This window comes from Rhinoraja longicauda, chromosome 2 (assembly GCF_053455715.1).
Source record: "Rhinoraja longicauda isolate Sanriku21f chromosome 2, sRhiLon1.1, whole genome shotgun sequence".
Taxonomy (NCBI): Eukaryota; Metazoa; Chordata; class Chondrichthyes; order Rajiformes; family Arhynchobatidae; genus Rhinoraja; species Rhinoraja longicauda.
This window is the reverse complement of record NC_135954.1, coordinates 75,089,545-75,313,577: the sequence shown is the minus strand read 5'-3', so window position 1 is coordinate 75,313,577 and position 224,033 is coordinate 75,089,545. Positions and strand designations below refer to the sequence as shown.

At 41.5% G+C, this 224,033-nt stretch overlaps 4 protein-coding genes across 8 annotated transcripts; 2 read left to right on the top strand and 2 right to left on the bottom strand.

The window, feature by feature from the left end:
• Positions 1-13,198: 13,198 nt before the first annotated feature.
• tra2a (transformer 2 alpha homolog) lies at positions 13,199-34,249 on the bottom strand. 5 transcript variants are annotated; one of them, XM_078421544.1, is made up of 10 exons: positions 34,013-34,249; positions 24,490-24,815; positions 24,057-24,190; positions 23,032-23,200; positions 22,221-22,370; positions 20,622-20,810; positions 20,177-20,292; positions 19,960-20,088; positions 16,013-16,086; positions 13,199-13,939 (listed from the first exon to the last, which is right to left on the bottom strand). In XM_078421544.1, the coding sequence occupies exons 2-10, from the start codon at positions 24,508-24,510 to the stop codon at positions 13,929-13,931; spliced, it is 993 nt and encodes a 330-aa protein (XP_078277670.1). In that variant the 5' UTR covers positions 24,511-24,815; positions 34,013-34,249; the 3' UTR covers positions 13,199-13,928. The 5 variants fall into 5 exon arrangements, with proteins under 5 accessions (XP_078277670.1, XP_078277643.1, XP_078277635.1 ...); XM_078421517.1 differs by lacking the exon at positions 24,490-24,815 and having other exon boundaries at positions 16,013-16,083; positions 34,013-34,248; XM_078421509.1 differs by lacking the exon at positions 24,490-24,815 and having other exon boundaries at positions 34,013-34,247.
• Positions 34,250-47,153: 12,904 nt separating this feature from the next.
• On the bottom strand, positions 47,154-132,997 carry LOC144605867 (alpha-1,6-mannosylglycoprotein 6-beta-N-acetylglucosaminyltransferase A-like). Its single transcript, XM_078421497.1, has 19 exons — positions 132,887-132,997; positions 111,831-111,914; positions 110,592-110,960; positions 102,037-102,204; positions 96,979-96,992; positions 95,378-95,440; positions 91,530-91,619; positions 87,353-87,424; positions 82,784-82,945; positions 78,462-78,631; positions 72,912-73,046; positions 70,797-70,930; positions 69,617-69,750; positions 64,178-64,327; positions 61,067-61,213; positions 57,519-57,635; positions 52,792-52,866; positions 50,229-50,386; positions 47,154-47,510 (listed from the first exon to the last, which is right to left on the bottom strand). Exons 3-19 carry the CDS (start codon positions 110,833-110,835, stop codon positions 47,294-47,296), a joined length of 2,250 nt encoding a protein of 749 aa, XP_078277623.1. The 5' UTR covers positions 110,836-110,960; positions 111,831-111,914; positions 132,887-132,997; the 3' UTR covers positions 47,154-47,293.
• Positions 132,998-136,104: 3,107 nt separating this feature from the next.
• Positions 136,105-152,632, top strand: fam221a (family with sequence similarity 221 member A). The gene is made up of 7 exons (XM_078428655.1): positions 136,105-136,223; positions 137,770-137,943; positions 140,259-140,449; positions 142,055-142,261; positions 147,724-147,834; positions 150,505-150,590; positions 152,440-152,632. Exons 1-7 carry the CDS (start codon positions 136,159-136,161, stop codon positions 152,548-152,550), a joined length of 945 nt encoding a protein of 314 aa, XP_078284781.1. The 5' UTR covers positions 136,105-136,158; the 3' UTR covers positions 152,551-152,632.
• A 570-nt stretch (positions 152,633-153,202) lies between these two features.
• On the top strand, positions 153,203-221,970 carry stk31 (serine/threonine kinase 31). The gene is made up of 24 exons (XM_078423048.1): positions 153,203-153,337; positions 158,743-158,794; positions 160,911-160,972; positions 164,095-164,193; positions 165,734-165,808; positions 168,885-169,043; positions 176,205-176,590; positions 177,408-177,585; positions 178,865-178,989; positions 179,760-179,919; positions 188,097-188,219; positions 192,029-192,208; positions 195,622-195,759; positions 197,320-197,439; positions 198,651-198,782; positions 199,772-199,873; positions 202,185-202,265; positions 205,721-205,846; positions 206,004-206,129; positions 210,010-210,096; positions 213,721-213,870; positions 215,834-215,959; positions 218,916-218,984; positions 220,941-221,970. The coding sequence occupies exons 1-24, from the start codon at positions 153,203-153,205 to the stop codon at positions 221,151-221,153; spliced, it is 3,204 nt and encodes a 1,067-aa protein (XP_078279174.1). The 3' UTR covers positions 221,154-221,970.
• Positions 221,971-224,033: the final 2,063 nt, after the last annotated feature.

Below are 224,033 nucleotides of genomic sequence, written 5' to 3'. Positions count from 1 at the left end.
TGTCCAAGTGCTTCAGCAGGGATTTGGTATGCTCCAAAGCTTCAATCACTTCTCAGGCTGGAGTAACACTGAGATTGTGGTGGACAGCGTGTTGTTGGAAGTGGTCGAGGGTAGTTGCATCAAGCACAGTGTCTCGGTTGGGAGATCGTCAAAGTGCTCCAAACCAATACTGACTGCCTGTCAGTCCTTGATAAACTTTGCGGCATTCGTTTATTATTGTCGTATCTACTGGGAGTTTAGAAGGAAGAGGGGGACCTCATTGAAACTTACCAAATAGTGAAAGGCCTGGATAGAGTGAATGTGGAGAAGATGTTTCCACTAGTGGGAGAATCTTGGACCAGAGGCGACAGCCTCAAAATAAAAAGACCAACCTTTAGAAAGGAAATGTGGAGGAATTTCTTTAGCCAAAAGGTGGTGAATCTGTGGAATTCATTGCCACGGAAGCTGTGGAAGCCAAGTCAATTGATATTTTTAAGGTGGAGATTGCCAGATTCTTGATTAATGCAGGTGTCAAGGGTTGTGAGGAGAAGGCAGGAGAATGGGAATGAGAGGGAAAGATAGATCAGCCTCGATTGAATGGTGGAGTAGACGATGGGTTGAATGGCCTAATTCTGCTTCTATAATTTATGAATTTATACAGTGAGAAACTTTGTTTTTACGTGCGACACAGGCAGGTCATACCCTACATGAGTGCAACAGGTAGGGCAAAAGAGAAAATAAAGAGTGCAGAATACAGTGTTACTGCTAAAGAGAAAATGCAGATTAATAAAAATGTTGCAATGAGGTAGATTAATAGATTGGGAATTCATCCTCAGCATATGAAAGGCATGTTCAACGATATGATAACAGCAGGGAAGAAGTTGGTGTAGAATTTGGTGATACATGCTTTCAAGTTATTGTACCTTCTGCTCGATGGTAGAAGAGAGAATAACCAAGGTGGTGGTTGATAATGTTGCTGTTTTCCTGACAGAGCGTGAAGTATAGATGGAGTCAATGGGGAGGGGGTGGGGACGTGGAGGGGGCGGGAGGTTAGTTTGCATGATGGACTGGTCTGCATCCACTTCAGTTTCTTGCAGTCTTGAGCAGAACAATCCCCCCCACCCCACCCCCCCCCCACCACTCTTCTTCCCCCCCTCCTCTTGGACCCCCCTGGTTGGCCAACTACCCTCACTAGAACTTTTCATCTCCAACTGCCGGCGTGACATTAACCGCCTCAAATTCTCCACTCCCCTGACTAACTCTAACCTCTCCCCTCCTGAATGTGCAGCCCTCCACTCACTCTGCAACAACCCATACTTAGTATTAAACAAATATAACAACGGGCCCCTGTTTTGTTCAGTAATTTGAGTTTACACTTCTACCATAATAAAGCAACTGACAAAGGGGAAAATTTTTAAATAATGTTTTTAACATTATTATTTTAAGTTCAAATAACAATAATGGTAGGCGAAATTGACCCCCTCCTCTGGGGGTAAATTTACCCCAGGTTGGGAACCCTTGCTCTAGACAGTGGCATCAATCCAAAGCATCTGATTTCCCAGGTCACGGTATTCAATTCTGTGACAATGCGATTGTCCACAATGCTCATGATTTTTTCGCTCTCACATTTCACTCCAAGAATTCAAAGTTGCCAGTGTGTGATTTATTTTTTCAAGGCGTGGATATTGAATACATGATATCAGCATAAATATTATTCTCCTATTTTATTGTTTAGTTTAGTTCAGTTTGGTTTAGAGATATAGTATTTTTTACTAACATCTCTTAATCATAGCAATCACATGCAACACCCTTTCCATTTATTGTTTGACTCATAGAACTATTCTATGTCACTCCATTGAATCTATCTTCAGTAAGTGGTAAAGTGTCATGCATCAATCAACCCCTAATTTTAGCTGCTAGGTCAGTGTGGACTTAAATAACAAAATGTTTTTGTTTAGTTTAGTGATATAGCGTGGAAACAGGCCCTTCTGCCCACTTAGTCCACGCCGACCAGTGATCACCCATACTCTAGTTCTACACTACACACTAGAGACAGTTTAAGAAAGCCAGTTAACCTACAAATCTGAACGCCTGTGGAATGTAGGATGAAACTGGAGCACCCAGAGAAAACCCACACAGTCACAGAGAGAACAGTCTCTGGTGCTGCAAGGCAGCAGCTAGTGCTGAGCCACTGTGCTGTCCACTAGTGCTTCTGATTTCTCTACTCCTCATGGGAAGTTAAGTCAGTTTACAATAACTGCTATAAACTGAGACTTCTAAGAATACTATAATAAAGTTAATGGCTAGCATCCAAAGATCTGGCCATTGAACTGAATAAACAAGTTCAAATCCCATTATACCAGATGGGCTATGTTAATTCAAATTTTAAAAAATCAATAAATTCAAAAAAACAATCTCATTAATGGTAGCCATGAAACTACTGGATTGTAACAAAAAAATCATCTGATGCCCTCTGTCTGGCCTAGCTCCACAAACATAAAGTGAGGTGAGAGTCGACTCAATTGAAGTGGTGCCTTGAGCCCTAGTATTGACTGGTGCAACCGGATCTTGCAAATTAATAAATAGTTAAGTTTTTATTTTTATTAAAAAATCATTTTTGATCTTTATTTTTTGTTTTACCATTAATTTTAAGGATAGCCATAATTTCCTGGAAGCATCAACTCTACTATATTGTATATACTGGAATTTAGAAGGATGGGCTTGTATACACTGGAATTTAGAAGGATGAGAGGAGATCTTATCGAAACGTATAAGATTATTAAGGGGTTGGACACGTTAGAGGCAGGAAACATGTTCCCAATGTTGGGGGAGTCCAGAACAATAGACAATAGACAATAGGTGCAATAGGACAACAAGGGGCCACAGTTTAAGAATAAGGGGTAGGCCATTTAGAACTGAGATGAGGAAAAACTTTTTCAGTCAGAGAGTTGTGAATCTGTGGAATTCTCTGCCTCAGAAGGCAGTGGAGGCCAATTCTCTGAATATTCAAGAGAGAGCTGGATAGAGCTCTTAAGGATAGCGGAGTCAGGGGGTATGGGGAGAAGGCAGGAACAGGGTACTGATTGAGAATGATCAGCCATGATCACATTGAATGGCGGTGCTGGCTCAAAGGGCCGAATGGCCTCATCCTGCACCTATTGTCTATTAGCAATTTCTGGATAGCACAGATGTGTAGCATTGCTTTAGATCAGAGTGTCAGGTTAAGAACATAGTAAAGGGAAGCAGGAGCTAACCTGTTCCACCCCTTAATACAATAATGGCTAATCCCACTGTGGCCTCAACACCAAGGCTGGATCAGCCATTCCAGAAACCCCGAAACCCTTCCTTGTTCAAATATCTATCTCGGCTTGAAAGTAATCAAAGACTCCACATCCCCAGCTCTCAGAAACAGAGAATTCATGATCCATATGAAATATCATGCTCCTCTCGTCTGAAATGGGCAAACTCTTATAAAACCATATACCTTAGTTTTAGGTGCCCAGATGGAGTAAATATACACTCAGCATTCACCCTGTCAATCCCCCCAGTATTTTGTATATTTCAGTAAGATCGCATTTCTGCCTTTTTCAGGTCCAACCTGCCCTATTCATACATCAGAACCGTTGTCCCCGGAATCAACCCGGTGAACCTTCTCTGCACAAGGCCAAGTGCAAGTCTCTCCTTCCTTAAGTATGGAGACAGAAATTGAGGCACTGAGCTATAGGGAGAGGTTGAGAAGGCTAGGACCTTATTCCTTGGAGCGCAAGAGGGTGAAGAATGATCTTGTAGAGATGTAAAAGATCATGAGGGGAATATATAGGATAAGTGTACAGAGTCTTTTACTCAGAATAGGGGAGTCAAAAACCCGGGGACATAGGTTTAAGATGAGAGGGGAAAATTTTAATAGGAACCTGAGGGGCAGCTTTGTCACACAGAGGGTGGTGGGTATATGAAACTAGCTGCCAGAGGAGGTAGTTGTGGCTGGGACTATGGCAACATTTAAAAGAGATTTGTACAGGTTTATGATTAGGAAAGGTTTAGAGGGATATGGGCCAAATGTGGGGAGGTGAGACTACAGTTGATGAGGCATCTTGGTCAGCATAGGCATCCAAAGGATTTGTATCTGTGTTGTATGGCTCTATGACTCCAGATGCAGTTTCACCAATGTCCTGGAATGCTGCATCAAATCCTTCCTATTTTTATACTTCGTACCTAATTTCAATAAAAGAAATTCCATTATTCTTCCTAATTACTTGTTGCACCTCCATGCCAGTCCCTTGTTTCTTATGCATTGGAACCCCAGAACATTTAGTACAGCAATACTTGAAAATTTCATTCTATTTAAATAATTTTCATTATTCTAGAATGGATAACCTCAGAATTATTCAGATTACCCTCCATCTTCCAAACTCTTGGCCATTCACATAATCTGTGTCCTTTGCAGGTTCTTTGTCCATCTTGTCCAACTTGCTAAACCAACTATTTTTGTAGCACCATCAAATTTGACCTGTTCGTTCATTTAAGTCATGATTTAGGATCATGAATAATTGAGGTCCCAGCACTGATCCCAGTGGCACCCCACTAGTAACTAATCTCTAATCCAAAAATAACCCATTCATCCAGATTTTGTGTTTTACGTTAGTGGGTGGTACAGAGGCGGAGCGGTAGAATTGTTGCCTTTTAGCACCAGAGACCCTGGTTCGATCCCGTCTGTAGGAAGTTTGTACATTCTCCCTATGATGGCATGGGTTTTCTCCAGTTGCTTCGGTTTCCTCCAACTCTGGTTCTAAGTAGTTATGAAATTATATTTGATGAAGCCATACTTGGAGTATTGTGCATAGTTTTGGTCTCCTTACTCACAAAAGGATATAATAACATTTGAGGCAGACCAAAGAGGATTGATCAAGCTAATTCCTGGGTTGAGAAAATTGTCCTGTCAACAGCAGCTGAACAGATTGGATCACTAATCTTTTGAGTTTAGACGAAAGAGTATAATCATTGAAATGTACAAGAGCGTAAGGATTCACTCCTCTGAGAATCTTGAACAAGGGGAGATATATTCAAGATAAGGGGCCAGTCATTTAAAACCAAGGTACGTAGAAACGTCTTATTGCGTAGAATGGTAAATCTCTCGAATTCTCTGCCACGGAGAGTTGTGAAGAAAAGATCATTAGAATTATTTAAAGTTGAGGTAGATACAGTTTTGAAATGTGTAGAAAGGAACTGCAGATGCTTGTTTATATTGGAGATAGACACAAATGTTGAGAAATGAGGTCCATGTGAATCTAGCACAGAGAATGAGTTAGGCTTAATCACATGGGTCCCATTCCCCTTCTCAATTACCCTGTACCCTGTACTTCTGCAACTTATTCTCTTCAGTTTAGTTTAGATACAGCGTGTAAACAGGCCCTTCGGCCCACCGAGTTTGCACACCAGGGACAATTTATAACCAAAGCTAATTAATCTACAAACCTGTACGTCTTTGGATTGTAGGAATGGAAAGGAATACTTTATTGTCACATGTGACAAAGCATAGTGAAATTCTTTGCTTGCATACTAAAGGTATGCAACTAGTGGCCACCTACGGTGCTGACAAAGTTTCAAAGTACGCCGGCTCCTCCTTTGTTCGTCCCCTCCCCCTCACGGCGGTCACCCCAAGCTCTAATCAACCGCCGATAGAGCCGCGAGGCTTCGCTGCCGCGAAGCTCTGCCATCGCTGCCAAGGCCTCACCATCGCCGAGGTCTCACCGTCGCCACCGCTTCACCGCCACCGAAGCCCTACTGCTGCCGAGGCTTCACCGCTGCCCCTGCTGCTTCCCAGGAAACCAGAGCACCTGGAGAATACCCATGGTGGTCATGGGGAGAACTCATATAGACAGCACCTGTAGCCAGGTTCAAACCCAGGTGTCTGGCGTGGTAAGGCAGCAACTCCACCACGGCGCCACCATGATACCACGGTGTTGCATAAAGCTGCTTATTGGCTTAATGGTGATAGAATCTAAAATAGTAGTTAGAGTTAATGTACAGCAGAAATGTAATAAGACCTCCCACTTTATCATGGCCATGTGGAGAACACGTACCCTGCACAAACAGGACTCAAGAGTGGGGACCAAAGATAATAGAGCAGAGCAAGATAAACCACTCGACCCTAAAAACTGTAGTATGTCATGGCGCCATTTTAGTAGGCAGAAACTTGCAGAAACATTTTAACAAAAATCTGCGAATTGATAGATGAGATATATTCTGCATTTTTATGGTATCATCACACATACTGTTCCCCAAAACACTGATTACACTGTGTGAGGCATAGCAAAGGGCGGGTTTTGCTTACTAAAATGGCGGATGTTACGGTCCTTTGCATACTACACTTCAGTATAGGCGATTTCAACGGAGTGGTTCATCTTGCTCCTTTAGTATCTTTGGTGGGAACTAACCTAAGTCTGGACCTGCATGCTTACAGTACTAACTGCCGTGCCACATTGGTGCCTGATATGAACCTGAAAATAGAATGCATAGCACCCCAGTAAGGCAGAAGCTTTGAAGAGAAGATTGCTTTTGTCTGAAATTATATTTGGTTTGTATTTTAGGCTTCTGTTTGGGTATTCACCTTCAAATCATTTATTCCCATTATTGTGGTGGACATTCTTCAAAATGTTTGTTCCACATGCACAACTATTGCAGATAAATGAAATTCCAGCATGTCCTCAGTGTGCATTTCTCTCTAAAGTGCTAAATCTCCAGGCTACATTTTTAGTGGTATCAGAGTGTTCTTATATTTAAAAAAAAACTATACCAAAGAGAAACAAAGCACGTCAAACTTATTAAATGATCTGGAGACACGAGATTTTATAAGTGTTGTGTTTGATAAATCACTGGATTCAGATAACATAGTTTGATTCACTCAGCAATTTATTACACTACTAAATAAGGCACATACACTCACGTATCCCTGAACGCACTCGCAAACCCAGAGTACGTAGCAGAGTACGCCGCAGGAGTTCTACTCACTCATGTATCCACACTCATGATAACCTCAGAATTGTTCAGATTACCCTCCATCTTCCAACCTCTTGGCCATTCACATAATCTGTGTCCTTTGCAGGTTCTTTGTCCACCTCTCAACTTGCTAAACCAACTATTTTTGTAGCAAACTCAGCGAGTTTGTAGCAAACTCGCAAACTCAGCAGAGCACGCTGCAGGATGTTCCTGTTCTTGATCACCTGGCACCGTTCGCGACAGTCCAAGGCTGAGGTTCTCCACCGCAAGGGCACCCAACACCATCCTTTATGGCATTTCTTATCAGAGCAGACCACACCACTGCCCCCTCCTTGAGCCAATCATAAGCCCCCCGTCTGCAACGTTTCTGCGCTACTAGCGGCAGGGGGCATGGGTAGTCTACCCACCTATTGCTGTGGTGCTTTGTTCACCAATGCTCCGCTTTCCCATAGAATGGCCATGGAAAGGCTTTGTTCCCAGACAATGTGAGTCCCCACACATGAACAGGTGCAAGGTCAATTCTCGGAGATAATGCTTCTGAATCTAGTTTTCAAGAGGCTATGGAATGTATGGCTGATAATTTAGCTGATAACTCCATTCCACATTTTAGCTGAAATTGTCTGCTTAACCCTTACACTATAGTAAGGGAAAAGGGTAACCAGAGAGGAAAGAAAAATGGTAACTGGAGAATGGAACTTCTCAGGACTCAGTGGTCGCCTCTGTGTGGAGCCACAGGAGATGAATATTTCTCTACTGTTTTTACCGTGGAGAAAGACAGGACCAGGGAACTTGGGGCAGTCAATGGAAGTGTCGAGGGCAGAAGTATTACAGTCAAGGAGGTGCTCAAGGACCCAACATCCTGGGCCAGATCAGATACATCCGGGAACACTGTAGGAAGCTAGAGAAGAAATTGCAGGTGTCCTGGCTGAGATTTATAATTAAATATGGGTGAGGTGCCGGAAGACTCAAGGGTGCCAAATGTTGTGCCTCTATTTAAGAAAGGCTGCAGGGAAAAGCTGGGAACTACAGGGCAGTGAGTCCAACATCTGTGGTCGGAAAATGACTAGAGTATTCTGAGGGATAAGATATACATGCATTCAGATGGACAGGGCTTATTAGGGATTGTCAGCACAGTTTTGTACGTGAGAAATTGGTTCTCACAAATCTGATAGTTTTTTGAAGATGTGACCAAGAAGGTTGATGAGGGCAGAGCTGTCGACGCGTATAAGGATTTCAGCAATGCAGTTGGAGGTTCCTCATGGTAGGCTTCACTGGAAGGAAAGATCGCATGGGATCCAAGAAGATAGCCAACTATATAGAAAATTGGCTTCATGGAAGGATGCAGAGGTTGAAGGTGGATAATTGTTCTTAAAACTGGACGTCTGTGACCAGTGGTATGCCTCAGGGTTCAGTGCTGTCACAGATCTTCCTTAAGAGAAAGGTGGAAGTCACCAGGATAGAGTTCTGACTGCAGCAGATGGGGTAGAATTTGGGAGGAAAGAAAAGGAGTTGCCAATATGAAGAAATTGAAAGGCAAGGAAAATGTGAGAGAGGGTGCAAACAATGGGTGGGGTGGGAAGATATATTATTGGCATTTATGGTTTCAGTCAGATCCACTGGCTGCAAATTACTCCAACGTTATCAAGCACCTTCAACGCCCTATAACTTAGTCCCTTGGGTGACCAAAACAGAACACAATACTCCATGGCTACACCATCAGCTTCTACAACGGCAACATATTTATTAAATAGTCAGGTTATTTATCTTTGGGTTAAATATTTTTCATTCTTCAATTGAATTGTTTATTGACATATTAGAGGCATGATCCATAAAACCAAATCACAATGGGAAGGGAGTTGTTTGCTTATTAAGCAGTGACAGTGTAAACACATAATTTTAGAAAAAAATGCCCTGCCCAGAACAATCACCCACCAAAATGCCCCCTGAACACCCATTGATCAGCACAAATAGCTATAGGTTACGTACACCTAGAGTACTCTCTCGTGGCCACCATCAATTCTTCAAGAAAGGAAGGTGAGAATACATTAAACACTTAGCAAGTCAGGCAGCAGCTGTGAAAATTGAAGCAGAGATAACAGTTCTGGTTGAAGACCCTCATTCTTTATTTCAGATTTCCAGGTTTTTAACTTTCCAGAAAAGGAGAGTGGTGAAGAATACCACATGGGTACACATGTTCCAAAATTTATGTTGAAGATTGAATTTATTTTTTTAGTTTATGGAGAACACAACATAAATTAGGTATTGTTTTCAAAAAGGTGAAACTTAAATATACAAATGTATCTGTCAGGATTAGTGACTTTGGTAAAGACATTATGTAGTATAAGAAAATAACTGCAGATGCTGGTACAAATCGAAGGTATTTATTCACAAAACGCTGGAGTAACTCAGCAGGTCAGGCAGCATCTCGGGAGAGAAGGAATGGGTGACGTTTCAGGTCGAGACCTTTCTTCAGACTAATGTCAGGGGGGCGGGACAAAGGAAGGATATAGGTGGAGACAGGAAGATAGAGGGAGATCTGGGAAGGAACCTGATCTCTCAGGTGGCTTAGCACTTCAACTCCCCCTCCCATTGTCCTGGGCCTCCTCCATTGTCAGAGTGAGGCCCAGCACAAATTGGAGGAACAGCACCTCATTGCATAAGTGTCTACATTGCATAAAATATCACTGTGATGGTTGTTTGTGTTAAATTGTAATTGTGTGTCTTGTGTTCTTTATTGTTTACTGCCGGACCCTGACGTGAGAGGACGCTGGCGCTGTTTGTTCGCCGTTTCTCCGTCAGGACAAATCTTTTGTTTGTTTGTTTTTATGTCTTGTTTGCTCTGTAAAGATGCTTTGCTCTGTAAAGCATCTTGGAGTATCCTGAAAAGCGCTATATAAAATAAATATATAACATAAATGTATTATTATTATTCCTTCTCTCCTGAGATGCTGCCTGACCCGTTGAGTTACTCCAGCATTTTTGTGTCTACATTGCATAAAATAATTCATTATAAACATGAATCAGAAGAAAGAGCACATGTTGTGACACAACATTTCTCATGGCCATTATTTAAAAAGGAAGAGTCCTATATTGTTACCATGGGACTTTTTAATCATTTGTTCATCAAGTTGAACAGCCAAGTAGAAAGGAAACCCAAACGGTCAATTATTTTTATTTATTCTTGGAGTAGTTTCCAGCAACTGGGCATTTCCCAACTTCCCATCCGACTTCTATTTGGAGTTTGCCAAATGTTAAATCTGCCACAAACCAGTGCAACTAGGCAGTGCCTTAAAATGTAGCTATTAATAAGTATTTAAAGTATTCCATGATTTATTTAAGGGATATTAGATCTAAAATTGAAGGTATCACAAAATGCTGGAATAACTCAGGTCAGGCAGCATCTAGGAGAGAGGGAATGGGTGACATTTCGGGTCGAGACCCTTCTTCAGACTGATGTCAGGGGGGCGGGACAAATAAATGATATAGTAGGGATATGGACAGATTTGCCATAAATTGCATCATATCCCAAAAGTGAGTATAATTTAAACTTTTCAGAATTTAAAAAATTTGAATCTCCTAACCAAATCAAACTAGCATTTAACAGGTTTGTGTAGGGAGGAACTACAAATGCTGGTTTAAACCAAAGGCAGACACAAAAAGCTGGAGTAATTCTGTGGGTCAGGCAGTATCTCTGGAGAAAAGGAATAGGTGATGTTTTGGGTTGAGACCCTTCTTCAGACAGATGAAGTTTTGTTGCTTTTGCTTGAGAAGTCATTAAGAGCTGGAAACCAGTCTGAAATTATAGGTGTTCAAGTTCCATTTTAGGCAGAAATGAAAGTGAGTGAAATACTGGGCATAATTTCAAAGTTTATAGTTAGGACAGAATTCAGAAATGAGGTAAACCGTTAGGATAAGACATCCACATGCCAGATAAAATTTAACTCTGAGAAATAGTTGTTGAAAAAACAAGAAAAGCCTATATCAGTTTTAAAAGAGCAGGAACCAAGAATCCTGGAGGCATGTAGACTGATGTTTTGAATCCTGGAGGCATGTAGACTGATGTTTAAAGGCAGCAGGACAAATTGAGGATGCTTTTTGAAAAAAGATTAGGATTCTTGGCTGTATAACCAAAACTTGAGCACTGCGGCCAATTTCAGCACACGACTTGAGAGAGGGTGTCAAATACTTACGAATGATACTAAAAGGATACCTGGAGATACAATTGGATACCTGGAAAGAATATAAAAGTTGTTTTCCTCTTTAAGCAAGTAGGTTAAAGGAAGATTTAATGGAGATCATTTTTTGGAGTGAACAGATAAAAGCTGTTTTCAGTGGCAGAAACATCAGGATCTACAGATTAAACTATCAAAACAGCTAGTGAACCTGCCAATGCTAATTATTTAGCACATGCTAATGGGCATATATGGCAAATAGCTGGCACCACTGAAGAGAGAGTAACAATTGAACTCGTACTGTAACTATTAAAGGGCAGGTGTTCATTGTCAGCAATGCCTGGTGGAAGTCATTGCACAGGTTGGGAAGGCTGCTGAAAGGATAAGTAAGGTTCTCCTTTCACCAGCAAAATCATCCAAGTCTGGTTTCTGGGTCAGTCAGCATCTATGGAAAGAGGATGTCTACATTTTCCCCTCCTACCGTCCTCCTCCTTCACCTCCTGGTTAAGCTGCTGCCTTACAACGGCAGAGATCAGGGTGCGATCCTGACCTTGGGTGTTGCCTTTGTTGAGTTTCACGTTGTCCCTACGATTGAGTAGGCTTCCTCAGGGCGCACCGACCGGTTTCTTCACACATCCCAAAGACATGTAGGTTAATTGGCCTCTCTAAATTGCCCCTAGTGCAGGGAGTGAATGCAAAAGTGGGATATGATAGAACACGGGTGAATGGGTCAGCGATGGCCAGCATGGACTTGGTGGGTCATTACGGATGTTTTCATGCTGTATCTTTTGATCAATCAAGATAATGTGAAACAGAGCAAGGAAGATCTGGCCTATTTAATATGGTTTTGGAGACACAGGCTCAATGATTTACTTTGGCTGACCTGCAACAGTTCCAATTGCATCTTTTCATTTGTTCTTTGTGATTTTTCCTTCACTCTTTTTCTCTGACCTTTAGCTTTGCCAATGGAACCCGATGAACCAAGCTCTCGTTTTCTACTATTTCAAGTGACACATGGCTTCTCTTTTCAAATTCCTCAGAGTTGCAATTGAATCCCACTAGTCCGTCTCTTGGCAGGGTGGCAATTATAGCACGAATGTCAACCACCCCAATGACCAAAGTATTCTGTGCTGCAATCAGCAGATATAATGAGTAACTTCTCAAACTACACTCACCAATGAACTTATTTCTTTACAAGAACACAAAACAGTGGCACAGACAACTTCAAGGAACACAAGGTTGAAATCTAGAATGCAAATCTGGAGGCAGTTTGCTTTGTTGCCTACACCATAAAGCTATTCAATTTTTGAAGAAAATGCTCGATGTAGAAAGGGTGGAAATGGGGAGACGCTTGGTATCCTGACTACATAAACATGGCAAATGACCTAATTTTGTGCTATAAGGATTTTATATTTCTAACCCTTCACTGGATATTTCTCAGTGGACTTCAATTATGTTGAAAGACTGGAGCGGCTAGGCTTGTATACACTTGAATTTAGAAGGATGAGAGTGGGATCTTATCGAAACATAAGATTATTAAGGGGTTGGACACGTTAGAGGCAGGAAACATGTTCCCAATGTTGGAGGAGTCCAGAACCAGGGGCCACAGTTTAAGAATAAGGGGTAGGCCATTTAGAACAGAGATGAAGAAAAACGTTTTCAGTCAGAGTTGTAAATCTGTGGAATTCACTGCCTCAGAAGGCAGTGGAGGCCAATTCTCTGAATGCATTCAAGAGAGAGCTAGATAGAGCTCTTAGGGATAGCGGAGTCAGGGGGTATGGGGAGAAAGCAGGAACAGGGTACTGATTGAGAATGATCAGCCATGATCACATTGAATGGTGGTGCTGGCTCGAAGGGCCAAATGGCCTACTCCAGTACCTATTGTCTATTACGATTTCTCTTGAAAGGATGATAACACAAGCACTTAACACAAGTCAGTCTTGATTTGTGACAAGTACCTGGGGATAAACCATCATTTCCAGAAAGTTCTGATAAAAGATTTAAAATCAGACCATCAAACAGTAACAATAAACCATCCTTCGCACCGCCAATTCAGGAGGCATCTTTAATATTCAGTAAACTTTTGTACATTATAGCAGTTGGTCAATATGCAGGGACTATATTGCAGGCCAAAATATAGAAATACACCATTAACTAAAAAAAAATTTAATTCTAATAATCCTTTACAACTGTGAAGACACTTTGTTACAGAGTTCTGTCGCATCACATTTTCAACCTAGAGCAGAAATTCAGCACTCGACTATTACCCATACGGATCAGTAAATTCCAAGACTTGAATCTGTTTTTTTGAAGTATCTTCCTAAAATGACATTCCAACAACCCACCATTTTGTACATTTTCAATAGTTATTTTGTAAAATGTATATACTGATCTTTTAAAGGATTACATTGGTTTTATTTCAATAAAAAATAACCGAACTCTAGGAGAGCTTCAAACAGCAAATACAATCCCATGACAAAGTCAAACACCATGACAAAACTAATGAATATTGGCATTTGCATGTTCAAAAACAACCTGCATTGGTAATTAAAAGATTACCATTAAATTCGAGCCCTGTCGTGTCCTTACATCAAGTTATGAACTACATAAATCAGTTCAAGCAAGTAGCTTTTAGAATGGCTTTCCAAAGCAGTTATATAGCCACAGAAACTATCATGCACAACTACCAAAATCTTAACCCACCCCACCCTCAAAAAAAATTTGCCGTAACACATTGATTAAAAATCTTGAGACAGTTGTCCAGCAAGCAGTAGAGTCTGGTCAATAACGACCTGCAAAACAAAGACATACAATGAACCTAACAATAACACATCACGGTTGTCAGCTCAGTATTTACCTTAATGATTAAGTAGAATGCGGGCCTGTTTTTTTTAAACCAAGTTCTATTGGGTAGCAATGTGAAATGTATTAATTCTTATGATTTATGAGACAAGTTTGTTCAGTGCATCAGGTCTACCTCAGCTCTCAGAAGAGGTGCAGCAGTACCATCCCAGAATTGCACCCTTGCAACCTTTGGGGTGTGGGAGGAAACTAGAGGACCTAGCGGAAACCTAAATGGCCACAGGGAGAATGTGCAAAATCCATCCTGTACAAAATTCAGGATCAAACAAGGGTCACTGGATCTGGGGCAGCAGCAATGGTTGCAGTGCCATCCGTAAGGGGCCAATACCTTTGGCTTAAAGAAAGTGAGAGGAATTCAAAATAAGAGATTGAGGTCAAGGACAAGTTATGCCAAACAGAGGGTAGAGGAACAGACTGGGTATCTTTTTAAGGAAGAACCAGAGTGCCCACCCTCCCCTCCCAGACCTTCCTGGTAGGGAATGGAGGTGTAAAGGGACTGGACGTTCCTTGGAAAGATGAGACAATGCCTAGGAATTGAAAGTTGAGTCTTGGGTTAGGTCAGAGACGACAGGACAATGGGGGGTGGGGGAAAGATGGGGAAACAGAAACAAAATAGAGCCAAGGTATTTGGTGATGCCTTGCCCAATGGAAAAATATAAGATAGCGATTTTTAGAATGTATGCAGCATTCACAACAGGTGAACTGCTCTAATAGAAATTGGTATAATCTTATAACTATATCAAAGGCATGTTTGCAAGGTGACCAAGGTTACAAAATGAATACACCAGCATTTTTGAGATTTAAGAATAGGCAGATAGAGTAGCTCTTAAAAGATGAGATCCAAACACCAATAAATATGTCTCAGACGATCTTGCAAATAGTGTTTGGGTTGAGATAAGAAATAACAAGGTAGTTAATAATGGAAGTGGTCAACGCATCTTAACACTTGAGTACAAAGTGTAAATCAAGCAGCATCAGTGGCTTGTAGAAACACTCTGCAATAATTATAAGAAACTTTAATCTTCAGATTTAATCAAATCAAATTTACAAAAAGTAACCACAACAAGCTCAGTGTATTTTGGACTGTTTCTGAAATCATAATGTGGAACTAATCAACGAATAGTTTATTTTCAGATCAGTCCACTTGTAATGAGACAAGATGAATGATCTTACGGAAAGAATCTTCCAGGTAAGAGTGACTATGTATTGTAACTTAAATTACAACATATGAAGTCAGAATTGATTACACAGAACAGGGAAAATAAAATTTGATAAGAGGAAGGGGGGGAAGTTGGGGGAAATATTTTCTAATCTCTTACCTCGATTGAGACTCGATTTTTTCCCGTATCGTATCTCCGTCCGCATTGCGGCCTAACATCGAGGAGTTGGTGGCCTTTGCTGGAGGACCGATCTAGAGAGCTCCACCACAGGAGCCTGCAAACTTAACATCACTGAGGTTGCGATCCCTGTCGGGGATCGACTTTGGGGCTCCAACCAGGGGTGCCCGTGGACTTTAACAGCACGGAGCTCGCGGTCTCAGGTTAGAGATCAGTTTCGGGAACTCAAAGCCGCGGGAACTTCGATCGCCCCAACTGCGGATGGTTCGACTGCCCCGACCGCGAGAGAATAAAAGAGGAAGATTGGACTTTATTGCCTTCCATCACAGCGAGGAACATGGGGAATGCGCTGTGGTGGATGTCTATGTAAACTTTTATGTAGTTGCGTGTCTTGTTGCTTTTTTGTTTAGTATGGCTGTATGGTAATTCGAATCTCACTGTACCTTAATTGGTACATGTGACAATAAACTGACTATGAAACCTTGAAAGCAAATTTAGAGGAAGGTTTTTTGGGGAACACGACATGGCCATAGGTGAGAATCGTTGTGATCTGAATGAAGAACAGATCAAAGCTTGAGACATCATATAATTCACTCAAACGTTTCATGTTGAGTTTCAATTAAATTTACTTTGACACTTACAACACAATTCAATTATAGTACTTACGCGGTGAATAGGAACGAGACCGGGAGCGCGATCTATATCCTCTGCTGTAGTAAGGTGATGGAGATCGTCGTCTACTGTAATAAAATAAGGTTCATTTCATTTTGGCAGCCACCCACTGTAGATTGCATACAGAATTCTTAAACTCAAACCACCGGGTGGCGCCAGCAACAGCTGCTTCGCCAACAGTCTGTCCTTTCCTTCTTTGTTTAAATAGCATGTGTTAAATGTATGTTTTTGACGTTCTTTAACTTGTTTTATGTGGGGGATTGGGGGAAAACTTTTTCTAATCTCGTACCTCAACGGAGATGTGATTTTTTTCCTGTATCGTATCTCCGTCCGCACTGCGGCCTAACATCGAGGTGTGGGCGGCCTTTGCTGGAGACTGATTTCGAGGGTGCCCATGGGACTTTAACATCGCGAACCCCGCGATCCCTTTGCCAGTGATCGACCTCTGAGCTCCAACCGCGCGGGTGCTTGCGGATGTAACATCACGGAGCCCATGGTCTCTGGTCAGAGACCGACATCGGGAACTCCAAGCCACGGGAGTTCCGATTGCCCCGACCCAGGAGCTTCGACCGCCGGCTGCACGAGCTTTGATCACCCCAATGGATGGTTCGACTGCCCTGACCGCAGGAGAATTAAAGAGGAAGATTGGACATTTTTGCCTTCCTTCAGTGAGGAATGTGGGAAATCCACTGCGGTGGATGTTTATGTTAACTTATGTATTTGTGTATCTTGTTGCTTTTTCCCCCCCCGTATGGCTGTATGGTAATTCGCATATCACTGTACCTTAATTGCTACATGCAACAATAAAAGACCTTTGAAACCTTTAAATGGTCACATGTCAAAAGGCTCATTGTGGAACTAAAATGAACAATGAGTGTACACATCCTTGTGCAATTTCCTCTCCCAGAAAAATAGTTGATTGCTTTTACTGTCAATGCAGAAAAGGGTAACTTAATTTATCTTCAGGACAGTCACAAGGAACTTGGGGATGGGGGGACTGGTTGAAGAGAGTGGTGGTCAAGGTTTGAAAAAGAGGGGGAAATATGCTCAATTTAGATTTTACTCAAACTCCAACTTTCAATCTCAATGTTTCAATTATAAAATGTAACCTTCCTGGTTTTCCTCCAAGCAACAAAGTGTGCAGTACCATTTGAGAATACTATCATCCACCCTGCTCCGCCTCCCCATTTACAAATAACAATAAAAGCTAACAAATGAGTTATCAGTCAAGTTAGTTGGACATCTAGAATTAAAATAAATCATAATGAAACAACATTAGTAAGACTTCAGTAATAATTGATAGTTATCAGTCAAGTTAGTTGGACATCTAGAATTAAAATAAATCATAATGAAACAACATTAGTAAGACTTCAGTAATAATTGATAGTTATAGAACCCAATAAAAAATAATTTGTATTCAGTTGCCAAAAAAAAATCAATGGATGTCCAGTCACTCTACACTTCCATCCCCCACAAGGATGGTCTTGAAGCCCTCCGTTTCTTCCTCGACCGTAGAACCAGCCAATCCCCATCTAACACACTCCTCCGCCTAGCAGGTTCTTACCCTTAACAACTTCTCCTTTGACTCCTCCCACTTCCTCCAAACCAGAGGCGTAGCTATGGGCACTCGCATGGGCCCTAGCTATGCCTGCCTCTTTGTCGGGTACATTGAACAATCCCTGTTCCGGAAGTACACTGGCCCCATCCCCGAACTCTACATCCGCTACATAGACGACTGCATTGGTGCTACCTCTTGTACCCATGCAGAACTCACTGACTTCATACACTTCACTTCCAATTTCCATCCTGCCCTTAAATATACTTGGACTATCTCTGACATCTCTCTCCCATTTCTGGACCTCACCATCTCCATCACAGGAGACAGACTAGTGACTGACATCTACTATAAACCCACTGACTCGCACAGCTATCTGGACTACACTTCTTCCCACCCTGTCTCCTGGAAAAAGTCTATCCCCTACTCCCAATTCCTCCGTCTACGCTGCATCTGTGCCCGCCCGGATGCGGTGTTTCTCACACACTAGGGCATCAGAGGTGCCCTCATTCTTCAGGAAACTGGGCTTCCCCTCTTCCATTATAGATGAGGCACTCACTAGGGCCTCTTCTACATCCCGCAGCTCTACTCTTGCTCCCCCTCCCCCCATTCGTAACAAGGACAGAATCCCCCTCGTTCTCACCTTCCACCCCAACAGCCAGCGTATCCAACAAATCATCCTCCAACATTTCCGTCACCTACAACGGGACCCCACTACTGGCCACATCTTCCCATCCGCTCCCCTTTCTGCATCCTCCGTAACTCCCTGGTCCACTCGTCCCTTCCTACCCAAACCACACCATCCCCGGGCACTTTCCCCTGCAACCGCAGGAGATGCAACACCTGTCCCTTTACCCCCCCCCCCCCTCAACTCCATCCAAGGACCCACAGTCTTTCCAGGTGAGACAGATGTTCACCTGCACCTCCTCCAACCTCATCTATTGTATCTGTTGCTCTAGATGTCAACTTCTTTACATTGGCGAATCGGCCATCGTTTCATTCAACACCTTCGCTCAGTCCGCCTTAACCAACCTGATCTCCCGGTGGCTGAGCACTTCAACTCCCCCTCCCAGTCTGACCTTTCTGTCATGGGCCTCCTCCAGTGCCATAGTGAGGCCCACCAGAAATTGGAGGAACAGCACCTCATATTTCTCTTGGGCAGTTTGCAGCCCAGTGGTATGAACATTGACTTCTCCAACTTTAAATAGTTCCTCTGTCCCTCTCTTCCCAGCTCTCCCTCTATCTTCCTGTCTCCACCTATAACCTTCCTTTGTCCAGCCCCCCTGACATCAGTCTGAAGAAGGGTCTCGACCCGAAAAGTCACTCACTCCTTCTCTCCTGAGATGCTGCCTGACCTGCTGTGTTACTCCAGCATTTTGTGAAAAAAAGTCACGGTCGTTATATGCCAGAGGCAAGCCACTAAATTTTCAGACAAAGATTGGTCAGGAGCAAACAGGAAGAGACAATTCAGGAGGGAATAGAACGAAATCAGTGACGGGGTGCCAATACCTCAAATTTGCCAGAAAAGGGTGGAATTAGTGGTAAGAGAATGAAACACAAAACAGGAAAAATGGGGCTCACCTAGTTTAAAAACAGGGGTTATTAGCATCTCGAGACAGTTTTTGTGCTTGTAAATCCAACTTTTTGTTTTCAGTGCCATTTCCAAATTCAAGCTTATAAATCATACTTCTAAGGCCCGTTTACTTTCCACAATTGTCATGTGGAAACTTGGTGTGCAGCCACATTGCTGACTTGGATTGCTAACAGGATCTCTGGGTTGCTAACCACTTTAACCCCACCTACAATTCTCTCCTGGGCCGCCTCCGTTGCTAGGCGAGGCCATATGCAAACTGGAGGAACAGCACCGCATTACAACCAAATGGTACAAATATTGAATTCTCCAATTTTAGGTAATTACATAACCTGCCCCCTTCCCTTACATTCCTTCCTCTAGCTTCATAATTCTCAACTCTTTAAGCCGTTTGTCTCACATTTTGCCTTTTCCTTTCTGGGCTTTGTCCATCATCTGCCAATCATAAATTTCCCCACCTGTGTCAATCCATTACCTGCCAGGCTTTGTCCCACCCCTCCCCCAACTTTACAATCTGTCTGAAGGGTCCCAACCCAAACGTTCACCTATCCATGTTTTCCAGAGATGCTGCTTGACCAGCACCATCAATTCCTTGCATCAATAGATATTACAAGGTTGGAAGATTTAGTCTGATAGTTTCCAAAAGTAGTAGTACCTTCCTTTTCCAAGAATGCAATTGGGAAACACAGCTGTTTCTAACAGTATTATGACATTGAAGTTAACAACTCAATGAAATCGTGGCAACATTATTTAGACGGAAAGGATCTTAATTGCACAATTACAGAAAAAGTTTACCTGTACCGATAATCGTAGTCTCGATCATCATATCGATCATATTTATCATAGCCTCGATCGTAATATGAATCTCGGCGACGACCTCCACCACCGCCACCACCGCCACCACCACCACCACCTCCACTGCTGCTATTAACAGGAATGAGAAGAGGCGTTTAAAAACAATAAACCTACAACCGAACCAAGGATATTTAGAATTAAGAGTTATTTTCCTTACTGGGTTGGTCTTCCCATGTAGATGCCAGGAGTAGGAGTATGGGGCCTCTTTGTAATAGAATAATCAACACGAATTCGCCGACCATCTAGTTCCATCCCATTAGCACGTTCCATTGCCTGGAAAAAAGATAAAATTAAACTTGCATACAAAGTGCATACAGAATTATATTACATTTGTTCATACAAGGATTGGGGGCTGTTAACAGGGCCAGTGCTTAATGTCCACATCCAACAAGTTTGGTGCTTGTTCCAGTTTTCAGAATCAATGACCATTAAAGCATTTAAGTCATGCTCTACAGTAAAACAATCAATTCATAGATGTAATCATATAGAATTCAATGCACTTTTATCACCATACTGATTAAAATTTAAAGAGCAACAATACAAAAATAAAACTAGGACTTATCTACAACATAATATAATGGCCATTAGATCAATCAGATTACCTCCTTAGCATCCTCTAATCTTTCAAAGTAAACAAAGGCAAATCCTCTTGAACGTCCAGTCCGCTGATCATAGACGACATTGACACCCGCCAATGGTCCATAACGAGAAAACACTTCACGAAGATCCCGCTCAGTTGTGTACAAACTAAGACCAAAAACACCGAGGCAGGTGTTTGGATCTGGATTTGCCTGGAAAATCAATGTTAAAAACATGTAAAAAGCACCACAGGAACCGTTTTTGAAGTCAACAATTTTATACGGATGAAAAGTATTCAGTACATGCCGAGTACATGTGATGTCATCTGTTTAGGTCACAACCATGGCAGTAATGATTGGTTATAGACTAATAGACGTCAACTATTTTTAAATGGCTTGTAAGGACATAGCACTCAACACCTCAAACTCATTCTTGAACCCTGGTTCATATATAAATAGACAATAGGTGCAGGAGGAGGCCATTCGGCCCTTCAGTGTGATCATGGCTGATCATTCTCAATCAGTACTCCGTTCCTGCCTTCTCCCCATACCCCCTGACTCCACTATCCTTAAGAGCTCTATCTAGCTCTCTCTTGAATGCATTCAGAGAATTGGCCTCCACTGCCTTCTGAGGCAGAGAATTCCACAGATTCACAACTCTGACTGAAAAGGTTTCTCCTCATCTCAGTTCTAAATGGCCTACCCCTTATTCTTAAACTGTGGCCCCATGTTCTGGACTCCCCCAACATTGGGAACATGTTTCCTGCCTCTAACGTGTCCAACCCCTTAATAATCTTATACGTTTCGATAAGATCTCCTCTCATCCTTCTAAATTCCAGTGTATACAAGCCTAGTCGCTCCAGTCTTTCAACATATGATAGTCCCGCCATTCCAGGAATGAACCTAGTAAACCTACGCTGCACGCCCTCAATAGCAAGAATGTCCTTCCTCAAATTTGGAGACCAAAACTGCACACAGTACTCCAGGTGCGGTCTCACTAGGGCCCTGTACAACTGCAGAAGGACCTCTGTGCACCTATACTCAACTCCTCTTGTTATGAAGGCCAACATTCCATTGGCTTTCTTCACTGCCTGCTGTACCTGCATGCTTCCTTTCAGTGACTGATGCACTAGGACATCCAGATCTCGTTGTACATCCCCTGTTCCTAACCTGACACCATTCAGATAATACTCTGCCTTCCTATTCTTACCACCAAAGTGAATAACCTCACACTTATCCACATTAAACTGCATCTGCCATGCATCTGCCCATTCACACAACCTGTCCAAGTCACCCTGCAACCTCATAGCATCTTCCTCACAGTTCACACTGCCACCCAGCTTTGTATCATCTGCAAATTTGCTAATGGTACTTTTAATACCTTCATCCAAGTCATATCCAAGCCAAAAGATTCTCCCATGATTTACAATCTGCAAGGGCGACAGCGAAACAAGGTCACAGAGCAGACAGATTGTGACCGTACATCTGTTTGTGTGTGAAATTTGTTGTTAAAATAGCAAGAGGTCCACCATTTTAATCAAACATGTTGCTATAAAGAGATTGAATGCACAACACTTCCATTAGATATCAATCAATTAGTTTGAAAGTAAGTGTTTAATTTACGTTTTGAGAACCGAGTTTGCCTTCTTTCTTCCCATATGCTGCTCGCCTCCAGGAATCATCCTTCATCTGGGATGACGGGGCAGTCCTGGCAGCTGACTTCTCCACATCTACTATCAATGCTCCTCCGTGTTTTGCCGACACATGGCCCGTCTGTAGGACAAAATGGAAGGGATGAGTTTTCCCCCTCCCATAACGGTGGAGTACTCCACCATCAGGTGGCATACTGCCCATCAACTCCGACAAGACTGACAAAACTCTTCATAACTGTGGCTGGAGGATCACAGTCAGGACTGCAAAACAGCTCACAAAATAAAAATCTAAAACCAGTGGGCTGTGAAGACAGCGTCAGTAACAAAGCCAGCAATCTAAAAATATCCCAAAAAAACCCAGTGCAAAAAAGGCACAAGTAAAAACTCGCTAGTCAATACTAATTTTCACAGCATTAATGCTGAAGGGGCCAAACTTTATACTCACTGACAAAATTATCTAAATTTACATTCTACAGATGCAGTTGTCTTGCTCAAATGACCACTCACATGTGTGAATCATCACTGTGGCCTCAAGAGCTAGCATAGAGCTGAAACCACTGGTCAAGAAAAAAAGAAAAGAACACTTCAATGCTGCTGGTCACACAAGCATTTTACAGTTTTCCCCCCATAAAAACATCTCACCAGGCGACAGTCAATGCCAGGCATTCTTTTACTCTGTAAAAAGAAACGTCAACAACATAAAACCAATACATTGTTGGAGGAAACGCACTATTCATCCCTTAGCAATGAGATTACACTTGCACTTCAGTACAGTAACCTACTCTACTTCCTGCATGGCGCCTTCGGCTAGACATTGGTGAATGACTACGGCTCCTTCTCCGCGATCGATACTCGGGCGTATAAGATCTGCTGCGGGATCGTCTTCGGTGTGAATGGGAACGTGATCTGGACCGTGAATAGCGCCGATGAGAGTGTCTCCGTGAGTGAGATCTGGTAAAAATTACAACATTCCAGATATTATGTTCACATTTAAGTTAATTTTAAACAAACATTTAAACCACTCAACCATCCAAGTCTTAATAAAAATGTGTGTGCTAACTTTGATTAATAAATTGCGCCAATGCCAAATTCCAGTAATTGAACGTTGTACTGAATCTGCAGTCCACAACTGGATTGGTAACGGTATTGAAGTAACTGGCCACATTCTATATATATCTATTCTATTAAGATAGAATTTTAAATGTTAGTGCAGGAGGTGAAGCTGCAGTTCAATAATGCACATTTTTCAAAAGCAGAAATGTAATGGTTTACAAATTATTTGGGTACAGGAACCCACAGTACACATTTTGTAATGCCTTCACATAACTGAAAAGAATTAAAGCTCGCAATTTTTTCTGGCAATGCATATTGAACATTTGCCCAATTCATGTGCTGATCTGCCGAAAACTATCGGACAATGCTTTAGCAATACAATCCCTGCCAACACGCACTTAACAGAGCAGGCTTACAGTGGCCTAGCCATCCACTTTGCTCACAGGAAAATAATCATCAAGAAACCAAATGATTGGAAAACAAACCACTCAAAAACAAACTGGAACACTGTAGAACTAATGCACACACCATCCAGGAATAGCTTGATAAAATGATGTCAGTCGTCACGATGTCGGCACAGATAGGAGTAGGAGGCAGAGATGAAAATGCTTCAATTGGTAGAAATAGTAAGCAAAAAGCTATACTGGTCATTAGTATCTATGACGAACAACAACACAATACTTGTATTCACCCTTTTAAGCTTTTATAAGCACCTTGGTCCTTGAAGGACAGCTTATGCTAACTAAATATTTACCTAGACTTGGACCTTGATCGTGAGCGGGATTCTGAGCGCTTTGAGGCTCTAGATGGACTGCGAGATCCAGAGCGACTTTCTGATTTTGCACGGCCAGCGCTTCCACTTGGAGATTTTGATGGCGAACGGGACTCCTAGTATGACGGAACAAAGTTATTTATTGTACAACACCCATTATAAAACTGTTAAGCCATACAGTAATTCAGATATTGTTGCAGGTAGTAGCAGAGGGACAACATGGTATCCTTGACTAATGTCATTTTGTCCCCTCAAAGCACAGAAGACTTCAACCCATAGTAAGAACTGCACATTCCTAAAGAATACATATTCCCTACATATATACCTCATCACCAACATTCTACGAAACTTGCTTAAATAATCATGCATTTTATGCTAAAACTTGAGCATACAGACACATGAACATAAACCATACTTTACTTAACCTAGGACACATTCAATCTTCCAGATTCTTTTAATTTTCCAGATTCTTTTAATTTTAGTTCACTCTTGCTTTCTATTTTCTTCATTTCTTCATTTCCAGAGTTTTCATACTCCGTGTATTCTTCCCAATTCAAACAATTCATTAATGCCTTATAAAAGCAAGCTCTTCTATCTGACCAATCTTCTGTTCATTTCCCATTCAAATTTTTTCTGATTTCTCAAATTTTTCTGATCTGCAATACTTGTGATTAGCGTTCTGTTATCTTGATTATTCTTCCACATTCTTGGAAAATACTCTTCCATTTCTTCAATATTAACCTTAATGGAAAAAGAACATTCAGTAGGATGAAGCATGGGATTACAATCTGCTGGATTTGTACTATAGCCTATCATCTTTCTAACTAAACACCAGCAGGTGTAATAATTCCATCACTTAATTTTAAAACTCCTTTCAAATAATTCCTTCCATAAATATGCACTCCCTTGATTTTTGTGTTAAACTTTTAAAATATATTTTACAATAAGAGTGCTTGATTAAATCAAGAAACTGCCCTGAGTCTGTGTTTCTTTCCCTCTTCCCTATTCCATCAAGCAAAGATTGGTGTTAAAAAATCTGAACTACATAACAGTAAATGCATCTTGGCCAGACAAATGAAGGCACAGCTAAATAAATGCATGTTCTGGTCATCAATGAATACTGGTGAACACTACGAATATTTCTGTTCAGAAATGCAAGACGTCAAAAATTTAAATTGTTCAAATACATGGTAACAAATGCCAGACCATCATTGGTACTGACATCCCCAAAGGATCGAAGGTAGACACAAAATGCTGGAGTAACTCAGCATGTCCGGCAGCATCTCAGGAGAGAAGGAATGGGTGACGCTTTGGGTCAAGACCCTTCTTCAGACTGATGTCAGGGGATAGGACGGGACAAAGATAGAATGTTGTCGGAGTCAGGAAGACTAGTGGGAGAACTGGGAAGGGGGAGGGGATAGAGAGGGAAAGTTAGAGAAGTCAATGTTCATACCGCTGGGGTGTAAACTATCCAAACCAAATATGAGCTGCTGGGCCTCACTCTGACAATGGAAGAGGCCAAGGACAGAAAGGTCCGATTGGGAACGGGAGGGGGAGAGTTGAAGTGCTGAGCCACCAGGAGAACAGGTAGATTAAGACAGACTGAACGGAGGTGTTCAGCGAAACGATCGCCGAGCCTGCGCTTGGTCTCGCCGATGTAGAGAAGTTGTCACCTGGAACAGCGGATATAGTTGATGAGGTTGGAGGAGGTGCAGGTGAACCTCTGCCTCACCTGGAAAGACAGTTTGGGTCCTTGGATGGAGTTGAGGAGGGTAAAGGGACAGGTGTTGCAGGGGAAAGTACCTGGGGAGGTGGTGGTTTGGGTGGGAAGGGACGAGTGGACCAGGGAGTTTGAGGGAACGGTCTGTGGAAGGCAAAGGGGCGGAGTTGGGAAGATGTGGCCAGTGGTGGGATCCCATTGGAGGTGGTGAAAATGTTGGAGGATAATATGTTGTATGCGATGGCTGATGGGGTGGAAGGTAAGGACAAGGGGGACTCAGTCCATGATCCACAGCAAGTGTTGCCTCAAATATACAGCTAACATAATCAGGACCCACACCACCTGGCCACACTCTCTTTTCACTGCTAAAGAAGAGTTATCTCCAAGTTCTAAACAGCTTCTTCCTATCAACCATATGGTTCTTGAACTACCCTGCACAACACTACCTCAACTCTACTGAACCATTATGGACTTTGCACTACTATACCTACTCTACGTACATTGCTTTTGGTGTTAGAATAACTGATAATATATCACATATTTATTGTCACTGTTAATGTGTCTAATGTGCCTGTAAAGCTGCAGCAAAACAAAATTTCATTGTTACTTTACATCTCGTACGCACATATGACAATAATACACCCCCACTATCCTTTCTTCACCCTTAATTAGCAAGCAATTCTATTTCTCGTGTCAAAAGGTTATTATGGCCGTTTAAACAATTATACTACTTCAATCCAAACTACAATTCGTGCTAAATGGCAATACATTTTCATCTCTTGGTTGCATGTACAGTTCGAAAATTCAATCTAGCTTTTGCAACTTTAAAGATGAAGCAGTTTTGCCATCCCCAAATCCTCAAAACAAAATTTACAATAACATGCAAGATCAGATATGTCTCAATACTTTTATCTAAATTTGTTGAAAATTATTAACAGCATTAGGTACAGTGGTAAAATGTAAGGCTTCACTACCCTATTTGTGATGTCACAAGTAACAACCGCTTATTTATGGCTTCAAATATAATCAGTGCACAGATGAGATCAGTCAAATGTACTTTGACTTGACCATTGTTTAAAAAACATTTACAAAGGACGTAAATGTGATTTTTAAAAGGAAGGATATTAATTTCTGAGCAGGACAGGATTCCCACAACAGTCAAAACCACAAAATCTTAACTAAGAAATAAAAGTTAGCAGTCTCCAATAACAGTAATGGTAATTCTGGCTTTGAAGATGACAAGGATGAAAAAAGGTTTCAATATTTGAATTAAACCCAAAATACAAATCTCAGCTAAACAAAGTGACCAAATACACTGATATTCAGCCATTTCGAATTGTCAATGCAAGAACCCAGAGCTACTCAAAATCGTCTGACATTGCAGGGCCTTCAGATAGTTGCACTTGAAGACCCAAATCTTCAGTCACTATATTGTTCGTGTTAAATCTAGAAAATATTAAAAACTACACTAGCATAAATTTTCAACCTGCATTATTTGCCTTTCAACTAATCACACTGCCACTTATTATGGCAGTACTTTACGGAAATAAAAATGACCACATAAAAACTACCATGTCACATTTTATGCAAGGAAACCCAAATATAAAATTCTTGGTGTAATCTTTACACTTGGTTAACAATTTATTTACTCCAAATTCCCTTCAGAAAAAAATCTGTTTAAAATTTAGCCAAATTACCGTAAAATGTATTCATTTCGTAAGTAAAATCTGAATCAAAAGTCTGAGCCCATGTCATGTGGCTAATTTAAGAACCAAATCAGATGGATTGGTAGAATATCTTTTAGCCTTCAGTAATTGGTGCTCATTTCTGCAAATGCCTATCATATAACTGACTAACTCCAATCATTTTCCGACCGATTTGCATTAATTACAACTTTATTATCGCCTTCAATTTTTTTTATTCCACAAGAAATTTCCTGATTTTAAAAAGTCCTCCACAACCCAATGGTCCTTGCGTATTGACTCGGTGAAGGAAAAAGCAATGCACCCAAAACAAAATCAACTGGAAAGCAACCTGAAGATTACCACAAATGTGCCAGATTGCAGAAAAACATGTTCCTTAATGTGAGCCCACCAATACTCCGTAAATTCTGGGCCAATGCATTCACGTAAAAACTTTAATCTGTTATCTCACTTAAGTTTGAAATGAAAAAGAACCTCAAAATCCACTGGTTTCCCTGCTCGCATCCAATCCTCTGTTAAGGCAAACAAAACCAATATTGAGGGCAACAGGAAGTCACACCATGGGATCTCATCTCACCAAACAAAAATAGATTAAAGATTTCGGGTTTAGAGACATAAGGAGGTCACTGAAAGGGATTGACATTGCATTATGAAATGAGGGATGTAGACGAGGAGAGCATGAGGGGGATCAGTGGCACCATGGTCCTTTCCTGACATTTTGCAAGATCATGGTTTCTTTCTCAGAGATTCTTAACTACAGATAAAACAAAGATTGAAAACATTGGAAACACTGGTCAGGGCATATCCGAGGGAAGACGGAGTTGAGTTTTCAGGTCAAAGATCCTTCCTCAGAAGTGGTAATGAGCCAAAAGTCTCAACTCCATCGATATCTAAATATACTGTACTGATGTACTGATCGCTTGTTCCTGGTTGTATTTCCACTCTTTTCATGTCAAAAGACCCACCTTTAATCATCACCTTTCTTAATGCCTCTGCCTAGGGTCATTCCAATATCATGCCCATAAATATACATGCTCCAAGCTTTTCTGTAGAGCATTAAAGGCCAATGTGACAATAGGTATATCAGCCAGATCTCTAATCTAATTTGCCGCAATTTCCTAAAATGGCAAATGCTCTATATTAATATTTTTTTTAAATTAATGAATGTCTAGCAATTTCTGAATATGGATCATTAAAAATTGTTGCTGATACGTTTCTAGCCTGTCAGTTAGATAACTGTTTCAGTAGATACTTGGAAGGCCACCGTCATGTGCATATGCCAGTTATTGCTATTTTTGTTTTTTACCTCAACCTCATGTGCATCTAAACAAATGGACATTTCATGATATTGATCAGAATGTGTTCTCCAGAATGTTATTTTGGTCAAATAACCTTACACTATTGCAAAATGATGGCGATAAACAAATGCCAAAATGCCCCAGAAAAATGCCTCAATAGAACTTCAAATCATTTCAGAAAATTGACAACGGTTTCACAACTAATTCAAAAATATCCTTGCAAAACTATCAAGAGACAGGCATGCGCGCCTTTTAATACTAGTTTTCCTTTAGTAACTAATGCAAGACAAATGACAATCTAAAACCAAGTGTGGAATAAAAACAGCGCTACTCACCTTTTGGAAAGTTTTTTTTGCAAAAGTCTTACTCAAAATCTTGGCATACAAAATAGAAAGCAATGTCCTTCCCAGTAATCAAACCCCTTCATAAAATTCAAAATAATGATGAAACAGAATTGGCACATCTATTATGCAATCTAAACTTCTCAAGTACTGACCGCAGCAAAGGTGCTAGATGTCAGTTACCAATAGAATCGAAAGTATTACGTTTATGGAGCAGAAAATTATTGCAGAATACTAGCACTTTTTTTATCATCTAAAGGTGGATCTTAAAATCAGTAACAGGTGTAAAAATGACAAGCTGGTCAAATTTTTTTTAACCGCAGAGGGCTTTAATTTGCAATGGTTGACTTAAAGCAATGGCTTTCCACGTGGAACAAATAAAATTACCAACTACAATCACCATGTGATTTCATGGACAACTCCCTATTTTTACAATTAACATTTTATGGACAATTTCCAGGCTGAATTAATTTCCCCAGACTGTAACTTTCCATTGGAAGGAGGCATTTTGACAGATATTCATCAAATGACTGCTCTGACAGGCTATTTAAGTATTACAATTAAACTCAAACTGATTTATCCCTTGGCCCTCCACTAATTTTCCAGCACTCACACCCAGAAATAATTCGCAATAAACTTCACTTTTACCAAACACGTTGTCAAATATGATAATCGGTGGGTTGAAAATATTCCGTAAAATATCAAGTAAACTAAAATTAACTGACACCCACCCAAGTATCCCAAGCCAACTCTTCTTTGGAGGAACAGCACCTATTTCACTTGGGAAGGTTACAACCCAGCGTGATGAACGCTGATTTCACTAATTTTAAGTGACTTCTGCATTCCACCCTATTCATCCTACTTATCCCACAGCTCTCTTCCTTGTATCCCTCTCGTTTGCACATCTTCACAACCAACAATGGGCCATAATGGACTAAACCGACCCTGAGGTCACCTGTTTAGGAAGGAACTGCAGATGCTGGTTTACACCGGAGATATACACAAAAAGCTGCTGTAACTCAGCGGGACAGGCAGCATCTCTGGAGACAAGGATTGGGTGACATTTAGACAATAGGTGCAGGAGTAGGCCATTCAGCCCTTCGAGCCAGCACCGCCATTCAATGCGATCATGGCTGATCACTCTCAATCAGTACCCCGTTCCTGCCTTCTCCCCATACCCCCTCACTCCGCCATCCTTAAGAGCTCTATCCAGCTCTCTCATGAAAGCATCCAACGAACTGGCCTCCACTGCCTTCTGAGGCAGAGAATTCCACACCTTCACCACTCTCTGACTGAAAAAGTTCTTCCTCATCTCCGTTCTAAATGGCCTACCCCTTATTCTTAAACTGTGGCCCCTTGTTCAAGTCGAGAAGAGCCCCGACACAAAACGTCATCCATTCCTTCCCTCCAGAGACGCTGCCTGTAATGCTGAGTTACTCCAGCTTTTTGTGTCCATCTTCAGTCATCTTGAGTGCTGGTAGATTCCAAAAAGGCTAATTTGCAGATGACAAGAAAAATCTAATGCTAGCATTCATTTCAAGAGGACTAGAATGATTCCAGGGACGATTGGGCCAATGTATGATGAGCCTTTGAGGGCTCTGGACCTACACTCGCTGGAGTTTAGAAGGATGGGGGGGGGTCTCATTGAAACATACTGAATAATGAATGACCTGGATATAGTGGATGTTTCCACTCCTGGGAGAGTCTAAGACCAGAAGGCACAGCCTTAGAATAAAGGGACATAGCCTTTGAAAGGAGATGAGGAATTTCTTTAGTGAGAAGGCGGTGAAACGCCAGAATTCATTGCCATAGACGGTTGTGAGGTCAAGTCATTGAATATTTTTAAAGCAGAGATTGACAGGTTCTTGATTAGTACGGGCGTCAAAGGTTACGGGGAGAGTGCAGGCGAATAGGGTAGGCTCAAGGGAAAGTTAGATCAGCCATAACTGAATGGCAGAGTAGACTCAATTTTCCGAATGGTCTAATTCTACTCCCGTGACTTATGAAGAATAGGGTCTGAAGAAGGGTCTTGGCCCGAAACGTCATCCATTCCTCTCCAGAGATGCTATCTGTCCCGCTGAGTTACTCCAGCATTTTGTGTCTACCTTCGATTTAAACCAGCATCTGCAGTTCTTTCTTACACACTTATAAAGAATAGTTATTTGATTATATTTCAATTGCAGGGATCAAAAATCAAGCACTTCCATATTCATGGCAATCAGATCCTCAACACTCCACTGTCTCAATTGTGGAATTCTTTGTTCAGCATCAAACAGAAGTTTCTTCCATACTATTATTAAGTAAATTTGTACCTTCTCGTCCTACCACAAATCATGTTCACTTACCAAAGCCACCCCTCTTCCTGACATCAGATATGAAAATACAAATCATAAAATATATCAGTTCATATTGTTGGCCTCAGCTTGTACTGCCCAAGGCCTTGTGGATACTGTTAACACCAGACTCAAAAGTCTTAACATTACTGCTTAGTGAAACCACACCAAGATTCAACATCTCAGCTGCCCAGATCTTAAATTAAAACCAGTTTGGTTTAACTATAATCCCTATATATGATATGCTTCAACAGTCCAAGTTAGGTATCATGTCAGATTAAAGAAATCTCATTTCCACTTTTACAAAATGGCATATCCCTCACCTCTTCCAGATCTATACTGAGGAATCTGCACTCATCCAATTCTTACCTTGTGCACATTCCAAATTTATAGCGACTCCACTAATAGTAGCCAAGCATTCAGCTCATTCAAATGACTACGCTGTGAAAATACGGCTCTCCTCACTAGTCTTCCGCTCTCTCTCATTTTATATTTCCTCAAAATTACCTTTGACAAGTTTGTTAATCTGCTCTAAAATCATTTTACAGCTTGGTTAATGTTTAAATAGGTTTAATTAATTTGGTGACAAAAAAAATATTCTGTTGTACCCTACTTTAGATATAATTTAAAAGTGTTGCACTCATTTGAATTAGACATGAAATACTTTCAAAGTTCAACCCCCCCCCCCCCATAACAGATTTGCAAACCCTGGGTAAGACCTGCAGAATTTAATAATGGAGGGCAACAAGCTTGAGCAATGTTCTTTCAGTGGCAAAAGAAAATCTGCATTTTCCAGAAGACTTTACTTCCCTTCTGTGCTAAAAGAGCACAACTTTGGATCCCACCTGCAACATAGTAGTCTATATATTGAAACCCAAATATGAACAAGGTTTTTTTTTGTTGAAAAGCACCTGCATTTTCTTAAATTACTATTATTTATCCTAAATTCAAGTATATCCAGTCCAGAACGGAATGATATTCAGCATTAACACCCACGTGGTGAAATCTATCAAATGTAAAGAGGCTTATAGTATGTTTTTCGCAGGAATGGTGACACAAAATAGTAAACACACTATTCTATCTCCAAATATTAACCTACAATAATCTAACTAAAATACTGGAAACGAGATGCATAGTTAAGATTGATGTGTACTTTTGAGAATTGGACCAACTAAAAATTAACAGTTTATAGTTTCGTTGTTACTTGAGGTATGTTGTCAGGATGCTATCAAAATGGAACAATGCAAGTATCTTCAATTAAATCACTGTGTTAATAAACTTACGATGGATTAAGAATGAATCACAGGGCGATGTATATGCTAGTACTAATTTACTCTGTACTAACTTTCTCATATACTCGAATTCCCAACTCCCAAAGTATTTCACCTTTACTGTTATTAATACATTATCGTTAACAATCATGCTATCATATGTGGAAACTGAATGTGCAAAATGTACAGGCTGTGGCACATTAATTACGGCCCAAAGTAACACCAACACACTCCAGCCAACTGCTTATGCCAGAAAATAGTTCCAAAGGGTACTTTTCCAATTATTTCGCCCATCTCTCCCGAAAACGCCGCCATGTTGACTGGCCCACCGTTGGAGCCCAGAGCAGAGCAAAGGATAACAGCCATCTGGCAACACATGCCAGCCCCGATACGCGGGGGTGGGGGGAGGGGAGCGCGGGAGCGCCCGGCTACTGGCGCGCAGCCAGGCCTACAACATGGAGGGCCGACGACCGGTTGCGAGTTCGGCATCAACTCCTCTCTCTCTCCCGAAAACGCAAAAATGCTAGAGTAACTCAACGGGACCGGCAGATTCTCTGGGGAGAAGGAATGGGTGGCGTTTCGGGTCGAGACCCTACTTTCAGTCTGAAGAACAGCCTGTCCCGCTGAGATGTTGGGTCTATCTTCTCAGTCAACCAACATTTGTCGTTCCCGAAAAAGGGTCTCGAACCGAAACATCACCCATTCCTTCTCTCCAGAGATACTGCCTGTCCCGCTGAGTTACTCCAGCATTTTGTGTCCATCTTCTGTTTAAACAAGCATCTGTAGTTCCTACCGATACAATTATACTTCCTTCCTCCGCGTGTGGGGACGAGGGGGGTGCGAAACAACACGAGGTGGTAGAAACTGACTTCCCGAACCCGCAGACAAATGCCCCGGCGAGAGCCGTGCACGGACAAAAGATGGGAGTTTGGCGCGCCATTAAAGTCTGTGTGTGACCGAGTCCTGGACTCGCTTTCCTTGCGCCGCCGTGGTCGAGGGCCGCGCCGCTGTTGGGCTGCGAGCGGCCGGGGGCTGCGCACTCCCCGCCCCCACCCGACGGCCGAGTGAGCCGCGGACCAAGGCCTCACTCATACCCGCCCGAACGAAGCCAGCGGCCTCATTCAGGAAACGCCATGGCCGGCCTGCGTCCCGCCCGTCTATCTCCATGTCTAGTTTCAGAAACACACGCATACCAAAAAAAAAACCCAAACCCCTCGTTTGCTCACTCGGTTCTTTTTACAAATATATTCTTCCCCGGTTTGCATCACTCACCCTCCCCTCGTAGGCTGCTTCATCGATGTCGCTCATCTTTGCTCGTGGGAAATGTGAGAGTATGTATGTATGTGTGGTGAGTACTGCGATGATATTAGTGTGTCAGGGGAAGGTTTTTGGTTTGTTGGTCCTGGCGCTGCTCGGCTCCGCTGCCGCTTCTCTCGCCCACGATCCCCCTCAATATGGCGGCGGCGGCGACGGCGTCGTCTCCACCGAGCAGTCTTCTGTGACGTCACTGAGCAACCGCCCACCTCCCCGGGAGCCTGCAAACCCACCAGCCCCGCTCTGCTTTTCTTGCCGCTTCACCCTGAATTAACTCATTTGCCGACAACTACAAGCAGATTTCATCGGTCTGCTCACAAAATGAGGCATTTATTTTTTTTTATTGCCCCTCGCTCCGCCTCCCCAGCAGAGGCATGGGCGTGACGTCGTCCCGGGGTTGTCAGGCTGGTTTTTTTTTCAATGGCGCGTCTGCTGCGCGCGTGAGCGGCAGTTGCCCGCGCGGAAAATGGAGAAGGTGGCGGTAACCTACTCCCCTCACATGCGCCGCACGCATTAACTAACTCTGAGGGTGCAATTTCACCAGATCGCATCAACCCCAGCCGGGAAAATGAGCGGGAGAAAGATACATAACGGCACCGAGATCCATCTACGAGGATAGCCACTTATGAGGTGTTTGCGCAGTAATCAACCAGAACCAGATACATAGGATACGTAGTGTTCGTGTTCGCCATCTTCGCGGAATAGGGTGGTGCATTCCGAGTGAACCCTACCGCGGACATGTTTAATTGTAGTGTGCTGCTGAAATCAAACTTCATTCCGTCCGTATGAGAAGTAAACTATGGATTCGTATTAAGAATGTTTTGCCCTTTCTTCGAGACTTTGTTTTAGAAGAGTTTTTGTATCCTATTCTTCTCTCTGCTTGGTTCAAATAGTGTAGTTGCAAGTTTTACAATTATCAATTAACCTTGTATTCCCCCCATCATTGGCCGTCCATGCCGCCATTTTTCAAACTATTTTGGAGCTATCCTACTCCATCAAGTGGATTTGAAAGTAGACAATTGCATCATTATCAGCTGTATCGATGTCAATATCGCTTGACATTTTTATTTCAATTAAATAATTGATAAACCTCTCACCTCAAGCAGCAAGCACATCTGAAATGTGTGATTCTTATTCCATTACTGAGCTTCGTCCAAAGTTTGTAATGGTCGTTCAGGGGAGGACACATGTCTCCCACTTCAGCCTCCATTCCTGCTTAAAGTATTTGTTGTTTTTCCAGTCTTAAGAGTCGACCGATTCAGTTTTCAGATCTAATTTCTGAAAGGTGCTTTGCACTGAACATATCACTGTTCCTTTAGAGCCCAATGCAGCTTGTCTTAGAATTTCTTTTAAAGATTTACAACATCTTCTTTACTACAGTTGCGGTAGTAAAGAAGGCAAATGCAAAGCTAGCATTTATTTCAAGAGCACTAGAATACAAAAGGGATGTAATACTGAGGCATTGTCAACCTGAAATGTCACCCATTCCTTCTCTCCAGAGATGCTGCCTGTCCCGCTGAGTTACTCCAGCTTTTTGTGTCTATCTTTGGTTTAAACCAGCATCTGCAGTTCCTTTCTACACACATAAAACTGAGGCTCTGATCAGGCTGTTGTTGTATTATGTTGTTGTATTATGTCAGAGTATTATGTTGGGCCTCGTATCAGGAAGGATGTACTTGCCTGCCGGAGAGGGTCCAGAGGAGATTTGCGAAAATGATCCCAGGAATGAGTGGATTAACATATCTTGAGCGTTTGACAGCACTTGGTCTATACTCGCTGGAGTTTAGAAGGATGTGAGATCTTGTTTAAACTTACCAAATAATGAAAGGCTTAAATAGAGTGGATGTGGAGAGGATGTTTCCATTAGTGGGAGAGTCTTGGACCAGAGATCATAGCCTCAGAATTAAAGAACGTTCCTGTCGGAAGATGAGGAGGAATTTCTTTAGTCAGGGCATGGTGAATCTGTGGAATTCATTGCGTCAGAAGGTTGTGGAGGCCAAGTCAATGGATATTTTGAAGGCAGAGAAAGATAGATTCTTGATCAGTATGGGTGTCAGGGGTTATGGGGAGAAGGCAAGAGAATGGGTTTGGAAGGAGAGATAGATCAGCCATGATTGAATGGCAGAATAGACTTAATGGGCCAAATGGCCTAATACTGCTCCTATCACCGATGAATTTATATTAATAATGTGTGTATAGAACTGCTGAATGGGGTGATGAGGGAAATTTGGTGAAAGATCAGAGATCATGAAACATATAAGATAATTAGGGGATTGGACACATTAGAGGCAGGAAACATGTTCCCAATGTTGGGAGAGTCCAGAACAAGGGGCCACAGTTGAAGAATAAGGGGTAGGCCATTTAGAACGGAGATGAGGAAGAACTTTTTCAGTCAGAGAGTGGTGAAGGTGTGGAATTCTCTGCCTCAGAAGGCAGTGGAGGCCAGTTCGTTGGATGCTTTCAAGAGAGAGCTGGATAGAGCTCTTAAGGATAGCGGAGTGAGGGGGTATGGGGAGAAGGCAGGAACGGGGTACTGATTGAGAGTGATCAGCCATGATCGCAATGAATGGCAGTGCTGGCTCGAAGGGCTGAATGGCCTACTCCTGCACCTATTGTCTATTATTATCTAAGGAATTAAGTGGTAGAAATTCAGGGCACTAATTCCCAAGTTTAATGGTTATTCACATAAAAGCATTAAAATAAAAAATGTAAAGATTAGTAACAATGAACGGATGCAAATTGTTCTTTATCACTGTTTCACACTTCTATGGTTAATGTTACTTCCTCCTTATTAGCCCCTATCTGAAGCAGCGGGGGAGGCCTTCATCCTGCTGGCTCCAACTACTTCAGGTGGACTGGCTCTTCTGGATCCTTCTGCTCCTTCCTTCCAATAGGGGAACAGGGGATCTTAATACTGACACTGCTGCGCCCTGCTGCCCTTCCCCCCTATGTCAACCATGCTACTTCCCCTACACCACTGTAATGTAAGGGTTAAACAGACTATGTCAGCTAAAATTGAATTGTCAGCTAAATTAGCGGCATCACATTTCAAACCCTGCTTAGGAAAACAAGTAGATGTTTTTGAAGAATGCTTACGCTTACTTGAAGAAACCAGTAAATCATGAGGCCACCTGAGGCAACTAGGATAAACTTTGTCATCCTATAGACATCCGAGACTAGCTCTGGAAGACGGCAGGGAAGAGAAAAAGACATTTTTGGCCTTCCATCACAGTGAGGAGGGACTGGAGGAGACTCACTGTGATGGATGTTTCTTTTTGTTTGGTGTTAGTTGTGATTGTATGTGTTATTGCATTTTTATTGATTATTCTTATTGGTCTTATTGTTTAACTGCGGGTAATGTTTCATTTCACTACACATTTATGTGTATGTGACAAATAAACGACTATTGACTATTGATATTGATGGGACACATATCTCACGCCGTCATGGTACCAAAGAGGATAGCTAGTTTGATACATAGTCACCACTTTTCTCTTAGAGTTAAAAGTTATATAAGTGCATGCTTCCACCATTAGAGCAGATCTTCACCAGAGGGGGATAGATTGAAGAGATCCTCACCCAGAGAGGAAGAGCTTGGACCATGGTGTGATGAAGCCAGCCATTGCAGACAGAAGAATCAAAGGGGACATGAGACCTGTTATTTTGTATTGTATTTGAAATCCTTGAATCCTGCAGATATTTTGTTATACCCTCACCATCCTTCACATATTCTCCCCTCTGAGCATAAATCATCCCCTTGCAGCATCTCCCCTGAGCCTCAAAGCCTGGGTGAGACCTCAGCCCTTATCCTTGTTGGGTTTTTACCATTCTCCCTGACCTTGCCCTCTGATGCCAAATGATCAGTCATCGGCAAAAGCCGATGTACTCCTACACCCATACCTCAATGAGTTCTGAGCCTGCCATTATATTGAGCTCTTCTTCCACCACCTCCATGCCATTTTGTCTGGTAAGGTATTCTTGCCTCCCATTGACAACTGCTACTTCTGTCCAACATTCCTCCTCCTCATGCACTCACCCTGCCAACCTTCTATCCTCTCTGGACCTTTCTATTTTCAACTGCTGGCGCACATCAACCATCTTGATTTCAGCACTTCACTTACTCACTCCCGTCTCACCCCCTCTGATCACAGAGCTCCTGACCACTCAGCAATAATCCCAACATTGTTATTACAACTGCCAATAAGGAAAATGCCATTGTAATCTGGCAGGCTGAGTTCTACTGTGCTGAGGCCAGGTACCAGTTCTCGGACACCTCCTCAGACCAAACCCTCGATTATGACCCAAAAGACGAACACCAAGCCATCATCTTAATTCCTCTGGCAATGTCCCCTCCACCAGCTTCGAACTTTATAGTTCCCCTGCCTTGCACTGCCCGCTGCTATCTCTTCCCAAAATCCACAATCATAATCATACTTTATTAGCCAAGTATGTTTTGCAAGATATGAGGAATTTGATTTGCCATACAGTCATACCAATAAATAGCAACAAAACACACAAAATACATTTTAACATAAACATCCACCACAGTGACTCCTTCACATTCCTCACTGAAGGAAGTCGAGAAAAAAGTTCAATCTCTTCCCTTCTTTGTCCTCCCTTCGGGGGCCTCGAGCCTTCCGTTAATGGGACGATCTTGGCCGGTGGTCGGGCCCTCCGCGTCAGGGCGATCAAGCTCCCGCATCGGGGGGATCTCAGGTCCCCTGCGCCGGGCGACGGACCCCGGGTCAGGGCTAGTCAATCCTTTTGCGACTTTGGAGTTTCCCGACATCAGTCTCTATCAGAGACTGCGAGCTGCTCGATGCTGAAATCCGCAGGCCGCGGTTGGAATGTTGATCTCAGGCTCCGATGATGTCCATGGCCCCGCGGTGGAGCTCAACGTCAGTCTTGAGCAAGGCCGCCAGCTCCATGATGTTAGGCCGCAGAGTGACCGGAGATACAATCCGGAAAACAATCGCATCTCTGGCAAGGTAAGAGTTTGAAAAAGGTTTCCTTCGACCCCCCCCCCCCACATAAAACAAACCATAGAACATGAACACATATTTTTTTAACACTCTAAAAATAACAAAGAAGACGAAAAGACAAACAGACCATTGGCGAGGCTGCCATCGCTGATGGCGCCACCCGGCATTGTCCTAGCAGGCCCATTGTTTCTGCCTGCTCCTGCCCCACAGAACTCATCTTCAAATACCATGATTTCATCCTCTTCCCCCCTTGTCCAGTCCCTCCTAACCTACATCCAAGACACCTCAACTGCCCTTCAACTCTTCAGTATCTTTTAATTTCTATGCCTCCATTCCCTCATCTTCATCATGGATGTCCAGTACCTTTAAACCTCCATCCCACACAGGTCTCAAGGCCCTCCAGTTATTCCTTGAACAGAGACCCAATCAGTTTTATTCTACTACCACTCCCTTCCACTATTGGAACTTGTTCTCATCCTCAACAAAGTCTCTTTTAATTCCTCTTACTTCCTTGAAGCTAAAGGTGTAGCCAAGGGCACTCACACAGGTCCCAACTATGCCTGCATTTTTGTTGGGCACGTTGAACAGATCTTGTTCCAAATATGCACTGGCACCATCCCTCCAACTCATTCTCCCAGTTCTTGATCTGTCTGTCTCCACCACAGGGGTCAGACTATCCACTGACATCTACTACAAACTCATTTATCTGCACTACACCTCCTCCCACCTTGCCTCTTGCAAAGACGCTATCACCTCCTCTCAATTTTTCTGTCTCACCCGCATTTGCTCCCAATGTGAGGCTGTCCAGGATCATGATGTCCTCTTTCTTTAGTAAATGTGGCTTCCCCCTGCTGTCATAGATGGATCCCTCACCGTGTCTCCTCTATCCCACAGTTCTGCTCTCACACCCCTCCTCTCAGACGGAACCAGAGTTCCCTGGTCCAGGTTGAACACAGATTTTCTGGTGCCCTCAGTTCCAGAGCCTTTCTGCATTATCCGATTTACCAGACTAACAGAGTTCACGTGATAATGAAACGATAATACATCCCTGGCCCGCAAATGACACCCACCCCGTCTCTAAAGCACCATGGAGCATCTGAAATTTAAATAAATAAAAATGTAAACTGAATTGAATTGGGCGGCACGGTGGCGCAGCGGTAGAGTTGCTGCTTTACAGCGAATGCAGTGCCGGAGACTCAGGTTCGATCCTGACTACGGGTGCTGCACTGTAAGGAGTTTGTACGTTCTCCCCGTGACCTGCGTGGGTTTTCTCCGAGATCTTCGGTTTCCTCCCACACTCCAAAGACGTACAGGTTTGTAGGTTAATTGGCTGGGTAAATGTAAATGTAAAAATTGTCCCTAGTGGGTGTAGGATAGTGTTAATGTACGGGGATCGCTGGGCGGCACGGACTTGGAGGGCCGAAAAGGCCTGTTTCCGGCTGTATATATATGATGATATGATGAATGTGACTGGAATGACCTGGTGGCCCATCCCCAGCTCCCACCGTCTCCCCGGCCATTTCGAGCCCCAGGCAGCTTCTGACGCCACTCTCGACTCAAGATGCACCAGCGAGCCCTTCTTCACCCACATGGGAGTGACGCAGCTGGGTCAGAGGTCAATCTGTGTGTCCGAAATATGCAATAAGGGGGTCATTCCAACGAGGATTTTACTGTATTGTGTTGAAGAAACAGTTAGGAAAGAAGATTGAGAGCATAGTTGAAAAGGGATTTGGGAAGCAACCGTTTAAAGTTGCCCAGTAAATTAGAGAAGCCTTGACAGGAAGTTGAGAATTCCACAGGGCGAGAGGAAACTGAACCGAATGGTGGGAGTAGTAGTTGTGGCATGGGGGTGTGTGTGTGTGGGGGGGGGGGACAGGCAGAGTTAAAACACACAAAAAAACTCAACATTGAGCCAGCAGAGATAGAATTAGACAAGGTAGTAAACGAATAACTCTCAACGGAGGGACACGACCGGAAAGAGCGCTCGCTACTCGCAATGCCATCTGTGGCTGCTCAGAGAATTTCAACTGAGCTCTAATAATTTTGTCCAGATTATAGGGGTGGGCAGACCATCCGCTGCTGGAAAATCGGTGTTTAACCTGTCATCTGTTTTTTAGAAAAAATACCACAGAAGGTTACTAATGCAAACAATAAAACACTCATGGGGTTGTTAGTAATGTAGTAATGGAGGGAGGAATGATTAGCTGACAGAAACAGGTAGGTTTGGGTTTATTGTCACATGTACCGAGGTACAGTGCATGTGATCCAATCAGATCAGATTAATACTATATATAAATATAGTCAGGTCAAACGGAAGTATTATAGGTAGTTCCCAGCATTATAGAGCAACAGTTCCATAGAAGAAGTCCCATATCCACAATGGGGTAGGGGTGAATCGGACAGTACTTCCCCATTACTGAAGGACCATTCAGAAACCTAAAGAGAGAGGGGAATTGTTCTCTAGTTTGAAATTCTTTGGAGTTTAAAAGAATTAGTGATTTCATTTTAACATAATATTCTGAGGTGGCTGAACAAAGTAGAATTTGAGAGGATGTTTTAGCTCCTGGGGTAATCTGGAACATTTTGTTCAATCAAAATATATTTTAAGAATAGTAAAATGTGTACATAATCTGACAACCTCAGAATTTTGGTAGTGCTGCGCTGGCAGGTAACCGGAACTACTGGATGTTTACCACGAGTCTTGTCACATCCCTAATGTAATCTTTGAAATCTGAATAGCAGGCTCCTTTGAGTCAAATATAAATCTTGATGGCGACACAATGTAAGGTTAACCCCACTTCTCCTCTGTAATATGCTTTTTAATTAACTATTTTTTATACAGTTGTATTAAAAAAAATCCAGTGAACCAAGTGAGTTTAAAGGATGAACACGAAACAAAATTATTTTGGGAAATAGCTAACCAACAGTTCGTTGAGTGGTTAAATTATATGGAGCAGGAAGGCTCTGGGTCAATATTGATGGAACAGGGCTTGTTCTGATCAAATACCCAGCTCAGGTTCGTTGTCAAGAATCACAAGTATAATAAATGCCTGCTTGGCAAAGCGAATAGCATTAATAGGACTGTTCAATGACAATTAATTAAAATTCTTAGGAAGTATGGGAATTGGTCAGCAAAATATAATGCAGATAGTTGTAAAGATCACACTAGATTTAAGTGATAAGGTACTGTATTGTTTTTTATAATATTACTTATTTTATTTTTTCTGTAAGGTTGAGTTTTATATACTGGTGAGGTCTTTCTACAGAAAATGAAGCAAACTTTAAAGGACAGCAATTGTGATTAAAATTATAAGAGGGTTCATTGGTGGGAAATATTTCTTATTCTCAGAATGAAGAAACCAATTGTCATGACTTGTGAATTGAGACACTCAGAGACCTAGGCTGGTAAATATAAAAATATTTATTCCGCACAAATGTACATTCTCTTAAAGACCCTCTCAAAAGAATCTCCAAACTTAAAATACATTTGATTTTATCATTAAAAAAACAACGATTAACGATTAATTGCAGTCTGAATGCATTACTTACTTTACCCATATTTAGACAATAGACAATAGGCGCAGGAGGAGGCCTTTCGGCCTTTCGAGCCAGCACCGCCATTCAATGTGATCATGGCTGATCATTCTCAATCAGTACCCCGTTCCTGCCCCCTGACTCCGCTATCCTTAAGAGCTCTATCCAGCTCTCTCTTGAATGCATTCAGATGCCAATTTACCTACTTTAGCATTGAGCGTAGACAGGTGACTTTGCAGAATTACACATTTACAAGGGAAGCATATACCAAATGTCAGAACCCTTTTCCATATCCAAATACCAGTGGCTGCCCTGTGGGGTTCTGAGCACAAAATGACACTCATCTGAAATATACTAACTTTTGTTACAGTGTTGAGGGATGGCTCCCTGAATATACGAACAGCCAGAATATTACATGGCAGAACAGACATCTCCCGAACTGTACATTAAATGCCAGGGATATGCTTTTAACAATGTTACAACAGGAGATGGTCAATTAATGCCTTCCCTAATCTCATAACAAAGATTTAATTAAGGGACGATGACCATGAATGTTGATCTATGCTCTTTCCCTGCATAGTGTAATGGTAAGGAATCAGAATCTCCCCCACCTGATGATAGGTTTCAAATATTAGTAGAAGCTAAACGTGTGAACAGATTTATTTTAAAGATTGGTTCATGTTTTATTTAATACCTCCTATCCACTTATTTCTATAACTCTTGAATATTGTCTAACAACAGTAAAATAAATTTACCAATTGCATTTTGTGTATCCTTTACACGGATAAAGATTGTCTGAACACATAAAGTGCAATAACCAGAGATAATTAAACATACCTATAAAAAAGCAGTAAAATAACACATGCATGCTTTAAATCTTTGTGTCAAGCTCTATAAACTGTTTACATTATTAACCATGTTGCAATATTTTTCATTTAGACCTGCTAGCTGTGAAGAAATAACGTCTGTGCCAGTGATCTGTGCCACGTCTGTGGGAAATTTTCTTAGAGTTCAGCAGCAATTAGCATTAATTGGCAACTGACTGTAAAATCTGCATCATTCTGTTTGTTGCACTGCATTAATTTAGTTCTTTAGATGAAAGGACCAAGTTGGAATGGAATGGTTAACTAACTCATTTGCAGAACAGTCTAATGTATATATCATGCATTTTAAAATATTTTAGTAGATTGTCATCATCACTTTCTGGTAATTAGATAGTTTCTGTAATTATGTAGATGAATTATGCTGCCAGATTACCGCCCATTGAAAGTTGCTTCAATTTAGATTATTGAAAAATCAAATAATATCAAAATGTTTAGTATTTTCTTCCAATGTCTTGACAGCATATCTTATGCTGAGAGCGGAACAAGCTTTGGAATTATTGCAGATGGGTTCTCCTTTTCGCTCTCTCCACCCAGATAATATAATATTATACTGTGTTTATTTGTACCATACTAATTAATAAACTAATATAATACTTTAATTTTTCTTTTGAAGGTAGACACACATCTTTTTCCTCTCTTTCCTCGAGGCACTGAAATTCTTGATGAGATGTATTGTTATTGGCAAATACCTTTAGGCACTTAACCCCAGTATTCATTATTTACATTGAATCCATATGTTGGAAAGCGGGCCTCAATCCTTCTCGCATTTTATATGCACAAAGCTAGTGGATCACTTCAGTCCAATTAGAATTGAAAATTTTGGTATATGCACATTTTTTAACCTAAGGACATTGAGTGTATAGTGGAACCCAATCTGTCTCACATTAGCTAACAATATAGATCAAGGATCAAACTTGGAAACTTTCTGAAATTTAAGATTCAAGTACTCCACAGGATATATTCACAAATCTATTAGAAAACCCTGAGTAAAATAAAATATGTCAAAAACTGTCCAGCAGTCATAGCATGAGAAGAACAAGAATATTTTAAAAACGAGCAGATATACACTAGTAATAGCTCACCAACAGTAACAAATTTCAAAATAAATATAGAAAATATTCAGCATTGTAAATACAAAATCACCATTTCTAATATAATATCAACAAACAAAAACATTTCAGTTTTTTTTAGATAAGTGATAATTTTCCTTGCATATTAAATATTAACAACATAGTGATTTCAAGTAACCAATAGAACACAATCGCTACCAGCTATAATGGGATTTAGTTTAGGATTTACATATACTTATATTTATCTTTCATGCTAAAACACAGTAATGAAGAACAACCATTTGTTTAAAACTTGCAAGGATTAATATGAGAAATTGCTTGGGTGTATATAAAAAATAGATTCAGTACTTTTGCTCACACCTACATATAGTCATATAAAGAAGTGTGGTATTTTATAGTTTCAGCACATGCAAATTTGGTCTGTCAAAATAAGCAAAATATGATAGTACAATTGTTCGTTCAGATTTTTTTTAGGAAACATTCTTATGTACCCATAATGAATAATAACACTATATTGAACATGTATTATGGGTTTTGTGAACATATCATACTGCTAATTTCTAGCTAATTTAAAATAATGTTTAATTGAACTAATTTGGTTAATGTGTCTCTGATTCTTTTGTGAATCAATTTCCTTGCTTTGTATGTGCTATGCCATCACGTCCTCCGGTTGCATAATCAACTTTAGAGGATGAAGATTTGTTATCTTTATTGATAATGAGGCCAAGTGGAGCACGATCAATTGGATTTACAATGATTACTGGTTTCCTAGTTGTGGAATTTTACACCATCTATGCCAGCTGGCTACATACATACCATTGTTGAAGGACTTATGCTCGAAGCTCTTCATAATTTAGGCAGACATGACATTGTTGCTAAGTATTTCTATTTTCTTAATAGCACACAATGAAAAACAGCTTAAATAAAATCCTTATCACTTTGATCTTATTTACATAAAAAAAAAAAAAATGACTCTTAAATGAGCAGATTATAATTTTTTACAAATATAACCAGATCTTGACAAGTTGATCTATATTTTAATTTGTGGGAATTTTATTGGAAAATCCACCCGGCCATAAGTTCCAATAATATTTATTTTTCCTCAACGCCTCTGATAATACAGTACCCCCTACATGTAGAAATTAAATTTCAGTACATATTTTGTGCTTAAATCTGGAATTGGCATGAAACCGTAGTATTTTTAGAACCAAGAACAAAATGGTACAGTGGAGGTGACCTTTCATTTATTTTCAAAATAGCAACAAATCATAGTTGATCATTTCTGCAATATCTGAAATAAAGCAAATCTAAAGTGTATCCCTGCTCACACACAGAGTATTGGTGAAATTTGGCCCAATAATATCTGCCTCGTAAACTCCACCAGAATACCAGATTGCTCTCTTCAATAAGGTAACCTTTATCATTATACAGATGGTCTGCTGCTTCGTTCCCATGTTTAAATTAATGTGCTTTGTGTGTGTCAGTGTCTGAGCTGGTGACTAATTTAACTATTGGCATTGCTTTTCTATTTCATTTGCAGGTTGGTCGTGTTTTGCTTGGCAGTGAAAGTCCATATTCTATGTGGGAGTTGCAGTTATTGTATGCACCATTATGTACTTGCTGAAAAGTACAGAATGGTAGACATTTATTTTAGTGTCTGTCCTATGTTCCCATGAACTAATTATCTTTCTGTGCTATTTTAGAAGACAGTTGGGAGTCCACCACTTTTTATGGGTGTAAAGACACCAATCGACTGACTAGGTAAGGTCCACAAGTTTTCTTCCCTAAAGTAAATTAGTGAACCAGTGAGATTGTATCAATGGTAATCATGAATGATACTAGCTTTGTAATTATAGATTTTTAAACTATTATTTGTACATAAACAAAATTCAAACATGTGTCTTCAGATGATTTGGTTGTTGGAAAGGCCCATCTGGTTATCGGTGATCTTCAAGACACCTTTCCGAAGAAGGGTCTCGACCCGAAACATCACCCATTCCTTCTCTCCAGAGATGCTGTCTATCCTGCTGAGTTACTCCAGCATTTTGTACAAGACATATCTGGTCTATTTCTGACTCGCTACTCACTAAAATCAATTGTACATTTAAAAAAATGCTCAAAATATTGGAAAGATATTACGATAGCATAGAACTCGTGATACATTTGCACTTCAGAACCAAATTTGATTCTTCCAAAATCTGATTTTGCAGTACAATTTCAAAAGTTTGAGCTCTTTAGATGTAATATCACAATTAATGCATGCCTTAGATGTGTTCAGAATGTGAAATTCTTCATGTCACGCCTAAGCTACCTTTATGAGAATTTGCAAAGCTGCGAATAAAAACATAGTTTCCAGAATTGAATGGATGGAGTGAATCTTTTAAAAATAAAAGATATTTTTAAGTTGCATAATGACAGTGAGAGATTCTGGCAAAATAAAAACAGAAAATGCTGGAAATACTCAGCAGGTCAAGCTGCTTCTGTGCGAATTGAAACAGAGTTAAAGTTTCAGTTGGAAGAGTGATCTGCTGAGTATTTCCAGCATTTTTTGAGTTTATTTTAGATTTCCAGTATCTGCAATTTTTTTTGGATTTTCTTAATATTTTGTCAATTTCTAAGTTTCCTGTGTTCTAGCGAGTTCTTGTTCAGTGAGATCTACAAGAACATTGTTCATTATGCATCTGATTACCAATGCATTGTCGCTGTTGGATTCATGCTTGTTAAATTGTTTGAAGGTAGTTGCTTCTTCAGTTTCTGTAAACATGCAGATTAATTGTGCTCTTTTCTTTCTACACATGCCTGGCAGAATGCAACCTGCCCTTTGACATAATCACGGCATGGACAGATTCTATTGTAAAGTTCATGTGATCCTGCACAGCTGAAGAGTAAATAATCTGACTGAAGCAGACACATTTGGTTCTGTGGGTTAAATGCTGGCAGATATAGATCATGCTTCTTTTCTGAGGTATTGCACATTATCCCATATCTAGAAAAAGAAGTACATTATTTTCACAAATGCTATTGACATTTACATGTATAAAATGTCAGGTATTGCTTCCTGCAGACCTATGGAATATTCAGAAACATACACCAATACATTTCATTTTACCCTTTATAATATGTCAAATATTTGGAAGATATTGTTTTCTGAGGTCATGCAAAGGGCAATAAAATGAAATAAACAATTTTTCTGGCATGTTGCATTAGAAATTACAAGTGTAATTTTTTTGTGTTTATCTTTGTTTGAGGTAGACCTAGTATAGCAATCAGAATGAACTTTGTTCATAGAAGAATACAGACATCTGTTATATCATTAGCAGACTTGTTAACCCAAAGTTCTGTTAATTCGTCCCATGAAACCTTTTTGCTTTTGTGTTGTTCCATATCTCATTGATCATTTGCAGAAGTTTGGTTTGCACTGATTATATTCATGCAAGTGTCATCAACTGAACTGGGAAGCTTGCCCCAAAGTGGTAGAATTTAACTGGAGTAAATTTAAATGTACTAAACATATTTTACTTTCTAAAAAGGTGTTGTGAGAAAATAATTTGTTTATAAATCACAAAATGGATTTATTACATTATTTTCATAAATGTTTCTACTGAGTTACTCCTTTACAATGAAAACAATACTTTGGTTACTTAAATTGTATAACACTATTGCTGCTCAGTTAGTCACATGTTTAATAAAATAATAGCTAAATATCTTGATTGATTCATGATTCCCCCCCTCGTTTTGTAAGGACGACTGAAATATTTTTTTGAAAGTTTTCTATGTTTACCGTAGCACATACTTTATGAAAAAAAACCCAGAATTGTTTGCTGATGTCTTTTGTTCATTTATATGGACTAACATTATGACAATCATATCGCTCCTGCCATCGGGAAGAAGGTACAGAAGCCTGAAAACTAACATCCAGGATCAGGAGCAGCCTCTACCTTACAGCCATCATGCTACTAAACACTAGAACCTCAAATAAGTTCTGAACTACAATAGACTATTATTGTTATTATTGCACTACTATTGTTTGTTTTTCATGTGTACATGTGTGTATTATATATATATATATATATATATATATATATATATATATATATATACGTATAAGAAAATAACTGCAGATGCTGGTACAAATCGATTTATTCACAAAATGCTGGAGTAACTCAGCAGGTCAGGCAGCATCTCGGGAGAGAAGGAATGGGTGACGTTTCGGGTCGAGACCCTTCTTCAGACTGATGTCGGGGGTGGGACAAAGGAAGGATATAGGTGGAGACAGGAAGATAGAGGGAGATCTGGGAAGGAGGAGGGGAAGGGAGGGACAGAGGAGCTATCTGAAGTTGGAGAAGTCGACGTTCATACCACCAGGCTGCAAACTGCCCAGGCGAAATATGAGGTGCTGCTCCTCCAATTTCCGGCGGGCCTCACTATGGCACTGGAGGAGGCCCATGACAGAGAGGTCAGACTGGGAATGGGAGGGGGAGTTAAAGTGCTGGGCCACCGGGAGATCAGTTGCGTTAATGCGGACCGAGCGCAGGTGTTCAGCGAAGCGATCGCCGAGCCTGCGCTTGGTTTCGCCGATATAAATAAGTTGACATCTAGAGCAGCGGATGCAATAGATGAGGTTGGAGGAGGTGCAGGTGAACCTCTGTCTCACCTGGAAAGACTGTTTGGGTCCTTTGATGGAGTTGAGGGGGGAGGTAAAGGGACAGGTGTTGCATCTCGTGCGGTTGCAAGGGAAAGTGCCCGGGGTTGGGGTGGTTTGGGTAGGAAGGGACGAGTGGACCAGGGAGTTACAGAGGGAACGGTCTCTGCGGAACGCAGAGAGGGGAGGGGATGGGAAGATATGGCCAGTGGTGGGGTCCCGTTGTAGGTGACGGAAATGTTGGTGGATGATGTGTTGGATCCGCTGGCTGGTCGGGTGGAAGGTGAGAATGAGGGGGATCCTGTCCTTGTTGCGAGTGGGGGGAGGGGGAGCAAGAGCGGAGCTGCGGGATGTAGAAGAGACCCTAGTGAGAGCCTCATCTATAATGGAGGAGGGGAAGCCCCGTTTTCTGAAGAACGAGGACATCTCGGAAGCCCTAGTCTGAAACACCTCATCCCGGGCGCAGATGTGGCGTAGACGGAGGAATTGGGAGTAGCGGATAGACTTTTTGCAGGGGACCGGGTGGGAAGAAGTGTAGTCCAGATAGCTGTGCGAGTCGGTGGGCTTGTAGTAAATGTCCGTCACTAGTCTGTCTCCTGTGATGGAGATGGTGAGGTCCAGCAACATACGTACGTGTGTGTGTGTGTGTGTGTGTGTATATATATATGTGTGTTATTATATATATATATAATACACTTTGAACTTTTTCTCTCATTTATTATATTGTTTACAGTGCACTATATTGACATATTCTGTTGTGCTGCAGCAAGTAAGAATTTCATTGTTTTATCTGGGACATATGACAATAAAACACTCTTGATTCTTGACAATATAAGATATTGCAGATGTTGGGACCTTGAGTGGGTCAGATAACATCTGTTGAGAGAAATAGACAGATGATGTTTTGGGTCAGGCATTTCAATTTGAAAAGAGTCCTTACACAAACATCATTTGGTTATTTCCTTGGACTAAAAATATGTTCTCTAAATAAGGTCTGAAGTAAATATTCATCTCTAATCAAAATATGGTGTTGACTAAAGAAAATCAGAGCAGTACTCTTACCTCTTAAGTTCAGTCACTTTGTTGAGATGGTAGAAGAAAGCAGGCTCACAAATTAGTTGATCCTTTTGACAGACTTCAACACATGACTGAGAGGGTTTGGCCATTTTAACCATAAGTGCATTAATAGGTGGCCATATTTCCCATTGAAGGCAGAAGTCCTGCAATAAAGTTTTGAATATCAGGTTGTGATCACTCTCAGTGAATGCAGTAAAAAGAACATACCAAACCAGAAGTACAAAGGAGAAATATTTTCTAATTCTGCCACAGCTTAGGAGATTTCTTTAGATACAGCAATACAGTCCATTTTAGGAAGTGTAATGTTCAGAAGTTCAGAATCACCCAATATCTAAATATATAATAAGTGAATGTATGTGTACAACAATATGACATATTTATGATCATAACTGCGAATCAGAATGTTAATTAGTTTTTTCTCAATTTCTATGAAAGTGGGCATAAATCTTGTGAAGATTGATAGAGCTACCTTTGACATTGATCATAGACTTAGGGTGGTACAGCACAAAAATGGGCAAGTCAGCACAACTCGTTCATGTCGATTAAGATGCCAATCTAAGCTAACTAAGCTAATCCTATTTGCTTGGACTAAATAGGATTAGGTGTGTATCCTGCTCCTTATTTTAGAATGTGCAGTAATAAGGCTGATAGAGATGAATCAAAAGATATAGAAGTTGAAAGTGATCTGAATAATGTGAGGCACCAACAAAAAAAGTAATACAGCAGTGGTCTATGTAGCCAAAGGTTCACTTCAGGACTGCCCTGATACAGTGGACTGAAATATGCTCAAGACCAGTCTGAAGAAGTGTCCTGATCCAAACTGTTGCCTGTTCATTCCCTCTATAGATTCTTCCAGCACTTTGTGCTTTGTTCAAGACCACTCAATCCAGCCTGAATGAGAATACATCAGTTGTCACTGGTTCAACAAGAAATGCATTGATGATGGTGTTCTAACCAAAACATTTAAGGTCTATCCTAACCATAAATCTTAGATGAATAGGGAGATTCACTCCCTGCTAGAGTCCAGATCCAAGGTTTTCAAGAGGGATGCAGCCAAGTATGGTCTCCGCAAAACCATCAGGTGTATCAAGAGAGACTTTCAAAACAAGCTGGAGGCACAATTTAATCAAATGGATGCCAGGCGACTGTGGCAGACTACAAGATGAATTTGGGGCAATCCCTGGTAATTGCACATCTCTGTTGCATGATATTAATGCTTTAATGCCCGTTTTGAACAGGCAAAGATCTATCTAGGCAGGTCCCCCCATCCCCTGTTGGCTCTATCCCATACATCTTGGTGGCAGGTGGCAGATCTGCTTTCACGAGGATAAACTCTCAGAATGCGGCTGGCCCAGATGGATTCCCTGGGCGGCCTCTAAAATCGTGCGCCTGTCATCTGGCCATATTTTTTACCGGCTTCTTCACCCTTCACTTCAACAGTCTACTGTCCCCATCTGCTTGAAGGAAATTACATCTATCCAGTTCTCAAGAAAAATAAATTGACTTGGCTCAATGATTACTGCCCAGAACCTTTAATATTGACATAACAAATTGCTTTGAGAGGTTGTTAATGGACACATCAACACCAGTTTTCCCGTAAATCTAAATCCTCTTCCATTTGCATAAGGGAAAGATAGGTCTGTGGAGGAGCTCTGGGTTGTGCTCAATGTCCTGTTTACTCCCTGTATACCCATGACTGTGTGACCAAGTACATCACCAACCTGATCTTTAAGTTTGCCAATTGTCATCAGCTAGATCAACAGCAATGATGAAACAAAGTACATGAAAGAGTTCGAGAACCTACAGCCATGGTGTCAAGACAACAACTTTGCCCTTAAAATAGACAAAATACTGGAGTAACTCAGCAGGACAAGCAGCATCTCTGGAAAGGAATGGGTGACGTTTCGGGTTGAGACCCATCTTCAGACCTCTCCAAAGATGCTGCCTGTCCCCTGAGTTACTTCAGCATTTTGTGTTTATCTTCGGTGTAAACTAGCATCTGCTGTTCCTTCCTACACAACCTTGCTCTTAACATGAGCAAGGTGCAAGACCTATTGACCTAAGCAAGCGAGGGGGATGGAGCTGCTGTAGAGATGGTCGATAGAGTCAAGTTCTTGGAGTGACCTGATAAAGGGTTATAAGATTATGAGGAACATAGATAGGATGGATAGTCAGAATCTTTCCCCCCTCGCAGTGTACAGGAGTCTAGAAGGCACAGATTTAAAGTGAAGGGCAAAAAGTGAAGATTTCATAGAAGGTGGTGAATATTTGGAACAAGCTGCCAGGGGTGATGCTGGCAGATCCAATTACAACATTTAAAACGTGTTTGTTCAGCTACTTGATTAGGAATGGGGAAGGGTGATATGGGGCAATTGAGGGCAAGTGTGATTAGTGTTGTTAGACATCACGGGCATGGATGAGTCAGGTCAACAAGCCCATTTCTGTACTTTACATTTCTGTGATCTATGATTGTATATGTGTTGTATTTTTGCAAACTGGATGTGTTTAGATTAATCTTCAAATATTATTTGTTAAATGTTGATCTTACCTGTTTTTCAATGAAAATATTTAATCTTTCCAGCATTCCTTCACACGTGAATTCATATGGTAAATGTGGCTTAACCTGTTTTTAAAATAAATACTATTTTGTAACATTGACAATCTTGATTACCTTATAATAAAGAACGATTTTGCACTCATAAGTTCATAAGTGATAGGAGCCGAATTAGGCAGTTCGGCCTATCAAGTCTACTCCGCCATTCAATCATGGCTGATCTATCTTTCCCTGTCAACCCCATTCTCCTGCCTTCTCCCCATAACTACTGGCACCTTTCATATAAAGGTGTCAGAATCTCATTATGTTCCAAACTACATTATGGCCAAATTGGGTACCTTTTGAAATGTTGCTACTATTGTAATCAAAGGTAGACAGTATTTACACAGCAAGTTTCCACAAACAATATTGATCAAATAATCTGCCTTAGTAATGTTCATCCAGGAGGAAATATTAGACAGAAAGAATTGTGTTGATATTTGAAATGGTATCTAGGAATCTTTTATATTTTCTCAGTAATTGTAGGTAATGACTCAACTGCTGCATTCCTCACTATTGGTCTCTCTAGACCTTATACTGAAGACTTTAAAGTAGGAATCCACAACGTTTAAAATCAAAGACAAGTGTATTGCAAGTAAACCATGGCACCAGAAACAGAACCTATAGCATCCAAAGTTTGGTATTGCCTTACTGTTCTAAAATTGGAAAGGCAAATTGCGTGTGCTAGATGAGGTTGTGCTAGATGAGGTGCCATCATTTGTACAAATCAATGTTCATGAGGCTTTGACTGAAATGTCTATGTCAATTTACACATGGCCTTGATCTAATCACGTGTTGTCTTTCCACTGACTGGTTAGCACGCAACAAAAGGTTTTCACTGTACCTCTCTACACGTGACAATAAACTAAAACTGAACTAATCTTTCTGTGCTTGTCACATTTTGCTGCATACTGTTATCCCTTCTATCATTTAATCATTCCTGTGCACCATCTTTGTCCAGACCTCCCTTTTTCTACTGCCATTGCCCATTCACCTGGCTCTGTGTACCTGCAGAAATCCTTTAACGTTTTCCAGATCTTTTAAAAGGACATTGACATGAAATATCTGTTTCTTTCCCCCTATATGCTGCTTTAACTGCTGAGTGATTTGTGTTAATTCATTGCAAAGAAGATTTACAATGCTTTCCATTACTTCCAACACTTGCTATGGTATAGTCACTAGAGTGACCACTATTCAGACATTGCTTCATAATTTGCAAGAATGGCATTGGGAGTTCTCAATAAAATTATGTGTAAACAGTAAGTTCTTTCCGAAGTGGAGAAATCATTATGAAAAATTCAATGTTACCTTTAGAGGGAGCCAAAGTACAACAATTGGAGTGAATCTTGTTTTGTATCAGCAACAAAACCCACAGTTACTGAAGATTGTAATAGTTATAATAATAATAATAATAGTTAGTTTAATTGTCGTTCCACTCCTTACAGATCATGCAACGAAACGAAAGTCTCTAATGACTTAAACCAAGGACACATTTAAGAATTTAAACATGATTGCTTTAGGAGGGACAGTTACATATTATACTCATTCATACATATACAAGGGTCCTTTATGTTCATGATGATAATGGGGGAACGTCATGCCCCTGCAAATCCATTGATTAAAACTTTGCAAAGGATGAATGTTATTGAAGAATTGGAATAAGTTCAGTGCAATCTAACACAAGTATTGCAAGTGTGATGAATATGACCAGTGGTACATTTTGTAAGAATTTCTTGCCTAGCTTTTAAAAATTGCTAACTATGAATTGGACTAGTACCATTTTTCATATAAAAATAATACAGCACAGAAGGAAGATATTTGCCCATTGTACCTGTACCAGTACTTTGAAAAGTCAATTAGTTCCACTCTGTAAATCTTTTCCCTTTCAAGTCATTATCCAATTCTATTTTGAAAATTATTAAATCTCCTTCTATCACTATTGCACACAATGCTTTCCATATCATAACAACTTGACTGGAAAAAAAATATTCCTTTTTAGCTAATTACCTTAAATCCCTCTGATTACTACTCATTTAGCCACTGGCAATTATTTCTACTGTATTAAAACCTTTCATGATATAGAGCTTCGCTATCAAATCATCTTCACCTGACAACAGATCACCAACCTGATTGCAGCATTATCTGTTTTTGTTTCACATTTACTGCACGCAACCTTTTATCAGTTCATATTCCTCTCTGCTTTAAAGATAATTACCTCAGTTTAATAGCTTTCCCCACGCTACTGAACTCTAAACTTTACCATTCTAGTACGTCTCACAAGCTTTGACATTTTTCCAAAAAAAATCATTTCACAACCTGATTCTTCACTCACTTTAGACAGTATACGTTATCCTCACATTTAATGTACATTTGTCTACATTTCCATTTAAAACTGTACATTTGGTTTTCATGTATCTCATTCTTCCCAAAAAATGCATTAGTCCCTTGTACTTGTGAGTTTCATTGCATCCTGCTTATGCTTGCCTATTGCATCCAACTACTTATGTCCTCTTATTGTTAACCATATAATTCACTACTTTCTCCCCTTTCCCTATGACTGCATGGGTTTCCTCCCACATACTAAAGGTTTGTAGGTTAATTCTGTAAATTCACCCAGGTGTGTAAGGAGTGGATGAGAAATCGGGATAACATTCGGGATAATGTTAAAAATCAGGATAACACTCCAAAGACGTACAGGTATGTAGGTTAATTGGCTGGGTAAATGTAAAAAAAAATTTGTCCCTAGTGGGTATAGGATAGTGTTAATGTACGGGGATCACTGGGCGGCACGGACTTGGAGGGCCGAAAAGGCCTGTTTCCGGCTGTATATATATGATATGATATGATAACATGGAATGCTAGCGGGTGATCAATGGTAAGCATGGACTTGGTGGGTGGAAGGGCCTGTTTCCATGCTGTATCTCTAAACACTCCAGTCCCGGTATCCTTATAAATCTTATTTGCACCATTTCCAACTTAATGACATCCTTCATATAGCTTGGCAATCAGAACTACACACAATACTCCAGGTGTGCTCTCACCAATGTTTTGTACAGTTGTAACATGATGCCGCAACTCTTGTACTCAAAGTCATTAACATGTATGCAAAAAAAACGGTTCCAGTCGAGATATCACTGTATATTTCCTTCCTGTTTGCAAAACAACCATTCACCAAAATTGCCTGTTCTCTGTTCCTTAATCAATATTGTATCCATCCTCTCAGGTGCTCTTCAATTGCACGAGGTTCAATTTTGCTAATGAACCAATTGTTTTTTGAAAAATCATACACAGAATATTGACCATATTACCTGTATCAACTCTGACCATCATTGTTAATCAGTTATAATTTGCCTTTAATTAACATCTGTGGGATGGATGACATTTATTAATGCATAATTTTCCAAGTAAATTAGTTTTGTCTTGAATTATTGTTAAATGTTTTCCCATAGCAAATGGACCTATGGTAGTTTTTATCCCTCTTCCACTTTTAAGCAACTGTAATGTTTGCAGTCTTCTGAATATCTGGCAATGTTCCAGAGCTCGAGGAGGACTGGAAAGCTGGAGCCAAAGTCTCTGCACCTTCAGATAAACCTCATCCAAGCCAGTTCACTTTTTCACTTTAAACATTGCTAATTTTTTTAAGTCTCTCCTGTTTATCTATTTTTATCCTCTCTAATTTCTCTCCAAATATCTCCGATTACTGTGGTGCCAACAATATAATGTTTAGTGAATTGCTCCTTTGATATCTCATGGTGGCACAGGGCACAGCGGTAGAGCTGCTGCCTCACAACGCCAGAGACCCAGGTTCGGTCCTGACCCCAGGTGATGTCTGTGTGGAGTTTGCACATTCTCCCTGTGACCGTATGGGTTCCTCCGGTGGCTCAGGTTTCCTCCCACATTTCAAATACGTGCGGGTTTGTAGGTTAATTGGACCCTGTAAATTGCCCCTAGTGTGTAGTGGAATAACTAGTGTGAACGGGTAATCAGTGGTCAGTGTGGACACGATGGGCCGTAGGGGCTAGTTCCATGCTGTACCTCGAAATTAAAACAAGGCAAAACTAAAAGTGGTGCCTCATGTCTTTATGATGTTTTGGTACTAGTTGGATCCAACCTTCCTTTGGCCACCTTTCTACAAAACCTTTGGTTTTCAATTTTTTTAGTAACTGTTGAACATTTTTCACTCAATCACATTTCTTCAGTACTCCAACGTGGGTTATCCAAAAATAGCTTGATATTGCCCTTTCCATTCTGAAATTAGCAACATTAAATGCATTGATCTTGTTTTCACGGCAAAATACAATTTGCACTGAATGACTTGCATCCAAGTTCTCTGTGGCTGCTCATGTTACCAAGGTAGTGTTACACACATTGGAGCAGATCCCATTGCCACTCCAATACTTGTGAATTTCCTGCATATTGCAATTAGAACAGGATTTTTTTTAGAAAGGGAAAAGATTGCTTTGTCATTCTCTGATTGCCCAACATAATCCAGAAGAGGTTCTTCTATTATCAACTACATGATTGTATTAATGTATGGTATGATTTGACTGAATAGCATGCAGAACAAAGCTTTTCACTGTATCTTGGTACACATACCAATAATAAACTAAACGAAGTTATTAGAACAATTTCAGTTTAATAAAGCAACATTTTGCAACATTATTTAATAGTTCCCAAAATACCTCTTGTTTCATCATTTGTCGCAGTGCTTCTTCTACATCGCTGAGGTTCTCAATGTTAACAGTCCAAACATGCGGCTTCCCAATATACATTTCTGCATAAGGATGCTGAGATGAGAGCTGTTTGCAGAATTGAAGATTGGGTTTTTAAGTACAGAATCTCGATACTCTTCACACTACTATATATGACTGTCATAACATAATAAAATAAATAATTGTCGAGAACAAAACGATTGATTTCACAAGGACAGTTAAAATTGCTGTGCAACTTACATTCCGTAATTGAAAAAGGATTGAAACAATGTTGAATTCCCTAACACCAGTCATTATTTTCTCAAGAAGACCTTCATTTGAAAATGATTTGGCAAGAGGTGTGAAACAAAGCATCTGGATTCATCTAAGACAGCACTTAGTTAATTGTCAGATCAAATTTTAGTACAAGTTGGTCTTAATGGAGACAAAGAGAAACAGTGCATTCCTTGACAGTGTGGAAGCATTTAGCATGGTATACCATCTACTGATACCACCATCTCCCTCTTATCACAAAATGTGAAAACATCCATTGTCCCTGTAGCTATTTCTTTTTCCGTACAACATAGTGTCTGCACATTCATTTCACATTAATTATATTGCTGCCCAATAGGTTGTCCTGTCCACATTTATTATAAACCCACTTACTCCCACATCTAGCTACACTTCTTCCCATCCTGCTTCATGTAAAGACTCTATCCCCTACTCCCAATTCCTCTATCTACGCCGCATCTGCACCCAAAAAGAGGTGTTTCATACCAGTACATCTGAGATGTCCTCATTCTTTAGGGAATGAGGGTTCCCTTCTTCCATCATAGATGAGGCCCTCACTGGGGTCTCCTCGATATCCCACAGATTCGCTCTTGCTCCCCCTTCCCCCAGTCACAACAGGGACAGAGTCCCCCTCGTCGTCACCTTTCACCCCATCAGCAGCACATAATCCTCTGGCATTTACAGCACATAATCCTCTGGCATTTACGCCACCTCCAACGGGATCCCACCACTAGCCACGTCTTCCCATCTCCACCCCATTCTGCTTTCCAGAGACTGTTCCATCTGCAACTCCCTGGTTAACCCATCCCTTCCCACCCAAACCACCCCCTCCCCACCCAAACCACCCCCTCCCCAGGTACTTTCCGATGCAACCTCAGGAGATGTAACACCTGTCCCTATATCTCCCCCTCGATTCCATCCAAGGACCCCAACAGTCTTTTCAGGTGAGGCAATGGTTCACTTGTACCTTCTCCAATCTCATCTATTGTATCCGCTGTTCCAGGTGTGGACTCCAATATATTGGCGAGCAGGCTCGGCGATCGTTTCGCTGAACACCTCCGCTCATCCACCTAAACCTACTGGATCTCCCAATTGCTAAACTGCGACTGCGCTTGGTTGCTAAACACTTGAACTCCCCCTCCCATTCCCACACTGGCCTTTCTGTCCTGGGCCTCCTCCATTGTCAGAATGAGGCCCAGCGCAAATTGGAGGAACAACGCCTCATATTTCCCTCATGTAGCTTACACTCCAGCGGTATGAATATTGACTTCTCTAACTTCAAGTAACCCTTGCTTTCCCTCACTTTCCACCCCCCCCCCTTCCCAGTTCTCCAACCAGTCTGACTGTCCTCATTTACATCTTATATTCACTTGCTTTGTTGTTACCTTCTCTAAGCTAACAATGATCTTTTCCACATTTTCCTTGATCTGCATCTCCTTTGTCTCGTTTTCACACCTGACATTTCCTTATCTCTATCTCTCTCTCCCCTGACTCAGTCTGAAGAAGGGTCTCGACCCGAAACGTCACCCATTCCTTCTATCCAGAGATGCTGCCTGTCCCGCAGAGTTACTCCAGCTTTTTGTGTCTATCTTCTGCTTAATTTCCCTTTTTATTTTAACTTCTTCACTGAATATATTTCCCAGTCACAAACCTTTCTGCCACTGGCTATATTTGGTTGCCCTCAAAAGCTGAACATTTGTAGTTCAGCTTCAAATAGGATTTTCCCACTTCAATATTCCCTGGTCAGTGGATGTTGTTGTTTACCTTGATTTTCAGAAAGGTGCCACACGTGAGGCTGTTAGGGAAAATGAGAGCCGTTGGTATCAAAGGGCAGATACCAACTTGGTTAGCAGGTTGGCTGGATGGCAGAAGGCAAAGAGTGGCAATAGAGGGGACTTTATCTGGTTGGCTGCCAGTGACTAGCGGAGTTCTGCAGGGGTCAGTGCTGGGGCCGCTACTCTTCACGTTGTATATTAATGATTTGAACGAAGGGATTGAAGACTTTGTGGCCAAGTTTGCAGATGATACGAAAATAAGTGGAGGGGGAGGGACTCTGCAGAAGGACTTGGACAGGTTAGGAGAGTGGACAGAGAAGTGGCAGATGGAATATAGTGTAGCAAAGTGTGGAGTCATGCATTTTGGTAGTAGGAATAAAGGTGTTTTGGACTATTTTCTAAATGGGGAGAGAATTCAGAAATCAGAGGTGCAAAGGGACTTGGGAGTGCTGGTGCTGGATTCCCCAAAAGTTAATTTGCAAGTCAAATCAGTAGTAAGGAAAGTAAACGCAATGCTCGCATTTATTTCAAGAGGGCTAGAATACAAAAATGGGGATGTAATGCTGAGGCTCTAAAAGGCGCTGGACAGGCTGCATTTGGAGTATTGAGCAATTTTGGGCATCATATCTGCTGTCTCTGGAGAGGGTCCAGAGGAAGTTTACAAGAATGATCACAGGAATGAGTAGGTTAACATGATGAGCGTTTGTCGGCACTAGGCCTGTACTCACTGGAGTTTAGAAGGATGAGGGGGGACCTCATTGAAACTTACCGAATAGTGAAAGGCTTGGATAAAGTAGATGTGGAGAGGATGTTTCCACTAGTGTGAGATTCTAGGACCAGAGGTCATAGCCTTAGAATTAAAGGACTTTCCTTTAGGAAGGAGATGAGGAAGAATTTCTTTATCGGTGGTGAATCTGTGGAATTCTTTGCCACAGAAGGCTGTGAAGGCCATCAGTCGATATTTGTAAGGGAGAGATGGATAGATTCTTGATTAGTATGTGTGTCAAGGGTTATGGGGAGAAGGCAGGAGAATGGGGTTAAGAGGAAGAGATGAATCAGCCATGATCATATTGAATGGCGGTGCAGGCTCGAAGGGCCGAATGGCCTACTCCTGCACCTATTTTCTATGTTTCTATGATTGAATGTCAGAATAGAATTGAGGGGCTGAATGGCCTAATTCTGCTCCTATCACTTATGACCCCCACATTCCCTTACCCTGCCCTATATTGTCACCATTACCCCGCCTTCAGCCAAGTTTGTTCTATATAATTCAAATTGTATTGACCATTCATGGGCAATGCTTCTGGACATTAGCCAACAATATCCAAAATCAGTGTTTCATAATTTTTATCGAATAGTCATTATGGAAATATTTGAGAGCGCAGTATGATTAATGTCTGATAATTATGCTCAATTTCATTAAATGACGTAGTTTAGCTTAGACATAAATTACGAAAATTTAATTTAGCACACCTCTCTGAATGTTGGTTTTCCCTGAAAGAAAAGAGTATTTTTCCGGCTCTTTGGCGGTTGGAACCTTATATTTAAAAAGATGCAGCCGTTTGCTATTGCTTCGAGGGGTGCAGGACCTTCATAGGGGAAGCCAAGTCCCACAAAAACCTGAAGGATAAAATCAATATTTTACAAATTATTATTACATTCAACAGCTTCATCACATTAACAATTCATACATGCTTGTTCTGGTAAATATGCAGTTTCAATTTCTTCAGTAGTAATGTTTTCTTTTAGTACATGGAATGAGTACAACATAAGTATGGATCCTGTGTGGAGATTGGAAAACAAAACATCCTTCAATCTTGAAATGGTTAATTTTGTACTCGTACCTGTTTACATCCAAATTATTTAATTTCTCTCGGAATGTTTAAATCCTAGATGATGTTTTAACTTAATGCTTGCTTCCCCATTGAAAATAAACACTCCTCTCATTCTTTCTTCAGAACTTCAGGTCCCAGATTCCCAGCATCACCCTATCTTCTGAATCTTCCTTAAGGCATTATTTAATGCCCTTTATAAAGCAGTGTGCACAGATGGCACAACGTGAAGTCAATAAAACATACTGCATTCCTAACAGAAAGCTTTGCAAACAGATTAAGGGACCGATGTTAAATTAAAAGTTGTGTTTTATATAATTTAACATCCTAAAAACCTATTATTTCTAAACAGCTTTCAATGAAGTACTTTTGAAGTGTCGTCATTGTCATAATGCAGGAGGCATAACCGGCAGCTTTGCCTACTGTATACTCCCACAAATCGTGATGTCTCAATGGTCAAATAATCTGTGGATAGATTTATATCTTTTGGCTTGCACACCAGGGATAACTTCCCTGCATTCAAACAAAATAGATTTTTTATGTCCTTCTGTGAGGGGAAATGGAGCATTGGTTTATGCTTCAACTGAGAGTGCAGAATTTACTCATAGTTTACTCATCGTTGTAATGAAATATCAGCCTACACTCATAGTAGGAGGTTTTAAACTCATAACCTTCTCAAGGAGTAGGTGGCAGCATCTGAGTCACAGTTGACACTGTGCATTTCAAGTGTGGTCAAGCCACTGATCTATGTCATTTTGATCTTAAAACAAAATGGTCTGATATATTTTATTTATGCCATTGATTGGGTTAAAATCTGGTGGCAAAATATGTTATTTAAATAAGTAATTTAGAATACAGCAGACTTAATCAGAACTTGCAATTTCAGCACTTTCAAAATGGCTTTCAAAAGTATCTGCTTGTGGGACATCTGCCATTTGAATATTCCCTTGGTAGTACGAGTTTCCATGCATATTTATTCACATTTAATGGGCCAGAATTTGTAGGGAAATGCTAGCAGTTCCATGCTGAATTGTTGGCATTTTTAATTGAAAGTATGTAAATATGTGATTCCCAGGCAAACAAGGAAGTCTCAAGCACATTGGCACTTACACTGTTTTACATTCGTTTGAGTGTATGTTTTAATTTTGAAACAATTTTTAATTACTTAATTGATTTTTAATAATGTTGAATGCTTCTGAGCGGGGTTCATTCATACTTCTTTCAGGGTTTGACAGTGAGCTAAGCATGCAGCTGTTGCTTAGCACCCTGTTAAAATTCAAGCATTCGTTTTGTGGCAGGGCTTATTCTATACTTGCAGCAACTTTCACCACCTGACAGAAATGTCATGGCGTTTAGGATTTTGGAGGCACTTAACAGTAATTTGCATGTTGGAGAACAAATTTATCATGTTATCAGGAGCAAACAAAATCACATGCCAGGAGAAGCAGGTGCATCCTATTCAATACCATATGCCTGCCCTGCCATTCAAAAAGTTTATGGATCATCTTTTATCTCATTATTACTTCATAGCATTAATCTCATTATGGTGGGTGTATGAAATAAGCTGCCAGAGAATGTAGATGAGGCAGGTACTCTAACAGCAGTTAAAATACACTTGGACAGTGCATGGATAGGAAAGGTTTGGAGTGATATGGGGAAAATGCAGGCAAATGGGACTAGCTTAGATGGGACATCTTAGTCAGCATGAACGAGTTGGCCAAAGGGAATGTTTCTGTGCTATATGGCTCAATGACTTTAAATGATTGCTCTGTTTAATCATGCAAAGGCAATACTTTAAATAATTGAAACACCTAATTTTTCAAATTGAGTTTCTTTTCAACATCCAGAATTTTCACTAATTGTTTTGCATAAGTCAACGAAATAATACATTTTCATAAATAATAGCCATTTACTGCAATACATAGTATAATTCATATTTGGTATATGCTTACTATTAATTCCAGACTCTGAATTAATCTTCCCTTTTATAAGTTTGCTCACATTGCCATCTGTTTCTCAGCTTTAAACATTTCTTACTCTTATTGGATTTCACAAATAGTTGGTTTGACTGTTTTTGTTAATGTTTGGTTAGGCTTCATTGATGTTTACAGAGACATAAATATCTGAGACTTTTTGTATTTGAATTTTAAATTTTCTAAAGCTTTTATAGCCATAGAAACATTGAGAGATTCAGCATGGAAACAGGCTCTTCGGCCCACAAAATCCACGCGACCATCAACCATCCACTTGTATTTATCCTACATCAATTTCATTTTTATCCTCCCCACATTCTCATCAACTGGTCACAGATTCTATCATTCACTTCCACACTGGGAGCAATTTACAGTGGCCATTTAATCTACCAATCCATATGTCTTTGGAAGGTTGGAGAAACCGGAACAACTGAAAGAAACCAATGTGGTTACGGGAAGAACGTGCATTGTCAAAGCAGACAGCACCTGTCTGTATGTTTAGCATTTGTATTGCACTATGGCCCCCGGAGGCACTCTGTTTCGTCCCATTCGTTGCATGATCTGTAAGGAGTGGAATGACAAATAAACTAACTATTATTACTATTATTTATGTTTCCAGTCAGTGTGTCTGTCAATATCTCCCAAAATACATTTTTGTTGACATCTCTAATTTCAAAGACTATCTTTTTACCTCTGAATGAATTACAATTTATCTTAATATGTAATTTTTTTTCTATCAGTGTTACAATCAATTACTCTACTAAATACATCTTACAAACCTTAATTTCTCTTAGTAAGAGTTGAAGATTATGACCGCTTAGAATTCCATGGTTAATTATGTAGTTGGGTAAAGGGACATTATGTTCTTCATGAAATGTGCCATGAATCTCAGCATATTTTCCGACAATATCCAGGAAAGGTTTTTTATCCTATAAAAATCAGGAGACAAATTTTTAAAAAAATATTGCGCAATATATGGACATCACTGACAATACTGGGATACATTGTTCATCACTAATTTCTCCTGAATCTAGCTGGCCACTGTGTTGGGTCGGAACAACATATAGACTAAACTAAGTATGTTTGGAATCACACGTTGTCCAGGCAAGGTAGTGAATTGTTGATTTCTTAGGTTCAGGCGAACGTTCTTTATTGTCACATGAAACCAAGGTACAGAGAAAAGATTTGTTTTGCATATTATCTAATCAGAGCATATATATCATACATAAATACAATCAAGTCAAACTCAAATACAATAGATAGAGCAAAGGGGAAGATGCAGAGTGCAGAACATAGTTCTCTGCAATGTAGCACATCAGTCCAATAGACACAATCCAATGTCCACAATGGGGCAGAGGTGAATAGGACAGTATCCTAGCTTATGGAAGGACCGTTCAAAAACCTGATATCAGAGAGAAAGTCTCGAGTCTGCTGGTGTGCACTTTCAAGCATCTGTATCTTCTGCATGATGGGAGCGGAAAGAAGAAGGAATGACTGGGGTGAGGCAAGTCTTTGATTATGTTGGCTACTTTATTGAGGCAGTGTGAAGTGTAGATGGCCCAGTCTGGTCTACCTAATGGACTGGGCTAAATCTACAACTCTCTGCAATTTCATCGTCATACAATGTGGAAACAGGCCCTTCGGCCCAACTTGACCACACCGGCCAACATGGCCCAGATATATTAGCCCCACCTGCCCGCATTTGGTCCATATCCCTCCAAACCTGTCCTATCCATGTACCTGTCTAATTGTTTCTTAAACGATGGGATTGTCCCAGCTTCAACTACCTCCTCTGGCAGCTTGTTTCATACACCCACCACCCTTTGTGTGAAAATCTTATCCCCTTCACCTTAAACCTATGTCCTCTGGCTCTAGATTCACCTACGCCAGGCAAGAGACTCTATGCATCTACCCAATCTATTCCTCTCATGATTTTATACGCCTCTATAAGATCATCCCTCATCCTCCTCTGCTTCAAGGAATCGAGTCCCAGCCTACTCAACCTCTCCCTATGGCTCAGACCCTCTAGCCCTGGTAACATCCTCGTAAATCTTCTCTGCACCCTTTCCAGCTTGACAACATCTTTCCTATAACATGGTGCCCAGAACTGAAGATAATACTCCAAATGCGGCCCCACCAATATCTTATACAACTGCAACATGACTTCCCAACTTCTATTTTCAATACTCTGACTGATGAAAGCCAATGTGCCAAACGCCTTTTTGACCACCCAATCTACCTGCGACTCCACCTTCAAGGAATCATGCACCTGCACTCCTAGATCCTTCTGCTCTACAACACTCCCCAGAGCCTTACCATTCACTGTGTTCATCCTGCCCATGTTAGCAAAAGCAGAACTATGGGGCACAGAGTAGATGCAGGCAAAAATCCATCTACGACATCAGGAGGAAAAAAGAGGACATCTTGGATTTAACAATACTAAATCAAAAAGTTAAAGGCAGGAGAATCAAAACAAAATTTCCATGGAGTGTTCCAGATGTGTTCATTATTGTTTCATGACTCAATGGGTGTCACACTGATGAGCAATCTGGTCACAAAGCAGGGTTTCAAATATAAGCAAGAATTGAATCATATGAAAGTTTTGCAACATTGTTGCTGGAAATATCTACTTATAACTTCTCTTTATCCTTCTCTCCTTATTATATCTCTCTTTATCCTTACAGATGGACTAACGAAGAGAAATTAGATCATAAATGCTGCAATGACTCGTTCGGCTAAATGGCCATTTCTCCACATCCTTTATTTTTCAATCTATTAAATATTTATTCAGCTCCACGTGAAACCATACGTTGAGTCCGCATGAAGCTAAAGGGGCTCCACTGTTCCACTGATGCCTTGATTATTGTACCGGTCAGCTTATTGTAGTCTATTATAGTCATGCAAACCAGCTGAGAGTCTGCACCAACTATTGAGCACCCATCTGTACTATTCCATTTTCCCTCTTGCATCTCCATCAAATCCACACAATCCCCAACCCTGGGGATACCCATCTACTCTAGGGACAATTTAAATAACCAATGGAACTACCAACCCTCATGTCTTTCAGGATGTGAGACGAAACTGGAGCATATGGGGCAAACCCACATGGTTACAGGAGGAAAGTACATATCCCCAATAGACAGCACCCGAGGTCAAGATCGAACCTTGGTTTCTCGAGCTGTGCACACCTGCACCACTATTCATCAGCTTACTTCTATTGATATAACTGGGCATCCCACAACTTATAGCAAACTTTCTTTGCGATCCACTGCAAAGGTACGTGCTGCCATGACCATCAGTGGGCTGAGCCCCTGGCTCACAGTTAGACAATAGACAATAGGTGCCCCGTTCCTGCCTTCTCCCCATACCCCCTGACTCTGCGATCCTTAAGAGTATCTAGCTCTCTCTTGAATGCATTCGGAGAATTGGCCTCCACTGCCTTCTGAGTCAGAGAATTCCACAGATTTACAACTCTCTGACTGAAAATGTTTTTCCTCATCTCCGTTCTAAATGGCCTACCCATTATTCTTAAACTGTGGCCCCTGGTTCTGGACGCCCCCAACATTGGGAACATGTTTCCTGCCTCGAACGTGTCCAACCCCTTAATAATCTTATGTTTCGATAAGATCCCCTCTCATCCTTTTAAATTCCAGTGTATACAAGCCTAGTCGCTCCAGTCTTTCAACATATGACAGTCCCGCCATTCCGGGAATTAACCTAGTAAACCTACGCTGCACGCCCTCAATAGCAAGAATATCCTTCCTCAAATTTGGAGACCAAAAGTGCACACAGTACTCCAGGTGTGGTCTCACTAGGGCCCTGTACAACTGCAGAATGACCTCTTTGCTCCTATACTCAATTCCTCTTGTTATGAAGGCCAACATTCCATTGGCTTTCTTCACTGCCTGCTGTACCTACATGCTTCCTTTCAGTGACTAGGACACCCAGATCTCGTTGTACGTTCCCTTTTCCTAACTTGACACCATTCAGATAATAATCTGCCTTCCTATTCTTACCACCAAAGTGGATAACCTCACACTTATCCACATTAAATTGCATCTGCCATGCATCAGCCCACTCACACAACCTGTCCAAGTCACCCTGCAACCTCATAGCATCTTCCTCACAGTTCACACTACCACCCAGCTTTGTATAATCTGCAAATTTGCTAATGGTACTTTTAATCCCTTCATCCAAGTCATTAATGTATATTGTAAATAGCTGCGGTCCCAGCACCGAGCCTTGCGGTACCCCACTAGTCACTGCCTGCCATTCTGAAAGGGACCCATTTATCCCCACTCTTTGCTTTCTGTCTGTCAACCAATTTTCTATCCATGTCAGTACCCTACCCCCAATACCATGTGCTCTAATTTTGCCCACTAATATCCTATGTGGGACCTTGTTGAAGGCTTTCTGAAAGTCGAGGTACACCACATCCACCGGCTCTCCCCTGTCAATTTTCCTAGTTACATCCTCAAAAAAGTCCAGAAGATTAGTCAAGCATGATTTCCCCTTCGAAAATCCATGCTGACTCGGAACGATCTAGTTACTGCTATCCAAATGCTCCGCAATTTCGTCTTTTATCATTGCCTCCAGCATCTTCCCCACCACTGATGTCAGACTAACTGGTCTATAATTTCCCGTTTTCTCTCTCCCTCCTTTCTTAAAAAGTGGGATAACATTAGCTACCCTCCAATCTACAGGAACTGATCCTGATGTTCCAATGTTCTATAGAACATTGGAAAATGATTACCAATGCATCCACAATTTCTAGAGCCACCTCCTTAGGTACCCTGGAATGCAGACCACCAGGCCCTGGGGATTTATCAGCTTTCAGTCCCATCAGTCTACCCAACACCATTTCCTGCCTAATGTGGATTTCCTTCAGTTCCTCTGTCACCTTAAGATCTCTGGCCACTAGAACATCTGGGAGATTGTTTGTATCTTCCTTAGTGAAGACAGATCCAAAGTACCGGTTCAACTCGTTTGCCATTTCCTTGTTCCCCATAATAAATTCCCCTGCTTCTGTCTTCAAGGGACCCACATTTGCCTTGACTATTTTTTTCCTATCCTCCTTTACATTATTGGCTAACTTACCCTCGTACCTCATCTTTTCTCCCCGTATTGCCTTTTTAGTTATCTTCTGTTGCTCTTGAAAAGAGTCCCAATCCTCTGGCTTCTCACTCTTCTTTGCTATGTTATACTTCTTCTCTTTTATTTTTATGCTGTCCTTGACTTCCCTTGCCAGCCACGGGTGCTTCTTACTCCCCTATGAATCTTTCCTCCTCTTTGGGATAAATTGATCCTGCAACTTCTGCATTATTCCCAGGAATACCTGCCATTGCTGTTCCACCGTCTTCCCTGCTAGGGCCTCCCTCCAGTCAATTCTGGCCAGCTCCTGCCTCATGCCTCTGTAATTCCCTTTGCTATACTATAATGAGTGATCTGGGGTATGATCAGTGCAGTGTTTTGTAGTGGTGATAAGGGTAGCGCTTGTGACGTGGTGGGAGGGTGGGTATTTAGTGGCCAGATGCAACAGACATAAGGCCCACTCTCGGATTTTCCCTCACCACCTTGGCAGCCTCTTCAGCAGCTACTCTGAGGCAACTGTGGACATGCTTATCAAGACTTTGATAGCTTTCCCATGCCTTGTGGCAGTGATGATGCACCAGCTGCAGTCTCTGCAGGCAGCCACCCTCTGCAAATGTTCAGGGAATGATTTTATACACAAATCAAGCCAAAAACACCGTAATTACTTTTTTTTTGAAAAATCTATTTTTTGGTGCCAATTTCCTGATTTTTACAGATCACCTGACTGGGAACTAGGACGCACAATGCACAAAAAGCATGTGATCTCCAACTTCTAGGTATCACTATCTAACTATGCACTCTAGCAGCTCCCATTAGCAAAAAAACTCTCTTTAGCTGTTGCTGGAGAAGTAATTAATGGGGCTGATACCTGCAGTCACTGTCAATCGCATTTCCTTGCTTACTATACATGACCTTTTTTTGGTTACATTTTTCATGTAAAGAAATACAATAGAAATTTGAGTTTGAGGTTAGTTTATTTGAGTTCAGTTTATTGTCGTGTGTACAGTGGTACAGTGAAACGCTTTAGTTGTGTGCTAATCAGTCGAGACTATACATGATTACAATCGAGCCATCCATATGACCAAGCCGAAGAGAATTAAAAAAATACTTCCAGTAAAAGTACATACCTTCCAATAGTCTGCTAGTTTTCCATAAACCAGCACTTTGTTAGTTCTTGAAATTTTATTAAGGAAAGCAGTGTAATTTTCGTTAAAATATTCCTCCACAACAAAACCCAAAAAACTATTATCAGGTGTATGTGCTGTAAATACATAGGAAAATACAATATTAGTTTATGTTTTTCTATGTATCTATTGGTCAATAGCATACTTGCTGCTTAGCAAAGTAGTTACCAGAGGTAGTTCATGTACTACCTTAATTTCCATTGGCCTGGATCATGATCAATGCAACCTGCTGCCATACTTGAGCAAAACACACAGTGCTGGAATAACTTAGTGGGTCAGGCAGCATATGTGGAGGCAATATGAAGTCTGAAGAAGGGTCCCTACCCAAAATGGTGCCAATCTGTTCCCTACACATGCTGCCTGACCCATTGAGTACTCCAGCACTTTATGCCTTGCTCAAGGTTCCAGCATCTGCAGTTCCTTGTGTCTTCCTGTTGCCATACTTGGCTCCCTATTACTCCCATGACCCCACTTACCCACTGTGGCACCAACAAGATCCATTGCACTGGAGACTTCTACTCTGTGGCCATGCTCAAAGGCCAAGTGGGCCAAGAGTGGCAATAACAGAACCTGAAGTCCTCGACCTTTTGAAATGTGTCTAATACATAAGTTTTTCTGTTATGTTTTAGTGACAGAACAAGGCCTTGTATTCTCATTAGAGTACAGCTCAATTTGACTCAGCTGCCTAGAAAATATAGTTCATACATTCTTGTCTTTTTTCCTTGAATGCTGTGTTGTAGTAATTAGGTTTGAGACCACAAAGGTCTCTTGTGAGTTCCATCCATATATGTGTAGGCATTTCACAGAAATATCTTGCCACACTGCTTCTCAACCTGGGATCTGTTTTCCTCTCCAAACTGAAACATTAAAATCTTAATCCTTTGCTTTTGAGATACACCATGGAGCCAAAACGCAGCTGCAGAACATAAGTAAACTTAATATGTTACACCAATTTAAAAATACCTGTTATTATAAATTTATTTTTGCAGCGATAATAAAGAAGGAGTATAACATATGATTTGTAATATTTGCACAGTGCTACAGGAGAAATCAATGAAAAACTGTTCAGCATTTTACTTGAGGTTCACTAAATGCACAGTCAGTTATATGTGCATTTACTTACGGAACATGTTGTAAAACTGCTTAGGAATTAGATTGAGTTTGCCCCAAGGGGATCCATGATTTTTTATTTTGGAATATTCGGCATGGTTAAATTCAGGCTCAGTTCCAAAAGAATCAAGAACCCTCAACAAACATCTAAGAAAGAATTAGAGAAATAATAAAAATAGTCACGTGGAATTAGAAACTACATTCTTAGCCTATGAACAAGATGAATTTGTTCTTCTGGATTCAGATGAACTATTTGTCAGTTTCAAAGTAAACAAAATAATTGTTCTGAACGGAATCAGACAATTTCAATTTTTTTGTAGATTTTTAAAATCAATGATCATGAACACTGCAGTTTAAATGGTTCTAAACAGCTTCCATGGAAAATACAACATTAAAAATTCTATTGCTCCTAGTCTCTTTATTTGTTGTATGACACAACAGTCAATAAATTGCTTCATTTTTAAATTCCTTAATCTATACTGGATGGTCTGATAACACTTTTTTTTTAATTTTCAGAAATGTATTTAATTCTTAAAATGTGCAATTGTGTAATGCAGGACATTGCATGATTTTCCTCACTGCACCATGCAAATCAAGTACTTACAACCAATAGAGCACAGTCATGTATTTTGCAGCTGCTCAGCATCAACCTCAACAAAGACACTGCATTCCTCTCCAGACCTTTGTGGCAATCACAAATTCCAGAAGGAGATGGATAACAATGTACTCTGGCCAATGTGAGGGCAGATTCGGTGGGGATTTAGTCTTCAGCTGTGCATGAAAGATCTAAAAGAAAAGGCAAGCCTCACCACCAGCTAGGAGAGGCTAGTACTTGTTGGAATTTTCAGGTGATGAATCATTTTGCCAAATCCATCGGCATTCTGAAAGAGGCCAGTGTAGAGCTGTGGTATTTGATAATGGATTCTCTCTCTGAACCCCAAGTGGGCGTGTAACATTCTGTCAAAGGCCTTTCCCCAGTTGAAGGTGATTCATCCACCCTAATGTTGTTCTATTATTTAAGAAGAGAATTGGACAAAATCCGAGGAACTTTTGGCTGATGAGCCTCATATCAATGGTAGGGAAACTCTTGGAGAGAATTCTTCGAAATAGAATTTACTCCCATTTGGAAGAGAATGGATCATTTAGAGACAGGATATGGAGGCTTTGGAAATGGAGCAGAGGAGGTTTACCAGAATGATGCCTGGATTAGGAGATATTAGCAACAGGAAGAGGATGGACAGATTGTTTTCTCTGGAATGCCAGTGGTTGTGGGAGACCTGATAGAAGTATATAAAATTATGAGAGGCTAGGATATACAGTCAGAATCAAAACAACCAAATACAAGAGGGCATAGCTTTAAGGTGAGAGGGGCAAAGTTAAAAGGAGATATGCGTGGCAATTTCTTTTTACTTTGAGGTGGTGGTTGAAGCAGGTAAGTTAGTGGCATTTAAAAGACTTTTCGATAGGCATTTGGATACACAGGGAAAGGAGGGGTATGGGTTATGTGCAGGTAGATAAGTGAGGTCTTGGCATCATGTTCAGCACAGACATTGTTTTCCCTGCAGGAGGCACTGTAAGACAATATAGTGATGTATCAGAGAGCAAAAGATGTATCAGGAGCAAAAGTCTCAAGATTTATTTCGGTGGAAACCAATGGTAATAAGCATAGACATATCTTTTGATGATTTGTTTACTCCAACATAATGCAATTTATTTTAGCTGTTTTATTTCGTTTCTCAATTTTTAAGCCCCAAATCTTTGTGAGTTATAATGCTTGTGTCAAATTTATGCTTACTTTTACATCCATGTTCTGATGAAAGGGCATTGACCTAGACTAACTACTGTTTCTTTCTTCACAGATGCAGCCTGGCCTGCTGAGCATTTGCTCCTTTTATTTCAGTTTCACACTATCTGCTTTCACTAAAATTGAACTCCCCTTCTGTCAAACTTCCCAGGAGAAGAAATTGAAGGTAGCGTCAAAAATATGACTCCAAAATCAGATGACGTGCAAACATTTTGCAGATCAGATTAAACCTAGACTGCGTTAAGATTAAAATCTCCAACTGCAGAATATTGATGTTTACTATCACTAAATGAGCAGAAGAATAGAGATGTCATACAGTCTTACCGATAGTGAGTGAAGGATGCTCCCAGTACTGACTTGAGTTGTTTTAACCCAACAATGTCAATGTATATGAGATCCAGTAGCTTGTCCCCTCGGATTGGACATCCACCTTTATTTTTAATCACAATGCTCAAGTACCTGATCCAAATGAAATCAAAGTAATGTGATAAGAATCTGACCAAGATGTTAAACAATGCACAATGTGAATTCATTTCAGCTGCTCTAGGCATTTCCAAGTTTTTGTTATTTAACTTTCATTGGATTCAAATTTTACCATTATGGCGCTGTACGATGACAACCTCGCCAACAGTCTGTCTCATCCTTTTCTTCTTTTGTTGTTTTTAGTCTGATGTTAAATGTATGTTTTAATGTATCTTTAGTTTTGTATTATGTGGGGGGTGGGAAAACCTTTTTAAAATCTCGTTCCTCGACGGAGATGCGGCTTTATCCATATAGTATCTCCGTCTGCACTGCGGCCTAACATCGTGGAGCTGGTGGTCCCTTTGCTGGGGATCGACTTCGGGAACTCCAACCATGGGAGCCTGCAGCCTTAACATCGTGGAGCTCATGGTCCCTTGGATAGGGATCGACTTCGGGAGCTCCAACTGCAAGAGCTTCGACCGTCCCGATCGCGGGAGCTTCGATCACCCCGATGCAGGAGCTTCGATCGCCAGCTGCGGGAGCTTTGATCTCCCCGACTGAGGATGGTTCGACTGCCCCGACCATGGGCGAAAAGGAGGGAAGAAGATAATACGTTATTGCCTTCCATCACAGTGCGCTGTGGATGTTTATGTTAATTTTTATGTAGTTGTATGTCTTGTTGCTTTTTTGGTATGACTATGGCAAATCAAATTCTTTGTATGTTTTTACATACTTGGCTGTTAAATTAATTACAATTACCAGAAGTCTCTTGACATTCCTCATGAACCTGACTGGCCAATTAATCTGGGTGAGTGGAAGACCAGCCAAAGAGATAGATTCCCAGATGTAATTACAGTTATGGATCAACATGAAGGTTACCTTTATTGGAAAGTTTTCACCAATGAATAGCACATCTGTAAATGCCAAGTAGCCTTGGAGAACATTAAACCAAAGCATGTTGTAATTGTAAAATGAATCAATATGACCAATCATTCGCAACCCTCCTCCCTCATGCCACCTACCTAATTCTCTTCTATATCCCTCTTAACAATTTTGCATTCAAACCTTTACGTATTCCCAACAATATTCCTGCCACTACTAAATTGCTCAAGCTCTAACCTACTTCTATTTTGATTCTTTTATCAAACCAATATCTTTACTATAGACACAAAATGCTGAAGTAACTCAGAGGCACAAGCAGCATCTCTGGAGAGAAGGAATGGGTGACTTTTCGGGTCGAGACCCTTCTTCAGATGCACTATCTTTACTATGTCGCAATTCACGTTTCCCCACTCATGACCAAACCATAATCACCTGAAGCTCGAAAGTGCCTTTGCTACAAAAGAGATTTGGCCAGCAACATACACATGTCCAAAACTGATCAAGCAGCAAAAAGCCACACTCTCCCCAGCTACTCCACAAATATCCAAGAGGGCAAAGATTATTCCAAGCCATTTGCACCATTTACCAGAATTGTTACCTTAAGCCACCATCCACCTTCATCTTCAATAACAAGTGCAAGTAGACTTTGATGCTTAATATAGTAACAAATATGGAAATATTTGAGAGAGTATTCCCTGTCATGCCAGTCAGGAGGGCACCTACTGAAGTCTCAAAACGGAGGGCCCAGAATCCTGATGACCCCAGCCAACCCTTAGCACCAAACATCACTATCCATAGATCATTCACTCCTGGGGGGAAGCAGAGGATTCTGTCTGAGCTTTCCTCAGTTACAGTTGCTTGTGGGAATGAAGAATTTTGGCACAAGTTAAAAGAGATGATTGAAATTCCCCAGATGCAGCCCAAAGATACACACGTGTTGGTTAAAGTTAAATACCCAAGGAATATGTGGGACAATATTGGCCAGCGAATGCAGGATGATGCATGGGCAACTACTGGGAGTGCAAGTAATGAGGATAGATATCAAAGGGCAAGGGAGATGTGAGAGTAATTGGGGAATGATAATTTAAGTGGTTCAAAAAGTTGACGAGCCTGTCTTGAATTATGCCAAGCGTAAATATTGTGTATATAAAGAACACTCGGGTGCAGATAATCCTGGTCGGGAAGATCCAGTCTTCCTGAAAGTGCTGAAGGAAGGGCTGAGCATTGCCAACTAGGAGGTTTTAGACCTGGGAATAACTGTGATCGACCTACCCTGCAATAGCATCATGAAATGGGGAGATAGAGCGGAGGAGAGGGAAGAGGTAGCTATAGGTGAATGTAGCTACTGCGAGGGCACAAACTTGCTTTATGAGCCAGAAACTTGGACAGTTAGCGAGGGACTGATGCACTAGACATCAAAAGGTAAAGGATGTCGAGGCAAAGGGGTTAGGAGGGAGAGTTAGATCAGCCACGATTGAATGGTGGAGTCGACTTGATGGGCCGAATGGCCTAATTGTACTCCTATCATTTATGACCTATGACATGATGTGCTGCAGTAATGGCCTCCCTGCCATGGATGAAGGTGGTGTCCTAATAAGAGAGGAAAATGTCACCCACCAAAATAGGCAGAATCGTCAGCCTAGTTCAACCAGATCATCGAACTAGTGAGGACAGCATTCAGATCAGATAAACAGCTGGCACCCATTGCCAGGACTGGTCATCCTCAGATGGACACAAGCTTTATTAAAGCAGCTCTATCAGCTGAGCCATTGTGCCATTTCTAGCTATGCTGAGGGAGGTAGGCGCTGTTATAAACTCAGGAAAAGGGAGATATAACATGGATAGATCAGGGACAGCTAACGCGTACAACCAATAGAATACACAAAATAGTCTGTATATTACAGCAGCTCCACTCATCATGGACTGGGACCAGGGCGATGTGTTTGAAACTTTGTCAGCAGTTCCCAGCAGTGTGGGATTAGGCACCAACAAAAATTGTTGGAGGCAGTGCAGTTGTCTGTAGATGTGATTAAAATAAAGGCAATCCTGAAAGGCGCAAGTAAGGGATGGAAAGTGAATGAGTGGGCAGACATCACAAAAAGAACGCGGACAATAGAATCTGGTGGTGTAGAGAAAGAAGCTACTGAAGCCGATTTAGTAAAATGATATTGAGATGTGGGGCTAGAGGAGAAAGAGAGTGGTGAAAAGAGGGAGCAAAGGAGGAACCCAATGGTAGGTGCATTGGTGGTGGTATGAAAAGCTGTAGCTACCCAGTATATGCAAGACCTTAATTGTAACTATCTTGAAATGTTTAGAGACAGCACAACAGCAGCAGAACATGTGGAATTCTTTGCCACAGAAGGCTGTGGAAGCCAAGTCAATTAAGGCAGCGATTGACAGATTCTTGATTAGTAATGGGTGCCAGGGGTTATGGGGTGAAAGCAGGAGAATGGGATTGAGAGGGAAAGATAGATCCTATAATTTATGGACTTTTAATGAACACAATGTGCTGGAGCAACTCAGCGGGTCAGGCAGCATCCCTGGAGAACATTCGGATCGGGACTCTTCTTCAGACTATCCATGTTCTCCAGAGTTGCTGCTTGACCCACTGAGTTACTCCATCACTTTGTGCTCTTTCGTGTAAACCAACCTCTGCAGTTCTTTGTTTCTGCAGCAGAGGAACATTGCTGATCATACAGAGCCAGAGGGAGAGAAGGTAATCCTGCTGCAGCTGGGTGATCAAGGTCAAGGTCACTGCTCTCAGTAGACAGGCCGCTGGTGGAACTACTGATAAATGACACCGTGTCTGTGTGCAGTCCTGGCACGGCAGCCAGTGGAAATGCTAGACTCACGCTAAACACTGTGACTCACCTTCTTCTCGCTCACACAGGTGACCAAAGGACCAGTCACCCACTAATAATCTCATTTCAGAGAATTTACTGATGAACACCTGCCTCCTACTTCCTCATTCTGACCATGAATGAGAGGAACAAGAATGCAAACACTGAAGACATGGAAAGAGTGCGTCAGCAAACTGCAATGAAAGTGCAGAAGTGTAACAGTATTTGTATTTGTAATGAAGGTTGGTTCTGGGAGGTAAATGTTTCGTGGAATAGATCAGATTAGAAAAGTATTCAGAAAATAGATGAGAAGGTCTCTGAGTAATAGCAGAGGCATCAAATTCCACAATCATGAAGACCAGGCAGACCAAGACGAGGGAGAGGAGGAGACGTTTGGATAGGCAGGGAATGGGGGGAATATAGATCATTTGCAGGCAAGGTGAGATTAGTTATCTTGGCATCATGTTCAGTACAGACATTTTGTTCCTGTGCTGTACAGTTCTAGGTTCTGTGTTCTGCATATCTCTGAGACGATTATTGGGATCACTTTACACTACTGAAAACTGTTTCTGTGGAGGTTGATAAGATGGTTAAATTCCATCCTTTTTTTTATGGATAGAATGGGCTTGAGCAATCTTCTGCATAGTCAGGGAGGACCTATTGTCATAATTGTGCTGTCATAGCTTGGCCTGGAAGTCATTATTTCTGGTCTGTAGATATTCAGAATAGCTGAGCCATTGTCAGCACTTGTTCCTGTGCACTCATCTGTGCAAATAACCCTTTCCATCCACCAAACCACAGTACATACTGTACATTTGGCATTTGAACACAGTCCATTTTCCAATTGATAATTATTGTGTAATTGTTCCATTACTGCACATTACAAACAAGGTAATTTGAATAATTTGTCTAGACTACAGAAGCAATTGAAAGAATAATTAATTCTTCATGTCCATAACTTTTTATTTGAAAATTGAAAATCGAGACTCTTGAAAACAAATGTAAATATTTGTGAATGTCTATCTAGACTCACACTTTGGCCCCATTGTCTGCGTCATTAAGGAGACATTTTGAAATAACTCTTAAACTCCACACGGATGAATGGGTTCCTTTTCTCCGTGAAAGCTTCTGGTAAATTTAGTTGAGTTACAACCAAAGGTTTAAATTAATGGCCGGAAAATAGTATGCAACATCATACAGAACTTTTACTGTCTGGGAAATTTTGCAGGACAGAGTTGAATTACAGGAAAAAAAAGGATTTCCCCCACAGAACACTTCCGAAATAAAATTATTACTCCCACTTTAAAATATAGTGCAAAAGACTACAATCTTGTAAGTTAATTGATTTTCACAGATGCAAAATACACCTTTATTTTCACAGGTCCCTTTCCACTTGCACAGAAAAAAATGTTAGCTTTCCCATAAATAGCAATATAATAAATGGTATCACAAACTATCTCCTACTGAAATGAAGAACAACCAGACAAGAGCGTTTCCCTCTCCCCTGACCCTTGGTCTGAAGAAGGGTTTCGGCCCGAATTGTCACCTACTCTTTTTCTCCAGAGGTGCTGCCTGACCCGCTGAGTTCCTTCAGCATTTTGTGTCTACAACCAGACAAGAGTCTTATTCAGTTCCTGATGTTACTTCTCACTAAATGTACAAGAGCCAAGCAGCATATTTACCGTCTTACCGTTTCAGCTCATCTACTGATGTAGAAAGTGCGATGTTGTGACCAAGCAAGTACACAGAGGCTATCAGGTCACTCCATTGCACTAACTCCCCAAGCGGACCTCCTTTAAATACATTCTCAGCAATCTTAAATCCTGATTCCTTTGTCAAAAGACCTAAATGAAGTAAAATCTAACAGAGCAAATGAGAAAATTGTTATCACTTTTAATGGAATTACTATTTAAAATATATATAAATAATTTTGAAGGAGGCTGTGACAGAGTTTAAATGGCGCAATAAGTTCCCGAGAAGCATTAACTAATTGCATTCACATCTCTTTTACACTTGAATCAATAACAGGCTAAATGAATACACCACTGCACACTCCACTACATGATAATGCCCGATGTAATGAATTACTGCTGAATAAAGGTGCAATAAAGTAATAATAGACAATAGGTGCAGGAGGAGGCCATTCGGCTCTTCGAGCCAGCGAGAGAAGTGATGAAATGGAGCATCTACAGATGTAATATTTGTGATTGAATTAAAAGAATAACAGTACAGGAAATGCCAATCCATCTGAAATTGAACACTCCAATGCAGGGGCCTTCTGACATTGGTGTTGGTTTGCTTGTGTATTTTATTTTACTAGTACTATTTAAATGAGCACCTTAATTGATGTTGAGTAAATGTACTGTCTCATGTTTAGAGACTGTTATCAAAAGGTATAAAGTCATGAAGTGACAGGAATATTTAGCCATAAATTCTGAGTGCATTTCTGCAACAATGATGAAAGAATGGATTTGTTTAACATACAGGGAATTCTCCAGTGCACATTTTCCAGCCCATCCATCATATCCCTTGACTTCCATAAGAATCCAAAAACCTGTCAGCCTCAGTCTCCATCATGCTCAACGATGGAGCATCCAGACAGATTTTATATTTTGTATGATACAGAAAGCCTTTTAACCCGTCAAGTCTATGACAGTTCTCAGACCAATCCTTTCAATTTCATTCCCCCTTTTATTGCCCTGCAATCTATTGTCCTGCCACTCATTTGCACCAGGAGCAATTTACGTAAGCCAGTTAATCCACCAGTATGTCTTTGGGATGTGGGAGGATGCCGGAGTACTTGGAGCAAATTCACACATCCACAGAGAGGATGTGCAAACTCCACACAGACAGTAGCATGATCAGGATCAAATGTAGGCCATTGGAACTTTGTGCCAGCAGCTCTAACTGCTGTGTCTCTGTGTTACCCTTGAGGGTGGAGACTTTCAAGCATTTCCGACTCCCATTTCATTTTTTCACTTCTGTCTTAAGTGGCTGATATCTTCAAAATGAGGTAGCAATCCTCGGTTCAAAATGTACAAGATTTACTGGATTTAAGCAAATATTGGATGAGGTGGACTGCAAAACACAATGAAGGAATAGCTTATGGAAGTAGATGGAATAAACAGTTTTGTAAGCTGTAGACTGTTGCCAATGTCGATGGAGCCCTTAAGAAAGATGATGAAAAATAAATAGGCATGATTTTTTTTCCAGCAGATTCTGTAAGCGACTTTGCCCTTGGGTGTTCAGATTCCAGCTATAACTTTGTTGCTTATTTTAAATGCCCACCTGTACAATTTGAAGGCTGGATCTATGTATTAAAATGCTGGGAGCCTATTGGCCTGGCTAGTTTGTCCTGAACTCGGGATTGTTATCTCAAGAAAGGCCCCAGCTCAGGGGATTTATATTCTTTTAAAACTCCATCCTGCAGGATTACTGATGCTCAGTGACTAATAATTGGGCTTGTGCTCCAGGTTTATCTGTCACTTTATTTCAGTGTGTAGCAGGCTGAAGGGGCAATATGGCTTTTTTTAAATTCCTATAGTCTCACAATCTTACATGTACATCTTTCATGGATTAGATTAACTGACTGGTTACCAGTTGAGGACAGCAGAAACCAAATCTTCACAGGTTTTGGAATCAGAGCAGTGTAATACAATTAGAGTTGCTTTACAGTGGATTTGCATGGTATGCAGGGAGGACTAAACACCTTTATTGGTATGGATGGACAATAGACAATAGACGATAGGTGCAGGAGGAGGCCATTCGGCCCTTCGAGCCAGCACCGCCATTCAATGTGATCATGGCTGATCATTCTCAATCAGTATCCCGTTCCTGCCTTCTCCCCATACCCCCTGACTCCGCTATCCTTAAGAGCTCTATCTAGCTCTCTCTTGAATGCATTCAGAGAATTGGCCTCCACTGCCTTCTGAGGCAGAGAATTCCACAGATTCACAACTCTCTGACTGAAAAAGGTTTTCCCTCATCTCAGTTCTAAATGGCCTACCCCTTATTCTTAAACTGTGGCCCCTTGTTCTGGACTCCCCCAACATTGGGAACATGTTTCCTGCCTCTAACGTGTCCAACCCCTTAATAATCTTATACGTTTCGATAAGATCCACTCTCATCCTTCTAAATTCCAGTGTATACAAGCCTAGTCACTCCAGTCTTTCCACATATGACAGTCCCGCCATTCCGGGAATTAACCTAGTAAACCTACGCTGCATGCCACATCCACAATGTATTATGAACAAATTAGGAAAACAACTGCAAGTACTTAAAATGAGCTATTTTGCATTTAACCATACATCTTATTATTTTGATTATTCAAAGTCTAAGTTATCTTGGTCTAACTTAGACTTTGAATAATCAAAATAATAAGATGTATGGTTAAATGCAAAATAGCACATTTTAAGTACTTGCAGTTGTTTTCCTAATTTGTTCATAATACATTGTGGATGGATAGGAGGAGTTACCAAACTGAACAAAATTCCATCCATACCAATAGAGGTGTTAGAAGTTACGACAAGGTAACTTAATGGTAAATAGACACTTCAAAAAAAGCCACAGCCATGAGACTGATTTTCCTTTGGAATACTCCAAAAGTTTTATGAAGTTTCTACCATACCATAACTGGCAAAATGATTTGTCAGATCAGAGCAATCCACGCAATGCAAAATATAATCAGTACTATTTTTCATTAACTTTTTTAAATATTCAGCTAATTTCTGACAGGTCTGAATCATATATTTCTGAATATTTGATGAATACCCTTCCCCTGCATGATGTATTTACTATAATCCTGAAACCAGATTCATCAAAACTCTCACAAGGGTAAGTACGTCAGCCTCCTGCCAGCCATTTCTCTGGCAACATGATCTGAAAGTTGCAGGACAGACAAGAGTATAAGAAAATAACTGCAGATGCTGGTACAAATCGAAGGTATTTATTCACAAAATGCTGGAGTAACTCAGCAGGTCAGGCAGCATCTCGGGAGAGAAGGAATGGGTGTCGTTTCGGGTCGAGACCCTTCTTCAGACTGATGTCAGGGGGGTGGGACAAAGGAAGGATATAGGTGGAGTAAGGAAGATAGAGGGAGATCTGGGAAGGGGGAGGGGAAGAGAGGGTCAGAGGAACAATCTAAAGTTGGAGAAGTCAATGTTCATACCACTGGGCTGCAAGCTGCCCAGGCGAAATATGAGGTGCTGTTCCTCCATTTTCCAGTGGGCCTCACTATGGCACTGGACGAGGCCCATGACAAATTGGAGGAACAGCACCTCATATTTCGCCTGGGCAGCTTGCAGCCTAGTGGTATGAACATTGACTTCTCCAACTTTAGATAGTTCCTCTGTCCCTCTCTTCCCTTCCCCCTTCCCAGATCTCCCTGTCTCCACCTATATCCTTTCTTTGTCCCGCCCCCCTGACATCAGTCTGAAGAAGGGTCTCGACCTGAAACGTCACCCATTCCTTCTCTCCCGAGATGCTGCCTGACCTGCTGAGTTACTCCAGCATTTTGTGAATAAAGGACAGACAAGAGGTTCATTAAAGAATAACAAAGGAACAAATAATGAATAACACACTATCCTGAAACATTTGTTGCAAGCCATGTTATTTCAATAATTTCCACTAGTGAATTTTGTCATTTTATGCAAATATTAAGCACGATTCTATTTTTGCACGTGCCATGCTATTTTACAGATTTACAACTTTCTAGTAATTTCCAAATTCCAGCAAATTCCACAATAGTTTATTAGCAGAGTGTTTTACTGACAGGGCTGATCGTACCAGATATATTTCTCTCTCTCTTCGGAATTCACTGGAAAATATTGACAATTTAAGAAAATTAGCCAATAGATTTGCCAATTATATACTTTGCATTTACAATTGTTTATTGTTTATGCAGCTAGTGCAATTGTGATTTAGCCATACAAATCTGAACTCAATTGGTTTTTAATTCAGTTTTAACAAATAGTTTTACAAAATTTAAGAAAACATCTTGATAGTTTTTAATACCTTTTTCTGTGGTCGGTTTTCCAAATTGTGTTTTATAGCCAATGCTTTCACAGCGGTTATCCATTTCTCCTTCATCCTCTCTATTCGAAGTTTTATCCATGAAAGTTCTTTGTATTCAGTCAGTACTGCTAGCAAACCATCCAGGCTGGTTAAAATCTTGGCCTGACAACAAAAACAATTTGCATAGTTGTGAACCAACAATGTTAAAAATTGCTACAATGCCAGATGAAAGATTATTAATGAAAATTTAGTGGTTCCTGTTTTGGTTGTCTAGCAACATTGCAAATGTTGACCAAATGTTCCCTGATGCAAATTTCAATTGTGCATTAGATGGAACCAAAGCTGCCTTAAAAGTGTTCAAAAATGCCTTAAATAAAAAGAGCATCTTACATTCATGGGCATTGTTCAATATCCAACAAGACAGGGGTAACCCATCTGTTCAAGAATAGGTTACCAATGTAACCAATAGGAACATCAAAACTGACTGCAAAAGCTTTTATAGATAAAGATTAGTTAAAACAAATGTAGGTCCCTTGCAGTCAGAAACAGGCGAATTGATCATGGGGAACAAGGACATGGCAGACCAATTGAATAACTACTTTGGTTCTGTCTTCACTAAGGAAGACATAAATAATCTGCCGGAAATAGCAGGGGACCGGGGATCAAATGAGATGGAGGAACTGAGTGAAATCCAGGTTAGTAGGGAAGTGGTGTTAGGTAAATTGAATGGATTAAAGGCCGATAAATCCCCAGGGCCAGATAGGCTGCATCCCAGAGTGCTTAAGGAAGTAGCCCCAGAAATAGTGGATGCATTAGTTTGTCTGTTTGTTTTTATGTCTTGACTGTTTTTGTAAAGCGTCTTTGAGCATTTGGAAAAGCGCTATAAAAAATAAATGTTGTTTATTATTATTATTATTATTATTATTATTATTATTATTATTATTATTATTATTATTATTATTATTATTATTATTATTATTATTATTATTATTATTATTATTATTATTATTATTAGTGATAATTTTTCAAAACTCTTTAGATTCTGGAGTAGTTCCTGAGGATTGGAGGGTAGCTAATGTAACCCCACTTTTCAAAAAGGGAGGGAGAGAGAAAACGGGGAATTACAGACCAGTTAACCTAACATCGGTAGTGGGGAAAATGCGAGAGTCTGTTATTAAAGATGGGATAGTAGCACATTTGGAAAGTGGTGAAATCATTGGACAAAGTCAGCATGGATTTATGAAAGGTAAATCATGTCTGACGAATCTTATAGAATTTTTCGAGGATGTAACTAGTAGAGTGGATAAGAGAGAACCGGTGGATGTATTATATCTGGACTTCCAGAAGGCTTTCGACAAGGTCCCACATAAGAGATTAGTATGCAAACTTAAAGCACGCGGTATTGTGGGTTCAGTATTGATGTGGATAGAGAACTGGCTGGCAGACAGGAAGCAAAGAGTAGGAATAAACGGGTCCTTTTCAGAATGGCAGGCAGTGACTAGTGGGGTACCGCAAAGCTCAGTGCTGGGACCCCAGCTATTTACAATATATATTAATGATTTGGACGAGGGAATTGAATGCAACATCTCCAAGTTTGCAAACGACACGAAGCTGGGGGGCAGTGTTAGCTGTGAGGAGGATGCTAGGAGGCTGCAAGGTGTCTTGGATAGGTTAGGTGAGTGGGCAAATGCATGGCAGATGCAGTATAATGTGGATAAATGTGAGGTTATTCACTTTGGTGGCAAGAACAGGAAAGCAGACTATTATCTGAATGGTGGCTGATTAGGAAAGGGGGACATGCAACGAGACCTGGGTGTCGTGGTACACCAGTCATTGAAAGTAGGCATGCAGGTGCAGCAGGCAGTGAAGAAAGCGAATGGTATGTTGGCATTCATAGCGAGGGGATTTGAGTGTGGGAGCAGGGAGGTTCTGCTGCAGTTGTACAGGGCATTGGTGAGACCACACCTGGAGTATTGCGTACAGTTTTGGTCTCATAATCTGAGGAAAGACATTCTTGCCATAGAGGGAGTACAGAGAAGGTTCACCAGATTGATTCCTGGGATGGGAGGACTTTCATATGAAGAAAGACTGGATAGACTCGGCTTGTACTCGCTGGAATTTAGATTGAGGGGGGATCTTATAGAAACTTACAAAATTCTTAAGGAGTTGGACAGGCTAGATGCAGGAAGATTGTTCCCGATGTTGGGGAAGTCCAGAACAAGGGGTCACAGTTTAAGGATAAGGGGGGTCTTTTAGGACCGAGATGAGAAAGTTTTTTTCACACAGAGAGTGGTGAATCTGTGGAATTCTCTGCCACAGAAGGTAGTTGAGGCCAGTTCATTGGCTATATTTAAGAGGAAGTTAGATGTGGCCCTTGTGGCTAAAGGGGTCAGGGGGTATGGAGAGAAGGCAGGTGCAGGATACTGAGTTGGATGATCAGCCATGATCATATTGAATGGCGGTGCAGGCTCGAAGGGCCGAATGGCCTACTCCTGCACCTATTTTCTATGTATGCTGAACTCAGTTCAAAATACATTTCTTCAATATTTCCCAAGAGGGTTTGACATGTTTGATTAAACGAGGATAAATGCAAAGCATTGAACTAAATTATTTACAGATGTCAATGTGTTAAGCAACCTTCAAATTGCCTTATTCAGTTCTCTCTCTCACTCTCCTTGAAAATGAGAATGTAATAAACCATGTACTCTATACCTTTTGTGTTTGGGCTGATTATTTGCTATTATCTTTCTAAGAAACTGTTGACTACAAAATTAAACTATAGCATTTTTGTAGAAACAAGAAAATGCAGATGATGGTTTTCAAAAAAGACAAAATGCTGGAGTAACTCAGCAGGTCAGGAGAACATGGATAAATGACGTTTTGGGTTGGGACTCTCCTCAGACTGATTGTGGTGGTGGGGGGGGGGGGATGGGGAAGAAAGCTGGAAGAGAGAAGGGGCACGACAAAACCTGTCAAGAGATAGGTGATACAGAGATAGAGGTTTTTGATAGTGAGATGGTTGGACAAAGACCAGCATTTATGCATTGAACTCCAGGTTGAATACTGCCAGCACCAAAACTTCAATTTTTTTCCATCTGACATCTGACATCTTCCTTCAACTCCCAGTGCAATGATTTGTTGGCATACCTGTTGATAAAACTAGCCACCACATGTGGGCTTGAAAGAAATGCCCTGCCGTGGTGTTCTGATATGCATAACTCTTCAACAACCTATAGTAAAACATAATTAGGTTCTAAGATGAATTCTGCTCTCTTGGTCCAAATTATTCATAGCAGTCGTATCGCTTAACAGCTTCAAACCATTTTTATTTTGTTGTTACTGTTATCCACCAAACTGCAATGTGGGATTCATCTTTGCTTGTTATCTCCATGGTTCCATTTTCAGGACAACTCAAAATTAATCTAACCAATTTATTATAATAGTTTTTTCAGATATCCTCTGAAAATACAATTAAATAACATCCATTGGTTATCTCTTTCTCCTCACAGGATTCCAGTAAAATTCTCAGGAATCAATGTTGCCACTGTTATGAGGCACATCATGTTGGAAATAAAACATATTTTATTGTCAATCACAATTCTCTTTTCCTTAAATGTCAGAGTAACACTCACTGTTCAGGTACAAATCCATTGGCATTATCCACAGGCAACATTATCCAGGAAAGCAGTTTATCAGGATCATGTATTTAGGCCTCGAGTGTTTGGTGCAAAAACAGAAAATGCAGGAAAGTCTCAGAAAGTCAGGCAGTAGCCGTGGGAAGAGAAACTGTCAATGCTTTGTCCATCTTTGATGAATAGTCGCAAACCCGAACCATTGACCGTTTCTCTTTCCATAGATATTGCTTGACTTGCTGTGTTTTTTCAGCATTTTCTGGTTATTTTTTCAGATTCTCAGCATCTGTAGTTTTTTTTAACCTACATTGTTTGGTGTTTTCTTCTGAAATAATCAATATAGTTAAGCTTTTATTCAATCAGATTTTATAATGTGCTTAAATGAAGAAAAACTGAAATTATTCAGAAACCAAATTCAGTCAGTTGCAATCATCACTGCATGCAACAGCGGCACGGTAGCGCAGTGGTAGAGTTACTGCTTTACAGCGAATGCAGCGCCGGAGACTCAGGTTCGATCCTGACTACGGGTGCTGCACTGTAAGGAGTTTGTACGTTCTCCCCGTGACCTGCGTGGGTTTTCTCCGAGATCTTCGGTTTCCTCCCACACTCCAAAGACGTACAGGTATGTAGGTTAATTGGCTGGGTAAATGTAAAAATTGTCCCTAGTGGGTGTAGGATAGTGTTAATGTACGGGGATCGCTGGGCGGCGCGGACTTGGTGGGCCGAAAAGGCCTGTTTCCGTGCTGTATATATATGATATGATATGATATGAAACAGCAATTTTGATAAACGTCACAGCTAAACATAGACAATATAATACATTTACTTATTTATAAATTAACATGGAAAGTGAATACTTTATATCAAGGATATGCATGAACTGGAATCAACATTTATGATGTTTGTAACATATATGTTAACTTTCAATCTCTCTCACCTTAGGTTTTAGGGAAATAGCAGCAGCAATCCTTTTTATTCTTTCTGGAAGCAAGGGACAAAAACTTTCAACCTGAAAAATGTTAAACATTAAATAATTAGTACAAAGCATAAATAGTACACAATATTTTACAAATCAAAGTTGGCTTGTTTAAGAAAATTAGACTTCATTGAGAATCTGTTCCTATCCCTCATTTTAGAATTACTTGTTGGGAAATATATCAGAATTATCCTAGATGGTCGACTCCGCAAGTTACATGCTCTCTCGCAGTAGGAAGGTCTGTTTTTTTTTATGCAGCACTTCCTTAAACCATAAAGATGAACATAGAGATGAATTTGCTCACTTTTAAATTGTGGGAATTGCACGAGTCTAGGACCTGGATTTAAAACCCTCTTTCAAATTTGGTGTTAGCAAAGTCATTCTCCGTCGATTGCTTATTTTCCATTCTATTCTATTGCAAGGTCCCCAACCTATAGTGTTAATGAATATTGCCAAGGACAGGAAATGCACCATGAATGGTAAGATCGTAGGACATAGTGAGGAAAAGAGAGACCTTGGCATGCAAGTCCAAAGGTCCTTGAAGATCAGTAACCAGGTAGCTAATGTGGCTAGGAAGGCATATGGGATATTGGCCTTCATTAGTTAGGGCATTGAATATAAGAGCAGAGAGATTTATGTTCCAACTTCATAAAACATTGGTCAGACCCCAGCTGAAGTACAGCTTGCAGTTCTAGTCACTGCACTATAGGAAGGATGCAATAGTGCTGAAGAGGATGCAGAGGAGATTCGCCAGGGATGTTGGGGCATTTTATTTATGATTGGTTAGAGAATAGGGCTGAGAGAATAGGTCTGTTCTCCCTGGAGTGGAGGAGGTTAAGAGGGGGACATGACTGAGGTATTAAAAAAATGAAGGCTACAGATAGGATAGATTGCAGGAAACATTTCTCTTTTTCAGCAATGAATGCAACGAGGAATTAGGGTAAGGAGCAAGAGATTTAGAAAGATCTGATGAGTAACTTTTTCACCCAGAGATTGGCGAGTACCTGGACTGCACTGCCAGAGTGATGGAAGCAGAATCACTGACAGTATTGAAAAGGTGTCAAGACGAGCACTTGAAAAGGTTAATTGTTGAAGGCTGTGGGCCAAGTCCTGGAAGATGGGATGAGTGCTCTCTGGGTGGTGTGGACATATGTAGTATTTAGGTTGGACACCCACAAACGTATCATGCAGGGAGCAGGCGACTTGTTTGGGAGGACTGCTGTGCACAACAACTTCACCATAAATCACGCCATCCAGAATAAGCGTGTGCACTGACTCTGTTGCATTGGTAGAATTATTGCAGGTATAGCAGGTGAGAGACGTCACCACATAGCAACCAATGCACCACCAGAGTAGCCTGTAGTTTCATTCAAAAGGCACTAGAGTAACTCAGTGGGGCGGGCACCATCTCTGGAGATTGGCTACTTTGGAATAAAGACAATTCTCTAAAGAAGAGAAAAAAAACTGCTTGAGAAACTCAGGAGACGTGCAGCATCTGTAGGGGAAAATAAACTGTCAACGTTTCAGGTTGAAACTTCGCATCAGGACTGACACTGCTCGACCTGCTGTGTATTATCTGGTTTGATTGGATAGCATGCAAAATAAAGTTTTTCACTGTACCTCTGTACACATGACAATAATAAAACTAACCTCCAGCAGTTCATTTTTTTCCCTCCAGATTTTATCATTTGCTGTCTCGTCTGTCTCCTATTCTCTGCATACCTGGTTTATAATCCCATTAGTTATCTTGATATCTTGATAATTTGGTAAGTGGGTTTTATTATGAAACAATTTGAATATCAAAAATGGTAGCTAACTCTTGCTATGATATTGCGCAGCAGTGAGATTTAGGCTCTGAAGCACGCGAAGATTCAGGTAAATTGGGTGAAGAATGGGAGGTAGGGAAGATAAAGTTTGAGGTGGGGATGGAGTAGTATACACATGAAGTCTTTGGGTTGCACTTAAAGATATGATATTAGATAAGTTACAATAGATGACACCTTGAAGGAAGCTCATGTATATCTCATTATCTCATTCCTATTCCTCAACACAAGGCAGTCTTCATATCATATCATATATCATATATATATCATATATATACAGCCGGAAACAGGCCTTTTCGGCCCACCAAGTCCGTGCCGCCCAGCGATCCCCGCACATTAACACTATCCTACACCCACTAGGGACAATTTTTACATTTACCCAGCCAATTAACCTACATACCTGTACGTCTTTGGAGTGTGGGAGGAAACCGAAGATCTCGGAGAAAACCCACGCAGGTCACGGGGAGAACGTACAAACTCCTTACAGTGCAGCACCTGTAGTCAGGATCGAACCTGAGTCTCCGGCGCTGCATTCGCTGTAAAGCAGCAACTCTACCGCTGCGCTACCGTGCCGCGTAACTTATAACTTTCCAACAAGTTAATATGTACATATCACATAAAAGTTAAGAGAGTAAATTGTCTGAAGAAGGGTTTTGACCCGAAACGTCACCCATTCCTTCTCTCCAGAGATGCTGCCTGTCCCGCTGAGTTACTCCAGCTTTTTGTGTCTATCTTCGAGAGAATTGCAATGATGTGCACATGGGATGTTGATGAATGTGTTGCTGACGCATCTTTCCGGATCTGAGATGGTGGTTAAACCATCTGCAGCATAGAATCCAGGAGAGAGGATCATATTGTGTGCTCATTTCTGTCGCTACCTCCAGCTTTGTAATACGAGCTTTTGTTGCAGTATTCTTTCTTTCATCATCCGATGTTCTGTGACCTTTGCAACTGCCAGCACAACTCTCAGGTGAGCATGAGGCATAGAATATCCATCATCCATTTTCCTTTCTTTCTTTCCAATGGAGGCATCTCCAGAATCCAACAAATACATTAAGTACTCAAGTTGAAATTGATGTGCACTTGGCCTGATTGCTGTGAAACTCTGGGACTGATAGTTTAATGGTTAAAGCCACCTCAATGTGATTAGCTGCCATAAAGATTGGCCACTGGTTGACTGTAAACAAATTATGAATAATTAGAGATCAAACATATTCCAAGTGGAGAACATAAAGAAAGGAAGGAAAGAACAAAAGCAAGATCTTTAGCTGGAGGGATTAAATGACAAAAATGACGACTGCACAAAGCAAAATAGGTCTGGTAATGGAATGAAAGTGATTATCAAAAGCAACAGAAGGGTCTTCGTTGGGGATTTCTTTTCCATGAGTAGTTAGGATCTAGAATGCACTACCAGAGGCACTACTGGAGACTGATTCAATTATAGTGTTCAAAATGGGGCAGCTAACGGTTAAAGGAAACATTGCAGGGCTCTCGTGCAAGATCAGGGGAGGGTGATTAGTTGAATTTCCCTTACAGAACCAGAATGGACAAGACGGGTCAAATGGCCCCCATAAACATCTGTGCTTCTGTGAACTGTCTCACATTACCATTAGATGGCTTCCATATTTCTTGGCCATACCTAGTGCACCCTTTAACTAACAAATTATTTGTTAATAAATAACAAATGCATCCTTTAACAAATTATTTAAATATGTTCAGTGCATAAACAATGCATCCTTTAACAAATTATTTTAATATGTTCACTGTGGAATTTCTTTGAATCATAGTATATGCACACACACACATATATATATGTATATACTATATATATATACACACTCAAAAATATTACACAGTACCAAAGAATCAAGATGATTCCTTATAGTGATAAATTGACTTGAAATAAATAATTAATACTTTACTCAAATTTATAAACATGAATAAAAAATATTGGAACTGAATAAAATCATTTATTAATGTACTTCATCGTAGATCTAAATTTTGCCTCAACCACTAAACTTATAATTAATTTTCTGTACCTTGGCTATAAAGATCAGGAGAGAAATGCAGAAAACTGTGTTACCCAGGCAATAACTGACAAAAATGCTAACAGGAGGTTAAAAGATGGACATTACATGAAGGAAGTATTATCTTCTTGATTATAAAGACACGTAATTAAAGAAATAAAGCAAACTTTGATCCATATGTAACTTGCATCTACAATGAAAAGTTTGTAAAACATACTCTATTTATCAATAGCAGCTTCAGAACCTAACTACATTATAAAAGAAATTGCTGTAGAGAATTGCAAATACCTCACTGAGATATGTAATGAACGAGCATGTGGTTCCATTGATACCATAGCTTGCATAACAAGATTCCGACTTCCACATTTCTTTCAACCACTACAGCAAGAATAAATGGGATGAAGAAAATTACATTGGGTTCTGCTAATATTTAAAGCAATCATGGGTTGCTAATAGCATCAAGTCTATCTTACGCAATACAAGAAAAAAAAGATACATACATTTTAACAGCAAAAGATTTAAAAACATTTTGCAAGATGTTATTTTCTCGGCTATTTAAATCTGCATTTTTCTTGTTTGAATTTGCCTAAACCATCATCAGTGAGGTGGTTAAGCCTACCATCAATATAGTTACCATGTGACATTTTCATTCTTTGTCCTCCTTTGTTTCTCTGTGCCTTGATAGAAGCTTATACAGCACCATCTTCTTTCATACCCCCCAAAGCCTCTCCCCTCCTCCCTCCCGTGGCCCATATGGGTGACATTCCCTTTGGTAGAGTCATAGTCATAGAGTGACACAGTGTGTAAACAGGCTCTTTAGCCCAAGTTGCCCACACTGGCCAACATGTCCCAGCTGCCTGAGTTTGGTCCATATCCCTCCAAACCTGTCCTATCCATGTACCTGTCCAACTGTTTATTAAACATTGGGATAGTCCCAGCCTCTACTACCTCCTCTGGTAGCTTGATCCACACACCCACCACCCTTTGTGTGAAAAAGTTATCCCTGAGATTCCTAATAAACCTTTTCCCCTTCACCATAAACCTATGTCTTCTGGTCCTCTATTCACTTACTCTGGGCAAGAGACGATGCATCTACCCGATCTATTCCTCTCATGATTTTATACACCTCTATAAGATCACCCCTCATTCTCCTGCACTCCAGGGAATAAAGTCCCTGCCTACTCAATCTCTGCCTGTGGCTCAGACCCTCTAGTCCAGGCAACATCCTCGTAAACACTAATCACAACAAAGCCACAGCTTGAATGTCTGTGTCTGTGTCTGTGCATCCATTCTTCCATTATTGGTCCTCTCCTGCTCCTCATCATATGCACATATCAATAGTCTGCAAGCGTTGAGCCAGCTTTCATGTGCATGTCTGCTACACCCAATGCGGTTGACTCATTGCCATCCATGATTTATTCCCTGATATCAAAATGTGGACATATCAGAACTTTCAACTGCTTGTCGTAATTAAATTCAAACTCTTTTTTTGTCACAAACACGGTACCTTAGCTTCTTAATCCCTTCCTCTGTTCTGGATAATTGCTCAACTTGAACCCACAAGCAGAATCTTAACATGCACAGCTGAATTGCAAACCCAACCTGCAATCCATTGCCAGGCTTCATATTTCTCTGGCGTACTGTCTGTGTTTGCCTCTGTCTTAGCTCAGCTCCCACTAAAATGTGCATACATTTTAAATTATTCCTGTTCAATGTAATGATTAATAACACAGTAAGAGAAAAAAAAAGAGGTTACCAAGGGTACAGGCACATTGATATTCTGACCTTGATGGAGAAGCTATGTGTGTGCTGCGGACCATTAATGGAAGAACTTAGCAAAACTTCTGATGATTCTGCAGGCAGGTCCTTAATGAAATTATTTTTTGCAGCGTTTTGCCCAACAACTAGCCAAAGTGACATCCTGGCAGGTGATGCAAGAGAAGGAAAGAAAACAAGTGGCAAAAGCCTACAGTTGAAGACCAGTGGGTTCACCTCCGGGATACAGTAGTGGCTGAGGACAATCGGCTTCTGCCTGGAAGCCGAGAAAATGAGTTAAGACCATTGGGCTGAGATTGAGGCTGGGAAATGTGAAGGCTCCAATGTGAAGCCAGGGGCAATGGGCCACAAAGGATATTTAAAAAAAAAGGGATGACATTCAGTCCCTTTCTTCTGTGAGGGGCACTCCAATAATTTATAAGGTTTCTTTGACAACATATGCACCTCACTAACTTGGGAAGGTATTATCTCTGTCACATTAAAAGTCTTGAAGTCCTTACTTAAAAAAGCATTAGAGTTTCTTTGCCATCGGCTCACCGCCTCTTCTGGCCAACTAGGACTGGAAAATAAACACAAGATGCTGGAGTAACTCAATGAGTCAGAAAGCATCTCTGGAGAAAAATAGGTGGTGTCTCAGATCAGAACGTTTCTTCTGACTGAAAATAGAGGTGATGGTGGTTAGAGGGGGAGAAAAGGCCAGAACAAATCATGGCAGGCAACAGATGGCCTCAGGATGGGTGGAGCCCATAATGACTCATTGTTGGCTGGGGAAGGTGTGATAATAAGAGGGATACAAGGATGCAAGCAATGGAACTGGTAGGATTAGGGTGGGGGAGGGGTGAGAGGGGAGGGGAGGGAGTTACTTGAAATTAGAGAAATCAATCATTGGTCTGACAAATAATACTTACATCCTGTGGGCAACCTCACAGTATAAGCAGTAGTATAAGAAAATAACTGCAGATGCTGGTACAAATCGATTTGCTCACAGTATAAGCAGGTTTGTTTGATCCTGGCCTCCAGTAGCACATTCTTTGTGATCGCATGGGCTTTCTCCAGGTGTTCTGATTTCCTCCCATATTCTAAATATGTGCTGATTAGTAGCAACTCTGCTCCTGTAATTTACTCCAGGTTTGTGGATGAGTGGTCAAATGAGGATGGGGTAGTGGGGCTGAAGGGAACGTGGGTAGTTTTGTTTGCAGAAGTAGTGCATGATTAGGAATAGTCAGAGCCATTCCCATTCCTAAACGCAATGGGGTGAATGGCCTTCTCCTATGTTGCTAAGAAATGTAGTGCCAGTTAGTGAGTGCCAGTTAGCTCTTACCTGCCTTTTGCAGGATCCTCATCAATGGTGTAGCAAAAGAAATGTTAATAGGCTGCAAAAAAAAATTTGCTTGATCTCTACTATTCTAATTGCCTATAAAACTCTCTTGCCCCATGCAATCTATGTTCTAAAACCTATCCTCGATTCAATTCTTAAAAAGCTGATACAAATCCTACCTCTTTAACTGCCCATTTAGCATGACCCAAACTCCTGCTTCAATCAGGGTTCCGAACTGTTAAATACTGTACCATTTGCCACTTCCAAAAACAGTAGTCCAATGTAATGCATATTGGCAAGTGGAGATTTCATTTCACGTTTTTTTTAAGTGTTATGTTATAGCAACGTAATTAGTTGTAGCTTATTCATTCACACAATTGGACTGATGGGCAAAGCTAGAAACCTATGTTTTTTAAGCAACGTGCATCCTTAAAATGTTTAATTTCTTTGTTATTACTCACAAGTTCTTTAAGACCACACATGATTGACATGGAGGCCGGCTTGCTTTGCACATTGTCTTTGGAAGTTCTTTGTGGGCTGACAGGAAGCATGTTAAACTCACAAATAACCAGGCGTCGAAATTCAATTATTAAATTATATTTACTTACAATATATTCTCTTTCTTACATTCCTGGCTAGTGCATGGCTGTCAAGGCACTTGTTGCCTTCCAGTACTTTGCCTAATTGACCATTCTTAATTTAAGCCAAGACAGCGAGCATTGGCAAATTATTCAAAATGAAAGGAATTCATTTTAATTACTGCATACTGCTGCTCAACAGGCGTTCTAACTTCCACTGGATAACAGACTACCCCAACAGAGTAAACTCAGTTTGCATTTCCTAACTACTTGCATAGAAACATAGAAAAATAGGTGCAGGAGTAGGCCATTCGGCCCTTCGAGCCAGCACTGCCATTCAATATGATCATGGCTCCAAAATCAGTACCCCGTTCCTGCTTTTTCTCCATTTCCCTTGATTCCTTTAGCCCAAAGAACAAAAATCTAACTGCGAAGAGGAAAAGATAATTGCTTAATTTTCTCACCTTAATTTTACCTTCACAATTTGGAAAACCATCTATTGATGTTAAACCACACAAATCTGAAAACTCTGCAATAATAATAAGGTTTATTAAGTTAACAGCAAAATTATTCAACAAGAAGTTGCACAGTGAATTACATAAATGGTTTTATTCTTGTGCTGTGATTACTTTATATTTTTTATGCTTCCTTTATGCATTCAGGTACCTGGTAACATCATCTCTATTCCCCGATGATACCTTCCTACACAATAAAAAACATAAAACCTAAAAATCTGTCCCCATTAATGTTTTTCTGTTACATGCCTAAAAATCATAACATGACATCCACCATGCAACACCTATTTGCAATAATGAACTCTGAATAGTGAAGTATACTTTAAATCTAAATATGCTGATCCAGATATTGGGAGCCACATTACATACAGTATAGCCTTGCTACATTGAAACTTAAAAAAATATATTCAAAATGTAACTTGTGTTGACTCAAATGAAATATTTTGCACCCAGCGGGTACTCTCCAGTACCACAGCCTCAAGACTTTCTGAGATTTGTTATTTATTTTAATTACTGAAGAACAAGCCAGAACTCAGAAATTCAGATTTTTATTTTCTTTGACTCAGGAATATAGATTGATTTATAACCTGTACTATTCTCCAGCTAAACTCAAGCAGAAAGGAAATTGACTCTCCAACTGTCTTTGCTGTATAGCTCTGCTGTTCTCAGGAAATATGCACTAAATCACCAGATAATGGACCGTTATTTATCTTGCAACATTAACTACACATTATCATCTACTGTTAATTGCTCCTTACCACTTTCTTAAAATGCTCAAACACTTTGATTACATCATCTTTTGAGGAAAGGGGTTGCAATGACAGTCTTCTGAGAGGAAATAATTATGCCTAATTTCTGTCATAAATGGGCGATTGCTTATTTTTCCTAATAAATAAATACTAGGTCTATATACTCCCATGTCAGGAAAGATCGCCATATACACCAGATTAAGATCCCTCATGATCAAGTCTCTCACCTTTTTAAACTCTAGAAGACTTGAGCTTTGATTGCCCAACCTTTTGTCATACGACAACCCGCCCATTTGAAGTCTTAGTCTAGCAAATCTTGCAACAAATTGACATCCTTCTTTAAATAAGGATATAAATACGGTATACAGTCCTCCATGCAAAGACACACCTATACTTTAATAAGTACAAGCCCCCTACTGCTAAATTCAATTAGCAATCAATGGTAATATTTTTAGCTTTCTTAATTACTTACTTTACTGCAGTCTGGTATTTTGTGAATCATGCACTCAAACTTCTCTGCATCACAGAGCTCTGCAAATTCGAATCATTTAGATAGCAAGCATTTTATGTTTTCTACCAAAATGGACAATTTCACATTTCCCCTTGCTATACTCCATTTGCCATATCATTGTGCACTCAATTAACCTAAGTGTATATTTTTTATAGCCTTCCTGTGTTCTCTTTATAGCTTTCTTTCTTATGTGTTATTGGGAAATTTAACAACCATTCTTTTGGTTTCTTCACTCATTATTTACGTAATTTTTAAAAAAGTTGAGGCCCCAGCATCAGTCTCTACAATGCACCATTTATGATACCTGGGCAATCAGGTATTTATGCTTGGACAGATTCCTATTAGCCAACCAACATTGACCGCTGTGCCAGTGTTACTGCCTCCACTGTGAGCTTGTTATCTGCAGTAAACATGGATACAACACCTGTATCCAAAGGGTGAATTGTCCGGACCCGAAATGTCACCTATCCACATTCTCCAGAGATGCACTCTGGCATGCTGAGTTACTCCAGCACTTTGTGTCCTTTTGTGCAAACCAGCATCTGCAGTTCCATTTCTACTTTATCAAGTTTATTGAAATCTACATCCACCTTTTTATCTCTTTAGGAAAGAAAACTGCAGATGCTGGTTTAAATCGAAGGCAGACACAAAATGCTGGAGTAACTCAGCGGGTCAGGCAGCATCTCTGGAGAGAAGGAATGGGTGACGTTTCCAGTCAAAACCCTTTTTCAGTCTGATGCTTCCTGACCCACTGAGTTACTCCAACATTTTGTGTCTACCTTTTTATCTCTTTAATTCAGCAGATGATATTTCTTCAAATAACTCCTTGCAATGATTTTCCTTACATAAAACCACATTGACTTAGCCTCATTGTCTTGAATTTTTCAAACTGCTTTGTTTTAATGTATTATAATAATGTTATACCTTCTCTAACAAATGTTGATGGTTTCTAATTGGAATTGAGAAGCTTTATGAGTGTAACGTTCTGAAAATGAGACGTTAAAAACTGATTGCACTAGAACAGGGCAAGGAGTCTATGAAAATATTTTATAACACAATGGAACTCCCATATTCATAATTTCACAAACCTGTATTTGGACAATAAACAGCACTTTGGTAATTGACACTATTCAATTAGTTAATCAAATAGTTCATTGTTTGGGTGACTCCTTCAGTACTTTTGTGCTGTAAAGCATGGTGAATGTGTAACCATCACAATGTGATCAGGCCTTGTTTTATTTGTGGGGGAAAAAAAGCAGAGCTCAAGTTCCATTCCGGAACATGAAGTGGAATATTTAACAATATTCCGATGATGTATAGTGCTTATTGACATTTCATTACAATAGTTACTTTCTGTATTTCATTCATGGCTGTTGCTGGCAAGGACTGTTAATACAATGCTGTGGTGAAACAATAGTTATTTGGACCTTATGAAATGTTCTGATGAAAAATCATTGAAACATTAGTTCTGTTTTTTCTCCACAAATGCCTTGCGGACTGCTAAGCTTTTCCAGTATTTTTTCTTATATTGGGCACTTTAACTTTTCCTGTCGCATGCTTTCTATACTGACTAGTAATTGAAATGGACATTGTCAAAATAAAATAACATATATGAAGCAAAATTGCCCATGTTGGGACCTAATGGAGTCATCATTGCAAAAACAAATTGCCCAGATTGATAAAATATAAAGTTATTTCAATGGTACTTTATCACAGATTTGCTGTTATAAACCTATAATTATGCAGCAAAAGTGACATGCTTACCATTGAAAAACTATTTAAAAAAAATAATTCCAGTCTCATCAGAACTGATTTAATGAGCCTTTCTTCTGTTAGATTCTTTAAACTACACTGTGGACCCAGCCCTGTCCTTAGTAGCCTTTAGTGAGAACAATTCAAAATATTTTCAACTTCTGTTTCATAACCCTGTTTCAAATGCTGATCTATGATGTGAGAATAATCCCCTTAAAAGCAGATTATAACCGGGGTATTTGCACTAGATTGTGTAGTCTATGTATTTTTGTTGCAGTCATTCCTCATATCTTCTTTTGAATTGAGCAATGGACATCATACCTCAATTAAATACAGTCAGATGTATTTGAGAAAGCATTTCTGTTGGCACCAGGCATTGTGTAAGCAAAAGGAAATAAGCCAAGAAAAATGCATTAAAAAGCAGAAAAGAATCCCGTCCAAAGTGAAAAAAAGGAACATTGAATGAAAGAACTAGACAAATCTGAAAAGCGAAATATAGTACTGGAAGCCTTTGTAGGTGAACTTTATTAAATTTTGCAAAAACACAAAGCTCGAGAAACAATATCACGTGATAATGGTTAAGCTTTGCAGTGGCACATTACTTTGCTTAACACCTTTTTGAAAATAAACAAGCCGACAAGGCAAATTTTAATTTCTGATATTTTTTCATTCTCCAAAAGGTTTATTATCTCTTGATTTTATTTGTCAAATTGATTTTTACCATTCTAAGAGATGACTGTACTGCTGTGCAAATTGCAAGAAATACTAGTTAACCCAGCAGTGGCACAAATATTTCTAATATGAAGTGAATAGCAAAAAATCAGTGCACGAAGTCAGTAGAGTGTTATCTGATAATTATAAAGAACAGCAGCCAGTAAAAGATGGGAATTACAGCAGCAATAGAAATGTCCATCACAGAGACTGCAGCAGTTCAAGATATCTCATGCATTCTTAGGCAAGGGCAATAAATGTTGACCGTACCAGTAATACTATTATCTCAAGACTGCATGAGAGGAAAGCTACTTCCAAATTAAATCCAATTATTTAATATCCAAATTATTTAATATGCAGAACAGAAAATGGGTGGTTCTTTAGTTGCAATTTCAGTTGTTTGTTATTGAACAGGCTGGAATTTTGGAAATTTGAATGGGCATACCATCCATAGTGTCCTTTAAATTCAATACTTCAGAATAAACGTAGTGTTAAATGACTCATGAAGTCGGGAGAAAAATGGATTAAACACAATTGTCTCCTTGATACAGCATAGTTTTGCATTAACGACAAGATAGATTTAAGATCTATTCTTTATTTTGTTTATATTTCACACAGAGAATGTTTATATTTATTGCAAAATATCACTGGACATAAGAAATTATAATCTAGAATAAGAAAATAGAAGGGATCAAAGTTTCCATTTGGAATGAAGTGCAGTCTATACGATTAATTTCACTTTTCACGTTATCCTAGTCCATGGAATTATATTTTCTAAATTCTGATCATGTTTCAATCTTTTGAGATAATAACACCCTTAAATCATGACAAGCGTAAAAACAGAGAAAATTATGTGAATTCCTTCCCTAGCAAAACCACATATTAAAAGGAACAAAAGATTTAGTTTAGTCAAAGCCTGCAAATCAATCAGAAAATAAAACACGGCAATTATATTAGAAATACTGTGTTTAAGTTTAAAGGAAAGCATTGGTAAGCTTTCATGCTGAAAATAATTTGGAACTGTATTTGAGAATAGAATTTTCACTTTCGCATTGAATGTGAAGCATTTCAATGTGAGATATAGAATAATTCATCCTCTATGCCGCTGTTACATTGGGACAGTTACTCTTTCCCCACAAAGTCTTGATTTCTTTTCCACCCTTTCTTATTCCGTTCCTGAGCAATACTGTCATTTTGAGAGTTTTGTGCCACCAGCTTAGGTTCACCAAAATCTGCATTAAATTTGTTCAAAATTTCTTAATGTAGGGCACTCGCGCTGTTTGAGATAGAAGGCCCAAGAATGGGAGACAAAAGGTTGGTATGACAGCCTCTTGCTGTAACCAGATCGAGAGAAAGGTATTTGATATGTGCTGTAACAATATAAAACTGCATAACACATATAATACTGTGCAATTCATTCTGTATGTTTTTCCACTACTTTGTAAAACAAATTGGCAGCATGAATAAAGGAACACTTACACAAAGCAGCAAGCCACTAAGCATTTGCATACTAAAGCCCCAGAAAGTAAAGTTTATTGCTCAGCGGTATAACAAGTTCGAAAGAACAGAATATTAAGTATATTACCCTTAAATCTGCAGTACTGTATAGGAAACATTTTAAGTTAGTCAACTGTGCAATTTTTTTTGTGCAGCGCACAGCTTCTGACAAATAAATTAAACTAAAATCTATTTACAGATTTCCCCCTGTTCAAAATATGTTTTATTAATGCAAGTGCTCACAAGCTTTCTTTGATCATTACTGTTGGACGTAATGCTCACTGTCCCTCTGATGATAATGATAAAGTCAAAACATGTTTTGCTATTTGTACTGCAGCTTTAATTACACAAGGGACAGAGCACATTGAAGTCTGTTTTCAATAATAATCTTAAGAATCAGAGATACACATGTACAAGGTGAATTTGCATAGCATTTACCGACAAGCAGTGTTACTGTTCTGTTAAAATAGGAACCAAAATTAGATCTAGTAGTCAGAAGGTCTGTGCAGGTGCCAACAGGTACAGAAAGATAATGATTATAATCTAGGTACCCTCATCACCTCTAAAATTGTTGCAGCATTATAAAACTAGTTGTCCAGGATTTCATGAATTAATTTCATCATCGGATATTCCTCTGGGGTTATCTATTTGAAAATATCTGCAATAACCTAAGATTGTACATTACATTCACTATAGGTTACAATATCTTTACAGCTACGAGGTCACCAGTGCAAATATAATTTGGGGGCAGATGGCATAGAAGGTGGAGCTATTTTAATAGTGAAATCATCATCATCCCCCTTTATAACCATATGCCATTCTAAGACTGTGGTATTCTGAAACATCCCATTACTGATCCATTATTTAATATTTAACAGTGATCAAGTTATGTCAACATGCTAGGTTCAGTGCACTAAAAATGGATTTTAAACAGTAACAATATTTTTCTTGAGTAAACAGTGAAGATGTAATAATTGTAAGTACATATTTATAGGAATATTTATAATAATACAAGTGTCTACCTCTACTGCCTAAAGACTTCAATCCTCTTTCATGTATCGGAGTTCCTATTCCTCCTAAGAGCCCTGTTTAAAATCCAGCCAACTAGAATCTGCAATGGCCCGAAGGGGGCAGGGATTTCCATTCACGTGTACCAGTCTCAGTATTACATTACCTTTTTATTGGTTTAAGATGAAACACTGCATTCCAATCCCAACGGTAATCGAGATTATACAGAGCACCAAGTATTTTGGCATTTCAACTGGACAAAAGCTTCAATGAAACCTTCCGAAAAGCTCTAAAGGATATGAAGGTCACTAAACCAGGAGGGGAACTGAAAACAGGATTCCATTTTCTTATCCCTTTGCAGACTTGCTATCTAATACTACCTTGATTATTAATTTGTTTACTGGCACCTGCAGACATGGAATTGGTGTTGGTACTGTTGGTGTTATTTGTCAAGCGGCTTGAAATCATGTCGTCCACTTTGTTTTCCAGCTTCCCCAGGCGCTGCAATATATCATCAAGTAGGACAGCAATTGTCCTTTTCAGATCAGCTTAGGAAACAAAAAAAAAACGTAAACATTTAATATCTTATTCACTCAATTCCCATCCACATATAACATTTACCATTTTCTATGAAAATGGTCAATATATGACAGAACAATACAGGTCTTAAAAATCTACCCCGAAAGTCTTTAAAATATGCTTGGGCTAATTTTGCCAAAGTAAATAAAAAAATTAAAGACATAACTGTCCTGCTCAGATGCACCATCTAGCAAATTGCAACTGCATCAGGTGCTTTAATTCGGTGGCAACCTTCTGAAATAATATTTATAATTACACCACTTTTATACCAAAATCAAATCATCAAATCAGCCAAGTACAGAGTTGTGCTTTCTCCTGATGCAAGAATTGCAAGGTTGGCAAATTTGAGAAGAGCATTTGAGTCATGGGAGATACTGGAGAGCATGAACAGATGTACATCAAAACCCCAAAGATAAGATGGTGTCTTTGAAAAACAGAAGAAATGGAAGACTGTTTGGCCCCTAACCTGCTCCAAAATTGAATAAGGTCATTGCTCATGTGATCTTGGTCTTGGCTCCACCTACCTGTAACTCATAACTCAAGACTCTCACGTGGGACAAAAAACTGACTCCACGCCCCCTAAACCAGTTCCTCAACCACATATTCATCTGGCCTACCCTTCTATTCCTGCATCACTCTCAAGGTTCTGCTTTTGACCCCTTTCCTACCTCCCTGCATTCACTCCAGGGCCGATTAAGCTAGTATGGGGCCCGTAGCATATGTTATAATGGGGCCTTAAATACGGGACAAGGTGACGTCACCGTCTGCCCCACGTGACCTCACCCAGCCAGCCGCCACTTGCTCCCGCGCTACCAATGACGGCCGCCCGGGCCGGGAGGCGGGTTGCATCTTCCATTCGGCAAACACACTCGGCTCTGCTCTCCAAACACACTCGGCCCCGCTCCCCGAACACACTCGGCCCCGCTCCCCGAACTCCGTTAACGATCTCCGTTAGCCTACACTGACCGTGGTCCTAATACGAGACTCTCAGGGGTATCTCTAAACTAAACCCCTGATGGAGGGGTTTAGTTTAGAGATACAGCGCGAAAACAGGCCCTTCGGCCCACCGTCCGTACCGACCAGCGATCCCCGCACACACTAGGGACAATTTTACACATACACCAAGCCAATTAACCTACAAACCTATACGGCTTTGGAGTGTGGGAGGAAACCGAAGATCTCGGGAAAAAAAACCCCATGCGGTCACGGGGAGAACGTACAGACTCCGTGGTTGCGATTGAACCCGGGTCTCTGGTGCTGCAAGCGTTGTAAGCCAGCAGCTCTACCGCTGGAGGAGTGGGAGCCGTGGGTGAAAATGACGGAGGATTCCGAGAAAAGGGCTGGAGGAGTGGGAGCCCTGGGTGCCAGAGGAGTAGAGACAGGGAAGGCCACAGGAATGTGGAAAAGGGAGGGTCAGAGGAGTGAATAGAGGCGGGACTGGAGGTAGAGGGGTGAGAGGGACGGAGTAGGGGTCGGTAGTGCTGGAGCGGTGGATGCTGAGAGGCATGCAAGGTGTGGGTAGACGAGGTGGTAGAAGAGTGGAGGAGGAGACAGGGCCTGGGAAGTGAGGAGAGAAAGCCGGGGGATTGGTGAGAAAGAGGGCCCAGCTTTTGGGATTGGTGGGAGGGAGTCGCAGGATTTTGGGAGTATGGGCCAGAAGAGGAGGGGGAGGGGGAAGGGGGAGATATGGACGGGTAGGGGCTGAGAAAAGGCTGAAAGTGTGAGGGAAAGTGCCTATAGAAATGGAAAGTAAAGGCCGGGGGGGGGGTCGGTCATGGAGGGAGGTGTGGGGGAAAGAGGTTCGGAGGAAACGGGGAGAGCATAATGGAGATGCGCAGGGGAGTGAGTGGGATGGAGAAGAGGAGAGAGGGGGACATACTGGGAATAAAGGGGGGAGGTAGATTGGCAGAAGGAAGGACTGTATAACAGTAGCTATTTGGAGGGACGAAAGTCTGGGAGGTGAGAGGGAAGGGAGAGAGACGCCCAGTGGAGTGGGGAGGAGAGAGCTGGAGGAGTGGGGAGAGAGAGAGAAAACTGCAGGAGTGAAGAGAGAAGGAAAGCCCTAGCAAGGAGAGGGAATCGGAGGGGTAGGGAAAGAACAGGCAGGAGGATTGCAGAAGAGTGAGCAGTGGAGGATTCGGGGGAGCAGGTGCCAGAGCAGAGGAGTGGGGAGAGAGCTCCGGAGGAGTAGGGTGAAGGAGGGCCGGAGGAGTGGAAGAGATGGGGGGGGGGGTTGATGAGGTGGTGAAAGTGGCCCGGGGACTTGAGAGAAAAGAGCCGATGAGCGAGGAGAGGGCCAGGATGTGTGGGGAGACAAGGCCAATATTCGAGCAGAGAGGTCCAGAAGAGTGAGGTGTTTGCGTGAGGCCGAAGGTGTGTGGAGTAAGAGGGCCGGAGACTGGGCGGTTAGGCGGAGACGCGCCGACTGCCCATTGGTCCACGCTGTCCTGCCAACACATTCTAACTGTGGCGGTTGGGGAGCGTCGCGCGCAACACAGTGCCCCTCAGTGGGATGGCGATTTCAAGCAATTAGCTTGCATGCATTTAGTGCGGGGCCCTCGAAAGTGCGGGGCCCGTAGCAAATGCTACTTTTGCTACTATGTTAATCCGGCACTGATTCACTCTGCAGCACCTAAGCCTCTTTTGCAATCCATGTTGTTATTATCGATGGTGTACAGAAGGGATGGGTTGCAACCCTGGAGGGGGACCAATTTCCTGGGAGGAAGATTTGCTGGGATTTCGTGGGAGGGTTTGAAATACATTGGTGGGTAGGAGGGATCCAGAGAAGAAAGGAGGCAGATGAGAAGTTAGGGGTCAAATACGGTAGTCAAAAGGGAACAGGATCGGCAGATAGGACAGGCAAGTGCGCAGTAAAGAAAGAGGGAAGGTTGGTGGTTTAAACTATTTCTTTCAATGCTAGAAGCTTGGGGAATGGAAATATCATAACCAAAACAGAAACATGGCTGAAAGGAGGGCAGGACCAGTAACTCAACATTCCAGGGTGTAGATGCTACAGGCCTGGTGGGGGAGGAGGAGTGTCTTTTAATTGGAGAGGATAGAATTAAAGTGCTCTGAGAGAATAGTTTTGAGGTATTGTCCAGTGGAGCAATATTGGTAGAACGTAGAAGTAGGAAAGGAACAATCATTTTGATGGACTGCATTGTAGGCCTGCCAATAGTTAGCATGAATTAGAGGAGCAGATGTGTGGAGAGATTGCAAATATCTGTTAAAATTCTAAGGTAGTATTAGTGGGAGATGACTTGCCTTATATTGACTGGTTCTCCCACAGTGTAAAGGGCATGGGCGGGGTGGAATTTGTTAATTCTTGTGTCCAAGAAAGCTTTCTTAATCAATGTATAAAAGGCCACATTACAGAGGCCATGTCACTGGGGATCAAGGTAGGGGAAGAGACAGAAGTGAGGGTGGGAGAGCATTTTAGGACCATAGAGTCATAGAGTGATACAGTGTGGAAACAGGCCCTTCAGCCCAACTTGACCACACCAGCCAACATGATCCAGCAACACTAGTCCCATCTGCCTGCATTGGTCCATATCCCTTCAAACTTGTCCTATCCATGTACCTGTTTAATTGTTTCTTAAACATTGGGATAGTCCCAGCCTCAACTTCCTCATCTGGCAGCTTGTTCCATACACCCACCACCCTTTGAGTGAAAAGCTCCTCAGATTCCTATTACAACTTTTCCCCTTCACCTTGAACCTATGTCCTCTGGTCCTCAATTCCCCTACTCTGGGCAAGAGATTCTGTGCATCTATCCGATCTATTCCTCTCATGATCTTTTCCACCTCTATAAGATCACCCCTCATCCTCCTGCCCTCCAAGAAACAGGTGAAGTTCCAGAAGAATGGAGGGCGGCTAATGTTGCACTGTTATTTAAGGAGGCCAGCATGGACAAGCCAGGGAACTACAGGCCGTTGAGCCTGACATCAGTGAATTTACTGGCTGCTTTCCTTTCCAAATTACAACAGACGTAATTGGCTGTAAAGTGCTTTGGGATGTTCTAAAATTGCAATGGCCTTTTAAAAAAAAAAGTAATTCTCGGTTGTGGGCAATGCTGCAGTTTGGTTGATTCTGGTGGTCACAGCATTCTAATGTTTTTTTGGTTAGATGTATTATTGTCACGTGTACTGAAGTACAGTGAAAAGCTTTGTTTTGCGTGCTATCCAATCAGATTAGATAATACTATATATAAATACAAAGTCAAACCCAAGTACAATAGATAAAGGGAAAGATACAGAGTGTAGAATTTAGTTCTCAGCATTGTAAAGCATCAGTTCCAAAGACAAAATTCAACATCCGCAATGGGATATAGGTGAATAGTCCAGTTAAAATCTTGATCAACGGTGACACCTCACCCTCATAATGTATGTTGATGGTGTGGAAATTGGTGATTGGAATGTTACTGAATGTCAGAGATGTGGTAGTTAGGGGGTCTTTTGCTGGAGCAGAACTGATCCTCATCCAGTGCCAATTAAGTAGCACGATAAGGATTACAATCAGATGCCTTATTGCGTTTCCTCATCCTTCTGCACAGAAAATCCCAAATGCAATGCCGATCAAATGTTAATAACTACATGATCGTCAATGTACAGACTCACAAGTGGTGGAAAATCTGTGTTTTCCTCAACTCAAGTGGTTCAGTGAACTTTAAGAGTTAACCCTGCCCGACCAGTGGTGATACATTTCGTCCATCAGCAATCAAAATTCGACTCCAGAATCTACCTATGGTACCCAGAGACTTGGTTAAGAAAGGTTTCTGTCACTATATTTAAAAGGACACAATTGCTCAATCTCTTTGTTTCTAGATTGATTATTGAGATGGCAAATTTGTTGCATGACAAGAGATTAAGGAGGGCAGGCTCGCACATACATCCTTGACTTTATCAGGGGAATTCACTAAATAACACAAAATTCTTACTATGCTTGACTGGTTGGTGTGTCAGGGGTCACAGTCAGCAAAAGGAAGACAGCTATTAGGATATAAGTAGGCCAAAGCCCCCCACAGAGAGGATAGTTAATCTTTGGAATTCATTATTCAAGTGGAGTGTAATCAGAACAAAGATAAATAAGATTTTTAGGGGAAAAATGTGGGATCAATGCAGGAAAGGCCATAGAGGTAAAAGATCAGCCATGATCTTTAGCACAAGGGACTAAATAGCCATGCCCTGCTTATTTTCTTTGGTACTTGTGTTCAAATTACCTCATTCAAACAAAACCTATATTTTAATTTGCCCTTTATCAACAAAAACACTAATTTCAGAGTTATACATCAGGAAAACAGGCCCTTCAGGCCAACTCTTCCATGCTGACCTCAATGCCCCATCTAAGCTGGGCCCATTTGCCTGCATTTGGCCCACATCCTTTTAAACCTTCATGTCCATGTACCTGTCCAAATATCTTTTCAATGCTGTTATAGTATCTGGCTCAACTACCTCCATTGACAGCTCGTTCCATGCACCCACCACCCTCTGAGTGAAACGTCACCTTACTTTACAAATCTGTTAAAACTATAACCCTCCTGAAACTGAAAATTAATCTTCAACTTTTCTGCTACCGTTCAAATTTCCCAAGGTACTCAGACAATCAATTGCATTCAAAATGTTGTATGTGGGTAAATACCTATGCCAATATGCAAAGCTAGATTTCACAAACAACAATGCAACTCTGTTATGATGGGAAAGAGAAGTCAGGACCTTGGGAGAGACATTTGAATATTATTTTACATCTACCTGACTAACAGGCATGAGATCACAAAAACGATGCAACAATGTTTAGTATTCCACAAGACTGAGCAGCCGATGATTTTTTTAGGTTTAGCTGATAAACTCCTGTTCCCATCTGGATGCGTCTAAACTTTTGAGTTGGTAATACATACTTAAGCTCATGGGTAGGAATTAGATGATGCAGATTTCAGAAACTTGAACACAGTATTATTTGGCTGACACGTTGAAAGAGATTAACTAACATTGGGGACCATTTCCCCCTCCAAGACTGCAGCATTTCCTCTTCCCAAAATACAGGGCCACTGCTTCTTATAACAGACATATGGTGCATTCAATATGTGAAAACAGCATATGATGACCACTCCTGCATAGCTCACCCTCCAGTCTCAAAGTCTTTGTCTGTCAGAGGTCACCTGATTTTGGCTTCTCTGCCATTCGGACAATGAGGCCAACCCTTAATACTGGCAGAGATTGGCTAACTTGGCATATAAATGAGGTGGAGAGAGAACAAGAGTCCCCCCCCACTCCCCTCTCCTCCCCACCCCACAATTCTAATTAGTGTTTGTACCACATCCACCCTAATAAAAAAAACTCTTGATGCTTTTAGCATTCTATCTTGTGTTTCACTTTCAAAGAAGTGTATTTTCACTGGTTAGAAAGTGCCATTGAATTCTTGGTAATTTGAGGCCCCGTTCAGCCTTTGGCTTCCTTAACCACAACATTTCCTTAAAACAACTATTCCAAAAATAAAATTGTGCCACTCCAGATAAATAATCCTAACTAATTGTGACTCGGTAGGGAAGGTTGGAGTCGGAAAATAAGGAAGGATTCAAAGAAATCAGGGAAAAAATTTTACTCGGTGAACTTCATGCAAACAAGGAATTTTATTGTGCCCTGGTGTATAGGACATGAATCAGGTAATCCAGCTCACCATCTTTCCTTCCAAAGCAGTTCATCTTAATACAGCAAATTGTCAAAAGGGAGAAAGTAGCTTCCTAAAATACGTACAGGTATGTAGGTTAATTGGCTGGGTAAATGTAAAAATTGTCCCTAGTGGGTGTAGGATAGTGTTAATGTGCGGGGATCACTGGGCGGCACGGACTTGGAGGGCCGAAAAGGCCTGTTTCCGGCTGTATATATATGATATGATATGATATGATAAAACATAATTTCAAATTTGGCTCTGCAGGTTGGACTGCCATTTAAATCAAAAGATTGAGTGTTCAAGCCCATTCTGGGAACAGATTCCAAATTGAACTACAATACCCAAAGGAATCCTGTACTATCAATGTTGTTGTTCAGTGCAAGGTTACAGGATAATAATCCTCCAACCTAGGCCATCTTCTGCTTGACAGGACCAAGTTTTCCCAAAACAAAACATTAGCAAGCCTTGTCAATGCACATCACTCACTTTGAACTGCCGAGAAATGTGATAAGTCAACGTATTAATTGAGATCTTGGGTTTATTTTTAAACACGTAAAGAAAGAAGATGACCATATGGTGTATCCACTTTCTCAGAACTACCAATTAATCCCACTAAACCTGTCCTTCCCCCGTTGGCCTGCATATGTCACTTTGTAATTTTCTACTGCATCTGAGGCAGTTTTCTTTATTTCAAAGTTTAAAACAAATAGTTACTGGTCATTTACACTTTTTTGGATAATTATCGTAAATCTGTGCTTTCCAGTTAGCAGTTCAACTAGCAATAGAAACAGTTCATCTTTACAATTAGAAAAAAAGTGCAAATAGCTACCTTCCTCTTTCAAGATTTGTGAAATCCCAGTTTAACATCAAGGATAAAGCCAACTGTGATAAAGTTGGAACTTGTCTAAAATCGCTTTATTTTAAGTAAAAATATGGATAATGTCTTAAAAAACATGGGAAGTGAATGAGCATTAGCCATAAATGATCTTTTTTTTAAACCATAGGATAATATTATAGGACCAAAGGATGACTCAGATTCAATAGTAATTTTCAAAAAGGAATGCACTTGAAATTGAAACAAACAGGGCTACTGGGAAAACGCAGGTTAATGTACAAAGAGCACGGGACATGCACTGCAGTTACTTCTTTCCGAGCAGCATTATTCTAAGCCATTTGATAAACTCAATAAATTCTAAAATTCCAACAGCTGAACCAAAACTCTCCACACTGAAAAAATCCAAACCACGAGTTAAACCATAACATTTATCCTATAACCTTTAGTTTCTTTGCTCACAGGAGTCAGGAAATTCAAATCAGTTTTGACTACCTTTGGGCTACTTTGTGCATCTTTGAGCTTAAAGCTATGACAGTAAAAGGAAAGATTTGGTGAAACTACAGTTCACTTTTTTTCTGCCTCATAATTCAGGCATCAGCTGTATCGCTGCTTCAATTCATATTGGGGCAAAGCAGAGTAGAATTTTCACTTACTGCTTTCTTGTGATCAACACATTGTCCATCAAAAAAACCCAATTTGTTCAGTAAGTTTATAACAACTTCAGTAAATTTAAACAAATAACTTTTATTCGTTTAAAAGCACACTAAGCACATATTTTTCTTCCCAAAAGGGAACGTGTGAAAAGTAATTTACAATACACCCATATGACAAAAATAAGTGTTTTGCACTTCTTACCATATCCTGCCATTGAAGCACCATGGGGACTATCTATTGCATTTTGATTTTCCTCTGCTAGAGCTCGAACGTATCTTTTACTCAGTTCCAAGATTTGTTCACGCAGTTCTGCACTGTTTTGATGCTTTGGCTGCTGGAAGGTGTAGTGAAGCAGCACCAAACCCCAAATGAACCCGAAAATCAGCAACAGGGCACTTAGTTTCTGGGATGCGTTTCTCCTGAATAGATTTCCAAACATCTTCATCTACCACAGCTTCTTTTTGCAGGCAAACCAGTCACGTTATTAACATCATCTCTTGAATCTTTTATGGAGAACATTTGAGTGGTCAGCTGCTTTAAATCATCTTCAACTTACATCAGCTTTCAGTCCTGTGAAAAGGAGAAATCTATTCTTTAGGGAATGAAATTTGGTTATTGCACAATTAATAATTAACTACAAAACCAATCCAGTAAACACATAACCAGAAACAAAACTGAAATAAAAAAGAAAATATACAATGCAACCAAATTGACTTCTTGGCTAAAAACTGGAATAATCAAGAAACAAAGCTTCTTCACGAAATAGTAATCTTTAAAAAAAAGCATGTTTGTGTTAAAATCTGACCATATTTATTAAACCCACATGGGATGATCTTAAAAATTACCCAGTAAACAGTCAATGGGTCAGACAGCATAGGCAGGCTGGGAGACAACATTCATGGTTCAAGCCAATGACTTTTCAACAGAATTGAGGATAGATCATAAATTTAAAATATTCTTCCTCTCCCCACAGACACTGCTTGACCTGCTGAGTTCTTTGGCACTCCTTCTGCATGAAATGTATCGTGGAGTGATTAATTCCTGTATTAAGAATATCGATTGATGTAATAAACTAAATGATACAATTTTAAATAGGAACAAATATAAAATGTTCAGGAATTTATGCGGAATGTTACCAACACTTTAAGGCATAAAAAGATGGGAGAAACGTGGTTTTCTGATTTTTGAGTAGAGAAGGCGAAGAGGCTATTCAAAATATTAGCATTTTGATTGGATAAATAAAACAAAACTGCTCCACTGGTGGTACAGTTAGTAACTAGAAGAAACCAAACATTTGCCAAAACCACCAAAATGGAAGAAATATTTATTTGCGGTGTTCTTGTTACAAACTGTACAATAATATCTGAAAGTGTGTTCTCTGCCCATGCAGTAACAATTTTCACAATGTGACGAATGCTTGATAAAGAAGCACGTTCTGACCTTGGAGATGCAGCAGGGCAGTGGAACAAATTGGTGAACTTTTTCAAGAACTTCTCCCAGATATGATGTGTCACCTTGCTGTATCTGTGAACAAAATAAACAGTATACTGAAAGATGAACCAATTGTTTAAAGATGTAGTCATACAACATTTCTGCTTTGAACCATTCAGATTAATTGGGCGAAAAGAATCGAATCATAAAAGCAAATTTTATTGGATTCCAGCATACTAATCCATTTGATGAAAACAGATTTCATTGTTCCGTTGCGGGTACATATGATAATGAAACACTCTTTACTTTAAAGAAAGAAATACCCATGGAAATTAATTTAAATTATAAACTAAAATCAATATTGAAGCGCATTTTGTTTTGTGTAAGAAGCTTTAGATTCAAAGATTTGTTTTCCGTACAAAAAACACCATTAATGAGTTCTACACCAATTCAAATTTAATACAGTACATAATTGTAATCACTTCTATTTTGCAAGATTATTTAAACCTTTAATCTGCAATGCCATGTGCTATTCTAGTCCATCGTGATTACAAGTAGTGGGATTTTACAGTATTTTTATTTGCCACAGTGGAATTGCTTCTTGGTAATAGACTCACATGATACAGACCAGTAGAAAAAGCATGGGTTTCTCTCAGTGACTGAAGTAGATGAACAAAAGATTGCTTATGGCTCTGTTAAATGCAAGTCAAACACCACTTGCGCTTGGATGTCCCTGTCAGTGGTGAAGCAACGGTGCATGTTGCTATCCTTGGCACTGCCCCTAATGAGACCTATTAATGCCTATGGCATAGAATTCACCTCACCTGCTATCAGCCATGAGTTCTGAGTGACCTTCAGGATCCAGCAACACGGCACCAACAAATACACTGAGCAGCCACTCAGAATTCACATTGACAGCAAAGAAAGTAAAAGGCACCATTTCTAACCTGTCAAGCATTTCATAATATGCATTGAATGAATACACAGAAGATTAAAGGTATTAGCAGAAAATGTTCAACATGTGGTCATAAAGCTACAGAAGGATTACAGCTGTTTAGATCGGGTCTACGCAGGCTCTATAAGAGTAATGCATTTGTTGAACCCTCCTACTTCTTCTCCAGAGCCTTGCAAAATTATCATGCCAATTTTTTTATTTTTTTTTCGAAGACCACAGTAGAAACCGTTTCTACTACATTTGCAGGTTATGTATTTCAAATTCCAACCACATCTTGCTTACATTTTTTTTCCATATTCGATTTCTCTTTGTTTTACACCCAGGGTCGCCAGTCCTTGCCCCCTCCCACAGCATTTAAAAGGCATTTGAATAGGTGCATGGTTAGGAAAGGGTTAGAGGGTCATGAGCTAAATTGGACTAGCTTAGATGGGGATCTTGGCTAGTAAGGATAGGTTGGGCCAAAGGGCCTGTTTCCATGCTGTATGACTCTATAACTTGTTTATATCTTGTTACAATATACCCTTCACAGTTTACACTCTCACTTAGTTTTGTTTTATCCAGAAAGTTAAAAGTTATGGCTGGCACCCCAGAATCTAGCTCATTAAGAAAGATCAAATGTAGCAAAGGCGTCATTGCCAATCCCTGAGGAATGCCAAAGATAAACACAAAATTCTGAAGTAACTCAGTGGATCAGGCAGCTGCTCTGGATAAAATGCATTGGTGACATTTCGGGTTGGGACCCTTCTTCAGACTGATTGTAAGGGGAGGGGGAAACTGGAAGCAAGAAAAGACCAAGAGAAATCGGGGCTGGCAACAGATGACCTCAGCCAGGGTGGTTCCCTGATAGGCCAATTGTGTTGGCTAGGGATTGTGATGGATACATCGTAGTGAACTGTGGAACTGGTTAAACGACTTTTAGTGGAGACTAGACCAAATGGACCCGTTGGGCCCATTCCTCGTAGAGGGGGGGGCAGGGAAGGGGAGACACCCTCAATTCCCCCCCCCCCGCACTCAATCCCCCTTATGCCCCCTCCTCCCCCCACTGACCCACTCCATCCCCCTAGCCCCCCCAACTTGCCCCTCCCCTGCCCCCACCCCCAGTCCTCCAGCCCTGCCTCCACCCCCATTCCCCCCACCTCACTCCTATTCCCCATCCCCCGACCCCCACCTCCCTCCCCTCCCCCACCTCCACTCTCCCCTCCTCCCTACCCCCTCTCTCCTGCCCCCCCACTGTCCCTCTTCCCCCCACCCCCTCTCTCCTGCCCCCCACTGTCCCTCTTCCCCCACCCCCACTCTCTCCTGCCCCCCACTGTCCCCCTTCCCCTCACCCCATTCATTCTTTCCCCCACCCCCTCCTCCTCCCCTCTCCCTCCCCACTTCCCCTTCCCCATCCCTCTCAACCCCCCTTATCCACCTTCCTCCTCCCTCCTTCCCTCCCCCCCACCTCCCCCCCCCTCCACCTCCCCCCTCCCTAGGAGATATATTTAAACTTTAAAATGTGAATAACTTTAAAAATATAACATCGATATCAATAAAACTACTTGCTTTACCATTAAAGTGATGACGGTGAGTAAGGTGGGCCTAAAATTGTCAAGCTAACATGTACCATTTTGGCTGTAGTTCGATCAAAAATAAACAAACAAACGAGAGTTTTAGTATATAGATAGATAGATGGGGTCAGGTACAAGCGGGAAAGGCGAGTGCACGTAGAAGTTAACTAAAATTAGAGGATTCAACTTTCATATCAAAATACGAGGTGTTGTTGTTCCAATCTGCATCTGGGAATGGTGGAGGACCAGGACAGTGTGAGAATGGAAAAAGGGAGTTACAATCAAAACACCCTGCCTCAGGTCATCTGCTTTGCCCGCACTGATTTTCCTGTTTTTTTCTTGCTTCCAGTTCTCTCTCCCCTCAATCCCCCACAATCAGCCTGAAGAAGGGTTCTGGCCCAAAACATCACCTATCCATCTTCTCCAGAGATGCTGCCTGACTGGCTGAGTTACTCTAACATTTTGTGCCTATCTTTGGTATGAACCAGCATCTCCAGTTCCTTTTTTATTACCTGCGGAATGCCAAAAGTCATCTTCCTTCAGTTTCTATTATAACCATTGGCCGTGATCCTCTCTGTTGCCTCTTACTCGGTCAACTTAGTATTTATGTTTTGAATCTTGGTGCTTCAACTTTGTTGAATAGTCTTTTTTTTCAGTGCAAGGTGGTGAAAAACATCCTTGATGTCCATTTCTAACTATATTCACTATTTCATCACATTTCTAGGAAGCATCCCATTTGGTCCTGGTAACTTATCTATTTTAAATCCAACCAAATTTTCTAATGGATCCATGCTATCAATTTTTAACATAGACACCACCTCAACTATCTGCAATCTGAAGAAGGGTCCTGACCCGAAGCATCACTTATCCATGTTCTCCAGATATGCTGCCTGATTCGCTAATTTACTCCAGCAGTCTGTGTCTTCGTTTGTAAACCAACACCAACAGTTCCTCATTTCCTTTTCTTCTTCAACTACCTGCTCCTTCATTATTACTTCCCCGCTGAATGCAGATGAAGAGCACAACTAAGTACCTTAACACTGCCTCAGCATCCATATTTAAGGTCCTATTTTCTTCCTTGATAGGTCCCACTCCTCCATATACAACACTTCTGTTATTTTAATGCTGATTCCAAAAATATTAACAAACACAGAATTTTGAATTAATATGAAAGAGATTATAATTGAAGAGATGATGCAGCCTTGGAGCCAAAACACCCAATGAGAAGGGGGAGGGAATAGAAGGGACACAACTGAAGAACACTACAGTCTGAAAATTGTGGGAAGGTGCCAAGAGATAAGATGCACGAGGCAGGCAACAGATTAGGCAAGTTCTAACATTTAAGTAAAATATACTTAATGAATATTAAGATGATATTAAGAATTTAAAACCATTGTACAATATTTTGTATTGCAGGTTGGATATAATATGCATGGAAATGTCCAATGTTCATACAGTCATGATGGGCTTAGTCTAAATGTAACCTTATTAATAAATGTGTACAGCAAACACATAGCAAGTATCGTATTTGCTGGCAGGATATTTGCAATATAATAAACAAAAGCAGTAACAGAATCCCCTATGCAAATCATCTATATTGCTTGGCCTTTTGTACCGGTGACTCTTTTGTAGCACAGGACAATTTGTGTTCCAGGACTTATTAACTTTGCTCATGTTGTGATTTAACTTCTTCCATGACATATTAAAAGCCTGGCTTCTGAGCTGAAGGATAAACAGATGGAGTCATGAACTAAAACTTAGTCTTGAAACAGAAATGGTTCAGCATGCCAAGAAGCTATTATTATCACTTCCTGCAACATGTTATATTGAGATCATATGCGCACCCACTGTTTTCAAGTTACTGTAAAAGGTAATCTAATCACTCTGCCAGAACAAGCTAAATGCCAATTGACCTACATAGAAGCATAATTACCCAGAAACAGAAAAATATACAAAGTAGCAAATGCAGACCTCCCAACATTTGATTTTACAAATTCATAATTTTGATGTCCAAAATTTAGAATTTTACATCAAAATTCATAATATGGCGCGTAATGCAACTTTTCAACGATAAAAAGTATGTACGACAAATTCGCATACGCTTGCGCTACATTCATGTGTGAAAAACGACTATTTTTTCCAACAATCTGTAGTTCTTGGACTACATGTACAATGTCAGGCCTATCATGAGTATATTCTGCTATTTATAGAAAGGTTATTGAACAGAGATACGTTTTGCAACACAAAGAAAAAATTGTTTTGTTTTTTCTATTTTGCTTTTTCCTTACAAATCCCAATTCTCTTGGTATTGAATAAAAGAACAATGGTCATAAAATGTATGACTAAGTTATGAAGAAAGAGTTGATCTATGTGACTCGACTTAGCATACGGAAGTACTTGAAGTAAATTCGCACATGAATTGATAATCAGCCCAAAAAGGTGGTAATTGGCTTTTCTGCTACGTCTTAATTAATTAATATAGTTATATAATCTTGCACTTAAATTTAATATTTACTCATTACAGTTCCACCACTGATTTTCTGGCACTCTTAGTTCCAGAGCTTTGCTGGTTTATCCAGCTGGCCAAGGAAGTCGGCTATGGGGATAGATGTGCTGGCTCCAGCTGGGCTGGAGTTCCAGAGCCCCGGCCGCAGGTTGCAAATTCAACCCGCCGATCGGCCGTGGAAGTCCCGATGAGGTCGAGATTGGCTGCCTTGCCCAGCCTAGGTGCCACATTTTCGGGGAGACTTCCAGGGCGGGGAGATTTCTTGCCGAACCCCTAGCGACCAAATTGACAAATTGCAATTACCGACAGTTTTGCGGAAAAATGTGAGGCAAAATCGGAATGGCGGAAATGAAATAAGAAAGTGGAAACTTTCCACCAAATACGGAAGGGTTGGGAGGGTTGCGAATGGAAAAACAATTCACATTAAATGCCAGGTTTTTACCTGATTTTTCTTATATAATCTGCAAGCTATTTGAAGCAAACTGCTGTTTGGAATCAAGTAATCATGTAATTGAGTCAGTTGCTAATTCTGCTCATTGTTGTGTCTAAATGCCAAACTCTAACACTGATTCAAGCAAAAAAAAAACTAAGGGTCTTACTTTAGGTACGATTAATAAAACATAGGAAGTATTTCCACTTAGTTAATAACTCAAACATAAAACAGTCCTCAAATATATAGATCACACCAAAAGCAGTTGTCTGGTGAACATGTAACATTTTTACATTTATTAACCTTTATTTAAATAGCTGATCAAAATTAACAGGACACAGAAGTTTTAACAAAAAACTAATTTAGTTAGTGTCCCCTGCATCATTAACTATTTTAGTTTAGTTTGGTGATACAGCATGGAAACCGGCTCTTCGGCCCACCGAGTCCACGCCGACCAGCGATCACCCCATACATCAACACTATTCTACACTCTAGGGACAATTTAAAATCTTTACCGAAGCCAATTAACCTACAAACCTGCATGTCTATGGAGTGTGGGTGGAAACTGGAGCACACGGGGAAAACCGGAAACTGGAGCACAGGGAAAATGTACAAACTCCGTACAGACAGCACCCGCTGTCAGGATTGAACCAGGGTGTCTAGCGCTGCAAGGAAGCAACTCAACCGCTGCACCACCGTGCCACCCTTTACGTAAATTGATGATTTAAATGCATTTTGTTTAGCACTGGTTCCAACTAATAACATTTCTGAGACATTAAGATAAGTGGTAAAAATAGCTGTGCTGTTATGAAATAGCACCAGAGACCCGGGTTCGATCCTCACCATGGCTGCACGTCTACGGAGTTTGTACGTTCTCCCAGTGACCTCCGTGGGTTTTCTCGGAGGTCTTCAGTTTCCTCCCACACTCCAAAGACATACAGGTTTGTAGGTTAATTGGCTTGGTATAAATGTGAAAATTGTCCCTAGTGCGTGTAGGATAGTGTTAATGTACAGGGATCACTGGTCGGTGCGGACTAGATGTGCCTAATAGGCCTGTTTCCGCGCTGTATCTCTAAAACTAAAAAATATATAAAGCAGAGTAGGCATGAAGGGCCAAATGACCTGGTCTTGCTTCTTAATTCTGCTGTTTGCCATCTGGAATTTCAGTCCAACTGGTTTTTATCATTGGCCCAATTTACATAGGACAAGTAGCAACAACTCTATCAGACCTTATAACTTATGAAGAGTAAATTACATAGCAACCTTTGGTGACCCCTCCCACTCAGCATAACAACTGAGAAAGTTGCACTTCAGATTGCCCTACTTCCAGACAGGAAATATCTGTAAGATTTAGTGTTAAGACAAATGAAAAGGTGTGGACTTTTTCTACAGACTGGCATGGTGATCGAGTGCTGGCAAGATGAACATTTCATACTTATCGCCTTCTTGATTGCAAGAACAACTTAAATAATGAAGTATTTTAAATGCACGTCTGTGGTAAAGTCCTTTTGATGTGCATTAGCTTTTTAATATGATTTGCTATTTCAATGCTATAAAGATTATTAAAGCAAATACAGTATGTATTCATGTGGCATAAGGTCAGGAAGCAAAGTATGATGGCTGGTTAAGTTGGAATGTACTGAAATATAATATTTAAAACATGCAGTTTGTGAAGGTCAGGGCACTAAATTAGATGTGGTATTATGCTGGAAGCAGACAGAACAAGCATGTTAAATCTGCCAGGAACTTTACCACAACATTTTGTAACCCAAAATAAATAGATTATGGGCAGAACACTTAATAAGTTGAAAGGAATGAAAGGAAAAGATGTTGCAATATCCAAAGCAAACAAGTTCTGGGACATAATATTAGACAATAAAGTGGAAACGGTCTACAACCTTTTTGCACTGTATGTGAATCATCTAATAAATATGTTGGGCAATACACCTATAATCTTTGTCATTTTTTTGCATTCTCAAACATGATTTGAGTTACCTTAAATTAAATCTTGAAAGTAGAATAAAATTACAAATGGCAAAACTTATAGTCATGATGACCATCTGAGATGAAATACAAACAGAAGCACAGAATTTCAATCCAGGACAATGAAGGATCAGCAAAAATATTGCCAAGCCAGGTTGATGTGTGACTTGGAGAGGAGCTCGCATGTTCCCATGGAACCATATACCTTTATTTTAAGCATTCCATCGGGACTTTAAGTTCCATTGGGACTTTCCATCGCCCGGTGGGGGCTTCAAAAGTCAGGAGCCTCGATCACCTCGTGGCACCACGGGAGAAGGATGAGGAGGAGATAAGACTTTTCTTTGTCTTCCATCACAGTGAGGGTGTGCCTGGAGCAATCACTGTGATGGCTGTTTGTGTTAAAAATTGTAATTGTGTGTCTTGTGTTTTTATTGTCTACTGCCAGACCCTGACGTGAGAGGACGCTGGCGCTATTTGTTCGCCGCTTCTCCGTCAGGATAGTTCGTCTGTTTGTTTCTATGTCATGACTGTTTTTGTAAAGCGTATTTGAGCATTTGGAAAATCGCTATATAAAATAAATGTTTATTATTATTATTATTATTATATTCAAGAGTTCAAGATTATGGGTTTGGGAAATGGTGCTGAAGAAGCTTTATCAAGCTGCTTCTGTTTAGGTATCATATCGAGGGAATTCAATACAACATCCCTGATGGGGAATGTGAATTTTTTTAAGTGGTTTGCTTTGTCTGAACAGTCTGAAACTTCTGTGGAATCACAGGAATTGCACATCCACCCAAACAACAAATATTCCATAATTCGTTTGACTTGTACTTTGCAATTGCAGAAAAGGTTTCAAGGACTTATGAAGTCCTGTATGTGATCTTGCAGGACTTCAATCTGATATTGAAGGGAATGTCTGTCTGGCTCATCCAGTTAAGTTTCTGACCTTCTAAATATCAAGGGATGGTGGTTATATCTCAGCCTGCTGGACAAGTTAATGTTCTTGACTTGTGTGGCATAAAGGTTATAACCCATACCCGAATATTATTCAGGTCTTGATCCATTCAAGGTCCTCAAGGAACTAGCAACCCAGAGATCTGGACAAGTGATGACATGAATCTGAAGCACACCCTCAAAAAAGTAATGCAAGTAATTTTACAAATTAATACAAACTCATTTTGGTACACCGTATAGTAATAAACCAATACCCAATACAAAACGAGGCTTAAAGACCCTGCATCACCAATGGTAACCATGTTGCTTGCTGCCCTTACTCCTTTGTGGCTCCAGAGCCATCAAAGTGCAACAATCAATTAAAGCAGCAAATGGTTTTTGCTGCAAAATGTTTCAAGTAGAAGTGCGAGAATATCTTAGTGCAGTTATTCAGAGCTGCTTGTAGCATAAACCACACCTGGACAATCAAGTTCACTTTTGGCCTCCTTACCCAAGGAAGGATATCCTTGTCATCGATGGAACATAATAGTTCTCCAGATTGATTAATGGGTATGAGGATAGACTGAGTCCACTAGCATTCACTTGAGTTTAAAAAAAGATCTGACTGAATGTACTAAATTCTGACAAGATTTGCCATGCTCAACGCATGTTTCCCCTGATTGGCGATCCTACAAAATTCTGTATTAAGACTGGAGGGGAAAAGTGAAAAGATATATTTATTTAGGGAGATAGATTTCCAGACATCAATAATGTATCAGGAGAGAGTGGGAATCTGGTACAGCTCCACCACCAATTTTCTGGCACCCTTGGTTCCAGAGCCTTTCTGGATTATCCATTTTGCTGGACCAATAGGGGGGAGGGGGTGTCGCAGAAGTTGGCTATGGGAACGGATCTGCCTGCACCAGCCGGGCTGGAGTTCCAGAGCCCAGCTCTGGAACTTTGACCCACCAATTTGACTCAGCAAATTTGACCCGCCAGAGGTCAGCTTATGGGATTGGATCTACCAACTCCAGCAGAGCTGGAGTTCCAAAGAGCTAGGTGTAGGGGGCAAATTCAATCCGCTGATCAGCACGGAAGTCCTGATGAGGTAAAGATTGGCTACCTCACCCGGACTAGGCATCACATTTTCAGGGGAGTTTCTGGGTGGAATTTTGTCTGAATTAAGGGAGAGGGAAGGGGGGGGGGGGGGGGGGCAGGCGGAGACTCGACCAGCAGTTGCTGGAAAAATAAATTGGTGGTACTGTATATAGACAGAGGAATGGCAAGTAAAATAATGAATGGCACAGAAAGCTTGAAGGGCCATATTGCTTATTCACGCTCCTATTGTTCCATGTTTTTAAATAGGTCATTCCTTAAAATTGTCCTCAAGTAGCCCAGCATGCAATTTAGATTTAGGGAAAGTTGCTGACAGGCAAGAAAATGTTGACCTTTCCTGCATCATCCTCATCCCATGAGTGAATAAAAGGAATTAACAAATGGATGATCCTCACTCACCAAGGTGGCTTTTGCTGCCTTATGGTGACCAATGTTCTAATTCATATTAGTCCTATATTCTAACATGTAGTGTAATGCTACTGCAGACTTCAGTTTAAAATAGACATCCACAGCCATCTTTAATCATATGTTCAGCAACTTTCTCATTCGCCTTAATCATTAAGCCAGGACATGACAAGAAATGGACATGATCATTGGATACAGCAGAGACTATGGGGCTAGTCAAAATCCAATTGTAGTTCTGAAGACCTCTGCTCCAGAACTGACTATATATCTAACCAGTCTGACTATATATCTAACCAGTCTAGTGTTATGTGCAATACCCTTCCTTCACTTGCCTGTTTGAATACAGTTTCAACAATTCTCAAGACGTCCAAAACCACGCAAGACGAGCCTGCTTGATTGGCATCTCATCCAATATTGTGCAGAGCTGCTAGATATATTGCACTTCCTTAAGTTATTTTGACAGCAATTCATCTGTTTCTCTCTCCACAGATGCTGCCTGATCCGTTTCTCTTTAGTTTCAGAGATTATAACATGGCAACAGGCCCTTCGGCTCACTGAGTCCATTCCAACCATTAATCGCACTAGTTCTGTTATTCCACTTTCTCATCCATTCCCTAAAAATTAGGAAAAATTTCTACCCGAGGCCAATTTACCTACAAATCCGCATATTGTCGGGACATGGGATGAAGCCAGAGCGCACAGAGGAAACCCATGCAGTCAGAGAGAGAATGTGCAAACTCCACACAGGCAAACCCTCCCAAGCATTTCAAGAATTTTCTGTTTTTATTACAAAACAAAACAAATTTGGCCAATTATCTCTATCAGTTTATTCTCCATCTTCAGCAATGAGACGGAGTCTGATCAAGCAGCACCCCACTCACCAACAGCAAAAAAGAGAGCAGCCTGAGGAACTCAGCAGGTCAGGCAGCATTTTGGGTGGGAGAACCTGGTCAAAGAGTCAGAGAACAGTGGAAATCACAGAAGGGGAGCAGTGAGAGTGGGTCGCAGAGAACTCACATTAAAGAGTGATAGTAAACATCTTCAAAGTGAGCTTCCGCTGCAGAGACTTTAAACTGGTGCAGTAAAATGAAGGCACAAGAGTGCAAATTGTGGAATCTGTAGGGAAAGAAAAGGTGAGATCGGGAAGAACTCAGCCAATCAGGTACATCTATGTGGGAAACCATTACTTACAAATAATCCACATACTGATCATCAGCCTGGTTACTACCAGGACCACTTAACTCATTACGATCTTGATACAAAATAGATGAGCGTTGAAATCCAGAGATGAGATCAAACTGGATGCATCAAACATCAAAGCAGTATTTGGATCATGAAGACCATCTCTTCGCAGCAAATATCAATAGGAATCAGATGGGGATACGCTCCACTACCTAGAATACCGGAATATGGTTTTTGATTGGATGAAGCCATGATCTCAGCCCTAGGAAAACTCCTCAGGGCAGGGTGGCAGTGGGGCAGTGGTAGATCTGCTGCCTTACAGCACCAGAGACCCAGGTTTGATCCTGACTACAGGTGCTGGCTGTAAAGAGTTTGCATGTTCTACCTATGATCGCATGGATTGTCTCCAGGTGCTCCAGTTTCCTCCCACATTCTAAAGACGTGCAGGTTGCTGTAAATTGTCCCTAGTCTGCAGGGTAGAACTAGTGTAAAGGTGATTGTTAGTCTGCATGCACTTGATATGCCCAAGGGCCCGTTTCCATGCTGTATCACAAAACTAAAATCAGGGTCTTAAGCAAAGTCCTTTTCATCAATGATTTCCCTTGCATCAGGAAGACAGAAGGAGGCATATTTGTTGAAAACAGTGTTCTTCCTAGACAGTCCCACCCACACCAGTTCTTTAGGGCCTGGGACCTGCAGACTCTGCTATCAGGTCAGACAAGTGGGATTTGACAGGGCAGGCAGGTGCTGTGCTGTCAGTGCACAGGCTCTGTGAGCCAGAAAAATTAATTCAAAACATTGTGAGAAATTGCAAAGCTCAGAGGGGCAGATTGATCTAGATGTTCCAGCATGTGACTCACAATGGGCAAGGATGCAAGTACTGTGAGTAATTAGGAAGACTAACAGAGCATTATTGTTCATTGCTGGGGAATTGAATGCAGTGATGAAGCATGTGTACTTCAGATACACGGGGCATTTCTGAAATATTGTATTCAGAAAAGGTTTCTTTATTTAAAGAAATACGTTAATATGTAGGAATTAGTACAACGGCATACTAAGCCAATGCCTGGAAATGGTGGGAGGTCAAATGGAAAGTTTGAGCATGCTCGGCTCATGCCACGAGTTGAAAAGAGCAAGATTTTCTCTTGTGGGTGAATCTAAATCTCGGTTTAAAAATAAAGGCAAGCAGCTATTTTACCCCACAGAGGTCATGAGTACAGGTCCATCACCGATTTTCTGGCATCCTAGGTTCCGCAGCCTTCCTGGATTATCCACTTTACCGAACATACAGAGTTCACGACCTCCGAGAGGTGTCTAGCGGTACTGGAGCCGAGATACCGGCCCCACAAAATTGGCCTTGGAAGTGGGCTACAGGAATGGATCTGCCGGCTCTGGTTCAACCGTTCTGACCGCATGGAAGAAATTCGAACCAACGACCATCCGTGGAAGTCGGCTATGGGAAGGCGTCTGCCGGCTCTGACCAGGCCAGAGTCCCTATCCCCAACTGCAGGGGGCAAATCGACCCGCTAATCGGCGCTGAGGTCCCGATGAGGTCAAGATTGGCCACCGCACACAGCCTAGGTACCACGTTTTTGGGGGGACTTCCGGAGGGGATTTTCAAGTGCACACTTGTAAATATTTCCGGATTAAAGAAAAAATTGGTAGTGGACCTGTACTCGGAACTTTCTTCCTCAAAGGTTGGGTTTTGGAGTCTGAATATTTTAGACAATAGACAATAGGTGCAGGCCCTGGGGATTTATCAGCCTTGAGTCCCATCAGTCTACCCAAAACTTTTTCCTGCCTAATGTGGATTTCCTCCAGTTCCTCTGTCACCCTAGGATCTCTGGCCACTAGAACATCTGGGAGATTGTTTGTATCCTCCTCAGTGAAGACAGATCCAAAGTACCGGTTCAACTCGTCTCCATTTCCTTGTTCCCCATAATAAATTCCCCTGCTTCTGTCTTCAAGGGACCCACATTTGCCTTGACTATTTTTTTCCTTTTCACATACCTAAAAAAGCTTTTACTATCCTCCTTTATGTTATTGGCTAGTTTACCCTCGTACCTCATCTTTTCTCCCCGTATTGCTTTTTTAGTTATCTTCTGTTGCTCTTTAAAAGAGTCCCAATCCTCTGGCTTCCCACTCTTCTTTGCTGTTATACTTCTTCCCTTTTATTTTTATGCTGTCCTTGACTTCCCTTGTCAGCCACGGGTGCCTCTTACTCCCCTTAGAATCTTTCCTCCTCTTTGGGATAAATTGATCCTGCAACTTCTGCATTATTCCCAGGAATACGTTAACCATGGTATTAAAAGACATTCATCGTTTTAATAGGGTGGATGTTTTGAATACAGTGGATGACTTGTAGAAAATTCCTCATTTTCAAAACAAAATACTCAGTCACGTAAATATAGTCATGGAAATACAGCGCCATCAGCCTTCAGCCCGCCGAATCTACATCAACCATTCATTTTTATTCAAAACCTCCATTAATCCCATTTTTTATTTTCCTCAGTCTCTTCAATTCCATACCTGTAACCATTTAGTGTCCTCTTAATCTGTACATCTTTGGGATGTGGGAGGATACTAAAGCACCTTAACATTGCATTTCCATCTATCTTCTGTGACTTTTCATGCTTTTGCCTATCAAGTATCTATTTCTAACAGAAAGCAAAGAGTGGGGATAAATGGGTCCCTTTCAGAATGGCAGGCAGTGACTAGTGGGATACCGCAAGGCTCGGTGCTGGCCTACCCCTTATTCTTAAACTGTGGCCCCTGGTTCTGGACTCCCCCAACATTGGGAACATGTTTCCTGCCTCTAACCTGTCCAACCCCTTAATAATCTTATACGTTTCAATAAGATCCCCTCTCATCCTTCTAAATTCCAGTGTATACAAACTTAGTCGCTCCAGTCTTTCAACATATGACAGTCCCGCCATTCCGGGAATTAACCTAGTAAACCTACGCTGCACGCCCTCAATAGCAAGAATATCCTTCCTCAAATTTGGAGACCAAAACTGCACACAGTACTCCAGGTGCGGTCTCACTAGGGCCCTGTACAACTGCAGAAGGACCTCTTTGCTCCTATACTCAACTCCTCTTGTTATGAAGGCCAACATTCCATTGGCTTTCTTCACTGCCTGCTGTACCTGCATGCTTCCTTTCAGCGACTGATGCACTAAGACACCCAGATCACGTTGTACATCCCCTTTTCCTAACTTGACACCGTTCAAATAATAATCTGCCTTCCTATTCTTACCACCAAAGTGGATAACCTCACACTTATCTACATTAAACTGCATCTGCCATGCATCCGCCCACTCACACAACCTGTCTAAGTCACCCTGCCATCTCATAGCATCTTCCTCACAGTTCACACTGCCACCTAGCTTTGTATCATCGGCAAATTTGCTAATGGTACTTTTAATCCCTTCATCCAAGTCATTGATGTATATTGTAAATAGCTGCGGTCCCAACACCGAGCCTTGCGGTTCCCCACTAGTCACTGCCTGCCATTCTGAAAGGGACCCATTTATCCCCACTCTTTGCTTTCTGTCTGTCAACCAACTTTCTATCCATGTCAGTACCCTACTTCCAATACCATGTGCTCTAATTTTGCCCACCAATCTCCTATGTGGGACCTTGTCGAAGGCTTTCTGAAAGTCGAGGTACACCACATCCACCGGCTCTCCCCTGTCAATTTTCCTAGTTACATCCTCAAAAAATTCCAGTAGGTTAGTTAAGCACGATTTCCCCTTCGTAAATCCATGCTGACTCGGAACGATCCTGTTACTGCTATCCAAATGCTGCGCAATTTCGTCTTTTATAATTGACTCCAGCATCTTCCCCACCACTGATGTCAGACTAACTGGTCTATAATTTCCCGTTTTCTCTCTCCCTCCTTTCTTGAAAAGTGGGATAGCATTAGCTACCCTCCAATCCACAGGAACTGACCCGGAATCTATAGAACATTGGAAAATAATCACTAATGCGTCCACAATTTCTAGAGCCACCTCCTTAAGCACCCTGGGATGCATTTCAGGTCAACAGTGAGATTGGAAATATTGTAAATGTGTTTGCTTGGCTACTGAAGTGGTCAAAATATACAAAACAGTTGGACTGAATGAGTAATTTTCAAGTTGTCTGTTTGGATTGGTATTTAAAAAGACATATCAATTACTTGAGAAAAAGCAAAACCATATCCAAGTTAGTTCATGATGCAAAATTAATTGCTGAGAATTACAAGCAAGCAAAAAGTATGCAGAATACAGAAAGTATGAAAAGCAAAAACAATAAGTAGTAGTACAGCATTGATTTACTAGATTAATTCCTGTGGTGAAAGGGTTATCCTCTTGAGAGAAATCATATAGAATAGCTGATACTGGAGTTCAGGAAAACATGGTGATCTCATTGAAACATACATGGTTCTAACAATTTTTGGATGGATAATCAATGAAAATTTCAGGGCTGAGACCAAGAGTGCTTTGGATGCCTGGTGACGTAGGGGCCAGATTGGAACATGGTCTAGAGTTTGAGCACCATCCAGCCTAATCCTGGTTTATTTTTTAATTCTTAATCCTTCGGACAGCAAACCATTAAAGAAAAAAAATATTGCAATTTTCAACCAAAATTCTGAGCACGAATAAAAGACTGAGATGCACTTACATGATTAAACTGGTATCTAAAATGCTAACAGTAAAACATTTTTTGTCTGAGTGAATTATAACTCGCATGCATAAAATTAATATTTTAGGTCAGCATGTTTCGTAAGCGCTTCCATTACCATTAAAAATTCATGCAGCAATGCGTGACATTGTCAATGTATTTTACAGAAAGTCCAGTTGATATATATCTTAAATTCTCAATAATTTAAGTTCTTTCCTTCAATCTTGTGGTGTCATCTGCAGTTTAGTTCAAACCATGCAACAAGGGCGAAGCTACTTCAGGAATGTTGCAGATATCCCAAAGTTTTTGTCAATTACAGAATGTTAGAAAAAGTTAAGTGTTTCACATTAAGACTGCAAAATACAGACCATCACATTTACATATTCAGATTACCAATGACACGACCAGGGGCAGGGTCACATAATGACTAGGTGCAGGAAGGAGTAAGGCATCCAGATCATTGAGCCTGCTTTGTCATTCATCAAGATCATAACTAATCTTCAACCCAAGCACCATTTTACAGCACTATCCAATATCTCGAGTCCCTTAATGTCAGAAATCTACCAAATTCCATTTTGAAAGAACACAATGACCCTCAGAAAAAAAAATTCCCATCTCTTTCTGAAATGGCCAGTCACTTATTCTGAACCTGTACCCCCACAAAAAAACATCCTCCAGAACCTGATATGCCAGGCTCTTCAATAATTTTATATGTTTCAATGAGATTTCCTTTCATTTTCTAAACATAACTGAAGTCTACTCAAACAGCAAACCCACCATCCTTACAATTTAATGAATCCTCCTTGCACACCCTCAATACAAGGCTTAGATAAGGAGAATCAAACCACATAATACTCTAGGTTTCTGCATTGCAAAGACCATTTCACCAAAATCATACAATACTACAAAAAAGTATTATGCTCTAAATAGATATGTCACTTATGTTAACTAACCATTTTATGTTCTTCTAGCCAGCTGTTAAAAGTTATACATTACCGCCAAATCCTTTATCGTACAGGGTCCTAGTGAGACCACACCTGGAGTACTGTGTGCAATTTTGGTCTCAAATTTGAGGAAGGACATTCTTCCTATTGAGTGAGTGCAGCGTAGGTTCACTAGGTTAATTCCCGGAATGGCGGGACTGTCGGATGTTGAAAGACTGGAGCGACTGGGCTTGTATACACTGGAATTTAGAAGGATGAGAGGGGATCTTATTGCAACATACAAGATTATTAAGGGATTGGACACGCTAGAGGCAGGAAACATGTTCCCGATGTTGGGGGAGTCCAGAACCAGGGGTCACAGTTTAAGAATAAGGAGTAGGCCATTTAGAATGGAGATGAGGAAAAACATTTTCACTCAGAGAGTTGTGAAGCTGTGGAATTCTCTGCCTCAGAAGAAGGCAGTGGAGGCCAATTCTCTGGATGCTTTTGAGAGTTAGAGAGAGCTCAATGATAGCAGAGTCAGATATGGAGAGAGGGCAGGAACGGGGTACTGATTATGAATGATCAGCCATGATCACATTGAATGGCGGTGCTGGCTCGACGGACCGAATGGCCTACTCCTGCTCCTATTGTCTATTGTCTACTCACTCATGGATATGTGTTCATAGGATTTTCAAAATTATTGACGCCAGTGATATGCATTCTCTCACTTGGATGTAATTACACAGCCAGGAGTTGAACAAAATCCTGCCGCCATTTCCCTGCCCCCTCCTTTCCCTGCCATCCCATTCCCTTCCACCTGCACCCCTTCCTCTGGCTTCACATTTCAATCCTTTTCTCACAGGCTTTTGTCTTTTCAACTCTGGCCTTTGTCCAACCATCTGTCAATTACCCCCCCCCCCCCACCCCCACCTATCAATTACCTGGATTTATCTTACTCCCCACTTCTTTATCAGCTTTCTACCCCCACAACATTCAGTGTGAAGAAAGGTTCCAAACTGAAACATCACCTATGCATGTTCTCCAGAGATACTGTCTGACCTGCTGAGTTACTCCAGAACTTTGTGTCTTTTTTTGTAAACCATCTGCAGTCCCTTGTGTCCAATTGAATAGATTTTTTTTTTACACAACAAAGACATGAGCCATAATTTGCAGTTAATGATAATACCGGTAGTATCACTTAGCATTATTTACACAGGATGAGCTATAGCAATGACAGATGAGAAAAATGTGGTTATATGCAAAAATGGAAAAATTGGTTCAAAAATGATATTGTTACAGCACTAGATAAAACAAAAATCACCATAGACAATTGTCTAGTCTTTTCCACTGAATACATGTTTAATGATAAAATATAGTAGGTATATTAAAATGCACAGTCATACAGTACAGAAACAGATGCTTTGGCCTAACCCACCCAAAATGCCCCATCTATGCTAATAGCATACCCCGCTATACGATGACTCCTCAGCGTCTTGCACTCCAAGGAATAAAGTTCTAGGCTGCCTGACTTCTCCCTAGAACTCAGCTCCTCGAGTCCTGCCAACATCCTCAGAAATCATTTCTGCACTCTTTCCAGCTTAACATGTCTTTTCTCTGGCAGAGTAACCAAAACTGTACACAATATTCCAAGTGTGGCCTCACCAACAACTCCAACATAATATCCCAACTCCTGTGCTCAATGCTCTGAAGGTCAGCGTGCCAATGCCTTCGGTGTCGCCGTATCTACTTGCAATACCTCCTTCTGGGAACTTTGTATTTGTACTCCTAGGCTTCTTTGTTCCACAACACTCCCATGAGCTCCAAAAAGGAAGTGTAATTGGAGACAAAATGCAAAAAAACAATACAAGGAAGTAAAAAGACATGTAATGTAGCAGGACGAGAAGGAGCCCCGCCAAAAACACGAGTTGCGTGCACCCCTACTCCCACGCCCCCTAGTCAGGGGCGATGCCCGGCCTTAAATACCAACCCAGGTATCGACCCCGAGGCGTTACCATGAGTAGTGGTGGAGTAGGGAACTGTATTGGAGAGAATAAACACGTCTAGTGCACGCAACTTGTCTGATTAGTTTTTGGCAGACTCCTTCTCGTCCCGCTACAGTAACATGAATATTAATGTGACATACTGAAAAGGGCACGTATAAGGGAGTGGGTTGGCTCTGAACTGGCTGTACTTTATGGAGCCCCCAAGTTTGGTATCTTTATTATATGAATGTTAGTTTGTATATTTCTAATTCCTATCATTTGCAGTTTAGAAACAAACATCTAAAGAAAATTACTAGGACAGGATTACCATAAATCCTCCAGTCCAAATTCCTTTCCAAGTTAATATATCTCCCAACTAGACCCCTCTGCTGTTTCTTGCTGGTTCCTCAGTTCGAGAGCCAAGTTAGTGGACTCATATGGTAGCAGTTATTTTAGTAACTTAAGTCTTTAAGCAGTTAAGGTTTTAACCATTTCCTCTTTTTGATTCTTTAATTCATTTTGTGGTGGAGGGAGGGGAGAGGGTGCGGGGATGGGGAGAGGGTGGGGGGATGGGGAGAGGAGAGGGGAGGGAGGGAGGAGGTAAGTAACTGTTTTCTAGTTTTAGTAAACGGTGATCTCGCATGAAAGAATGGGGCAGAGATGGAATTGGGAAATTTATCCATTCAAATCCAATTTTGTAAAGTACGATCAACGCGGACTGGAACAAAGTATCGGGAAAGACAAGAACAATCCTAGATTTTATCAATCTAATCCTCTTCCGGCTTGCCTCAACATTCACGAGCAATTTTGCCATCAAGAACCACCACAGCAACTAGAGCCAGGAAACCGGTCACCTTCCCGACAAAAGAAGCTCCCACCGTTTGTCCTCGTTTTCCTCATACAGCGACTGCAGTCTGGGCACGACCAAGTCGTCCCACAAACAAGCACTGGATAACTGGTTTCTGGGAGAGGTGGCGGATCCACGGGATCGAACGAGGGGAGTGGGCATTGATGGAGTGCGGGTCCGGGCGAGTGTGGAGGGATGGGGCGGATAGGCGAGTGATCTGTTGGGCGTTGCCGGCCTCCGGGAGAGTGTGGAGCGGAGGGTGGGGAGGCGAGTAATCGACGGGGGTTGTCTGGGCTGGAGAGAGTGGAGAGTCATAAGTATCAATATAAGGGTCATTGGAGTAGAATTAGGCCATTCGGCCCATCTACGCCATTCAATCATGGCTGATCTATTTCTCCCCCCTAACCCCATTCTCCAGCCTTCTCCCCATAACCTCTGACACCTGTACTAATCAAGAATCTATCTATCTCTGCATTAAAAATATCCACTGAATAGCCACTGAGGGAGTGATCAGCCTGGGCTTGTCAGTGTTGGGGAGAGTGGGGTGCGGCGCGGCGGGACGGAGAGTGATCTGTCGGAGGTTGCCGAGGCGGGGAGGCGAGTGGTCTGTCGGGGTTGGGGAGATTGGGGTCCAGGCGACGAGACGAGTGCTCAACCGGCGGTTGCTGAAGACGGGGAGAGTGGGGAGTGGTGGGACGGCGAGTCCTCGCCCGGGGTTTCGGGGAAGAGTGGAGGGGAGGTGGTGCTCGGGAGAGGGAAAGTGGAGGAGAGAGAGTACTATGTCTATGTCGAGGATTGGGGACTCCGAGAGAGTGGAGTGATCGGTCGGGGAGATGGGGGACGAGGTGCTGCTGGGTCGGGGTTGAGGGAGAGTGGGGACCGGCCGGGGGTTGGGGGGGGGGGGGGAGTGAGGATGAGGCGCTGGGTCGGCGGCTCCGGGGGACTGGAGTGACCGGTTGGGGAGGAGAGGAGGTGCTGGGTCGGGGGGGAAGTGAACACGAATGATTGTGTGGGCTCCAGGAGAGTAGAGCGATTGAATGTGTTGCAAGGAACTGCAGATGCTGGTTTAAACCGAAGATAGACATAAAATGTTGGAGTAACTCAGCAGGTCAGGTAGCATCTCTGGAGAGAAGGAATGGGTGACATTTCGGGTCGAGACCCTTCTTCAGTCACCCATTCCTTCTCAGAGATGCTGCCTGACCCGCTGAGTTACTCCAGCATTCGTGTCTATCTTCGATTAGAGTGATCGGTTTGGGGGGGGGGGGGGGGAAGAGAGGAGGTGGGGGGGGAGAGAGGAGGTGGGGGGGGGGGGAGAGAGGAGGTGGGGGGAGGAGAGGAGGTGCTGGGGGGGGGGGAGAGGAGGTGCTGGGGGGGGGAGAGGAGGTGCTGAGGGGGGGGGAGAGGAGGTGCTGGGGGGGAGAGGAGGTGCTGGGGGGGGGAGGTGTGGAGAGGTGCTGGTCGGGTGGGGTGGAGAGGAGGTGCTGGGTCGGCCGGGATCTATCTATCTATATCTCTTTCTCCTTCTCTCTCTCCCTCTCTCCCTGCCTGTCTGTCTCCCCGCCCGACCTGCAGCTGCCCCATCACTCACCCTCTCCTCTCGCCGCCGCCAGCCCGGGGCCGTTTCCGGCAACCGCCACTTCCCCGGCCCAGCAGCCCCCGCTGCCCCACAGCGCGCACGCGCGAGGCGCGCGGACACCTGCACAGCGCGCACTTTGGTTTTAAAGTGACACTTTTCAAAACAATGCAACTTTTGGAAATTAAATGACACCAGCCTTTTAGACATTCACATGTCGGGACCTGTATCCTGATTATGGCTGAAGAAGGGTCTCAACCCGGAACGTCATATTGTGCCGCTGTGGAACTCTCTGCCTCAGAGGCCAATTCTCTGGATGCTTTGAAGAGAGAGTTAGATAGAGCTCTTATTGTTAGCGGAGTTGGGGGATATGGGGAGAAGGCAGGAACGGGGTACTGATTGAGAATGATCAGCCATGATCACAGTGAATGGTGGTGCTGGCTCGAAGGGCCGAATGGCCTACTCCTGCACCTATTGTCACCTATTCCTTTTTTCTCCAGAGATGTTGTCTGACCCGCTCAGTTACTCCAGCATTTTACGTCTATCCTCCTTACATGTCGGGACCTGTATACTGGGTGGTTCCCAGTGCAAATAGAAAAATTGGCCCTGGAATGGGAACTTCAAAGGTATCGGGGGATTACTCGGAGCATACAGGCCATCCCCGAGTAAATCTGAAGAAGGGTCTCGACTCAAAACCTCGCCCGTTCCTTCTCTCCAAGGAACTCTCCGTCCCGCCGAGTTACTCCAGCATTTTGTATCTATCTCCCGAGTAACAAAGTCGGACAAAAAATAAGAATCACTCGATTTGGTAACGATACTTCCACGGTTCAAAATTACATTAGACTGGCAATAATTTAGACTGACAATACATTAGGCCTGCAATAAAATAAGAATATCTGGGACATATGACAATAAAACACCCGACTCTCGACAATAAATAACTAATGTACTTTTGAATTTAATTATATTATGGCAACTCGTTCGTGTGTCCGGATGTACATATGTCAGGCGTACTGCGGGCGACCTGTAACGTGAAAATGACAACATTAAAGCCGCTCTATGGGAATGCTCACAATTTTCACAACAGGATAAATGAATCAATGGCAGACATATAACACAAGACCTAGCGTAGGCACCGTGGCCGTTTCACCGAACACTTGCGCTCGATCCGCCATGGCCTACTGGATATCCCGTTTGCTAACCATTTTAATTATTTTTCCTATTCCCATATTGACCTTTTAGTGCTGGGCCTTCACAATTGACAGACGAGGCCACACGCAAATTGGAGGAACTGCACCATATATTCGTCTTAGCTTGCAACCCTGCGGTATGAACATTGAATTGTCCAATTTTAGGTAACTTCCCACCCCCGCTCTCGGCACTGAATGAAAAAAGCTGGCGCTGATCCCCAACCTATAATGGGGATATCCCATTGCAATGACCGCTATGTTCGCCGTCATAGTTCACCGACACTTCCTCTGAAGCAGCGTTCAATGTACATGTCCAATGCACATCTCACTGTTGCTGCCCCACCATTTTGTTCAAAATATATAAATGGTACACCGGCACTTCACCGATAGTATGTCAGCTGTCACTGATATTAGCAAACAGTTCCTTGGTGCAAACCCTATAAATGTGACAGATAAACAGGAACGGGAGACACAAGGAACTGCAGATGATGGAAACAGGAGCAAAACTTAAAGTGCTGGAATAACTCGGTGGGTCAGGCAGCATCTAAGGCTAGGCGATATTTTGGGTCATAGAAACATAGAAACATAGAAAATAGGTGCAGGAGTAGGCCATTCGGCCCTTCGAGCCTGCACCGCCATTCAATATGATCATGGCTGATCATTCAGCTCAGTAGCCTGTACCTGCCTTCTCTCCATTCCCCCTGATCCCTTTAGCAAAAAGGGCCACATCTAACTCCCTCTTAAATATAGCCAATGAACTGGCCTCAACTACCTTCTGTGGCAGAGAATTCCACAGACTCACCACTCTCTGTGTGAAGAAATGTTTTCTCATCTCGGTCCTAAAAGACTTCCCCCTTATCCTTAAGCTGTGACCCCTGGTTCTGGACTCCCCCAACATCGGGAACAATCTTCCCACATCTAGCCTCTCCAACCCTTTAAGAATTTTATATGTTTCTATAAGATCCCCCCTCAGTCTTCTAAATTCCAGCGAGTACGAGCCCAGTCTATCTAGTCTTTCCTCATATGTAAGTCCTGCCATCCCAGGGATCAATCTGGTGAACCTTCTCTGTACTCCCTCTAAGGCAAGAACGTCTTTCCTCAGGTTAGGAGACCAAAACTGCACACAATACTCCAGGTGCGGTCTCACCAAGGCCCTGTACAACTGCAGCAGAACCTCCCTGCTCCTAAACTCAAATCCTCTTGCTATGAATGCCAACATACCATTCGCTTTCTTCACTGCCTGCTGCACCTGCATGCTTGCTTTCAATGACTGGTGCACCATGACACCCAGGTCACGTTGCATCTCCCCTTCTCCCAATCGGTCACCATTCAGGTAATACTCTGCTTTCCTGTTCTTGCCGCCAAAGTGGATAACCTCACATTTATCCACATTATATTGCATCTGCCATGCATTTGCCCACTCGCCTAATCTATCCAAGTCACTCTGCAGCCTCCTAGCATCCTCCTCGCAGCTAACACTGCCACCCAGCTTCGTGTCATCCGAATCCTTCTTCAGGCTTATTCTGGGAGAAGGAGTTGGAAAAGAGGTGGGACGGAAAACTGGCGCTATCACAGTAGTTGTGACAGATATGCATATGACAGATAGACACTATCTCTGGAGTTGCGAATCATACAGATCCATACTCAGCGCATTAGCGCCGCCCTCTAGCTGTGACAAATGTGAACAATCTGCACTCGGTGCATTAGCACTGTTGCTGTGACCGATATGCACTATCTGTATTCGGTGCATTAACGTTGACCTGTTATTGTGACCGATATGCAATACATGTATCGGGTGCATTAGCGCTGCCCTCGTGCAGTGACCGATACACACGATCTGTACTCTTTGCATTAGCGTTGACCTGTTGCTGTGACCGATATACAATATCTGTACTCGATGCATTAGCGCTGCCCTGGCGCTGTGAGCGACACATACGATCTGTACTCGGTGCATTAGTGCTCCCCTGTTGCTCTGGGCGACGAGCGACTTGCTGCGAGCCACACACACACGGTTCACCAGCTCTCCTTTCAGCCCGAGCGCTCCGGGCGCAGTGGCTGCCGGGCGCTCGCTCCCGTTGCCAGGTTACGGCGCTGCCCATGGAGCGCATCAGCCTGGACAGGGATGCGCTCGCCGCCGTCGATTCCTATGTGGAGTATCGGAGGTGAGGGACCAACGGCCACCTTGTCTGGCTCCGAGTCTGTCCCTCCCACCCACTGTCGAGTACTCGAAGCCGAGGGAGAATTTGTGGCTGTGGGTTGGACTACAGGTCTGGGACTGGGGTCGTGGGCCACTGGTTCCGAGATCGGGGATCGGGGATACAGGTTCTAGGGATTCTAAATAAATGGGCAAAAAGATGGCAAGTAAAGTTTCAGTGACAGGAATAAACAGATTATCATCTAAAAAAGAGAGACTACAAAAGAGTGAGATTCAGCGAACAATGAATGTCTTATAGTGAATAAATTACAAAAGGTTAGCAGGCAAATCAATAGGTAAGTTAATGAGGCAAAATGGGTTTTTGACCTTTATTGCAAAGAAGTTGGAGTTTATGAACAGAAAGGTTTTGTAATAGTTGTACAGGGTGTTGCTGAGGCCACACCTGGAATACTGTGGACATTTTCGGTCCCCAGAATTGAAGGGGATATGGCAACATTTGGAGAATTTGAAGGGGATATGGTCTTTCTTCCCTGTGAGGGTAAGAGGAATACAATGAATAAGAGAGAATAGATCAGAGTTCCGAAAATAAAGATATATAATCAATATAGATGGACCAACTAAAAGCAAAAAAGCAGACCTTGCTAATATGAGTTGTTCATTAGCCCAATATCAACAATCATCAGACAGGTTAGTTCAAAATTCACATTTGGGGAATTCTTGGTCCAATCAATGCTAGAAATTAATTTAATTTATTTTCAGCCATCACTGTAGTTTAGTATTTGCATCAAAATGGAGCTGGTTAGAATTTAACTCTGCAATGCCACCAGGCCTTTGCTATATTTGTTATATTTGTCACCGCTAATGCACTGACACCAGTGATTTCCCAATGTTTGTTTATCAGAAAACTGTCCCATGAATAAAAAAACACGATTCACAGTCTCTTTCTGCTTTATTTCACCTTTAACTGTTTATGGCCTGAAGTGTACTTCTCAGCCAGCGAGGAATACTATTGAACATGCATTTGCAAATTAAACATATTCATTAGAGCATAAATAAAAATCATGAACAATCAGTTAAAAAAACCTGATTACTCACGATTAAAAATAAGTAAGACAATGTGTTACTTATGGTATAGGGTTTAAGGTTTACAATCATTATAGCAGACTATGAAACTAAGTATTGTAATGAATGAGAAAGAACATATCTGATGTTTTCAATAACTTAGAAAACGTATATTTTCTTAACTGTTTGATAACAAACCAACACTTTTCTGCCAATTATGTAAAGGGATAATATTCTTTAAATCTGCAAATGGTTCTAATTTTTTGTTCATTAACTGAATTGGTGATTACAGGTTTAACTTGGTTTGTGTAGGAAGGAACTGCAGATGCTGGTTTAAACCGAAGATAGACACAAAAAGCTGGAGTAACTCTGCGGGACAGGCAACATCTCTGGAGGGGAGGAATGGGTGATGTTTCGGGTCGAGGCCCTTCTTCAGACTGCTGGTTTGGTTTCTTGCTTGGTTTACTTAATTTGGTTTCTTCTGTTCTTAGGATTGTTGGTGAGGATGATGCGGGAACCCTCTTTTCTCCAGAGGAATATGAGAGATACAAGAAGACAGTGTTGCCAATACGATTGCAGAATCGATTGTTTGTCAGCTGGACATCACCCAATGGCATGGATTGCAAATTAGTTGGCCCAGAAACACTCTGTTTTTGCAGGCATAGGTAGTATTTTAAATTTATTTTGTTTTTGCTGTTTATATGTTATTTAAACATATTCAACTTTCCATTTTTAGCAAAAAAAACAGAGCTGGAGTAACTCAGTGGGTCACGCAACATCTCTGGATAACATTGGTAGGCAACATTTCGGATCCAAACTCTTCTTCAGACTGATTGTTGCAGGGAGGAAAAAACTGGAAGAAAGGTGGGGGACAGGAGGAAGCACAAGTGATATTTGGATTTGCATGAAGGGGGGTTGACTGACAGATGAGTGTACGAAGGCCAGAGAAGAAAAAGAGACAAAGGCTGTGAGATAAGTACAGGCGATGCATGAATTGTGAGGCCAGAGAAAAGGATGTAGTTGGGAGGGGATAGGGAAAAGAGGAGCAGAATAGTGGTTGAAATGGATGCGCATCCTGGTGGGGAACAGGGAAGAGAGGGGGGAGTAGAGGAGGATGTGCTGTTAGTTAGTTATCTAAAATTGGAGAATTAATTGTTCATACCATTGGGATGTAAGCTATGCAAGCAGAATATAAGGTGCTGTTCATCCAGTTTGCAAGTGGCCTCTCTCTGGCAATGGAGGAGTCTCAGAACAGAAAGGTCAATATGGGAATGGAAGGGAAGTTTAAATGATTAACAACCAGGAGATCAAGGGGAAGGCCAAGGGGAAGGAGAGGCGCAGGCTGGTCCAGGAGAAAGTGAGGGCAGCGGTGGAGGAGGAGAGGTCCAGCAGAGCGGTTGGCTTGAGGCAGCAGGGGGCCTGGATAAGGTGGGAGCAGGCCATGGACCGAAAAGTCTCATGGACTGAGCTCAGGCAGGCTGAACCACAGTGTATCAAGTTCCTAGTCCAGGCAGTGTACGATGTCCTGCCCAGCCCATCGAACCTCTTCATCTGGGGCAAAGATGAATCTCCGGATTGCCCGCGATGCGTAGGCAAGGGGACGTTAGAACACATCCTGAGCTGCTGTCCAAAGGCTCTTGGGCAGGGCCGGTACATCTGGCGTCACGACCAGGTTCTGAAACCCATTGCAGAAGCCATCAGCATGGGAATCAGCAGCTGTAGATGAGCACGCCCCACCACCCAGATGATCACCTTTGTGAAGGCTGGAGTGCAGCTGCCAAGAACCACAGCAGCCAAGAATCCGTCGGGAATCCTGGCGACTGCGCAGGACTGGCAGCTTTCTGTAAACCTGGTGAAACAGCTGAAGTTCCCACGGCGCATCGCCACGACACACCCTGAGGCCAGACATCCTCCTGGTCTCAGAGGCGACCAAAAACATTGCCTTGTTGGAACTGACAGTGCCGTGGGAGGGCCATCTAGAGGAGGCCCACGAGAGAAAGAAGACCAAATACGAAGAGTTGGTCATGGACTGCCATAAGCAGGGCTGGAAGGCAAGGTGTATGCCATTGAGGTTGGCTGTAAAGTTTTGCAGAGCAATTGCTCTATAAGGCCTTGAGTGCACTGGGCATCACCGGAATGGAGAGGAGAAGAGCCACCAAGAACACCACAGAGGCAGCGGAGGAAGCCTGGAGATGGCTCTGGATCAGGAGAGGAGATCCATGGAGAGGAGATCCATGGAGAGGAGCGAATGCCGCCTGAACACAAGTCGTGGTCTGATCAACCACGGTTGGGTCGCCTGGGCGAGGGTGTCTGATGATGAAAGACCAGAAACACCCAATGACCCCAGGTTACATCACTGATGATGTGTTCAGGAGCATCAAGAGATGTATTTATCAATCAATAATTTCAGTCCACTAAAAGCATACAAAATTTTCATGATCTACTTTAATCATTTGCTTATCATTATCATCCTTGTAAATTATTTGCTTATTAAAATATCACTCTACACATTATTTAAAAATAAAAATCTCCCTTTAGATTCCTTGTGACCAACATCACCAGAGCAGATCTAACTATGTATGATATTGTGTTACATTGCACTCTCCATCCACCTTATGGGTTATCGACAAGTGGAGTGAAATTATAGATGTGATTTTATTTAGACACAGGTATAATTCTTTCCCATTTAAATTTTTTTTTTGACCTTTAATTCATTTCAAATTTCTGTGGCCATGTTCACAAATGGGAAAGTTTGCACGTAATTGGACCATTCTATCAGTATGAGCACTTCATATACAGAAGGTTGGCATCATTACACAAAAATTTACAATAGCGATTTCTATTCTAAGTTCATGTTTAGTGTTCATGGATGGAAATGGAATTGTACATAAAATATATGTTGATAAGTTTTTGGATTGTGCTGCCTTCTTTCAAACCACTAATATAAATGATCTGAAATGTTTCCATTTTGTTCTTAAAGATATAAACAGCACAAAACGGATTTCAAAGAAATTCCAACAAAACGTCCAATTTTGCTGCCCTGCAGAGCACAAGGTTGCAGGTGTATCTCTTACAATTATGTGCCACTGAATGGAACTCAACCAATTCGTTGCAGGTGCAAACATTATGCAGATGACCATGATGAACTGGCACCTAATAAGTGCAAGAAGTGTAAGCATAGTTTATTATTAACAAAAGCCTATATTTCTATAAGATTTTAAAATTATCGCTTTTATTCTAATCTTCCCTTTAAAATCTTACTTTCTAGTATCTCAATTGTTGTTAAAGAGAACCTTTCACAGACCTTCATAACTTAAATCCTGTTCCAGTAAAAAATGTTCTTAGCTTCTTGAGTTTTATTTTGTTACTGAAGACATACACAGTATAAAACATATTTCAAGGACATTCCAATAACAGCACCCAGTTTTGCTATCCAGCATATCCCATCCCCAATAACAACAAGGGAATCATTGAGTCAGAATCTGGTGCCAAATTAATAGTCATTCAACAGGGAAATGGGCTTTCCCATTCATTGCCTGCACTGTTCATCCATTTACACCAATCCTTAAGAAGTTCCCATTTTATTCTTACATAATGCCAATCAACTTTCTCAGAATTCAACTATTTACCTCCACATTATGGGCAATTTACAACGACTACTTGATCTTCAACTCTAGACACAAGGAACTCAAGTTTACAAAAAAAAAGACACAAAGTGCTCGAGTAATTCAGCAGCCGGGCAGCCTCTCTGGAGGACATAAGAGGCAATGTTTTGGGTCGGAATCCTTCAGACTGATTGTAGTGGGGGGGGGGGGGGGGAGCTGAAAGAGAAATTGGGGTCAGGATTCAAAATGTCACTTTCCATGTCCTCCAGATCATGGAAAGAGCATGGCCCAGTCTTACCTTGTGGAGAGCATGAAAATAGTGTGACCCAGATTTCCATGGAAGCCACGAAAGCATGACCTCACATCCTAAAATTAGATGTCTGAAAACAACCTACAATATGCTCTATTTAAATTGACACAATAGGATTAATTAAGGAAAGAGCTGGAGTGTGTGACAGTTTACACGGTGCACAGTTGAGTAGTTCTGAAACAGAGCAGCACTAAATGCAGTACATCAAATCGCACTCTTACTCTCAGAAGGCAAAGCTTAACTAGGTTGTCGCTGGGGTAGTATAGTGTTCTAATATCAGCACATTTATTACAGGCTGTGGTGTCCATGTTATTTCTAATTTGTAGCACAGTCTATCATTATGCCAAAAAGGACACAAATTGCTGTAGTAACTTTCCAGGCAGCATCTCTGTCGGCAATGGTTTGGTGCTGTTTCAGGTCGGAACCAGTTAATCAGACTAATTGTAGGTGGGGTGGGGGAGGGGGCATGGAAAGAAAACTGAAAGAGTGACAGGTCCCTTTAGGTTCATATAGATGAGGGTTCTTGATAGGCAGGCAGTTGGACAAAGGCCAGAGATGAAAGACAGAAAGTGTGAGACAAAAGGATTGAAGAGTTGCAAATTGTGAAGCCGGAGGAAGGAATGTAGGTGGAAGAAGAGGGGGAGGGGAGAAATAGGTGAGAGTCCAGGTGAATTTCAACTGTGTTTCTTTGTTTCAAATGTATTTTAATGTGACAGGATGTGTTATTGAAATGTAACGCAGTTATTCATTTTTATTGAAGATAGTTTTGATTGTACATTAGTACACTTTCTAGTCGTTTCCCCTGAAATGTTTTTGCATGTGATATCAAGTGTTGAGCTTAAAAAATATGTTCTTTACCAGGTACAACTTGTGCTGGGTTTCACAGCTCCTTTACCTGTGGCTGTACTGAGCCAACATACACTCATACAATGATTGTCGAGACCAAAGCAGAGCGTTTGGCAAGAGGACGATCGGTGGGACCAGATGTTCCCTATGCTGCTATGGGAGGTCTCACTGGATTTAATGCACTAGCAGAAGGATATATGCGGCTTGACTCAAGTGGAATAGGTTTGTGTTTTCAGTGGTTTGAATATGATATAATGCAGAGAAATAAATACTATAAAATGAGAACTAACTTTTAATTGGCAGATTATCTTTATCATTTTATTTTCTTGACACGACACTCCCCAGTTAAATAAGCATTAAAACATAACGCTATTTATCCGAAGGGTCTTGACCTGGAGCGTTACCTATTCTTCTCCAGAAATGCTACCTGACCCGCTGAGTTACTCCAGCACATTGAGTGTGTAGGATATTTTGTCACCCGATTGTGAGTATGTTTTGTTTCACTGATTGTGGTCTATGGGTCAGGAAGTCAAGGATCCAATTGGAGAGAGGACTGTTGAACCCTAGGTCCAGGAGTCTGAAGATAAATTTGGTTGGAATTATGATGTTGAAGGTGTTGCTGTGGTCAATAAATACGAAGGCATCCTTGTTATTCAGATGTTCCAGGGATAGGTGCAGGGCCAGAGAGATGGCGTCTGCCATGGACCTGTTATGTGATTGATGAATTGCAGTGGATCTAAGCTGTCTAGGAGGCTAGAGTTTATGTGCACTATGACCGGCCTCTCGAAGCACTTCATTTTGGTGGATGTCAGAGCTACAGGATGGGAGTCATTAAGGCGCACTACCAGGTTTTTCTTTGACATCGAGATGATAATGGTCTTAAAGCTGGTGAGAGCCACAGAATGGGCTGGGGAGAGTTTAAACATGTCTGCGAGTACCCCTGTCAGCTGGTCCAAGCAGCTTCTGAGGATACGGCTGGGAACTCTACCTGAGCCAGTCGCTTTCCGTGGGTTCACTCTCAGGAAGACCAATCTGACATCTCCGATGGTGACTGTGGGTACAGGAGCACCCAAGGTTTTTGGAGCGGGTGACATAATTTAATTGCCCTTTTGTTCGACACTAGCATAGAATGTAGCAAGCTCTTGGGGAGAGATGCATTATTACCAATGTCACTGCTCAACTTTATTTTATTACCTATTATAGTATGCCAGCCTTGCCACAGTCAATTGGTGTTTGTGTGGTTATTCTTGCCTGGACTCTTGCTTGTTTCAGAATTGTCTCTTGGCATCCTTAATGGCATTGCTAGGGTCAAAGTTTTAATTTTCTGTACAGGTGGGAACCATCCGATAGAACATAACAGACTTGGATCTCGTAGTTCATCCATGGTTTTTGGTTGGGGAACACTTGGTGTTATGGCCAACTTCTCGTCTTTCCTATCAAGCCCCAAAGCTGCCGTTAACGTACAATAGTTGTAACGGTATTTTATTGACGCAAACAATCAACAACAAAGATCTTCACGACGTTTCATTTGCAGTTAGTCTTTATTTGAAGTTGCAATATAACATATTGGCATATCTCTTGTCATCGACTTGTTATTGATTAGTTTGGTAAAAATCAAATGTCCTACCGTATCCCACGTGACTTATACAAACTGCCAGATCTTATCTCCAGCAGATATTTCTTGCTGATCCCTTACGAATCAGATTCTGTTTGCCACAAATGTTTGAAAGTGTTTGATTTTGTTGTTGATGTACTTAAGCACGGTTATGCTATTGGTCCAGAAAATGGATTTGTCCAGTTGAAGCAGTAATTTTCACAGCATTGTGTTAACTCTGGATTTTCCCATTATGAAGTCGTGACTGTATTGCTTGACCAGAAGTTCCTCTTGGCTTGCAATAGATATTCGATTGACAGCAGCGGCAGGACAGCCATTTCCATCCCTGCTATCGTGGTCTTTTCTCAGTTCACCATCCAGAGTAGTTTCATTAGTAATAGAGATTTCTGGATAGTTAACTTCAGTTTCGCTGGTGATGGATTCATTTAGTTTTCCACCATCGACAAAAACTGTAGAGTTCTCTGTGAAACTAGTTTTTTCCAGCAATTACCTTGGTTGAAACATCTTCAAGATGTGCTTTGTTTTCTGGTGCAGGATCCCCTGAAGTTTCCAGTTCTATCATTTCTTGATCTGAAGATTCACAATTTTCTGGTGTTTCTCACACTTCATCTCTTGCGAAGGCAAGTTCTGACTGAACATTCCTAGAGTAAATTCCAGCTGTATCGCTCCAGCTTAGGTAGATTTTTACGATGTTACGGCCAGCTTCTCGTCTTTCTTATCAAGCCCTAAAGCTGCCGTTGACGTAGGATAGTTGGAACGGTATTTTCTTGATGCAAACAATCAACAACATATCTCCACAACATTTCATTTGTAGTTAGTCTTTATTTGAAGTTGCAATATAACGTATTGGCATAGCTCTTGTCACCGACTTGTTATTGATTAGTTTGGTAAAAATCTAATGTACTACTGTATCCTACGTGACTTATACAAACTGCCAGATCTTATCTCCAGCAGATAATATAACAGTATAACAGTATAACAGAACTTTATTGTCATTCGGCATAAATACCGAACGATATTTCTTGCTGATCTTCTATCAGCAGGTTCTTTTAGCTGATATATCGGCAGCTTCTTCTGGCTGATCTTCTGTCAGCCACTTCTTCGAGTGAACTGAAAAAATACGTCGGAGTTGGAAGCTCTCTGGCAACGCCTAGCCCATACATAAGCATAGTATTAACCTTTTAGTGTCCAAAATAATACAGCAGGATTACAAAATAACTAATAAACGCAAAATGGCTCCTACACTTGGATTGACTTCTTTGGCTTGAAGTCCTCCACACTTCCTGATGTAGTTGATTACACCAGATCATGTGTGGCGGCGCTGCACAGCAGCTGCGGCTCACCTGCAGTCCGTTTGTCTTTTTGTGTTTTTTTGTCTTAATTGTAGTGTTTGGATGTGATGTAGTATTTTTTGTTGTTGTGTACTATGTGTGTGGGGGGAACTATAAAAAATTGTCTCTTCCGAACGGAGATGCGACCTATTTTCTGGGTCGTGTCCCCGTTCAAGCTGCGGCCTACCATCGGCCAAACACCTGGAGCTGGCGGCCTCCTGCTGGGACCATCTGGGGCTCTGGTTTCCAGAGCCCGCGAACCGGACTGTACTCGCCACCTGCGGAGCTGGCTGTCTTTGGAGGCTGTGGTGGCGCTGCGAGTGTGGCTGCGACTCGCCTTCTGAGGCTTCGGCCGTGGTCTGCGGACCCTGTGGACGTCGGAAGCTCGCAGGTCCCTTGGTGGGGGCCGACTTCGGGAGCTCCGGCAGCGGCAGCGTCTTCGTCCACCCCGAATCGCAGGTCGGCCCGCAGTGGACCTTTCACCGTCCGGCGCGGCATTAAATAGGCCGCGGGATTTTCCACCACCTCGCGGGGGCTTCAATATCGGGAGCCCCGACCGCCGCGACCTGGCAAGTTTGACTGCCTAACCGCGGGAGAAGATGGCAGGGAAGAGAAAGACATTCTGGCCTTCCATCACAGTGAGGAGGTGACTGGAGGAGACTCACTGTGATGGATGTTTTTTTTGTTGTATGTTGGTTTTGTGATTGTGTGCTTTATTGCTTTCTTTTTATTGCCTCTCATTATTGACTGTGGGTAAAGTAATTTCGTTTAAAAACATGTTTTTGGATGACAATAAAGGCTATTCTATTCTATTCTATACTCATTTCGGTTGGCCACAGAATCCTTGAATATGGACCATTTTGCAATTCAAAGCATTCACGTCTGATCTCATCTGTTCATCAGACCAACATTGAACGTGTAAATGTTTTTCAAATACATGATAGGGAAAACAGAAATGAACAAACTGGAGGTACTTGGGGCATTTACAAAACAGCTTTTTGGACTGCAACCTGCACAAAGACAATACTAGTTCATGTGCAAAATACTGGCAGCCGGCAGGCAGTTTTCAGAGAAAATTGGTTCTATTGCTGGTTTCTGTCACATTAAAATGTGTGCTAACAGGGCAAGACAACACATAAACTATAAATCAGGAAAGGAAGGAAATAATGGTTGACATGGTTAATAATTGATCTTGCACGATAAGGAAATGACCCTGGCCTTTGTGCTTTGGTGTCATTGTGAGGATTAACAAGGGTAAGTTTAATAATGCCACCACTCAGCTAGTGCAAGTGCTTTATTATTATCCTTCTTGATTGTTATGATGATGGCTAAAATTAAAAAGCAGGCTGATGATGTCTTATGATCTCATCCCTCTAAAAATCTTTCTTGGAGATGTGGATTTTCAAAGCCTGTTTTGAAGCCAAGGCAAGATCAAGTGGTATTGTATACCCAGTTGTTGCAACAGCATGCATCGAGTCTGCCCCAACTATACCCTCAGAAATACCAGCACTTTGAAAAAACAAATTGTGTTTGAAGATGGTGCATTAGTGAATCATAAGGTCATAAGTGATAGGAGTAGAATTAGGCCATTCAGCCTAGCAAGTTTACTTCACCATTCAATCATGGCTGATCCATCTCTCCTTCCTAACCCAATTCTGCTGCCTTCTCCCCATAACCTCTGACACCTGTACTAATCAAAAATCTATCTGTGGCTTAAAAATATCCACTGACTTGGCCTCTACAGCTTTCTGTGGCAAAGAATTCCACAGATTCACCACCCTCTGACTAAAGACATTTCTCCTCCTTCCTAAAAGAACGACCTTTAATTCTAAGACTATGACCTCTAGTCCTGGACTCTCCCACTAGTGGAAACATCTTCTCCACATCCACTCTATCCAAGCCTTTCACTATTCTGTATGTTTCAACGAGGTCCCCATAGTCAGGTTTGAAACCGGGTTTCTACCATTGTAAGGCAGCAAATCTATCGCTGTGCCATTGTGCCACCCTTGTAAAGCAGACAGTACCTTGTAGCCTGGGGTCTATGTGATAACATTAAAAAATTAGTGGCATTAGTAAATGAATCTTAGCTCCATATATGATACTGATTTAAAACTAACGTAAAATGTACCTTACAATCAAAATTTATAAATAGGGCAGATTTATGCATTGTAGGGCTGTAAATATACTTTTGAGTGTTAATATTAATAATTGTTGGTAGATAAGTTATGTTTTGTATAAATTGAACATTAGATGAGACAACTTCTAGGATGTCTATTTGAACATCACAAAATCTTGCATCATGGTTTCAGATGAAAACTCCTTATATTTAACCACATTTTCATTGCTTTCTGAGGGATTTGAAAAGAAAGGGATGGACATCTTTCTTTTTTCCAAGCAGAGCACAATCTGAAAATCTTGGTGTATACTTTCTCCCATTTTCAGCTTTTCCTTTGCAACACTAATTTAGTTCACAAACAACTTGCAACTTACCATAGCAACAGTACACTCCCATAGGCAGGTTGCATCGAAGTAAAGTTAATCTCCCGTATTCCTTTATTGCTGCTGATGTATGTCGCTCATACTACCCATGGTTTATTAATTGGATTTAGCAATCATGTGAAATGAAAGGTAACATGCTGAATGGTTATTTGTTAAATGTGCATCAAAGTTCCACTGTCTTCTGGTTTAATTATCTAATTTGTTAAACGGCACATTCATAACATGCTTTATTCTTATAGGAGCACCAAGCAATGAAATTATTGATGCACCTTCGACTTCTATGGACCACCCTTTTCTGAGAGCTTATGCACCACAAGTAGATGCAATAAATGCTGGGCAACCAACAGATGGTAAGAAATAAAAAGAAAAGCATAATTGGACTAGTCCAGATTATATTAAATATAAAAAAGGTGTTTTCTCATTGCTGAAATTATTGTACACAAGTAATCAAAACTAATCTAAAGGTAGCCTCTAATTTTGATATTGTCATACTGTTTCAATAATAAACGACTGATTCTAGATGCCTTTGTTATTTTAGTTGTTTTCAGTTTAGAGACGCAGCATGGAAACAGGTCCTTCAGCCCACCGAGTCCATACCTACCATCGATCACCCATTCATACTAGTTTCATATTATCCCACTTTCTCATCCGCTCCCGACACATTAGAAGCATTTTTTAAAAATAGAGGCCAATTAACCTACAAACCTACACATCTTTGGGATGTGTGAGGATACTGGAGTCCACAGAGTAAATCCACGCGATCACAGGGAGAATATGCGAATTGCACACAGACAGCACCTAAAGTCAGGCTTGAACCCGGGTTTCTAATGCGGTGAGACAGCAGCAGTACCATTGTTGCACTTTCAATTACACCAATCTTAAACTACTTGTTTACTTAAGGTTGCGAATTTTTAGAACTATAGAGGTTTGTGGACAAGCAATCATTTTGTGTATTTAAGAGGGAGATTATTAGATATATGGAAATTAATTGGTGGAGATAGCTTTAGCGCAGAAAAGTAGAGTTGGCAGAGAAGATAGGTCTTGATTGAATTGTATAAACAAATCCTGATACTGATTCTAATGTTCTAAAAATAAAACTTAAACTTCTTTCATAGTTCCAAAAACAAGAACAGTGCAGATTGATAATATAATAGTTAGCAAATCAGCAGTAGAATTTAGCTAGTGAGAGGATAGCAGGGTAGAGGAAGAAAACGATGTGAGGCTGTGGAGTAGGAAAAGTGAAGGGAGAATGCAGGGTAAGAGGACAGGACGAAAGTGATATGGAATCTTTGGCATCAACTCTAGGAATACAGAATCCTTAAGTTAAGGACTGATATGTTGGCTTTTCAAGTGTACTGAAATACACAACAGGGTTATCTGCAACTATGATGGAAGAGTTCTATCAAAAAGGTAGCACTATTTTTCTCTGGGAAAAATTGAAGGACTTGTTTTTAAGTGAACAAAATTTAAATGTATTAGTTGTCAGGGATGCAGTCTGATGAATTGGAGAAAATATATTTTGGAGAAGTTGCATCCATATGGAACTTGACTTGTTTTTATGTCAATATCTGTAATACATGTAGTGACAAATAAAACATGGCTGATGATGGAGCCCTGGAGGACTCCAGAATTAATATTACATAAATGAGATCAGAAGCCTTTTCAAGAAAATCAGTTACTGCAAAATGAGAGATTTAAAATTCAATCAGGTTGGCAAAGTTCCACCTGACCAGATAAGAAGCAATGGGGAGGATAGTGCAGATAAACTCTGTCAAATATTTGCAAAGAGTGCAGGCACAGCTGCTGGCACAGTCACAGTAACTTTGAGGCATTTCAGTCCAGCCATGGGAGATTAATTAAAAAGATTCATGTACAGAATTTTAACCAAGCCAGGCATTTAAAAGAACTCGGAGAGTCTTTTTAATTTTAAATGGAGCAGCAATTTGGAAGGGCAGGTCAAAATTGTATTTTTTGGCAGTGTTTGGTTGATGTGCTATAGATTGTTTTACTAAGACAGTCATTGGATGACCACTAGGAAAGGTAGTCGGAGTAGGCAGACAGTGCAGGGTTTCTTTCTGGCCACCCCCCTCAGTAACAAGTACACCTCTTTGGTAGGGTGGAGAGTGGTATGACCTTTCAGAGAGCAACAGCAGCAGTGGCCACATCTGTAGCACCCAGACTGGCCCTGTGGCTCAGCAAGGAGGGGTGTAGTGCCACAGTGATAGGAGACTCATTAGGGGAACAATCAGGAGATACTGTGATTGCTAAAAAGACATCAGTATGATGTGTTGCCTCCTGGATGCCAGGGTTAAGATGCCTTGAGTGTTTGCAAAACATTCTCCAGGAGGAGGGTGATGAGCCAGAGGTCACTGTGCACATTGGTACTCAATGGTAGAAAACACAAAGGTAGAAAAAGGGTTGAGGTCTTGCAAGTGAATATAATGAGTTAGGAAAGAGTTAGGAAAGAGGTTAAAAACCAGGACCTCCAAAATAATAATTTCTGGATGACTCTTAGTGTACTGTGCTAGTGAGAGCAAATAGTAGAATGATAAGCCAGATGAATGCATGGCTGCAGTGCTAGTGAAGTGACAGGGATTCAAATTCTTAGATTATTGGGATCTCTTCTGGTGCAGTGGTGACCTGTAGCAGGAGGACGGGTTGCACCTGAACTGGAGAGAGATATTATCTTAAAAGGTAAATTTACTGGTGCTGCTCAGATGCGAGGTGGGTGGCGCTGGATTTTCAGGGTGATAAGACCAAGAGCACAGGAAAATTACGGGCAAATACTAAAGTCAAAGAGATCAAGCTTAATAAACAAGTCAGCCAGTTATCTATATGGACTTCGGCGAGATCTTTGACAAGGTGCTGATTCTAGGGTAGTCTGAAAGTTTGGATTATAAGGGATCCAGAGAGAGCTAGCTAATTGGATACATACCCAAAGTCTGAACTGATTAAGCAATCTATTCACATTGTTGAATATGGAATATCTTTTTGTATTATTCTTCCTTCTACCTCTGCAGATGTTCATGGTTTAAGTCGATTTGCTCACCTTCCCACAGCTGAGGAACGAGACATGGCTTACTTTGAAAGTCGCTACCAAGAAAGGGTATGTTCATGCCAGTATAGTAAATAGAGATGTATTCCACTGAATAACAATAATATTTTAGGAATAAACATTATTCTGATACAATAAGGTTGACTATCTGAAAACATTGGATTCACTGTTAAGGTTTGTGCACTTTACCTTGATGGAAAATAAGATGCTGTTCCTCATGTTTACATTAAACTGGGTCAGAGATTAAAGACAGGTTGAAGTGAATGTGGGATGGAGAATTAAAATAACATGCAACTGGAAGCTTGGGGTCATCCTTGAAGACTAAATGGAGGTGTGCTGCAACACAGTCACCCAATCTACATTGAGTTTCCCAGTGCATAGATCATACAATGAGTATTGAATGCAGTATATTAAGGTGGAGTAAACTGAATTGCTGCTTAATATGGACACACACTGTTTGGGTCCCTGGATGCTGAGAAGGAAAAAAGTGAAAGGGCTGCTGTTGTATCTCCAGAGACTGCAAGGGAAAGTGCACTGAGTTGGGCAGTACGTTGATGGAAATGGATAGGCGAACCAGTGAGTCACAGAGAGAACAGTTTCTCTGGGATACTGAAAGGAGTAAATTCATAGACACAAAAAGCTAGAGCAACTCAGCTTGACTCAGTAAATACATGTCTGGCAATTGCATGGCATTGGATGAGGTAGAGTTCCATTAATAATTCTGATATACTATACAATTCTAAGAACATTACCACACAAATATAAAAGCTATCAGAAGTAATTCACCCAAAATTAATCAGGCCTGTGGATCCCAATGATGTGGTTATTTAGCCCTCTTCAGACCGTTCACCTTGTTGTGGTGAAGAGGCTTGCATGCCCCCATGTTTCCGAGAGCGATGCCGTTGGAAGCACCAGCTTCTGGTAGTGCCACCCATGGCGGTAAGGTCGAGGATGAGGGTCCAGACTAAGACCAATCAAACCTACAAGACCTCAACGGCGGACCAGGCGGACAATCTTGAACTCAATGGCTGGGAAGACGGATGAAGGCTGCAACAGATCTATCAGCTCCAATCATTTTGGTTCCCTTGCCATTGGAACTAGTTGACTGATCTGTGAAGGACCGTGTGCTTCTTGGCATGCAACATCAAGTACACGATAAGCAAACACAAGCACAGGCGTCTTCGTCTTCGGAATGTAGACCATCATCCTTGACCTCGAGGGATAGCCATGACAACGACGTTTATTTAGCATTCCATATCAACTCCCATATTTTTGCTTAATTTCAGGGCAAAGGCTTGAAAATGGAAAGTCCCTCATTTTGTTGATCAAAGTTATAATAAAACTCTGTAAATTGACCAGGCTTAGTTAGGTCTTATCGAAATTTTACTGAACTTAAATTTTCACATATTTTTTTTTAATTCCAGAAAAATGTTGGGAGCTTCATGCATTGTGCTCAGAGCCACAATCTATGGATTCCAATTAACTCCACTTTCAATATTTTATAGCATTCAACTCCTGGCCTGATCATACTATTTTACTATTTATCTAATAGATCAGATATTCAATTCAAATCTCTACTCTTCTCCCTACGATACAATTTATTTTATGGTACACATTTTGAGAGTATAATTTTACATAAATGTTTTACTTCACGTTGTATAGACATTAAGGAACGATTTGATGTAAATAATTAAACCTTTACATTTTAAAAAAAAATGCCATATGGAGCTCCAAGGGCATGAAGCACATTTATTGAACCATGATCTGTACTGTGAAAAGTAACAGGGGAAAATGTCTAATCTTGACTTTTTTAAATGTACTTCATTTGTACATTATTTTACCTGTGAACATTAAATTATTGCATTTATTATGGTAGTTACTTTACAGCTCTGTTTTTCAGCTCAAATTGGAAAGGGCTGCAAAGGGACGGAAAAAGATTTCTGCAATGAAAGGTGAAACTTCACAACCATCCAAAGAACCTTCAAAAGGACCAAAAAAAGGAAAATTCTAAGAACATACATGTTATCAATGTGTTATTTTTGTTTCCCTTGTACATTGGATGCATGATTACTGTCAATTTTTGGAATAAACACTACACACTTGTGTTATGTTGTGCCAGACTTGAACTGTCATATCATTTTTACCATCCCATGTACCTTTAATATTGTAATCTTGATAAAAAAATAAACATTTCAGCTATGAAAGTAAAAATTTGTTTAGGTAATTTTGAAAATACAAATCTGATAAATCAGAGAAAGATTGCTATAATTAACCGGGATATGAGGATCAATACTAAGAACGGAACATATGCCACCAGAAGTGGTATGTTCCTTTTGGTTGGAGTGCAGTTTGAACTATGAATATTGGCATTCAACTTTAACTGCAGAGGCATGTCCCCATTGGTGAATAGTAACATTTTATAGCGCATCATAGGACAACGCAGCCTGGTTGATTGCCACTCATCCATCATGCCACTAATTATTTTTTCCTCCTTCAATTCTGCATTTTAAGTTAAATGTTACTCTCTGCAAGATTCACTGCAGCAACGTGCTAACGACATTACAAGGTTTAGTAGATGTTTGAACACTACCACCTGCATATTCCTCTCCAAGTCACAAACTGTTCAGTGAGTGGTAACATCACCATTCTAAATTAAGAAGTTAATGAGCCTGAAACAGAAAGGAACTGATGATCGACATATCAGAACTTTGAAGGAGGTGGCTATGGGGCTAACGGATGCACAATTTATCATTCTTAAAAATTCTAAACATTCAGGAATAGTTGCTGCAGATAGGAGGGTATCAAATATGAGAATTTTGAGAAGGGATGGTAAAAGCAGGGAACTACTGACCTGTTAGCCTGATATCAGGAGTTATGAAAATGCTGGAAGATATCATAAAAGATATGATATCAAGAAAATAATAATCTAATTGAGTAGAGTTTTCTAATGTATTTGAGTTTGGGAACGAGTAAAATAGAACTAGTGGAGTACAACAGGGATGAGTATTTGTGCCCCAACAATCTATTTTGACGATTTGGGTGAGGGGATGAAACTGAATAGGGGTGAGGTTGCAAAGGTGACTTGGGATAGACAAGCTAAGTGAGCGAGCAATAATCAGGCTGACAGAGTACAATGTGGAACAATGTGAGGATATCTGCTTTGGTAGAAAAATACAGGCTGAATTTGACGTGGTGGAGACATTGGGTAAAGTACGCTCCTATTATATGAGAAATAAAATGTGGCCTCATTAAAACATGTAAAATATTCAGAGGGCTTGTCATAGTAAATGCAGGGAAGATATTTCTCTTATCTAAAGGATCAGTCTCAGAATAAGAGGTTGATTATTTACGACCATACATGTGGTGGTTGGTGAATCTTTGGAATTCTCTGTCCAAGAAGATTGGTCAGATTGCATTCAAAATATATATTACTGGAAGCCTGGATAAAAGAGGAATCAATGTTTATGGAGACGGCATGGAAATTGTGTTTGGGATAGAAGATAATCCCTGAATTTGTTGAATAGTGGAGCAGGTTGGAGAGACAAAACGGGATAAAAGTGTCCCCTGCTCTTCTTCCTTCAGTTCTTATGTCATTTTGACTGTCGGTCCACAACATGCACATTTCAAATACACTTTGTATTCTGTAAGATGCTACCAGAGTCTGAAGAAGGGTCTCGACCCGAAACGTCACCCATTCCTTCTCTCCCGAGATGCTGCCTGACCTGCTGAGTTACTCCAGCATTTTGTGAATAAATACCTTTGGTTTGTTATGTAATCTGTAATTTATTTCCCAATCTGTGCTTTTGCATTTCCTCAGCACATATGCCAGAGAGACCTATAAAGACAGAGATCCTAATTTACTTCAGTGGAATGAATGGCTTACAAGGGAGGTATCCAAGGACAAGGTTATTTACCTCTTTTGGAATTTGTTTGGCCAATGACTTCAGATGTGTAGAAACATTTCCAAAATATCCCTTCTGATTTGCACACCATCTTCATATGGGCATATATCATTAAATCGGGAACTCGTAACTCAATAGTACTCTAGGATTATCTTCAAAGCCGTCGCAGTTTAGGAAAGTGGCTTACTTCCTCACTCCCGATGGAGTGCTGGCCATCGCAGCAATGCCCAGATCCTAAAAAAATGAATTAAAAAGTGAGTTTGCTTCAATTATCTGAAACATTTTTTATGTTCTAAGTGTTTGTAACATTATGTTGTGGTCACGTTGCCATGCGGGACACTAGATTGTCGCCCATTGTGACAGGTGTCCAAGCCTATTGTAATATCACGCAGATATGTAACATATGATCAGTTGTAGATTTACAACATCTTGAAAACAGGCCTGCAGTCACAACGAAAATTCAATTGAAACGAAATCAAACTTGCTCTAGTTTGGCGTTATTCGTGATTCGTATGACAATATTATTTATGTCTCAATACACATTCAAAAATAAATTTACATTTAAGTTGCTAAATTATTGAATGGTGGTCGGCGTGGACTGTCTGATTCCATGTAAGTTTTGCGTTGTTCTTTTGTAATTTTTCGACGTGCAATGACACCACGCCGACTTTGCAATATGTTCCGTTTTCCTTTGCATGCTGGTGTCGCGGTTTGATACGAGCTGTTTGATTTCAAACCCCCACTTTGTTTGTTGCGGTGGGATGGGGGATGTTGCAACATTTAAAGCCAGATGCATTGTTTGTATCGGGAGTTTAAAGAGGAGAGGAGTGTGTGAGAGGGGGAGTGAGTGAGTGAGTGAGAGGGGGAGTGAGTGAGGGTAGGAGGGTGTGGGAGGGTGAGTGAGTGGGAGGGTGAGTGAGTGGGAGGGAGTGAGTGGGAGGGAGTGAGTGAGAGGGAGGGAGGGAGTGAGGAAGTGGGAGAGGGGAGGGAGTGAGGGTGAGTGGGAGGGGGAGTGAGTGGGAGAGGGAGTGAGTGGGAGGGGGAGAGAGAGAGTGAGGGTGAGAGAGGGAGGGAGTGGGAGGGTGAGTGGAAGAGGGAGTGAGTGGGAGGGAGAGGGTAGGAGTGAGTGAGTGGGAGAGGAAGGGGAGAGAGGGGGTGAGTGGGAGAGGGAGGGAGTGAGTGTGAGAGAGAGAGTGAGGGTGAGAGAGTGAGGGTGAGAGAGGGGGGGGAGTGGGAGGGTGAGTGGAAGAGAGGGAGGGAGTGAGTGAGAGGGTAGGAGTGAGTGAGTGAGTGGGAGAGGGAGTGAGTGTGAGAGGAAGGGGGAGAGAGGGGGTGAGTGGGAGAGAGGGAGTGAGTGGGAGATCACGCCGGGGGTGAAGCTGCCAGTCGGGGTCGGACACAGGCTTAAAGAGCAGCCCCGTCAGCCGCGTGGTCGCCCACGTGGAAGGTGGCGGGAATTGCCGCCTTGTCCCGCCCTGCTCTGCCCTCCTCTCCCCTGCCCGGTGCCTACCCTCCCCTCCCCTCCCCAACCCTGCTCTGCCCCGCCCTACCCCCTGGGTCTTGGCGGTGGCACTTTGCTGCTCGGGGTCAGGTATGCATCATGTCCCGCTGATGAAAGTTGTCGGGGGGAAAATCCTTGTTTGTATCAGAAATTAAATGAACGTTCGCCAACATTTGTGTGTGTTGGTGCTTTCTCCCCGCCCCTTGCAGGCCGAGCACGTTGTTGTTGGCGCTAGCCTCTGGGCTTTGCAGAGGCCTCTGGGTGCAGCCACAGGGTCCCTCTGGGTGCAGCCACAGGGTGCCTCTGGGTGCAGCCACAGGGTCCCTCTGGGTACAGCCACAGGGTGCCTCTGGGTGCAGCCACAGGGTCCCTCTGGGTACAGCCACAGGGTGCCTCTGGGTAGTGCAGTGCAGCCACAGGGTCCCTCTGGGTGCCTCTGGGCAGTGCAGTGCAGCCACAGATCTGCACAAGCGCATGGTATGATTTTTGCTTCCTGTTGGAGGAATACAAGCCAACCGATTATGGTTGTTCTTGATCTCTTTGTATCTGGGTAGAAACAAAAAAGTAGTAAAGCCCTTTTAGTATCTAACAGATGATTCTGTGCAATGAATTGAAGCTGTTGGTATTTGGTGGACGGATGATTCCGGAGTGAGCCGGACGCTTTAGTTAACATCCTCGATTTGAATACATTAAACATTGAAACAAACAGGTGGTGAACAGGAACGAAAACATCTTATCTCAGCGGGTCAGATACGATCTGTGAAGCAAGAAACAGTTAATGTTACAGACCACAGAATGTTTACAGTACCAAAGGAGACCATTGGGCAGGTGGCGTCTGGTGATCCAATGTAACCAATCTCGCAAGGCCAAATCTGTACATGATTTCCTTTTAGATATGTATGTAGTTCTCTTCTGAATGTACAGTTCAAGTCACTTCTGTGAATTCTTGACCACTCATTGCATTTATTTTAAAAAACCCTTGTGTCATCTTTAGTTCATCTTTGTTTGCAAGTTATTGATCTTAGGAGAAGCAGTTAATCAGTATTGTCTATACCGTTCTTAATTTTTAATACGTCACCATCTCCTGTGGAGTACAAATCTAATCTCTCCAATTTATCCACGTGACTAAAGTCTCACCTCCCTGGCTTGATTTTGGTAAATCTCAACACTTTAAAGCATCCTTCTTGAAGGATGGTTTCCAAATTATTCCAGTTATGGCAGAACCATTTTTCAAAATCTCTACACACTTTTTATGGACAAATATATATTTGCTGATTTCCAGTCCGTAAGCACTAAATGCATCAGTGAATGTTTGTAAGATTATGGCCATGGCTGTTATCTGTTACCTACATCTGTTAAATGTGTGCATCTGTTAAAAGAGTGTTAATTGGGCATTTGTAAAATATTTTAGGATTGGGCAGAATCAGCATGGATTTGTGAAATGGAAATCCTGTTTGACAAATGTGTTGGAAATATTTGAGGTTGTAACCAACCTAATAGATAACCAATTGTTTTGGTGTATTTTAACTTTCACACAATCTTCAATGTACAAGATATTAGTAAGCAAAATTTGAGTGTGTTATATTAGGAGTAATATAAGTTTAAGATTTGTGTGCTGGTATTTCCCAAAATCTGGAACCCATGAATCCAGTTGAGAATTCTACTGGACAGTATCTGCAGAGTAGATAGAGTACGGATCTTGAACTTGGAAAAGTGTTGAGGTATTTTTAAGGCAGAGTTAGGTAAATTCTTGATAAACAAAGAAAGACATTCAGGAATGGGGAGATGTGGTTACAATCCAATCAATCATGATCTTATAAAATGCTTGATCAATCTCGAGTGGCTTATCCCTGCACCTAATTTGTATGTTTATTTGAAGAAATGGAAATTAGTATGCAGGTTCAACAAGTAATTGGAAAAGTAAATGATAAATTGATTAGATTGCAGGGAATTTATGTAGGTCAAGCAGAAAATGCAAAATGTTAAGGGCAATAAAAGAGAATGGCTCCTTGACTATATGGGTTGATTTATAGTGTCCATTTACTCCATCATTCATTAATTTTGTGATATAGAGTGGAAAAATGTCAGTAGTTTACATTTATTTTGGCTTCATAATAGATTTGAGCAAGATGTAAATTAGAATATCATGATACACTACAATTCACTAACCTGTAATCAAATTCTCATGGTAGTGCTGTTTACATGTGTTTACACATGTCAAAACCACTAAGCTAAATTTTCAAACTTGCTTGTTAGAATTTATATTCCTGAATATATTTAAAAAGTCATGGATAAATTTAACAAACACTTAAAATTTGGTATAACATTGCGATGTAGCTGCATTATAGTATGCCAACTTCAAGATTGCAGTGAATCAATACTTCATAAAGATTATGAGAAATTCAGAATTAAAATGACAAAATATTTTGTTTTCATCACAATATGCTTTAATAACCCTTTTCATTGAAGGATATCATGCAGTCCATGAACTAAAGATGCAGCCTACTTTGTGTGATTTTCCACAAGAATAGGAAACAATCGGGTAACACAACTTTTTTAGGAAATAATGAAGATTAATGGGGAAATGGGATAGACAATATGGGCTGAACGGCCTCCTTCTTGGTCATGGATAAATATGGAGAGTGCATGGTTTGTAATTGTGTACCTTCTAAAATTGTGGCTCATGAGCAGTATTGTTAGAGCCCTTCAATTGCCTGGGATAATCTGTGCAGAGAAATTAGGGAATAAGTATCTTCATGCTTCTATATAAGACTTTCCTGCATTTTTTTTTGTCCCGTAGAAAATTATCAAGATGGACGATGGAAAACAAGTGAATGGCTCTGAAAGAAAAGGTGCATAACTTGTAATTAATGTTACATATATTCTGTAATTTTCAGTGTTTCCAAAGTGATAATAACAAGTTATTCATAAGCATTGTGATATTTGGCAGAGGCACAAATGTTCTCATGGAGAGGGGAAGAGGAGAGCCATTGCCCAGCTTAAGTTTGTTAACCTCTGACTGCAAATGTTGGCGAAGCCAAGGTGTGCAGAGAATTGGGGACAAAGCGTATTTCACACGATGGATATAAAATGATAGGCTGTTATATGAGGAACAAGGTGACAAATGCGTAATTCTGATGTATAATGCAACTGTTTTAAAGGAGTCATTTACCTGAGTTATGAGTTGTAGAACAGCACTACTTGCATTTTCTCAGCTGATAGATTCTGGAATCAGCTATTTAACATGGCTGTCTTGGATAAAACTGGCACTTAATATTTATTACAATTTTAACAAGCCAATTAGTCTTCAAACCTGTACGTCTTTGGAGTGTGGGAAGAAACCCGAGCACCCGGAGAAAACCCACGCATGTCACGGGGAGAACATGTAAACTTCATACAGACAGCACCTGCAGTCAGGATCGAACCCGGACCTGTAAGGCAGCAACTGTAAGGCTGCGCCACCGTGCCCGCCTCGTCTACCAGGGTTATTGAATGCACCAAATCGGAGTACAGCAATGCTGCTGTAAGCTAGTGGTAACAATGGTAACATGTAAAATAAAGATGCATTGTCTTAGCAGGGAATGTAATATAGGATAAAACACAACGAGCTGGAGTAACATTGTAAAATGTCATGCAACATCTGTAGAGGGGATGGATAGGCCACGTTTTGGGTCGGGACTACAGTAAATAAAGCACCTGGAGCACCATTTTTCAGTTTGAATTGGTTCTTGCAAAAACAAAGCTATGTAACACTTGGGTAGACAAGAAGTAAACTGTTTGATGAGAAGGGGTTTGAAGAAGGATCTCGACCCGAAACATCACCCATTCCTTCCATCCAGGGATGCTGCCTGTCCCGCTGAGTTATTCCAGCATTTTGTGTCTATATTCTTTTATCACGTGCTAATATTGAGAAATAATGGGTCAAATGTGAATAGAAGTACAATTGACATTGTTTGATGTATAATTCTTGCATTGACATTAACAGAAAACTTGCTGAAGTTGCTGTGTAATTTCTAAATGGGATTATCAATCTTGTGATTTAAAAAAATAAATCTAGTGATTCTAAAATCATAAAAGAAGTATTGCGGTTCTGCTGTAAGCTATTGGTAGCAAGTTGGAGATGTGTTAATTAAAGACACATTGTCATGTCACTATCCAGCTCCGTTTTGAATGCAGGTATTGGGTTACCACAACTCTTGCTCAAGACTACCAGATTCTAACTACCATTCACTTTTATTCAGAGTCCCCTAATTCTTGACTGCTCTGCCAATGAGAACAGATTCTCATTATTCTGTCAGGACCGAGTGATTTAAAAAAAACCTGCAGTCAGATTCCTCCATGATCTCTGTGATAGTGGTTGAACTTGTCTCTACAAAGGTTCATCATGACATCCATGTTTCTGTCTATAAAACCTAAGGTCTAATATGATTTTTATTTTGAGCTATTTTACATGCCCTGCACTTTTAATTCAGTACATGAAGATCAAGATCTCTATCTTTTTGTACCTCTCATGGAAATTTTCAGTTGTATTTCGCATTCAATTATTCTGCCTGAAATGTTACACCCAGTGCATTAAATCTCGCCTATACATGGCTGCCCCTTTTCATCCTCACGTCTGTGTTTGCTTGGAGTCTATTTCTAGCTTGATGATTTACTTTGCTTCTAGGTTTTGTCTTCACCACACCTGAGCTGAAGTACTTGGTGTTATGGTGGGTTTAAACATTATGACTAACAGTCAAATGATGGAAGCTAATCCATCAGATCATCTCCATTATGGAGAAATCAGTGGAACACAATTTAAAATAATCTGGTAATAAAACAGCATAAACAGCAAAAAAGTCATTACATAATATTAATTCATTATTGTAATTTAGAATCCATGTTCTTCGAGATTTATTTTGTATTTAAATTCTGGAAAAATTCAAAATATGCTTCATGATAAACATGTACATTATTCTTAATTTCTAGTAGTAAAAGTTGAAGATGTAATGGGAAGTCATATTGAAGACCCAGTTACTTTCTGGGGTCAGGTAATGCATTATTAATTGCTTGTATGGAGAGTAAAATGCTATTTTCTCCTATGGTTTCATGGAAAAAATGTTACACATAGTGGGTGTAAACTAGCAAAAGTGGGTTACTGCTAACAATTTGTAGAGCTGAAAATCTCACTGAATGCAATAAATTATACAAGATATCACAGGAATGTGCTGTTCCATGAGGTATATTCCATATTTATGTTTGCACGAAGTGCACGGTCTAATGCTGTTCCTGCTTCCTCCTATCCTTATTCTCTTTTTCAAAATAAATTTCAGGTTATTGTTTCAAAGACAATTTATGACAAATTCTACATTAATGCTATTCTGTGTTTCGTAAGGTTATTCTAACCACTTTAATCATCTTGTGTCTATGTTAAATATGTTTTCTTGTTACATTGGCTGATACATAGAAACAATATTGCTATTGTTCTTTGCTATAACTTTCTTAATATTTTTAGAAAAAACGTGTCTAATCTCACTACATAAATCCTTTATTCCTAGTTTAATCCTTGTAAACTTATTTTGCAACCTTTCTATTGTTGAACTATGATATGCTGCATCCAATAAAGTTGCAGTTTAACTGAGGCCTTGCTCAACGTCAGCATTCCCACCTTGCTTTTGTATTTTGTAGAATCCAGAGTTCCACTTCATGTAGTCAAATCTACTCTCGCTACCCTAGTACAGGCAAGCTCTGATAATCCCCCGTCCGACTCTTCAAAAATCCTGATAGTTTGGTACCCGGCTGACCAGGTAGTATTTTCTGAGCACCATTACAGTTCACTGGGGCACTGATTTCCAAGCTCCCTTTGAAATATATTGGGCTCACATATTACTTTGTAAAGGTGACACTCCTTCTGATGTTTCTCTGTTATTTTAATTCATTTGTGAAAAGGTTAGGCAAAATATTTGCAGAACTTTTACTAATACAGACCCACCACCGATTTTTCCGGCACTCTTGATTCCAGAGCCTTTCTAGACTATTTGTTTTGCCAGACCAACAGAGATCACGGTCTCCACGACGAGTCCAACAGTACCGGAACGGGCTGCCCATGGGCCGAGATACTGGCCCACAAAGTCAGCCTTGGAAGTCGGCTATGAGAATGGATCCGCTGGCCCCGGCCAGGCCAGGGTTGCAGAATCGCAGTCGGAGGGGGCAAATTCGACCCGCCGATCGGCCGTGTAAGTCGGTTATAGAAAAGGATCTGCCAACTTCGGCCAGGCCCGTGTTCCAGAGTCCTGACCGCAGGGGGCAAATTTGTCCCGCTGAGCGGCGAGCAAGTCCTGATGAGATTAAGATTGACTGCCTTACCTGGCCTAGGTGCCATATTTTCTAGGGGACTTCTGGGGTGGATTTCAAGTGCACTCTCGTGTTTTTTGTCTGGATTAAAGGAGGTGCTGGATCACCAGTTGCCGGAAAATCGATGGTGGACCTGTACAGCAAATGGTGGACCTGTACAGCAAAATTGCTGTAAAAGCTTTGCTATTAGCACAGAACAGTGCAGCACAGGAACATGCCCTTCGGTCCACAATGCCAAATTAAACTGATGTCATTTGCCTGCACATGATCCGTATCCCTCCATTCCCTGCGTTTCCATGTGCCTATCTAAAAACCTCACTTTTTCTTGTGGAAAAGTAGGGAGAGAGCATATGGGGAAAATTAGAAATCCTAAAGTTAATAATCTCAAATGTCTCACTCTGCCCAGCAGCAAGTGATTTTGACGGGCTTGGTGACTGTCAAGCAGGAACACCAATGGGGAAGAGGTGTGGCATTGTATGTTGGTGAGGGGATTCAGCTGCCATGATAGAGGTCAACTACTGTCTACTAGTCAACTAGCATGAGAAGTAGGAGAATGGAGCACTGCTTCTTGTCCTCCTGGCTCACAATCAGTGCAGTAAAAAAATCAGCAAAAATAGACACAGTGCTTGAGTAACTCAGTGGTGACCTGCTGAGTTACTCCAGCTCATCGTCTCTTTTTGTAAACCAGCATCTGCAGTTCCTTGTATCTTCTCTAAAAACAATAGCAATTGCTCCCTTCTCTATTTCTCTGCCGTTTTGCAAGGAGTGCAAAACCAACCCATTAACTGTTAAGATTTATCTTTTCTGACTGCATTGTGAAAGCTTAATTTTAATATTATAATAAAGTACACTGTCTCTAAAGAGCATGAACCCATGATCCTAGAAATGTTAACATGCATTTACATTGATTGGGATTGTAATAGACAATAGACAATAGACAATAGGTGCAGGAGTAGGCCATTCAGCCCTTCGAGCCAGCACCGCCATTCAATGCGATCATGGCTGATCACTATCAATCAGTACCCCGTTCCTGCCTTCTCCCCATACCCCCTCACTCCGCTATCCTTAAGAGCTCTATCCAGCTCTCTCTTGAAAGCATCCAACGAACTGGCCTCCACTGCCTTCTGAGGCAGAGAATTCCACACCTTCACCACCCTCTGACTGAAAAAGTTCTTCCTCATCTCCGTTCTAAATGGCCTACCCCTTATTCTCAAACTGTGGCCCCTTGTTCTGGACTCCCCCAACATTGGGAACATGTTATCTGCCTCTAATGTGTCCAATCCCCTAATTATCTTATATGTTTCAATAAGATCCCCCCTCATCCTTCTAAATTCCAGTGTATACAAGCCCAATCGCTCCAGCCTTTCAACATACGACAGTCCCGCCATTCCGGGAATTAATCTAGTGAACCTACGCTGCACGCCCTCCATAGCAAGAATATCCTTCCTCAAATTTGGTAATGGTAAAATGTTGACCCTAACTCCTTAAGCTCATTGTGTACGGATGAATCTCATTGCCCTTCAACTACAAGTCCCTTTGGTAATGGGCTGGAGCATGACAAAGTGAGGTACCTTTGGTTTGACGTTGAAGATCGTGGACAGCAAACAGTAGCTGTTTAGTCTGATGAACCAATAGTTTAAATCTTTCTTTCCCAATGCTTATAAAGTCGTGACATGTATGCCATCAGGCTGAATTATTTCTTTAAAATGATTATGCATCCTGAGTTATAATGTAAAATGTTAAATTTAAATCTTATTTAAATTTTAAAGTGAATACAATTTTTTTTAAACATTCTTTCTTGTCTCTGCTTCATACCCAGAGTATTGAATTAATTCAAGACCTCCTTAAGGTGTCCACTGCTTTGACAGAAATTTGCCCATTTGCTGCCAAAGTATTTGGAGACCCTGTCCCTGAGAAGGTATTTCACTGATTAAACTATGTTTGATGAGGAATTGTTTTATGTATATTGGGACTTAAGTTATGATGTGCTTTGTGATGCCTCAAACTGTGATCCTTCAGACATGTTTGATTTTTAAAACTAGATTTCCAAATAATTTTTACTTTATTAAAATGGTGAACTTAGCCATTTATTTGCCTGGACTTCTCTAGATTTCAAGTTTAAGTATTAGTAATGTGGGGAGTAAAGATCAAAGTGATGTCCAGATGCTCGTGCTATAAATTGGTCGCACAGCGGCACTACACTGCTTTAAAAGCACAGAATGCTGGAACTACTCAACAGATCAGGCAGCATTAATGGAGGGAGATGCAGTTATTGTTTCAGTTAGATGACCTTTCATCAGAACTGGAAATAGTTAGAAATGCACAGGGTAAAAGTTGCAGACAATGAGGAGTGTGCTAGATATGGCAAGGGAAGAGGAGGAAGGGAAGAGGAGGATCAAAGATAAACTCTTTGAGAGATTAAATGACAAAATAGGGATGCTATGCAAGGGAACAAAAGCCCATTGAAGTTGAAAGTACGATCTAAATTATTAAAAATATAAAACACTATTATGCATTAGATTGCATGTTGGACTAAACAAATCATACTTCGATGAAAGCCAACGATCAACTGTTTCCATAGCCCATTGCCAGTTGCATTACCCTTACCTTCCCTCCTTGAAACTGCTGGCCTCGATTCTGTCCCACCATGCAGTTCCCCATCCACTCTGCCAGTATCCTCACAGCCACAGCACAACCATGGTCAGAAGCAGTTATTGATGGCCACTGCTGCACCAAGTTGAGGCATTATAATTTAATGTAAACTGTGAAATAGCCAGCAGTTCAGATAGTTGTGGAGGGAGAAACAGTATCAACATTTCAGGTTGATGACCTTTGATCAAGAGAAGTCAAAAATCAGACCTGAGTCCGGTTGCAGAAGACTGGGAGGGATGGAGAAACAACGGGAATGTTTGTATGAGGGTTGAGACAAGGAGAGACCAAACACAGAAATGGCGCAGATAAAGAGTAGATTAACCCCAAGTGACTAGTTGCAGAGAGAAAGAAAAAAAAAAGGAGGAAAACATGAGTGAAACTGAGAAAAACTGCACTTGCTGGAAATCTGAAATGAAAACAGAATGCTGCTGAAATTCAGCAGATTGAGTGGTGTGGCGATCCTTTCCAGCTTACCATTGCCCAACTTATGTTCAGTCTGTACATTGAGCGCTTAGGAGACCGAGGCCATTGAATTTCCGGCTGCTGTTCCTGTATGCATTTTCTGCCGTGTGGAAATTTGGTTTGTGGCTGTGTTTCTGACTTCCTAAATGGATTACAGACGGTTCATGGGAATGGAACCCTGCTGTAACCTGGGGTCAACCTGTGCGTGGACGAAAAAAGGCCAAATTAACATTTCTGATTGGAAGCTGAAGCAAGTTCAATATCTGCAGCTGTAGGTTTAATACTTTATTTAATACTTATGTTATAAGTATTGATAATATAAATGTTTTTATTCCTACATACAGATATATGGTGGATTATATTCTGAAGACCAATGTTGGTATAGATGTAAACTGATAAAAATGATGACTAATGAAAAGGTATTGCATATTTTTTCGTTATTTTCAATGTCTGTTTTAGTTTAGATATACAATATGGTTGACATTTATTTGCATTGTAAAAATTAAAAACCCCTCTGTGTTGATCCTGGAACAATGGGGCCTATTAATGCTCAATGACCTGACTGAATGTGGTTAAACCAGTTGTGTGGCAGACATTGCTGAATATGCAGTGAATAAAAACGCAGTTTACACATTTCACAATTCACAGACTACATGAGTCAGCCCCAGATTCCTGACTCCTGTAAACCGAAATCGAGATTTGACTGATGCCAACAATAGCTTAAATTAATGCTTATTATCTAATCGATCTTTAGTGGAGCATCCTACTGCAACGTTCAAAGGCCTGTGATGATGAGTATTACTATTTCTTTAGATATCTTCCACCAATTTACCGTTTTGCATTTGTCATTGTGTTTTCTGTTTTATTTATCACTGTTTCCTTTGTGAGCTTCATGTGACGAGGAATTTCATTTGCACCCTGGTGTATATGATAATAAACTAACCTAAGATATTCAAGCTTGCACCTTTTGTTATGTTCCACAGAGCTGTCTTTTGAAGTTTTTGTATTTAAACAAAATGTTTAACCACTCCTGTCCAGTGGCTATACGCAGTGTCTGGGAGATTTCACTGTTACCTGATGCATAATTGGTTTAGTTGTCTGTTTTATTTAACTGGGCAACATCAAAAATAATTAAGCTCATTTCTTGTCTACCAAAATCACCCACCACTCCAAGATTATAATGGTTTCCTTTCTCTCTCCCTCTGCTCGTAATCTTTATTTTTGCTCCGCATCCCATACCCGCTTCTCTTTTGGATACTTATAAAGCCAGGTTTAGCCCATGACTCCCCTAGAACCTACTGATTACCAATTTCCCGCCTTCACCTCGAAGCCACTGAAGTGTCCACGTTGTCAAGTTCATTGGAGCCTTTCTCATTTTCATAATCTGTTAGATTTACCAGAACTACAGTGCTGAATGATTTTTGATGAATTGAACAATATTAGGTGACATTGAATTTGCAGGGGACTATCGAATTGCCATGATATCTCTCTCTCCTTCCTCCCCCCCCCCAAGAATCCACCTGAAACTCTTAGAACAATAAGCATGGAGCAGGCCCTTCGGCCCACAATGTCTGCCAAACATGATGCAACATAAACTAATCTTATTTGCCTACACATGATCTATATCCCTCCATTCCCTGCATATTCATGTGCTTTTCTAAAACTCTCCTAAATATCACTATCCAAGTGACTTTTAGTTTTGTATCTATGGTATCACAAAATGCTGGAGTAACTCAGCAGGTCAGGCAGCATCTAGGAGAGAGCGAATGGGTGACGTTTTGGGTCGGGGCCCTTCTTCAGACTGATGTCAGGGGGGCGGGACAAAGAAAGGATATAGATGGAGGCAGGAAGACAGTGGGAGAACTGGGAAGGGGAGAGGAAGAGAGGGACGGAGGAACTATCTAAAGTTGGAGGTCAATGTTCATACCGCTAGGCTGCAAGCTGCACAAGCGAAATATTAGGTGCTGTTCCTCCAATTTCCGGTGGGCCTCACGATGGCACTGGAGGAGGCCCATGACAGAAAAGTCAGACTGGGAGTGGGAGGGGGAGTTGATGTGCTCAGCCACCGGGAGACCAGGTTGGTTAAGGCGGACTGAGTGAAGGTGTTGAGCGAAACGATCGTCGAGCCTGCGTTTGGTCTCGCCGATGTAGAGAAGTTGACATCTAGGGCAGCGGATACAATAGATGAGGTTGGAGGAGGTGCAGGTGAACCTCTGTCTCACCTGGAAAGACTGTTTGGGTCCTTGGATGGAGTTGAGGGGGGAGGTAAAGGGACAGGTGTTGCATCTTCTGCGGTTGCAGGGGAAAATGCCTGGGGAGGGGGTGGTTTGGGTAGAAAGGGACGAGTGGACCAGGGAGTTACGGAGGGAACGGTCTCTGCGGAACGCAGAAAGGGGAGGAAATGGGAAGATGTGGCCAGTAGTGGGGTCCCGTTGGAGGTGACGGAAGTGTTGGAGGATGATTTGTTGGATACGCTGGCTGATGGGGTGGAAGGTGAGGATAGGGGGGATTCTGTCCTTATTACGAATGGAGGGAGTAGGAGCAAGTGCGGAGCTGCGGGATATAGAGGAGGCCCTAGTGAGAGCCTCATCTATAGTGGAAGAGGGGAAACCCCGTTTCCTGAAGAATGAGGACATCTCTGATGCCCTAGTGTGAAACACCTCATCCTGGGCACAGATGCGGCGTAGACGGAGGAATTGGGAGTAGGGGATAGACTTTTTGCAGGAGACAGGGTGGGAAGAAGTGTAGTCCAGATAGCTGTGGGAGTCAGTGGGTTTTTAGTAGATGTCGGTCACTAGTCCGTCTCCTGTGATGGAGATGGTGAGATCCAGAAACGGTAGGGAGATGTCGGAGATAGTCCAAGTATATTTACGAGCAGGATGGAAATTGGTGGTGAAATGTATGAAGTCTATGAAATGTATGTATTGTATCTGATTGTTTCTAAAATCTTTCCCATCACCAATTTTATACACGCTGGTTAATTACTGGTTTAACTCAACGTTTGGACTAGAGTGGAATCTTTTCAGTATTCGAATCACAAGGTATTGCCCCTCAACCTACAGACGTTTGGAAGATAAAATGTAGGCCATTTCCTCCCTCACCTCCCTCAGTACATCCTGCCTGGAACAGGAGGATTAATTCCTCCTCGAGCCTTTCTAGTTCCTCTTGCGTTTCTCGTTCTTCTTCTCTTGCATTTCTTGTACCTCTTCTCTAAATGCTTAGTTTATGTTGACCTTTGGTTTATCCATGGAAGGAAATAAGCCTCTCTCATTGGATTACTTACTCTTCCTGATGGTTTAGTTACAGGCTCCTTGCCTACTAAATTCTAAACCAATTACCGGGTGACCTGGAAGTACATTATATACCCCCAATATGATGCAGAATTTTCACACTGTCGTTCCTCCTTATTTAATATTTGTTTACATGAACACAACTGGCTTGAGTATTTGTGCATTGTTTCACTAAAATAAACACTAAATGTGATCTTATTTTTAGTGCCTGATGACGTATGTCGACTATGGAAATTCTGAAACTCTAAAAAAGCCATGTATTGTTGAACTTCCAGAAGATTTGCAACGTCCAGGTTTAGCCAGCAAGTTCAGACTGTGGGGTCTTCAGGTTCCACCAAAGCAAGATGTCACTCCATTTGACCAGGTAAAGTGAGATATTGTTAGAATTCATTCAATAACCTATTGACAGGCAGTTCTTATAAATGGGATTCATCTTGACAAATGGAAGAGTTCTAACACAAGAAGGTATGGTCAGCGGGACTTGTCATTTCAATTGAAGGGACTGGCAAAATAATTTATTTTTCTGTTTGGCATTCAGCCAGTTTAATTTGGTAGAGGAGGAGAAGGACCATATTCTCTCTAGTCTGGATCCCCCTGCCCAGAATTAGTTACAGCTCTTGCCCACAGAACTCCTAGACTTCAGTTAGTCAAACACTGCCTGTCTCTGTAGAATGTACAATGTAGAATGTAGAATGCCTGTGCAGTATTTGACATGTCATTCTTTTTCATTTCATGTGAGTTAGAGTTCTCATTTAATTTTGTTTGCAAATGACTTTGGTACTGCAATTTATCCATGTTTGCTGATCATTCAAAGATCAGTACAGAGTTTAGAATTGTTGATAGGAGTATTAAGTTACAGGAGTATAAAGCAACATTAATACATGAAATGAGTCTGCAGAATTGCGACCGAAAAATGTGCCATGCATTTGAGGTCAAAATGGTGAATAGCTAGATGCAGTGGAGGTTTGAAAATTATTTATTTATTTTGTTCATGTATAGAGTATACTGAAGCATAAAGACTAACATGACAGAAACCTTGATCTTTATGTTTAGAGGAGAAGATTTTGCTGCAGCTGTTGCAGAGGTATTTGAACTGATACAATAACCTGCTGGGGATATTTTGGTTCGAAAGGACGTGGAATATTGGAAATGTCAGCAAAACCTTACAATGACAGAGTTTGAAAACTATAGAACACTTACTGCAGGAAGGAGGGTTTGTGGGATTAGTGTTCAGGAAGAAGAGCATTGCTTGTGGTCAAGTAGATGATCAAGGCGAGTAGGGTGGGATGATGGAGCATGAGATTGTAGTGAATGAGGTGATTGTGGTGGAGAAATGCGATCACCATTGGAAGTGAAGGGAATAAAATGGAAATGCCTTCTGGAGGAGGTATGCAAGAACAGTAAACCTGGAAGAACGTATGCAGGTTGGGAAAACCTCAGAGTCTCACAAAGACCAGTTAGAAAATATCTGCATTGAAGATTACAGCTCAACCGTAGGAAAATTAATGACTTTGGAGGGAATAGACCATGGATTCACTGTAATATTACATGGACTCGGGGGATTAAGTTATGAGGAAGAAATGTGCATTCACTGAAGAAGGGTCTCGACCTGAAATGTCACCCATTCCCTCTCTCCAAAGATGCTGCTTGTCCCACTGAGTTACTTCAGCTTTTTGTGTCTTTCAGTTTAAATCAGCATCTGCAGTTCTTTCTTACACATATATTTTCTTCATATTGTTCCAATTTAAATCCTGCCTTTTTTGTAACACAAACAGGGAAACCCTTGATTGTCATGTTGTTCTTTCCCAGTTCAGATTCAACGTCAGCAATGAGCACTTTGTCCCGATCCTGCCTTTGAGCTGTAATCTTGTCACCAGTGTTTGCAAAAGACCTGATGCTGTGGCCAAGATATTGTTCTCCGATTTTTTTAACTTAAATTTATGGAATAGAAATAAAAATGTGAGCTATACAATTTTAAAAAAACCATATTAAAGTCTGTAATTGTGTACCTTGTTTCTGAGTTTATTGTTGTGCTTGTGATGTGTCACCAGCCCTGGTCTGTTCCACGTACAACTTAAACGGTGATACATAGTAAACAAAACAAACTGGACTTCACATTAAGAAAGTAGGCCTAGAAATTGGTTGGTGTCTGCAAAGTCAACACCAATACCAAAGAGTATTTGCAGGTATGTAGCAGGGAAATTTAAATCGTGTACAAAAATTGCAATGTTGCAAATGGGAGAATGTTCTTTATGTGACGGAAGACCTTTTCTAAAGGAGATCGTGTATGAGGCTGGGGCCAGGTCTGGATTGGTGGGGGTGTCAGAAGTAACAAACGCTTGGAATTGGTGTTGAGGAATTGTAGCAAGGGATATAACAAATTTGATGCAAGGATTGGCTGCTGGGGATTAGTGGGAGACCTAGTGAAGGTTGTGGCAGTTGTGTTCTGGTGACTGGATTGTCTGCTGGTGAGTGGTGTAGCAGTTGGGTGTAATTGGCAGTTGGAGGTGCCATCAGCAGCTGGAGCGGTGGGGGATATGGGTAATTGGGGTCTGAGAGTTGGTAACTTGGGGTGTTGCACTAGGTTGGGCAACAGATTTCCAGGTAGGATTGGTTGGATGAGGATTGCGAACACGATGGTAGGGTCGGGGTCAGGGTTGCTGTTGCAGGGATGGAGTTGGAGGAGGTAGGGTAAGTAAGTTAGTTAAAGGAGACTTAACTTGTGTTCCCAGCACCAGCCGGCTCTTGCTGAAAAGATGTTGCGCAGGCCTCCATCTGCATGTGGACAGTGAGTGGCGTAGGCCATGCAAGGTCCTCCTGGAAGTGGAGCCCAGCAGTGCCTCACTCATTGTGGGCCACTCCTGCCTCTGTCCATGGCCCTCTGTGAAGCACAGAGGACTCCGAATGAAAAATCAACAAAATGAGATCTCTGTGCTGATTTTAAATTCCTTTTTATTTTTCATAGAAATAGGATGTCATTGCTTATTTCTAGGCAGAGATGCTTTAAGCTATAAGAAGGGTGTAGCAAGCAGAGCTCGTGTTCTCCACTGGATGTCACGGCATCACCAAAAATGTTAACCTATTTCAGGTTATGGTTTTGAAAAGTTATTGCAAAATTTGATTTTCATTTTTAGAAGAACTTCAACAGATAAAAATCGGTAATTCATAAATAGTGTTTATTTTGATTGTTATTAATTTGATGTATCAAGTTTGCACAAAATTAAGTGTGGCGGCTGATATTTAATTAGCGTTGCAATACTCTGTTAAAAGTTGTTTTTTATAACTGCTGTCAAATGCATAAAGCAAATATGCATAAATTAGTAAATTATTACTCCAGTAATTCTCTGTTTATATAATAATAAACATTTATTTTATATAGCGCTTTTCCAAGTGCTCAAAGACGCTTTACAAAACAGTCATGACATAAAAACAAACAGACGAACTGTCCTGACGGAGAAGCGGCGAACAAATAGCGCCAGCGTCCTCTCACGTCAGGGTCCGGCAGTAGACAATAAAGAACACAAGACACACAATTACAATTTTTAACACAAACAGCCATCACAGTGATTGCTCCAGGCACACCCTCACTGTGATGGAAGGCAAAGAAAAGTCTTATCTCCTCCTCATTCTTCTCCCGTGGTGTCACGAGGCGACCGAGGCTCCCGACTTTTGAAGCCCCCACGTGCGAGCCTGTACGTGCCTGCAAGCGGGTCGATCAAACCTCGCGCTCCGGGGCGGTCGAAGCTGCTATGGCTGGAGCTCCCGAAAGCCGGTCGCCAGCCAGGGACCTGCGAACTCCAGATGTTGCGGTCTGCAGGGCCCACGGCCGAAGCCTCCGAGATGGTATGTCCAGGCCCTGCTACTGGAGTCTTCAAGGTCGATCCCAGCTGGAGGCCGCCGACTCCACGGTGTTAGGCCGTAGCGCGAACGGAGATACGACGCGATAAAGGTCGCATCTCCGTTGAGGAGGAGATTAGAAAAAAAGGTTTCTCCCACTCCCCCACCACCCCCCACATAAACAGAGTTAAAAATAAATCAAAACGTACATTTAAACGATGACAATAGACAAAAACAAAAAAAAGACAGAGAGACTGCCGGTGAGCCGCAGCTGCAGAACGCAGCCACGCCCCCGCATATGGTCGAACATTATATTTGTGAGGGGGAGAAATGTGAACAGTACAAAATAACTTGGGTGCTTTATAACAGATGCTGAAATGCATGATTGGTGAATACAGGTTACTAATGATGGACTTTTTTTTATGAGTATTGTGAGGTAAAATTGACATATATGAGCATTTACTATTAAAAATTCTAATGCAGGAAGGAACAAGTGATGAAGTTGGCAAAAATAGATAAAGAATTTGCATAGATATTTATATTCTAGCCAAAAGGACATGACATGAGAATGGTTTTGGAGCCGGAGCCTGAGGTGGACCAAGGGGAAAGGTGGCAGCATCGGTGGTGAGGCCGGCCGTTGGTGGAGGCCTGGGCCTGGGCCTGGCCTCAGCTCCCCTGTCCCCCCTCCTCTCTCTGACTGGCTCAGCGCCTTCCCCACGCTGCCCAGAGACCAGCGGCATCGGTGGGGGGGAGGGAGGAGGAGGGAGAGGGGAGGGGGAGGGGGGAGGAGGGAGGAGGAGGGAGGAGGAGGGAGGGAGGAGGAGGAGGGAGGAGTGGGGGGGGGGAGATGGAGTGGGGAGGATGGATTTGGGAGGGAGGGGGATGGGGGAGTGGGGGAAGAGAGGGTGCTGCACCATTGCAGGAGAGATTTGGGCCCAACCGGTCCACTTGGTCTAGTTTTACTTAAAAGTCCATTGTTTAGCTCCTTATCAAATGCCTTCTGAAAATGCAAATTTATAACACGTGCTACTTTCCCTTCGTTCTAACCAGTAATATACTTGAAAACCTTGACTGGATTTGTCAAACACAAGACACAAGTGTTTTGTGATTATTTGCATAAGGTTAGCTAGCCTATAATTCCCCATTTCCCCTGTTCCTCATGTTCTTGAAGATTGAACTAGTCTTTGCATTAAAGCCGTAGTGTGATACAGCACAGAAACTGCATGGCATTGCTGATTGTCAAGTACCCATCTATACTATATACCAGCAAATGGTCCGTGGCCATCCTTTGATTACTCGAGTGGCTGTCGAGATACCTTTTAATTTTTGTTGTGAAATTACCTGCCTCCACTAGCACCTCACACAATGCATTCCAGATTGCAACCACCCTTTTGGGTGGAAAAAAATCCTCTGATTTCCCCTATATCTCAGACTCCTATTTTAAACTGTGGTTCGGACATCTCTGTGCGGGGGAAAGTGTCTCAATTTCCATCCCATGTATGCTTCTCATAATTTTGTATATCTTTATCAGGGCACCCTTTGGCCTCCTCTGCTCCAAGGAAAACAAATCCAGTCTCCTCATAACTGAAACATTCCACACCAAGTCATGCCCTGCTAAATATTCTCCGCATCAGTTCTGTTAATTTCACGGTTCAGCAATGTCTGGAATTTAAATGTATAGGGAGAGGGATGTTACTCGTGGTGTTGGAAAGACAGACTGCAGAAGGCGTAGCCGTACAAGTCTATGTGTGAATTATGTCAAAATGAAGGTCGTCAATTGATTCCCATTAACGTGCATTTATTAATAGATTGGCAAATCGGGCAATATTTTTTTTTTGAAGCATTAAGGGTTAAAAAAGATAAAGAATTTGAACTGGCATTCAAAGAAACAGGTTGGACAATACATTGCAATACTTACCCATGACATACCCCTCTTCCAGTGCTCTTCCCCGTCCCCTGTTCTTTGTACAGTTCACCCTCGTTTTCTTTCAGCTCGCCCTCCTCGCTGTCTGCATAGCTTTGCTCTACCTAGCTGTCATTCTGCCCTTCCCTTTCTGCCTCTTTTGTTCCTTTTGCAGAATATCATTTATAAAAAAATGTTCTTGATCTCTAAACTTGGCAGTGAGTGTAACCAAGCTATTCATAATAGTTTATCTGCAGATGTTCTGGCCATTCCTTTGGTAGATGCTGCCTGACCAGCTGATTCCTTTCAGCCCTTTTTTCCCCCCTCAAGATTCCTGAATCTCCAGTTTCTCGCATCTCCACACTTGATAATGGTCGTTGGGAATGTGGGAGAATAAGAAACAAGGATATGGGCAAGAATCTGTGATTGGAGTATTGCGGAGAACTGCATGTTGTTGTATTGGAAATTAGAGATGGAGATGATTATTTTTATTTGTATCCTGAGATTATTATTGTGCTTTTTCCACTGGACCTTCGAGCTAAAGCCTTTTATTTTCATAAATATTGATGATCTGCTTTTGTCCAATGCTCCTATTCAAATCATGATCATCCTGGAGTTATTTTTGTAATCAGTCGATGGTCGTACCATTTGAATGGGGTTGAGAGATGTGAGACAAGTGGGTAAACCCTTGTATATTGCAGAAAACTAAGTGAAAAGGATAGATTGAACCTGTTTAAAAACTGGAGAAATGTGAATAGAAACTGCTGTGGTTATCTTGGTAAATCAATTTACTGTCAAGTCAAGTCAAATTTATTTGTCACATACACATACTCGATGTGCAGTGAAATGAAAGTGGCAATGCCTGCGGGTTGTGCACAAAACCCTATTTACTATTAATGTTGTAGATATTTAATCATAATGTTAGATATGATATTGATTCGTTCCATAGAATAATTGGTTTAGGAACTCAAGTGAGCGGTTGTGTGGAAAGATTGTTTATTAACCAAAATTGATTTAGCACTGCTTTTTTTTTTCCAGTATTGACCATAATTTGATGGAAAAGATGACGTGCTATGAAGGGAACCATGCAGGAAATTAGGCAGAAAAGAAATTGTGAAGCATAGTTGTCTGAGACAAATGTGGAAACAAAATCACCATTGTTATGAAATTTGATCTAGAAAGTTGGAATCACACTAGATTAGCAGAGTATTAACGGAAACCATGCACTTCAATAAATAAAATTGCAGCAAACAGATTAGAAAATAAATAGTGGGATTAATAAGTAGTCTGAAAAATAATGTGACACCGCATAGGCAAGGGTGAGTAAATATTCATAATGAAGTCTGTGTTTATCAAGACTAAGATTGAAAACACTGGTAAAATATTAGATTCCAGAGGTTGAGGAACTGGCTGGGAGAGGCAGGCAAAGTCCTAAAAGTGGACACAAAGAGATGCAGTAACTCAGAGGGTCAGGCATCATCTCTGGAGAACACGAAAGGGTGATGTTTTGAGCCGGGATCAGACTTCAGACTGCTTATAGTATGGGAGAGGAAATTGGAAGAGAGACTTTTGATGAAAGAACATTAATTTGTGCAACACACAGCCAGTTGTGCACATTTGTGCCATTTTGGGAGAATTTTACATATGGGTTTTTTTCAAGATTGCTTTGTTTCACCTCCTTGACAAAACTTTGCACACTATTTGCTTAATACTGGACATGCCGTAAAAGAGCAGTTAATTCATTATAATTGTTTTGATATTTACATTTTGTTTGAAAATTTTCAGGGAAGAAGATTTCTGGCCAGTTTGATAAATGATAAAATAATTAGAATCAGCCACAGAGATACAGCTCATGATGGAACCTTTCTTGTTGAAGCTGAGAGTGATGCTCTCAACATTGGCCAAGAGGTTGCTGAGAAGGGGTTTGCTGAAAAGTACAATGTGGTTCCTATCTACAACTTTGAAAGAGTAAAGAGCACTGCAGCCACACTGATCAATGGCAGTAAAGCAGAAGTGGTTCAGGGACTCAGCGATGATTCACAGAAAGTGACGAATATTCTGGACTCAAGAAATGATTATCTTGGAATTAAAACAAAAGGTCGAATGAATTCCATACAACATCGAAGCAGAGATATAAAGATGGATGGGAAAAATGCCCTTGTGCATGCATTGTAAGTGCATTGTAATTTCTTGAAATGTCAGTTGAATTCTGTGCAACTGTTATTATCAGGTAACGTTATTAAATGTGTAAACCAATAATGCTATTTGTTCATTGCTGTAGAATTGCTGTATTCATCTGAGGTTAAATAAATCTCCCTGATTATTTAACCAATGTAAATAAATGTTTCTTGGAAATGGATTAAATTATTGTTCGGAGACTAAGAAATTCTATTAGGTAATGCTGGGTAATGCAGTGATGATGGGATTTTTGTAATGGTTTAATTAATGGCTTAATGTGTGATTCATGAAATCCAGTTTTCTTTCGAGTTTCTGAAGTGCCTGGGATCCTGAGCTTTGAGCTGTGTGGATGTGCAGTGGTGTTGAATGATGTGCAGTGCATGGCATGAATGACATGCAAAAAGCTGGAGTAACTCAGCGGAACAGGCAGCATGTCTGGAGAGAAGGAACGGGTGACGTTTCGGGTCGAGACCCTTGGGTGCATTGGACCCCTTAGGTCTGAAGGGGTCTTGACCCGAAACGTCACCCATTCCCTCTCTCCAGAGATGCTGCCTGTCCCACTGAGTTACTCCATTTTTTTGTGTCTATCTTTTGTTAAACCAGCATCTGCAGTTCCTTCCCACACATTTTGTCTGCAGTGCATGTCTGGCTGCCTTGTCAGTGCAAACATTTGGTTAATCCCTTTCAAAAAGTACTTACGATATTTTAAAACATTGATTTTCAATTTAGGTGTTTTAATGCAGAACTATTTACCAGACATGACATAGACATCTCAACATACTTTGTTAACTTTTAAATTGCTCTTTTCAGGGAGAAAAAATCACTAACCCACTGTTGCTCAGGACAGATGCACAACATGATCAAGATGCAACATGATCAAAGATTACTGGAAGATCAAAATGAAACGTTGAGAACAAAAAACGTCACTTATCTCCAGAACTGCCAGTTGCTGGAAAGTCAGCTTACACAGCAGCAGCTGGAATTGAAAGTATGCTAATTTAAATAGAAATCATTGCTCTGCAGAATGGATCAGGAGAAAAGGTTGAGTTCGGAAAGGATGGATATGGGGGCTTGGGGGTTGTAGATGATTGAAGAGTGGCTGGATGGGAGGGGATGTTTGGGGCTGGCAGAGGATTAGGGAATCACAGGTTTGTTGGGTGGGAGAGGGGATGGAGAGAGACAGATGATGAGTGTTGTATAATAGTTGTAAGTTAGTTCTGTAGGAATGTGGGGCAATTAAATGTGTTAATTGCCCTCAGCGCATTGCACTGGACATCCTCTACAATGCAACCACCTGGCAGTTTACATTATTCATGTCAATTTGTGCATCAATTTGTTCAACACCTACAGCTAGATATTTATTGAATGCGATAAATCGCAAGGACGTGACAACAATTCCTTCTCAAGACCATTGGCAACTTCTCTACCTGAGATCCATTAATAACATGAATCGTCATCAATCAGCCAATTCTCAACCCCTTTCAACAGGATTGCCACTGATTCCACAAAATTTGTTATCATTGAGACAGAATGAGTGGTGATCTTTTTGAAATGTTTAGGTTACTGAGGGGAATTGACAGAGTGGGTGCTGAGAGGATATTTCCTCCCATTGTATCGAGATCCAAGGGGTGCATTTTCAGATTAAGTGATCACTGATTTCAGATTGAGATGAAGAATTTCTTCTTGCAGAGTGACCCTGTGGATTCAGTGTTGAGTGTATTCAAGGAAGACATTCAGCGATATTTATCCTGCAAGAGGAGACGGAGAATAGGAAAGTAGTTTTGAAGCCATCATCTTATTGAATGATGGAGCAGGCTTGAGTGCCTGACTGGGCTACACGTGCAAAATAAAAACAAATTGCCGTAGGAATTCAGCAGATCAGGCAACATCTATGGAGGGAAATGAACAGGTGATGTTTTCGGTAGGGACTCTTTTTCAGATTGAAGCAGGGTACTGACCTAGAATATTGTCTGTCAATTCTTTCTACAGATGCTGCCTGACCCACTGAGTTCCTCTCGGACTTTTTATTTGCTCAACATTACAGCATCTGCAATCTCTTGTATCTCCTTTTGCTGGGGAACTCATCCCCTGATTCTTAAGAATCTTCAATGAATGGCCACCGCCAGGTTGCATTTCATATGTAGATTGTGGGTATGAGATGGTACAAAATGGAAGGAGCTTACTTTAAATTTTTATTTTTTAAAATGAACATATTTTGAAACAATAATAGAGATTTAAAGTTCTAATTCTCTTTGATTTTTATTTAGGAAATGGAGGAAGAATTAAAACAGCATCAAAAGGCAGAATTGAAATTCAAAGATGAACTGAAGCATGCTGTTGAAACAAAGCTGGGGTGTTTGGCAGAGAAAATTGAGAAACTCAAACAGGTTAGGTAAGACATTACCTTGCATAGCAGCATTTTTGATTAATTTTTAGTAATCCCATAATTTCATGTAATTTTCATGTATCAATGTTGACAAGGACGCAGTGATAGAGTTGTTGCCTTACAGCGCCAGAGACCCAGGTTTGATCTTGACGGCAGGTGCTGTCTGTATGGTGTTTGTACGTTCTCCCTGTGACCTACGTGGGTTTTCTCTGGGATCTCCGGTTTCCTCCCACACCAAAGATATACAAGTTTGTAGTTTAATTGGTTTGGTATAATTGTAAATTGTCCCTAGTGTGTGTAGGATAGTGTGGGGATCGCTGGTCGGCGTGGGCTCGGTGGGCCGAAGGGCCTGTTTCTGTGCTGTATCTCTAAACCAAATTAAATTGATGAGCAAAATACAGTCGTTGATGTTAATCTTTTCTGATCATTTAATCAGTATAAATCATTGCACTAAACATGACTATAGTTTATGGTGCACCCATAAATTCCTTGCAGTTCTTGAGTTGTGGGTACAATTTATTTTTCTTTATTTTGGACTGTTCATAAACAACAAATAAAATGCCATGTTGCGAATTGTGAGACCTGTTGTACCCATATTTTCTTCAGAGGAATTATTGGCATGATCAATGCCTATGGAGGACAAACCCGAATTTCTGTCCTTTTGGATGTTTTCTTTTATCCCCTTTCTGGACAAATAGTATGTGAAATGCACTACTTAGAGAACCTCATAAAACTCTAAAGTTAGGAGCACACCGTTTTGTTGTTTGATCTTGCAGGAGTGAGTTACATGAGAATCGTTTCGGAGATGACCTTTCTGATGCAATGAAAGTTATGACCGAGGGATCTCTTCAAAAGCCACAGTCAATGAAGAGTCTCGAAAATATTTGGAATGAATACGACTTGGCCCAGGAAGCACTTAGAAAATGCAAATCATTGGTGTGTTGGACTAATTTATTTTGCTAACTTTGGTAGAAATTTGGTAGAATATGCTGATTAATTATGATAACAATTTGAACTAATCTACTGCAAATGGACACATTTCTTGTTTGATAATCTCAGTAAATCTGTAGTTCAGAAAAATAAGTATTTTGTTTGCATAATCGTCAGTAGTGTCTTGAATTATGTGTGTAAACATTCTTTTTAGAACACAAGTCCAGGTGGAATAATGATTGAACCACCCTACTTTATCTAGTATTCCCAATCCACAGTCACTTTGAGAGAGATGGTTTTGGGCGGAGAAAGGAAATGGCTTTTCTGAGCAGTCTAAATCGGATGCCTCGTTAGATTTCATAGTGTGGCTGTTGTTCTTCCCCTTCTTCTACTGCAACTAGTCATGACAAATTTAATGATTCTGGAATCCATTATGCCTGCATTATGTAAATTACGGGTGTCTATATAAATGAATAGATAGCTGTGGGAGACATGGTTACAGATCATCTTAAAGCACATATAAAGTGTCTGTGCTTTGAACTGCTGACACATTGTAGAAATGTCAAAACAATAGTTCTGTGGATTTAGTCAATGGAGGAGACTGAGGACAGAAAGGTCTGTGTAGGAATGGGAAGGAGAATTAAAGTGTCCAGCAACCGGGAGATCAGGTTGGTTCACGCAAGCTGAGCGAAGGTGTTCCGCGAACCGATCGCCCAGTCTGCGTTTGGTCTCACCGATGTATAAAAGTCCACATCTTGAACAACGGATACAGTAGATGAGGTTGGAGGAGATGCAAGTGAACCTCTGCCTAACCTGAAAGAACTGTCGGGGTCCCTGGACAGATTTGAGGGAGGAGATATAGTGACAGGTGCTCCATCTTCTGCATTTGCAGGGGTAGGTATCTGGGGAGGGGGTGGTTTGGGTGGGAAGGGATGAGCTAACCAGGGAGTTACGAAGGGAATGGTCTCTGCGGAATGTGGAAAGGGGTGGAGATGGGAAATTGGGGCTAGTGGTGGGATCCCGTTGGAGGTGACGGAAGTTTTGGAGGATTATGTGTTGTATGCGACGGCTGATGGTGGGGGGAAGGTGAGGACTAGGGGGACTCTGTCTGTTATGACTAGGGGAGGGGGAGCAAGGGCGGAGCTGCGGGCTACCGAGTAGACACGAGTGAGGGCCTCATCTGTGATGGGAGAGGGGAGCCTCATTCCCTAAAGAATGGGCGATCGTTTCACGGAACACCTTCGCTCAGCCCGCGTGATCCAATCTGGTCTCCCGGTTGCTGGACATTTTAATTCTTCCCATTCCTACACAGACCTTTCTGACCTCGGTCTCCTCCATTGTCAGAGTCAGGCTAAACGCAAATTGGAGGAACAGCATCTCATATTTCGCTTGGGCAGCTTACAGCCCAGTGGTATGAATATTGATTTCTCTTAGTTCAGGTAGCTCTGGCATTCCCTCTCTATCCCTCCCCCACCCAAGTCGCACTAGCTTCTCATTTTCGTCCAACAAACAGCTTTTTCCTTTATCCTGTTTCCTTTATCATCGTTACTTTTTTGCATATCTTTCATTCATTGTTCTTTATCTCTCCACATCACCGTCTATATCTCTAATTTCCCTTATCCCAAACCAGTCTGAAGAAGGGTCTCGACCTGGAACGTCACCCATTCCTTCTCTCCAGAGATGCTGCCTGAGTTACTCCAGCTTTTTGTGTCTATCGTCGGTTTAAACCAGCATCTGCAGTTCCTTCTGACACAGGTCTATGGATTTATTCCTTAGATAGACATGTTGGTTGCAGAACAACTAAAAGATCAGGCTGTTACAATCCATTGCATCTTGCAAAATTTTACATTCAATGCAGGAGGTTGATGAGAAGGCCCATGAGACAGTAGACACACAGGAGGTGGATGAGAGGCAAAGAAAACCAAGCCATGATGAATAATGGTATAATGTGAGATTCCGAGCTCCAGGACACTGAGCTCCAGGATTCAACACATCTGAAAAGTGATATTGTTTATTTCAGCTTCAGAAAAATGTAATTTCCTTCACAGATCCATCTTTGAACATGCCACATATATTTTCTTTATGGAATTTGAAGCATCACATTTTTGATCCTGCTGGCACTGTTCTATGGTTGCACCAAACAAAGATTGCCTCCACTTAAAAAAAAAATTGACAATAATTTCTGGTTAAAACCTAATTGCATTTTCCTCTTTGTCTCTTGTCATCAATTTTCACTGTTCTGAACCTGTACACTGTAATTCGCCCACCTCGCTCATTTGGAACTGCTTCGTGCCCGATGGGAATGGCAGGTGAGTTTGACTCAATCCGCCGGCCAATATCTTTCCACCGTCTATATCTCTCGTTTCCCTTTCGCCCTAACTCTCAGTCTGAAGAAGGGTCTCGACCCGAAATGTCACCTATTCCTTTTCTCCAGAGATGCTGTCTGACCCGCTAAGTTACTCCAGCTTTTTTTGTCTATCTTTGGTTTAAACCAGCATCGTGTTTATCCAGCATTTATTGTTTCAGCAGTTCCTTGTTTATCCAGCATTTTGTGTCAATCTGCAATTCCTTCCAACACATCTTTCCACATATAGTTTCAAGCCGATTCGATTCTCTGGCATCTGGGTTGTGGTTTACACCTGTCCCACTCATTTATACCTTGTGTTCGATGAATATATCGGCGTTTCGGCTACAAACAGCTCAATTTTTCAAATCCCGTTGTGGGCTTGAACCTCCCTATCTCTGTAATTATCTATATCAAACTATATTTGATTGTATACAGACCACCAAACAGCAGTAGGAAGGTTGGGGATAGCATCAAGCCCTTCGAGCTAGCCACTGTGCAGGAACGTGTGCCACTGCCAATTTCTTCTTGCCACTGTGCAGGAAATTAGGGATGCGTGTAGCAAACTTACAGCGGTTATCATGGGTGGATTTAATCTACATGTAGATTGGGCCAACCAAATTGGTAACAGTGCCGAGGAGGAGGATTTCTTGGAATGTATACGGGATGGGTTTTTAAACCAATATGTAGAGGAACCGACTAGAGGGCAGGCCTTCTTAGACTGGATATTGTGTAATGAGGAAGGATTAGTTAGCGATCTTGTTGTGCAAGGCCCCTCGGGCAACAGTGACCATAATATGGTGGAATTCTGCATTAGGATGGAGAGTGACACGGTTAATTCAGAGACTAGGGTCCTGAACTTGAATAAAGGAGACTTTGAAGGTATGTGACGGGAATTGGCTAGGATAGACTGGAAAATTATACTTAAAGGGTTGACAGTGGAGATGCAATGGCGAAGATTTAAAGACCACATGGATGAACTCCAAAAATTGTTCATCCCTGTCTGGCGAAAAAATAAAACTGGGAAGGTGGCTCAACTTGCTGACAAGGGAAGTCAAGGACAGTGATAAAGCCAAGGAAGAGCCAAATAAATTGGCCAGAAAAAGCGGCAAACCAGAGGACTGGGAGAAAGTTAGAACTCAAGAAAGGAGGACAAAGGGGTTAATTAAGAGGGGGGAAAAAGAGTATGAAAGAAAGCTTGCGGGGAATATAAAAACTGAAAGTTTCTTTAGGTATGCAAAAAGGAAAAGATTAGTGAAGACGAATGTAAGTCCCTTAGAGTCAGAGACAGGTGAATTTATATCGGGGAAACAAGGAAATGGTAGAACAGTTAAACGAGTACTTTGGTTCTATCTTCACTAAGGAAGACACAAACAATCTCCCGGAAATACTAGGGGATTGAGGATCTAGTGGGAGGGAGGAACTGAAGGGAATCCACATTAGTCAGGAAATGGTGTTAGGTAAACTGTTGGGACTGAAGGCAAATAAATCTGTGGGGCCTGATGGTCTGCATCCCAGAGTACTCAAGGAGGTGGCCCTAGAAATCGTGGATGCATTGGTGATCATTTTCCAATGTTCTCTCGACTCTGGATCAGTTCCTGTGGACTGGAGAGTAGCCAATGTAACTCCACTTTTTAAGAAAGGAGGGAGAGAGAAAACAGGGAATTATAGAACAGTTAGCCTTACATCGTTAGTGGGGAAGATGCTGTAGTTGATTATTAAAGATGTTATAGCAGCGCATTTGGAAAGCAGTGACAGGATCGGTCAAAGTCAGCATGGATTTATGAAGGGGAAATCATGCTTGACTAATCTTTTGGAATTTTTTGAGGATGTAACATGTAGACTGGATAAGGGAGAGCCAGTGGATGTGGTGTATCTGGACTTTCAAAAAGCCTTTGACAAGGTCCCACACAAGAGTTTAGTGTATGTGAGGTTATCCACTTTGGTGGCAAGAACAGGAAGGCAGATTATTATCTGAATGGTGTCAGATTAGGAGAAGGGGAGGTGCAACGAGACCTGGGTGTGCTTGTACATCAGTCACTGAAAGTAAGCATGCAGGTAGAGCAGGCAGTGAAGAAAGCTAATGGTATGTTGGCCGTCATTGCGAGAGGATTTGAGTTTAAGAGCAAGGAGGTCCTACTGCATTGTACAGGGCCCCGGTGAGACTGTGCCTGGAATATTGTGTGCAATTTTGGTCTCCTAATCTGAAGAAGAACATTATTGCTATTGAGGGAGTGCAGCGTAGGTTCACCAGGTTAATTCCCGGGATGGCGGGACTGACATATGAAAAAAGAATGGGTCGACTGGGTTTGTATTTGATTGAATTTAGAAGGATGAGAAGGGATCTTAAAGAAATATATAAAATTCTTGGAGAATTGGACAGGGTAGATGCAGGAAAAATGTTCCCGATGTTGGGAGTCCAGAACCAGGGGTCACAGTTTAAGAATAAGGGATAGGCCATTTAGGACTGAGATGAGGAAAAACTTTTTTCACCCAGAGAGTTATGAATCTGTGGAATTCTCTGCCACAGAAGGCAGTGGAGACCAATTCACTGGATGGTTTCAATAGAGAGTTGGATTTAGTTCTTGGGGCTAAGGGAATCAAGGGATATGGGGAAAAATTCAGAACGGGGTACAGATTTTGGATGATCAGCCATGATCATATTGAATGGCGGTGCTGGCTCGAAGGGGTGAATGGCCTACTCCTGCACCTATTTTCTATGTTTCCCTTTGTGAACTCTCTTTCTCCAGTTTGGGCCTCCTGTACATCTGTCCATCCCCTAGCTCATCGAACAACCATATCTCCCGATATATGGACGATATAGTCTGGAAATCCCCAGTCAAACCTCTATCTTCTCCGAAGATAGACACAAAATGCTGGAGCAACTCAGCGGATCAGGCAGCTTCTCTGGAGAAAAGAAATAGGTGATGTTTTGTGTCAAGCCCCTTCTTCAGAGTGAGAGTCAGGGGAGAGGGAAATTAGAGATATAAAAAGGACAGAATAAATCAGAGCGGACCTTTTTGATAAAGTATATGTCCACGAGTCCTGAATGAACAATTGACTTTGTTCAAGTGAATGTACAATCACATCTTGTTGCATACAGTGATTCTACAAAGCATTGCCTTCAAAGCGACAAATATAAAACATTTTGCATATCTTGGATGAGTTCAGCAAATTTAATTGCGCATTAAAAGTTTGTGAATGGATGAAAGATAACAGTGTATTGGAAGGACATCATGCATCCAAAATTCATTCAGGGATTAAATTGAGATTGTGAGCTCCAGATTTGTGCTTTGTAAATGTTGCAAAGCTTTCGGATGTCAGAGGGAAAGTTGCTTGCAGCAGGATACAAGCTTCTAAACTGCTCTTGCAGCTACAGTATTTACATGGCTTTCTTAGTCAAGATTCTGGTCTGGGATGTTTATAGTGGAGGACCTGGCAATGGCAATGCCATTGAGCATCAAAGATAGGTGTCTAATCTCTCGTGGTGGAGGTGGCTATTGTACGTCACTTTGATGGAGATGTTACTTGTCGCTTATCAGCACTTCCCTGAATGTTGTCTGTCTTACTATGTATGGCACGGACTGCTTCACTTACTGAGGTGTTGCCAATGGAATTGACCATTGTCTAATCAAGAACAAACATTTCCACTTCACCCCCTTGCCTCTGGGCAATTTGTATTGCTTTTGGAGAGGGGCAGGTTGGGAGGGGGAAGCAAGATGTACCATGGGATTGTGATGGAGGAGTTACATTAGCTGTAACTCCAACATTTATATTTAGCCAACATTTCTCCTATCTCTCTAGCAGTAATACTAGACTAATTCTAACACTAATAATGTGCAATGCACCATGGATGTTCGAATCCCAATTCTCTCGCGTAACTCAATTATATATACAGTGCCCTCCATAATGTTTGGGACAAAGACCCATCATTTATTTATTTGCCTCTGTACCCCACAATTTGTGATTTGTAATAGAAAAAAATCACATGTGGTTAAAGTGCACAACGTCAGATTTTAATAAAGGCAATTTTTATACATTTTGGCTTCACCATGTAGAAATTACAGCAGTGTTTATACATAGTCCCCCCCCATTTCAGGGCACCATAATGTTTGAGACCCAGCAACGTCATGTAAATGAAAGTCGTCATGTTTAGTATTTTGTTGCATATCCTTTGCATGCGATGACTGCCTGAAGTCTTCGATTAATGGACATCACCAGTTGCTGGGTGTCTTCTCTGGTGATGCTCTGCCAGGCCGGTATTGCAGCCATCTTTAGCTTATGCTTGTTTTGGGGGCTAGTCCCCTTCCGTTTTCTCTCCAGCATATAAAAGGCATGCTCAATTGGGTTCAGATCGGGTGATTGACGGCCACTCAAGAATTGACCATTTTTTAGCTTTGAAAAACTCCTTTGTTGCTTTCACAGTATGTTTGGGATCATTGTCTTGCTGTAGAATGAACTGCCGGCCAATGAGTTTCGAGGCATTTGTTTGAACTTGAGCAGATAGGATGTGTCTATATACTTCAGAATTCATTATGCTACTACCATCAGCAGTTGTATCATCAATGACGATAAGTGAGCCAGTATCTTCAGCAGCCATACATGCCCAGGCCATAACACCCCCACCATCGTGTTTCACAGATGAGGTGGTATGCTTTGGATCTTGGGCAGTTCCTACTCTCCTCCACACTTTTCTCTTGCAATCACTCTGATATAAGTTAATCTTCCTCATCTGTCCACAAGACCTTTTTTCCAGAACTGTGGTTGCTCTTTTAAGTACTTCTTGGCAAACTATAACCTGGCCATTCTATTTTTGCAGCTAACCAGTGGTTTGCATCTTGCAGTGTAGCCTCTGTATTTCTATTCATGAAGTCTTATGCAGACAGTGATCATTGACAAATCCACACCTGACTCCTGCAGAATGCTTCTGATCTGTCGGACAGGTGTTTGCGGATTTTTCTTTATTGTAGAGAGAATTCTTCTGTCATCAGCTGTGGAGGTCTTCCTTGGCCTGCCAGTCCCTTTGCGATTAGTCAGCTCACCAGTGCTCTCTTTCTTCTTAATGATGTTCCAAACAGTTGATTTTGGTAAGCCTCAGTTTCAGCTGATGTCTCTAACAGTTTTATTCTTGTTTCTCAGTCTCATAATGGCTTCTTTGACTTTCATTGGCACAACTTTGGTCATGTTGATAAACAGCAATATAAGTTTCCAAAGGTGATGGAAAGACTGGAGGAAAGATTAGGTGCTGAGAGCTCTCTTATACCTGCATTAAGGAGGCAATTAAACACACCTGAGTAATTACAAACACCTGTGAAGCCATATGTCCCAAACATTATGGTGCCCTGAAATGGGGGGGGGGGGGACTATGTATAAACACTGCTGTAATTTCTACATGGTGAAAACAAAATGTATAAAACTGGCCTTTAATAAAATCTGACAATGTGCACTTTAACCACATGTGATTTTTTTAAATTACAAATCTCAAATTGTGGAGTACAGAGGCAAATAAATAAATGATAAGTCTTTGTCTCAAACATTATGGAAGGCACTGTAAACTGTTAGGTCAGAAATTGAGCAACAATCACAAACATTGACCTGCGGCCTCCCATCATCAAATAACGAATTCTGGAAAAAGTCAGCAAGATCAAGCAACATCTGTGGAGAGAGAAAAACAGAGACAATGTTTCATGTCAAAATGGTCTTTCATCAGAGTTTGCCTTATTTCACGTTTCTTTACAAAATTATATATTTTATTAGATAATTAATGCCTGAGTAGGGAGTATTTGTTGGTTTTGGGCAGTGGTGCGATAATTGACAAGACGTTGATTTTAATCCTTAGGAGGATGTGCACGCCCTCATTGACAAGCGTAATGAGTTACGCAACACACTCTACGCTGCCGCTGACCGGTTCACCTTTGAAATAGACACGTTGCCCATCCAAGATCGTGTAAATGTTCTGAAGGTTAGAATTTTGGATGCTTTCAACCATAAAATTATTTCAGAGTTAATTCCTTAGTTCTGTGGTTGCTTCTTCTTCTTCTTTCGTGTCCATCATCCATGTTTCAAATGTTATATCACTGTCATTGTCCGTCCTGAAATGGACGCAAGCTTCCGGCGACAATCAGTGGGAGCCCATCTGTGGTTGCTAAAAGGCGATTTTAACGGTTATTTGAAATATGGTTCTTTTAGCAGTCATTTTCATTGCACTTAGTTTATTAGCATTTGATGGGAAAATGTATACATGTAGCTGTGATCCACATGTAGGCATGAATGAAGCAGCATTGTTTATCGATTTTATGTAATACAGTAAATAACTGCAGGGATTACACATTGCACAATATGTGATATTTTATTTCCTTGTTTTCTTATTCTTCCCTCACGGTTTGTCCTGCGTAAATGGAATGAGATAATCCCAGCATGTTGCACCTAAACTAGCACTGCGTGAGATTGGCCTGTGATTAGTTGATCGTATTTCCCCATTCTCCTAATGGGAATTTGATGGCTCCTCTAAGTGAAAGGCTGAGAACTTTGTAAATGGTGGTCAAGGGAAAACCGGTTCTGATTCTTCTTGGTTCTTTCAGTTCTGTTTTACTGTGATAACATGGTGTGTTATCTTCTGGTTAAAGTAAGTGAGCGATGAACGGGTCCCTTTGGGTTTGAAGCTCTGACCCTTCCAAATAAGTATTAAAATCTGGACAGAATTCACAGTTTAGTTCTAGTGGAGGAGGAGAATCTCTTGTGAACCCAGAGAGAGAGAGAGAGAGAGAGAATTGTGTTGGAAACTTATTGTGATGTAGCAGAGATCATTGTCCTCGTAATTTATGCTTCCACACACAGTTTGTCGAAGGTCACTGATTTTTGAAAAGGAGATAAAATTTGAAGTTCAGGAGAACGGTGGAGTGAGAAAATACAAAAAAAGGCATATCCTGTGTTCTCAATAACAAACACTATTTTGTTTTATTTTTTAAACGATGAAGCACCTTGGAATGAATACCTCGCCAAAAAAAAAGGTGATATTTACAGATGAAGTTCTTTATTGGTAACAAATGGCCCCTTGAAACTATAGACATTACCAACCCTGAGAGCTTAAATTTTAACAGCTGCAGCATCCCAATTTCCACTACTCAGCCCATGTCACACTTTGATTGGGATCTCAGTGTACAGCAGACACCTTGCCCTGAGTTGGCTGTCAATACTGCAGATCCTTGGACCTGGACAATTCTTCCTCTATGGGAACGGGTCCGAATAATGAACTGGGAACCCACAAACCATATTGGAATTGAAACCATATTGCACCAGCAGGGCAGTAGAATTTAGCACAATCTTGGGTGATGGTGGAAGAAAAAAAGAAGCTTGCAGATTATGCAACAAATCCTGGTTGTTTGGTTCATCCATTTAGAATATGTTTTCCATTTCACAGGATGTCTGGCTTGTCTGGTACAGTTGCATTTTTTGTCCATCGTTAATTGCTGTAGAAAAGGTGTAGATGAGTTGCATTTTGAATTGCTGAAGTCCTCTTGTGAAGGTATCCCATTAAACTATTGGGTATTGAGTAGACAATTCCATGATCATGGTAATGATGATGGATGAATGATGATAAATTTACAATTTAGGATGGTATGTGAACAGGAGGGAACATGCATATATGTTGATGTTCCCATGATATTGGGAATTTTGATTAATTTGGTACGCTAGTACAGCAGCTCTAATATGTTTATTTGGTTCTGAAAATCATTTAACTTATCTTTCCAAATGAAGCTTACTGGTGGATCCCTGGCTGAAGCACTGTCACCTATGATTCTATTTTTTACAATATCAGTCATTTTACTACAGCTGATAGAAAATGCATGGCAATCAGAAACCTTCCTGATTATGTTTGCTCTCATGAAACCCAATCAGATGATGATAAAATGCATTAGTTTAGAGTGTTGAAGCATTACATTAGTGTTTGTTTCAAGTATGTGAACCCATCCCAAGTTCCTTCTATCCTTTCTTTCCTTCTATCCAGAGTTGTTGCCTGTTACTCCAGCATTTTGTGACTCTCCCAAGTTCCCACATACCTTTCACCATTGTCCTTGAGAGTAGACGTTGTAGGTTTGGGAGGTGCTTTTGGGGTGGCTTAGGTGAGTAACTGCATGCTTTTAGTGGATGGTACATATTGCATCTGCTGTGCTCTAATAGTGGAAGGGAAGAATATTTAAGGTGGTTGATAGGGTATCCATCAAACAAACTACTTGGTTCCAGATGGCGATGAGCTTGTGTGTTGCTGAAACAGGGAAAAGGGTAATCTATCCTATTTCTCACATATCTGGCAGAAAGGCTTGGGGTGTCAGCAGGTGAGTTACTAACTGCAGAATACCAAAACTTTGATCTCTTATTCTGCTGTATTTATCTAGTTGATTCAATTGAGTTATTTGTGGTGAGCCCCAGGAGGTAGGAGGTGCAGGATTTGGCAATGAGTGCCAATGATAGATGATGACCCCCTCTTGTTGAAGGTGATCAATGTTTGAAATTGTGTGATGTGAATGATACTTGTCATTTATCAGTCATTGTTGTCTAGGTTTTGCTGGAGGCAGGAATGGAATGCTTCATTTGCTGAGGGGGTTGCAATTGGAATTGAGCATTTCCACTTTGGGCATTTGCTCGTACCTTGGGATAACTTCCTTCTAACCAGGTTCTTTTAATTGTGATGGGGCTATTGAGACCAATATGGGACAGGAAGAGACAGGAAGTGAACATCCCTTCCTTTAACCTTGTGAAGAAGAGAAGTCATTGATGAAATGACTGAAGGCAAATGGGGCTAGGACATAGCCCTAAAAACTGGCACTGGGATGACTGACCTCCATCTGCTACAACCATCCTCTTTCAAGTGACCATCCTCTTTCAAGTGAGGTATAACTCTAAACGGCTTTCCCTTGACTTCAGTTTTATCACGTTTGCAGCTGATCAATGGTGTTTTGCTGCCAAAAGACAGTCACTCTCATATCACCTCTGGAACTGAGCTTCCTTCCCCCCCCCCCCCCCCCCAATGACACCTGGATTTGAGTGATCCTGGCGAAATCTGGTTTCCAATAGCCAGTCGGGTTATTGGTGGGTAATTGCCATCTGTTCACCACACGTTATTTTTGTTATAATTTAACGGGTTAATCTGTTTAAATTTATACAAATTCTTAAAGTTGTGATTATATAAAATGCTTTTTTAAGGAAGGTTGCTTGCTGTTGTTGCCAATTTAAAGAATAGATAAGTACTGCATGAAACGCACAGCCAGTAAAATGTTAATTGTTCACCGGCTGGAGCTTTTGTTGAGTAAAAGAAATTAAGCGGCTTATTTGAGAGTGAATTTTATCCAAAGGAAGATTATAGTTTTTGATTTCAGAGTTTTCATTATGTCAATATGTGTGTCTGCACAGGGTAAATTTAACATCACAGTAATGTAAAATGGGTAATTTGTAATAAACTTTCCATTGATTTCCTCACTGGACTTTTCATTTTCTGCAGAAGCAAAATAAGATGGTGTATATAAAGTGATGGCTATCTTTTTTACAGAATAATTGCTAGTTAAAATTATTCCATAGCTGGTAATCTGGTTTTAAATTTAATTTTATTATTTTTTATAGGAAATGCCTATAAATGTTCTGGTCACACACACATATATATATATATATATATATATATATATATTTTAATGTATAGTGCATTGTTCTTTTGAGTGAAATAATACCAAGAAGTTGAAAACCATAATATAATAATTGATGTGCATCTACCTTTAGTCTTTAACTTGCTCAATGAATGCTGCTTATGGCCCACATGAGATTGAGCACAATTCATACCAAATGTTTGATCGTTTTATTGAGTGGAGAGACAGTAAACTACAGGAGTTCAACGACGTTAAGCATAGAACAGCCAAATCTCTGCAGGTGCTTGCAGAATGGTTTGACAAAACAGTGAAGGTAAATATTCGGTTAACTTCTGTAGCTGCAAATAATTTTTACAGTTCTGCTTCAAATTATTTTTCCTCCAAAGAAATGTTTAAATGGTGTAAAACATTGCAAATACAAATATTGTTGCAGAGATTCTTAGGTTATAGATTTGTATCTGGAGGTTCAGAACATTACGTGGTGATTTCTGTTGTAATGGTGTGGAGGGATGCGTAGACCATGAGCAGTTCTCTGCAAAGAGAGACAATAGGGCACTAGCTACCAAAGCACTGTCTCTGACATAACCATATATCTATTGTAGCATTGATGGAAACCGAGCAATAATTTTCAGCTTGCACTTGGTTGCAGAAGTTGCATAGAACGAAGGCTTTGAAATTAGAAGGAAAACTTAAATTATCCTGAAAAAAGAACTCTAAAACTAGCAACGAGATAGTTGATGAATCCTACCTTCCTATCATGGCAATTGGAATGAAACCTTTTTTGCTTCACAGGGATGTTTGGCACATATTCGGCTGTGGTCAAAAGCTTCATATTTCTAAGTGTAAATGTAAAATACAATTTGACCTGGTTCAACCATCTCGACAATGAATTTTGAAAGTACTTATCACCAGTTTCAAGAACAAATACTTCCTCGCTGTTATCAGATTCTTGAATGAACCTCATACACTAAGGATGTATGCCAGATCTACTCTTTCTCGTTGTGACCCTTGGACTTATTTTAACTGCACTTTTTTTAGAGCTATACACTCTGCACTCTATTTATATTTGCACTACCTGGTGTACTCGTGTGTAGTATGATCTGCCTGGATAGTAAGGTTTTTCACTGTATCTTGATACGTGACAATAATAGACCAATACCAAAACTAATACCTTTATGCATGTCAGTGCACCCAATGCAACAACAATCAGCCTAAGGCACTTGATGCTAGCAGATTCAGAATTTTGATTTACATTAACATATTCCAAGTGAGCAAAAGATAACATATGCCTCAAGTCATGATTTTCAAACAGTGAAACGTGTAGTACCCACTTTACCCCGCAGAAATTAACACTGGTTTATGACCCTCTAGTCCGAGCAACATCCTCATAAATCTTTTCTGAACCCTTTCAAGCTTGACAATATTTTTCCTATAACATGGTGCCCAGAACTGAACACAATATTCTCGATGTGGTCTCACCAATGTCTTGTACAACTGCTACATGACCTCCCCACTTCTATACTCAATACTCTGACTGATTAAGGCCAAAATCCCAAAAGCCTTTTTGATCACTTATCTACCTGCGACTCGACCTTCAAGGGACCATGCACCTATACTCCTAGATCCCTCTGCTCTACAACACTGCCCAGAGGCCTACCATTTACTGTGTAGGTCCTGCCTTTGTTCGACAACCCAAAATGCAACACCTCACACTTCTCTGTATTAAATACCATCAACCATTCCTCCGCCTACCTGGCCAATCGATCCAGATCCTGCTGCAATCGTTCACAACCATCTTCACTAGCTGCGAAACCACTCACTTTTGCATCATCAGCAAACTTGCTAATCTTGCCCTGTATGTTCTCATCCAAATCATTGATGTAGATGACGAACAGTAACGGGCCCAGCACCGAACCCTGAGGCACACCACTAGTCACAGGCCTCCAGTCCAAGAAGCAACCTACCACCATCACCCTCTGCTTCCTTCCATGGAGCCAATTTTCTATCCATTCAGCTATCTCTCCTTGGTAGACTGCTCTGGAAGGTTAGATCACATGGAATTCATGCGGAACCTTGTTGAATGCCATACTAAAATCCATGTACATGACATCTACAGCTCTGCCCTCATTGACCTTTTTGATCACGTCTTCAAAAAAATCAATCAGATTTGTGAGACATGACCTCCCACGTACAAAACCATGCTGACTATCCCTAATCAGCCCTTGCCCATCCAAATGCCTGTATAACCTATCCCTCAGAATACTCTCTAGTAACTTTCCAACTACAGATGTTAAGCTCACCGGCCTATAGTTCCCAGCATTTTCCCTGCAGCCCTTCTTGAAAAGAGGCACAACATTTGCTGCCCTCCAGTCTTCCGGCACCTCTCCTGTATTTAAGGACGACTCGTAAATTTCAACCAGAGCTCCCGCAATTTCCTCTCTAGTTTGGCGCAATGTCCTCAGATATATCTGATCAAGCCCTGGAGATTTGTCCACCTTCATACACGACAGTACCTTCAATACTTCTTCGACGGTAACACTGACTGCTCTCAAGACACTTCCATTGACTGCCCCAAGTTGATTGGAACAGCCTTCAAGATGTATCTTCTTTTGCTTTATACATGTTTCCACAGTGCCAATAACATTGAAATCTTATATAGATTGTAGATGATATGCATGTCGTACATTTGTAACCAAATAACGTTTTGGAGTTCGAAACAATTTTATTGAACCATTTAGGATTCTTAGGGGCTTGAGAGAGTAGATGCAAAGAGAATATTTCTCCTTGTGGGAGAGAAATCTTGAACCCCAGGACTTGGTTTCAGAAGATGTGGTCACCCATTTAAAATGAAGATGAGAAAGGGTGGGTGTGAGTGTCCATCTTGCTCATGGGCTTCTTCCCTTATACTTTACAGTCTCCTGTCTTTTGTTTTTTTTCTCTTCCCTTTCTTTACCTGCTTTCTCACGCATGTTCCTCCTGTTTGGTTTTCCTACTGCTTATCCCTTTTTCCTTCTCTTGCTTTTCTGTTTTTTATACCATTTTGATTATTCCTTTGTCTTGTCCTTCCTCAAATATACTACTGTCTCCTGTCTGTCGTTTTTTCCACCTCTTATTTCTGACACTCCTGCCTTATAAATTGATATATAAACCATGTATTTGCATGTACACATTATAAATTGTTTGGCATTAACTAATCAACATGACTTCTTGCTACAGTAACATTGATGTTGGTAAGTATAGATGTATGACATGAGTGTATATTATAACTGGAAGTTTATTATCCAAATGCAATGTGTTTTGTATGCTGGAAACCTGAAATAAAAACTGAACATTTTGGAAATATTTAGCTGTTTAGGCAGCATGTCTGGAGATCGAAAAAAATGTGGTTAATGTGCCAGGCTTGTGGCTTTGGTAGTGAACGTGCTTCCTCACTCCACAGATGGTGCCTTTACCTGCTGAGTATTTCCAGCATTTTATGTTTTTATATTTTTATATTAGATTCAAAATGTATTTTTGTACTTTCATATATTTTTTTATTTTTATCCTGTTTAAACAAAAATCTGAGAATTGTGGAAATGGCACTGAATTCCACATGTTACCTAGTTCATAGATATCGTCTGAATGATTTGTACCATTAGTGTTAGATGCTGCTTTTTTGTCCATTGGTTAATTGGTTTTGAAGTTTTCAGTGGATCCATTCAAATAACTTATTTCTGTCTTGTCAAGTTTTTTGACCTGAACTCCAGAGCTTCCTCATCCTCAATAGAGGACGGCAAAAGTGTTGATGAAATGCTGGATGAAGCAGAGCGTGACGTATGCAGAGAACTTGAAATTTCAACCACAGTAGGCAATCATACAGTTATGGTTTGCAAAAGTTTTATTTAGTATGGAAATCAAGGCTAATTTTAACTGAGCTAATTTTTCATTCTTACAATAGTTTTTTTTGTTGTTGCTGTAATGGTTTTCACTTTCCAATAAGAATACCTTTTAGTTGGATACCTTTTGTAAGATCAACTAACATCTTGCTCGGAATGCGAAATATTTAACCTTGGCACACTAATATAAATCACTCTATAGGCATGATTTAATCTGCAAATATGCAGTTCAGTGTAAGTAGTCAATTCAAATTCAAGGCATTTTTATCTCCACTCCCACCCATTCTTGCAAATTTAAAAAAAAAATGTTATTACTATTGAGCTGTGTTTATGGATAACTTTACTGTGGAAACTGCACCCATTGTGATCAGCGCTGAGAATGCCCTGTCTCACTTAATTTATGACCTATTTGACCATTTGGAAATGAAGAAGACTTCCAGTTATTTTGGGCTGAGTAGATGATTGGAATTCCAGAGCAAAAGGGCTGCTTTCTGGCTCACTGTGATGCAATTGTAGTGCAACTTTTTAATATTACTTTGTAGCTCCCTACATGCAACATTTACATGTATTATAGACAATAGACAATAGATGCAGGAAGAGGCCCTTCGGCCCTTCGAGCCAGCACCGCCATTCAATGTGATCATGGCTGATCATTCTCAATCAGTACCCCGTTGCTGCCTTCTCCCCATACCCCCTGACTCCGCTATCCTTAAGAGCTCTATCCAGCTCTCTCTTGAATGCATTCAGAGAATTGGCCTCCACTGCCTTCTGAGGCAGAGAATTCCACAGATTCACAATTTTCTGACTGAAAAAGTTTTTCCTCGTCTCAGTTCTAAATGGCCTACCCCTTATTCTTAAACTGTGGCCCCTTGTTCTGGACTCCCCCAACATTGGGAACATGTTTCCTGCCTCTAACGTGTCCAACCCCCTAATAATCTTATACGTTTCGATAAGATCTCCTCTCATCCTTCTAAATTCCAGTGTATACAAGCCTAGTCACTCCAGTCTTTCAACATATGATAGTCCCGCCATTCCAGGAATTAACCTAGTAAACCTACGCTGCACGCCCTCAATAGCAAGAATATCCTTCCTCAAATTTGGAGACCAAAACTGCACACAGTACTCCAGGTGCGGTCTCACTAGGGCCCTGTACAACTGCAGAAGGACCTCTTTGCTCCTATACTCAACTCCTCTTGTTATGAAGGCCAACATCCCATTGGCTTTCTTCACTGCCTGCTGTACCTGCCTGCTTCCTTTCAGTGACTGATGCACTAGGACACCCAGATCTCGTTGTACGTCCCCTGTTCCTAACTTGACACCATTCAGATAATACTCTGCCTTCCTATTCTTACCACCAAAGTGGATAACCTCACCCTTATCCACATTAAACTGCATCTGCCATGCATCCGCCCACTCACACAACCTGTCCAAGTCACCCTGCAACCTCATAGCATCTTCCTCACAGTTCACACATTATCTCCATAAATGAATTGATTTAGGAGGGTCATGGGATGGTAAATTCATAACGTGTTGCATCTTTTTTTTAAAGCAAAAATGTGAAGTTGATATGGAGATAATCCATGGTGCCTTCAATGAAGTGATGCAAAAGATCAACCAGGAGCACAACCTACTTTTGATTATTGAAAATCGATATGCAGATAGTGTGCAGGTAATTTCACTGTCATCCACTTACTACTTAGTGTTAGTCTGAGAATGCCAATAGTTCCATTAGAACTTTATTAAAAACTATCTACTTCAGTTTTCCTCATTCTCAAAAGTGAATATTTCACTAAGACTAGCTTTGCAATTTTGTTTATATGGATTATTTAAAAACATGGAGTAATATATTCAGTCGCTATTCTACTGTTATTAACATTGCTATTGGCACGTGCTTGATTAATTGTTTGGTTTTGTGCATGTTTCAATTGTTGCACTACCTCATGGAGTTTTAAGATTGTTTACTATGGATTCCTTTTATCATCTGATGGCCCTGATTTTAATAATGCCATAAGTTAGTCAAAACTGCTGATCTGTGCTTGATTTCATGCATTACATGTTATTGTTTTTTTGTTGGCAATTTCTTGAATCAAAGATAATCTCCATACATTTAGGCAAAGGTGTTGCAATGGCTCAGAAGCCTGTTGTTGGAACAACAAACCTGCATGCAGAAAGTAGTGACATTTCTTTCTAGGTGTGTAGGAAAAAGAACTGCGGATGCTGGTTTAAATTGAAGATAGACACAAAATGCGGGATTAACTCAGCGGGTCAGGCAGCATCTCGGGAGAGAAGGAATGGGTGATGTTTCGGGTCGAGACCCTTCTTCAGACTGAAGAAGGTCAACTTCTTCCCTGCAAGGGGATCGATCTCTTTCACTCTATTCAATGGCATGGTTGGGTGCTGCCTTTTGCTGTTTGATGGAGGGTGTGGTGCCATCCAGACCAATTGATGACTTCTTCCTCCCAGTTTGCAATGTCTATCTGTCATCTTAAGACATATTTTCAGGATCGTTGTAACACCACATCGTTGATTATGGGTGAATTGAAAGTAGAGGATTTCTTTGGGAAGGTGCACACAAACAAACAAACAGGCAAAATCAAAGCAAAAAAAAAATCCTTTTAAGAAATAGCTATTTACAAGGATCTTCATGGTGTGTCCAGAAGTAGCTGCCTACTACAGTTACAAGTGATAATGGGAAGGAAAACATTGAAGGCTTTAAGGAAGATTTAAGTATGGATCATGGACAGATGGTACCATGTAATTGTATTATTGCTTGTTTACTTTGTCTAACATCACCCCAGAAAATGTACTGGCTTATTTTTGGTATCCTCCAAAAATAAATAGGTTTTCTTTTAAATGGTTCCTGTCTTTCTATCTCTATAGTTTAAGAAGCAAGCTGGGCAATGGCTTAATACTTATCCCAGTGTTGGAAATCTGCTATCAATCAAAAGATCAGTGAAGAATCTTAAAGCTCAACTGAGGTGGAAACTGGTTGAAAAGAACAATATAGAAGATGTAATGTATAAATTTTGAGTACTTGTAAGATGTTGCATCTCGTATAGTATTGTACCTGCATCATAGTTAAGGTGGTAATGAACAAAATTCAGGTCCCTGCTTACATTTGCGCAAATATTGCCACAGCAATTACAATAAAAGCAAAGTGCTGGAAATCTGTGGTTGGACTGACAGAAGAGGTAATTTTAGGTCAATGACCTTGCATTAACTCTCTGACCTGTTGACCATTTTTCCAACACTTTTTGCTTTTGTTTCAGATTTTTGTTTAATTGAGCTGAGCACACTCGAACAAAGACATAAATATACATAGTGCCATCTGCAACCTGGAGATGCACAAAATGCTTAATAGTGAATGAAGTACTCTGGAGGTGAAGTCACTGTGCATATTATGTGGCAGCCATGTGTCACACATACATGAAGGTGACTGACTGGACAATCTGCAGCCATCACTTTCCTCCCACATCCCAAAGACGTAATGGGTAGGAAGGAACTGCAGATGCTGGTTTAAACCGTAAATAGACACAACGTGCTGCAGTAACTTAGCAGGACCGGCAGCATCTCTGGAGAGAAGGAATGGGTGACGTTTTGCGTCGAGACCTTTCGAAAGATGTACGTTGATCGGCTGTTGTAAATTATCCCCAGTGTGTTGGTGAGTGGTGGAATCTGGGAGAACTGGTTGGAAAGTGGGGGAGTTAGGAGTAGAATAAATGGCCTTTTGGTGGTCAGCAGAAACTCAATGGACTAATGAGCTTGTTTACATGTTGATTCTACAATTATAATCCACAAAAAAGCTCAGCCCTTTCATTTGAAGTACATAGGTTTGCCTTTTACAAATTGATCCTGCTTTAATAGTAGTGCTAGAAAATATAATGCTGAAGGTTTACATGATGTTGGGTTCACTGCATATATAAATTATAGAAGACATATCAACAAATTACTTGTGTACACAGATAAAGCATAAGGATGTATGCACAATTTTCTTCTTGTAGTTGGACAATTACGATGATTTGAAGGTTGAGAAGATGAAGGAAGAAATACAGAAACTTCGAGATAACATCTATGAAGAGATCTGCTGTGAAAGAGAAGAATATGTAAGGATATTGAAACAATATCATATTAGTCTTTTTTGATGAAATATAATGGAAATCATGTTGGATGTTAAAATAGTACATTTACAGATAGCTCCTATCTATTGTCAACATTAAAGTTGTTGTTAAGCTGGAAAGGGTGCAGAAAAGGTTTATAAGGATGTGGCCAAGACTCGAGGGCCTGAGCAAAGGGAGAGGTTGAGCAGTCTAGGACTTTATTCCTTGGAGCACGAGGATGAAGGGTGATCTTATGAAGGTGTACAAGACCATGAGAGGAATAAATAGAGTAAATGCACAGTTGTTAACCTAGAGTAGGGGAATTGAGAACCAGAGGACATGGGTTTAAGGTCAAGGGGGAATGATTTAATAAGAGCCAGAGGGATAACATTTTTTACACAAAGGGTGGTTAGATGTATGGAACGAGCTGCCAGAGGAGGTAGTTGAGGCAGATACTATCGCAATGTTTAAGAAACATTTACATAGGTACATGGATAGGAGAGGTTTAGAGGGATTTGGGCCAGGTGAGAGTAGTGTAGATGGGGCTAGTTGGTTGTTGTGGGGGAAGTTGGGCTGAAGGGCCTGTTTCTACGCTGGGTGACTCTATGACTAAATACTAAGAAATTCAAACCAAACACAGAAGAACTGAGGCATCAAGTGCCAACCTTTGCCGATGTTTCCTATTTAAGGTTTATCTGCTTTATGTTTAGAATCATTTAATCGTAAATTTAAGTACCCAACTTTCAAGAAAAAAATTATGAATGATCTAACCGGGACATTACTTAATTAAAAGAAAAGATTGTATGTTTTATTTCATGGTTGCTGATTTTTTTTTCTTTTTAGTGAATTTGGGTAAACTTGCAATAATAATATCTAGGAAGAAATATCTTTGTTATACTTGTTTTAAAATTGACCCTGTGCATTTTGGAGAACCATTGAGATCTTGCAGAAAGCAACAGCGAATAATTTAAATTGATTCTTGGTATATTCAGGTACCTCATTTAAAAATAAAAGCAGGAACACTGCAAGTGCAAATCAGATCACAAAATTGGAGAAAGTAAAAGGTTAATGTACAGTATAGGCCCGTTCAGAGATGGGGAAGGACCATGGTCCAGTTTCTTGGCTTAGAACAGTATAAAATACCCCATGGAATCAGTAACTGGTCAGAAGGTGGTGTGGGAGAGCAGATGTACATACCAGTGCTCGGGTATCCAGAATGTGTTCCACTGTGGCCACCCGGTGGTTTTGTAGAGAAGCACCACACACCAGGTTGCCTCATTATTACGCTCAATATCAAATTTTATTTGTTTGAACTCCTGTAAAACGCCATAGGCTATTTTGCGATATAAATGCGTTACTGTTGTTTTCATCAGCATAACTCTTCGTAATGGAGATGATAAAATTGTGTAGGAAGGAACTGCAGATGCTGCTTTACACCTAAGACAGACACAAAATGCTGAAGTAACTCGGCGGGACAGGCAACATACTGGATGGAAGGAATGGGTGACCATTCAGGTTGAGACCCTTCTTCAGACTGAGCGTCATGGTAGAGGGAGTTACAGAGATAAGGAAGTGTAAAAGATCAAAAGAGATGAAGGCCAAGGAAAGTGTAGAATAGATCATGTTAGCATGGAGGTGGTGACAACAAAGCAAACCAAGATAAAATGTAATCGGGGACAGTCAGACTGGTCGGAGAACTGGGGAGGGAATGGAGAGGAAAGGAAAGCAAGGGTTACTTGAAATTAGATAAATCAATATTCATACTGCTGGGGTGTAAGCTTCCCAAGTGAAATATGAGGTGCTGTTCTTCCAATTAGTGCTGGGCCTTACTCTGACAGTGGAAGAGACCCAGGATAGAAAGGTCAGTGTGGGAATGGGAGGGGGAGTTAAAGTGTGTTGCAACCGGGAGATCAGGTAGGTTTAGGTGGACTGAGTGGAGGTGCTCAGCGACCATTTGTGACACTTGTTTCCAATTAGGACAAGGGAGGAAAACTGCAACAACATTACTTGGATTTTGTCACTATACACCCACACCGAAATCTGCCAACCATACTTATTTAAATTATTGACCACTGTATAATCATCGATTCCCTAAAATTTTGCCCTTGAGGTTAAGAAATTAGAAGTACTTAATTTTACTAAATTATGTATATTTTATATAACCCATCCATTTCCTAGGAATTTTGTTTTTGTAGTTTTGCCAACAGGTTATTGCAAAATTATAGATGCATCTGCAGAATAGCCAGAGGAAATGTTTCTGAGGTTTTGTGGATTTTGTTAAGCATGGCACTTGATTGGATGTGCTTTTCCTTTACAGGAGAGGCTTGACAATATTGTTCAGAATTGGTTTCCTGAGCTTCCTCTCCTCCATCCTGAAGCAGCAATCAAAAATTACATGGTAATGAACAGTAGGATATCTACTTGATATAATATTCATGTTTTTAATATTTGGATGTACAACTTTTTTAAACTCTGAAGAAGAGTGACACAGCTGGTAGATCTGCTGCCTCATAGTGCCAAAAATCCTGATTGTGGGTACTGTCTGTGGGGAGTTCACACGTTCTCCCTGTGATCACGAGGATTTCCTCCGGGTTGCCCGGTTTCCGCCCACATCCCAAAGACATGCAGGTTTGTAGATTATGGAAATAGTCTACTGGAAATGGCCTCTAGTGTGTAGGGAGTGGATGAGAAAGTGGGATAACATAGAACAAGTGTGAACGGGTGGTCGATAGTCAGTGTGGACAGCGGGCCGAAGGGCCTGTTTCTATGCTTTTATTCAAAAATAAATGGCTTCAAAATATTTTATTGTAGTTTCCATCGTCCTGAGTTCACTGTTTGTGGAAGTGACAGAGTGAGCAAATTGAATAGTTTGTTGATGGATTTGACTCCATGTGTGCAGAAGAGGATATTTCCCAAGTTATATATTTCAATTAATTATGTACTTAACAAAACCGGAAAACCACAAATGCAATTAATTCTATAAACACTGTCTATCTTGTACTTGGAAATCTAATTGCTTTGATATTAGATTGCATGATGCGCTGTTCTTGTGCATGACATGATTTAATTTTTATGAAAAATTAAACATTATGAAGTCAGGACCTCTGCAATTTAGTTTCCAGGATCTTCCTTGCTATCGGTCTGTCTCACAATATGCAGTGCACTTCTATTTATAATTTCCATGATTTTCTATTTGAATTGGAGTGGCCCGCATTAGCTGAAGAATATTCCTGCAAAGGCAGGCTTTGGCAGCACCCATGAAAACTGCTTCTGTATGATTTTGAGATAGAGATTTGAAGATTGAGCAGGGCCCTGGGGAGTACTGTAAAACACAGAAACTCAGGGATGCAAGGACATAGTTCATTAAATGTGGTGGCACAGGTTGATAAGGTGGTGAATAAAGCTTTTGGCATCTGACAGGATATTGAGTACAGGAGTTGGGACTTCATGTTACAGCTGTGCAAGTCGTTGGTAAGGCCTCACTTGGAGTATTGTGTCCAGGTGTGGTAACCTGGCCATAGGAAGGACATTGCTAGAATTAGTCTTGAGATATAAGGAGAGGGCTGGGTAAGCTATTACTACTTTTCCCTTGGAGTGAAGGAGGCAGAGGGGTGAGCTTTATAGAGGTTTATAAAATCATGAGGGCCATGGATACAGTGAAAAGCCATGGTCTTTACTCCAGGTTTGAGATATGGGCCAGTTGCAAGCGAATGGGGCTACCTTGGTTAGGCAATGGTTGGCATGGACAGGTTGGGCTGAAGGGCCTGTTTCCAGTATATATGACTCTGGTGAGATGGGCAGCCGCATCTGACCTACCCCCCACCCCCAGAATCTACTGCCAGTTTCTAAACATCTCTCTCTCCTCCCCACCTATCTCTCTCCACACCCATCTCTACTGTAATATTCCTGGACCTGGTGATGGGCTACTTTTTACAGATCGTCGTGAGATGCTTTACACTGGCAAAGGAGAGGCCTTGTGTAAAGTCTGACGAATTGTGCATTGTTGCTATTGAATTTCTCAGTGATAAGTATGTAACTAAATGCTCTTTTCACCACCACGCAGGCTTTACACTCCTGCTGAGGAGATTAGTGGCAATTATGGTATTAATATGCTTCTTGAATTTGTATATTATGTCCCTGGATAGCAGAGTTGATGTGTCGGGGGAAATTGGGTCAGTTAGTCCTGTATTCACTTGAGTATGGAATAATGAGAAGGGACGTCATAGAAACCAATGAAATCTAATGGGTCAGGACAAACTAGATATAGTGGATGATATTCCTAGTTGCATAGAGTCCAGAACCAGGGATCACAGGGTTCAGGATAAGAGGAACATTGTTTAGAAGTGAGTTCAAGAGTGCTTTATTCACTCAGAGTGGGTGAACTTGTAGAGTTCTCCAGAATAATAGATTACAAGTCATTAAATGTATTTGCATATTTCTTAATTCCGGGGGGATATGGGGAGAAGATGGGAACAGGATAATGAAGTGGATTAAATAAAAAGTGAAAATTGGAAACTGGAAACTCAGCAGTCCAGGCAATATTTGAGGAACCAAGAAAAGCAGTGTTTACGTTTCAGATCGACAAAGTGCTACAAATTTCTTGTACTCAATTTTCCACTTTTTGATCAATATTTTTATCCTCTGGTGAATTCTAAACTGTTCCCAGTGATCATTCTGCTTTTTCTGGCAATTTTATATATTTTTTAATCCCTAATGTTGTTCAAAGGCTGCAATGAAGTCCTTGTTCCTGGTTTATGGTTGTACTGGACTGAAGTATTCATGCCATTCACGATCACATTTAAGTGTTGCAACCTCCATATAACATGCATGTCGGGGGACAACTTGTTAAAAGTCAAACAAAGGTGTGCCCTGGGGGTCCTGATAATACCAGACCTTGACATACTGTGATGATTTGTGACTACACTTTATGAAAGGTATAGAAGACCAACAAAGCTAAATGGAGTATTTAATTTCTGATGTGATATTGGGTTGCTTTTCATTCCGAAATCTACCTCGCACTAAAATAGATAGTGTGCTAGAAAGTCTTTGCCAATGTTGCGTAGATGACCTGCGTGAGGTTTTGTGGAAGCCAGGTTCCACTATTCATCAAACCCCATGTGTGCTCAGTACATCAGGCTTTGTGAGGTTAATCATATATTTCCTCCATTGGTCATGTATTGGGTCGCATTGGATGGTGGAGCAGAAAGAGGACAGATGGGGAGAGGGGTTCGGGCATTATATTGAGGTTGCACTGTATTTAAAGAATGAATGCATAACAAGAATATATGAGGTGGAGATTGGGAGCAGCATGGGCACAGAGCCTCAGTCACACAGTGGATTAATTAGTGAAGAATTGGGATGGAGACAGGTGACAAGGGGAGAGACAGCTACATATTTGAGGGAACCTGAAAGACCAGGACAGAGGGTAGGGAGAAAGATGTGTGTGTGGGGGGGGGGGGGGGGGGGGGGAGCAGGTACTAGAGAACAGGCCTTCTTGCAAGCCAGCAGACGCTTGAATTCCATGGCAGCTTGTCACCTTTGAACTAATGCCCGGAGAGTCCTCCGCTCAGTTAAGGCTTCCTTTGGTGCGGTTTCTTGATTTGTACGTGAGCTTTGAATCTCCAGAACAAATTTGTGCAAGTAATGCACATTGCACACACACTGCAGAACTGCACTACTCAGCTAGGAAATTGGATCAGTATTTAAATTACATTCCTTTACCTATTACACAAAAAAATGCTGTACTATGACAGAACATTTACACCCTGTTATCTATTTCACGGAAGGATGAATGTTCTCTGTCAATTTCATATAATTTAAAATCCTAACTCCGACCCTTATCTTTTCCCCCAGCAATCTGCCGGGCTACTCACCGAGAGCCTGGAGCGTGATTTGTTTGATCCAGAGCCCATGAGAGAATTGAGCAGCAAGCGATCATTGGTGTGCTCTGAAGTTAAATCCAAGAGAATTCTCTTAAAGGTAAATGGTGTTTATTGCATGACTCCTTCACATCTCCATCAGGTGACTTTGAATTCGAGTTGGTGCTTAATTCATTGCTTTTCTTTGATTGCTATAAACTGCACCAAATGTTTTTGTTGTTTGTTTCCAGATTAATGTGTTATGGGTTTTTTTGCAGGGCTATTCTGTGGATTTTGCCACTGAGGCCAACATGATAGAAAGGGCAGCTGGATATCACCGAGCTTGGTCTGTGTTGAAGGAAAACTCTGGACTTCTACAAATTCTGTACCTGTTTGCTTGCAAAGTGAGAAACTTCAAAAATAGAAATAGCAACTTGTATTTGTGTAGTGTCTTTAAGTTGGAAAATAGGCTTTCTCATGCTTAACGTTTGACGTAATGTGACAAAATTAAAATGTTACGGGCTGTAACCATCAACTAGTTGAAGAGATGGGTTTAAGTTGCAACAAATCGAAAGAGAGATGGAGAGGCTTTGAATGAAGTCCAAGGTGACCGAACAAATCTACCAATAGTGGGAAAATGGAAGGAATAAGTGCATGAGAGTCATGGGGAGCATCTAGATGAGGAGCATCAAGAAGACTAAAAGAGGAAGGATCTGAACACAAGGCTGAGAGTTTTAAAGTATAACTGAGAGGCAGTGCGGGTTAGGAAGGATAAGAATGTTGTTTGAGCAAGCTTTCCTGTATGAATACAACTGTGATTTGTGTTAATTGAATTTTGGTCAGTCTGGAGCTGAATATTCAGGGGTAAACGACCTATCGAAAAGACAGACAGTTGGGCAGAGAGGGTGGGGTCTCTCTGTTGGTCAGGAATGATATTCACTCCCTTGCAAGGGGTGACATAGAATCAGGAGATGTAGAATCAGTATGGACAGAACTGCGGAATTGTAAGGGTAAAAAGACCCTAATTGGAGTTATCTACAGGCCTGGATATAGGGTTCAAGTTGAATCAAGAGCTAAAATTGGCATGTCGCAAAGGAAATGCTACAGTGGTTATGGGAGATTGCAACATGCAGGTAGACTGGGAAAATCAGGTTGGTAATGGACCCCAAGAAAGGGAGTTTGTGGAGTGCCTCCGAGATGGATTCTTAGAGCAGCTTGTACTGGAGCCTACCAGGGAGAAGTCAATTCTAGATTTAGTGTTGTGTATTGAACCGGATTTGATAAGAGAACTCAAGGTAAAAGCCATTAGGAGGTAGTGATCATAATATGATACGTTTTAATCTACAATTTGAGAGGGAGAAGGGAAAATCGGAAGTGTCAGTATTGCAGTTGAGCAAGGGGAACTATGGAGGCATGAGAGAGCAGCTGGCCAGAGTTGACTGGAAAGATACCCTAGCAGGAAAGATGGTGGAACAACAATGGCAGGTATTTCTGGGAATAAGACAGAAGGTGCAGGATCAGTTCATTCCAAAGAGGAAGAAAGATTCTCAGGGGAGTAAGAGGCAACCGTGGCTGACAAGGGAAGTCAAGGACAGTATAAAAATAAAGGAGAAGAAGTATAACATAGCAAAGATGAGCGGGAAGCCAAAGGATTTGGACTCTTTTAAAGAGCAACAGAAGATAACTGAAAAGGCATTACGGGGAGAAAAGATGAGGTAAGCTAGCTAAGAATATAAAGGAGGTAGTAAAAGCTTCTTTAGGTATGTGAAGAGGAAAAAAATAGTTAAGACAAATGTGGGTGCCTTGAAGACAGAAACAGGTGAATTTATTATGGGGAACAAGGAAATGGCAGAAGAGTTTAACAGGTACTTTGGAGCTGTCTTCACTAAGGAAGACACCAACAATCTCCCAGATGTACTAGTGGACAGAGGTCCTAGGGTGACGGAGGAACTGAAGGAAATCCACATTAGGCAGGAAATGGTGTTGGGTAGACTGATGGGACTGAAGACTGATAAATCCCCAGGGCCTGATGGTCTGCATCCCAGGGTACTTAAGGAGGTGGCTCTAGAAATTGTGGACGCATTGGTGATCATTTTCCAATGTTCTATAGATTCAGGATCAGTTCCTGTGGATTGGAGGGTAGCTAATGTTATCCCACTTTTTAAGAAAGGAGGGAGAGAGAAAACGGGAAATTATAGACCAGTTAGCCTGACATCAGTGGTGAGGAAGATGCTGGAGTCAATTATAAAAGAACAAATTGCGGAACATGATAGCAGTAACAGGATCGTTCCGAGTCAGCATGGATTTACGAAGGGGAAATCATGCTTGACTAATCTTCTGGAATTTTTTGAGGATGTAACTAGGAAAATGGACAAGGGAGAGCCAGTGGATGTAGTGTACTGGACTTTCAGAAAGCCTTTGATAAGGTCCCACATAGGAGATTAGTGGGCAAGATTAGAGCACATGGTATTGGGGGTAGGGTGCTGACATGGATAGAAAATTGGTTGGCAGACAGGAAACAAAGAGTAGGGATTAACGGGTCCCTTTCAGAATGGCAGGCAGTGACTAGTGGGGTACCGCAAGGCTCGGTGCTGGGACTGCAGCTATTTACAATATACATTAATGACAGATGAAGGGATTAAAAGTAACATTAGCAAATTTGCGGATGACACAAAGCTGGGTGGCAGTGTGAACTGTGAGGAGGATGCTATGAGGTTGCAGGGTGACATGGACAGGTTGGGCGAGTGGGCAGATGCATGGCAGATGCAGTTTAATGTGGATAAATGTGAGGTTATCCACAGTGGTAAGATCAGGAAGGCAGATTATTATCTGAATGGTGTCAAGTTAGGAAATGGGGAAGTACAAAGAGATCTGGGTGTCCTTGTTCATCAGTCACTTAAAGTTAGTATGCAGGTACAGCAGGCAGTGAAGAAAGCTAATGGCATGTTGGCCTTTATGACAAGAGGAGTTGAGTATAGGAGCAAAGAGGTCCTTCTGCAGTTGTACAGGGCCCTGGTGAGACTGCACCTGGAGTACTGTGGGCAGCTTTGGTCTCCAAATTTGAGGAAGGACATTCTTGCTATTGAGGGCGTGCAGCGTAGATTCACTAGGTTAATTCCCAGAATGGCGGGACTGTTGTATGTTGAAAGACTGGAGCAACTAGGCTTGTATACGCTGGAATTTAGAAGGATGAGAGGGGATCTTATTGAAACATATAAGATTATTAAGGGGTTGGACACGTTAGAGGCAGGAAACATGTTCCCAATGTTGGGGGAGTCCAGAATCAGGGACCACAGTTTAAGAATAAGGGGTTTAAGAATAAGAACAGAGTTGAGGAAAAACTTTTTCAGTCAGAGTTGTAAATCTGTGGAATTCTCTGCCTCAGAAGGCAGTGGAGGCCAATTCTCTGGATGCTTTCAAGAGATAGCTAGATAGAGCTCTTAAAGATAGCGGAGTCGGGGGGTATGGGGAGAAGGCAGGAACAGGGTTATGATTGTGAAGGATCAGCCAAGATCACATTGAATGGCGGTGCTGGCTCGAAGGGCCGAATGGCCCACTCCTGCACCTATTGTCTGTTGTCTATAGAGTATTTGGGATTAATCATAAAAATACCTGAATAGTTGATTCTGAAGGAAAAGATTCAGATTCAGCTATTGAGTAGTTAAATCTGAATCAACTGGTTGACAATTTTAGCAGCCATTGGATGAGTCCATGTTTATGTTGCTGAGTTGGAAATCTTTTTTTGAAGATGATGTGAGATCTGTAGGTGAGCCTAAGATTGAAAAGTGCTGACCCAAGGAATTTAATTTATTAATTAATGTGGGAGCACCAAATTTGTGCTTGTTGCGGGGTGGGTGGATGAAGAGTCAGATGGTGTCTTTGATATTCCGTGTTTAACTGAAGAAGCTAGTGAGCCATCTAAAATTGGATGTTGAACCACTGGAGTGGAGGAATCCTGAGCAGCCTGACATTAGAACAGAGCAAAGTAACAACCTATATGGGACTCTAAAATAGGGCCAAGAAAATAAATCATTGTTGGAGGCAGGAGGAAAAGTGGAAACAATTCAAGGGAAAATTTACAGAGCCGATAAAATTTAAAACGGCATTTTTGTTACTGACCAGTGTACCTTTTTTTTTAGTTTAAGTTAATCCACTAATAGAATTATGGCTGTGCATTCAGTGATAGTAAATCTATTGTGTATATGTATAATATAATCTATTGTTTAATCTGAGTGAGGATTTTCTTTGAGGATATCGTGTTTCTGTTCTATATTTTTCCCTCAGTCTGAGCCAGTAGCTTATGTCATGGTACCCTTTTATCCAGGATGTTGTCTGAAAACTGTGCAGGACACCAACCCTCTCAACTCAGTGGTGAGTTTTATGTATTCATTAATCTGGTCAAGTGAAAAAAAATGGCTTGCAGCTTTTGTTTAAAAAAAAAAAAAAATAGCTACCTGGAGTTTTCAAACACGAGTGAGTTAAAAATAAGACTAATTTACATTTTTCCCATCATGGTGCCTTGTATTGTGGGATGGCATTTAGAGATTTATATTTGGTTCCCTCCAATTTTCCGCTCTGTGGTCATAGCAGGAAAATGTCTCCAGTGTAGTGGCCTGGCGGAGGCCAGAGAAAAGGCAAGACGCCAGGCAGTTTTTAGTAAGATTCTTTTATTAGGCTGCGAGCTCCAGCCCACAGCGTAGTTCTCCTAGGGATGAGCCACACCTCCCCCTGGTCTGGCTTTTAACCCCTTACGCCTGTCCGTCACGTAACGAGGGGGCTGACCCAAGGAGTGGCCTGATCCGCCACAGGACCCCCCCCAAGAACCGGAGGTACAAAACGGACAGGAGGGCACACGAGGCGACCAGCCCGGGTGCGCACCATGACCGGCGCAGGGACCGGCGACTGACCGACAGGTGGAGGGGTCGTAGCAGACACTGGAGGGGGTAGCTTGGACGGGGGGCGACCGCGCGGGCGGGGCTGCGCAACCGGCACCGGCCGATCAATGTCCACGTGTGCCGGCTTCAGCCGTGCGACCGAAACAGTCTCTCTGCGACCCCCCATGTCCAGAACGAATGTGGCCGAGCCGTGTTGCAGGACCCGGAAGGGGCCCTCGTACGGCCGCTGGAGAAGTGATCGGTGTGCGTCCCTGCGCAGGAACACAAACTGGCAGTCCTCCAGAGCGGCAGGGACGTGTGGCTGGAAGGTCCCATGACGTGATGTGGGCACAGGTGCCAGCCTGCCCACCGTCTGCCGAAGACGTTGCAGGGCGTCAGAAGGCCGCTCCACTCGACCCTGCGCTGGTGGGATGAACTCCCCGGGAACCGTCAAGGGGGCCCCGTACACCAACTCGGCGGAGGAGGAGGCCAAGTCCTCCTTGGGTGCGGTGCGGATCCCCAGCAAAACCCACGGCAGGGCGTCCACCCAGTCTGGGCCCGTGAGCCGAGCCTTCAGGGCAGCCTTCAGCTGGCGGTGAAAGCATTCCACCAACCCGTTCAACTCGATGCCGTCTCCCTCAAACTCCCGTGGGAGAAGTGGGTTTCCACAATGTCCGGGAAGTCCGCCAGGATGCGCGCGTACGTCGCATCCACGGACGACAGGTGTCCGACGTTGGGGGAGACCGGCCTCAGCGTGCTGGAGTGCACCAGGCGCTGCCGCCTGACATCCACGAGCATGGAATGCGCCCGCAGGAAGTCGGCGCCCAGCAGCGGCTGGGAAACATCGGCAATGATGAACCGCCACGTGAACCAGCTGTCGCCGAAGTTAAGGGCGAGCTGGCAGACCCCGTAAGTGTTGATGGGGCTACCGTTCGCCGCAGTGAGGAGGGGGCCGCGTTTGCCCGTATGGATATCGGCGGTGGAAGGAGGTAGGACGCTCACCTCTGCTCCAGTGTCGACGAGGAACCGACCCCCGGTGCGGCGATCCCGAGCGAACACGCGATGGATCTGGCCGGCCGCCGAAGGGATCACTGACGGCCGGCCCTTGCGTTTCCCGGAAAGGCACAGGGTAGGCGACATTGCTTGGCGTTCGGTCCCCAACGACGGTGATAATAACACCAGCCCCCTTTGCTGGTGTCCGGTGGTGGTGCAGACTGGGATGCCCACCAGCGACCTCCGGTGGTCTCCAGCGGTATTGGAGGTGGTGCTGCTTGGGCCGACCACCAGCGACCTCTGGTGGCGTCTGGCTGAACTGTCGGCGGGCCGTGCGAGAAGGGCGTGCCGGCACCGGGGTGCCCGATGGCGGCCGGATTTCGCCGCGGGGGTCGCCCTAAAACGGGGTCGACGGCGGCCCCAGCTTGCTGTTGGCCTTCCGACGCCGCGGAAAAGACGGCTAGGGCTTCCAGGTCCTCCCGACGGGACATCCATATTTGATCAGCGCGCTCGCCCAGCCGCTGCGTGTCGGTGAAGGGGTCCTCAGCGAGCTGAGAACGGAGGTCGACGGGGAGCTGCCGCAGGTAGGCCTGCTTGAATAAGAAACAGGGCGGGTGGTTGCCCATAAGGGCGAGCATGTCCTCCAGAAGGGCCGACGGCCGTCGGTCCCCGAGCCCCCCCTGGCTCATAACTCGAGTTGCCCTCTCGGCGTCGCTGAGGCCGAACCTCCTGATAAGGAGTTCTTTAAGGCCCTTATATTTGTCATCCGCGGGGGGGTCATTAAGGTTTTACTCGCCTTGCTGTCGCCTGGTCCAGGGCGCCGACGACGTAAAAGTACTTCGTCAAGTCGACGGTTACCCCTCGCACAGCAAACTGTGCCTCTGCCTGCTGAAACCAGACCTCAGGCTCTTCGGTCCACAGGGTCGGGAGTTTGAGGGAGACGGCATCGAGGTCGGCAGGACCGGGTTGCACATCAACGTTCGACATCACTACGTGTGATGTCCGTCGAGGTCACCAATGTAGTGGCCTGGCGGAGGCCAGAGAAAAGGCAAGACGCCAGGCAGTTTTTAGTAAGATTCTTTTATTAGGCTGCGAGCTCCAGCCCACAGCGTAGTTCCCCTAGGGATGAGCCACGCCTCCCCCTGGTCTGGCTTTTAGCCCCTTACGCCTGTCCGTCACGTAACGAGGGGGCTGACCCAAGGAGTGGCCTGATCCGCCACACCAGAATCATTAATGACACCGTTGTAAAATACCCAGTTTCTGCTCAACCAGAACTTAGATATTTCGGATAACTAATGACCTCCTCCAGAGACTGCAGTTACAGGAGAATGGCTCATGTTTATTTATTGAGGATGCGGGGAAAATTGGACCTTTTTTAATTTGAGTCCTCTCCATATTGAAAACAACTAAACTCACATTTTGGCAGATGGGAGGGTTTTTAGCAATGGCATGCAGTGTGGCACATGACTGAGTGTTAGCAAAGGGTGTTTAACTAGGAACATTGTTCAGAACTAGATCGGGTGAAAGTAAAGCCCTAGTGTTAACTTCCTGGAGGAAGAGCTCACATCCCTGCAAAGGAGTCCTATGAGAGGTACCACAAGGTAGCCTGCATCCAAAGGTTGTTGCATTGGCAGGTTTTGTCCAAAAGTATGATTTGTAGTATGTTTCTCCAATGATAGGAGACGAGGCAATACGTTTCCAAATTAAGATATTTTGTTAGGTTGAGGTGAAGATGGGTTGAATATGGTGTTCTCTTTTCACAATTCTACCATCTACAGCCTGCTGCTGTTGGCTTTCTAGATGGTAAAATTGTACGTTTGAAAATACTTAATCCAGGCTATGCAAAAATAATTTGGGAAACTGATTAATGGTTTATGTGATAAGGTATCTGAATTTCCAGTTCCTAAATTATAGCATATGTAATCATATTGTGAGTTTAATCTACCTGTGTGTAAACCTTGCATTCTGGACGCATGCATCAGATAAATCTTAATGGATCGTCAGTAATATTCTGTGTTAAAGTGAGTGCAATCTGAAATCTCATTCACAAATATAGAGCCCTGCAGCCAGTAATTTGTGTGTATGACTGTCTAATAATTAAACTATCCTCCATCATTTCTGTTTAAAGGAGGTAATTAAGGTAATGCGAGGCGTTGCAACAGGACTACAGACACTTCATAGCTCAAACATTGTTCACGGCGCCCTCCATCCTCATAATGTGTTTGTTGTCAATCGTGAACGTGGAATCGTTGGAGACTTCGATTTTACTAAGTCTGCTGTGAGTAGTGCAGTATTCTGGGAAATCACTGCCTATGTATTTATTAAGAGGCATTTTGCAGGTTGTGTATATTATTGGTATGACCAGAATTTGTTGCTACTCCCTATAAATGGCATGAAAGTTGGAGGTGACTGTCTTCCTGTACTTGTGCAGTCCATGAGCTGAAGGTGCTTTCTTGTGGCTTTTAGGTGTACCAGGATTTTGACCTAGGAACGAATGAACAAACTGCAATTGATAATGTGTGACTTAAATATTGTTGGACATCTGCTATACTTCCCTTGGGTGGTAGAGGTTGCATGTTTAAGCCATGCAGTGCATCTTTGAACAACACCTGGAGATATGGGATTATCATCTCGTGTTTTTAATCTCACCTTGCATGTTTTCATATACTTAACTTTGGAGTGTTTTGTGGTTTACAGATAGTTGCTAGATGTGAGACTGAATTGACTCAAATATACATTAATGACTTGGATGAAAGGATTAAAAGTACCATTAGCAAATTTGCAGATGATACAGAGCTGGGTGGTAGTGTGAACTGTGAGGAAGATGCTATGAGGTTGCAGGGTGACTTGGACAGGTTGTGTGAGTGGGCGGATGCATGGCAGATGCAGTTTAATGTGGATAAGTGTGAGGTTATCCACTTTGGTGGTAAGAATAGGATGGCAGAGTATTATCTGAATGGTGTCAAGTTAGGAACAGGGGACGTACAACGAGATCTGGGTGTCCTAGTGCATCAGTCACTGAAAGGAAGCATGCAGGTACAGCAGGCAGTGAAGAAAGCCAATGGAATGTTGGCCTTCATAACAAGAGGAGTTGAGTATAGGAGCAAAGAGGTCCTTCTGCAGTTGTACAGGGCCCTAGTGAGACCGCACCTGGAGTACTGTGTGCAGTTTTGGTCTCCAAATTTGAGGAAGGATATTCTTGCTATTGAGGGCGTGCAGCGTAGGTTTACTAGGTTAATTCCCGGAATGGCGGGACTATCATATGTTGAAAGACTGGAGCGACTAGGCTTGCATACACTGGAATTTAGAAGGATGAGAGGAGATCTTATCGAAACGTATAAGATTATTAAGGGGTTGGACACGTTAGAGGCAGGAAACATGTTCCCAATGTTGGGGGAGTCCAGAACAAGGGGCCACAGTTTAAGAATAAGGGGTAGGCCATTTAGAACTGAGACGAGGAAAAACTTTTTCAGTCAGAGAGTTGTGAATCTGTGGAATTCTCTGCCTCAGAAGGCAGTGGAGGCCAATTCTCTGAATGCATTCAAGTGAGAGCTGGATAGAGCTCTTAAGGATAGCGGAGTCAGGGGGTATGGGGAGAAGGCAGGAACGGGGAACTGATTGAGAATGATCAGCCATGATCACATTGAATGGCAGTGGTGGCTCGAAGGGCCGAATGGCCTCCTCCTGCACCTATTGTCTATTGTCTAGCATGTTGATAAAGCAGAATTCACCACTTTTTATTGTAAACTGAATTTTTATCTGGCAAGTAACAAAATAAACTGATCAAAACTATCTACCCCTCTTGTGCCCTGATGCATATTTATTGTATTGATACCACAAAACTAAATTTTCTATTTTTATATTCCATCATTAACATTTTTCTATTTTTAGAGATTTACTGTTGTATTTTCTCATTTTAGATGATTTATATTTTTTCATAAAGTTTACATGGTGAAACTTAATATCATCAATCAACCAAATTGTTGAGGGAAATGGAAAATAACATGGTCAGAAATAGGACTTAAATACCAAATAATACCTGATATGCACGTAATTTATGAAATATCTTTGGCTTTTAGATGCATTTGCAAACTGTTAAAATTGAACAGAATTATGTGAAAAATATATATATTTGCTACTATATCCCTACAGATTGAAAATCCTGAGTCATAATAAATATTTTTTTTGCAAAGATCTGAATGCACATTCCATGATGGTTAATTGTATTTCTGTATTTGTAGGATCAACGTAGTATTGTCGGCTGGATGGTGGCTGATAAAGTGAATCTAGTAGCCCCAGAGGTCAGAAGTGGCCAGTCTGCTACCCTGGCATCTGACGTGTTTGCATTTGGACATCTGCTTTTGTGGGTATGTTCTAATTTATAGCTAATATTATAAAGGGTACCATACCTGGTGAACCCAAGTGAAGGTAAATAGCTTAAATGAAATGTCTGAAGAAGGGTCTCGACCCGAAACATCACCCATTCGTTCTCTCCAGAGACGCTACCTGTTCCGCTGAATTACTCCAGCTTTTTGTGTCTATCTTCAACTTAAATGAGATGTCCCTTAATGCAACTGGAATACTTAAAAATTATTCTGCAGTTGTCTAAAACTCTAATTAGACTTTAACTGGAGTATCGTGGAATAGTACAACTGTATTCAGGCCAACACTGACCAATGGGCACTTCTCCATTGCAACCCATTCCCCATCACTTGGTCGATGACTCTATGCCTAAGTGATTCAAATACTCAGCTGGATATTTCTGAAATGCTGTCAGAAAACCAGATGCAACCACTCTCTCAGGCAGTGCATTCCAGCTACTTCCCACTCTCTGTGAAGATGGTTTCCTCATTTTCTCTTTCCCCACTTACCCGAAACCTACATCTTCTAGTTTTATCTACCTTTGACTTTGGAAAGGTTTTTCTACAGTCCACCCTATCTATACCTCCTTAACCTCTGTCTCCAGGGAGAACAGACCTTGCTTCTCCATTCTCTCCTCATAACTGAACGGCTCCATCCCAGGTGACATCCTGGTGAATTGCCTCTGCACCCTCTCCTGTGCCATAACATCTTTCCTGGTACATATTCACCAGAATTGCACATGGTATTCCAGCTGCATAATGTCCCTGTTTCTGTATTCAGTGCTCTGATTAATGTAGGCTGATATTCTTTGCCTTCCTAACCAAGTGACCCACCTTCAAGGATCTATCGACATGTACTCTGCGAACCCTCTGTTTTTCAATACTCTCTAAGACTCTACCATTCATAGTGTATGTTCCAGCTTTATTGGCACTCCCAAAATGCATCACCTCACATTTATGTGTAGGAAGGTACTGCAGATGCTGGTTTAAATCGAAGATAGACACAAAACGCTGGAGTGACTCAGCAGGTCAGGCAGTATCTCTGGAGAAAAGGAATAGATGATGTTTCGGGTCAAGACCCTTCTTCAGACTGAGAGTCAGGTGAAAGGGAAAGAGAGATCTAGACGATGATGTAGAGAGATATAGAACAAATGAATGAAAGATATGCAAAAACGTAATAATAATAAAGGAAACAGGCCATTGTTAGCTGTGTGGTAAGTGAGAAAGTACCCTCACAAAGAATCGGCTCGCTCTCATGAATAACGGATGTGTCAATGAAAGATTTTATTTTATTTAATACAGTGATACGTCTTGCATTAAAATATAATTAATTTAGTTTTGAATTCGCTTGATCATGAGGTCATAAGGAATAGGAGTAGAATTAGGCCATCCGGCCCATCAAGACTACTCCACCATTCAATCAAGGCTGATCTATCTCTCCCTCCTAACCCCATTATCCTGCCTTCTCCCCATGGCACCTGATGTTCACTCACTCACTTGCTTGTTTGTTCGGCCCACTTGACTTTCTCCTCTACATGCCTGTATCTCTCCATCCATAGTTAATCTCAACTCCTTTTCTCTGTCAACCCGCTTTAAATCTTTACTGAAGAAAGACACAAAAAGCTGGAGTAACTCAGCGGGACAAGCAGCATCCCTGGAGAGGAATGGGTGACGTTTCAGGTCGAGAAGGGTCTTGACCCAAAACGTCACCCATTCCTTTTCTCCAGAGATGCTGCCAGTCCCGCTGAGTTACTCCAGCTTTTTGTGTTTATCTTCGGTTTTTAAATCAGAATCTGCAGTTCCTTCTTCCACTTAAATCTTCACTGATGTAGAAACAATAATAATAATAATAATAATAAACATTTATTTTTTATAGCGCTTTTCCAAATGCTCAAAGACGCTTTACAAAAACAGTCAAGACATAAAAACAAACAGACAAACTATCCTGACGGAGAAGCGGCGAACAAATAGCGCCAGCGTCCTCTCACGTCAGGGTCCGGCAGTAAACAATAAAGAACACAAGACACACAATTACAATTTTAACACAAACAGCCATCACAGTGATTGCTCCAGGCACACCCTCACTGTGATGGAAGGCAAAGAAAAGTCTTATCTCCTCCTCATTCTTCTCCCGTGGTGTCACGAGGCGACCGAGGCTCCCGACTTTTGAAGCCCCCACGTGCGAGCCTGTACGTGCCTGCAAGCGGGTCGATCAAACCTCGCGCTCCGGGGCGGTCGAAGCTGCTATGGCTGGAGCTCCCGAAAGCTGGTCGCCAGCCAGGGACCTGCGAACTCCAGATGTTGCGGTCTGCAGGGCCCACGGCCGAAGCCTCCGAGATGGTAAGTCCAGGCCCTGCGACTGGAGTCTTCAAGGTCGATCCCAGCTGGAGGCCGCCGACTCCACGGTGTTAGGCCACATATACAGAGTTAAAAATAAATCAAAAGAAACATTTAAACGATAACAAAGACAAAAACAAAAAAAAGACGGAGAGACTGCCGGTGAGCCACAGCTGCAGAACACAGCCACGCCCCCTCAGATGGAGCCACGCCCCCTCAAACAAGGAACTGCAAATGCTGGTTCACAAAAATAGAGAGAGAAAAGTGCTGGATTAACTCAGTGGGTAAGGCAGCATCTCCGGAGAACATGGATAGGTGACTTTTTGGGTCGTGACCCTTCTTCAAATGATTCTCCAAAGATGCTGTCTGGCCTGCTCAGTTACTCCAGCATTTTGTGTCTTTTTGTTTTAAATCTTTCCCAAATGTGTTTAGATCTTGCTTTTGCACCCTATGAAGGATAGTCCTGAAGAGAGTGTTGTATGCATCTGTATGCAGTAACTTAACTGCTGTACCGCAAATCAGCAATGATCTCATTGAACGGTCGAAAAGCCTTGAGTGTTTAAGTTCCTAATTAATGGGACATAGAATGCATAAAGTTGTAACCTTAATCCTCTTTCTTTTGCAGTTAAATTTTCCGAAGAATGATTTCGCAGCAAAACCTGATGGTACTGTAGATCTTACTGTGCTAAGTATGGTATGTGAACTTATGATTAATATCACTGTTTAAATTAGTAACATTTTAACATTTATATTATTTGAGACGAGCTGTTTACATCATTTGCTGTTAGAGCTGCTATCTCACAACATCAGAAACGCAGATTCAATCCTGACTTTGGGTGCTGTCTGTGTGGAGTTTGTAGCACAAAAAGTAAGGAAATTTGTGTTTGGTAGATTATTTCTTTGTTGTAACAATGCTTCTTGGCAATAAATCTTATACCGTTGGAAAGCCTGTTTATTTCCCTTTTAAATGGTGCCACATTTGTAAGGAACATGCATTTGTGGGATGAGCAGCAGAGCTGAGTATATGGGTTGCGCCCATGAAAAAATTGCCAAATCTTCTCTGCCAATGCCAAACAGCTTATTCTGCTGTTGCTATTGACTCTTGTTTTGAGCTTCTGGTACCCCCAGGTGCTGACAATCAGGTGCCTGATTGGCACCTGATTGGCAGCATCTGTGAGCATGGGCCCTGCTACAGTGGTCAGTAGGTGTCTGCTCCAAGAATCGGCATGCCACGTTTGACTGATCTGGATAGGGCCCGTGCGATAGGGCAACTTCAAGCTGGTGTTCCGCAAAACTAAGTTGTGGCATTATTTGGAGTGAGCCCTAGTACCATCTCCAAAGTGAAGGCCAAGTTCCATATAACGGGGGATGTCAGAGACAGGCCGCGAAGTGGGCGTCCCAAGAAGACGACACCCGAAGAAGACCGTTTCCTCACCCTGTCAGCACTTAGGAACCGTAGGCTGTCTTCTACAGATTTGCAGTCAAGGTTTGCAGGACGATATGGCCGACGGCTCTCTGCCCAGACAATTCGGAACAGACTGCACGCAACCGATCTCCGGTCTCATAGAGCTGCCAGGAGGCTTGCCATGACTGCCCTTCACCGTCAGGCCCGTTTGCGCTGGTGTCGGCAACACGTGCACTGGAACCTGAACATGTGGAGGAACGTTATGTTCAGCGATGAGTCCAGATTCTGCCTACGGCAGTTGGATCATAGGGTCAAAGTGTGGAGAAGACGCGGAGAACGCTATGCTGATTGCTGCACCGATAGAGTAACATCTTTTGGTGGAGGCAGTGTGATGGTGTGGGGCGGCATCTCCCTCACTGGAAAAACGAGGCTTGTCATCATTGGAGGCAATCTCAATGCAGAGAGATATCGAGATGAGATTCTGCAACCAGTGGCAATCCCATATCTCCACAGTCTGGGACCGAACTCTATCCTCCAAGATGACAATGCTCGCCCCCACAGAGCAGGGTTTCTCAGAGACTACCTCCAGAATTTGGGAGTGGAGAGGATGGAATGGCCTGCCAGCAGTCCTGACCTCAACCCCATTGAACACTTGTGGGATCAGCTTGGGCGTGCTGTTCGTGCCAGAGTGACCAACACAACCACGTTGGCTGACTTGCGACAAATGCTGGTTGAAGAATGGGATGCCATCCCACAACAGTGTGTGACCAGGCTGGTGACCAGCATGAGGAGGAGGTGCCTGGCTGTTGTGGCTGTGTATGGCTCTTCCACACGCCACTGAGGCTCCTGTTTATTAAATGAATAAATTGTTAAATTGCCAATATGTCTTGTTTCTTCAGACTTCAATCATCCAATCCACCAAACAACATCGAACAAGAGTCAATGGCAGAATAAGCTGTTTGGCATTGGCAGAGAAGATTTGGCAGATTTTTCATGGGCGCAACCCACATACTCAGCTCTGCTGCTCATCCCACAAATGCACGTTCCTTACAAATGTGGCACCATTTAAAAGGGAAATAAACAGGCTTTCCAACGGTATAAGATTTATTGCCAAGAAGCATTGTTACAACAAAGAAATAATCTACCAAACACAAATTTCCTTACTTTTTGTGCTATGTTTTATTTGTGACAAAATAATTTCCATTCACTTGTACTGAAAATATATATTTCCTTTCCCTTTTATAGGATCCTAAACTGTGGAGCTTGGTGTCAAGGTTGACTTGTTTCAGCCCTGTTGACAGGTTGGGAGTTGACCAGTTGATAAAGGATGATTATTTTCTGGCAATTAAGACTGACACCTTTCAGAAAAAGAGTACCTCAATGCTGCATGAAAACAATGTGGTCAGTGTCGTTGTGGATGAACCCAATTCAGAATTGCTTGGTGAAACAGCAACATAAGACCTTTCCCAAATTTATATTTTATTGTTCCACTTTCATTAATTGTATCAATTGTTTTGTTTCATCAAGTGCTTCTGGTGACTTCATCAGGCTAACAAAGATAATGCAGAACCCAAGAGGCTGCCTTTAGTTGCTAATACAATTTTGAGGAAATGTTTCTCATGATTTACAGCAGTGAAGTTCTTGTTTCTTGCTTTTTTTAAAATCCTGGGATTGTTGTTTAATTTGAGAAAAATAAAGATTTTGGGGGGAAAATAATTCTGAAAAATAAATAGCTCAATTTATTGCTCATTGTTCAGTGGCCAGTCTTTCACCTGTGATAAACAATTATAAAGCAGAGCAAAATACAAAGTGCTGGAGGAAATCAATGGGTTAGTCAGCATCTGGGGAAGGAATGGACAAAGATATTGTAGTCTCTGGGTGATTCCAATTGTAAAGAAGGCCAGGTACCAGTAGAACTATTTATAATGTAATCTGTACAATGACCAAGTGAAAACACTGACAGCCTGCACTCGGGCAAGTTGTTGAAATTGTTTCCACTGGTTCTCTAACCTTGTGATGTAGAGAATTGATTGATGTTGGTACTTGTTTTTGCCTTCAATGAGAGACTTGGATTGCTTTAGCTTAGCGTTTGGTTTGTGTGGAATGTGATGCATCTTTAAGTATTTCTGCCCAAGACCAAGGGTGAATGTTCAACACACCTATACCACTAAATTGTAATACTGGACAAAATCAATTGATAAAAGTACAAACTCTTGAGGAAGAAGTACCATATCGATTTGTTTCAATTTGTACCCATGTGTTAAAAGTTTATCTATTCAGGCAGTTCTTTCTTTCCTGTAGCAATGCACTTAATAAAGAATTAACATTGTCTTGCTCAGTTATAAACTCAATAAAATAACCACCAGCATCTCATGTATAAATGGTGCATTACCATGAGCACTAAGAACAAGTGTTCACATGAAGTTACTGAAAAACGATAACAGGGAATGTTTGGTTCAGATTGCAAAGGGATCTTGGCTGATGGGTGAAGTTTTAGTGGTAGGAACAGATGCTACAAAGCAAGCAATGTAGGAGGATAATAGTTGAGAATAATCATTGGCAGCCAAAGCTTGCGCCTGAGAGTGAAACATTGTATGAGGGGAAGGATGCAATGCAGAAGGCAGCTGGGAAATAAAAATGGAGACTATTGGACAGAGAAACAATCTATGTTCTTGTCATTTATCCCCAACTAAGTCAGAGAATCTTTCAACACTATAATCACCTGCATCCACCCACCTCATTACATATCCATCAGTAGGAAAAGGTCCTTTAGATGGTATGCATTGCATCCTTGGTGCAGAAGAAGTGAATGTGTTGGATGAGGTACAAAAGCCATGACTTGCTGACCATCTGTGAGAGCACTTCAGGTTTGATCCCCATCCCCATCCCATGTCTATATCTGCAAGTGTGGCAGATTGGGTAAGATGAGCAAATAAAGAGATCAATAGTGAACCAAATAGGACTCCTTTGAGTGGTCATCACTGCAGAATAGAAATATTAACTGGGTGGTTTTACCCTGTATTAGATGCCCTTGAATAGTATTGGACCTGCATACACCAGTCAAGTATAATACACATTGTATTATATAGACAGAGATTTCAGAAAGGATGTAGTGTGGCAGGAGCTATGTCAGTGATTGCAGAATGCTCAGTACTCTGTCTATCCCTGTGTGTGGCTGGGCCAGTTAAGCTTCTGGTGCATGGTGACACTTAGGATATTGTGGGGGATTTGGCAAATGTAGTGCCATTAGTTTAAGCAGGTGGTTCTTAGAGTCCCTTGTTGAAAATGATCATTGCCAGACACTTGTATGGTGCAAACATTGTGAATAATTTACCAGCACAATCTTGAGTGTCCGAAATATGCTGCTGACTCAGGGACGCTCATTTTGAAGATTAAATCTCGTAATCATCGATTTCTCATAATCTGAAAAGTGTTGAGGAGGGAAGCACGATTTATTCTATTCCATGTTTAGTGTCAGGAGTCAATGTTGAACATACATCCCAAAAGGCGTTCCCTCCTGATTTAATACCACTACTTCCAACACCAGTGGGTTAAACTTGCTGGATGTATCTAGTGGAAGGAGGAATGACAAATGTGGAAGGAGGAATGCCTTTATCATGTTCAGTGTGTAGGTCCACACTAAGTGTTTGGCTTTACTTTAGTTATTAACATGACTTGCTGGCCTTCTCTGAGGGCATTTCAGGTTTGATTCCCATGTGTATATCTGTAAGTGGCAGATAGGGTAAGATGAGCAAATAATGAGATCAATAGTGAACTAAATAGGACTCCTTTAAGTGGTCATCACTGCAGAATAGAAATACTAAATAATTCTCATTTATGGAAATCATAATATAAAAATAGCTAAATTGAAATCTCTTAACAAGTGTAAAATAGCGCCAAGTTATTTAACTTTAATCCATCGGTCAGCCAGAGCAATGTGGCGTGAAAGTATTTGTGCAGTTCAGTAAATACAAAATCCACCATACACTATGATCTCAAAGAAAAACACTTCATGGAGGACATAATACTATTGTCCCGAGGCTTAACACAGTATGCTTATCATTTAAATCTCATTTGGAAAGGCTCATCATGTAAAACAAATGATCCTTCAGCCTGACCTTATTCAGGTATTCATCTTCAGCAACGTTTGCAGATGTTTGATGATTTATGTTGCTGTAGGGTGGGTGTTGTGCTGTCATCTTCCATTAGTAATCTTTTGTTTCCCACAGCTTTCAATTAATATAAAATAAATGAACAATAATTTGCTTCCAGGGCCCACATTCCTCTAATCAAGCAGCTGTTCAAAATAGTATCTGTAATTAACAAGTAGCAAGAGTA

Excerpts from the sequence above, each read along its gene's own strand:
- tra2a (XM_078421509.1), bottom strand. The coding sequence starts at position 34,048 with ATGAGCGACATCGATGAAGCAGCCTACGAGGGGAGG. Across the intron at positions 20,293-20,621 it reads GATTAGAGGATGCTAAGGAG|GCAATGGAACGTGCTAATGG; the intron begins GTAATCTGATTG and ends TCTTTTTTCCAG. Across the intron at positions 20,089-20,176 it reads TACATGGGAAGACCAACCCA|CAGCAGTGGAGGTGGTGGTG; the intron begins GTAAGGAAAATA and ends TCCTGTTAATAG.
- LOC144605867 (XM_078421497.1), bottom strand. The coding sequence starts at position 110,835 with ATGAAGATGTTTGGAAATCTATTCAGGAGAAACGCATCCCAGAAACTA. Across the intron at positions 91,620-95,377 it reads ATTGTGAAGGTAAAATTAAG|TGGTTGAAAGAAATGTGGAA; the intron begins GTGAGAAAATTA and ends TTCTTGCTGTAG. Across the intron at positions 57,636-61,066 it reads GAAAACCAACATTCAGAGAG|CTCTCATCTCAGCATCCTTA; the intron begins GTGTGCTAAATT and ends TTCTGCAAACAG.
- fam221a (XM_078428655.1), top strand. The coding sequence starts at position 136,159 with ATGGAGCGCATCAGCCTGGACAGGGATGCGCTCGCCGCCGTCGATTCC. Across the intron at positions 137,944-140,258 it reads CTCTGTTTTTGCAGGCATAG|ATATAAACAGCACAAAACGG; the intron begins GTAGTATTTTAA and ends TTGTTCTTAAAG. Across the intron at positions 150,591-152,439 it reads AAAGTCGCTACCAAGAAAGG|CTCAAATTGGAAAGGGCTGC; the intron begins GTATGTTCATGC and ends TCTGTTTTTCAG.
- stk31 (XM_078423048.1), top strand. The coding sequence starts at position 153,203 with ATGAGCCTGAAACAGAAAGGAACTGATGATCGACATATCAGAACTTTG. Across the intron at positions 164,194-165,733 it reads GAGACCCTGTCCCTGAGAAG|ATATATGGTGGATTATATTC; the intron begins GTATTTCACTGA and ends TCCTACATACAG. Across the intron at positions 199,874-202,184 it reads GCTGTGAAAGAGAAGAATAT|GAGAGGCTTGACAATATTGT; the intron begins GTAAGGATATTG and ends TTTCCTTTACAG.